General features: G+C 52.6%; 12 protein-coding genes across 22 annotated transcripts; 5 read left to right on the top strand and 7 right to left on the bottom strand.

Moving 5' to 3' along the window:
* The first annotated feature begins 6,904 nt into the window (after positions 1-6,904).
* On the top strand, positions 6,905-100,956 carry CSNK1G1 (casein kinase 1 gamma 1). Its single transcript, XM_080351409.1, has 16 exons — positions 6,905-6,979; positions 17,148-17,343; positions 26,794-26,869; positions 47,475-47,890; positions 54,736-54,776; positions 58,801-58,870; positions 78,722-78,873; positions 83,119-83,353; positions 84,531-84,616; positions 86,150-86,234; positions 87,161-87,309; positions 88,762-88,866; positions 93,649-93,759; positions 95,401-95,507; positions 97,351-97,374; positions 100,063-100,956. The coding sequence occupies exons 4-16, from the start codon at positions 47,713-47,715 to the stop codon at positions 100,115-100,117; spliced, it is 1,398 nt and encodes a 465-aa protein (XP_080207535.1). The 5' UTR covers positions 6,905-6,979; positions 17,148-17,343; positions 26,794-26,869; positions 47,475-47,712; the 3' UTR covers positions 100,118-100,956.
* Positions 100,957-104,048: 3,092 nt separating this feature from the next.
* Positions 104,049-106,144, top strand: PPIB (peptidylprolyl isomerase B; the record flags this gene model as incomplete). Its single annotated transcript, XM_080351277.1, has 5 exons — positions 104,049-104,204; positions 104,865-104,978; positions 105,085-105,178; positions 105,635-105,819; positions 105,924-106,144. 5 exons carry the CDS (start codon positions 104,049-104,051, stop codon positions 106,044-106,046), a joined length of 672 nt encoding a protein of 223 aa, XP_080207403.1. The 3' UTR covers positions 106,047-106,144.
* A 132-nt stretch (positions 106,145-106,276) lies between these two features.
* On the bottom strand, positions 106,277-109,862 carry SNX22 (sorting nexin 22). 2 transcript variants are annotated; one of them, XM_080351278.1, is made up of 6 exons: positions 109,791-109,862; positions 107,821-107,904; positions 107,027-107,131; positions 106,864-106,958; positions 106,711-106,787; positions 106,277-106,617 (listed from the first exon to the last, which is right to left on the bottom strand). In XM_080351278.1, the coding sequence occupies exons 1-6, from the start codon at positions 109,857-109,859 to the stop codon at positions 106,514-106,516; spliced, it is 534 nt and encodes a 177-aa protein (XP_080207404.1). In that variant the 5' UTR covers positions 109,860-109,862; the 3' UTR covers positions 106,277-106,513. The 2 variants fall into 2 exon arrangements, with proteins under 2 accessions (XP_080207404.1, XP_080207405.1); XM_080351279.1 differs by having other exon boundaries at positions 106,711-106,784.
* An 860-nt stretch (positions 109,863-110,722) lies between these two features.
* SNX1 (sorting nexin 1) lies at positions 110,723-122,274 on the bottom strand. 5 transcript variants are annotated; one of them, XM_080351255.1, is made up of 15 exons: positions 122,086-122,274; positions 119,225-119,327; positions 118,521-118,702; positions 117,582-117,648; positions 116,697-116,740; positions 115,857-115,998; positions 115,408-115,486; positions 114,992-115,067; positions 113,962-114,075; positions 113,737-113,851; positions 113,056-113,261; positions 111,822-111,965; positions 111,581-111,661; positions 111,288-111,359; positions 110,723-111,130 (listed from the first exon to the last, which is right to left on the bottom strand). In XM_080351255.1, the coding sequence occupies exons 1-15, from the start codon at positions 122,230-122,232 to the stop codon at positions 111,080-111,082; spliced, it is 1,623 nt and encodes a 540-aa protein (XP_080207381.1). In that variant the 5' UTR covers positions 122,233-122,274; the 3' UTR covers positions 110,723-111,079. The 5 variants fall into 5 exon arrangements, with proteins under 5 accessions (XP_080207381.1, XP_080207382.1, XP_080207383.1 ...); XM_080351256.1 differs by having other exon boundaries at positions 113,737-113,830; XM_080351257.1 differs by having other exon boundaries at positions 118,521-118,657.
* A 1,873-nt stretch (positions 122,275-124,147) lies between these two features.
* PATL2 (PAT1 homolog 2) lies at positions 124,148-129,931 on the bottom strand. Its single transcript, XM_080351132.1, has 19 exons — positions 129,872-129,931; positions 129,283-129,385; positions 128,849-129,156; positions 128,640-128,708; positions 128,467-128,520; positions 127,989-128,156; positions 127,807-127,893; positions 127,337-127,491; positions 127,167-127,235; positions 126,954-127,092; positions 126,749-126,869; positions 126,578-126,675; positions 126,265-126,309; positions 125,964-126,112; positions 125,592-125,751; positions 125,142-125,282; positions 124,950-125,047; positions 124,722-124,871; positions 124,148-124,436 (listed from the first exon to the last, which is right to left on the bottom strand). The coding sequence occupies exons 1-19, from the start codon at positions 129,893-129,895 to the stop codon at positions 124,397-124,399; spliced, it is 2,178 nt and encodes a 725-aa protein (XP_080207258.1). The 5' UTR covers positions 129,896-129,931; the 3' UTR covers positions 124,148-124,396.
* Positions 129,932-131,619: 1,688 nt separating this feature from the next.
* B2M (beta-2-microglobulin) lies at positions 131,620-134,546 on the top strand. The gene is made up of 4 exons (XM_080350902.1): positions 131,620-131,713; positions 132,080-132,358; positions 132,659-132,697; positions 133,846-134,546. The coding sequence occupies exons 1-3, from the start codon at positions 131,647-131,649 to the stop codon at positions 132,670-132,672; spliced, it is 360 nt and encodes a 119-aa protein (XP_080207028.1). The 5' UTR covers positions 131,620-131,646; the 3' UTR covers positions 132,673-132,697; positions 133,846-134,546.
* An 806-nt stretch (positions 134,547-135,352) lies between these two features.
* Positions 135,353-142,303, top strand: TERB2 (telomere repeat binding bouquet formation protein 2; the record flags this gene model as incomplete). Its single annotated transcript, XM_080351604.1, has 8 exons — positions 135,353-135,433; positions 138,900-139,182; positions 139,307-139,388; positions 140,735-140,874; positions 141,224-141,285; positions 141,687-141,772; positions 141,872-141,963; positions 142,158-142,303. The coding sequence occupies 8 exons, from the start codon at positions 135,353-135,355 to the stop codon at positions 142,301-142,303; spliced, it is 972 nt and encodes a 323-aa protein (XP_080207730.1).
* Positions 142,304-143,376: 1,073 nt separating this feature from the next.
* Positions 143,377-146,727, bottom strand: RPS17 (ribosomal protein S17). Its single transcript, XM_080351574.1, has 5 exons — positions 146,601-146,727; positions 146,234-146,385; positions 145,484-145,589; positions 143,765-143,830; positions 143,377-143,502 (listed from the first exon to the last, which is right to left on the bottom strand). Exons 1-5 carry the CDS (start codon positions 146,601-146,603, stop codon positions 143,422-143,424), a joined length of 408 nt encoding a protein of 135 aa, XP_080207700.1. The 5' UTR covers positions 146,604-146,727; the 3' UTR covers positions 143,377-143,421.
* Positions 146,728-147,461: 734 nt separating this feature from the next.
* CPEB1 (cytoplasmic polyadenylation element binding protein 1) lies at positions 147,462-181,114 on the bottom strand (the record flags this gene model as incomplete). 2 transcript variants are annotated; one of them, XM_080351425.1, is made up of 11 exons in its annotated part: positions 147,462-148,959; positions 149,349-149,429; positions 149,678-149,772; positions 151,610-151,808; positions 152,821-152,957; positions 153,902-154,006; positions 154,104-154,217; positions 154,557-154,806; positions 156,393-156,619; positions 171,249-171,437; positions 181,039-181,114. In XM_080351425.1, 11 exons carry the CDS (start codon positions 181,112-181,114, stop codon positions 148,849-148,851), a joined length of 1,584 nt encoding a protein of 527 aa, XP_080207551.1. In that variant the 3' UTR covers positions 147,462-148,848. The 2 variants fall into 2 exon arrangements, with proteins under 2 accessions (XP_080207551.1, XP_080207550.1); XM_080351424.1 differs by having other exon boundaries at positions 153,917-154,006.
* A 5,759-nt stretch (positions 181,115-186,873) lies between these two features.
* LOC308044566 (AP-3 complex subunit beta-2-like) lies at positions 186,874-197,794 on the bottom strand (the record flags this gene model as incomplete). 3 transcript variants are annotated; one of them, XM_080351337.1, is made up of 28 exons in its annotated part: positions 186,874-187,024; positions 187,256-187,394; positions 187,867-187,890; positions 188,006-188,103; positions 188,712-188,796; positions 188,877-189,108; positions 189,218-189,324; positions 190,011-190,065; positions 190,147-190,309; positions 190,395-190,584; positions 190,912-191,023; positions 191,250-191,368; positions 191,470-191,656; positions 191,741-191,917; positions 191,993-192,102; positions 192,185-192,317; positions 192,520-192,582; positions 192,741-192,812; positions 192,966-193,020; positions 193,299-193,396; positions 193,620-193,796; positions 193,883-194,065; positions 194,440-194,506; positions 194,631-194,791; positions 194,874-194,969; positions 195,109-195,183; positions 195,265-195,340; positions 197,682-197,794. In XM_080351337.1, the coding sequence occupies 28 exons, from the start codon at positions 197,792-197,794 to the stop codon at positions 186,874-186,876; spliced, it is 3,318 nt and encodes a 1,105-aa protein (XP_080207463.1). The 3 variants fall into 3 exon arrangements, with proteins under 3 accessions (XP_080207463.1, XP_080207462.1, XP_080207461.1); XM_080351336.1 differs by lacking the exon at positions 187,867-187,890 and having other exon boundaries at positions 190,147-190,315; XM_080351335.1 differs by lacking the exons at positions 187,867-187,890; positions 197,682-197,794 and adding an exon at positions 195,963-196,189 and having other exon boundaries at positions 190,147-190,315.
* Positions 197,795-204,673: 6,879 nt separating this feature from the next.
* Positions 204,674-209,613, top strand: LOC308044518 (uncharacterized protein). 3 transcript variants are annotated; one of them, XM_080351252.1, is made up of 6 exons: positions 204,674-204,935; positions 205,306-205,504; positions 205,602-205,831; positions 205,995-206,036; positions 209,238-209,420; positions 209,513-209,613. In XM_080351252.1, exons 1-6 carry the CDS (start codon positions 204,684-204,686, stop codon positions 209,585-209,587), a joined length of 981 nt encoding a protein of 326 aa, XP_080207378.1. In that variant the 5' UTR covers positions 204,674-204,683; the 3' UTR covers positions 209,588-209,613. The 3 variants fall into 3 exon arrangements, with proteins under 3 accessions (XP_080207378.1, XP_080207380.1, XP_080207379.1); XM_080351254.1 differs by lacking the exons at positions 209,238-209,420; positions 209,513-209,613 and adding an exon at positions 206,575-207,078 and having other exon boundaries at positions 204,680-204,935; XM_080351253.1 differs by lacking the exons at positions 209,238-209,420; positions 209,513-209,613 and adding an exon at positions 206,572-207,078 and having other exon boundaries at positions 204,680-204,935.
* A 3,847-nt stretch (positions 209,614-213,460) lies between these two features.
* On the bottom strand, positions 213,461-215,294 carry LOC308044346 (uncharacterized protein). Its single transcript, XM_080350994.1, has 5 exons — positions 215,019-215,294; positions 214,678-214,879; positions 214,339-214,571; positions 214,133-214,175; positions 213,461-213,695 (listed from the first exon to the last, which is right to left on the bottom strand). The coding sequence occupies exons 1-4, from the start codon at positions 215,067-215,069 to the stop codon at positions 214,158-214,160; spliced, it is 504 nt and encodes a 167-aa protein (XP_080207120.1). The 5' UTR covers positions 215,070-215,294; the 3' UTR covers positions 213,461-213,695; positions 214,133-214,157.
* Between the last annotated feature and the right edge of the window lie 11,061 nt (positions 215,295-226,355).

The raw sequence follows: 226,355 nt of genomic DNA, 5'->3' as shown, positions 1-226,355 counted from the left end.
CCCCTTTCTAACCCACCCCAGGTCCCATTGGCTTCCTGGCCACAAGGGCCCAGTGCTGGCTCATGGTCACCCTGCTGTCCCCAGGGGGTTGTGGAGTCTCCTTCTGTGCAGACATTCCAACCCGCCTGGACACCTTCCTGTGTAACCTCATCTGGGTGTTCCTGCTCCATGGGGGAATTGCACTGGATGAGCTAGCTCTCCAGGTCCCTCCAGCCCCTCACATTGTTCTGTGTCTCTGTGAACTGAACGCACTGGGACCAGCGGCTCTCAGGGGCGCGGACCAAAGGGCGGGATGCCGGCGCGCTCCCATTGGCTGGCGCTGGCCAATGAGGTGTGGGCGCGGGCTGTCCGCGGGCAGGATGGCGCGCACGAAGGCGGCGGCCGGGCCCGGGCGGTTCCGGAAAGGTGACACGGGCCGGGCCGGGGGGACCCGCCGGGCGGGGACGGGACTCGGCCGGACCGGACCCGCCGCCGCTCACCGTTATGCTCTGCCCACAGTTCTGGTCGCCCACGCTCCCCGGAAGGTGCTGGGCTCCAGCAGGCTCAATGCGGGACCGTCGCCGAGCGCCAGGAGAGGTGAGAGCGGGGGTGCCGGGGATCCCCCGTCCTTCCTTCCCGCCCTCCCCCCCTCACGGCCGCTGTCCCCTCAGGCGACGGCCGCCGCGGCGGGGGGAACCCGGTGTGCGTGAGGCCCGTCCCCGCCTGGCAAAGACGCATCGGCGAGTTCCTGCGGCTGCCGCGGGAGCAGCCCCGGGAGCAGCCCCGGGAGCAGCCCCGGGCGCCCGGCGGGGAGGCGGCGGGGAGCAGCGGGCTGCGAACACACAGAACGTACGTGTGGGTGCAACGGCTGGGGCGGGCTGGGGAAGGCAGCTCCCCTTTGTCCCCCTCAAATCCCCTCAAACCCCCTTTATCACCCCCCAGCCCCCCTTTTCCCCCCAGCCCCCCTTTATCTTCTCTGAGTCCCCATCTCCCCCCTTAGCTCCCCCTTTATCCCACCCCTCAGCTCCCCCTTATCCCCCCTCAGCCCCACTTTGTCCCCCCCAGCTCCCCTTTATCCCCCACCCTAAGCCCCCTTTATCTTCTCTCAGTCCCCATAGCCCCGTTTATCCCTGTCAGCCCCCTTTATCCCGCCCCCCCAGCCCCCCTTTATCTTCCTTCAGCGCCCCTTTGTGTCCCTCCCTCAGCCCCCCTTTATCCTCCTCATAGCCCCACTTTATATTCCCTCAGCCCCCATTTTCTGCCCCTCAGCCCCCTTTATCCTCCCACCTCAGCCCCCCTTTATCTTCTCTTAGTCCTCATCTCCCCCCTTAGCTCCCCCTTTATCCCACCCCTCAGCTCCCCCTTATCCCCCCTCAGCCCCCCTTTGTCCTTTCCAGCTCCCCTTTATCTCCCACCCTAAGCCCCCTTTATCTTCTCTCATCCCCATAGCCCCCTTTATCCCCCTGTCAGCCCCCTTCATCCCGACCCCCCAGCCCCCCTTTATCTTCCTTCAGCGCCCCTTTGTGTCCTCTCCTCAGCCCCCATTTATCCTCCTCATAGCCCCACTTTATATTCCCTCAGCCCCCTTTATCCTCCCACCTCAGCCCCCTTTATCTTCCCTCAGTCCCCATCACCCCCACCCAGCCCCACAGTGTTTCGTGTTCCCCCCCAGCCCCTTCCATCTGTCCCCCCTCAGCCCTCCCCAAGCAGCACTGGGGCTTTCTCAGGAGCATTTTTAATCCTGGGTTCCCTCTCAACCTTGGGAACAGCAGCGCGAGTCCCTACAAACCGCAACTGCGGTGCAGGGGGGGCTGAAGGCGGCGCAGAAGCGTGGGGCTGAGGGGCAGGAAAGGGGCATTCGGTGTCTTTGAGGGGCAAAACACAACACGGAAGGGGTTTGTACGCTTGAGAAGTTTGGCTCGCCTGTGCTGCCCGAACCCAATTTTCAGTTCCTTTAACAACCAGTGTTTTCTAAAGCTGGCTGAAGCGCGCCAGGGCGCTCAACACACCTGCAGAGCAGCAGCTGTTGTCAGAGTGAGGTCCTGGGGGGACTTTAAGCAGCAAAATCCCGATAATCCCGAGAGCTGCTGGCGCGGGGTGTGCTGGGGCTGCCCATGTGTTCTGGGATGGGATAAATTGCCACTAGTTTCCCTCCTTTAAGGCTACAATTTATATTCGAAGGAGCAAGCGACCGCTGCGAAGGTGATGGTGTGTCTGTCAACCTTCAAATTGTCAGTGGAGTGACGCTTCTCTAAAGCAGTTGGGTGAAACGCAGCGTCTCCACGGACCTCGTGGGGCTCTTCTGGGTGCAGGAACTGGTAGTTTAGGCAAATTTTCAGTGCTCGGACGTTGGTTTGCACACAGGAGAGCGCTGGGACGCTGTGGGCTCTGTTTCTGCAAAGCTCAGGAGGCCGCTGGTGGCTTCTGTACGTCAGAAATGAAATTGCTCCTCCAAGCTGACACTTAAATACGAACTTGTAGGCAGCAGCTGCGTGAAACATTGTCTCTTAATTGGCAGGGTTGTTTTTCACCGTATAGATAATCCTTGACTAATTCCCCAGAGGAATTAGTCCTGAGTTGTCATGAAGGACAAGCAAACAAACGGAGACTTTTAAGTGTGTTTTACCTTTTGGAGAAAGAAAATCTGCACACTGTAGCGCTGCCAAACGTAATTCTGTTTGGAATTTGTTTGGCTGAGGAAGGGCCGGGTGGTGCTGACCCTGCGGAGCACACACCGTATCGCCACCTAAAGCCATTTACAGCGTCTGGAAGAAACAAGAACTTTACTCCCCGAACTGTGCAATGGTTTTTATTCCAGTCCCATTGATAAGTTCGGTTGAGACTTGGGCATAAAATAGGACTTAATTTTTCAGCTTCCCAAAAATTGTGTGGATCTGCGTGCCCTGTGGGTTGAGAAGGACACGCGGGGGGGCACCCGAGGGTATACTGACATTTTGTGGGCTTTGCCGTTTGAATGGTGGGTGTGTGTGGCTTAATCCAGTCCTAACACCTCAAGGTGCAGCCTGGGGTATTAACCTAATTATAGACTCATTTAGGTCATGCAGCTTCTAGGAAAAGGGCTTTGTTAGTTGGAGCCTTTCGAACAAGAGTTGTTTTTGTTCCGCAAACCCTTGTGCTTTTTGCAGAGCTCGCCCCCCACCACCAGCCCCTGCAGACGACGGGGAGTCCTCTGGAGAAGAGTTAGACCTGAGCTGAGCCCGACTTAGCGCTAAACCACACGTCTCCCATGCTTGAGCTGTTACTTGTATTATTTGTGCAGCTTTTTACAGTCCTGGCTTATGTTCAGCTGTTGTGCAGAACTACGAGAGGCTGCGAGAATGTTGTAGCGGAATGACGGAGAAATTAGTATATACCTTTTGAATCTTCGCATTCAGTGCAAGTCACTGGTTTTTATCTCGGTTTCCTTGAGTTCCTCAGCGACTCCTGCGTATCGCGCGGCTTTCAGCTTTTGTTTGCCTTGTGCCTCATACTTCCGTGATTGTCCTTGTTCTGGTTTTAAAAAGCAGATCCTCAGTTTTCTAATATACCGAAGCACTCTGAAAAATACATCTGCGTCGTGTCTTTATTGAAGTAAAAGCTGTTAACGACGATTTGAAAAGCCGCCGGTGAGGGCAGGTGTCACTTGCTGTGATTTAAAGGTGAAGTTGGATTAAAACGAATGGGATTGTTCTAATGAATCAAAACCCTGAAAGCCCAGGGAGCAATAAGAATAGAACTTATGACTGTGAAGAGCCCGAGGCTGCCACACAATTTGGGGGGTAATTTATATGAAGGATAAAGTGGAGTTTGGTGGATGGGTCTTGCTCTTTGGGGTTCTGCTTCTGCGCTTCCTTGGAAGCCCCACAAATGGATAATGTGAGTATCGTGGAGCTGATAAAAAGGTGTTTGTGCACAAGGAGAATTGATTGGCAGCTCTGGTGTATTTATCCCGGGGAAAAGGGGTTAACGCCGTCCTAAAAGGTGCAAATGAAGAAGGGGGGTTTCACAGAACAGCAGGTCATGTTCTCTGAGAAAAAGCAAGAAATTCGCTGGAATTTTTAAAAAGATGATGTAAATTAAAAAGAAAAACGCGTGTTGTAAAAACTCCAGGCTATTTTGCCATCATGTCATGCAGAACAACCAAAAAACCTTGCTTTCTGCTTATTTTTTAGTGAGAGGAGGCAGAGCGTTAGTGAGATAACAACCGAGCAGCTGGTTCTGTAAGTAGCTGTGTGAGGTTTTATTGTTGCACTATTGACATCTAGTGCTGCAAATACTTTAAATTTTAATATATATAAAGTATAACGTGGTAAAGTGGGGTCACATACAGTGTTGCAAATAAATTCAAGAGAAGGATAAATTGTTGGTATCGCTGTACTGGGTGTCACGTTGCACCTTATAACAGGTTTTTCCCTGGGAAATGGGATTTTTCATCTTACAGCAAGAGGTACAAGGGGAAAAATCCCATTGTAAATCCAGCCAGTTATTAATACCATGAAGTAGTTTTTACTTTTGAGCTCATTTCTTGGCAGTTTAAAGAGTTATTGGATGCCGATGCGCTTCATTAAATCCATATAAACTCTACAGCTCTGATTTTTTTAATGGGTTCAAAAGAGGGGAATACAAAACCAGATGGAGCTGAATGTCCTCCCTCCCTAATTAGGATTTTCAATTTAATTTATAAAACAGAGAACAGGAGCAAAAGTGAGACCCAGCGCTGCCCAATTTTTTATCTCAACTTATTAACACACTTAGAAATAACTTCTTAAAAAACCCAAAACAAATACCCAGAACTGACAATAGATGTCAGCAGTGTCTCCGGGTACCAAACTGAGCCGGGCAGCGCTCGCTCTGCCTCTTAAATAGATTTATTTATATGTGTTTATATTATTTAGGTAGTGTGTGGGGAATATAGAAGTGTATGGATGAGAGGCTGAAATTGCTTGTTATCTTGGCAGGTAATTACAGAATCACAGAATGGACTGGGTTGGAAAAGCCCTCAGAGCTCATCCAGTCCAGCCCTTGGTCCAACTCCAGTCCATTGACCAGATCATGGCACTAAGTGCCGTGTCCAAACTCAGTTTACAAACCTGCAGGGCCGGTGAGTCCAGCACCTCCCTGGGCAGCCATTCCAATGCCTGACCACTCTCTGCACAGAATTGCTTTCTAATCTCCAGCCTCAATTTCCCCTGGCAGAGTTGAAGCCCATGGCCCCTTGTCCTATTGCTGATGCCTGGGAGAAGAGCCCAATCCCCACCTGGCTAGAACTGCCCTTCAGGTAGTTCTAGAGAGTGCTGAGCTCAGCTCTGAGCCTCCTCTTCTCCAGACTAAACAAGCCCAGCTCCCTCAGCCTCTCCCCATAGGGCTTGTGCTCAAGTCCCTTCCCCAGTCTTGTTGCTCTTCTCTGGACCCTCCAGCACTTCAATCTCTTTCCTGAGCTGAGGGCCCAGAACTGAACACAATACTCCAGGTGTGGCCTCCCCAATGCAGAGCACAGGGGAAGGGTCACTGCCCTGGTCCTGCTGACCACGCTGGTTTGGATTCAGGACAGGATCCCATTGGCCTTCTTGGCCACCTGGGCACACTGGTGGCTCATGTTGAGCTTCCTGTCCATTAGTCCCCCAGGTCCCTTTCTGCCTGGCTGCTCTGCAGCCACTCTGTGCCCAGCCTGGAGCTGCAGGGGGTTGTTGTGGCCAAAGTGCAGCACCCGGCACTTGGCCTTGTTGAACTTCAGCCCATTGGGATCGGCCCATTTTTCCAGTCTATCCAGATCCCTCTGCAGAGCCTCCTGCCTTCCAGCAGCTCGACACTCCCTCCCAACTTGGTGTCAGCAGCAAATTTGCTGATGATGGTCTCAACCCCTCCATCTAAATTATCAATGAAGATGTTAAACAGGAATGGACCCAACCCTGACCATGAATACTGATACGTTCGCTCCTCTTGTGTTCCCGGCAAAAAATACGCTTTAATCTTTAGGTTTAGTTTGATTTTTGGCTTTTTTGGTGTGAGGATCCGCGGTTTCTTTCCCTGCGCTCGTGCGGGGCTGGTGCCTCCCGGTCCCCAACAGCAGCTCCATTGTCTCTCCCGCCGCCTGGACAAAGGGGCATTGTCAGGAGAATCCGCCCCTTTAATAGAACTTCCCCAAAGAATCCCTCAGGACTAAAATAGTTTGATGATAATTGATGATAATTTTCAGAATTAAGAGCAGAAACGGAGGAAAACTCAACCGGCGATACAGGATGCTACAATTATTCTTTTTATCATTAGCAACATCACAAAGAGACAAAAAGTGCAAAATATCCCAGGGCAGCGTTAGACATGATGAAACGGGCTCTTTAGGTGGCTGGATTAAGCCGTTAATCTTATTTTTTTATATCAATATCGGCGAATTAAAAGGTATAAATTGAAACCGAATCGGCAGACTGAACATATAGAATAAAATAAAGAGTAAGCAAAACAGAAAAAGCAAAATATTAGCAAGTTCTGCTAAAGCTCGGCTTTATTTTCTACTTAATTATGGCGCTAGGGGAAGACTTACCAGCCTGGCCGCAGGAAATGGGGGAAATATGTGATTTTAACGCCTAAATTCTGGATCTAACCACATTTTCCCGGTGGTTTTTCACCGTTAACCCGCGGGCCTGGGATGCTTTGAGCCGCCTCTCGAAGGTTCGAAGCCACGACGGCTTCACCGCCGAGTTTAACATCTTTATTTTTAGCTTTATTGTGATATTTTGCCGGGTTTTTCCCCCTCTCGCCGCTTTTGGCGGGGTGGGCGCTACTTCCGCCTAGCAACGCAACGCGGTTGCTAGGGCCAGCCCGCGCCGCCGCCACGCTCCGGAAGCGCTCGCCGGCGCGCTGTTGCCATAGGGCGGTGCTCGCCGAGGGGTGGGGCGTGGCGGTGAGCGCGTCCGGGTCAGCGCCCTCCCCGTCGAGCGCGGCGGAGGGAGGAGCCGCGGGGAGCGCAGCGGCGCGGCCCGGCCGGCCCAGCCCGCACAGCCCGGTACGGCAGCGAGCGGCGGCGGGGGGCGGGCGGGAGGGCCCCGGGGACGCCAGCGGGCCGCGGCGCGGCCGGGTTCGCTGGTTCGGCGGCGGGCGGAGCGGCCGCGGTTCTCCCGGCGCGGGCAGCGCTGGGGACGCGGCCCCGGGAGCGCGGCTGCCGGCGGAGCGGAGCGGCGGGGGGTCCCGGCGGAGAGTCCCGGCGGGGCCCGGGCGGGGCTGAGGGAGCGGCCTGCGGAGGGCCTGCGAGCGCGGGCGGGTCCCGCTTGTGTCTGTGTGTCTGTCCCGGTGTGTCTGTTCCCGGGGTGTGTGTGTGTTTGTCCCCGGGATATCTGTCCCCGGTGTGTGTCTGTGTATCGCTGGGGTCTGTCTGTCTGTCCCCTGTGTGTGTGTGTTTGTCCCCGGGATATTTGTCCCCGGTGTGTGTCTGTGTGTCTGTCCCCAGTGTGTGTCTGTGTATTGCTGGGGTCTGTCTGTCTGTCCCCTGTGTGTGTTTGTCCCTGGGGTGTGTGTTTGTCCCCTGTGTGTCTGTCCCCAGGATCTGTGTGTCTGTTTGTGTGTCTGTCTATCTGTCCCTGGGGTCTGTGTGTCTGTCTGTCCCAGTGTGTCCGTGTGTCTGTCCCCGGTGAGTTGTTCCCAAGGTGGGAGCAGGTGTGGGTTGGGGTCTCTCCCTGAACCCCATTGGGTTCCACAAAGCACCAGGTGTAACCAAGTGAGTCGACAACTTACCTGTGGGAAGTTCCCCATTCCGCTGTGTCTGGGGCGCTCTATGCACGGGCTGTTCGGCACAGGGTGAAATTGGAAAGGTCAAGGCTCATTGTCCGAATTGCTCCTGGGTTGTCGTTGGCCCTTCCCAACCTGTTCCACTGCTGGTGACTGTCCTGTCCCTTCCCAACAGCCCCCGGACCTCTCAGTGTCACTGGTACCACAGCCCTTGGTCCCCGGGGGTTTTCCCACCTTCTGTGTCTCGTTAGGGGCTCACGGTGCCCTGGTCCAACTCGCGCTGTCACGGGTGTGATCTCACACCTGATTTATTTTCTGGTTTATTTTAATCAGTGACCTCATGCGTGTGTGTAACCTGCTGATGTTGCCACTCCCTGAGTTCTCCAGGACTTTTCCTTCTCGCAGCTCCTGGCTGGGATTGACCTCAATAAATCAGCTTTGCCTTAGTGCTAGAGACAGGTTATGGTTGGACTCGACGATCCTGAGCGTTTGGAAACCAAAATGATTCGATGATTCTCTCCTTCCCCCTTTAATGCTGCGCTAGGAACTCATAGAACCGAGAAGCCTGAGCTTTGTTTCCCTTTTATCAAATATTCGCCGTGCTCTTCCCACAGATACATTCCAAAAAACACAAAGAGCGCCTTTGAGTGATGAGTTTGGAGAGATCACTCTCTTCGGGCTGCTTGTTGAAGTTTTGGAAGTGTTGCCCAGGCGAGGAAACGTTACTGAGAGGAGAATTTAGATTTAATTATGTTGGGAGATGCCCAGTGTGGTTTTATCCGTGTAAAGCCAGGTTTACACAGGAGTCGGGATGAGCTGGAGATGCTGCTGCTGATCAATATCAGCTGGAGTTGTTGTACAGAGAGGGCGATCGCCGGCGAGGTGTGATCAGATAAGTGAGGATGTGGAATTGAAATACTGTGGTGTTTAGAAAAATAATAATAATTAGTAGTAAAAAAGAAAAAAATACTTAGAAAATTGTAGAGGATCATGGTGAGAACTGGCCGGGCAAGTCGCTGTTCTGTGCATTGTACCTGCTGCTGGTTGGTGGTACCACAGCACAGATGATATTGCAGCTTTTTGGCAAAAATATCGCTGAGTTCAAGGAAATACGAGCCTATCCACTTGATAAAATCAGGGCTTTACTCTCATGCCGTGCATACTTTGTTTAGATACTTCTTCAAACGTTTTCTGCCCTGAAATCGCTCTTTCTGGGTTTGGCAGAGTGTCCACCTGGTGCATTTTTGATTTTTTACGAGCTGTTGGGTGGTGCAGATGAGGACATTCGGATCTCTGCTTTACCCTACAAGTCCACAGCAGCTTATTTTTATTCTAGCCTAAAGTCCTGGCCAGTTTAAGCCAATTTGGGCTTCTCAATGCATTTTTCATGTGGAAAGCTCTTCTGTTCTCCTCTGGCCACGATGCCTGGAAACGCGGTTCTCAGACTGGGTTTATTTGTGGCCAGTTTGTACCCGTCTTGTTGCCTCTTGGCAAATCGGCTCTTCCCTCCTTCAGCGTGTTCAGAAAACACCTGGCTCATGGTGTTTTCTTTTCCAGCCGTGCACACCGACCATGTGGTTGCTTTTTTCCAGTGTCTGTGTCGACCTGGGGGTCCTGGGGACAGCAGGGTGACCATGAGCCAGCACTGGGCCCTTGTGGCCAGGAAGCCAATGGGACCTGGGGTGGGTTAGAAGGGGGTGGTCAGTAGGGCAGAGAGGTTCTCCTGCCTCTCTGCTCTGCCCTGGGGAGACCACACCTGGAATCTTGTGTCCAGCTGTGGCCCCTCAGTTCCAGCAGGACAGGGAACTGCTGCAGAGAGTCCAGCGCAGCCACCAAGATGCTGCAGGGAGTGGAGCATCTCCCGTGTGAGGAAAGGCTGAGGGAGCTGGGGCTCTGGAGCTGGACAAGAGGACACTGAGGGGGGACTCATTGCTGGGGATCAAGATGGAAAGGGGCAGTGTCAGGAGGATGGAGCCAGACTCTTCTGGTGACAACCAGGGACAGGACAAGGGGCAATGGGTGCAAACTGGAACACAGGAGGTTCCACTGAAATCTGAGAAGCAACTTGTTGGGGTGAGGGTGTCAGAGCCTGGCCCAGGCTGCCCAGGGGGGTTGTGGAGTCTCCTTCTGTGCAGACATTCCAACCCGCCTGGACACCTTCCTGTGTAACCTCATCTGGGTGTTCCTGCTCCATGGGGGGATTGCACTGGATGAGCTTTCCAGGGCCCTTCAACCCCTGACACTCTGGGATTCCGTGACCCCTCTGCACACGTGTTTGTTCTAATCCAACCCCTGCCTGCAGCAGGACAGCCAGGTGGTCACAGGTATTTCCTCTGTGCCACCATCCTTCATGTCAGTATCATTTTGGTGGGTCACGGTGACAAACTAACACCCTGTGTCTCTTCTTGCTTGGATTAAAGCGTTTTTAGTACCATTTCTTGCAAAGTCGGAAGCCTGCGACCTTGCCTTGTTCCTGTCCATCTATGTTACTCTTCTGTAGGAGTTTTTATGCAGTTCCAGTTCTTTTTTCGACAACACTTCCACTTTCTAATATCAAAATCAGTGATGGAACATATTCTGGTGGGATTGCTCAGGCCCATGGAGGGTTTGCTACCTGGGTGAGACAAACACAGCCACTTGCTGCCTTTCTCACACCAACATTGCCCCTTTTTTGTGGTTTTTCAACTGATTTCCAGCTCTTCCAAAGCCATCAGCCACTGCGTATTTTCAGGTTACCGGATGAAATCCTGGATAATGCCTTAAAAAGTGCTCCCAGCTGAGCCCAGGAATCCATCTGGCCCAGTGTCCTGCTCACCAGTAGCCAGCAGCAGCTGCCTGGGGAGGGGAGCGCAAGCACAGCAGCTCTGCTCGGGGGAAACGCTGCTTTATTTTGCTATTTGCAGCAGTTTACGGCCTCCCTCAGCTGGCTGTAGCAATACTGCAATTTATTAACCTTCACGCTTCTCTTCGGCGGGTTCCTCCGCTCGCTTTGAACCGGCATGATATTCACTGCCTTGCAGAGTCGCGACACTGGAGATAAGTGTGTCACTTGTTATGTCACCTACAGACGAGGAAGAAACAGCAAACGAGAATGGGGGTGTCCAAAAAACCAAGCAAGGAACAAATTCCAGGCTCTGCTCTCGCCCTGGTGTCCTGTTGCTCAGCATTGCCTTGAGTTTGGTCTCATCTTTTTCCAATGGGGGTGATTGTTCCCGATGTGCTTTGTTTTGAATTGTATCACCCGCTCCCACCGTGAGATTTGCCTGCAGTTCCTTAGAGTCATCGCTCTTATTTACTGCTCGCCTTGAATTATTCAGAGGAGCAAATGTTGACATCTTAGTATTGCCTCCTCTTGCACTGCTCAAGTGAGCTGAGCGGAGTTTTTTGGCTACAAAACTGCCCAGTGATGCTTTTCTTCCTCCTTCTTTATTTTTTTTTAACTAGTTCTTTATGTATGTGAATGACTTTTCATTTATTCTATACAGGCTGTGCAGGGCAGTGCTGGAGTCACCATCTCTGGGGGGTTGAACAGACAGAGATGAGGTTCTCAGGACATGGGGCAGGGACAGGGATGGGTTACGGTTGGACTCGAGGATCTTAAAGGTCTTTTCCAACCAAAATGATTCTATGAGTGTTGTTCTCCAAAGAGCTTTGAAGGATCTTGTCCTGTAGAACGCTTGTTTTACTGTTGTTTCCATGAAATATATCAGCTGTTTTCCTTCTTCATGCGCTTTGCCTCCTGCAAAAGCAAAACAGAAAGGCGGCTCCCGAGACATGACTTCATTTTATAAAATACAATTAGCGCGGCGTCCGTTGCGTCCGTTCCTCAGGACGGCGCGGCCGCCTGGCTTGTGGTTGCTCAGACGCCTCTGAATCGCTCTGTGGGAGCTGTGCCAGCGTTTCCAGGTGCCCTGGTGAGAATTAACCAAGAAACTCCATGAGGAGCTTCCCCGTCCTCCTCCTCAGTTGTTGCTGTCACCTCACATGCGCTGTCCTTTGTCACCTAATTTGCTTGGCCGGCATTACTGGGTCGGGCAGATGTGGCCAAGCTCAGCTCGTTGGGTGTCAAAACACAATTTTAGCTTCTGACAGACGTTGTTTAACCCAGTAATACACCACGGGACTACTAATAAGTATTTAACTCCCTTCCTGGATGTTCAGCCTCGCTATGTGGCTGGATTGGCTTCCATTGCTTCCTGGGGTCACTTGGTGGGACCTCACATGGATTTCAGCTGGAACCGCCGCTTTTCTCCTCCACTGCCCATGAGGAGATGCTTTACACTATCCAAGAACTTAGTCTTGATGTTCTATATCAACCTGATACTCTCACAGTTCATGCCAAGACATTTGAAGTATCTATTTAATGCCACGTTTCCTGCTTGTCCAACCCCCTGGTGACAGCTGCTCCTGGGTGCCCGAGACGGGATTGTCCTGGTTTCAGCTTGGAATTGTGATTTACAGGGGATTTCTTACTGGCACAGGCAACTGAGATTGGTTGGGTATTGAAGAAAGCTCAGATGCCTCAAGCTTGCCTGGTCCTCAGAGACTCTGAATGTCCCGTTGACTCGTCTGCCTTCCAATGGGTGTTGAATGAACTCGGTACATCCACGTTATCACTTTAAAAACAGACGTTTGAGTTTCTTCCTCTTCTAGACTTCCAGCATTTGTATAGGAACGCACTTGTGCCTTGGTTTTGTCTTTCCATCTTCTTTTATTTGTACTGTATTGATCTTTCTAGCTTCTGGGTGTTTTTTTTCTGTGGCTAATTCTAGTCCCATCTGTAAGGATTTTTGAGGAGATGAAGTTCTTGTGAATCAGCTTCTTTCCCCAAAAAGCTGCATCACCCTCCAATACGAGGCTCTGTGGTGAAGATGTGGCAGGGGGGGCACTGGGGAGCTGGGACATCCTTCAACCCAAACCATCCTGTGACTCTATGGAGAGGTAAAACCTCAGACTTGTGCCTACTTCATCCCTATATTCCTTATTAAATCCCTCTAGCCCTTGGACATCTTTTCTTAATAGAGGAAGGAGATACTTGAACTCCTTTCTTAAATCCCTGTTTGATGTGTGATCCATCAGACACTCCCCACCTTTTAGAAGTTGGAAAACCAGCCAAGTGCAATCGCTGTGAGATTCCCACCGTCTCCTCCTGGCTCCTCAGACCTTGTTCCTCCCATAAGATCTATTTAGAACTTCGGAATCTTCTCTTTAGCTTTTCTGCTCTGTTAGCAAACCCTATCGGATAATGAGCGAAGAGCTGACAGCGATTCCAGCCCAAGAGCTGCTGCTTTGTGGGACACCATTCAATAACTTGGGTTTGCTGCTCCTGATGTTTAACGTGGGAACTGGTGAAATAGGAAAACTGTTTTCCTGTCTCCTCCTGCCATCCCGCTCCTTTTATTTATTTTCCTTGTGATTATATTATAACATTCCTTTTGGCTGGGAAACTTGCAGCTGTTTACGAAGAGTTGAAGGTTTCTTTGCAGTCCCGAATCTGCGTGTTTTTCTGGAGCTGTTGTGTTCCTGTAACTGTTCCCGGCTGAGCCGCCTGTATCACACATGGTACATTAGAGGAGGCCACGTTGCTTATTAAATACCCTGCGCAGGCGCTGTCCCACGTATGTGTTTTAATGTCTATTGATACCACTCGGTGGTTTGTGTAGTTTGTGATGAAACCGAGAAAACTCCTCTTTCCATAGAGCTGCTCCTTTCTTCCAACCCACTGTATTCCAGTGCTAATTAATTTATAGAAGAAACCTACTTGAACTCTGGGAAGCAAAGCAGCCTAAAGTCCGCGTTTCTTCAAGGTATTTATTTTACATTGCAAAATACGATGACGTCTATCATAGCGATTTGCTATGGAGCTCAGTTTATAATGTAGTTCACTTCTGTGGCTGAAATCTGCCTGTGTTTTTTTTCTCGAGTGCTTCTCATTGTTGCACCTGTAATTAGGGCAACATCTTGTTTGTGGAAACAACAAACCGAACTCGGTGTTCCTTTGGATTCTGAGTTATCAGTCAGGGGACGGATTCAGATTCTGTCCTTTTTCTCCCTTCATGATAACACTGCAGGAAAAACTAACTTGAGGGCAATCTGTCTCATGTCCCTCACCGCAAGGGCGGGTACATGAATTATTACCACTCTTGGATAAAATTCTGTAGGATTCTGAAGAGCAGCAGTTTCAAGCATCTCAGACTTACTGGGTCTTGTGGCTTCCGTGACTCAATATTCCGTGTAGATCTGACTTCTGCTTGTTTAGGTCCATTAAAGCAAATGAGAGGAAATCCTCTAAAACGCAGCTGATAATATTGTTCCATCGGCAGAGCTGGTTCTGGCAAGTGTCACGAAATAATTCAGCTCTTCTCAAGTTTGGTACAAGCTGCTAAATCCCAAGTCCTGTAGCAATTCCATTCTGGCCTTCTGGCTGTCCTGAGGTCCCTCGTAACTGTTCCCTCTGTCCCGTGCAAGGCTGGTTTCTACAGCTTGTTTTCATTTCCTAGATCTTCAAAGAACAAGTTTCAGTGACCAAATGAAACCGAAGAACTTTTAACATCTTATTTTAATGAAGCAGAGACCGCAGACTTTGTAGTTGTCTCATCTCAAGTCCAAGTGAGACTTCAAAGGTCTGACCTTGCGGAGGCTCCTGAAGACTCGTCCTCAGTGCCGCTTTCTGGCCGGGCCGCAGGAGCGGGTACCGACGCTCTGGTTTGCGCTGGGAGGGAGGGGCTGAGGCAAAACACGCTTTGAGTACCTTCTTAGGTGCAAAATATGGGCTGTGTGTGCATCCCCAGGTCGGGAGGTTCTTCCCCACCCTGCCCAACGCTCGCTTGGTGGTTGTCGTCCCATTTTGTGAGCCGCGGGCTCCTGGCTCAGCATCGGTGCTGGTGTCGCTCCCCAGCTGTGCTCTGCTTGGAAAGGTTTGCGCAGGTCTCTAACTCTCTGCGCAGCATTGGCAGCGCCAGGGCTTCTGTTTTCCTGGTGAGAGATGCGACCCTAGCTCTGGTAAATCAGAGTCCGGCCACACTTTGCATCCAGGGAACAAACATCTCTGCTGAAATGGGGGTTATTCTGCGATATTGGGCTCCAGACCATCACATAGTCCTTTGTTTTTGTCTGGGTCTACTGGACACAGCGCTGGTACTCGGTGGTTTTTAGCGTTTCTAAATGTTGGTCATTATCACGCGGGCCAGAGCGCCTGCGCTTGTCAAGATCCAGAGCGTGTGTTTTGTTCTATTCTTCCTGGTCTCCACAGAAAACCAAGTGCTTCGACATGAAAGGATCGATAAGGAGGGTTTAGGGGTAACTTGTTGTCTCCTGTGGAGACATTTTGGGGGTTTGGCTGGGGGACCTGAGGGTCTCGGCGTCCTCCTGGCTGAGGATGCAGCGGGGCCGGGTTGGATGGAAGAGCAGCTGTGTCTGGGTGACCCTCAGCTGTTGAAACAACCGTCTGCGGTACCGACTGTTGGCAGAGCCTTGAGGGGTGAGGAGTGACCAACAGGTGTCTGGTTGGACCACAAAAGCTCAACGTCTAGTGCAAGAAACCTTGTGGTAATCCTGGTTTTGTTCCTGTGATTTTGCTAATCGTCCTTTTGGTTTCTTGCACCAAAATAGGTTCTTTGTGCTCTCTGAACGCCTGCGGGGCTGAGGCAGATAGTGTAGATATTCCCCAGCAGTGTCTTGAAACCAAATTCTTTAATTTTCTGGGGTTTTTTTTCCTGAGTAGGTTCTGTTGAACACAGAGATCCCAGACATTGAACCTCAGTTGAGTTCTGAGGTCCATCTGTGGGCCTGTGGCTGATACTGATCCTGAGACCCAACAAAGATGAAGCATCTTGAGTTGGCACCATCTTTTGGGCTTGGAAAGTTATTAAATGTTCGCCAAAGCTGTTGGCTGTGCCACCTTTTGGTAAAGCGGGGCTTGTGTTCATGGGCTGTTCAAAGGGTGTCTACTAACATTTACAAAAGCTTCGAATAATCCCTGTGATCTTGTGGATCTGCTCTTCTGTAGCAAGTTCTAACTGTAATGAGGCATTTGAGTAGGAAACGCGCTTGTTGAGGTGTCTAAAACATGCTTGTGATGAGACCCCATCTGTTAGATCTTCCCAAGCTCTCGTCTTTCCGACGCTGACATTGGATGTAGTAATAGTGTACACCAGCCGTAAAACAGCCCTGGAGCCTCCTCACGCTGGTTTTCTGCGGTCTCCCAAAACATCTGCTCTTGGAATTGAGATCGGGCGCCCCGCTAACAGCTCTGAGATCATTTCCAATTGAATGGAGTCAAGTCTTGCTGGGGGTTCACCCTGGGACCGGTGCTCAACACCAGCAGCCGAGCTCCTGTAACCAAAGAATCACCAGCGGCTAAATTTGGTCTTCTAGCAAGCCGAGCATGACCTTGTGTTCCAACAGCTCTTGCTGCTCCTGTCCGTATCAAAATGTGAAGGTGGCTTTTCTATGGGTAAAGAGCTTTGCGGCTCAATGATGCCCAAAAGCTTTTTGTGTTGGATCACAGAATCCCAGAATGTGAGGGTTTGGAAGGGCTCATCCAGTGCAATCCCCCCATGGAGCAGGAACACCCAGATGAGGTTACACAGGAAGGTGTCCAGGCGGGTTGGAATGTCTGCACAGAAGGAGACTCCACAACCCCCTGGGCAGCCTGGGCCAGGCTCTGCCACCCTCACCCCAAACAAGTTGCTTCTCAGATTTCAGTGGAACCTCCTGTGTTCCAGTTTGCACCCATTGCCCCTTGTCCTGTCCCTGGTTGTCACCAGCAGAGCCTGGCTCCATCCTCCTGACACTGCCCCTTTCCATATGGATCCCCAGGAATGAGTCCCCCCTCAGTGTCCTCTTGTCCAGCTCCAGAGCCCCAGCTCCCTCAGCCTTTCCTCACACGGGAGATGCTCCACTCCCTGCAGCATCTTGGTGGCTGCGCTGGACTCTCTGCAGCAGTTCCCTGTCCTGCTGGAACTGAGGGGCCACAGCTGGACACAAGATTCCAGGTGTGGTCTCCCCAGGGCAGAGCAGAGGGGCAGGAGAACCTCTCTGACCTACTGACCCTGTATCTGGATGCGATGCAGAAGGTCTACAAGCAATCTACTGGTTCAAAGTGATCCTCGCCGCTGGGTGGTAAGGATTCAAAGATGACTTGGTGCGTAAAACAAATTATTTGGTAACGATCATTTCAGCTGCGCTGAAGATTAGGGCTTGAAAGTGGAAGTTGAATCAAAGTGGCTTTGCACAGATGCAGTTTCCAAGCTGCGAATGGTCATGCTTGTCTCTGAGGTGAGGGTAAGTTTATCTGTATGAAATAGCACTTTACTCCAGCTTTTGGGAGAAGCTTTTAGCGCGTGTGAGACGGTGCGCAGAGGTGGCCGGTTCTGGCAAGCGCTTTGTTGCGTGGGTTTGCCTCCTTCTGTGAAGCGAGACTTCTCCTCTGTGTTCCACTTCAACAGCTCTTCGCTGAAGCTGCTTCTAATTAAAACCATAATTCATCCGAGGAGCGTAATGAAGATGCCTTCAGTTTGTAATTGGGCTTCTGGAGCTCTCCTGCCATCCTAAAAGCACCAAACTTGTCTGAAGTTGGTTGCGTGCTGCCCGCTCAAGGGACCAGCTGGAGGTCGAACAGGATTTTCCAGTGGCTGCCGTGCCGTGAGTTGTGTGGTTTGGTTTGGTTTGGTTTGGCTCGTGATAAAACCTCTTTTGCAGATGAGTGGGCAAAACCCTTCTTGTTTGGCGCAGGTACCACTCACGTGTTGGGACCATCAGGATTTATCTCCTTGGTTACTGTTGGGGTACCAGCCCTTTGCTTGCTACAGGTAGTACTCGTCGTTTTATTTTTTGGAGGGCTGAATTATTGATCTGATTAAGAAACAGAGTTGTTGAGGAATACACTGACTGAATTTTAAGATGTGAAAAATCTATGGGGTTGTGCTTTTCTGGTTGTTCTGGAGAATGGAGAGAGAAGGGGAGTTGAAGGCAGCGGAGAAGCTCATCCTGGGGACCCTAAAATGTCTGAGACTCTCAGGATATGAAAGATTTATTGAAAAAGTAGGCAAGAAACGTGTGGATCTTGTAGGAGTTTGTGGAGGTAACACCACCATCTGTAACCCAGAACCTTCTTGCTCCCCGGAGCATCCGCGTTCGGGGATGGAGACGAACCCCAGGAGGACGTTTCTCTTTTCAGTTATTCCAATTTTATGAACATCTGCCGTTCCAGAATATCAGGGTGGGGATTATTCCTGAAGATCTCTGAGAGGTCACTTACAGAGACTTACAGGAGGGGAAATCTCAAGCTGTTTCTCGGTGTGTTGTACAATGCAGGCTCAGAGATTCACCACACGGCACACGCTGGTTGACGCGTTTCAAGGTGGGATAGGTAGAAACTGAAACTCGACACATTAATATTTGAAATAAAGGATGAAGAGAGTGATTGAATATGAAGTCCTTGCTCCCTTTAAAAGGAGAAAGCTGTTGAAATTTTGCCCTTTTTCCTGCAGAAGGTGGGAGGAGGTGTTGATAATGCTCCTGTTCAGCTTCCCGACGTGGGCCGGGCAGCGGGAGCAGCCGCGTTGGTGGCAGGCGGGGTGAGCGAAGCGTGCGCACATTCATGTCCTGCTCCGGGTCACACTAATTACGTGACGTATATATAGTGATTATCGCCCTGCTGTTTTGCTCCGTGGCCGACCAGCTGCGGGTTGCTTTAGTTTTGTTTCTCTGCTGAGCCGTGCCTGCTAAAAATCAAGTTTTAATGAAAAACTGGACTGTTAAACCGGTGCTTTTTAGCACGGTTGAGGAGCCATTTGTGCAGTTTTGTGCCGAAATGTGAAACTTGGTGTTGTGATACCTTGCTTGGTATTGAAACCTCTTGTTGTGGGGTGCTGGTGCTTGTCAAACCTGTTCCTGACCTGCCCCGACTCTCTCGCCTGGCACAAAACTCCCAGGGATTGTTGGGTTGGTTTCCTCCTGTTGTTGTAATGAGTTGGACGTGGCCACGAGTGGGTCTGATGAGGAGAAGCCGGCAGGAATTCCTGCTGGGGCGGCTGCGGCTCTTTGTTTGCTCCATTTGGACAACACACTTGGGTTTTCCTTCAAAGATCTTGCACATTCTAGTCTGGAATCATCTTCCCAACTCCAATTTAGGGTTTTCCAATTGGTTTGTCTCCAATTTAGGGTTCACATATCACAGAATCCCTGAATCCCAGAGTGTCAGGGGTTGGAAGGGCCCTGTAAAGCTCATCCAGTGCAATCCCCCCATGGAGCAGGAACACCCAGATGAGGTTACACAGGAAGGTGTCCAGGCGGGTTGGAATGTCTGCACAGAAGGAGACTCCACAACCCCCTGGGCAGCCTGGGCCAGGCTCTGCCACCCTCACCCCAAACAAGTTGCTTCTCAGATTTCAGTGGAACCTCCCGTGTTCCAGTTTGCACCCATTGCCCCTTGTCCTGTCACTGGTTGTCACCAGCAGAGCCTGGCTCCATCCTCCTGACACTGCCCCTTTCCATCTTGATCCCCAGGAATGAGTCCCCCCTCAGTGTCCTCTTGTCCAGCTCCAGAGCCCCAGCTCCCTCAGCCTTTCCTCACACGGGAGATGCTCCACTCCCTGCAGCATCTTGGTGGCTGCGCTGGACTCTCTGCAGCAGTTCCCTGTCCTGCTGGAACTGAGGGGCCACAGCTGGACACAAGATTCCAGGTGTGGTCTCCCCAGGGCAGAGCAGAGGGGCAGGAGAACCTCTCTGCCCTACTGACCACCCCCTTCTAACCCACCCCAGGTCCCATTGGCTTCCTGGCCACAAGGGCCCAGTGCTGGCTCATGGTCACCCTGCTGTCCCCAGGACCTCCAGCTCCCTTTCCCCTACGCTGCTCTCTAATAGGTCATTCCTCAACTTACACTGGAACCTGGGGTTGTTCCTGCCCAAATTCAAGACTCCGCACTTTCTCTTGTTCTATTTCATTACATTTTTCCCTGCCCACATGAAGGAGAAGAACCAGGAGGGACAACCAGAAGCAAAGAATCCAGAGTTTTTGAGAACTCTTGAGGAGCAGCAGAGGCCTTGAGGATGGAGATGAGTGGGCCTTTGCTTGGAAAGTGTCACCTCTTCTCTTTAGGGGGTCACGGGTGTCACCCAAGTCCTAAACTCTTCTGAAGAGCATTAAATTAAAAGCCTGTTAATGATTTAGTAAACTAATGTAAGTGAAGGAATGTCGACCAAATAACTTTTGGTGACCTAACAGAGCTTGGTTACCCTTTTCTTCAAAAGCATACAAAGAACTCAGGAAACTCATCTTTAGCTGTAAATCTTGCAAGAAAACTCCTGAAACTAATTTTTTTAAGTTGTTTTTAAGTGTTGTTGCTGGGATTGAGCCTGGAAGTGTGAGCTTGACCATGTCTAATGAGACAAATGCCATTTGGGATCACTTGGTTTAGACTCGACTTAGGAGGAGTTTCCTTCTCACGGGGACCAGGAGTGGAAATGTTCCTTGTGCATCTGCTGTAAGAATATAATCCGTGTGACTCATGTTTCCCTTAAAGGCATCCTCGGAAAAGGGGAAACAAAATCCAAAATACGAGCAGAGTTCGCTGTGATAATAGTAACACACCGCGTGTGATCCAAGTGCTGCATTTCGGAGGTGGGCGAGCGCGTTGTAGAGACACGTGTGACTGTTTCCATCGGGGGTTTCCCTAAAGCCTCTTTTGATAAGACAGCAAGAGTTCAAGGATCCCATCCTCAACATTTATGGTCACTCAATGTTTAACGGCAGTGGCTGCTCTGCGTTGGGTCTCTCCACTTGAGGCACCCAGGTGGTTACTCAGTGGCCGTTTGTTGGGTGCCCTCTGCTCTTGGTTCGGGGAAATCCCTCTTTGTGGTAAAAAGCAGATATTTTGTGTTAAGACATGTGGTTGTTTTGCCCAGAATCACATACTATCTTTCTTCCAGGCTACAGTTTCTTGCGTAGTATCTGCTGGGGTGGGAGGGATGGTTAAATCATCTAAAAGTGCAAAGCAAATCCGTCCATGGGATTTCCCCGTTAGTTTGGAGCTTTGGACACTGCATCCAACGGGTCAGGGTTTCGGGAGCGGGGGCTGATGCTGAAAGCCCCGGCGGGGACATAACATCTATGTGCTCACACTGAGATGTCGCTGGATGGTGTGATCTCCAGTAAACACCAACCGCGAAGACTTTATGTAATGAAATTTAACTTTGAGTAAGCAGGACCCTGTTGCGGACGAGTCCAAAGACTGAAAGCATTTAATCTGATGCTATTCCTGTGTTGCGAGCAGACTCTACCTGCACTTGCCCGCGTTTTGCCTACGTTTTGTAGCCTCCTCGTCATATTTGAGGCACCGTCCTGTTCTCCTTCATCGCAGACCATTGGCGTCAGGTTTGAAGTCTTCAGTATTTTGCCAGTAACAAAATGTAGTTTCCTGTTATACGTTAAAATATGTGTGGGAGCTTTGCTCCAAGTGCAAGTTAAACCATTCACCTTCTGCCCAGCTCTTTTCCAGGTGTTGAAGTATTTATTTTTGGTGAAAATACAGAAAAATCTACCCGACAAGGCATGACTCTTCCCCATTTGACAATCCTGCTTTCTACATTTTGAGGGCAGACAGCCTTAGTTTGGGTTATTTCTGCTTCACTGCTGCTCTGCTGTCCCCTGAACAGAGACCTTAATATCCACTGGTGATTGGCAAATAATAATAATACCATGTATTTTTTCACAGCTACTTGGCACGTAAGGATGCTGATTTAGTCTATGCAATCAAAGTTTATCTCTTTTCTTTAGGAATTTGCTGATTTGAGGTGAGCCTTTATTAAAGACTCCCTGTCTGGTTTTCTCCCAGCCACTGTGAAGTGTCTAAAAATGTTAGTACCTCTTGAAATTTTGGAACCGTCTGACTATTTTGCAGGTTTGTTTTCACTGGTTTGAGTGCTCTGGGTTTTCTTAAGCTCTGGCTAAAGGTCCATATGAGAGGAGAACAAAATCCTAAGCTTTGAGATGAGCCTGATGGTGTTTAAGCCAGGACTGTTTGCGTCCTTCTGTTGTTCAGAAAAATGATGCTAAGGGGGAAGGCAAACCTTTGCCTAGGCAAGGCTCCTGGGTGCTTATATATTTGACTTGAAACAGAAATATGTTTAAAGCGTTATGCCAAAACTGCCTCCTGAAGAGGCTTTTCTGTGCACCAGAAATGACCTACAGAGACCTTATTTTTTCCGTGTGCGCGTGGAATTATTCGCTTGAAAATCTACTCGCCTGAGCGTGTCTTGATCCGGGTCTGATGGGTCAAACAAGGCCCTTGTTTCTGGAGAACTCCACGTTAAGCCAAGTTCTGGCTGTTGGAGCTCGATGCGAGTGCTGGAGTGTTGTGTTGGCTCCTGAGGTTTTGTTCCATCATCTGATGCCGGCAGGATCCGTCTTACCTTTTTTTGCTGTGCTGGTGGTGCCAAGACTTTGGAGTAGAGCAGTGTCTATTAGGTTGAAATTTTAATATTGTTCCCATGCTTCAATTTGGTAACACTATAAATGCCTCGAGCCTAAAGACAATGAGCTTTTTTTGAGCATTACCCAGAGTTTTGTGCTGCTCACTGGTCATAAACTGATAACAAGCTGAAGTACAAAAGATCCAGAAACTCCCAAGAGAGCTACCAAGGAATGGGTTTATAGTCATGGTCCTCGCTGTGGCAGAAGCAATATCATCCAGAGGCCAAACATGTATATGTGTGTGTATATATATATATAGATAGATAGATAGATATAGATATAGATATATATACATATATATAGATAGATATCTGTGATATATCCCCAATTTTCAGCTGTCGTGCCTCAGAAATCATGTCTCTCAGTTCAGATTTCCCTGGAGAAGATGGAAGACCCAGTTGAGTACTCTAAGGTAGCAAATACCATATCTTCATGGGTTGCCTTTGGGGATGTTGGTTTTTACTCTGAAACAAGCTTCCCATCTGCTCCTTGCTTTGAAAAGCAATGGGGAAAAACCTTGAGTAAGGCTTAAATCTTCTGCTGGAGCCTTGTTCTCTGTCACCGACAGCTGGAAGAGGTTCTGGGGCTGTGATGGGTAAAGAACTGGCTAGATGGATGGGCCCAAAGAGTTGTGGTGAACGGAGCCAAATCCAGTTGTTGGCCGGTCACAAGTGGTGTCCCCAGGGCTCAGTATTGGGGCCAGTTCTGTTTAATCTCTTCATCAGTGATCTGGATGAAGGAATCGAGTGCACCCCCAGTGAGCCTGCAGACGACACCAAATTGGTTGGGAGTGTTGATGTGCTGGAGGGTGGGAAGGCCGTACAGAGGGATCTGGCCCGGCTGGATCGATGGGCTGAGGCCAATTGTCTGAGGTTCAACAAGTACAAGTGCTGGGTCCTGCACTCGGGTCACAACAACCCCATGAACGCTGCAGGCTGGGGAAGAGCGGCTGGAAAAGGACCTGGGGATGTTGATGACAGCGACTGAACATGAGCCAGCGTGTGCCCAGGTGGCCACGGGATCCTGGCTGGTACCAGCACTGGTGTGGCCAGCAGGACCAGGGCAGCAACCGTCCCTGTGCTGGGCACAGTGAGGCCCAACCACGAATCCTGGGGGCAGTTCTGGGCTCCTCAGCTCGGGGCTCAAAATGGCAGCACCAGGGGTGGCGGAAATCACCTCAGTGCACAAAATGGCGGCACCAGTGGCACCAAAATCACCTGAGGGTTCAAGAAAGGGCTTGAGGTGCTGGAGCGAGTGGAGAGAAGGGAACGGAGCTGGTGAGGGGCTGGAGCACAAGTGTGATGGAGCGGCTGAGGGACCTGGGGGTTCAGCTGGAGAACAGGAGCTGAGGGGAGACCTTCTGATCTCTGAACTGCCTGAAAGGAGCTTGGAGCCAGGGGGGTCGGGCTCTGCTCCCCAGGAACAAGCGCCAGGAGCAGAGGAAACGGCCTCAAGTTGCGCCAGGGGAGGTTGAGGTTGGATCTGGGAACAATTTCTTCCCCAAAGGGCTGTGGGGCATTGGAACAGGCTGCCCAGGGCAGTGCTGGAGTCACCATCCCTGGAGGGTTGGACAGACAGAGATGAGGTTCTCAGGACATGGGGCAGTGCCGGGGTGGGTTATGGTTGGACTCCATGATCCTGAGGGACTCTTCCAACCAAAATGATTCTATGATTTTATCTGAATATCGCAGCCTTCAAGGGGCCAAACAGCAACGCTGCCTGTTGGCTTTGGTGGCTTTGCCGTGGTTATGTTGAGCGATGCAGAGGACCATGTCCTCAGTACAGGTGTGTCGAACCTGTCCATGCCCAGCTCCAGAGCCTCCAGTGCTTTGTATCCTTCTCGTTTTGGCAGCCTGTAAAACAAATAACTCTTCTTCTCAAAGCAAAGTTGCCCGTTGGGAAGCAGAGCATCCTCATGGAAGCGTTTTGCGTTATTTCTGCGTGGTTGTACGAAGCCAACGTGTGTTGAGTTCAAGCCAAGAGGTCTCCAAGGCCTAGTGCCATCAAGGAGATGTTGTAGGACATGGCGCCTGCAGGTCCTTATTAAACACAAATGGAGTTTATGTGTCTGTCAAAAGGCAGAAAGGGTCTCTCTCTTGCTCGTTGTGGTTTTGCACTGCCTTTTTTATGGTGGTTCTTTTTGCAGCAGCGCTTTCAGCTGCCTCAGTCTTCCCTTCACGGAGGGACGTGCTTTCCTGGCCCTTCATCACCTCAGGCTTTGGGCAGCGAGGCTTTCTGGAAAAGACTGGAGCTCGTTAGCATGATAAACCAGTGCTCCAACCGGGCCGTCCGCATATTCTGGTTTGTTACCCATTGCTTTTTCTTGCTGCGAGAGGTGGCTTTCTGTATCACGCCATGCTGGCCGCTAAGCCAGGTTCCTGGGCTGAGCTGGGCTTAACGTGCGCTGCACCCGTGAGCTGAATCCTCTCATTGCTCTGGGCTTCCAGGTGCAAAACGGGCTCTGCCTTTTGAACACACAATCTCGAGATGCTGGAGTCTCATCTATGTGAAAGAGTCACGTTGCGGTGCTGCAGGTCTAAAAGTCTGTTTAAAAGCGTTTCGTATGAGGTGGGGATGGGTTTTGTCACCTGGCTTTGCCAGTAGAAGCGTCAGAGACTGACCCACGCGGGGAATTTTCTCACGTTACACTTTAACTCCGCCGTAACGCGCCTGTTATCTTGTTCTTTGAGCAGAACATGAATAATATCTAACTCTGCTTTGAACCTGAGCCTTAGGGTAGCACGAGATGGTTTATTTACTTTTATTCCTAAAGCAAATCATGGTACCATCGGGTGAGTTATAAATAGTCTTCTGTTCAGCTTCCTTGTTGGAGACACCACCTCTGAGCAGAGGGTGCTATTTATGTAAGGAAACTGAGGCAGTTTCTCGCCAATGAACCCTATTTGGAATTTTTACACCCAACTTTTGCTTCTCCTTCTGGGATGAACTGTGTTGGAAGTGGCAGAAGAGCAAAGCTTTGCTGCTTAAAGGGTGTTCAGCGTTACAATATGTGGCCTGTCCTGTTAATGGGATGTTCTGTTCATTGCCCATGAGGGCTTTTAGGGTTGCGATGTCCAGTGACTAAACCCTCTGCGATCCTTCCTTGCCTGTGAATACAGGTGCTGACGTTTTCTTTCTCATAGGGCTTCGTTTGGTACCAGTTTGACTGGTTCTTCCCTGCTGCAGCCTTTAACCCGGTCAAATCGCTTGGAACGGCTTTAGCGTGGAGTAGAACAAAAGCTTGCCTTAAATGCCTTACAATAAACTTAATATTGGGGGTTATATTCACCTGCCTGATGCCTTTTCATTTGGAAGGAACGGGCATCACTCAGTGCTCATCCGCAGAGCCTGTTCCTCGCTCGGGTCATTGGCTTCGTTCAGGGCTTGGCGCTGGCTAATTGTAGACAAGGATTAATTAACGAGAGCTGCCGTGAGCTCGTGGTGGCTTTTGAAGTCTCGCAGGACGCCGTTGAGCAACCCCTGTAGGTTCTTGAGGACAGAAATCGCGAATGGCATTGGAAGAGCGCTTGCGGGGCTCGGACCGGACGGACAACAAGCCGATGACGGCGCAGGGCAGGGCTGGCCCCGCTCCTGTGTGCCGTGGTCAAGCGGCATCTCTTGCCGGCGCAGCGACGGCCGCTTCGCTCCGCCTTGACTTGGCGTTGGAAGAAGCAAAAATACTCCGGTGCAGGGTTTCCTTTTGCTGTCGTCAAGTAAGGAGTGAGCGTTTTTCCCCATTATGTTGACAGAACAGGCCATCTGAGAGGTTAGTGTGGATCCTTAAACTCAATCCTTGCTGTAATAGTTAGGAAAATAAGGATAAAAGTGCATTTTGAAGCCCCATTAGGTGCTTGGGGAGCCTGGTTGCGTCGAGCCCATTGCAAAGCAGCACGTGTAAGGGAGTCAACATGGTATAAATACTTCAGCATGTCGCAAGGACATGTCTTCTAGGTGATGGTCACAGCTCCTCAGACCTTCAGGTTGCTTTTTAAAGTGTTAATTTTTGTTGGAACGATCCACGGGTTTGCTCCCAAAGGAAGTTAAACGCCCAAGTTGGGAACGCAGAACGGGACAGCGTGTCGTTAGTTGCCCAGTTTTCCAGAAATAGTTTCATTTTGGGTCAACCTTCACATCCATTTTACAGCGTGCTCCCTCTTGGAAACCCTGGTTGGGGTCATCTAAGGGGGAAAATCCTGTTTGAGGTCATTTAAGGGGGGAAAAAGGCACAAATGAAAAACAAACCACCCTTGTGCTTCCTTCTGGGCAAAGCGCCTGAGGCATTTCAGGGGACGGAGCCGGCCCGGGATGCGGCGGCACACGAGTTCAGGTTTGGCAACCTGTTTCCCAAGGTGGGGAAACACAGTTTACCAACCCCAAATCACCCAAGAGCTGTATTTTAAGAAAACGCTGTCATCTTCTGAGCTCAAATTATCGCATAGAAAGCTATAGGGGTAAGGAGAAACACAAGACTTTCCTCTAAGTGGTGTTTGGCTCCGTTTCACCCGCAGTAAATGGAAGCTGGCGCATCAAACCGAAAGCTGCAGACATTGGCAAGATGTAAAGTTTCTCGAATGAACTGCTGCATGAAGACTTCTCTGAACCACCCTTTATTTCCCCAGGTTGGCCACAGGTATGAGCGGCTGGCTCTGCCGTCATCGCCGAGAAAACACACGGACCGGGGGAAAAAAACCTGTGGTGAGTAGTGTATGGCTTGATGTTCCAGCATAGAACTCAACTATTCCTTCCTAAAAAAGACAAACCAACCATATATAAGTGAAAACGCTTTAAAATCTGATGTGTCCAAACTGTGGAAGGTTGAGCCGAACGCAAGTTGCTTGATGCTTAGTCCTTATTTCTATTTTAACACATTTTTTCCTCTCAATTTTGTTGGTGTTTTGCACCCCAAGTAGCTTCTCTTGGCACTTTGCATCCCTGATTTGCTCCCCCTGGCTTTATTTTTAGCAGCGTATGTGTTGAGCGGAGTCGGTGGCTGCAGCGTCCCGTGTCGGCGCTGAGTGTCCCCAACAAGGAAACTGGGGAGGATTCGAGTCAGGGAGAGTCCAAAGTCCTTCAGAAGCTTCTCTAAAAGTGCTTTAACTTTATTACCGGGAGGAGAGTTGATGTGCTGTGTATATAAGTATTTATTCCAGTGTGACAGGTGAAATATGGCCCTGGTTGCCTATTCTATTACAGCCAACTTAGGAAACGAGGAGAAAATTCAAAACTGAAGATGTTGGGGCAATTTTTGTCTCCAGAACAGAGAAATCGAAAGGAATAGCATTTGGAGGTGGGAGTGTTTGCCTCCAGCGCAGATAGATACCTTGATTTCATGAAACGAGCAACAGCGATGCACGTAAATAAAGCAGCAAGGATTTGGATTGGATTCAAGCGCTGACCTTGAGAGCAGCGCAAGTCTCTGCTTGGCAGGAGATTTATCTTTTCTGGATGTACGGAACGAGTGTGAAACCGACACTGGATTTGCCTTCCCGGACTTCTGAAAAAGCATCGAAATAGCGACAAACTGCTTTGCTGTTCAGCCCTAAGCCGGTGTTCATTAAGTAGTTGGGGCGTTTTGTTTGGGGCCACCGTTGCGGATCAGCCCTTGGGAACAGCGTTTCTGCGGATGGACAGAACAACGTGACTAAACAAATTCGGAATCGTCATTTCCATTTTGCGTTTCGGATGTAGAAGGCTTAACGAGCTTTTGGTAATTTCGGATGAGGGGTGTGGATTGGTGGACGAGAGTTTCATGCGTTCAGTAGCTTCCAGCCCAAGAAGAAATCTGTTTGCAATTTGACTTGATGCACTATCTCGAATTATTTTGCAGTTTTATGCCCTCAAACTGATTTATCGTGTTGGTGCCAGTAGCGGGAGTGCCGTTAATTGTTTGAAAAGTCTTTATTTTGAGCGATTCGGTACAGAGCTTTTCATTTCTTCATGCGAGCCCAACAAAGACTGTATTCATCTCGCAGGGCTTTATTTTACATTGTTTTGTCTCAAAGATAAGCCCCTGAAGTCTAAATGTTTGCTGATGTGATGTCGTGCAGAGTTTCTTTTGTGACTGAAGTCGCCGGCTTGTTTTCCCTCATTGCTCCTGGAAGATGTCTGCGATCTTGGCAACTTCATTTTCATCAGACCCACCTATTTCCACAGGCTTTGGGATCGTCAGGTGCTTTTTCGCTGGGGTGAAGCTTCTCCCCGGCTCACGATGTTTGATTTGTTCCTTTTCAGCCATTTCCACCCGAGGATTCTCAGCACAGCATGAATGCTGTTAGTAAATGATACAACCAAGAGACCCGTTTTGTCTCTTTTTTTAATGTGCTAGAAGCTGATAACGCATTCCTGAAATTCTTTATCAACTCTGAGACACTAAAAAGTGCTGCTGTCTTGCTCCCAAGCTGCCTACACTTGTATCCCATTCCTGTCTGCTTTTCTCTTTTGATATATTTAAATTTCATACTTAAAGCAGCTCTGGTTCTCCCATTTCATGACTTCTTGTCCATCTTTGTCTATAAAATCGCACCTTGACTCCTGTCATTACTCGTTCAAGGAGCATTTGTGTCTTCATCTGTGTATTCCCAGGCAGAAGTTCCCAGACCGGACTTCCCACTGCTCCCGGTGCCGCCTCGGTGCTCCGGAATCGCTCATTGTCCGCACGAGCGAGGAGTTGGCCTTGTCCTCCAGTGTCCTTGGTGACCACGTCCAGCTGGAGGAATCTGGATTTAGATCTGGATTTAGGAACAGATTTATTTTTTCCTGGATGGCATAAATGACCAAGAGCAACAGCAGCTGCTGGTTAAAAGTTGGATTTTGTTTTAAACTGGGTGGTGCTGGAGGAATCGAGCTGGAACCGAAGCCTTGGAGTCTGTCTGAGACAGCAGCAAAAACCATAGGTGCCTCCTCTGTTCTTCTTGAGAGCGATCGTAGCTAAAATATCCTTCTGTACGCGAAGCTTTCTATTTGTATTAGTCATCCTTCAGACTTCTGGATTATTTGAGTGTTGAAAGAAGAACAGCAATATCTATTTGGAGAAAGGTACATCATGTGAAGTGCAATTCCAGTAGATCAGAGCTACGCGGCTTGAGGTGTTGTCGGGAATGTCGCCTCTCGTGGGGCTTCACGATCGGTAAAGCCCGGATCAAAAATCCAGCATCTTACAAGGCTTCTAGTTGGTTTTAGGGACTCCAACGATGATGCCATCTGAGCTCCTGCTCAAAATCACGCTTCAGTTGTTGGGTGTTGGTTTCCAAACTCTGCTAAACCCTGAGGAAAAGGAGCCTAAGGGGTCCAGGGATGGGACATCATGCCCTGAGTAGCCCAAGGGATAAAAGGATGAGAAATTTTGGCCCTTGATGGCCCAAGTGGGCTGGAGATGGGACAATCTGGGTCCAGGGATGAGGTATCCTGGGTCTTGGTGGCCTCACAAGGTCCCGAGATGAAGCATCCTGGCTCTGGGTGGCCCAAGTGGTCCAGGGATGGGACATCTTCGCTTTGGTGGCCCAGGATGGCTGGATATAGGACATCCTGATCTTGGTAGCCAAAAGGGGTCCAGAGATGGGACATCTTGGTTTTGGTGGCCCAAGATGGCTGGATATAGGACATCCTGGTCTTGGTAGCCAAAAAGGGTCCAGAGATGGGACATCCTGGATCTTGGTGGCCCAAAGTATTCAGGGAATTGACATGTTGGCCTAGGTTGGGGAATTTTAGGTCTTGGTGGCTCAAGAGGGCTGGAGATGTGACATCTTGGGTCCAGAGATAAGACATCCTGGGTCTCGGTGTCCCAAAGTGTCTGGGGATGGGACATTTTAAGTCTTGGTGCTCGATAGTATTAAGGAAAAATATTCTATAGTAGGTATGGGGGGGGGGGGGGCCTAAGTCAAATAGGTAATGACCAAAACTATCTTCTATAACTCTTCAACTTGTATGGGCTTGATCTAAGTCTGAAAATGCGTCGAGCTGAGCTGGTCTGTTTTTAAGCTGTAATTCATCAGTCTCTGCTGGTTATGGGGAATCTTGAGGCCAGCTGGTAGCTACAAGGTTAATTACAGTACAGCAGGGTCATCTTCAACTTCAAGAAAACCCAAATACTCATGACTCTTGTAGTGCCTACAGGTTCACTTCATCGGATTCTAACTCAAGAATGAAACGTGGGGTTTGATGTAGCGTTTGAGATTCGTGGTCTGGCAAAACCCTTGTTCTCCCTTACGCAGTCTGGCTTTTATGTAACTCATTATTTCTGCTCCAGCGTTGCAGATAGTCTGGTTCCTCTAGCAACAGCCACCAGATGTTGAGCTGAACAAGCCTTAATTCTTTAAAATTGACCTGTGAGAAATGTGTGAAGGCGAACGCGGGGGCGGAACAATTGTATGTCAGCGTGGTTTCCATTTCCTCACTAAAAACCCAGCGCGAGCCTTCGCCGCTCCATTGGCGCGGCGACGGATCTGGGTTTTTTGCTGTGAGGCCTTTTCCAGGGTTTTTAATGCTTCCTAAACGTATTTTTGTGAGGGTAGGGGCTAGCATCAAGCCGTGGGTTCTGGTTGCCAGCCAGGCCTCTCACCTACCTGTACGTCTTCTGCGATCAACCCTCGACCTTCACTAGACTCACTTTATTTCATGTTTCCATGGGAAACCATCTCTTGTCTGGATTTCTCAGCGAGGTGAAGAGTGCCCCAGTGTTTTGCTGGGACATATGGGGTGAGTAGTCCTGATGGTGACCACAAGGAGGTCCAGGCAGCTTTTGTCTCTGAAACATCCCCATTCAAGAGCCTCGGTCACACTGGTTATGCTGGTTTTGCCTGGGACAGAGTTAATTTTGCTCGCAGTAGCTGAGGGATTACTTAGCAAATTTGCTGATGACACAAAACTGGGGGGAGCTGTCAACACCCTGGAGGACAGAGAGGCCCTGCAGAGGGATCTGGACAAACTGAGCAATCACCAACCGCATGAAGTTCAACAAGGGCAAGTGCTAGATTTTGCGTCTGGGACATGGCAACCCCGGCTGTACAGACAGACTGGGGGACGAGGTGCTGGAGAGCAGCTCCATGGAGAGGGATCTGGGGGTTCTGGTTGATGGCAAGTTGAACGTGAGCCAAGAGGGACCCGTGTCCTGGTGCGTCCAGCACAGCACGGCCAGCCGGGCAGGAGGGGATTGTCCTCACCTGCAGCATTCACTGTGTGCAGGGCTGGGGACACAAGAGAAAAGGAGATAGAGCTACTGGAGAGTGTCCAGAAGAGCCTATGACGTTGGTAAAGGATTTGGAGAGGAAGCCGTATGAGGAGCGGCTACAGTCCCTGGGTTTGTTCAGCTGGAGCAGAGCAGACTGAAGGCAGAGCTCATGGGCTGCAGGTTCAGCAGGAGCAGGAGGGGCAGGGTGAGCTCTGCTCTGGGACAGTGACAGAGCCCAGGGAACGGCAGAAGATGTGCCAGGGAGGGTCAGTGGGACATGAGGAAAAGGTTCTTCACCCAGAGGTGCTGGACACTGAACAGGCTCCCCAGGGAGGTGTCACGGCCCCAACCTGACAGTGTTCAAGAAGAGACTGGACAACATCCTCAGACACATGGGGTGACCTGTGGGGTGTCCTGTGCAGGGACAGGAGTTGGACTCCATGATCCTTGTGGGTCCCTCCCAGCTCGGGACTTTCTATGAGGAAGGAGGGACGTTTGGAGTGATGACGTTTGTTTTCCCAATTAACCGTTATGCACGATGGAGCCCAACTTTCGGGGACACCTTCCTGCATGGGAAGCAGTGACTGATTCTTTGTTTTGCTTGCGTGCATGGCTTTTTCTTTACCTATTAAATTATATTTATCTCAACTGACAAGTTTTCTTTTACCCTTCCGATTTTCTCCCCCATCCCACCCGGGGAGAGTGAGCGAGTGGCTGCGTGGGCCTTAGTTACCAGCACTGCTCTGCATGGGAGAAAACTGCACGGGGGCTCTTCTGCTGGCGGGGAGTGACCCAGTACATGGATTTTTGGGTCTGTTTTCTCCTCTAGGTCTGCAGAGACTAGATAAATCCAAGCAGAGCTGTGCTATTTCCCTTCATGCCAGGACCTCTTGTGTGGTTTGGACGCGAAGCTGCATGTCCTGGACGGCCGCGGTGGCTGTAACTGTGGCCACCTGGCTGGACCTTCAGTCGGTCTCTGGGCAGCGCGGTTGGTGCAGGTGTGATGTGGCTTTTAGGCATCTGAATGCATGAAAAGCCACACAGATAATCTTCCAAAATACATTTATTAATCTTTAACAAGTCCGTACCTGAGAAGTGTGGATGGGGAAGAGAAGCACAGCTCTGCAAATGGCTTCAATGTTTCAAAGGTCAAAGGACCTGCTGGGTTTGATTAGAGATGGTTCTGCTGGAAATAATTTTTACCTAGAGCTGGAAATGCTTCAGGACACACAGCAGATGCTCCAGTCTTCACAATTAGAGATTTTGGTATGTTAACCTTCCGTTTGGTGCTATTTCAGGAGATCTAGGTGCCTTCCCACAAAATTTGGACACAGCTGGAACGGGAGGTATTATAATATAACTTAAATATCCTTTTTGTCCAGGGAGGTGTGGGACTGGTACTCAAAGTAGCTCCTCGAGCTCCTTTCCCTTGTGCTGTTTGTGTTTTCAATAATACTTGTGCACTGGGATATTTATAGTAAGATCTTCCTAAAATGAGCTCACGGGCCACATAGTCACTGGCTCCCACTGCCAGCATCCTTGCACAACAAGTTGCGCTTCTTTCTCCTTGCTAGATAACTCCTTTTCCAAATGCTACCAAATCATTTTGCTTCAAAACATGTCAGTTTTGAAATTCAGCATTTCCCACTCAGTTTTGTCCTGGTGTGATGGGGGCTGCGCCACATCCCGGCGTTTCAAACCCGTGGAGGATGTGGAAGCTGTTGCTCGTGCAGTTGAAGCAAATTAAAGCCTTTCTGTTGTTGGCATTCTGTGTTATACAGCGCAGCTGATTGAATATTAAAGGTGTCGCCGCATATCGAAGTCGCTATAAGATCAAAGCCAGAAGCAGGGTACGTACGGAGCTACAACTCGCACCCAAACCTGTGGTTGTGCTGTTGTAAATAGAAGCTGTTTCTAAGCACTGCTCGGTCTCACTGATAAAAAACACCACCAGGAAAACTAAAGATTATTAATTGTTAAGATATGGATCTGATCACCACATAGGTCATAAGCTCCTTATATACATATATGAATTGATAAAATAGTCATACAGTGCAACAGGCTCTTCCATAAATCTATGAAAACCCCATTGTTAACGTGCACCTGCTGCAGTAACCCAGGAAATGCGATGTTGGGCCGAACACGCCCCTTGCGTGTCGTGGTGTGTTTGCTCGTGCCCTCATTGCAACCTGCATTCCCATGGCATGAATTTCTGCCGATAAACTCTGAAACGTCCTCCCGGCCCCCACTGCTTTCTGCGATCTGACCGAGAAGCCTCTGCTGGCAATGACATGAATTTTCTTTTGCGTGTGGTGACTCAAAGGGATATTTTGTAACTGGAGACGGGGCTGTTTTCAGGTTTCGAACCACAAAAGGTGACTTTGTAGATGCCCAGTATTTGCCTGTAAAGACGCTATCAAGAAGTGCTGTCTTTTCTTGTGGAAGAATTGCCTCGTAGGCTGAAGAATTGGGCTTTGTTTTCAGCTTTCTTGAGGTTATACTCTTTGCATGAAAGGGGAGCAAGTGATTAATCTGGAAAATATGGTTTAAGGAAGATGCCCAAGGATGGTCTGTAGTTACAGGAGGATTTCAGCAACGTCTCCTTAGACAATCAGCTTCTTTCTTTATTTAAGTGAAGATCTGGTGATGGGGAGGGATTTAAGTGCGTTTCGGAGGACACAAGGACGCTTCTTGCTTTAAATCGTGATGTTCAAGTTAATGGGGTGGAATAAGGTGTCGTCTCTCTGCTTGACAAGATTGGTGCTTGTGAAATGAAAGCTAAAGCTCGACGGGAAGGGGTCCGCCAGCCCAAGGCCGTGGGTTGCAGGGAGGAGCAACGAGGAGTGTTCTGGTCAGGATGTGCTTTCCTGGGCTGCAAAGCTCCAGGAGAACCTGCGCTGCATCTCTACTTCATTTGAAAGGATAAACTTCAGTCTAGATGAGTGTGAAAGCGTAGAATAAACAGCTTTCTCTTCCAGCTCCAGGAGCTAAGGCCTTCCTTGGACAACCACTCCTCGCTTGCCCTTTATTTCTTTGCTGGGTGTTGACTTTAGTTTCTCCCGTTGCTAATCCAGAGGAAGCCATAAAGTCCCTCCTAATCTTTGCACCAAACTCACCTGAGTTCTCTTCATCTTATCACAAGGACTGGTTTTGGTTCTAGCGAAATCTTTAGGTTTCTCTCTACGCCGTCACTAAATTAAGTCCTTACAGGGTAAGAAATAGCATAGCACGGAGCTGTGCTACTACGGCTTCTTCTGTTTACATGTGTCCTTAAACCTTCATTTCTGTGATCCTGGAACACAGGGAATAAATGACGTGGAAAACCACTTAGGAAATGTGGTTTCAGTGTTCACATAATCCAATATCTACCAAGACCCAAGTTGTGAAACTTTTCTCGTGGACGGGGATGAGCGGCTCCTGTCCTGTGTACGTCCCTTGAGTTACACTCCATAACCGAGCTTGTGCTTCGTTATTTTCCTCGTTGAGGGAACACATGGCTTTGTCTCCTTTGGCTTTATCGGAATAGCTGGAGAAATTTCAGATCTTTGAATTATTTGTGGAATGGGATTGAAACACATGAACTGGTTGGTATCCCTGTTCTGCAAGCTTCTAACCCAGCAGTCTAATTCCTTGAGGAATGGAGCGTGATATTTATTTTTATTAACTGCAAGGCTTTACTCTTGTTCATACTAGCTGGTATTTATAGTTTGAACAACTCCAGGTTCCAGTAAAAGTTGGGTACTGAACTATTAGAGAGCAGCGTAGGGGAAAGGGACCTGGGGGTCCTAGGGACAGCAGGGTGACCATGAGCCAGCACTGGGCCCTTGTGGCCAGGAAGCCAATGGGACCTGGGGTGGGTTAGAAGGGGGTGGTCAGTAGGTCAGAGAGGTTCTCCTGCCCCTCTGCTCTGCCCTGGGGAGACCACACCTGGAATCTTGTGTCCAGCTGTGGCCCCTCAGTTCCAGCAGGACAGGGAACTGCTGCAGAGAGTCCAGCGCAGCCACCAAGATGCTGCAGGGAGTGGAGCATCTCCCGTGTGAGGAAAGGCTGAGGGAGCTGGGGCTCTGGAGCTGGACAAGAGGACACTGAGGGGGGACTCATTCCTGGGGATCAAGATGGAAAGGGGGAGTGTCAGGAGGATGGAGCCAGGCTCTGCTGGTGACAACCAGTGACAGGACAAGGGGCAATGGGTGCAAACTGGAACACAGGAGGTTCCACTGAAATCTGAGAAGAAACTGGTTCCCGGTGAGGGTGTCAGAGCCTGGCCCAGGCTGCCCAGGGGGGTTGTGGAGTCTCCTTCTGTGCAGACATTCCAACCCGCCTGGACACCTTCCTGTGTAACCTCATCTGGGTGTTCCTGCTCCATGGGGGGATTGCACTGGATGAGCTTTCCAGGGCCCTTCCAACCCCTCACATTCTGGGATTCTGTGGTTCTGTAATGGTAGGTGCCTTGCCTTTCCTTCCTAATAGATTGCCAGCCCGCAAGTGGGTGGAAGATTTGTTTGTTTTGGCACAATATTTGCTTTCCACGGGCATGTCTCAGGTTTACAGCAAGCGGAAGAGCCGGGCCAGGAGCTGTGCAAAGTTCCTAACGCTGCAGAAAGGAGAGGAGGAAGAAAAGTTGTGTAAAATTGCCTCTGTGAGACTGAAACGTCTCTTCTTTAGCTTGTTTCTCCTGATCGCTTGCACGACTTTGCCTTAAGCTGACATGACTTCATCAAACACAACGTGAGATTGAGCGTGTCGGTTCCTGCTGCTCCACATCCTTATTTTGGGTGCTGAAGAACTCCAGTGCTGATCTTCTGGTGCTGGGGAGGTCAAGCATGGCTAGAAGTAACCGAAACAGCAAGAGAACCTGGAAAAAAGGTAGCCAAGGCATTCACTCACTGTTTCTTGCTCTGAACAATCAGCGGTGGGACGGTGCTGAGCTGCAGACAGGGGGTTATTGGTTGATAACAGCAGAGCTTGGCACCAGTTAAACCCACCCCGTGGCCTTAGCACAGTGTTGTCACCAAATACATCTGGCTTTGATAAAGAAAATAACAACTCCGCAAGCTGGATTTGCATTGTAGATTTTGGTGGGTTGCCGGGTGTCCTTGCTGGCGTGAACACCCTCTCCATCCCCCGGTGTGAAGGTTGGGGTGACATCGGCCACCTGGATTTGTCACCTGCGTTCAGGGTTAAGGTGACATCTTGTAACCGCGCTGATCCTTCGCAAATTGAAATTTGCCCAATTACTCTGTGCTTAAGGGGACAAATTTGATGGTGCGTGAAGGCAAATGCTGCCAGCAGGACAGGGATAGTCAAAAGAAGCCTCCAGAGCTTATCTCAAAACTGGTTTTAATAAAGAATCTGCGTCTCGTTGAACCACGGATAGAAAAATAATGGCTGTGGGACGGTGCTTGCTAATAAATCTGGAATAAGCTAAAACACCCATCGAGCACACAAAGACATTTAAGCCACCGTCAACTTGCAACCTTTGGATTTGAGGAAGAAAAAACCCTCAAAACCTCAAGTATTAGAGTTTTCTCAAGCCCTGTCTCTTGCGCTCTGGACTATTGACGGCTTGCGCTTGGCCTTCCCCTGCGGAGCAGGGGCCTGGGCTCCTTCCTTGCCGTACCAAGGCACCACCATTTACTGTCTGTGAACAAACACAACTGTCCAACGGTGTATTTTTGGATTATTACGTGTAATTGCGCTGAGGAAGTGCAGGTTTTTATGGCGCTGGCGGTGATTGTGCGGGTGTAGCCCATCTGGCCTCTTGCGGGCACAGAATGAAACCAGTAAGCAGGGCTGGACCTTGCACCGGGTGGAGCTGCCGGAGAAAGGAGCGACCTTTGTTTGGAAAAAAGAAATACAAATTATTAAAAACATTAAAAGGCAAGGGGGCTGTTCTTCTCCAGCGCTTGGTCTGCGTGTAATTCTCGGCATCTTTCAATGGCGTTGGCAATCCGGATCCAGCCCTTCTGACAGTTGAACCGCTTCATCCGAATACTCTGCAAAGCGGAATGTTGAATCTCGGAGAGAAAGGAGAAGGTGGTTCTTTATATGCTGTAAGGATGATGTAGGATGGGGGTTTGTTTTTCATGCCTTCACAGAGTCACAAAATCCCAGAATGTGAGGGGTTGGAAGGGCCTTGTAAAGCTCATCCAGTGCAATCCCCCCATGGAGCAGGAACACCCAGATGAGGTTACACAGGAAGGTGTCCAGGCGGGTTGGAATGTCTGCACAGAAGGAGACTCCACAACCCCCCTGGGCAGCCTGGGCCAGGCTCTGACACCCTCACCCCAAACAAGTTGCTTCCCATATTCAAGTGGAACCTCCTGTGTTCCAATTTGCACCCATTGCCCCTTGTCCTGTCCCTGGTTGTCACCAGCAGAGCCTGGCTCCATCCTCCTGACACTGCCCCTTTCCATCTTGATCCCCAGGAATGAGTCCCCCCTCAGTGTCCTCTTGTCCAGCTCCAGAGCCCCAGCTCCCTCAGCCTTTCCTCACACGGGAGATGCTCCACTCCCTGCAGCATCTTGGTGGCTGCGCTGGACTCTCTGCAGCAGTTCCCTGTCCTGCTGGAACTGAGGGGCCACAGCTGGACACAAGATTCCAGGTGTGGTCTCCCCAGGGCAGAGCAGAGGGGCAGGAGAACCTCTCTGACCTACTGACCACCCCCTTCTAACCCACCCCAGGTCCCATTGGCTTCCTGGCCACAAGGGCCCAGTGCTGGCTCATGGTCACCCTGCTGTCCCCAGGACCCCCAGGGTCTGTAGTGCAGCCACAGCCCCGACCTCACCGAGTTTTTGTAATCCCATCATGGGAAGGGAAGACAAATCACTGCAGCTGTTCGCAGGCTCTGAGTGTAACAGCACCTTAAATATTAAACTGTCCATTTTTAGCACAAGTGAGTTATACCGGTTGAAAACTTCACCCTACAAAGAACAGAATGAGGCGACAGTGTGGAACTGGGGTGCTGGTAGATTGGCTTTGAGATTTGTTTGCTTAGGCTGAGGCAACATATTTATTAAGCCCGAACGAGCAGGATTTATTATCCTGGAGTCTTGGTTCTTACCTTCTGTACTCCCTTGAATCTCTGTGTGTGGCTGCGAGGTTTGTCACCCCCGTCTGACAGCAACTTGCCTCCAAATAACCAGCACATGAAAAGCCGGGGGAGATTTCTCTCTGTATCTGGGTTTCAGGTACATAATTTCCTCTTGGAGACATAGTTGAGTTGCGAGCTAAATATGTAGGTAATGTCAGCTGAATTCCTGCCAAGTGACTCATTGTCTGCAGTGACAGCATGGGCTGATCCTTCGGCCCGTGATTGCCGGTTAAGGCGATATCTTCAAGCAAGGAAAAGGTGAAGTTCAGGCATTAAAACAAAAAGACATACATTAAATCATTAAGCATCAAGTTTTCTTGCGTTTCCTGTTACTACACTGCTTGTCTCACCTCCTGCCATCTCCATCACTGCTTGTTTCTTTTAAGAGATGCTGATATTCCAGCTCACTGTCTCTTACATCACTGGGTTTCCGTTTCATGAAGCAGCTCTTAGGAGGAGTTTCTGGCCACGAGCAGCCTGGGGACAGGAGTTAGGGACAGAGTCAGCGAGCTCAGCACCGATCTCCGCTCCCCACTTTCCACGGCCGCGTGGCCTTAATGTTCAGCTCCACTGCCTTTACCCACCTGGAATGTTGGTTTGAGTCATGGCCCCTCCGCGGCTTCTCTTTTCATCTTCGTACAGGGCTGCACGATGGTAAGAACAGCTCCTCCAGTTTCTGCGATGCTGGGTATGTCCCCAGGGTAGGTCACGAATATTCTCTCCTCACCAAATTCGCTTTGCGTGGTTGCTGGTGTTCGTCCCTGAAAACAGACCTGAGATGGATCTTGTCTGATTTATGATGTGTACAGGTGCTCAGGGCCTAAATCCTTGCGTTGAATTAGATATTTGCGTCAGGCTTCTTTTCTGAAGGCACGTGCTTCTGCTGCACCTTCTTAACCTCACTCCTGGGGTGCGGAACTGGTGTTTTCTCTATGGCTTTATTCCTTTGTGCGGCGGACACTGCGGGTGCTGGTACACTTGGATTTAGGGCTCGGTGATCCGAGAAGCCCGGCTGATCTTCCTCCGTCTCCTGGGCATCACTCTGAGGATCTACACTCACAAGATGCAGCACACACATACTTTTGGGCTTTGCAGCCGTATTTTGGACATCATGTTACCAACACGCTGATGAACAACAAGCGGAAAGTGTGTCATCCCAGGTCTCTTCTTACCCTCATTTCACAGGCTGATATCCTAAATCTGACCAGTGGTGTCAAAAGCTCTTTTTAGGAGCTAATAGGAGGTTTGGTGTCCTTGGTCTGAGGTGATAAAGAAGCTGTTCTGTTTATCATCTGCTTTTTTGAGGCATATCGAGCATTGTTGGGACAGGAAACCTGATCCCATCAGTGCCAGAGTCAGGTTATGGTTGGACTTGATGATCTCGAGAGTCTTTTCCAACCAAGACGATGCAATAATTCTATGACCAGATGGTCACAAGCCAAGTCTGAGGACCTGGAGATCTTCTCAAGTTGAGGTACGAAGAACCTACATCTGGATCTGGCGTCATTGCTGGTTTGTAATGACACCATTTTGATTGATAATGGGTGGCACTCAGCACAAATGAGGGAAACACAAACCTGATGAGTGCCTGTGTTTGTTCTGACACACGGCCAAATGCTTCTCAGGCCCACTTTGAATTAGTCGGGGCTGCCCATCAGTTAAGCTGGGTTTAACCAACACAGCTTCTACCCACCCTTGGCTGTCAGGGGGTCTTCAGTTTTCTTTGACCCCATCTCCTGAAGTTCATGAGGATGTTTCTTCTAGCAAGAGGCTTTTCCTTGCCCCGCACGCACGGTGAGCGCTGTGTTGGCTCTGAACTTGATACTTACATTCCTTTCTGAACGCAGAAAAAGCACTTGATGGTTTGGATAGTGCAAAGGGGTTTTTTGGTGTGTTTAACCACCTCATTTACGGGTCTCTTCAAGCTCTCTGAGCCTGTCTGCAATTCATCCTCCAGGCTTCTCTTCCTTGCCAAGCGGAGCGCAGATCAAACAGTTGTGCGCCGGTGAGGTGCATCTGTGTTAAATTATGCTATAAATCTGCAAAAGCCGCATTGCTGCCCCTGGGCCAAGCCTGGTGCGGAGCCCAAGCCGCCGTGGTGGTCTCGTCCAGGACTTTGCTCGTCATTGATACCAGTAACTGCAAATTACACCCCTCAACCACCACGGAAGCACCTAATCTGAGTTATGCTTTGAAGATGCATGTGGCTGTCTAGAAATCACCTCTTCTCTGGTAGGTATTGCCCCTTTCTTCTTCAGACCCATCACCTGGAAGGAAGGGGGTGGTGTAGGTAGACCTGCGACTCTCTTTTTGCTTTTGCAGAATCCCAGAATGTGAGGGGTTGGAAGGGCCCTGGAAAGCTCATCCAGTGCAATCCCCCCATGGAGCAGGAACACCCAGATGAGGTTACACAGGAAGGTGTCCAGGCGGGTTGGAATGTCTGCACAGAAGGAGACTCCACAACCCCCTGGGCAGCCTGGACCAGGCTCTGACACCCTCACCCCAAACAAGTTGCTTCTCAGATTTCAGTGGAACCTCCTGTGTTCCGGTTTGCACCCATTGCCCCTTGTCCTGTCACCGGTTGTCACCAGCAGAGCCTGGCTCCATCCTCCTGACACTGCCCCTTTCCATATTGATCCCCAGCAATGAGTCCCCCCTCAGTGTCCTCTTGTCCAGCTCCAGAGCCCCAGCTCCCTCAGCCTTTCCTCACACAGGAGATGCTCCACTCTCTGCAGCATCTTTGTTGCCTTTTAAGCAACGTGGTATTTTAAGATTAAAAAAAAAATACGGGTATACGTGGTGCCTGGAACATCCGCAGGGTTCTCACACCACCCCAGGTCTGTTGCAGACCCTTTGCTGCCGCCGGCTTTTTCAGCATCCTCACAAATATCCATTTTTGCAGGAGCCTGACCTTCTGCACCCTTACCCAGCCAATTTTCCATGCAGAGATAGTATCTTAGATATCACTGCAAGTTTTTGAGGTGGTTTTAAATGCTGGATTTTCAAGCTGGGCTCGGTCACTCTAGTATCAAGAGGTAGGTCTTGGTAATTTTGGGGCCGCGCCGGTTTCATCCTGGGCTGCCGAGGATGCACCAGCTGCGTGTGGGCTCAGCACCCACGGCGGCTGCCGGAGTTGGCTGCACATCTGGCATTAGTCAGGGTTTCACCTCGACTCGTGCCGCCAGGCTCGGGAGGTGCGCAGGAGCTGATCTGCCGTTGCTTTTCCTTAAGAAAATTAAAATATGCAGAGCTCAGGTTTCATTAGGGGATTTTTTCTTCATGTTGTTCAAGCGTTCAACTGTTGGTTTAGCTGTTCCGGCATAACGTGACTCTTCCTAAAGAGCACTAACCCGCTTTCTGGTGGATTGTGGTCTCCTAGTGCTTTGTTAAACATACAGGAATATGTATACATGGCTTGTACCCAAGTGAAGCTGATGAATCTGGCTTGTATCACACAGTTTCCCTTAAAAACGGTCTAATTTTTGATTTGACTCTCTTTGTATGGAAGAACTAAATGACTAAATTACTCTTTCCCTCCCGAACATTCCTGGCTTTCATGCTGAGGTTATTGAGAGCAAAGTTCAGGAATAAACTTGGATTGCTCTTGGTGAAACAATCAACCGAGACCCATTTGGAAAAGCAACTTGCCAACGCGTTTAGTTGAGGATTGTACAAGTAACATGTTTTAACAGGTTCCCAAGGTCTTCGAGGAAAAGCCCTCGTGGAAGTTCACTTCCCTAGGGTGCAAAATGCTACAAGTTCATTGGGGTTCATCCCTTTCTGTACAGACTAATTGTGGGATGTCAGCCCGATGGTCCCACGCGTGAGTAACAAACAAGCACCGTGATCCGCGCTTGTCCGTCCCTCTCCCTTCCCTGCAGTTTAGACTTAAACACCGTTTGTGTGCCTCATCTCACAAGGTGCTTTTTCCGCCCATGAAGCGCTGAACAAAACCAACTGCGCAAGCTGGAGATTAGATTGCTGGGTTGGATGATTCCCCTCGTAATGTTTAAAAGGCATCCGGAGCCTCCGAGGTTGGAAAGAATGTCCCGAGTGTGGGACACGTGCCGCGCATCCGTAGCTCTGCCGATGCTCTTTCTGGAAGGATTTTGACCTGCTTTATTCAGTTTGTCTGTTGTTTTGTGCAACGTCGAGGCTGCTGAAACCAGATCGGTTTGGTGCTATTTGAGAAAGCACAGATCATTGTGATATCTGCGTGAAGTTGTTACCGGGGTGGTAATAGGAAGCTTTTTGGGGGAATATGTCCTAGTAGAAGACTCTCTAGGTAACCACAAAGCTCTTGAGAGGCAAAAAGGCCAAAAAAAAGTATATTATGGCTGAGTGGATCTATTGTGTCGTCCCTTCCTACCAGCTTGTGTGGGTAGCCAAGCACCAGGTCAGACCAAGGTGGGATATTTGGTTTTCTGTTGAGTTTTCTCCTTAGGAACAGGGCACATCTCACAATTTTTTATTTCTTCGTTAGTAGAGCAGCAACTCTACTTTTCATTTTGGAAAAAAGGAACTGTTGTTGGGGCCAGTCAGAAAGCAGCATTGGGCAGAAGCAGGGCAAGAAATGGACCATCGTGGGAAGGAAGAGGTGATGTGGTGGGATGAGAAAGCTCAAAGGGACCTGAAGCCAATGGAGATGTGTCCACATAGAGAAGCAAGTTGTGAGTGAAAGGTTTACTAATCGCATTTTAATACAGGAATATTGACATTGGAAAACACAGCGAGAGGGCACGTGCCTGGTCCTAAAACAATAATTTAGGAGTTGCTTTGAGAAACTGGGTTCCTTTTTCTATAGAGAGCAGGACGACATCACCCGTCTCAAAAGAAAATGACGCTTTCTTGAAGGTCTCTACTTAAAAGAAGGAAAAGGGAGTTGTAGGGCTGACCCAGTTCTGGTTGTGAGGGTGACGATCCGTCCGCCGAGCATCTGCAGTTTGATTTCTGGCACGTTTGGACTCCCCTGTGAACCAGAAACACACACAGACCGGGATTAAGTCCGCTTGATTGGAGCTGAACAAAGGAGGATTCATTCATTATTTCAGTTTGGGCAGGTTTTTGGAAATTGTGCCTCAAAATGCGGCTTTGACAGCTCTTGCTCTTCTCATGGAGGGGTCTCCAGAGTATCTCGAGTAGGTCAAAGACATTTCAGCGCAAGATAAACGAGCTTTTAATTTGAAGAGCTGGAGTGAGGGTTGTTCTGGCTTCACTCTTGCATTGTCTTTTACCACTGCTGCTTTCAAACTTGAACCCTTAATTGAGAAAACTGGATGCCTGTCCGCAATATCTGTGCCCTAACGAGTTCTTGGTGCGCGACAAACCCTCCTTGGTGCCGTGCTCCCAACGCCAACCGCCTTCAACGCTTCTGGAGCTCATTTAGAGCTCCAGCGCTGCCATTTTATTGATGGAGATGGAGCCGTGATTTCAATCTCAGACCCTACATGTTTCAAAGTGTGTAGGATACAAGGTTGGGGTTTTTAGCTAACTGCTTTGAGTAATTCCCTTTTGAACCTGTATCTTTCATTAAATAACTGTTCCCGTGTCTCCAGCTACATTGCAGTGAAAAGCAGACTGGAATCGGAATGAGTCACCGTCAGGGAAACATCTTCATGCAGCTTTGCTCAAATACAAGTAACTTTCGAGAGCGATTTTGCTGAGTGGGTGGAAAGGTAGGAAGGAAAATCGTTACGACAAGGTTGGAATCGCGGCAGGAAATGGTCCTGGCCTTCTGAGCAGTCTTGAAATATTAATGCGGCTGACTTCAAATTACAATCTCGTCTTGGTTCTTCTGCGCTTTCTTAGTCCTCAAAAGCAGTGTTTGGTGCTATATTTTTGTGTTCAGTAGGGAGCAGCGGCAGCGGATTCACACAGTTGGATGTTCCAACAGGCCCGATCTGCTCGTAGCGTCGGCCGTGATGAAGAGGTTACCAAGCGCTTTGTTCCCTCTTCCATCGCTGATCCGCGGTGCTGTTTGCAGGAGGCTTTCAGCTGCGAAAAAGGATGTTTAATGTGCACAGACTGCCAGGCGTGACCTTTCCATCCTTTTTCCCCGGGGAGACCTTGTACAGCTGGGGAACGGGGGAAGGATGGAGGTGCAGTAGCTTATAACCATTAACATCTTATTTCCCAGGCCAGCTTGTCTCTTCGGTCAGATTTTGCCTCTTTTTGTTAGGCTTTTGTGACATCTGTAGTCGTTGCGTATTGATTATCCAGCTTTAATGAAAATAATGACTTTGCTCTCCAGGGGGAAAAAACATCCTCCTCTGTGGCTTTGGTAGGATCAAGTGTGTTGTTGAAGGTTCTCGTAGTGATCCAGCCCTAGAAACACTCCGTCATGCTCACATCCGATTGTGTTCAGCAATCAATTCCCTTAGTTTCTGCAGTGGTCTGTGTTTTATACAATGCTGTTTGTTTTGGAGCAAGTCTGGCCTGGGGGTGGGTCAGATCCCACCGCTTCTCCGGTATCTGATAGAGCATCGTCATTGCCATCGCAACTCGGTTTCACCGAGTGAACCCGACTCCACTCGCGGCCCCAAAACCAGCGAACATTGGGACGACCGCCACCAAAACCTAGTTGGTCCTGTTTGCCTGTAACGGGTGCTCCCTGCTCATCCATACACAGTTGGAAGAATTAAATCTTGCCTTAATTTGAGGTGCAAGTAGAGCTTGGTGCTTCTAAATACTGCATTTCCTGTATGTGAGCATCCCCAATCCCCAACTCTTCTGTCTCCAGATGGGCCAGAGATGATTAGATCACAAAAGGTGTTTCACATGTTACTTAATACCGCATCGGGAGCTTGATGCTGCAGCTTCTGTGTTGGCAGACGGGTGGTTTGGGGGGTTGTTATAATGCATGAAGCGTCTTTCACGTGTATGGGTGTTTCTTTACGCTATTATTAGTTCCTCAAGGTCTTCCTAGTGCTGGGGAGGGACCAGCATCCTTCCTGGGAAGGTGAACTCTGTTCCCAGTTCTGTCTGATAGAGAAGCCTCCAATAATATACGAGTAAAAACAGTGGAAAGTAATTGTGAAGTTGTGCATTCTCTGTATTTAATCTTTGCTATTTTGCAGAATGATTAAAAAAAGATCTAGGGAGGAAGCTCAGGATGGGGAGAACTGCGCAAACATACAGAACTGCGGGTGGAAACAGGTAGAAAAGATCAGTTGTGCTGACGATATGTTCAATATTCAGAAACTGGAATTTCCAGCCACCTGCATTTTCTGGATCTCATGTGAATGATTTCTGCCTTCTGTCCAGACCCAAAACTTTCCAGAAATAAAACTATACTGCAGTTCAAGGCTGGGCAGCGCACACCCATATTTCAAGAGGGCGAATGCTTTCGTTCCGTGCCACCGCTTTGCAGATGGGTAATAAGTCCCATCTTTTAGTTTTGGATGGCTGGGAGCAGACAGGTTGGCTTCATCATCTCATGGAACAAATATCAGGCCTGAAATTATTCAACACTCTTCCTTTCAGACCTAGGAAACTGTGAATGCAACAGTATCCCCTAAAGGAAGAGTCCCCTATGTATCCTGGGGGCCCAGGGGTCAGTGTTGGTCCAGTCCTGTTGAACATGTTTATTGATGATTTAGATGAGGGGATTGAGACCATCATCAGCAAATTTGCTGATGACACCAAGTTGGGAGGGAGTGTGGAGCTGCTGGAAGGCAGGAGGCTCTGCAGAGGGATCTGGAGAGACTGGAAAAATGGGCCGATCCCAATGGGCTGAAGTTCAACAAGGCCAAGTGGCGGGTGCTGCACTTTGGCCACAACAACCCCCTGCAGCTCCAGGCTGGGCACAGAGTGGCTGCAGAGCAGCCAGGCAGAAATGGACCTGGGGGACTAATGGACAGGAAGCTCAACAGGAGCCAACAGTGTGCCCAGGTGGCCAAGAAGGCCAATGGTGTCCTGTCCTGTATCCAAACCAGCGTGGTCAGCAGGACAAGGGCAGTGACCCTTCCCCTGTGCTCTGCATTGGGGAGGCCACACCTGGAGTGTTGTGTTCAGTTCTGGGCCCTCAGCTCAGGAAAGAGATTGAAGTGCTGGAGGGTCCAGAGAAGAGCAACAAGACTGGGGAAGGGACTTGAGCACAAGCCCTATGGGGAGAGGCTGAGGGAGCTGGGCTTGTTTAGTCTGGAGAAGAGGAGGCTCAGAGCTGAGCTCAGCACTCTCTAGAACTACCTGAAGGGCAGTTCTAGCCAGGTGGGGATTGGGCTCTTCTCCCAGGCATCAGCAACAGGACAAGAGGCCATGGGCTTCAACTCTGCTCGGGGAAATTAGGCTGGAGATTAGAAAGCAATTCTGTGCAGAGAGTGGTCAGGCATTGGAATGGCTGCCCAGGGAGGTGCTGGACTCACCGGCCCTGCAGGTTTGTAAACTGAGATTGGCCATGGCACTTAGTGCCATGGTCTAGTAAACAGACTGGAGTTGGACCAAGGGCTGGACTTGATCTCTGAGGACTTTTCCAAACCAGTCCATTCTGTGATTCTATATTTATTCTAGTTCTGGTTATTAATTTTCTCTAAGACACTAGTTTCAATTAGCAAATATATCTAAGGTCAACTTTAAGCACTGTAAAATGATGTAAAATTTGACTTTTTAGGGTGGGAGATGCAAACATCTTTCCTAAGCACTTCAGTATTTTGGCACCTTTCGTTTGCCACTTTCTACTTTTTCTCTGGCATTTGTGTAATACTTTATAAACGTATGAAGTGAGCAGAAAACAAATCCTCCACTTCACAGGTGCTTTAAAGACGGGACGTGATCTCCGGGCAGTTTCCACCTGACGTGCTGGCAGAATTGAAATTGCTTTTTTTGGTATGTGCGGCATGAGTCCCCATAACCTCAATAGCAAGTGGTGGACGGGCAGCACTTTTATGTCTTTTTATAGACATATATATATAGGCTTTTTATCAGAAAATTGTTAATTTTCTCAAGGCCAGGAAAGTTCTGGACGTTGGCCCTGCTGTACATTCCTTGCTTGGTATTTTAAAATAGCGATTTTGATTGCGTCTCTCCTTTCTTCTTTTCCCTAGATAAGAAACCAAAAGCAACCTGCCTTGATTGAGTTCTCAAGAGCATCATCGACCCTTTGGTACATTATCAAGATGCATTAGGAAACTGGACACGGTGCCAAACAAACTCCCCGCCTTTCCATGACTCTCTCGGACCCTGACTCAGATACTTTGGGATATATATTTCTATTTTAAGGAGAAGAGCGCCTACTCCGATTCCTTTCCGCCGGTTCACTGGCGGAGATATTTCCCTGAGATCATGGACCATCCGAACAGGGAGAAGGATGAACGGCAGCGGACGACGAAGGGGATGGCGGGCAGGAGCGGGCACGGCTCTCGCCCTGGCTCATCCACGTCCTCGGGCGTTCTCATGGTGGGACCCAACTTCCGAGTGGGCAAGAAGATCGGGTGCGGGAACTTCGGAGAGCTCAGACTAGGTAAGAAGGAATTGTTTTAGTGGCCTGCGTTGCACTGATTAGTGTTTTGCCACCGGAATATAAATATGTAAAAATCTGGCTTGAGAAACGTGTGCGCTTGTCCTGGTTTCCCAAGTGTTGAGCTACTGCACCTGAAGCTTCGGACTCAGCAGATGTAACTTTTATTCGCATCAAAATGAATACACTGGAGAGACCAAAGATACAAGTTTTCAACAATCCCAACAAAGAAGAGTATTCTTAGAATTGTTTAGGTTGGAATAGACCATCAGGATTGTCAAGTCCAACCATAACCCAACTCTAACACTACCCTATGTCCCTGAGAACCTCATGTCCGTCTGTCCAGCCCTCCAGGGATGGTGACTCCAGCACTACCCTGGGCAGCCTGTTCCAATACCCCACAGCCCTTTGGGGAAGAAATTGTTCCCAGATCCAACCTCAACCTCCCCTGGCGCAACTTGAGGCCGTTTCCTCTCATCCTACCACTTGCTACTTGGGAGAAGTTCTTCCCACTGAATATGGTGAAAAGAAATCTCCCTAACTACCTAGATTGCTAAATTTCCCTCTGATTTTCTTGCTGGGACATCTTATTAAAATAACAGGTGAGACTTTTCCTTCCCTGTGCCCTAATTTCAGCCCCATCGCCCTCTCCCCGATTTATTCCTGACGAGCGGGTTGTGCCGATGGCCCATCTGCCCCTCGGCCGCTGAAACACACCGGTGGCCCCTGATATATTATTTTTCATGGTTCGTTGATCTTCAAACCACATGTCTTGCAGCTGGTCGCCCAAACAGATGGTTACACTAATGCATCGTTTGTTGAGGAGGAGCGAAGGGCCCAACGCGCTGCGTTGCAGCGCGTTGGGCCCTTCGCTCCTCCTCAACAAACAATGGTTGTTATTTAAATGAGGTGAGGGAAGCAGCCGGTGTTTTTAATTACACATCCCTGACCTCCCCATACGTGGTTTGTGGGGTTGGAAACGGCAGCTCACGATGGTTTTGAGTCTTGAAATGATTGCGTTTCTCCTACCGGATGGATCAGACTCAAGGGTGCCGATAGAAACTTGGGATGGATTTAGAATTGACATGAAAGTCATTTGTGCGTCAGGCACAAGAGGTGATAGATAAATAAATGGGTGAGGAAATTTCTTCAGGTAACACATAATTACTGATAATATCTTTGTACTGCTCAGAATCTATGTAATCTTTGATGAATTGACGTCACCTTTTGTTCTAAGGTTTGGTTATTGCGTCTATGTGATGTGCCACTTCTCCTCAGCATGAAGATATCTATCTGTCTATCTATCTATCTATCTATCTATCTATCTATCTATCTATCCATCTATCTATCCATCTATCTATCTGTCCATCTATCTATCTATCCATCTATCTATCTGTCCATCTATCTATCTATCCATCTCTCTGTCCATCTCTCTGTCTGTCCATCTATCTATCCATCCATCTATCTATCCATCCATCTATCCATCTATCTATCCATCCATCTATCTATCCATCCATCTATCTATCTATCTATCCATCCATCTATCTATCTATCGAGATATATATATATGTAATATCTCAGTAAATGGGCAGTTTGATTTCAGGATTACCTTGGAGGAGTTTTATCGATTTGCAGGAGCAGAAGATGCTCCAAAGATGGAGAGAAACAAAGGGCGGGGACAAAAACTCCCACCTTCATCAACAGGAGCATAATTAGCAGCCAAAGAGAAGTTTGGATCCTTAGAGTAACGTAACGTGACTATTTCATTGCATTTTCCAATTCATCCCAACTGCACGATCCCCGTGGAGCCCTGAATTGGTTTGTAATCCGGATTCTGCCTCGATGTTCAGCAGCTCTAGTGGATCCCTCCACTTCATTTATCCCGTTTCCATGGCTCTTCTTCTTCACTGTTCTCAACATTTTTACCAGTATGGTGTTTCTGACTAACGTGGAGTTTCAAAAAGCAACACCTGTCAGGTCTTTTTTTTTCATTACACTGGTAAATATTTTGTTAATTCCGGTTAAATAAGTAGTGCTCTGGATTTGGCCAACAAGCCGTACCTACTGATAACAGCAATTAAGTGTAAGGTCCTTCAAGAGCTGTATTACCTTTATGTTTTTATAAACTCCTATTACTTTTTGCGGGTCATTAGAGCTTTAAGAACTCAAGATATTTTCATTGCGCAGATGTGCTGCTGATTGTCACCGGGGGGGAAGAAGGAGAAGCAGCACATCTGCAATCCGAGCAAACAAGTCTCTGATAACACTTCTGTCCTGCAAAGTTGAACGACGTGCCCACTTGTTTTTTACGTGGTTTCGGAGAAATTAAGCACCAGTGAATGGTTTTAGTAGCACTCAAAGAACAGATAATTCTTTCAGAAGCAGCACAGTTGGATTCCAGCCTGAAATGGGAAGATTATATAGCGAGACTTTGGTGACCGGGTCCTGGATCTGCACCCTGAGCTGATCAGAGATCCAGCATTACATGAAATACCTGAGAACGGGCTGTAAAACCTTGTGCTTGCTGCTCAGGAAAAATGGGATTGAACCTGTTAAATCTAGTGCTGCAATAAACCACGGCTATAAATTTCACCAGCCAAACCTACAAACCACCTCCATATATTGACTCATGTTTGACTATTTATTGGATTTACCCAAAATCCTGAACCGTGAGCCATGTCAGGGATAAATAAGCATCTTCAAACATCTCATTTTTCCCCATTGGGTGTCCTGGGGACAGCAGGATGACCGTGAGCCAGCACTGGGCCCCCTGAAGAGAAGAGGTGACACTTTCCAAGCAAAGGCCCACTCGTCTCCATCCTCAAGGCCTCTGCTGCTCCTCAAGAGTTCTCAAAAACTCTGGGTTCTTTGCTTCTGGTTGTCCCTCCTGGTTCTTCTCCTTCATGTGGGCAGGGAAAAATGTAATGAAATAGAACAAGGGAAAGTGCAGAGTCTTGAATCTGGGCAGGAACAACCCCAGGTTCCAGTGTAAGTTGGGGAATGAGCTATTAGAGAGCAGCGTAGGGGAAAGGGACCTGGGGGTCCTGGGGACAGCAGGGTGACCATGAGCCAGCACTGGGCCCTTGTGGCCAGGAAGCCAATGGGACCTGGGGTGGGTTAGAAGGGGGTGGTCAGTAGGTCAGAGAGGTTCTCCTGCCCCTCTGCTCTGCCCTGGGGAGACCACACCTGGAATCTTGTGTCCAGCTGTGGCCCCTCAGTTCCAGCAGGACAGGGAACTGCTGCAGAGAGTCCAGCGCAGCCACCAAGATGCTGCAGGGAGTGGAGCATCTCCCGTGTGAGGAAAGGCTGAGGGAGCTGGGGCTCTGGAGCTGGACAAGAGGACACTGAGGGGGGACTCATTCCTGGGGATCAAGATGGAAAGGGGCAGTGTCAGGAGGATGGAGCCAGGCTCTGCTGGTGACAACCAGGGACAGGACAAGGGACAATGGGTGCAAACTGGAACACAGGAGGTTCCACTGAAATCTGAGAAGCAACTTGTTTGGGGTGGGGGTGTCAGAGCCTGGCCCAGGCTGCCCAGGGGGTTGTGGAGTCTCCTTCTGTGCAGACATTCCAACCCGCCTGGACACCTTCCTGTGTAACCTCATCTGGGTGTTCCTGCTCCATGGGGGGATTGCACTGCATGAGCTTTCCAGGGCCCTTCCAGCCCCTGACATTATTCTGGGATTCTGTGATTTTTGGCACCCTGATTTAGTCAAGCATTAAACAGTGATGTAAAATATTTCTAGTTTCACTAGGTTGAAGCGTTTTCTAAAATAAGCTTTTAGTTTTAGATAGACCAGGCGCTCATGTGAATGCGGAGCTGTAGACTGGAGCCCAAAGCTTTTTGCTCTAATGTGAACTTTATCTGGCATTTTTAAAACAGTGCCTTCAATTATCATTTAAAAATGACTTTTCATGTGCTCCCCAGAGAAACTGTGCAGGGTCTGGAAACCAGACACCAGCGTGATTCACACAGAGGTCTCATGAAGATTCAGCGTATCTCAGCAAACCCAGCCCTGACCCGTCATCCAAATCTATTGTCCATCGACCAAGAGCCTCCAAGGAAGGGTCAAAGTGTTTTTACTGTCAATCACAAGATGCTTTTCACTTGTGGCTCTTGACTCTGACCTGTGTGAGATGGATCAGCTTGGGCTTCTCTCCGTATATTCAGCTTGAGAAATGGGTTCTGTTGGGTTTTCCGCATGACTCAATGCGTCGCTTCTCATTTCGGATCCATAATTGTCGATGGAACTACCCAAAATTGAGCCATGAATTTAATTGCTGCTCCATCAAAAGCTTTGCTTGAAGTCCAAAGGCTTTTGTTAGCGCGGTTGTATCATCTCGGGTGTATCACACATCTCTGGTCTTGCTCAGATAAGACGCAACTTCTATTCAAGGCTTGTTTTACCGCGTAGATTCGCGTTCTCCTCTGAGCAGAACTGCCTTTAATCTTCCATTTTAGCACCAGTGCTGCCTTGTAGGAGGAGGGAGGATAAACCGTTACACCTTGGAGGGCAAAACCCAGGGGTAGCTCTTGGTGTGGAGTTATTTGGGGGTTTGCTTTGGTGCCATCACTGGCAAAGCAAACGCCTTGGAAGGGTTTGGAGTTCAGAAGCTGCACCCGTGTGCTCAGAGTCTCCCCATAGTGTGTGCTCTGAAGATGATGAGCTAAGAATTAATTAGTTCATTTACCTTTGGCTGCCGGCCCCACATCTCAGGCTCATGTTTTGCTAATCCCAGTTTTTTAGCTGGAGAATTTCTTTACCAAAGTTACCTGCTGTCTAGTCCTCAGCCTTATGAACCAGACCATAATAGGCTGGATCGTGGCTCTGCAACAAGCTTGGAAGAGCCGTTTTTCCCCAGTATCGCTCTCCTACATCGGCAGGAGAGCACAAGTGTTGCTAGAAGGCCTGTGGCTCCCAATGGGGATCTCCAAGGTTGCGGTGGAGGTCCTTGCAGCAGGGATCTGCAGGGAACAGCATTAAATGGGGTTTTTCTGATTAAAGCATCTCACTTGATTACCTATTTGGGCTGGCACTTCCCTTGGGCTGGCTCCGTGTCCTCAAACGGAGCATCTCAATGGGAGTCCAGTCATTATCGTCAGTGGACGAGCTGCTGGCTTGAGTCCTGTGCTGGTCGCTAATCCAGAGCAGATAATTTAAGTGGTTTTTAGACGTCTTCCTTAATGCCCTTGCCTGTTCTCTCCTGAGTGTTCCTGATGTGACTGCAAAACTTCCTTTGTTTCCAGACTGGCCATAACTTTTAATAAAAGATCTAACAAAATAGTCAGGTGTTTTTCCACCTGCCCCGTGTTGCGAGGTTGATGCTGAAGCTCAGCTTGCACATCTGCTTGCATCAAACACCTCCTCTGAGGATATTTAACCTCACATTTAAACGCCTGTCCTGCCTTAAACAGGCACCGCCAGCTACTGTAACAGCTTGACACTTTCTGTAAAATTCTTTGCCTTAAAGCAAACCTGCGAGTCCCTGATGCGAAATTTGGGGGCTGGAACTACACTGAGCAAAAACTTCAAATGCAGCAAATATGAAACTGTTATAACATTAAAAAATGGTGTGTCCTTCCCTGTCCTGGACTTTCTCAATAGCTGGTCTGTTCTTCTGAGCATCAGTATCTATTACAGGATTGGAAAATCAATGTGAAGTAGAGCTGGGTGAAGCTCGATGCTACAACTAGACGCTGATAACCTCCCATAGAGATCGCTGCTGGATTTTGGAGCGATACGGTTGCTCCGTGAAAAGGTGACATGTGCGAGGAAAGACAAGCAAAGAAATTCAGCGTTCCCTGTATCAAACCCCGGGCAGCTTTGTGTGGTGGAGTCTTCCCTACTCAATGGGGAGTGGAGGAGCTCAGGTGGCAGAAATGATGGGAGAGATCAGGTCTGAGCATCCTTCCCCGCTGAGATCTCTTCCAGCAGAGGTTGCTGTCAACCATGAGCCACGTAGAGGAGGTGAAGAGGGAGCAATCGCTCGGAGCGCGAGGTGGATGGACCAGAGGATGTTGATTGAGATGATAAGTGGCAGCTTCAGAACGCGCCGGGAGATGCTCCTTGACGCGTCGCTCAGGGTACTCGGGGTTTGGTTCACACACCAGACGGGTTCCTGGAGGGAAAATTCCCCTCCGGCTGCACCACGCGCCGTCTCACATCGTGGAGCCGCTTAAACCCGGCCTAACTCCTGCGCTCACCAGAGCTCATATCAAACCAGACACAGCTGGTTTTGAGCTCCTCAGAATGGATTTTGTTCTCTTAGCATGTCTTTTAACATCCCGTATTGCAGCTGTCGTTGGCCCCGTTAGTTCCGAGGGCCGCCGCTCTGCGTTTTGCACGCGCTGTCTGCACCAAGGGGAAGAAATAGAAGCTGCATGTTGGTCCAAGGGTTATTTTCAGAAGCCTCCTTGCTTTGATGGGTAGCACGGTGAAGCTGGCGACGCTCCCTGTAGCTCACGGCATAAAACCATTCCGTGTCCAGCAGATTGAAAACGTTTCTGACATAAATGGTGCTCCGACTTCTCGTGTTTTGTTCCCCAAACTTTTTTTGGCGCCGTGCGAATAATAAAACTTGTTGTGTCAGGGATAGCTCCTCAAACACACGGAACGTTAAGTGCTGCCGTAAAACACACTTACCTTATGCTGAATAGAAAATAGTGTTTGCCGGCCTTGGTGAGCTGCTGCGGTTCTTTATTTTGAGGTTTACGCTTTGTTAAAGGGATGAACCTCAGCGGGGAGCTGAGAACAAGTAAAACGGGCATCGGTGCCACTTGTCTGCCTTGTGCCTTGAGCTGGGAGTGTTGAATGTGCAGCTAAAATAGTTTTCTTTTCCCTTCACAGGTAAAAATCTCTACACCAATGAATATGTAGCGATCAAACTGGTAAGTAGAAGCTTCTGATGTGCTTAAGTGGCTTGGACTTATTTCTGAAAACTCAGATAAAAAGCAACTTTCTTACTTTGGGCTTAATGCTGCTCTCCCCCTCAGCTAGAATAACTTATTTAAATGAAGATACATTCTTGAGAACACTAAAAAGAAATAACCCATTCCTCCACCTGCAGAATGTTTTTGGTACCTAAATGGTATCAAAAGGAGAGGAGGGGGTGTTTCAGTGGTTGAAATTCCCTTCCAGCAATCTGAGCTTTTCCAATTTGCTGTGATTTTCTCTCATCCATCCGCTCTTCAATCGCAGTTCCACACCCTCAAATCCGAAGTTAAAGTTGTCATGCTGATTTGCTGTTAGCAGCAAACGTGCCTGTTTGACCAACCGCTGCTTTTTTGCCAAACGACGGGAGTAATTCAGATTTCAGAAGCTCAAGGTGGGCTCGGCGCGTTAATTCCGCTCACGTTCAGGTGCCGCAGGTTTCTATCTCCAGTGTTCTCCTCATGGGATGCACAGTAGATTAAAAAATAATCTGAGTTTTGCAGGAGGGACTTGTTTTCAAGCCTGTCACAGAATCACAGAGTGGACTGGGTTGGAAAAGCCCTCAGAGCTCATCCAGTCCAGCCCTTGGTCCAACTCCAGCCCATTGACCAGATCATGGCACTAAGTGCCGTGTCCAATCTCAGTTTACAAACCTGCAGGGCCGGTGAGTCCAGCACCTCCCTGGGCAGCCATTCCAATGCCTGACCACTCTCTCTGCACAGAATTGCTTTATGATCTCCAGCCTCAGTTTCCCCGGGCAGAGTTGAAGCCCATGGCCCCTTGTCCTATTGCTGATGCCTGGGAGAAGAGCCCAATCCCCACCTGGCTAGAACTGCCCTTCAGGTAGTTCTAGAGAGTGCTGAGCTCAGCTCTAAGCCTCCTCTTCTCCAGACTAAACAAGCCCAGCTCCCTCAGCCTCTCCCCATAGGGCTTGTGCTCAAGTCCCTTCCCCAGTCTTGTTGCTCTTCTCTGGACCCTCCAGCACTTCAATCTCTTTCCTGAGCTGAGGGCCTAGAACTGAACACAACACTCCAGGTGTGGCCTCCCCAATGCAGAGCACAGGGGAAGGATCACTGCCCTGGTCCTGCTGACCACACTGGTTTGGATTTGTCAGCAAATGTCAGAAGATATTCCTTAAAAGAAATAAACACCGAGGGTGTCGTTGGTGTGGATCCACCTCGGGCAGGACGGGTGCTCATGTTTTAGCTAGATCTGCCATTAGAAAATGCACCGTGTACGTAAACGAGGTGTTTTGTAGAATCAATAACGCTTCTAATTTGCTTTCAAGGATAATCCTACAAAGTTACAACATTGGAAGGTGTAAGGAAGGAACAATCCAGGAATAAAGCAGCTGTATGAGTCCAGAGGATGCTGGGCCTCTCAAAACAGTGCCCAGTAACCCAGAACCTTTCACTAGCCCTATCACCTTTATTCCCACCTTAATGTTACTAATTTTTTCCAGTAGCATTTGTTCTTTTTGTTTTTCCTCAAAATACCTGAGTGTTAACAAGCTACTCTTCAACACACTCTGGTTTTATTTGCCCTGTTGTGATTCATGCTTAAAAACCCCTGGTTTTTCACCTTGGAAGGACCGGAATTGCCATCCGGTGGCCATCCAGGCGTTCGCATCCCTGCTCCACTTTTGAGATCATTAATGAGGGAACAGTAGACAAGATGGGGTTGTTTTAGTCTCCTAATTTCAGACCGTGTTCCCCAGGAGTGAGAATTACTCAGCCTCAGCAGCAGCCAATATGTTTGTCTCATGCCTGTGCTCATTGTGATATTCTTTATCCTTCAAATAATTCACGGACTAGCGGTCGAGTAGCCGCGTTCAATGTGCTTGAAGGCAACGTTTTCTCTTTTATCTGCATCGCTGGACCGAGTCAAAACTGCTCCGAGTCCTTCTACCTGTGTAAAATCATCTTCTGTGACCGCCGCTTCAGCTGTTCGTGCCTCCTGTGGTGATGTCAAAGCTGGAAAATGAGGGAATGATGTGACAGAAGCCAAAGAGCTGATCAGGAAACGCTGTGAAGTGTCTCCTGGTTTCTCTTCAGGGCTGATGATTGTGCTGCGTCTTGGAAAACTGCTGGTGGTGGAAAACACCAACTGGCGTGTGGTGTCGACATGTAGCTCCTCGTCCTGCTCTTCAGCTGAATGTTATTTGGTTAAATTCATGGAGTTTGGCTTCTGATACACGATTTGCTGGTTTAATCTGAGAGTTTTTGCTGCCGAGTTGTACACAGTAGGAATTAATGTTTATAAATATCTAAAGGGGGAGTGTCAGGAGGATGGAGCCAGGCTCTGCTGGTGACAACCAGTGACAGGACAAGGGGCAATGGGTGCAAACTGGAACACAGGAGGTTCCACTGAAATCTGAGAAGCAACTTGTTGGGGGTGAGGGTGTCAGAGCCTGGCCCAGGCTGCCCAGGGAGGTTGTGGAGTCTCCTTCTGTGCAGACATTCCAACCCGCCTGGACACCTTCCTGTGTAACCTCATCTGGGTGTTCCTGCTCCATGGGGGGATTGCACTGGATGAGCTTTACAGGGCCCTTCCAACCCCTCACATTCTGTGGTTCTGTGAATTCCCTCCCCAAGTTAAACCAGCCCATTGATGTGCAGGTGCGGCACCTCGGCCGTGCCTTCCCGAGCAACCCGAGCTGTGGATTTGGCACGTGGGACTGTATCATTTCCGTTATTTTCCCTACAAACACGCCGTCTGCAGCATCCTCCAGCCCTCGGACACCCAGCTGTGCCGGCATCACCTCGGGAGCTGCTGCGACCCCGCAAACACCCCGAGCTCGGGCTCCACAAGCACCTTGTGCTGATATGCCCTTCTTTCCTCAGGAGCAGCCTCACATCCTGATACTCATCACACATTAATCCTTCTACCTTTATCCAAATAGTTTCTTTGGATAAATAAACTCTTTGCTGAACAGGATGTGTTCCCACTGCCCTAAATCCCTTTGCCATGCAGATGTCTCTCCCTTAAGCCACCACCAACAATTATCTTAATTTAAATGCAACTTATATAACAAACTTGGTTTTGCGTTGCTTTGTTCGCCTTCAGTACAGGTTCAGTTTTGCCTTCAGAATAATTATCACTGTCATTTTCTAAGTCGTTGGTTCTATTTGACTTCCGAAGCTCTTAAACATCAGAAGGCGGAGAAGCAACCAGGAGCAGTTTGCTGGCAAACGGTGATGAGCAGCTTGGCTGGAAGTTGAATCGCCCAAATTCCTGTCCAAAAATCCTCCTTCTGACTCAAAAAGGAGCCTTTTAACGTGGAGCTATTCCACCGGATTGAAGACATTGGCTCAAACTCTTGTCCGTTTTTACGATGCTCTCAAGTTGGAGCTGATGTGAAACACAAAGGGACCTTTTTTTGCGTAGGACTGGAGGGTCTCCTTTCTGGGCAGACTTCTAGACGATGAGTTCATCAAATCAAGGGCTATTCCATTGAAATTCTAACTTTGGTGCTATGAATTTTACATAGTATTTATTTCCTCAAAAGGCGACATCCAAACAAGAATTGAGCCCAGGGTTTATTTCCGTCTTCAAAGGTTTCAGGGCAGCAGGTGAATCCACATTTCAAGCGCACAGGTTTATTGGAAACATAATTACTCAAGTCTCTTAATCCCCTCCATGTTAACTTTATATTTGAGGAGCTTTATCGCCTTGCGTGCTGACGCCTTTATGGATCTGTGCGTAAAGCGCAGATGAGTAACAGTCGACAAATGTAATTTCTCTGCCGCGAATGAGCTTTGTTCTCATTTAAATGAAGTTATTTCTCCTCCAGAGTGCAGATCGCAAGTCTTATTGCTTTTTGCTCTCTGCTTGTTTAAATCGACGTCCAATAGATTTTCAATCTAGGGTGTTTCACCTTGAGACTTTGAAGCGTTATGTACAGTCATAAATCTTCAAGTATAGGGTGGAACCTTTTTCAGTCAAACTGATTTTAACTGAATATTGTTTCTTCTGTTGTAGGAACCCATAAAATCGCGTGCACCGCAGCTTCATTTAGAATACAGGTTTTATAAACAACTCGGAAGTGCGGGTGAGTAAACCTATCTTAAGCTTATAGAAAGTTTGCCATTTCTTTATTAAATCATATTTGTTGTGCAACTCAGGCTTGAAATTACTGATGTGGGCAAATCCTTTTCGCCTCACACAAGTTTTGGTCAGAAAAACATCATAATGATACTGGGTGATTACACAGGCCTAGAAATGAGGGTTGATTAATGCGGGAAATACCTGGGTGTGTGTTTGTAAAGCTTTGATGGAGGGAAAGTTATTGATTCATTGAATGGCAGATTTGAGAAATAATGGTCTTAAAACTTAGGAAATTGTGGAAGAAACATAGAGTGTTTCTAATTAAACCTGAAACGCTGTTTTGTTGGTATTTAGCAAAATCCCAAAGCCCATGAGCTCAGTATCATCTCGGTGACAACACTTAGGGCAAATAGGAGAATAGCACATATTTTATTATTATTATTATCTTTCTGGCAAACTCTTGATTTCCCAGATGTAGGAGAGCTGGTGTCTGACAGCGTTTGGCCTTTTTTGCCCTGAATTTGTGGTCGCTCTTTAAACCCATATACATATCCGTGATGGGGAAACGTTTCTGCAGCGAAGACCTTCGCCACTCCTTCTGTGCCTTGGTCGTATATTGACCCGGCTTTCGGCAATTTCCTACATTACCGGAATTTCTTTTCCGACACTTTCTTCTTGATTCTGTTTTCCTGTTTGGTCAGGATGGATGTACCTTCTACTTGCAGAGGATGTGCTCTCATATTTCCAAAATACAGAGTGGAAGATACGTAACAGCTCATAATAGGCCGTACCTGAACAATCATCCTGTATTTTTCCTTGTTCCAATTAATGTTTCTAATCAGTTTCCTTCATTTTGTGGAATTGCGCTCCACATTTTGTGGCTTCTTTGCTCCTTCCAGGCTGCAAAATCTGGAATGCAGGAACCAAGTAAGTTGTCGCTATTGGAAACACTAAGTTATTGTTGTCATTTTTGTTTTAAACCCACTGAAATAGTTTATAAAGATTTTGTATTCTGGTGGTAGCACCTGTGTGGGTGCACAAAGCTCCTGATAGTTTAATGTCATCACTTAATTCACTTTTGAGACTTTGAGCGTTTCTGCTGAAGACTGTGTAGGAAATGCATCAAAAGTAGGTTCACAGAGTAAATAATACACTGAATTTTGCTCTTTGCTCCCTACTTGAGTTGGGTTGATTCATCTCTGTCTCTACCGACACGTGAATTAATCTCAATATACTTTTTCTACACCTGTTGGCTTCCAACCACTCTTCAAGGTGTTAGTGAGGACTTTTCCAACTGATCACACGTTGGCTTTATTTTGGTCAGATTAAGTATTTTTAATGGGTTTTCTCCTGTCCCTAATGAACCCAAACTTTTCATCCTGCGCCACTTTTTCCCTGCGTGGGGCATTTCTGCCCGATCTGATGCTGCGCACAGTATTCGATGTGACCTGTGGGGTGTCCTATGCAGGGACAGGACTTGGACTCCATGACCCTTGTGGGTCCCTTCCAGCTCGAGACATTGGGTGGTCCTATGATTTCTGCAGAGATCTTGCCTTCAAGATCTCTCTTCCCTTCATCCTAGACAGTCACCTTGAGCATTTTGCCATCTTTTGTCAAGATGAGAAGCCTCCAGTTGTGTTTAAGGGCGTCCTGTTTTGCAAGGGGCTAAAAGATGCATTATTTTTATTAGAGGGCATCTGTGCGTTTCCCCAGGTAATGGTATATTCGTGAATCAGAGCTTTCAGTGGACAGCAGCACAGCTCAAAAAGGAAAGGAGCGGAAGAGGTAGCCAGAATGCTTCCCAATGATTCCATGGACTCACCTCCCAGGGTCTATGGTATATACTCATAGAGCCACTTCATATCAAAATAGACTTGAGGTCAGAGATGATTTTCCTGTTCTGGGTTTGTAAAAAAGTCTAGAACAGTGAGATCTTGTTGCACCAAGTAGATGAATAAGAAAGATAACTGGAAAATCACAGCAGGGCTTAGCGGAGGCCAAAAAGAATGAGGAACGCCAAGATTTGCTTCTTAATATGTACTAAAGATCTAAGGAAAGACGGAACAATATGGAGGAAATGACAGAGGTACATTAGCATTTCTTTATTACATTTCTCATCCTCTTTGTGTTACATACAGGAGGAAAGTAAATAATACAATTGTAGGAGTGGATGCTCAAAAGTAAGGTGTGGAAATGCTCTTCTGAGCACACAGTTATATTAGAGCACTTGGAAAAATGTAAGAAAAAGGAACATGTAGAGATAGCCGGGAAGATCACGGTTACAATGATTGAGAGTATGTCCAGAAAGAAAACAACAAAACCAAATCAATCAATGAACCAACCAAAAAAGCAAAACAACAAAAAAGCCACAAACCAAAAAACTTAAATTTTGACTTTAATTTCTTTGTGGTCCCGCAAAGCCAACTCAGATAATGCTGTTGGAAACTCCTGTGCTGGAGTTCTACTAAAACAACTGGAAATGGGCCAGGGGCTCAGGTCGAGGATGTGAGCTGCATCTCGGCTCCATCCATGAACTTGGAAGCAGAACAAAATAAATGTTGGTGGAGTCAGAGCACCAGGACCAGGGAATCTCCCCTTGGTGTCTGCACATCACATGGAGAATTAGCAGAAGTCGGTAAAAACACATCAGTGTGCCAAATTTGGGGAAACAGATGGGTCTGTTCTCAGTGATGTTGTTAATCCCGCACTCCCCTTAATGGTCGTTGCTTAAAAGCTTCAACTGCTCAACCATCCAGCGTGAACTCCCAGTAAGCACGGCTGGTTATTTGAAATTAGACTCGCCGAATTAAAGACTAGAAGCATCTGAACCCATGGTGTGGATGACTCAGATGAGAACAACAGTAGCGTTGCGTGTGACACGCTGTTCGATAAATTAGCCAATTAATCCTGCCAAATAACGGGGCTGAGTGCAAACCTCCCACCGTCGGGCTGAGACGAGGAGCAGTGTTGCCGCAAGTGCTGCCGTCAGCTGCGGGTACAACCAGATGGTCTCCAAGAAGTCTAAACTGTCATCACCTGCAGCGTTTGGAGAAAAAGGGTCTTGTGCCTAATGAGAAGAATCTTAATGGTGATTTTTTCCTGGGTGTTGAGAATATTTTTAAAGTATATTACTCTTGGTTACTAATTGTATGAAAACTTAGGGTGGAAGGGACTGGCTTACCATGGCATCATGGAGGCACCCTGAGGTTCATTTAAGGGACAACAGAGTCCAAACCAACTTTTATTAAAGCGGTGAGAAACCGGGTTTTAGCACTCCAAAAGTGACTTGAATACAGGTTTGGATATCAGTTGAGGAAAATTATTAAGGGGCAGCAACTAATACAACAGGAGTTTCACAGTGTGCATGCACGTGGCTTCACCAAAACAATGCCGGCGCCGTCTCGTGAGTCCCGGAGGAGCCCACACTTGCCTGAACATGGTGTGGGATTATTTTAAAGGGATACACATACTCGTAGTGAGTACAGAAAGTCTACACTCACAGTCCTGCGAGGGTAAATTTATAATACACTCGCAATCCTGCAAGGAGAAATACACATGCAAATGTGCACGGAATATTACACGTGCTTATGTGGAAGCACGGGAGGAAAATACACCCGTGATTGTGCGAGCATTAATTTATACAGGTGCTCGTATTGAGCACGGAAAGTACGCATGCAAATGTGCACGGAAAGTGTAAATACACGTGCAAATGTGCACAGAAAGTAGATACACTGGCAATCCTGCGAGAGTTCATTTCCTCACACCCGTGGCGGGAGGCAAGCAGGGTCTCCGTCCCGGGAGGGCAGGAGGTGGTGGCTCCACATGGCAGCGGCTCAGCTCGTCACTCCAGGAGACCCGCGCAAGGGGTGGGGGCTCGACGAGAATCCCATTTTTATAGCCTGACCAGATCTGACTGGGCATTCCAGAAGCTTCTCTGCACCCCACACTGGCTGTGGGTGCCCCTGAAGCCTCCAAACTTCCCCCACACTGGCCGCGGGTGCCCAGCGGTTCCCTGGCACCTCGGCACTCCCTTCTCCTGACGGCCCTGGCCAGGGGCTCTGGGGCCAAACAAAGAAGCTGCCAGCCTCAAATAGCAGAGAGAGGGAGATGTGCCTACTCCTTCCATATCGAAGGAGAGACGGGGAGAGAGGGGGGTTTGCATCCTGCCACACATGGGTCAAGTAGGAAACTTCTTGTACCATGTCTTTGTGTCAAAAAAGATATTTCATCTCTGGTGTGAGACTGGATGTGTCCTGTGAAGCTGGGACCAGCACACTAGCGTCGCCGAGCCTGGAGGGAAGTCTTTTGTGCCAAGAAAATGGTCTTGGATGCTAAAAACTGCAGAAAGCTTGGCCATGACTTGGTTGCAACGTCCCTGATCAAGAAGTGCAACCTCCAAACTCTTCCTTTCACAAGTTCTCTGTGGCTTCCAGTGCCACGTGCTCCATCAAATGGGTGTTAGATGTTCTGACAAGGCACCCAAGTTGCATCTGTTTCCTTCCATCAGCATTGGCTGCCAGGCGGTTCCACTGAAGATCACGAGTTGGCTTGGATTAGCTGAGGAGAACACCAGATTTCTTGTGTCTTGTCCATCGTGAGCCAAATTTCACGCTAGATTCAGATACACAGTGCAAAGTTTGATAAAGGCATCTAAACTGTATTAATGTAGCTCCTTGTGGTGCTTCTCAGAGTCACTCAATACCAGCGGGTGTATCGAATGGATTCAGAAATAGCTACTGAAATAGTTCTGGCTCAGAAGAACCAACTAACAGGCTTCTATGATGCTCTTCTACAGGAATTGAGGCTATTTCTGATCTTTCAATGCCTCCCTGTATTAAAAAAATAATAACCCCCTGTAATTTTTTACTTTGCCCCCTACATGGGGCGATATTTGCTATAGAAGCGGGTTGTCTTCATTCTTCCTTGAACTTTTCTGCCCCCCAGCAGAAGAGTCCGGGGCCTGCTGCACTGTGACCATCTGCTGCTTTCTTCTGCCTCGCTGGGGAATTTAATACTTAATAACCTAAAATAGCGTATGACTGCTTTACCTTAATGTAGGCGCTGAAGCAAGAAAGACAGCAAAGCACAGGCACCAAGTCAAAGACCTGATGGTCAATCCGTAGGGTGTCTTGGAGGAGGAAAATTCCTTTAGGTTTTAGGTAATTTGGGATATGACCCAAGACGATTGGAGTAGTTTTAACAGTGTCTTTGCAAACGGTTTGTGTTGCTCTGTCATCAGTTCTTTTAAGATGTTGGTGTCCTACGGAACTGTTGCTTCTTTTTGTCGTAAAGTCCATGTGGACACGCACGGACATCCTGATGTAGAAGATCCATCCTGCTCTGGGCTGTCCCCAGGGTCTCACTTGACCGGTGGTGGCACAATCTATGGATATGAATCCTAGAATTTGAGTATTCTCCAAAATTTGGCTCTTGTTCTCTGACCTGCTTTGAGGAGCAGCTGTTCCCCTCCTCTTGGAGACATTTGTCCCCTGTGAAGTTTGTGGAGTAAAGACTTGGCTTCTTGTCACTCCTAAAAAATCTGGAATAATCAAGCCCTACGGTTGCAGGACGAGGACCTGAGAAGCTCCATCCCCACTGCAGGCTGACATTTGAGTGTCTGGTTCCTCCTAAATACTGGGGTGGAGACGCTGGTGTTGGCCAAACAAAACAGAGATATTTTATTTGGACCACAGTCAAACAGATCCTGAGATGGTTGCGTTTCCTGGCCCTGTCCCAAAAGGCAAAGCTTTTGCCTTGCTCAAACTGCCCAGCAGCATCCCAGGACCGTCCTGCTTGGTTTGGGGTGAATAAAGCAGTTTACGGGGCTCGCAGGAGCCCTGCGAGGCCTGTTGGGCCACCCTCAGCACACCAAGGTCTTAGTGGTTGCGTTGGCTTTGTCTCGTGGGCTCTTTTTGCTTATTGACCCAGTTTGGGCCTATAAGATTGCAGAACCTTTCGTTTAAGTTAAATTCACCTACAACTTCATAGGGGAAACATTTCCATATTTTTTTGGGGGAAACTCATCATTTACCAGCAAGCACTGCCCATATTTCCGTGTCTTTGATGTTCACTGCTTTTGGCTCGAGCTGCTCTTTCTGGTGGCCGCACAGGAGCACGTGGCCACGCTTTGATCTGCACCCATCCCACCATTTGGGTTTTTGGTTGCGCTGCGCCTCCTACATGTCCCTTTGTATTCCCAACCAGAAGCTGTTTATGATGAGGATGGTGAACTGGCCCAGGTTGCCCAGAGAGGTACTGGATGCCCCATGCCTGGAGACATCCCAGGCCAGGCTGGATGGGGCTCATGAAGTTGAGGCAAACATCTCTGCAAAGCTTTAACTCTGTTTTTCTCCCCAAAGTATGTTCGTCCCCTGAGGTTTTTCTCAAGGCCAGGGAGCCCACGGCTGCATGAGCATTACTGCATCGTTTGGAGCCCCATTCCTCTCTCTCAGGACGTAACCGTGGCTGAAAAACATCTCCAGGCAATCAGGAAACTGCCCTTTAATCTTACACCTCCACACAAACAAATAATTCACTGTGGTCCTGGGAAGCATTGACTTCTCCACAGTGACCAGGAGATGTGCAGGAATTCATTTTCAGGTTCCCTTTGGAGCTGATGCTCGAGCTCCTGTGTAGTGACAAAGATGCTGCAGGGAGTGGAGCATCTCCCGTGTGAGGAAAGGCTGAGGGAGCTGGGGCTCTGGAGCTGGACAAGAGGACACTGAGGGGGGACTCATTCCTGGGGATCAAGATGGAAAGGGGAGTGTCAGGAGGATGGAGCCAGGCTCTTCTGGTGACAACCAGGGACAGGACAAGGGGCAATGGGTGCAAACTGGAACACAGGAGGTTCCACTGAAATCTGAGAAGCAACTTGTTGGGGTGAGGGTGTCAGAGCCTGGCCCAGGCTGCCCAGGGGGGTTGTGGAGTCTCCTTCTGTGCAGACATTCCAACCCGCCTGGACACCTTCCTGTGTAACCTCATCTGGGTGTTCCTGCTCCATGGGGGGATTGCACTGGATGAGCTTTCCAGGGCCCTTCCATCCCTGACATTATTCTGGGATTCTGTGTAGCGACAGTGTGAACAAGTCCCGCAGTTTTGATTCAGTAGTAGGTTATTTTTCTGTGGGATGAGTCACGCCGGCCCCCGCTCCCTCGCAATCCCGCCCGGCACGTGTGATTCACCCGGGTGGCAACACGCGTTGAGTTTCGTGCAAGAGCTCGGCCCTGGGACGGGAGGTGACATTGGCGGCTGGATGTCACGTGTAGTGAGCTCGGAGCAGAGCGCGATGCGCTGGAGGAGCCCGGGAAGGCGATTTCTCCGCAGCCCACGCGCGGGATGAGTCACAGAACACACTGAGTCAGGCAGGGGGACATCGTTACTTATAGAACAACCACGGATGCTGGGATTTTGTTTTAATTCTTGCTCTGTAAACAAATGCACCTCGAATGAAGGATGGAGTCTGCGTGTTTGCACAACTTGCAGTCTGTTTACTGCCAGAGGGTAGGAGCAAGGAAAAGGAAGGTGGTATAAATAACCGAGTCTTTTACATAGTCTAGTCAATATTTGCATATATATTTTTCAATGTAGCTGAGCTATCTGCTGCTCCACACGTGTTAAATCAGCTAGGCTGAGCGTGTTTCTCTCACTCTCCTCGCGCTTTGTACGCACCCGTGTCCTTTGCAAAGAGACCCTTTCCGTGCCGGTTGCATATCGCTGTCGTACACCCGGCGGTTAGGCCGGGGTCGTTTCAGCGAGACTCGTCACGCGGGTGGATGTAAACACGTCCCCGTGGCCCAGCGCTCTGCCAAGATCGGCTGTTTCATGGGGAACTCCCTGCTCCACGCTTCTCCCCGCAGGAGCCGAGTAACCCCAGGCCGCGTGAGTGTGGGTTAACACGAGACGTCTACACCCCCGGTTAATGAAGGAGTGCGAACAGCATTAGCTGCTGCTGCGCTCGCTTTCATCTTCAGAAATCCCACATGTATTTACTACCTCGATGGCAACGCTGCGGCGGCCGGGAGCTGAGCTGACAGGTCGCCCCACAGCAAGGACTCGGCGATCTTATCTCTTCCAACCAAAGCGATTCTATTAAATTGAAACGCACCCTCCCGTCCTGCTTCATTGTACGGAAAGGTTTGTTCGTAGCTGCCGCGCTACAACACTGGCTGAGCACTGCAGCCGCCTCCTTTGAAATAAATGGAAATATTTTAGAACATTCAGGTACTCTAAGTATTTAATAAGTGACTTATCTGTGCAAAATGATACAAAACTGACACCTATTTGCACGGAAAGCACCTTGCGCCTTGGGGTCACGTCTCGTATTTAATCATCTCCCTGTTTCAGGGACGTGTTTGAAGCTGTTGGGTTAATTTTCCAACAGCAAAGTAAAACTCTTCTCCCTTCGTTCTGGAATCTTGCAAAGGAACGTGGTGGCTTCAAGGTGCCTCATCCATCTGAAAATGGCCTTTTGAAACAAAAAGTGCAGCATGTGGCAGCCTCTCGCACCTAAGGGATGCTGATCGGCAGCTTCATTATAAAGTCAGGATGGTCCAGCAAACTTCTGAACTTGAGGGATCTCTGACTTCAGAGCTTTTGAATTGCAAATTAAACTGTGGATTACTGCAAGACGCCCCATTAAAACCTGCATGATTTCAAAGCTGCCTTGCTGGTCATCTCCGGAGAATGATATTTTACTATCTAAAAATACTTGGGGTTGTTTTAATGTGGCGGTTCCCTTTTTAGGAAGGGCTTCCTGAATGCGCACATTTCAGCATCCCTTTTAACAGCCGAAGTTTTGGCTTCCTTGGGCTAAATTTAAGCTTTGTCCATTGGAAGCTATCAGGTGCTTTTAAAGCAAGGCTATTAATAATTGAATGTGAGATCGGGGCAGTTTCCTTTTTACATTTTGAAAAGTCCTCCTGCATCTCTTACTCTTCCGAAATTCGTTGCGGTCGTCACAAATCAAAGCCCAGCGACACCGGGAAGCTGAAAAATACCTTTCCTGCAGACACTTTGCCTTGAATCCTGACACCGTGGTCGTAAATCTGTAGCGGTCGGACTCATCGGAGTCATCCCAGGTGCTTCGTTGGGGAGGTTTAGATTGGATATTCAGAATAAATTCTTCCCCAAAGGGCTGTGGGGCATTGGAACAGGCTGCCCAGGGCAGTGCTGGAGTCACCATCCCTGAAGGGGTTTAAAAAGTGTTTAGACCAGGTTCTTGGGGACATGGGTTAGTGCAAGAGTTGAGTTGTGGTTGGACCCGATCCTGAGGGTCTCTTCTAACCACAATGATTCTGATGGACGGTGACATCTACCGAGAGCGGGCTGTGCGATGTGCCGCTGGCTCAAGTGCCGTAAGGGTCCTGCTGGGCTGGAGGAGTGGGACAAAACAAGGTGTCCGTGCCGCTTCTGGGGCTTTCCAGCAAACCCTGAGCTGAAACATCTTATCTCACGCGTGCCGGCAGCCCAGGTTGTGTTTGGGACTTCGAGCGAGGACGTGGAAACATTCCACGGTGGAAGAGAAACTTTGGAATTCAGATTTCCGCTGAATGGAAAAGCCAATTTGGCAATTAGGGCTGCGATAATGAATAAGGATGTAGCAACCGGTTAACCTTGCTTGTGCCCCTTTCCCAGCCTTCTCTGAACATTTCTCAATGAAACTACTTGAGGTCTGGAGCCGGATTCATTTTGCAAAGGGTTCGTGTGTCTCGTATGGAGCCAATTCCCTTTGGGAAGGTGGGTGTCAGGTTTAGTGGGATCCCTTCTGTCTGTTTGTGCTTCCTAAGCACCAGAAGCACCCTGTGCATGCTGAAGGGTTTAAGGTGCTTGCACTTTTAAGGGAAAAACATTTGAGCTGTGCCGAGGAGGTTTGACACAAGCAGATTTCTGCTCCATAGGGCTGTTCGCCTATTAGAGTTTGCCTTTCTGAGCTGTGCTCTGTCAAATACCTCCTCCCTTCTCTAAAAGATAAACAAGAATCTCTGTCTCCGAATCCCTCGTGGATCCATCTACCCCGGAGCTTTGCAGCGAGCTCTGCCCTGGGTGCGACCTGCGGGATTGTAATAACTTTTCTGTCTGAACGTGGCACAGTTTCTCCCTTCCGAACTCCATTCCCACTTGCTCGGCTGTCTCAAGGTGCAAGAGGTGATCCTGGAGGTAGGACGGGGTTTAGCACCTCTGAACGTCAGTTTTGCGGCAGGTTCTCCTGTAACAGGAGGGGATGGAGGTTTTCGATTGGGCTGGAAGGACCCTGTGGGTAACGCTTTACTACAAATCCATAAAAAACCCTTTTTTCCTCAAAATCTCTTGATTTACTGTGGAGAGCTCACACATTTGACTCTGAGCATCCATCACTTTCTAGTTTGATACTATTGCAGAAGCAAATGTCCATCCTGGGGCTTTTTCATCAGTCCTAGTGGGTCCCGCGCCGATGCTAAAGCAACATCTCTGATGTCCTGAGCATCCTCCTGAGCTGCCTGAGCATCGTTTTGCTCCTGTGCGCCAAAGCTGATACTATCATCTGCTTTATCCAGCTAAATTTGACCAGTCTGAGGTGTCATCCAGGACCCAAATGCTGCTGGATCAACGATGAATCCCTGTACGTGCCAGTTTCACCGTGTGTTGCTGGGCCATCCTGTCTAGAACCCATCCTGGTCACTGCATGGAGCTGTGAGTTGCAGCTGAGCAGTAATTCAAGCCATCAAATCCCCTCTGCCTTATCATGTTCCTCACCCGGGAGATGCTCCACTCCCTGCAGCATCTTGGTGGCTGCGCTGGACTCTCTGCAGCAGTTCCCTGTCCTGCTGGAGCTGAGGGGCCACAGCTGGACACAAGATTCCAGGTGTGGTCTCCCCAGGGCAGAGCAGAGGGGCAGGAGAACCTCTCTGACCTACTGACCACCCCCTTCTAACCCACCCCAGGTCCCATTGGCTTCCTGGCCACAAGGGCCCAGTGCTGGCTCATGGTCACCCTGCTGTCCCCAGGACCCCCAGCTCCCTTTCCCCTACGCTGCTCTCTAACAGCTCATTCCCCAACTTACACTGAAACCTGGGGTTGTTCCTGCCCAGATTCAAGACTCTACACTTGCCCATGTTCTATTTCATTAAATTTCTCCCCGCCCAACTCTCCATCCTGTCCAGGTCTCTGATGGCAGCACAGCTTCCAGTGTCACCCACTGCTCCCAGCTCGGTGTCATCAGCAAACTTGCTGACAGTCACTCTATTCCCTCGTCCAAATAGTTGATGAATATATTGAATAACACCGGCCCCAGCACTGCCCCTGGGGCACTGCACTGGATACAGGCCTCAACTGGACTCTGCCCATTGACCACGACTCTCTGGCTTCTTCCCTTCAGCCAGTTCACAGTCACCTCACTCCCCGCTCATCCAGACCGCACTCCCTCAGTTCAGCTGTGAGGATGCTGTGGGACACTGTGTCAAATATCAAGAAACCAGCTTGTGCGATGCAAGGGAAACGTTTTAATAACACAACCATTGTGCGAATTGTTTTTCGGCAACTAGAGCAGCAATCAAATCATTTGGAATGTTACCAGCAGTGAGAGCAAATATGTTCTTCCGTCTGTCTTTCCCATGTCTGTTTTTCTTCTGGTCCTTTCCCCGTTCCTTTTTTGGTAGGTTCAAATATTAATACTACTCAAAACACATCGGGGGTTCAAGAGGCTCCTGAGAAGATGCACAAACCACACCAAGATGTGAGGACCATACTTGCCAAGACCATCGTTCTTGCTCTACTTTTTTTCCCTGGGTTGAATCAAGCAGAGAGTGAAAAAGTTCTACATAGTTCTCACTAAAATTCCCAATTTTCCTTTTCTGGGGAAAAGATGGTGAAGATATTAGCCTGAAAGACTTAGTCTCCCTGCTGAGACTGGCTTTTTGATTATCCTGGAAGAATAGCTTTAGGTAAGAAGACCTATTTTATGATTATTTGATATTAAAAACCCCATTGATTTGTTTAGCAAGATTCTTCTACTGCACTGTAGTAATCAGAGAAGCCTTGGGAGGAGATTCCAAAGGAACGTAGGTATTTATCACGGTGTGATGTTATTTTTGCCCCATTAAGTCACAGGAATCTGTCTTGTAGGGTCATTAACAAACAAAAGCGGCTTTGAGTTGCATGTTGATCAGCAAGATAAAAATGTAACTTTCTAAAGGCACGTAAATAGGATTAACCCTGACCTGTGGTCCTCTCTAGGTGTGCGAGAAGACACTTGTGTCGCTCAGTTTTCTGTTCCAGTGCTTTCTCCTCGTGGCTCGTACTCAACCGTTGCATCCTCAGTGTCATCTGTTCCTTTTAAAAGCTCCATTTGCTCTGTGGTCACCCATGGGGAAGGTATCGATCTGACTTTGATGTTCTCTGTTGCTTCATCTCCAAGTACCCCTTGAGTTTGGGGAGGGTTTAAGCTGCGCCTAATCCCCATCCTAGTGGCAGCGCCACAGCCAGGTGGGGTTTGAGGTTTGCTGGGCTTTGGGCCAGGGAGAGGAGCAGCTGGGACTGGGTCTTGCTAAGCCGAGCTTTGCTGAGCGCTGCGTCTCCCAGAGGAGCTAAAGCTGGCAGGGACACGGGAGGTGACGGTGGGACACAGCCAGATGTTCCGGACAGGTCCAGTTGCTCTTACAGAATCTCTTCACCCCGTTCAAGATGAGAGAAAACTTTAAATTGTGGGCACTGAAACCGGCATATCCAATTTTTAGGTGGTTTCCCTAATTCGTCGCCAGTTCAAGGTTTGAAGAGTCTTGGAGCAATTGGCAAGACCGTGGTGATCCCTGTGCCGTCACCCCCTTTTCTACCTCAGCGCAGCTGCGAGTTGGTGCTGGAGTCAGAAGTTTCCTTTTTTGCTCATTTTGCACCCCAACTGCTGCGTGTTTTCTGATAAAAAACACAAGAAAATACTCAAATCACCCCAAATCTCTGTCATTGCTCAAATCCTCTGGCAATGGATGAAGGTGAAGGGCTATACTGAAAAGATTTTGCTTGATATGAGACATCTCTGGAACATGTGCAATCAACTATTTAAAAAAAAAGCATTTAAGGTAACTTTATTCCAATTAACAAGCCAATCTTAATTTTAGGGCCATGGTTTAGCGCCAGAGTTGGGTTATGGATGGACTCGATGATCCTCAGGGTCTCTTCCAACTGAAATGATTCTATGATTCGATAGACTTTTCTCCCCTCTTTCTACTTTTGAAGCAGATTATTGAGGAACCTGAGGGTCAGAAGGAGCGTCTGTAATTCCAGCTCAGACATAACCTGTTCACCAACGCGTTTGGGTAGATTTAAACCCGCTTTAAGGGTGTGTTTGAAGAGGTTAAAAGATGAGATCTCGGCCCAGTCGCCGTTGAGAGCAAAGCTGCTGTCTAGGATGGGATTTTATTCCGATTTGAAAATTAAGAGAGGGGTAGATCCTCATTAGTGTAATCAGCTTAAATGGGTTGACTGCTCTAAAGCAATTTGTTTAATTTGTTTGGAACACGTTTAATTTTAGCTGGAGATGTTCAGCTCTCGCCCAGTTGCTATTTCTGCTGCTTATCGTGCAATTCCGCATTCCGTGATTTGCCGAAAGAAACTTTCTGAATGAGAATATTGCGACAATCTGCGTCCCATTCATCAGCGCCGCTTTAGAATCCCGCTGAGCTTTCTACGCGCTGGTGCTGCCGTCGTGTCTCCGCACCCATTTCTATGATGAACGGTCCTTGCCGTGCACATAGGGTGTGTTTTTGTGCTGAGCACGTTCATTTGATGTTGGGTTGCTCCCCCATCGCTCTGTCTTTGGGTGTTTAATTTGGGGTTCCTCAGGAGCATCTCTTTGAAGCCTACACAAAGAGAGGTTATGAAATTCTCTGGTAAGTCTTGAAACTGAAGCCGACAGCTCCTTGTTGTTCAACCACGACGCATCTAAGGGCAGTGAAACCAAGTTCCCATAGCATCGTTCGGTTCTCACAAGTTGGGGTTGTCTCCTGGTGACTGGATGGACGGGGACTCGGCTTTTGCGACTGCACTGATGGAGGTGCCGTGTTCTGTTTCCTGTGCTCACTGCCGCGTCTCTTCTTGGGTGTGTTTTGGGCTGTGACACGAGGTTTATCCACCTGCTGTACCCAGCGCGTCGGTACGTACTTGCTGTCCTTTCCACGCGGGGTGGTTGCTACCAAATCCCATGGGCACAACCTTTGCGTGGCATCTCTGCCCATCACCATTTCATAACCTGTCCTGAAATGGCCTTGGAGCGTCTGCAGGACTCGTACATCGGGACTAACGTGGCTCATCGGGGTCTGCTGGGTGTCTGACGGGTTTTTAGGGTCTGTAAAGCATGTGGTGACAAGACAACATGACTCGAATCATGCTTGATGTTGAGATGGAAATACGCCGCAAAGTGTATTTCGCTGGTGTTAATCCAGCTCAAATGAAGCTCTTTCTGCCGTTAGTTACTCTTGCGCTCAAGCTCAAACACCGAGCTTATTTTGGGGTTGATCCGACTGATTGCTCTGGTGAAAGCAAGGCCGGAGTTTTCAGCTTTGATGTTTGCGTTTGCCTCTTGTTCCAGCCACAGAATCACAGGATGTGAGGGATTGGAAGGGCCCTTGGAATATCATCCAGTCCAATCCCCCTGCCAGGCCTTGGATGTACAGCTGAGCCAAATCACTGAAGTCGTTGAGCATATTCCGATTATTTCTGCTTGCAGCAGCCTTCGCGGTAATAGAAGGAGAACCTGCACTTGTTATGGCTGGATTTTTTCCCCTTAATGTGTTTCTTTTGTGCCGTGGAGCAATGCCTTGTTTAGATGTTATTTTGTACATTAATTGCATTCAACCCATCATGGTTTGTATTTCAAGTGTTGAGTTGACCCATTGAATCCTCAAGACTTTTGCTCTGCTTTTCGTCCTGGAATCCAGATCTGCTCATCCAGGACAGGTCGTTTCACCGTGTCGCAGTTTGCTTTGGCCATTTCAGTCCCCTGCCCACACAATTGCTCGCCATGAAAAACCTCAGGTTCCTCTACCCGGGCCAAAGAACATTTTTCCTTCCTCAAGCTCTCTTTCTGGCAATGTCCTTCATGAGTATTTACAGCTCTGCTGGTGAGATTGGTGAAGTTCTTGCAGTTCACCGTGGCGATTGACTCTGTGGGACCACTTGTTGCTGAAACAGAGGCCAAGCTTGGTCCTGAATTTTGCAGATGGGCTGTGATTAAATACAATTTTATGCAGGTTTTCTTAGGCTGCCCCTTTTTACTGTTCCTAAAAACAAGACCAAAGATGCCCATGTCTCAAGTTTGAAATCATCCTGTTTGAAAGATCCTGCAGACATCAGAGACCCTTTAATAGAGTGGAATGAGGGGACAGAGTGACTGTCAGCAAGTTTGCTGGTGACACCAAGCTGGGAGGAGTGGGTGACACTGGAAGCTGTGCTGCCATCAGAGACCTGGACAGGATGGAGAGTTGGGCGGGAAAAATTTAATGCAATATAACAAGGGCAAGTGTAGAGTCTTGAATCTGGGCAGGAACAACCCCAGGTTCCAGTGTAAGTTGGGGAATGAGCTATTAGAGAGCAGCGTAGGGGAAAGGGAGCTGGGGGTCCTGGGGACAGCAGGGTGACCATGAGCCAGCACTGGGCCCTTGTGGCCAGGAAGCCAATGGTACCTGGGGTGGGTTAGAAGGGGGTGGTCAGTAGGTCAGAGAGGTTCTCCTGCCCCTCTGCTCTGCCCTGGGGAGACCACACCTGGAATCCTGTGTCCAGCTGTGGCCCCTCAGTTCCAGTAGGACAGGGAACTGCTGGAGAGAGTCCAGCGCAGCCACCAAGATGCTGCAGGGAGTGGAGCATCTCCCGTGTGAGGAAAGGCTGAGGGAGCTGGGGCTCTGGAGCTGGACAAGAGGACACTGAGGGGGGACTCATTCCTGGGGATCAATATGGAAAGGGGCAGTGTCAGGAGGATGGAGCCAGGCTCTGCTGGTGACAACCAGGGACAGGACAAGGGGCAATGGGTACAAACTGGAACACAGGAGGTTCCACTGAAATCTGAGAAGCAACTTGTTTGGGATGGGGGTGTCAGAGCCTGGCCCAGGCTGCCCAGGGGGGTTGTGGAGTCTCCTTCTGTGCAGACATTCCAACCCGCCTGGACACCTTCCTGTGTAACCTCATCTGGGTGTTCCTGCTCCATGGGGGGATTGCACTGCATGAGCTTTCCAGGGCCCTTCCAGCCCCTCACATTCTGGGATTCTGTGATTCTCTAATATTGACATCAAACTCAGAACTTCTCTTCTCAGCGTCTTAAAAAGATGCCAAATATTGATTTACGTTCGAGTGAGCCAAGGGCGCGTTATCCTGTTTCCCGCATAACTTGATTTCAGTGACGGGTGCGGAGCCGAGCAGCCCCAGTGATGTCCCGTTGGGTCTGGGATGTGTGAGCGATTCCATCTATTTTACAGCGTTTTTCTCCTCACGAAGCCAAGAGGTATAAGCTCTAGACTGCACAGCTGGCAGTGTCGCTGCTGAAAACCCTCCGAGGAAAACCGAACGCTCAAAAATATGCCAGAAACTAATAACGTCTCCTGTAGACTGGCATTTAGGATGGTTTTTTTAATATTCTTCATTCCAACATCACCTTGCAGGAGCCCCCACCTACAGCAGAGCCTCCCTGGGCTTGGAAGCTGGTTCTTACATCTAGTAGGAATTCTATTTTAATTGCGATGCTGTAAATTACTCCTTTCCCCTTGCACTGGGAGTGGGATTCTTCACCTTCTTTAAGAGCCTTTCTGCAATTTTATCCTCCTGTGTTCTTTAATTAGCACACTCCTAATCCGGGTGGTTTCCTTCCTCATTTGCACTTTTCAAGGCTGTTGTCCTGCTGTAGAAATTATAGAATCACAGAATCATTTTGGTTGGAAAAGACCTTTAAGATCATTGAGTTCAACCACTAACCCAACACTGCCAAGTCCACCTCATAACCATGTCCCTAAGAACCTCATCTCTTTTAAACACTGTATATATATCTTGAATTTATAATAGTTTTAAACTTGTCATAGAGTATTCTGCTACTATTTTCAATTATTCTCTACTAATTCTTCTCTAAAATACGATGATCTTGGTGTTAGAGGTGATGTAGGTTAAGACTTTACTCAGCGCTCAACCACGAGTTAATTCAAGACCTGTTGTGGTTGTTCAAGCCTTCAACACTAACCTGGCGGCATTAAATGATGATTCTTGTTGGTTCAGGGATATCTGAAAATGTTTTAGAGCTGCCTGGTGACATCCCGTTATCACTTTCTGAATCGCTTCTACGTCCAACCATCCTCTTTTCTTTGAAGACTTCAGTGCTGTTGGTGCTCCGTAAGGTACGAAGCTCTGGTGGGAGCGGGAGCTCCTGAGATGAGGTTGGGTCAATGTTTTACATGGGACACAAAACTCCGGTTAGACTGGGAATTCCTGCAATACTCTGTAATCTCTCCTTGACACGTCCTAATGACTGATACCTAATACGACTCCCCAGTAACGAGATTAAGCCCATCCTCCGGTAATCTTTGTCAAGCTGCATTTTGCCATTTTTGAGTGACATATGAGAGCCCAAGTTCTGTAATATTTAAGCTTTAGTCATCTCAGCGTTGCATTTATTGTATTGTTGGCAAGTTGATGAGCGCTGTCAGCGGATTAACGAGGCTTTCCTAATCCCGTTAGGAGGATGGAAGGTCGTTGCATTGCTGACACTCTCTAGCCTTAGTGTTGCTCTATTTTACCGCCGTGACCAAGCAGGTACCAAACCTGCACTTACACAAGCAATTTAATCACTGAATTAATCATTTGGGTTGGAAGAGACCCTTAACGTCATCAAGTCCAACCATAATCCTGGCGTCTGATGATTAGCGAGGGATTTCTGTTACCTTTAATATTGACGTCTTATGTAAATATAGGTGTGTGTACGCATTGACTTTAAACATGTTGTAAAATTTGTAATCACTGTCCTTTAAGGTCCCGTGCTATATAATTTATGGACCTCTGTGTATATATAATACAGAACCTTTACACCGAATGGCAGGACATCTTATCTTCCTCTATTCAAGCCAAGATATTGTTTTGACATAGGACAAAAACCTAGATTTCAAAACAAACCCCCTTCCATTCTGTTGTGGAGCTGCTTATGAGCTGTAAACTGGAGATATATTAATTTGAAGGAGGTGTTACACAGGTTGGTACCAATGCCGGGACACCAAGCGCCTGTGGTAGATGCTGATTAGAAAAACTTGCAGTTAGTCCTGCGCTTCATTCTTCCCCCCATGGGCTGGTCTGATTTTTGACTCAAAGGTGGTTCGAGGAGTGATGTGCAACCTTTGCCCTCTCTTAAAGGAAAACTTTCTTTTTTCCCTTTGCTCGTGGGTATAATCACAGAATCACAGAATGGACTGGGTTGGAAAAGCCCTCAGAGATCATCCAGTCCAGCCCTTGGTCCAACTCCAGTCCATTGACCAGATCATGGCACTAAGTGCCGTGTCCAATCTCAGTTTACAAACCTGCAGGGCCGGTGAGTCCAGCACCTCCCTGGGCAGCCATTCCAATGCCTGACCACTCTCTGCACAGAATTGCTTTCTGATCTCCAGCCTCAATTTCCCCTGGCAGAGTTGAAGCCCATGGCCCCTTGTCCTATTGCTGATGCCTGGGAGAAGAGCCCAATCCCCACCTGGCTACAACTGCCCTTCAGGTAGTTCTAGAGAGTGCTGAGCTCAGCTCTGAGCCTCCTCTTCTCCAGACTAAACAAGCCCAGCTCCCTCAACCTCTCCCCATAGGGCTTGAGTTCAAGTCCCTTCCCCAGTCTTGTTGCTCTTCTCTGGACCCTCCAGCACTTCAATCTCTTTCCCGAGCTGAGGGCCCAGAACTGAACACAACACTCCAGGTGTGGCCTCCCCAATGCAGAGCACAGGGGAAGGATCACTGCCCTTGTCCTGCTGACCACGCTGGTTTGGGTACAGGACAGGACACCATTGGCCTTCTTGGCCACCTGGGCACACTGGTGGCTCATGTTGAGCTTCCTGTCCATTAGTCCCCCAGGTCCCTTTCTGCCTGGCTGCTCTCCAGCCACTCTGTGCCCAGCCTGGAGCTGCAGGGGTTGTTGTGGCCAAAGTGCAGCACCCGGCACTTGGCCTTGTTGAACTTCAGCCCATTGGGATCGGCCCATTTTTCCAGTCTCTCCAGATCCCTCTGCAGAGCCTCCTGCCTTCCAGCAGCTCCACACTCCCTCCCAACTTGGTGTCATCAGCAAATTTGCTGATGATGGTCTCAATCCCCTCATCTAAATCATCAATAAAGATGTTAAACAGGTCTGGACCCAACCCTGACTCCTGGGGACACCACTAGTGACTGGCTGCCAGCTGGATGCGGCCCCGTTCACCAGCACTCTGGGCCTGGCCCTCCAGCCAGTTTTTAACCCAGCAGAGAGTGCACTTGTCCAAGCCATGAGTAAAATTGATGTAAAAAGCAATGGGTATGTATTATCTTGGTTGAAAAAATGGCTCTTTTTTGCACATTTCTCATTTTCTTCCTGAGCGTGCCAGCCCATGGGTGGGTTTGTGCTCTGCCCGGTGTTTAGTGCGACGTAGGGAATTCCGTGTCTTCTTCCACGAGATCCAGGTGTTTCCACTGCCAGAGCTCAACATTATTGCTTTGAAATCCATTTCTCTACTGAAGGGTGAGCAAAGCTTGAGCTGATTTGGCCTTGGGTTCATCGCTGAAAATTATTTGCTGGGCAAGATCAAACAGAAAAGACGCTCAAGGGGTAAAAAATAAAGGCTTTGCCCAGCGCAAGCTTGATACACACAACGGACATTGACTGATTTCAATTCTTTCCCTGTTTTCGCAGCGGAAGGGCTTCCCCAGGTGTATTACTTCGGGCCATGTGGAAAGTACAATGCTATGGTACTAGAGCTGCTTGGGCCGAGCCTGGAGGATCTGTTCGACCTGTGTGACAGGACGTTCACTCTGAAGACGGTGCTGATGATTGCCATCCAGCTGGTGAGTGACAAACTGTGGTTATACCAGGCCTAGATGGAGGATGGGCTTGGTTTAACGTGAGGTTCAGGAGCGGCTCTTGGTTGGAGAAGCTCCTTCCATCGTAGACTCACAGAAGGGTTTGGGTTGGAATGGACCTTCAAGGACAGTCTAGCCCAACATGTCCAGGACATCTTCACTAGACCAGGTTGCTCAAAGCCCTGTCCAACCCAACCTTGAACACTCCCGGTCATGGGGCACCCACAAGTTCTCTGGGCAGCCTGTTCCAATGTCTCACAACCTTCGTCATGTCTTATCTAAACCTGACCTCTCTCATTTTATAACCTTTGGCCCTCATCCTGTACCTATAGATTTTAGTAAAAACTCTCCATCTTTCTTATAAAAGGACGTTTCTCAGGTTCGAGAAAAACTCTTGAAGGGAAGGTCAGATTATGCTTATGAGAAAACTTGTTCCTTGCGCAGCAGAACCAGCAAAGCCGGATTCCTACGGCCCTGTGTCCCATGTCCCCTACACACCCCTGCCCCGATACCTGCCCCAGCTCCTCCCTCTCTTTGGACACCTCCACAACACCTCGTTTCTCACCCGGGACACAGGAGCACAGCACCCTCCCACGCTCCTACCAGTTTTACTGGTTTGGTGCTATCGGGCTGCTCGTGCAACCTCCCCGGGCATTCCAGCTCTCCACCTTGCTCAAATTTGGTCAAAATTGGAAAGGAATAAATCTACGGGCAACATCATGAAGCCTCTAAAGGAACTCAAGCTGAAAGCAGTAGCTTGGATTTGTGTTTGCATGAAGAGCGGACAACGTGAAACCTGAATGTCCTGAATGCGGTGGGTGGAATTCCATGGTAGGGCCAACCAGTTCTCATCGGAGTTTGGCTTTCCGACTTCCAACCCATGGTGTGCAGGTGCCCAAGTGGCACAGCAGAGGTGGGACTGGATATTCACATTAGGTATGTTCACATTAACAGATCTGTGGAAAGAAGCATTGAAGGAAAGATAAGATGGTGGGGGAGCGGGGAACACAATGTTTTCTAAATAAACTGATGTTTGCCGCGGCAAAATCTCAAATGGAACATCGAGGTCGCAGATGCCGAAGCTGGAACAGCACCTGCCTGGTAGTGCATGCATGAAGTTGTGCTGCTGCAGCTCAGGGTCCAGTCTTGTTTGCTTCGAGTGTTCCGTCATCCTTCATCAAAACCAATTTATAGTGTTGGTTTTGATTGAATCAAGTGGCATCGGATGGCAAAGCCTTGGATACAGCTCGTATGACCTTTGGCTTGTAAAGATGTAAATGCGTTCCTGTGAGACTGCTGGGGGCATCAGGACTGTCCCATCGTGTCCCTTTTGCCCAGCGCTGGGCTTGTGGTTGAGCTCTGTGCTTGGAGGGTCTTCACCAGCGTCATCTCATGACCACAAAAGCATCCAGGTAGATGGAGGTAAAGAGAAAAAGAACATGAAAGACCCAACAGCTTCTGCGTTTGTGGTGGCAGCAAAAAATCAGGTAAACGAGTATTTTCAGGTGCTGCTGAGTGTGTCAGGTTATCTGACATCTGTCCAGATTGTTGTCCTGGCCATATCTGCTTTGCCATCAGGTTTTAAGGAACAAAAAAAACCCTTTTTTTTCAGGTTGTGTAATTCCTGTTGCCCATTTCAACAACTGAGCTTCTCCGCTAGCAGCAACAAATGAGCCATTTGAGCTCCGTTTGGAAGCTCGTTACGTACAGAGAGGCGAGGAGGCGCTTTGTTCCAGCTTTAGGGGTCGCGTCTTCATTTGAATCGCCCCCCTCGGCTCCTTTTTGTCTCCCAACCCGCCGCCGCATCCCGGAGGTGAATCGGAGTGTGAAGAGCGGCTGAGGCGCAGAGCGTCTGCTTTGCTCCATCGCCCTCCATCCATCCGCAACAACCCGGGAAACCCATCTCCTCAGCGCCTTGAAATAAATCACCACCAGAGGGGAGGGGAGCGGCAACACGCGCTATTACTGTCTTTGAGGAGCAAGTCCTATTTGTTAAGACTGATTTCACCTGATTTTTCCCCGTCTCCTGCCCTCCCTGAGCGGCGGGTTTTTTATTCTTTAAGGAGTGCTGCCCCCTCCTGCCTGGAGCTGCTTTCCGAGTGGCTCAGATGCAGCAGGTTTTCCTTGAAAATAAGGTATTAATCAAGCTCTGGGAGGCTCCTTAGGCTTCCTTGTTAGGCTCTAGAGTTAAGATCTGTTCAGAGGTGGATGTTTCTTTAGGACAACCTATAGTTGCTGCTATTTCTTCTCTTAATCAGGTGAATAGTGTAGAAAGGTGTGTCGTGGATAGGGACACGCCGCTCTCTGATGAACTGCACAATTACATTCTTGTGTTGAAAACATTTTGGTAAACTAATAAATGATGCTTCCTCTTTTTCATACACTTGATGGAAAAGACTGACGTATGTTCTTCAGCGTGTAAAGATACATAAATTGAGTAAAGAATCAGCGATGTAAATAGGCATTAAGAAATGCTAAAAACGTTTCAAGAACTGGGTTTTTTTGGCAGTGTTGGGGTGTTTCAATAGCATGTGAAGTTGTAGTTTTAAGCGTAGCTTGCAGGACAACTTCTGGCCTGGATGACTTGGTCGCCACCTCTTGAAGCCGCTGGCCCGTTGCCCGAGGGGGCTCGAGAGCGGACCATGCTGGATGTGTCATTTTGTGCTGACCCATCAATTCTGACTCATTGAACTGGCGTCATAGGTGTAAAATAGCTGCATTACACACTCACTGTGCTGTTGGAGTAAACCCGATGCTGTTCGTACGATCAGTCGAATCACTCGCACTTGATCAGAACCAGCCGTCCGAGGAGAGGTGAGTTCTGCAGGACGTGGTGACACAAAAGATCCCAAATAGGATGAGCATCCTTTTTTTGCCGCTAAGGACTTTTTATTGGTCCTGTGTGCACACTGTCTCCTATGTAGACACACAGCTACACAGTCATTTCCAAATTGCTTGATGTACATATACAAACAGCAATCATTTCTGTTTGCTCTCTTGTATTGAGCTACAGTCACATATACTCTGAATCCAGATGTTACATCAAAATAATAACAGAGGATTGGAAGGTGATGTAGTCAGATGGATGGGGTTCATCGAATGGGGTTTTATAACGAATTCTCTTGAGCTGCCACAGCAGTAATAACAACCCTCAGGATTTTTAAAAGTATGAGGTTGGTGCAAAAGTGATTGCAGTTTTGGACTGTGAGTTTTAAATCGTTATAATGGATGGGACAGAGTGATCATGGGTGTGTGGAGCTTCCAACCAGGTGTCGATCCAAGGTCTGGAAAGAGAAGAAGAGATCTGGGTTTGCCAGCCAGGGACATGTCTGCATTCGGGGTGAGAAACAAAAGAGCAGCCAGGGACTATGGACCCCAGGGCATGTGGATTGGCGCCCGTTAGTGCCAAATTTGGAGTTCGTGGTGGTTTTGTGTCGATAAACGGGTACGTGGCCTTGCCAGAGAAGCATCTTACCTAACGAAGCCACCACGCGACAGCCGTGGACCAAGCTGGGCTACATGTGTTCATTTAAAACCTAAAAAAAGAAATGAAAAGGTAATAAATGAAATGAAATAGTGAATTATTTCCAATGGGGATTGTCTAAGAAGTTAGGAACCCGAAGGAGAACTGCTTGCTGAGCCCTTCGAACTTCATCTGCAATAGATTTAGTTCCACCTTGAAAATGGGGTTCCTACCCTTTTCCCTTCCCTTCTCAGTTGTACCCGCAAAGCGAAGTGAGGCAGAAGCTGAAAAATATTCCGAACTGATGAGATTAATTATTATTTTTAGTCAGCACTAAGGATCGTAAGGCCCAAAAATCCCCCTCCGTGAAGAATCTGGCGCGTCTAATACAACATATGGGTCGAGGGCGGGAGGTGGGAAGACACCGCGTGGCGAGGGAAGAGCTCTTGGTAACCGGTTTATTGTGTTTAAAATCAATGCTGTTCCCCATGGAATCCTTCCAAGAACTGGGAACGGGTCAGAAACAGCCTTTGCGGTTTTCAATCAGGATAAAGTCGGGAAGCGCAGACAAATTCCTCTTCCAGCTCCCATCATAACATCTGCCTCGGTTGGCTCCGTCCATCGTTGCGTTTCTTGTAGAGTGTCCGAAATCTGAGACTGCACGGAGCAGAGGGCGGGCAATGGGCTAACGAACTGCATGCCTCGTTAGCCGGGAGGGTGCGTTACCTGCAAATAATCCGCATAATTCTCCCCCGGTCGTTTTGCAGATCTCTCGGATGGAGTACGTGCATTCCAAGAACCTCATCTACCGAGACGTCAAGCCGGAAAACTTCCTTATCGGCCGGCAAGGCAATAAGAAAGAGCACGTCATTCACATCATAGACTTTGGCTTGGCCAAGGAGTACATCGACCCCGAGACCAAAAAACACATTCCTTACCGGGAACACAAGAGCCTAACGGGAACGGCGAGATACATGTCCATCAACACCCACCTCGGCAAAGGTCGGTGTGGCCCCACAGCCGCTTGGCTCGCGGCTCTTTGATTCCCTTGCAGATATCGTGAGCTGCTCGGTGTCGTGATGCTGTCTACAGGCTATTTTTAAAATCTCTATAGGCTTTAAACAAATTTTGTACAGGCTTTTTAAACTTTTACACCCCCCGTTTTGAGGAACTGAGACAGCTGAAGTGTTGGAAGCCTCGTAATTATAGTTTTTATTAGGAACTAAACAACCAGTAGCAAGCCCGCACTGATAGAATGCGAGTAGGCAGGTAGTAATCGCCGTACTTAATGGTGACCAAATTGATTTTTATAGCTCAGCTCTGGACCGGTACCTTCCAGTTGCAGTTGTAAGAGCTGGATGTTCCCTGACCTAATGATTGGTTGGAGAAAATTAATGATTTAATTACTTTTAAACCTGGCTTTCATCTCCTCCCTGCCTTCTTTCATACCGAGAGATGGCATTTATGTGGCTGAAAGGCAAAAAAACCTTATTCAATGTTTATTTATGTTAACTTGTAAGAGCGGTAAGACAACGGAATATTCTGCCGGGGGTGGCGTGGGGCTGATGTTTTGCAGCCCAGGTGGAGTCAGTCCCTTCACGTTTCAGGATCAAAGGGAAGGAGCCTGGTTGCAATTTGTATGTGAGATGAACACACTCAACTGTCTTCCCGAGAAGTTCAGCTGCACCGTTGCACTTAATTACCCAGGACATCCTCTTTTTTGCCCCATTTTAGAGCTATATCAGAGTGACCCGCAGCCTCTGGTATCCTCCCTTGGGTTTTGGATGTATTTTGGTGGGTTATTTTAAGGATGCTTTTTCCTTTGGTTCAAGGCCGTTTTCCTCTCCCAGTTATAACATCTGCATGGCAAAAGCAGCAAGGAGAAGCCTTGAAGGAGCTACTTTTGCTCGGCTCCGATGTGATGAGCTGCAGAAGCGATTGGGAAGGGGTTGGCACCATGCAACACAGTCATTCCTGCCTGTTCCTCTGTAATTCTGAGCAATCTCCTGCCTTCTAGCAGATCTTTATGTATTTTACACATTTTTCTAATAGCTTTTTGCACAGTGTCTGAGCTACAGACAGCAAGTGAACCTCCCCGTGATAACTTATCTCAACAGTACTGTGGCTGCTGATGGAATCCATTCCAGCATCTGCGGCATCCACTTGTCTTCTATTTCAGAGCAAAGTCGTCGAGACGACTTGGAAGCCCTTGGCCACATGTTCATGTATTTCCTCCGAGGCAGCCTGCCCTGGCAAGGACTGAAGGTAGGTTTGAACTTCAGCTTTTGCCCTTTGAAACTTTGCTCTCTGCCCAAAAACAATGAGGGAAACATTTGCAAAACCCAGCCAGAAACACCATCCTCTCCTTTGTGTCCTTGAAGTCGGACGATAAGGCGTTAGCTTAACCCACAGGAAAGATTTTAAGATACGTATATTTTAAGAAGTATGTCACCTGGCACTTCAATTACAATTAGCTTTGCTGAACTGGCCCAAGTCGGGGGAGAAGACCCAGCAGAGGCTCCGCTTAGTGCTGTGGGAGAAAATAAACCAGCTCTTGGGCTCGCAGGCTCTCAGCAGAGCTGTGGTCAGAGGCGGCGTCTTGTGTGCTAGACCTTGTTAAGCTGCTTTATCGCCATCTATACAGACTTAGTCTCAGCTTAGCCTTATCAGACGTGTGCCAGGAACATTGGCAACCACTCATAAAATCAAAGAAGGGGTTTTTCGAGCATTAAAGTGATTGAATCTCTCCTACTTTCAGTTCACACCTTTGCAAGTGTGTGTTATTCGGTTACGTATTTTATTTCTAGCTTAGTTGAACTTGTCTGCTTTAAATTTATCCCGTAAGTTGTTCTAAATTAATTCCAGGTTTAGACAAGGTTCTACAGAATTTCCGCAGTTCATTGCTGAACTTGAGAAGAATTAGTTCACTGCTCTTGAACTCCTGCATTTTTTTTAGCTCCAAAACCAAATATAGACTCTTTAGATTGATCTAGAATATGGCAGCTTCAGAGTTCTGTGTTCAGCTTACACTTTTGGCCTATATTGTCAGTGCTAAAGTCTGGAGAGAATGTCTTATGATGCTAATGATGCTGCTGACAGGTCTAACGGGCGGACTTGAAACAAAGGCAATAAAACCTGTTCTCAGGGTGCCAAGTGGAGCAGAGTTCTCTGCTTCAAGAGGGATCGAGGTGGGAAATCTACCCAATAATTGTTTCATTTTTCATGATGACCAGCTGTTTAATCAGTGGTCGTCACTTTGGGGGTGAGAGAAGAGGTAGTGTAGCAGTACCATGGGATTTAAGAGAAATGTGACTGATGTAAACCTGTTATTTGGGGGTTATATACACAATAAAAACCCAGCGTGCCCAAAGTGCCGTTGTGATCTTTCTCCTTTTACAGTTCATGGAAGTGATGAGGTTGCCAGTGGGGCTGACGTGCGGTCCTAGTATGTGCAGTTTATTTTCTCATCCTGTGAAATCTTCCCTATAGAATCCTCAGGACTGGGCTGGTAGGAAATTGGCCTCGTAAGACACTAACGAGTGTCATTCCTTTCAATCCTGAAGATGTATTGAACATGTCCTTGGATATTTGGTGCCGACAGCACGTAAAACGCATAGCAAGAATTACAACAGATAGTATTCCTGCTAGTGTAGTCTAGGCTGCAGTTTATTACAAGTAACATCTCCTGATACCACCCAGAATCAGCCTTCAATTCTTTGTTTTTCTTCCCACACAGCATGTCGTTTATCACATGGTTGAACTCTTTCTCCACAACTGTTTTGTCTTTGTGCGCTACAGGCTGACACCTTAAAAGAGAGGTATCAGAAGATTGGGGACACAAAGAGAAACACTCCGGTTGAGGTTCTCTGTGAGAACTTTCCAGGTAAAGCCCTGATGGCACCGTTTGCCCGCAGTTGGAGGTGGACACGCTGTATTAAATATGACGGTTCTGCGCTCCTCTGTGTATCCGTGACGTTGTTCCTCAAGCTGGCAGACAACAGGACCTGTCGCTCTAAATTACCGAGGCCTGAGGGCTCATGGCTGTGGCTTCAGATTAGAATAACTCTTCCCATCAAGGAAGCTGGACACGGCACAAGTGTTCCCGCTTTGCTTCCTTCCAAAAGAGGGTGTCATTATCTTCCCTCTCCCAAGTGATGGTGTTGGGTCTACTGAGTTAACTCTTGTCCAGATTGAAGGTTTTACAGCTTAGAAGTTGGAGTGATGTGTCTGGCCTTGAATTCCACCTTCTGAGAGCAGTTTTAAGGAGAGTATTACTAAAGATGTGCTTCTGGCCAAGCCCAGCACCTTTTCTCCAGCTGGACAAAAGTCCGCCTTGGAGCTGGGAGAGCACAGTACAAAGTTAAAGCCCTCGCTGGGTACCAGTGGCCTTCACAGAGTGGGGTTTGTGGTGTTTTTTGAAATGCTGACAGCAAGGAGAGCAGCCAGGTCCCCACAACCAGCTGCGTTCCCGTAGGAGCCGTCGTGTCGTGTGGCGCGTTCCCATATAGGAGTTAATCCATTCATAGAATCATTGAGCTTGGAAATTACCGTTAATATAATCGAGCCCAAACATTAACCTAACACTACCAAGTCCACCGCTAAACCACGTCCCTAAACGTCATGTTGCTGAAATAAAACAACTTGAGTAGAAAAAATTATGATCATAGGCTTGACTTTCTAAAAAATCTCAGCGGTGCTCTGGTGAGTTTGAGGAGCGCGTTCCCAGTGTGTGCGTGTCGCTGCGGGTGGTTTGTGAGTGCTGGAGCTCGCGTGCGAGCGGAACTGACGCTGCTGCTCTTTTCCCGACAGAGGAGATGGCCACGTACCTGCGGTACGTGCGGCGATTAGACTTCTTTGAGAGACCAGACTACGATTATTTACGAACCATCTTCACAGAGCTGTTTGAAAAGAAAGGCTACACCTTCGACTACGCCTACGACTGGGTCGGCAGGCCGATAGTAAGTTGTCCCCACAAAATGCAGCGCCTTGCCTTCCCGCTGCTGCTTCCTCACCACCTGAAAATGTCTAATAATTCCAATTAAATGCCAGTGAGCTTAGGATCAAATTTTTCACTTGTGTTCTCCACCTAACATACTGAAATATCCCGACATTGCGTTCAGGGTTTATTTGCAGTTTCCCTAAGGGGCAGAAGGTCCCTTCCCACCAATTTGGCCTTGTCCTGGTGGGGCATTCAAACCTGATTTTCCCACCTGTGGCAGTGAACATGACTAGACTTTATTTCCTCTAGTCTAGCGCAGGATTTGAGATCACTATCTAAAGACATCCATCCTAAAGCAGGAGAGCAGTGCTAGCTCAGCACTGAATGGTGAAAGACCTCTATAACGGTCAAGTTCTCACTGAGACATATGGGAGATCTAGACAGGGCTCTGATGGATGTTCAGTGAACAAACAACCGGTTCTAAGCTCAGATCTTGAGCCTTACCCTACTCCAGAGGCTGGACCAGCTCTTCATAGCACACAGCAAGGAAACGTGGGAGTAACCAAGCTCCATTGAGTAGTTTGTGACACCAGGTGGACCATAACTGTGATCTCGTTGCATCACTTCAATTGTCAAAAGCCATTTGTAGTCAAGAAGACCTTGGCCAACAGATGCGTCATGGGGAAACATGGTGGAAGAGTCTAAAGCTCTTCCGCTGGCTGCCTTGTCGCTTGCGTTTGGTGTCATTCTGCCCATCACCTCATTGCCAACGGCCGCTCACCACACACCAGCATCTGTAAATTAACCGTCTCTGGTGCTGGATCAGATGCCTTCAGTGCTACGTTGGTGGTGATTTACCATCCCAACTATATTTAGCGTCACCAATGTTTACTGCGCCCAGAACAGTTCATAAGAAATCATTCTCTTCGTGAATCATGATTTTTCTCCTCGTTTTTCTTTAATTACGAAGGCAATTGATAAAAAGCCCCTTGTAAGACAAGCGTGCGATTGCTGACAACTGCAGTGGTTGCTATGGAGATTGTGGTGGTGTGAGCTGGGATTATGACTTGGGGGAGAATAGAGCAGATGAAGCTTTAATTTTAACACCTCCTGTTCCTGTATTTTTAAAAGTGGTGAGACAATGAGGAAAACAAGTCTGTATATTTTCACTTGTAATAATCCCACGTGAGACACATTAGGTGTCATCTGACACCATTACAGATACCCAACTATATCTTTTAAATTAATCTTTATGCAAGGCCTTTGGTGCTGATGTCCGACATCAAATCACTAGAGGATTTTATAGCCCTGGCTCTAATTTTCCCTGGTTATTTTCAGTACTTTTGGGCAACGTTTTGACGTTTTCCCTGCTTCTCCCTGGTGGGATCCAGCCTTGACAAGTCCGGTTTGCACACGCGCGTGTCCGGAGAGCAAGAGGCACCTTCGTGCTAACAAGTGCCTTGTTTTCCAGCCAACTCCGGTGGGATCCGTTCACGTGGACTCCGGGACGTCCGCGATAACGAGGGACAGCCACCTCCATCGGGACCGGCCATCGCAGCAGGCGCTTCGCAATCAGGTGCGTTGTTCGCGGCTGCTCCGGCAGCGTCGCATTGGTCACCTTTCCGAGTGCCTCTCAGGCTGGAGAAGCTCAGAGCCGTTAGAGGTGGCCGGGGCTGATTCTCGCCTCGGTCATGGCGAGCACGCTTCCTGCTTAATAGAGAGTCTGATTTGAGCGGAATTTTGCCGAAGCAACAGGTTGAGATACTGTATCAGCCAGCGGGATTCCTCAGCGGAACGCAATTTGGAAATGCGGTGATTTTCTGTAGTTTGTGGTTAAGCTCTTTCAGTCAATCTGGTCAGAGTACCCGGCCAACCATGTTCTTTTGGGTGCTTTTGATCGTAGCTTGTGGATCATGGAGTGGACCACGAGCTGTGGCAATAGCAGTCTTCCTGTGGACCATGTGGCTACAATAAGGATGTGTGTGTCCCATGTATGCGCAATGTGTGATAAAGATGTGCATGTCCTCTGTACACACAATATATGATAAAGATGTGCGTGTCCTCTGTACACGCAATATATGGTAAAGATGTGCATGTCCCATGTAGGCGCAATGTATGATAAAGATGTGTGTGTCTCATGTATGCACAATAGGTGATAAAGATGTGCGTGTCCCATGTATGCACAATATGTGATAAAGATGTGTGTGTCCCATGTATGCACAATATATGATAAAGATGTGCGTGTCCCGTGTAGGTGCAATGTATGATAAAGATGTGCGTGTCCTCTGTACACACAATATGTGATAAAGATGTGTGTGTCCCGTGTAGGTGCAATGTATGATAAAGATGTGCATGTCCTCTGTACACACAATATGTGATAAAGATGTGTGTGTCCCGTGTAGGTGCAATGTATGATAAAGATGTGCGTGTCCCATGTATGCACAATATGTGATAAAGATGCGTGTGTCCCGGTTTTGTGCAATGTGTGATAAATATGTGCGTGTCCTGTGTACGCGCAATATGTGATAAGGATGTGTGTATCCTGTGTACGTGCAGTAAGTGATAAAGATGTGCATGTCCCGGGTACACGCAATACGTGATAAGGATGTGCGTGTCCCATGTGCATGCAATATCCTTCTCGGGGTGTCGTGTTCACAGCGTGGGTGTTGCAGAACATAAAGACCATCAGGGCAGGATCCCTCTGGGAGGCTGGGTGTCATCGAGTCATTTTGGTTGGAAAAGACCTTTAAGGTCATCGAGTCCAACCATTAACCCAACACTGTCACGTCCACCATAGAATCATAGAATGTCCAGAGTTGGAAAGGACCCACAAAGATCATGGAGTCCAACTCCTGTCCCTGCACAGGACACCCCACAGGTCACCCCGTGTGTCTGAGGACGTTGTCCAGTCTCTTCTTGAACACTGTCAGGTTGGGGCCGTGACACCTCCCTGGGGATCCTGTTCAGTGTCCAGCACCTCTGGGTGAAGAACCTTTTCCTCATGTCCCACTGACCCTCCCTGACACATCTGCTGCCGTTCCCCGGGCTCTGTCACTGTCACAGAGCAGAGCTCAGCACCTGCCCTTGTGAGGAAGCTGTAGACGCGATGAGTTCTACATGAGGTCATTGTGTCCCTAAGAACTTCATCATGGTCCGAAGGAACTACCAGCTTTTGAATTTCCCCGTTTTTTTCCTTTCTGGTTGAAATACTTTCTCGGTGTTGAGAGTTTGGTTTTTCTGCATTAACAGAACTGGCGAGAAGTTGAGTAGATGTCCAACCGCCGGCTCCTAGCTAGAGTTGTTGGTGCCCGTACCTGCCCGTGAGTGGTTCTGGGCTCGCTCCGCTCCTCTAACCACTGTGTGCTGCTCTGGCGCCTTCTGCTCCCGCTCAAGTCCCGTAAGCCGGGCTTTGTGGGTGCAGAACCGAGCGTGAGATGTCATAACCTGGCTGGGCTCGGCTTTCCTCACTCCACACAGCCAAGCTCAGGCTGGTAGAGCCGCTAACGTAGAGTAGAACACACTTAAAGCCATCAGGATGAGTTTCCCTCATTAGAAGCCTCGCTTGTAGGACGCAGGATTGTTTGCAGCGCGTGTGCAGCACTATTTATGCATGTTGATGGGCGTGGAGTGGTTTGTGAGCACTAGTAAAATAAACTGCATTAATATATCACCTGATTAATGCATTAACAAGCCCGTTTTTGGGCAGCAGTCTTTAGTTGTCCGCTTTGACAACAGACCCTTGTGCTCTGTGCGTACGGGGCGTCGTTCCCTTCAACGACACCTGGCTTCATTCTCAAGCAGGTTCGTTCCCAAATTAGAGTACGTAGTCCCAGGAAATCTTCATTATCAAAGCCGGGTGCGCGCTGTCGCTGGCTGCCAGGCCTGGCTCGCGGTTCGTTAGCTGGGGGAAGGTGATGAGCGTTAACGAGCGTTCACGGGAACGTGATGCTCTGACATTTCACGGTGTCACTGGGGTTGCGTTTCAAGCCCTCGTTCCAAGCCCGGCTGATCCCTATGGGCTGGAGAGCTGACAGGGCAAGCCCTGAGCCTCCCGGGACCTTGCATCTCTTGGGAGCTGCCTGTGCGCTTTGTTTTCTCCCCTCCTTTTTTTTTTCTTTTTTTTTTTTTTTTGGTTTTTTTCCTTTTTTTTCTTTTTTTTTTCCTTTTTTCCTTTTTCCTTTTTATTTTCTTTTCTCTTTTTCATCTTTTCTTTTTTCTTTCCTCTTTTTTCTCTCTCATTTTTTCTTTTCTCTTTTCTCCTTTTATTTTCTCCCTTTCTTTTTCCTTTTCCTTTTTCCTCTTCCTTTTTCCTTTTCCTTTTCTTTTCTTTTTTCTTTTTCCTTTTCCTTTTCCTTTTCGTTTTTCCTTTTTCCTTTTTCTTTTCTTTTCTCCCTTTCTTTTTCCTTTTTTCTTTTTTCTTTTTCCTTTTTTCTTTTTCTCCTTTTTTCTTTTTTCTTTTTTCTTCTTTCTCTTTTCTTTTTTCTTTTTTTCTTTTTTCTTTTTTCTTTTTCCTTTTTCCTTTTTCCTTTTTTCTTTTTTCTTTTTTCTTTTTTCTTTTTCCTTTTTCCTTTTTCCTTTTTTCTTTTTTCTTTTTTCTTTTTTCTTCTTTTTCCTTTTTCCTTTCTTCCTCTTTCCTTTTTTCTCTTTCTTTTTTCCTTCTCTTTCCTCTATTCTCCTCTTTAATCTGCTTCTCTCCGTTTCCCCGTGTTCTGTTGCTGGCCATTGGTTCTGTGTGTTCTTCCCGTGGCTCCTCTCCAGCTCAGCACGGGACTGGATCTCCAGCTCAGCGCGGGGCTGGATCTCCAGCTCAGCGCGGGGCTGGATCTCCAGCTCAGCACGGGGCTGGATCTCCAGCTCAGCGCGGGGCTGGATCTCCAGCTCAGCACGGGGCTGGATCTCCAGCTCAGCACGGGGCTGGATCTCCAGCTCAGCGCAGGGCTGGATCTCCAGCTCAGCGCGGGGCTGGATCTCCAGCTCAGCACATGGCTGGATCTCCAGCTCAGCGCGGGGCTGGATCTCCAGCTCAGCACATGGCTGGATCTCCAGCTCAGCGCGGGGCTGGATCTCCAGCTCAGCGCGGGGCTGGATCTCCAGCTCAGCGCGGGGCTGGATCTCCAGCTCAGCACATGGCTGGATCTCCAGCTCAGCGCGGGGCTGGATCTCCAGCTCAGCACATGGCTGGATCTCCAGCTCAGCACATGGCTGGATCTCCAGCTCAGCGCGGGGCTGGATCTCCAGCTCAGCACCGGGCTGGATCTCCAGCTCAGCACCGGGCTGGATCTCCAGCTCAGCGCAGGGCTGGATCTCCAGCTCAGCGCGGGGCTGGATCTCCAGCTCAGCACATGGCTGGATCTCCAGCTCAGCGCGGGGCTGGATCTCCAGCTCAGCACCGGGCTGGATCTCCAGCTCAGCACCGGGCTGGATCTCCCATGCTCGACTGGAGGTCGCAACACAAATCCCTGCTGGGGGCTCTTTGCTCTTCTCCTTCAGCTTCACCGCCGATAACCTCGTGTTCCTTTGCTTGAGCCTCTTCTTCTTCCAATTCCCACTTCACCTTTGAAACATTTGCTGGAATTTTGGATACGGCGTCCAGGGAGACACCTTTGAAACCTGTCCCTTGGTCACTTCAGGCTTGACTGTATCCTCTGCCGTTGTCCTGAGGACAAGGTGGATCTAAGGTGAACGCTGGAGGTGTTGCCATCAAAGCCGGGTGACCCGTAAGGACCTTCACACTCAAGTCCCAAGTGGTTCTTCTAATAAAACAAATGACATTCTAGTAATTTACTTGTTGCATTGGTTGGGGATAAAGAAGAAATTGTTAGCGAAGGTTTCTTTAGCTACTTATCAGCAGAAAACCAAAGAGCCACCAACGCTCTCTCCAGTCAAGCAGGTGTGGTGGATGTTTCCTCCTGCACCGTACTAGTGGATCAGTGTGTGGAACTGGCTTTTGCCGGAAGAAAACACGGCTTTATGTTGCAAAACAATACATATTTTAGGGAGGCCAAGCTTGTGTATCCAATCTCGCCGCCACACCAAGTGCTCTGGAGTGTGTAACCTGACAGTCGCAGTTAAACTTAGCGCTGGTGTGTTTATTTCTGCGCTGAAACCCGTGGAAATGAAGCCATGTAAAGAGATCATTTCCCGAGCAGATCTGAGTTGGTTTAGCAGCTAGAGGAGAACTCACCGCTGAAGTAAAGCGCGAGGCGCACTCGGTAAAGAGAAATTTTAGCCCAGCTAAAAGTTTACATGCCTCGCTTTTTGCAAAGGAACTAACTCACTAACAAACACGGTGGTGTTTCTTCCCCTCATTCACCTTGTGCCCTCTCTTCTCTCTCTCTGGCGCTCCCGAACTCGTGAGCAGGCGTCATCGGATCGCCGAGGGGAGTGGGAGATCCAGCCCAGCCGACAGACAAATACCTCCTACCTGACGTCTCACTTGGCTGCGGATCGGCACGGAGGATCCGTACAGGTGCGTTACAGCCTTCACACCGTCCCAGAGTAATGTCAGGGGTTGGAGGGACCTGGAAAGCTCATCCAGTGCAATCCCCCCATGGAGCAGGAACACCCAGATGAGGTTACACAGGAAGGTGTCCAGGCGGGTTGGAATGTCTGCACAGAAGGAGACTCCACAACCTCCTGGGCAGCCTGGGCCAGGCTCTGACACCCTCACCCCCAACAAGTTGCTTCTCAGATTTCAGTGGAACCTCCTGTGTTCCAGCTTGTACCCATTGCCCCTTGTCCTGTCCCTGGTTGTCACCGAGAAGAGCCTGGCTCCATCCTCCAAGAGCTATTTTAAACTCAAATTTGTCAAATTGAACGCAGAAAGGAGGGTCTATGAGCAGGACTGGTTGATAACACATCCCTCATCCCCACCTTGGGGATGCTCTTAGCAGTAAGAGGCAGCTGTTGCTTATAAACCCCAGAAATGTTAGGAAAATAGTTGAGCTGTTGCAGTTCAGGCTTGACAGGTGAGATTTTGCTGCTTCATGGAAATCTGGGGGTGTCCAACTGAGAAGTGCACAGGGAGTGGCTGGTGCGAGTCATAGAATCATTTCAGTTGGATGAGACCCTCAGGATCATGGAGTCCAACCATAACCCACCCCTGGCACTGCCCCATGTCCTGAGAACCTCATCTAAACGCCAGAGCCGCATCTGGCGCCAGACACACCGCTTGGAAACTTGGCTCTGGTGAATGGGGATTAGTGCCTGGAGCGGGACAAGAAGTGCAGGGTGCCCCCAAGCAAAATGCAGGTTAGGTTGGAATTTTTACTTATTCCTGATGCTTGTTTGGATTCAATCTATTATTTTTACTTGATTAGCCACGTTCCTTTTTGAATTTAAAACTTTAAAGATATTTTACGGTGTAGCAGAGAAACGGAAAGATGAGGAGAAACTAATGTGTGTGGAGCTCTGACCTGAGACGTGAGCAAACAGCAGAAGCTTTCAAGGTCAGGTTGGATGGGGCTTTGAGCACCCTGGGCTGGTGAAAAATGTCCCTGTTGATGACAGGGGGTTGGACTGAACGACCTGTAACGGTCCCTGCCAACCCAAACCATTCAAGTAAGTGTAAGGGCATGAAATATTCTGCTGTGCGTGGCCGCTGGGCTGCAGATGCTCAAGTTGTTTCTCGACAGATGCGACGGCTCTTGCTGAACCCTTGGACAGTCACTCGCTCCAAGGGGCTGTTTTCCTTTAAGGCAGCAGTTGGATTTGCCACATCAGGATGAAGGAGGAAAATCAAAGCTTTTTGCAAAATGAGATTTCTCAAGAGAGAGAGCGAGGGAAGATCACTGGGAACAGCGCCATCGCGTTTCGCAAATGCGTGTGGGAAGTGAGGGGGTCTGGAGAAGCGAGTGCGAAGGGAACCCAAAGGGTTGTCACTCGAGGGTTGTTTGGAAGGGCTAGCTGAACTTCCATCCCATACAGGCTGCTTTGGTGGTTGTCCTGGCCATAATTACCCAGAAAATCAGGTGTTCTCTTGGCAAACGCGGAGCTGCCGGCAGCTGGGGTGTGGATTGTCATCCCTACAATGGAAATGCTGAATTCATCGGTGTGAGTAAGCGTGACGTGTGGGGGGGCTTCGCTAACAGACCCTTTGTCTGCGTTTCAGGTGGTCAGCTCGACCAATGGGGAGCTGAACGTGGACGACCCGACGGGGGCACATTCCAACGCGCCCATAACGGCGCAGGCAGAGGTGGAGGTGGTGGAGGAAGCTAAGTACGTGTGCTTTATCAACGGGCTTCCCACTGGTGTGGTCATTAATCCTCCCGGGAAACGAGTGGGGCCGTTTACCCGTGGTGAAGTACTCGATGCTCGTGTCCCTTGCCCTTTTCCTTGCATATCACTGCTTTTGTGCATGGTGCCTTCAGTGCTGCTGCTGCTGCTTCTTTTTTACACTTGTTGTGGCTGGAGAACGTAACTCTTACTCAGAGCATGTGTTGCAAGGTTGACAGTAGCACAAATACCGAAATAATGGCAAGTTGATTTCAGGAATCCCGGTGAGCGTCCCCTGTTCCAAAAGGAGAACGCGCTGTACGCTCCTGCTGAGTGTGGGAGTAGCTTGAGCGCAGCTCAGGGAAGAGATTGTTGCTCTGAAGTTAACACTTGATTTCTGGCTGCAAGAAGTGGGTGCCGGGTATCCAGAATGGTCCTGAAGTACCTCGTGCAGGGATGGGCAGTTCTCTCCCTGAATTCTCTTGGTCCAGCCCAACAGAAGCACAGAGAGAGAAACCAGAAGATCGTGCTCCCTCCGAGCCGACCTCTCCCGTAGCTCGTGGCCAGGAGTGAGAACTGACATACAAAGTTGCTGCTTTGACCATTTTGGCCTCTTTTGCACCCGTACCGTGTCTGGCACCATCACGTCACCTTTTGCATGATCCTCCACACGGGACTTCTCGCTGCCTGTGTCGCAGAGCAGGAACCGTGTCATCCTGCTGCTCCCCGTGCGAGCGGTGACCAGAGCCGGGGCCGCCCTAGAACCGCGCGGTGCCGCAGCGCTGCCCACCGGCCTGGTGATAACTTGACCTGTGTCGCTTGTCCCACATTGTTTGTCTCGAGTCTCGGTGGGAACTTGTTAGGAACGGCTCGTTGGGGGGTGACAAGCGGCAGTCGGGGCTTCTGCTCTGTCCCGCTGTCCCTCGGGACGCGCTCGCGCGCGGGCGCGATGCCGGCAGCACCGTGCCCTGGCAGCAGAGCCGCTTTGTCCCCCAGCACACCATGCTGCTGGTGCAGGGGCACATCTTGAGCTGCAACGTGTGGCTTGGACAACGTTCCTCTCAGATTTGGCGGCGTGGCGTGCAGAGCGGCACTTTGGCGCCACAGGCTCCGCGTGGGGCAGACTGAAGTGGCTTCCCCTCGGGCACGTGGCCTGGGGTTGCTCCCGGGACGGGACAAACCGCCACCCGTAGCCGTTTGGTCTCTCTCCAGCCCTTGCGGTGCCAGATTGGTTTTGGAGGCGCTGGGACGCAGAGCTTCACGCTGAGAGGTTTGGGGTTTGTCGTTCCCAAGCGCAGCCCGCTTCGTTCCTGGTGCCGCAGGGCGGGCCGGCTCATCCTCCCCTGCGTCTGTGAGCGTTAAACCCCCTCGGTTCTGTGAGGGGGCAAAGGACTTTTGGATTCTGTGGGCCAGCAAGTGCCAGAAGGAGCGGAGCTGTGTTTCGCGGCGAGGGGCCATAGCAGCGAGGTCTTTCCCGACGGGCAGAGCTGTGCGGTGCTTCTGCTGCGGGGGATGCTGGAGATAAGCTGCCGATCCCGGCCGTGGGTCCCACCGCAGGGCAGGCCCAGGCGATCTGGAGCCGCGGGGATAAGAGCAGGTTCCTGTCCCAGCGGCCCAGAGCCCCTTTGTGATCCCAGACCCGGCTACGAACCCCCCGGGGCCTCTGGAAAACGGGTTTTTGTCGGAGGCTGGAGAAGGTGGAAGGGCCGGGGGGGCGGGCAGGCATGGTGTGTGTCTGCCACTCTGCACGGCATGTTTGCATGGCTGCAGTGACACGCTTCATCCCACCTCTGTGAACTAATTGCTCTTTCTTCCTTTCTGTGTTTTTTCTCTACACTCTCTGTAGCTGCCTGAAAATGCTCAACTTGTGGTGAGTCCCTCTCTCCAGTCCACATAAGAGGGGGAGCGGACCAGACTAGACAAGGGTTGGCAAAATCAAACCCACCAAACTCTAAAAAAGGCACAAAGTCAAAGCCAACCCAGAGCTGTTTGGATTTCAGGACAGTGCTGAGGACCACATGCAATATTGAGGAGGGTGTCTGAGCGGCCGCATTAGGCCGAGCGATTCGGCTGATCTCGAACGACGCAACAAAATTGATCTTAATCCTTTTCTATTCGGCTTACCACCTCCCCCAGAGCGTCACGTCCGTGGGCAGATGGTGTCTAACGGAGTTGGGCAGAGTCGGGACTCGGCTTGCAGGAATTCCTCACGCAGACGGTTCCGAAGGGAAAACCCCGCGCTGGGTGTTGAGGGGAAGGGGCCGGTTGCTTCCTCGGGGAGTTTCCTCTGGAGAAGCACCGGCCAGGGCTGGTGTTATCAGAGAGGATGGAAGGACGTGCCCGGGGTGCCCTCGTTAGTGACAGAGGCCCCGCTTGGACAGCCCTGAGCAGCCTGAGCTGGTGAAGGTGTCCCTGCTCATGGCAGGGGTGAGATTTGAAGCTCCCTTCAACCCAAACTGTTCTGTGAGCCCAGGGTGGGCGGGAGAAGCCTCGTCTCCAAAAACCCTGCAGCCAGGAAGGAAGGAGTGGAGGGGTTGGGATTAGCACTAATCCACGCTCACTTCAGGCCTAAGTACAGTAGTATTGGGGCGTTGAAACCGCCGCTGTAGCGTCCCGCTCTCAGGGTGTCCCATGGAGATGTTCCCTTGGGGAACGCACGTACCCAGCGGGGGAAGGGCCGTGAGGAGCCGGTGTGTCCCAGCAGGGCGCGGGTGGAGCGAGGTGGCGCAGCCCGTGTGCGGCGAGGAATGTCCTTGTTGGACGGGAGACTGACCGCCTCTGCCCTGCTCTCGTAGGCATCGCCTCCAGTTCCTCTGGCATCTGTGGCTTCTCTGTGTGTCGTAGTCTGGGGCTGTTCTCTTGGGCATTGTCTGCATGCAGAGAGATCACGTTCTGTAATCGTCAGCCTGCCTTATCCTTTTATTTTGGTGTTTTGCCTCTGCCTGTCTGACCTGCCAGGATTTCCTTTCCTGAACCCTCCCCCGGACCTCTGAGTAACAGCCTAAAAAGCCGATGGCAAGGAAAACCAGCCAGAATCAGTCAGCTCCCTCCGTTCGGTGCCCGAGGAAACGAGCGCTGCTCAGCCCTTTCCCCCTTACCCCTGCATGCGGAATCCTAACTCCTGCATCTCCATCCTCTCTCCCCGTAACATCCCCCACCCACCGGTGCCCAAGTCATGCAGGCGGCTGCTGTGGGAGAGAAACACTGCGGCAGGCTGAAGCAGGAGAGGGCAATGAAGTGCCAGAGCAGCCCTGGGGCGCTGGGGTGCGGGTCCCACCAGGGCTGGGTGGGTAGTGACGGAGTCATCCCGCGTCACTCGAAGCCCGTGTTCCCGCTTTGTGTTTTCTCTCGGCTCATGGCCAAACTGGGCCTGTTTAGGGACCTAAAGACAAATGGTGGATGTTAAACTCCCCGCGCAGACCAGAGGAACGTGTGGGGGGAGGTGCCCCCCTCGCCGCGGCTCTTTGGGTTGGAGGGGCTTCGGTCTCCCCAGCGACCGCCTGTTCGGCTCACGGGGCGCTGGCGGTCACCCCAAAGCTCTTGCACCCCGCAGTAGGGCCCGTGCATGCGGGGACAAGCACTTTCTGGGGTGCGAGTGAGAACAAATCCGTTCCTCCGGCGCTGGGAGGACAGAAACGTAACGCCGACATTTCAGAGCCGCGAAGGACCCAGGGGAGAATAATATGGAGAACTTGTTAGGGTGGTTTGAATGCTTTTTATCTGGCTGTTGGTAAAAGATGCTCATAGGATAACAAGGGTCTTTGCATAGCCAGACCTGCTCTCGCTGCTGGGCCAGGCGCCCCTTCCACCAGCCTGAGAAAGCAGCCTCGGCATCCCGGAGAGGACACGTAGCTCAGGAGCAGAGCTCGCACAGAGCGCTGCGCAGAGCGTTCCGCACGCCCGGCTGAGGGTGCAAACTTGAGTAGGAAGCCGGCAGGACTAGGAAAGCTGGGCAGCCGGTTTCGGTGTGTCCCGCTTCACACGGTTCAGCCGCCACGGGCGTTTTTCTCCCCTCCTCAGCCCCACTCTCCATCCTTTGCTTCCCCTGCTCCCCGGGCGCTCTGATCCCCCTCGCATCGTATGGGGGGAGATGCAGGGGGGTTCCTGCATCCCGACACAGCGATTTAGCCGAGGCGCAAGCTCTGGTTATCGTGAAAGGTTCAGTAAGGAACCCCTGAGCCAAGATCTCTTTGGAACTTGTCATTTTAGCGAGCGGTGGTGAAAACCCGTGCGTGTCGCAGCCGGGCAGAGCAGCCAGGGCTCGCCGTCCCCGTCCGTTTCCTCCGGGCTTCGCACAGAGGGAGCCGAGCGGCTGGCTTCTCGTTTTCCTGCTTTCCCACATGGCTCCTGGTGTTCCTGCCCTGGTTGGGAGGGGACGCGGCGTCCCGCTGTCACCTTTGCTGGGCCACCGGTCCCAGCTGGGGGTGCCAACCAGCACCTGCCCACCGCGGGCGCCGAGGTGCTGCTGCATGCGGAGGGAAGGCCGGGGTGGTGGGGAGACCAACCGGGGTGCCAGGGACCTTCCCGGGGTTAACTCGCCTTGTCCTTTGTGCCCCAGGTGCTGCTGCTTCTTTAAGAGGAAACGGAAGAAGACGGCTCAGCGTCACAAGTGACCGGTGCCTCCCGGGCCTTGCGGGACCCACTGCCTGCAGCTCCTGCCCTGTCTCACTGGAAGGGGCTTCTCTTTAGGGGGGAGGAGGAGGCGTAGGAGGAAGAGAGAGAGAGAAAAAAAGAAAACAAACAAAAAAACACATAAAAAAAACCTAAAAAAAGTGACATTTTAAACCAAAAAGAGAAGAAAAACGTTCCAAAACAAACCACTCTGGGGTGGATCTGCTGAACGGTCTCCCTCGGTCACTCCAAGCCTGAAGCTCCTTGCGGGACCAGGACGGTGGCTGGCGGGGCGGACAGGCGGGGGCTGGCTGGCTGACCCCCGGCCCCGCGGCGCCGCCGGCCCCAGGACTGCGCTTCGCTCCCGCTCGCCTCCTCCCCTGCTCCCCGTCCTGCTCCCTCCCTCGTCCGCAAAGAAACCCCGTGGGCTCGCTGGGCTGCGCAGAGGGCAGGCGGCGGCGCGGGGAGAAGGGCCCGAGCGCCGCGGCGCTGGGACGGGTCCCCTCTCGGCTCCTCGGGAACGGTCCCACTGTCACGTGCAAGCTGTGAGAAATTTGCAATCTACTGTTCCACTTAGGGTTTATTTTTTTCTTGTCTTTCCCCGGCTCCCTTGGCACCTCCCTCCTCTGACGGTAACAGAGCAATGCGGATTGTTTTAAAGAAGCTGACGTCGTTGCACTTTTTTAATTACTTTTAGCATGTACAGATGTACGTTGTATCTGCGCGGCTCTGCCTGGTCCCGCGGTGCTGGCGCAGACAGACGTCCCGCTGGGAAGACGACGGGGCGCACAGAAGCGCCCTCCGAGCGGGGCTGGCGCCGGCCCGGCTCCGCGTGCCGAGGAAACCGTACTTGAATTTCCAGTCGCCCTTCCCAGCTGCCGCTGAATGTCCCCACCATGGTTTCCTACACCGTGCCTGACGCAGCCGGCCGGGAGACGCAAGGCAGGAGGGAGCAGTGTCAGCTTTGCTGAGCTGGAGGAGTTTGCGCTGGTTTAAGGGCTAGATCTGGATTAAGGTGACCGGGAGGCAGGCGTTTCTTGATGCGGGCAGCCTTCTCCAACCCCTCCGGTTGCGAACCTTCGTGAGCAGGAGCAAAGCTTCCCCGGCCGGGGAGAGGATCCTTCACTGCCTTAACACTGATTTCATCTCCGGATGGTCAGATAGGTTTGACTGGAATCGCCTTCACGTCCTTTCCGCGGGCGCGAGCCGCGGCACCGGGACGTCCGCCCGCCCCGCGGGAGAAGCCACGGTCCTCACACGCCGCTTCTGAGCCAAACTCGTAGTTAGCAAAGGGCTCGGGGCACTTTGCACGTGCGTAAAAACAGATACCTTGCATCCTGCTGCAGCGTTTGCAAAGGCGGAGGAGGCCGAGGCTGCCCGGGCACGCAGACGTGGCCGCGCTCTCGGGGTCCTGAGCAGCTTGTTGTGAACCAGTTCCTTGTGCTTTTGCTTTCCATGTGTGACACCCAACCAGGCTGAGACTGTTCACTTGAGGGGACTCAGGCCTGGCTCACCCTAAATTCCCCGGAGAGCATGAAGGGGGGAAGGCAGGGACTAGATCTCGGTATGTTTTATTTTCCGATGACGATCTGCGTAGCTTGGAGCTTGCGGAGCGGCGATGCCGGGAGGTTCGGATCCCCCGGCTGGGCAGGAGCAGCTTTAGGGGGCAGGAAATGCCCCCAGGCGGGCACATTCTGGGCTCGCTCTTGTGCTTCCTTGCGACAGGCGAGCGGGTGGCAAAGCCTCGTGTCCTTCCCGAGATCCCCGCAGGCCGTTCCCCCGTTCCCTCCATGCCTTATCCCGACGAGAGGCGCAAAGAGACACGTTTCCCCCCTCTCTCGTTCCGCTGTCCTCGAGCCGGGGTGGAATGGGACCGTGGCTGCGTTCGCCCGTCTCTTTCCAAACTCGGGTGTTTCTGGCGCGGGCGTTCCCCTCTCTGCTGTAGGAACCCGTGGTTTGGTGTCTTGGGAGGGGGGACAGGGGCTCCCCGGAGCAGCCCTGCCCGCCGCAGGGGCGCCGGCCCCGAGCCCTTTGTGTCGCTGCCCTCCCAAGCCCCACTAAGTGCCTGTCACCAGAACTCGATTCCTTCTGCATCTCCTGCCGTCGTTTGGTCCATTCCTCGCTGCCTCCGCCCGAGGAGCAGCTTGTAGTTGCAGCATATGTAAGTGTTTGCAGGGTGAGGGAGGGCGGGGGGGAAAGGGGCCATCTCAACAGTTTCTGTTCTTAAATTTCGTTTTGGTTTTTTTTCGTTTTGTTTTATTTTTTTTAAAGTGAATGTATTTGATTGTTTAGAAACTTTCCTGACCTTGTTTTTAAGTGGGTTGGTTTGAAAGCCCTCTCACGGCGACCCACTGCGGCTTCTCTCCGGAGATACGATGTTCTTTTAATCCTACGATGATGTGTTTGTAGGGGAGGACCGTCCCCCCGCGGCATGCTGGTAATGCTCACTTGTACCAAGCCCTCTTGCACTATAATCGTACGTTGGACTCTCCATAAAGGGCAACGATGTGGGGTTGGGGATTTTTATTTAAAAAATAAACACAAAACAAAACAAAAAAAAAATAATAAAGCGAGTTAAAAGCAAGTCCTGTGCTTGAGGGACCGTCCCCAGGGAGGAGACACGAGCCAGACTGAGCCAGCCACGCTGTGGTAGGACGCAGGGCATTAAACTCCTCTCCCGAAGTCCGTCAGCAGGCGGGAGGGCTGCGGGCCCCCGCGCTGCGCCCGCCAACGTCGCGATGCAGTCTTCTGAGGTATCAAGTGAGATGGTTATTATTATTATTATTATTATTTTGTTTTTCAATAAAACATTGCACTGCTGCATTGTTCTCCACGACCTGACGTATTTATTACCCCTTCCTCACGACGTCGCTTGTGTTTTCTTTCCCCGGGCTCCGTTGAGGGGACGATGCGCAGGATGGGGTGTCAAGGGACTTTCTCGACGCTTTGTGGCCATGGACGGTTCAGCCACCAAATCCTCTTGTGCCTCCACGTTCTTCGAGCATCCTGGTGAGCAGATATTGGTGATTTGACCTCCAGGATCCCGAGGTTTTCCAGTTGCAAACAGGCACTAAAGCCAAAAAGCATCTTCTAAATCGGCGTTGACTACCTCATCGCCTGCTCTTGGGATGCTTTTTCTCCTTCTGTTTCGCAGCCTTCAATGTAATATTTTTAGAGCGAACTTTCATTTCCCGTTCCCAAAAATTAAGTCTTGGGCCACTCGTGCTCCGAGAAGGAAGGAAAAGCTGGGCCCTTGTAAATGGGAAAACAATGCGGGTGATGAACAGAGCCAGCTCTGCTTGTGTTCAACCAACTCTGGTGTTTGTGAATAACTGTGCTTGGCCACACACGGGCACCTGCGACCCTGCGAATGGTTTTTGGTGCTGGGAATGCACAGAAATTGAAAATGGGGGGGTTTCACTCCTTTATCCTGCAGCCTGTCCCGCTGTTCCCTCCGGCCTCAGCTCCATCTTTGCAGCGGAGCTGCAAAGATGGAGCTGAGGCCGGAGGGAACAGCGGGAAATCTGCACCAAGGGCAAGGCCACGTCCTCCCTGTATTACTTTTTACGTTTAAAGTCCCCCGTGTACCCGGGGGACGCGGTTCTTTGTTTCCCCACGGAGGACTCGAACCTGCGACCTCCGCCCCTGCGGCCGCGCCCCCTCACAACCCGCCGGCCGCACCCCATTGGCCGACACCACCCCTCGGCCCCGCCCCTCAGCCTTCCGCCCCTTCTGATTGGACGCGCCGCGGCTTCCGAGCGAGGGGCAACGTGGCAGCCGCCCGGCAGCTCGCACAAGCGCCGCCCCCGCTCGGCCGGAAGGTTCCGCCTTCCCCCCCCTTCTCTGCGTTGGTCGCGGCCGGAGCGGGCGGGTGGGGAGCGCGGCGCGTACCACTGCGCGGCGGGGGCGGGGGGGCGCGGCGGGCGGGGCCGGATGCAGGCGGCGCGGCGGGCGCTGTGGCCGGGCTGCGAGCGGCGCAGGATGAAGGTGCTGGTGGCGGCGGCGGCGCTGGGCGCTGCGCTCCTGCTCCTGCTGCCCGCCGCATCGCGGGCCGACGAGCGCAAGAAGGGGCCCAAGGTCACCGCCAAGGTCGGGGGGGGGGGCCTAGGCGGGCCCGGGGGGGTGGGGCGGGGCGGGGGGGGCCCGGCAGGGATTAGGGGAGCGTGGGTGATGGGATGGGGGGTGGGACGAGGGAGGCCCGGTTGGGGTGAGGGGAGGGCTGGGATGGGATGGGATGAACATGGGGTGGGGGGAATGTGGGGTGAGGAGGCCTTGAATGGGGGGTCTGGGGTGGGAGGACCTGGGTGGGATGGGGGGACATGGGGTGGGGGGAATGCGGGATGACGGGGACCTGCGATGGGATGAGGGGGACCTGGATTGGGGGGAACATGGGGTGAGGGGGGCCTGGGTGGGATGGGGGGACATGGGGTGGAGGGAACGCGGGGTGACGGGGACCTGCGATGGGATGAGGGGGACCTGGATTGGGGGGAACATGGGGTGAGGGGGGCCTGGGTGGGATGGGGGGTCTGGGATGGGATGGGGGGACATGGGGTGAGGGGGCCCATCTGAGCCTGGGGGATGCCGGAGGTGAGGGGGCCTGGCTGAGGGTGGGGGTCGGGGTGCACGTGGGGCCAGTCCCGCTGAGCTGGGCCCAGGTTGGACTTGCTGAGCCAGACTTAAAGGGGTGGGCTGGCCCAGTGAGGTCAGGCCGGCTCTGCTGGTGCCCCCAACCCGCCTCTCCCCCACCAGGTGTTCTTCGACCTGCGGATTGGTGAGGAGGACGCAGGCCGCGTCGTCATCGGGCTCTTCGGCAAGACGGTGCCCAAGACGGTGGAGAACTTCATGGCCTTGGCCACTGGGGAGGTGAGGGGCCAGTGACCCCTGGGCTGCTCCTGCGCCCCGGGCAGAGATGTGGAGGGAGCTCCCGCCCGTCCCTTGACACACTTTGCTTTCTGATCCCCTCCCCCAGAAAGGATTCGGCTTCAAGGGCAGCAAGTTCCACCGTGTGATCAAGGACTTCATGATCCAGGGAGGAGACTTCACCCGCGGGGATGGCACTGGAGGTAACTGGTCCCGCACAGCCCAGGGATCCGGGTTCTGAACCTCCCAGCAACTGCCTGAAAGGAGCTTGGAGCCAGGGGGGTCGGGCTCTGCTCCCCAGGAACAAGCGCCAGGAGCAGAGGAAACGGCCTCAAGTTGCGCCAGGGGAGGCTGAGGTTGGATGTGGGAACAATTTCTTCCCCAAAGGGCTGTGGGGCATTGAACAGGCTGCCCAGGGCAGTGCTGGAGTCACCATCCCTGGAGAGTTGGACAGACGGACATGAGGTTCTCAGGACATGGGGCAGTGCTGGGGTGGGTTATGGTTGGACTTGAAGATCTTGAGGGTCTTGTCCAACCAAAACAATTCTAAGATTCTGTGATAATGGCGTTTGCGCTTGTAAGCTCTTCTCTGCCCTGCTCCTCGTGCCGCAGCCTCCAGCCGTGAGAGCAACACACCCCGTTTCTTCTCCGCCCCACAGGAAAGAGTATTTATGGGGAACGCTTCCCCGACGAGAACTTCAAGCTGAAGCACTATGGCCCGGGCTGGGTGAGCATGGCCAACGCCGGCAAGGACACCAACGGCTCCCAGTTCTTCATCACCACGGTGAAGACGCCGTGGCTGGACGGCAAGCACGTGGTGTTCGGCAAAGTGCTGGAGGGCATGGTGAGGGGACAGGGGTGCGCGGGCGCCATCCATTCCTGGGGAGAGCAGAAGCGGGTGGGTGGGCTGGGGTTGCTGTGTGACTCTCAGCCCTCTGCTCTGCCCAGGACGTGGTGAGGAAGGTGGAGAACACTAAGACCGACAGCCGGGACAAGCCGCTGAAGGACGTCACCATCGCCGACTGCGGGACCATCGAGGTGGAGAAGCCGTTCGCCATCGCCAAGGAGTAAACGCGCCCCCCGCCACCTCCCAGCCATCAGGACAGGGCGCCGGCTCCTCTGCCATCACTTTTGTAAGAAGCACACGCACCAATAAATGTGACCAATGTGTTTTTTAAGAGAGTCGCCTCTCTGCCGCTCTCGGAGCGGTTTGGACCCTTCAGCCGAACACGTCCCCCTTGGTGGCGGCTGCGATCCCACAGGTTGGCTTTGCAGGACGACAGCGCAGCCGTCTTTTGGTCATCAAGTCCAAGTGATTTATTACACAAAAGCCCAGACGCCAGGAGGGTTTTCCAGCACTGTTCGGGTTCCAAAGGCTCCGAATGCAGCCCCAAAATGTGGGCAGAAGGCAGAGCTCCTGCTCCCCAACAAAGGCACGGGGGAGGGGGTGGGTGAGAAACTGTGCCCGTTGGCTTCTCCCACCCCCAATTTGACTGCAGGGATCCTGCCCCCTGCCCGGTGCTCCCAGCACCAGCTGCTCAGGGTGGGCAGGAGGCTCGGGGTACAGCCGAACATGGGGGGCAGCCCCACGGCAGGTACAGGCCATGCAGCACCCCACTGAGCACCGTGTTGGGGAGCAGCTCTGAGGGGAAAGGAGGCAGCTGGAGCTTAGGAGAAAACACATTTTGGGGGCCAAAGGGTCTTTGGGGACCAGCACCCTGGTCCTGCTCCTTACCGGGGCTCAGGGGCCGCGCGTAGGGGTCGATGCGGAACCCGATGACGGGGCGCTGGGAGGGCAGGCGGCCGGCGCTGCTGTGGGAAAAGGGACATCAGCGCCCGGCAAAGGGTCCCGTGTCACCACTGCCCGTCCCCGGTGTCCCCAACTCACGGGGGGCTGCTGGCCTTGGGGTCCTGCTGGCAGCGCCGAACCTTCAGGAAATCCAGCACGTCCTGGGGCAGCTCCTCGTTGTGGTACAGGACACCCTGCCGTGTCGGGGGGTCAGCACCCCAATAGCAGAAAACCAGCCCCCAAAGCACCGCCAGGCGCTCACCCGCAGGTAAAGCTCCAGGCCCTGCCGGCGCTGCTCCAGCACCTTGGGCATCCAGTTGGGGACACGGCGCGGGGGGAAGTCGGGGACCTTGCAGGTCTTCTTGATCTGGGGAGAACGTGGAGGGATGTGATCGTAAAATAGGATCCTAGAACTGTTTAGGTTGGAAGAGACCCTCGGGACCATGGAGTCCAACCATAACCCACCCCAGCACTGCCCCATGTCCTGAGAACCTCATGTCCGTCTGTCCAGCCCTCCAGGGATGGCGACTCCAGCACTGCCCTGGGCAGCCTGTTCAATGCCCCACAGCCCTTTGGGAAGAAATTGTTCCCAGATCCAACCTCAACCTCCCCTGGCGCAACTTGAGGCCGTTTCCTCTGCTCCTGGCGCTTGTTCCTGGGGAGCAGAGCCCGACCCCCCTGGCTCCAAGCTCCTTTCAGGCAGTTCAGAGATCAGAAGGTCTCCCCTCAGCTCCTGTTCTCCAGCTGAACCCCCAGGTCCCTCAGCCGCTCCATCACATTGTGCTCCAGCCCCTCACCAGCTCCGTTCCCTTCTCTCCACTCGCTCCAGCACCTCAAGCCCTTTCTTGCACCCTCAGGTGATTTTGGTGCCCCGGCGCTGCTGTTTGTGCGCTGAGGTGATTCCCGCCACCCCTGGGGCCGCCATTTTGAGCCCCGAGCTGAGGAGCCCAGACCTGCCTCCAAGACAGCTGATTGGGCCTCGCTGTGCCCAGCACAGGGACAGTGCCGCACCACGGCTGAGGAGACGATGTCCCCTCCCTCTGTCCCCGGCCTCACCCGTTTGTGCAGCGCCTGGAACTCGCTGTAGCGCTTCGCCACCGTGTGCCGCCGGCCATTGCACAGAACCTCCACCCGGAACACCTGCGCCGAGGAGCCGCCACCGCCGTCCTCACCCTCCGCAGAGCCCAGCGCGGGGCCTCCACAGCGCCCACTCCCCGCCCCACACCTTCCCCGGGCACGTGGGGACCCTTGGGGACCCTTGGAGGGGAAGTAGGGACACCCCGGGCAGAGAGGGACCCTCTAACCATCCGTCCCAGACAAGGGACCACCCCCATTCTTCAAAAGTAGCAGGTTTGTGTCCCCATGCCCAGGGACCCCTGGGGACATGTGGGGACATCCAAGACTCAGCCATAGGGGTCACACACACCCCTGAGGAAATGGGGACACATACCTGACCATCGCCCCTGCTCCCCAACAGGGCAGAGGGGTCACCAGGGGACATAGAGGACCCTCCCCTGCCCAGGGACCCTGGGGACAAGCAGGGACATCCACCCACCAGGGCCAGAGGGACAAACCTCCCCCTCCCCAGCACCCCCCATGACAGGTGGGGACCCGTTGGGGACACTCAGGGACACCCACAGCCCTGTGTGGGGACAGATGGGACCAGGAGCAGCCAGAGGGTCCCCAGCAGGACCAGGACAGGGGACATGCCGTCACCAGGGGGGGACGTGAGGCCACCCCTCCCCACCCCATGGCAAACGGGGCCCCAGGGAGGGGACAGACCCTTCCCACACAACCCCTGGGTGGGGGGGGAACCCACGGCCACCCCGCAAGAGGGGACCCCCCCCACACCTTTCACGGCTAGAGGTTGTGTCCCCCCACCAGCAGGGACCCCAGGGGACAGTCAAGGCCACCAATCCCCTGTCCCCTGGGCCATGTGGGTCCCCTTCTCTTCTTTGCATGCAGAGGGTGCCCCCCCAGCAGAGTCCCAGGGCAGCTGGGGACCCCCCGGGCTGGGCAGAGCCCCCCAACCCCTGGGATGTGTGAGGACCCCCCGAGGACGCTTGGGGACATCCAAGCCCTGGGGCAGGGTGGACCTTCCCCCTCCCCGCCCTTAGGAACAGATGGGACCTCTGGGAGCCGGCGGGACACCCGGACAGGGAGGTGGGCAGAGCCCCCAACCCCACCACCCCCTCCCCAGGGCAGGGACCGTCACCCCCAGAGGAGACGGGGACACCCCGGGGTGCAGAAGCCAGGGGACACACAGGACCCTCCCCTGCCAGGGCCGGCAGGGACCCGCGGGACAGGGACACCCCCTCTGTGGAGGGCACAGGGGAGAGCCCTCAGCCCTGAGGCAGTGCGGACACCCGGGGACACTTGGGGACCTGCAATCTCCAGCCAGAGGGAGACACCCCCACTGCCCCCGGGCCATTGGAGGGGAAATGGGGACACCCCAGGGCAGAGAGAGACCCCCCCTAAGCAGGGGTGATGGGGGGACCCCCTGGCCAGGGACACCCGCCTCCCCCCTTCAAAAATAAGGGGTCTGTGTCCCCCAGGGAACCTTGGGGACAGGCAGGGACTCCCACCCCCCGCGGCAGGTGGGGACCCCGGGGACAGCTGGGGACATCCAAGCCCCGGGGCAGATGGAGACATGCACAGCGCCCCCCTCCCCGGGCAGGTGGGGAACCCGGGGGAAATTGGGGACTGTCAGTCCCCGGAGGCAGGTGGGGACACCCCGGGGCAGACAGGGTGACAAGGGGACACCCCCCTCCCTTCAAAGTTGATGGGTCTGTGTCCCCCGGGAACCCCTGGGGACAGGCGGGAACCACCACCCCCTGTGACACATGAGGACCCCCGGGGGACAACTGGGGATATCCAAGCCCGGCTCAGACATCCCCCACTCCGCCCAGGCAGTTGGGGACAGGCAGGGACCCCCATCCCCCGTGGCAGGTGGGACCCCCCGGGGACCCTTGGGGACAAGCAGTGACACCCCCCACACTCCAGAGTCCCCCCGCATCGCCCCTCACCGTGTGCGCCTTGTCGGGGCTGCGGGTCCCCCCCTGGGGCTCCGCCGCCGGGATGGACACGACGATCATCGCTGCGGGGGGGACACAGGGACGGGGGCGGCCCCGGGGCTTTGTCACCTCCCGCTGCGGGAGGCGGGGGGGGCTCAGCCCCACCCCCAGCCCTGCACACCCCAAAACCCAGCGGGGGCACCCCAAGGAAGGGACCTGCAGCCCCACATCCCGCACCCATCTGGGGGATCCCGGTCGCCAGGGATGGGGGAAAGGAAAGTGGGAAGTCAGCACAAGCTGCTTTTGCATGTTTGAAGGCAGAAGGGGTATCGGTTTTGATGAAACCCGTATCGGGGCTCCTGCAGGGGGGGATTTTCCTCCCAGGGCTATTTTAAACCCTAATTTGTCAAACTGAACCCAGAAAGGAGTAGAAAGGCGCAGGTCTGGTGGATAACGCACCCCTCATCCCCCCCTCAGGGATGCTCCTAATGGGTAAGGTCTGTTGCTTATAACCCCCAATTTATAATTTTAGAAATCTTTAAGGAAAGTGTAAGGAAATTTTGAGGAAATGTAGGAAACTTTAGGGGTTTATAATTTTAGGAAAACAGTTGAGCTGTTGCAGTTCTAGTCAAACTCCTGCTTGATGGGAACTTCGGGGTGTCAGAGCCATGAAATGCAGAGTGGCTGCTCCACAGTGAGGGGCGAACAGAGCATCCAAACCCCCAAAGGTTCCTCAGTGGCTCCTAAGGGGCAGATCAACCCCAAAACCCACTTAAAGTGGCCACGGGCCCGAAAGCTGAGCTCAGATCCTAAAAACAGCCACCCTGGGCTCGTGCTTAGAGGCACAAAGCCAGAGCTTAATCAGGAGCAGCGTCCAAGGTCACTCGTGTCCCCGCCACAACCGTTACACCCCCGCACAAACACCCACAGCCTGTTTGCCCTGATAGAAGTTTTATTACAGAATTTTAATGGCACTGCAGGAATAAGATAGTTATTAGAGCCCTAAAACCCAGCCTGAAAAATATACATTTTGACATCATATATCGTTAACCCCCTGCCGCAGGTCTGGTCGGAAAGCAGGAAACTAGTTTCTCTTCAGTAAGAAAATATATGTTGCTAAATGAAAAATATACAGTTAGAAGAGTTACTGGCTCGCAAAGCTGCTTGTTCTGGGGGGTTAAACCTCTACCAGCTCCAGAGTGTTTAACGAGGGTCTGTTCACGTGTAAAAGAGGAAGAGGTATAGTGTATAAAAAAAACCAAAAAAGGCAAAATTCAGGTGCGCTCGTTTGTTCGGTCCAATTAGGAAATGGCCTTGGCCTCGGGGAGGAACGCTTCCCAGTACTTCACCAGCTGCGGAGAGGAGAGGAGAGAGTCAGGAGGGCGCTTTGCCAGCACAGCAAAGCCCGGAGAGAGGCAATAAACATTTCGGGGGGGATGGAAGCACCTTTACAGCAGGAGCTGCTGAAATTCGGGGGGTAAAACCCATGAGGGCGCTGGAGCGACTCACCTGTTGCTGCGAGTTTAATAACGTCTCTAGGTATTTAGTGACGTGGTTTCTGAAGTCCTTGGATTTCTCTTTCTGCAAGGGACGGGTGCGGGAGTGAGCGCGAGGCTCAACAACGCACCAAAACCCTCCGGCTTTTCGGGGGGGAAGGGGAAACCACCAGGATTTTCCTGTTCCTCCTGGGGCCCCACGAGCAGCTGGAGATGCTGAGGATGCAGCTCAGCTCCGGACAGATTTGATGGCTCCGAGGCTCTTTGCCCCCCCACCGTTGTTTAACTTCCCTGCACAGAACGTACCTCAAACCGTATCACTTCCTTGCGGATAACGGCAGAAATGCGCTCAAAGTCCCTTTCGTACTGCGTCACACGAGACTCCCACTGTGGAGAGAGGAAGCGCGCTGGTTCCAGGGCCGGCCAAGCTCCCGCTCCCCTCGCCGCGCGGTTTTGCAGCCACAACCGGTTGCGTGAGAGGCGCTGCCGGCGCAAAGCCCGGCTTTTCTGAGCCTGAGCCGAGCGCCCAGCCGCTCCTGGTTCCTACCTCCGAGATCTCCTCCTTGGCCTGCTGCAGCTTGTCGGGTTTGTTGGCCCACAGCAGCCTGGCCTCCACCTCCCGCTTCTTCTGCAGCATGGTCTGGGCGTCCTGCCACCGCTGCCAGGTCTTCATGCGCTGGTCAAAGGCTCCCTGCAAGGAAGGGGCAGAGGTTGAGCTCTGCTCTGCCACCGCGCCAGCTCCTGGACCCATCTCGGTGCCATCAAAGCTGAGCCAGAACACAGACCTGTTCTCCTAGTGAAGGAGCCTGGTGCGACACCAGCTCCTGCTTCAGGAGCAGCTTTGGGGCCTCTCAGGTTGGGTAGAAGCTTTGGAAAAGCCCCAGTTACACGTGTAGCTCAGTGCAAGCCCAAGCAGGCCTGAGCGCACCCGGCAGCGTCCCAAAAGCAACGTCAACCTGTCCCCCAAGCTCCGCTGCCTTTTCCCAGCCCACGCTGGGTCTCCAGCAGGTGATTTTAAGGGGCCTACAAACCACCAGCCCAAGCAAGGAGACCCATCAGACTCCTGAAGGTGCCCAGCCAGGTTGCAGGGAAGTGCTAGAAGAGCAGAGAGCAGCGTCCCACGGCCTGGTTGAGACAGGGGAAGCCTGAGGGAACACTCAGGCTCCTCATCTCGAGAAGTCTCACCACCTCCAGCACTACTAGAGATCTTGGTCCCGCTCTCCAGCACCCACCACACCTCCCAGTACAGACCAGGGAGGCTCGTGCCTCCTCCCTACGCTGGGTCCTGGCCTCTGCGCCCTCCAGAAACAACCGCTTAGAGGCAGGAGAAGTTTGAGGCAGGAACCAGCCAGCCTGACAAAGCCCCAGCTTGCTTGGGACTGGTTTGTTTCAGGCTCCAGCAAGACCAGTGCACCGGGCGGGCTGCAGGGACTGGGAGGCTCAAGATCTTCCCCAGGAGGTGCTCGGCAGGTCTGTCTGCAACAGTCAGATCACAGGGACGTGCTCACAGACACTCCGGACGGGCTGGGGTCACCTATGAGGCGCAAACTCGCTCCATGTCCCCCTGGAGAACAGCAGCTCAGCCAGGCCTCGCCTACCCCGCTTCTCCAACCCAATCACGCCAACATGTGCACAACGGGACAGGCAGCAAGTTCATCCTCTGCCTGGAGAGCTCTGAGACACACCAGGCCCTGGGCTGGAATCTAGAAGATGAGCTGCCACATCTAAGCCTAAGCTCGGTGCTAGGACCAGCCTAAAGCTTGCCCCAAAGGAACGCTTACCCTTACAACCGAGAGCAGGCGGATGTAGTCTCCCAGGAGCTCGGCCAGGAGGAAGAAGTCGCTGTTCGCCTGTTCCTGGTGCAGCTGCTCGATCTTCTCCTCCACCTCGGCCAGCTGGGACAGCGCCCGGGACAGCGCCGTGTTGTCCTCCGAGCTGCCCAGCATGGCCAGGCTCTTGGCAAACTGGGCCGTATTCAACGCTAGCTCTAGCGAACAGAAGAGAAGAGTCAACCCATGGGCAGGTTAAGCCCCAGCCTAGAGCTGAGCCCAAGGAGCTGGTTTTTCTGGAGCCCCCAGCTAGAAGAGCCAGTGCCGCCTTGGGCAGAGGAAGGAGAAGGGAAGGAGGGACAGAGCTGGGCAGAAATCAGCCAAAACGTGCAGAGGAAGAAAAAACCCCATCCCATCTCCCTGCCAGAGGACAGCCTGGAATTAGTTAGATCAGCTCAGGTTTGCTACGGCCGCTTCGACACTGGGTCACTCCACCAGTCATCCTGAGCTTGGAGGGCTGGACAGAAGAGGTGGAATTATCATTTTACTTCTGCCTCCCATGATGAAGAGACCAAGAGTCCTTTAGATTAAAGAATCACTGTCAGATCTTCTCCAAGTGTCTCCTGGGACAGCTGGTGACCTCCAGCCAGGCTCAATCGGTCCGGGTCAAGCTACAGAGCGTGCGGTACCAACCTTTCCTGTGGGTCACCAGCGCTTCGACGACGGCGTGCAGCTTCCGCAGCCGCTGGTCCTCGCACTCCACCTCCTGCAGCTTCTCCTCGAACCACTGCAACAGGCAAAGCCCGGGCTGATCCCCACAGACGGGGATTCCCTTGCGTTTCACGCCCAAAGCTTGAGCTGGGGAGAGCAAAGAGCTCCAGAGCGAGGATGAGAGCCCAGGGGTGCCCAAATACTCACGATGTCCGATTCATTCATCTTGATGGTCATTTTACTGACAGCGTCTGTGGCTTTGTTGAACATCTTCAGTATTCCCGCTCCACTCAGGGTCTGCGTGCCCACCGCCCTTGGTAGCTAAAATGAAATAGAAAAGCTTGTTTTGCCAGGAGATAAGAGCAGCTCGGAGAGCAGCACCCACACAGCATCATTCTCCTGCATGGGTCTCTTAACAGCAGGTTTTCTGCTCATGGTTTTGGAAAAGGATTAGCCAGACACCGCCTGACCAGAACAATATTTCAACTAGCAGGACTGGAGTGGTTTTCAAACCAGTGAGGAGTTCCTAAACCCTACACCGTGCCTGTGGTCCACCCGCTCTGCTTGGCCATGGTCACACAGATCTGTAAAAACCGGCCACAGGACTCGAACCCCCGACCCGAGGGCGGCCCGAGCTGCCACAGGTCATGTCAAGGCGCTTTGGAGCTTCTCTCCAAAAACCAGCAGCTGCCGGGGCACACTGGAGAGACCCATGATTTGATGCTGGGAGACACTCAACGCCAGCCACAACGATTTTGCAGACAGAGCTGCACCTGCTCAGCAGCAGAGCGAGGTGTTTCCGTGACGCCAGAGCCCTCCAGCGCAGCGCTAGTGCTGGAATCACCCAGGTTAAACTCTCCCCAAGGCTCAGTATCTTTAAGCCTCTGACTTCTCCATGTCAAGTGAGGAATTGGGCACAGTCACGCTCTGCTGGGAGGCGCAGGGACCACATCAGGTCTCCCTGAACACCTGAGCATCAGGCCACACCAGCACAGGACCCAACTCACCTCCAAACAGCGAGCTGCGCTCTCGTCATGGATTTCAGACAACACAGCGAGGCAGAGCTTGTTACGAACACGCAGTGCTCAGACAAGCGCTGACACACACAAGAGAGCCCTGTTCTCGTCATCGCTGCGGTTCTGCCGCTTCTCGCTGAGCTTTCAAGCATCACACCTCCTTAACTGCTCGTGTACCGTTCCCTCCCGCGCTCCCCGCTATGTTGTTTCACGCTACTGACCTCCTCCTTTTCCAAGAACTCCCTGACGTCCGGGTCCTGCAGCATGGTGGGATGGCTGACCACTCTCCGTAGGTACCTGCGGACAGAACGCGCCCAGAGTGACTCGGGTTGCAGCAAACCCGGCTCCAAGTCATCTCTGAAATGGCAGTTCTGATCTGCGCTGTTACTAAACATCCCTATTTCTGGGCTCCCGACACAGCTCAGTTCCCTCCCTGCCGCGTCAGTGGAGTTTGGTGATTTGGAGCAAACACCAGCGGGGGCTTTTGAAGCAGGAGACAGTTTAACAGAGTCAAAGTGACTCTTTGCAGCTGCAAGGCTTTGGCAGCCCCCAGGTTGGGTGCAAACCTCGAAGCAGACGGCTTTTCCGCCCTGCCCTGTCCAGTTCAGGCCCGAGGGGAAGCTGTCGGGCTCCGTACCTCTCCAGAGCAGCCCGTCGTTTTTCCAGGAACTCAGCAGAGGAGGAATCTTCTTTCCCGACTTTCACTTTGGTCATTCCTGGCACAGAAGGAAGATGCGATTACTGAGCAGCAACAGCTGCTTGGAAATGTAAAAATCTGCTTATAGCAAACACACCGAGCAGAAGTTGGCACACAGAAAAGCGGCACAGCAACGCCAGGCGAGGCTGGAAGAGCTGCAGGCGAACAGCGATTCAGCAACAGCACAGAGGACGAGGTTTGACTCTACATCAAGCAGATGCAGAAGCATCTGCAAACTCCAAGTATGGAACCAAAGCTTTGTCTGTGCCACAGGACCCAGATTAACCTCCACGCCTGCTCTGCAGCTTCCTCTGCAGCTTGGAGACCTTTGTGCACAAAACTTGCCATGAGAAGGAGCCATTCTGGTGCTCCGCACCTCCGCCACTCACCTATGAGACTCTTCTCGGGCGGCGGAGGAACGATGAACCCGTTTTGGGCGTGCTTCTCCGACAGCTTCTCATAGAGACCCAGAAAGTCGCTGAACCTCCTTTTCACCGAAAACTGCTTGTTCCTGAACATGGGCATGCTTGTCTGGGGGAAGAGAAGAGACTCAGGTCACCTGCTGTCACTTCTGGAGATGAAGCGGGACAGTTTGAGCTTCATGTGATAGGAGGAATGAACAGAACGAGCTTCGGGCTCTGTTTTCAGCAACTGACCTGCTAACGGTTCTCTTCGGACTGAGCAGCAGCACTAATGCCACTGAAGAGCAGAGCAGCTGTTGGTAAACCCTGCGCATCTCCCCTAATCCCACCATCCCTGCCCCCCACAGGAACAGGGACCATGGCCAGGTCTGATTTTATCACCTTAAGGGCCATTTCTTGTGATTAGCTCAGATCCTGACATTAAACCAGCTAAGGCAGCAGCTCTTCAGGAAAAGCTGAGCTCGGTTCAGCTTAATCCGACGCAAAAATCGGCACAGAACCATCAGTACCAGCCGCGGTGTGTGGGGATGTCCCTAACAGATGTCACCCCTGCTGCTCACTTTGTGATCAGCCGGAACTGAAAAGAAGTAACCGGCTGACAAAAACCAGGCAGCCTCCTTTCAAACAGGTTCAAAACCTATTTCTCAGCTCACCCTTTGATCTGTAGGAGAGGATTATAACTCCTAAATCTAAATAAGGCGTTCAGACCTCCTGTCTGTTTAGGTTTGGCCAAGAAAGGACAGGCCGGCTGCCTTCAAGAGTGGAAACTAACAACACCCCATCTCAAAAGCGATGAGTTAGACATACCTGTGTGGACACTTTGTAGGCTACATACGCATTCATGCCATCCCCTGCAGAAAAGAGAAACGAGGCGTTAGTGTCACGAGATCAGCATGTTCCGCTGTCACTTGAACGCAAAGCGCGGGGCTCCTGCATCTTCTGGCCTCCGATCTTCAACCTGACGGAGCCCCAAATCTTCACACCAAACTGCGGGGAATCCTGGACTATTCAGAGGATGCAACCCTGCCTGCGCGTGGTTGGATTCCAAAATACCCCAGGCAGTTTTTCTCCATTACCACAGAAATCCCCTTGATGGGCAAATGAAGAGCTCACCTGGTAGTTCAACCGAAGGGCATCTGCAAAAGTCTGATGCCAGCTGATATAGTTGTAATTTACAAGCCATCGCACCTCCCAGCTCCAGAAATCGGAGCAAGAAGGAGCTGCCACAAGTGAGGCTGCTCCACCAGCTGGGGTCAGACGTTACTTTGGGTTCTCTGCACCCACAGAGCTCAACAAGTTCCTCTGACCCCCACTTTCAACAGAGAGAAAACCTCTCGCTTCTCAGTTTGAAGCCAGAGCTGCTTCCCTGGCAAGGAAGGTGCCAGAGCACCGAATAATACACTTAATTTTAGGTTAAAGCAGTTTTGCCTCCCCCTTTCCAGCCGCACACGAGACAGCGCCGCCTGGAGGTCAAGGAAAATCGGTCACCACCAAGTTCTGCGACCGCAAGCATCACGTTTGGCCTTCCAGAACCTGCTGCTGCCTCGCTGCTGTGCAGCCCAGGCGTTTTGCTCAGTGTTTCTTCTAGATGCTGGGAGAAGTTATTCCGGGATCACGTTTGTGCTCGCAGAGGCAGCTCCAAGGCCGGTGCCGCGGCACCTGGAGGCGGCACCTGCGGAGGTGGTAACTCACCAACTTTCTCCGGGTCGCTCACTCCTACGGTCAGCTCAAATTTATCCTCTTGTTCTTCTTCTTCCAGCTGTTGGGAGGAAGCACGTGAGGACAGTAAGTTCGAACCAAATCACTCCAAACCATAAGATCCCACATGTTACGGTGAGGTTGTGACACTGCCAAGGTGTTTCTGGCATTTCAGTCTGGCCAAGGCCGTTCTATAAAGCCCTGGAGCTTCTCCCTTGCGTCCAGGCTACACATTCCAACGATCCCAAACCGGATTTGTCTTTACAACAGCGTGATCTGCACAGAGTGATGTACAAACTAGCAGAACTCCGCAGAGTCCAGCCTCAGCTTTGCCCTTTTGGGCTCTTTGACGTGATTTCAGTTCTCATCCGAAACAGCGTCAGATCCTGAACCTCTGCAGACAGTAAGTTGTGCAGCGGAAGCACGTGGGGATGGAGAGCCAGGGTAGCAACCGACAGACCCACTATGAACTTGTCTCCAAAACAATCTCTTCTACAGGAAAAAATCCAGATTTAGGCCAAGTACCACCTGATTAACTGGGCTTGGCAACGGGGCTACAAGTTCTGCTTAAAGACCCTGTGCTCTTGTGTCTTTTGTCTTGTCTCTTGTGTCTTTTAAAAACCACACACAGGAGCAGCCACTCCATTTGCTATCTGCAGCAACACAGCTCTGAGCCCCAGGACCCCTCACCATTTCAGTTTTGGAAGGAATCTGCGCCACCACACAAGCAAAAATACCGTCAGGCTGACCTGAACCCCATTGCAGCCCTATCAGGCCCCGACTGACAGTTTCAGATACAAGCCAGGACCATCCAATATGGCAATTACATTAATTGCATCATTACAATGCGTGTTTACAAGTCAGTGAACAGGTTCCTGCCAATTCCAGCCCCAAACCAGCAGGACGAGTTGGAAAGCTGGGAGCGATTCTCACCTCCTCGCAGCTCTTTGCAGCGTTTCTAGAGGAAGAACTTGCAGCTACTTCTATCGAGGGGGCAGGATTGGATGTTTTGGCTGTTTCCTTCTTCTGGTTGTTCTGTGTGTTGTCCAGAGTCAACTCGACGGTGGCGTCTGTCAAGAGAAGTTTGCAAGGGTCAGCTTCTCCGCTTTGGGGTTCTGGGAAGGTAATTTCAATATTGTCCAGCAGGTTCATGGGATCTAGGCGCTAACAATAGTATTAAATACAAAACATTAAAAATCCATAAGGATCTGCCAAGCGTGTCCCTCCGGAAGGGTTGGGGAGGTCTGACCCTCCTTGTTTTCTGTGGCTGAGGGGTGTTATGTTCCCTGTTCCGGGGGAAGGGCCACGTTTTAACCAGAGATGCAGAAGGAGAAGTTAGAGAACGAAAGACTTCAACTCTAGGAAGACACCATCACCACAACAAAACTAAAGCAAACTCCATTTTCAAGCTTCTTCAGCTTCGAACAGCAAATCCCGCCACATAATTATGTGAGAGACCTGGAGGAGGCTGCTCCGACCTTCCCGAAAACACCGCCAGGCCTCAGTGCTTCCAGCGGATGGGAACAGGAGCCTGAGATAAGGACCTGCGATAGCTCAGAATAAGCAGGACGCGCAGGTCGTGGGTCTAAAACAGATCAGGCTTAGAGTTCAGAAAGCCCCAGCAGATACAGACTCACCTGCAAATAAATCTTGATCATCTTGCTCCACGCGAACCCCGTTCTCTTTGGAGGTGCTGCTCACGGGGAGAAGAGGTTCCCTTTTCGGTGCCGTGAGCTTGCTCTGCCAGAAAAATAAAAGCACGTGAACAAGGGGTTATTTACACCAAGGAACAAAGGGATCGTTTTCCCCGCCGCTGCTCCCCACTTACGGCTCGGCCAGGACAAGCCAGCCCCAAACCTCAGGATTTACGCAGCTCAGGAGCCGTCCCTTGTTTTGTAGGCAGATGAGCGAGTACAAGTTATTCCAAGTGAGACTCGGACAGCGAGCGCTGCTCTTTCACATCAGAGAACAGAGCAGGTCTTTGACGGCCAGTAAATGGAGCATTATTAGCCCAACCAACAGGCTCCTCAGCGCTTTCTTCAGCAAGGAAACATCTCCAGCTCCCATTGCTCCCCAAGGAGAGAAGTGCTGCTGCGGCAGCTCCTCTCTGAGGTGGCCCCAATCTTTGGGGACATAAAACACCAGCACCATATGACGGCGAGTTCTCCCATATTTTAGGAGCTCTTCAAGCTGGTAAAGAAACCCCAGACAAGGTAAAGCAGGATCTTGTTTTCCAGCTTTCAAACACACAAAAAGAGCTATCTGCGTTCTCAGTTTGCTTTAAATCTCATTTTGCAGGCTGTGGAAGTACCACACCCTGTTCATGCTTCTCCATCTGCCGCTCCAGCAGAGTCACGGCCCCTTTTCGAGCGGCCCGTGACACAATGTGTGCGGGGAGAAGCTCTTGGGGCTCCTCAGCACAAGCTCCATGCCTCCCACAGGGAACCAGAGCCAGCACTCCGGAGCGCCTCAGAGAGAGCTGTGAACACGCAGGGACACAACTTTCCTCAACAGAGCGATGAGCTCCAGCTCTGGGTGTGTTTGTGTCTTACCCAAACGCTTCTTCACCAGCTACCGTATGACAGCCAAGCGCCATCAAGTCCCCGACCTGCCTCACCAACCCGGCTCCACAGACAGTGTTTTGCTAACGCTCAAGGGCAGACAGACAAGCAAAGCCACCGGCACAGAGAAAGGCCAAGTATTAGTTGTGACACTTGCTTCAACAACACCAAACACCTGATAAGCTTCTTTAGCTCAGTAGACTCCAGTTCTGGCCAGGAGCTGCTTTATTTGCGTGAAAGCCAGCGGGCGTGGGCACTCGTGTGTTTTGCTTGGCTGCCTCTACCACAAAACAAGAAGCCACCTGGTACATCTTCCACAAAGAAAGCAGCTGAGAAGTTCTCAAGCATCACCGTGCCCCGATGCCGGCCAGAGGCTGCAGCACCTTCCTCTCGCCAGGCCAGGACCCCACTCATTTTCAAAACACACGACTCTGCCGCTCCCCTACACCTGGATCAATACAAGAGTTCCATCCTCATGAGCTCACGCAGGGCAGAATCCACACACATCTCCCCGCATCTGCCTTGTTCCCTGTTGCGAAGCCACCGGCAGAAGAGTGGGAGCTCCACCAGGAGCAGGACAGGGACAGCCCCAGGAGAAGCTTGGCCAGGCCGGCTCCACTCCCAGGTTCGCGTGTTCGTGGCTGTGGCCTCTTGCAAAAACATCATGGCTGGGACGCTGCAGACAAGAGAAGGTTCCTGGAGAACTGACCAGCTCCTCTGCCCAGGAGCAGGCTGGGGAAAGCCCAGGGGAGCTGGGCAGAGGCCATGGGGCCAGGGGACGGTGTGACCGGCCTCAGATCGCAGAGCTTGGGAAATAATCCCCAGGGCTTGTTGCGTTCAAGCACCCAGCCTGCCGGAGCAGCCCAGAACCAGCAACTCACACCATCAAAAACAAGAAAAGCTGCTGAAACCTTTCACCACTCACACCTCCACCTTCAGCAGACGATTCACGCAGCAACACACGGACATGGTTTGCTGAACAAGCACCACCAAACCGTCCTGGACCCTCCTGCAGCTGGTTGTGCCAGTACAAGGCAAAGGAGGTCACCAAGGTGTTGGGGACCTCACCATGAGCAACGGACACCAGATGCCTCCTGTCACCTCATCCCCGCCACACAGTGGGGTTCACCCCCCAAGTGCACATCGAAGGCAGCTACACCAGACACCAAGGGGACAAGAGCTGATGCTGGAGGAAGACAAGGCTTTTCCCTGTGAAGCCTCACAGAACCCCAGAATGTGAGGGGTTGGAAGGGCCCTGGAAAGCTCATCCAGTGCAATCCCCCCATGGAGCAGGAACACCCAGATGAGGTTACACAGGAAGGTGTCCAGGCGAGTTGGAATGTCTGCACAGAAGGAGACTCCACAACCCCCTGGGCAGCCTGGGCCAGGCTCTGACACCCTCACCAGGAACAAGTTGCTTCTCAGATTTCAGTGGAACCTCCGGTGTTCCAGTTTGTACCCACAAGCAAAGACACTGAGCTGTGACCACCCACAGATCTCAGACCAGCAAGGCGCTCTGCTCAGGGGTCACTGTGACCCTGATTTGGGGGGTATCGAACACCTGAGCCACACAACATCTTGGATTCTGTGAGAACTGGTGAGTTATAACCCCGGAAAACTGAAGCCAGCCCGGGACCAGCCGTTCCGCAGCCGCAGAGCCGCCTGCTCCCCGACCTCGGGCACCCCCTTGTCCCCCCTCCACAGCCACCCAGGGCGGGAGGAGAAGCTGCGCTCCCCGCAGGAACGAAAGTCCAGCGACACTGACTCCCCCTTTGATTTTGGGGCCGTTTCCCCCTGTTTTAAGCAAGCCCGGAGGACACCACGCCGCTGCCTGCAGGCACCGCAGAGCCGGGTCTGTCCCAGGCCCCGCCGGGCCCAGCCCCGCAGCTGCTCCCCGGGCCGGGCCTACCCCCGGGGCACCCCCCGCCCGCACTCACGGTGCCGGTGAAGATGTCCTCGCCCTCCGTGTCACTGTCAGCCCCCCCGAGCGCGTCGCCGTCGCCGCCGTGGGGGTCGGGGAAGGGCGGGGGTCGGCGCTCGGCGGGGGAGGGGGAGCGGGAGCCGCAGGCGCCGCCCGACGCCATGTCCGCGCTGCCGCCGCTTCCGCCTGCGACAGCCGCGCCGGAAACCGCCGCCGCCGCCTTAAGCCGCCGGGGCGGGGCCGGGGGAGCGGACGGCGTTGCGATTGGGCGGTGCCTTCAACCGTCCCGCCCCCTCCCGGTAGGAGCGCCAATGAAGGAGGACGTTCTCCTCCGCTGGCAGGCGTCGCTCCGTCCCCATGGAAACGGTCACGAGGCTGGCGAGGGGCGGGAAGCGGGGAGAGGCCGGAGGGATGTACCATTGCAGCGGCAGAGGGGGGGCTGTACTCCCTCTGAGGGGACAGAGGGGCCTGAGGGCGGGTGTCACCCACGGGCTGTCACCCTGTGTCCCCTCAGCACCCTGGCTGGGATGGCCATGGTGCCTCAATGCCCAACCGGGACGGCCGTGGTCCCCTCAACAACCCAATTGAGACAGCTATGGTCCCCTTGACACCCCAGTCAACATGGCCGTGGTCCCTTCAACAACCCAACGAAGATGTCCATGGACCCCTCAATGTCCCAACCAAGGTGGCCACGGTCCCCTCAGTGAAGTCCTGCACAGATCTTTCCTTTCCCCTTGGGACAAGCTCTGACCTCACCCCATCCGACTGAGCCCGACAGATGTAGACAGTGCTCGAAAAAGCTGGAGAGAGCCCAGCAGAGACCGACAGTGCCCAACAAAGCCTGACAGAGTTTGACAAAGCTCGACAGAGACCAAGAGAGCCTGACAGGGCTTAGCAAAGCTCAACAGAGCCCCATATTGCCCCACAAGGCTCGACAGGGCCTGGTAGCGGTTGAAAAAGCCCGGCACAGACTAACATGGACTGACAGAGGCCAACAGAGGCCGAAAAGGCCCAAGAGGGCTTGAGAGAGACCAACAAAGCCTGACAATACCCAACAGAGATTGACAGAGCCCGACAAAGCCCAATAAAGCCCGACAGAGCCAGACGGGGCTTGACCAATACTCACAGGGTCCAACAAAGCCCAACAAGTTCCAACAGAGCCAAACAGGGCCCAACAAGGCTCCACAGGTCCTGACAGAGCCTGACGAAGCTTGAAAGACCCTGACAAGTCCCAACAGGGCCTCATAAATCCCGTCAAAGCCCGATATGGCCCAACAGGGCTTAACAAGGACCGAGAAAGCCCAACACATCCAAACAGAGCCTGACAGTGCTTGACAATGCACAATAGGTCCTGACAGAGCCCGACAGAACCCGACATGGATGGGAATGGACCAACATGGACCAACAGGGCTTAACAAGGACTGAGAAAGCCCGATAGTTCCCAACAAAGTTAGACAGGCGTAGACAGGGCCAAACGAAGCCCAACAGAGCTTAACAGAGCCTGACAAGAACCAACAAGGCTCATCTGAGCTCAGCAGAGCCTGGCAGAGCCCAACAAAGCTCGACAAGACCTGACAGGACCAAACAGAGCTTGACAGAGCCCAATAAAGCCTGAGAGAGCTCAATAAAGTCTGACAGAGCTTAACAGGGCTTGAAAAAGCCCAACAGTTCTCAACAGAGTCTGACGGGGCCCAGCTGAGCCCAACCAATCCTCACAGAGCCCAGCAAAGCCTGACATGGCCCAACAGATCCCTACAGAGCTTGACAGAGCCCAACAAGACCCAACAGGGACTGACAGGGTCCCACAGAGCCTGACCAAGCCTGACAAGGCCCGACAGAGTCCGATAAATCCCGACAGGGCCTGACATGGTCAGACAGAGCCCGACAGGGCTTCATAATTCCTGACAAAGCTCTACAGGGCCTGATAGGACTTGACAGAGCTTGGCAGTGCCTGACAGGGCTCAACAAAACCGAACAGGTCCCAACAGACCCCAACTGAGCCTGACAGATCCCAACAAAGAATAACAGGGCCTGACAGGAACAGAAACTGCCCACAGGAGCCCGAGGAGCTTGTTCATCACCTTTTTAAATTTTATTTCAAGTGCTGTACACAAACTCACCCCCAGGTGCTCCCAGCGCCCCTGTGCAGACACCAACACCTTAATGCCCGCTGGGTGCGAGGCCAAAAATAAGTTACCCGCGTCCCCGTGGCTGTGTCCCCGAGCACCCAGGCAGGTCACCGTCGGTCCTGCCCGCGCCCGTTCACCCGGAGTGCCCTGCACCAGGGTCAGTGTTCGCTTCAGAACTTGAAGTCCAAGCTCCGGCGCTCAGCACGGCATAGCAGCCTCGGATGGCAGCGGCGAGCACCTGCGGGGAGAGGACAAGGTGGGACATGGGGTTGTGACACTGCCCAGCCACCCCAGAGCTGTGGGTTAAGTCACTGGGGGCATCCCCCCAGCTTTCTGCCCCCCAAATTGGATCCATCCTGCAGGTACGTGCCATCAGGTGTGCAAACACAAAAGCGGGATTGCTCAGCAGAGCCAAGTCACAAGGATCAGCTCAGCCCCGGGGAGGCTTGGAGACTCATGCCCAAGGGCACAGAAGCCCAGGGGACCCCCAGGTGAAGCAGGAGCCACACCAGGCCACACTCACTCCATCTTGGCTTCCAGGTGGTGGACGGTCTGCTTGTCCAGGTAGCGGCAGAAGAGCGAGAGGAGGTTGCTGGGCAAGAAGAGCGGCTCCACCAGTGAGGCCTTAGGCACTTGTGACAGCTCCCGGGCCACCAGGAACACCATGTCCGTCCTGGGGATGCAGAGGCAGCGGGTTGAGCACCCCAGCGGCTGGCGAACCCCAAAGCCCGTGGCTGGCGCAGTCCCTCACCACGTGTCGAAGTCACCGCCGCACGGTTCCAGCGGCGTGTCGGAGGACAGCAGCCTCTCGCCATGGCTCAGCAGGGAATAGAGCAAGGAGATCCCAAACTGCAGGGAAGCACCAGGAGGGAGGATCACGGCCAGCAGTGGTGGCACCTTGGGGACATCACACAGCTCTGCCCCTCTCCTTAGGGCCACCTACCTGGTTCTTCAAGGCCATGGTGAGGGGGAGCTCAGGGGACTCGGGCAGAGGTCTGGTCATCTCCTGCAGGACCTCGAGGAGCTTGCTGAAGGTCATCCCACCCACCACCTCGTTCAATGGGCTGTAGAGCAGGGGGAGAGACTGGGCAGGGCAGAGGGGAGAATGGGATCTGAGACCCTTCGACCCGTCACGGCTGCGGCCCCAGCTCTGAGCCCCATCCCCACACCCGGGGAGACAACACTGAACCCCCCACAGGAGGAAACTGCCACCAACATTGCTTTAACCCCTCCTGGAGACATTTCTCCTCCCTAAGGAAGGAAGGAGGCTCCTGTCTCATGGCAACTTGACCCAGTAAGATGGGTCCCCCCCTTGCCCAGGTCACCCTCAGCAAGAGCAATAGGGGAAACTGAGGCAGCCCAGGACACCCCTGCCCTGACTGGAGGTGCTCGCCTCATCCAACACATCCTTCTTCATGAGGAAAGGCAGGTGGTGAGTGATGGTCAGCAGGATCTTCTCTGTTTGCTGTTGGGTCAAGTAGGGCAGCAGCCGGGCCGTGAGCTTCTTGCCCTTCCTCACACACAGGAGCTGCAGGAACTCATCCTCCGCCTCCCTGGGGATGAAGGCTCCGTTGGGCACAGATCCCGAGGGACCTGGAGCATCTGTGTCCATCCAGAAGGACCAACATCAGCTCCAGTGGAGGAAAAGGCTCATGGGCAGGGTCAGCACAGAACCCAACCCACACCATCACCCAGAACCACCCACAGTGACCCGTGAGGACCAGGACATGCCACCCGCTCCCCTCTCCCCGTGGCACAAACTCACTCTTCACTGCTGCAAGCCCTGATTTTCAAGGCTTGGTAGATACGTTCCACTTCTTGGCTCTTCTGCTCCTGACAGCAGGGCTGCTGCTCCTGCGGGGCCAGAGACATCTTCCGCTGCATCTCCTCCACTTCCAGCAGCTGCAGGAACAGCTGGACAAAGAGCACAGGGGAAGGGGACAGCTCAGAGTGTCTCTTACCAACTGGTGGGGCCTCTGCCCAAGTAGGAGTCACCTCACAGAGCTCCTTGGGTGAAAACTGAGTGTCCGCATGTCCCACCCTGCCCCGAATCACGGCTCACTCACCTTCTCGATCCTGTGCAGCGCCCGAAGCCGATGGTTCCCCGCAGCCTTTTGGGGGGGGAAAGGAAGGTACAACAGTTACGGCTGGCTCCAGACACTGCCACCAGCACCCCTCGACAAGGGACAAGCTGCCACCATCAAGGTGGCACCTACTCCAACAGTGCATCCCATCCCACAGCTCAGGGCAGCACCCAGAGCCAGGGCAGCACCCATGCTTGGGCACAACAGCTCCTAAAGCTCCTGCGAAAGCTGCTCCAGGGCCTGGGGTAAACTCAGAGCGGTGTCCTCAGGCTGCCACCAGCTCCCCATTACCTACCTCCTCCACAAGTGCATGGTACACGGCGTCGATGGCCCGGCGAGGGCTGTAGCAGGTGGACACGGCGACCTGGCCCAGAGAGCCTGCGATGCGCACCACTGGAGGAGAGACGGGACATGGTGACACCACATCCCTCACCCCCTGGCCCGGCCACCCGCCCCAGGCCCTCACCAGAGTCATACGTCTCCACTTTCTGGATGAACGGTGTGACCAGCTTGGGGGGTTCCTGCTTGTTGCGCCCACCAAGCAGCTCCTCCTCTGCCTGTTTGTGCTCCAGCCGGTGGTAGTAGGTCTGTGAGAACAGGTGTAGAGCCACCGTGAGCCCAGGCACCTCCAAAAGTGACAAAACCCCAACCCTGAGGAGCACAGAGCTCACCTGATAGTAATAGTCATCATCCATGTTCTCGCTCTGCAGCTGGATCATCTCCACCTTGACCACCCAGTCCTTCTCCTTGGAGGTCATCAGCCCCACGTAAGGGTCCACTTGAGGAGACCACAGCTTCTTGGGGGAGATGCTGGGAGAAGATCGCAGCCTGCAGTGACTGCCCAGGGTCCCCCCAGTGCCTCAGGGACCTGGGGACCCCCTCACCTCTGCGCCTGCCGCTGGGTCAGGATCCGCTGGTGCTGGGGGTGCAGCTGCGTCATGTGGCTGGGCACGCTGTGAGTGACATCAGACAAGGGTTGGGGACTCAGCACCAACACCAGAGCTGTCCCCAGAGCTCCAGTCCCACCCGGACACCTCACTTGCCATCCTTCTACCTGAGATTGAGCTGGCCACCGGCTGACGGGCCAAAGAAGAGAGCGGGGTCCAGAGATGGAGACATGGGACCGAAGTGCATGGCAAGAGGCCGCGGGGGGCTGCCGACAGCGGGTGACATGGGCCCAAAAGGGGTGGGAGACGTGTATCCTGCGGTCTGGAGAGGAAGGGAGAAGCATTTGGGTGATTGAGGGTCCCAGAGGGGTCTGTCAGATCCCAGCTTCACCAGGGCCACCTTCTCCCTGCATGGAGGGGACACATGAGGTGACACCCCCAGGATCCAGCCACTAAGGCTGGGCAAGGGGACCCTGGTGTCACCAGCGATGGGACGCTCCAGGTCCATCCCAGCATGACACCAAGCAAAATGCCACATTCGCTGTGGGTCCCATGGGAACAAGAGGACAAACAGATTTATAAAGCCACCTCAGTGGGGACACATTTTTACCACAGAAGCGGGTCGCAGCTGCATTACCTGGTTGGAAGCGAAGAGTGGAGAGGGTCTGCGAGGCGGCGTGAAGGGCCGAGGGGAGCATGGGGAGCGAGGGACCCGAGGTGGCTGCTGCAGGGTGGAGACGGGGGTGTCATTGGGACAAGACTGTCCCCAAGAGAGGGCAGAGGAAAAGAGGACACCATAGCCTCCCCAAAACCTGGTACCTGCTGGAGAAAGCGCTGAGGGAAGGACTTGGGGGACACCAGCCTGAAGTCGGGGCGCTTGGGGCGGGGAGAGCCCCTGTAGCCCCTCTGCGCCGGGGAGCTGAGGAAGTCGAGGGCCACGTTGGTGGCTGGCAGGGGCCTCTCCAGGACCTGCAGGATGGCTTTGTCCTGCGGGGAGGAGGCAGCAGGAGGTGGGAACGGGGCTCAGCTGGGATCCATTTAGCTCCCCCAGCACTGAGCAGCTTCCTAGAGCCTTTTGTTATTGCTCAAGCAGACTGTGATGACATGCAACAGCAGGGGACACAAAGGGACACCTGGCACAGGGGTCCTGCTCCCCAAAACTCAACAGCTTTGCCTTCAAAGCCAGGCTCTGCTTAGGGTAGGCACCACTTTGAGACACATCCTTGGACCTCCAGACCCACAATGAGGCTTTGAATGTCCCCTGGTCACCCCAAATGGCCCAGTGAGGAGTACCCACCTCCAGCACATGGTGGGGCGGGATGGTGCCCCACACCGCGGGATCCATCGCCAGCTGGAAGACAGGCAGATGGTCAGTGTGGGGAAGGAGGACAGGAGAGGGGCAGGGGACACTGCAGGGGCTGCTCAGCCCCATCCTCAGGTGGGAGAGAATATCAGAGGGAATATTTTTACCACATCCTCTTTGTCAAACTCTGCCCAACAAGCACCAATCTTGCTGTCCAGCACTGCCGAGTCTTGGCTCTGCAAAGAAAATGCCACAGGCACATCACTCGTCCCCCCTTGGTAGGGACCAAACCTTCCCCTGGAGCCTTCTGTGGGGCAGAACCCCCAGGTATGGGGCCCCCTGCCGTGGATCCCCTCCCGCTCTGCTCAGGCGTCACCTCCAGCGAGGGTTTGCTCTGCACGGCTCTCATCACCGCCGGGTCCCCCAGGTTGTCAGGCTCCTCACAGAGCTCCTGCTCTTCCTCCTGCTCCTCAGTCCCCAGCTCTTCTTCCTCTTCCTCCAACTCAGAACCGACGTGCTCAACTTCTGGCTCCATCCCACCTTCCTCCTGGGGCTCCCCCGGCTCCACAGCTGCTCCGGGTCCCAAATCCTCCTCGGTTTCCTCTGCCACTGCTTGGGTCAGCTCAGGGCTCATCTCTGGAGGCATCAGGAGTTTTGCAGTGTTCTCCTCCAGGGGGTCTCGGTCTTGGAGGGGGGAAGCAGAGCATGCCAGGGTGGGTGAGAACCTGGGCAGAGGGACACCTTCCTCACCCCCACACCTCCATCCTCCTCGTCCTGCTGGGCACTGGCTGCTCACCCCCAAGATCTTACCTAACCCAAAAGTCATCTCATTGTACAGGTCAAGGTCCTCATCCTCCTCGGCCATCTCCTCCAGCAGAGGCTCATCTTCCACCAGCAGGTAGTCCTCAAGGATCTGGGTGCAAAAGCAACAGGGTCACCGCTATGGGAGGCAGGCAGGGGAGGGGTAACCCTAACCTGACCCCAAACTGGGGGACACCCAACCTCTCCCCCACACCCAGGGCTCATGGCTGCTCTGCAGCTGGAAAGGGAAGAGCAAGAGCCACTGGCACTACCATTGAGGGCAGAAGCCCATTGAAGCCCGATGGGAACAACGTTGTGGCCACCCAGAGGCGACAGTGGCCAGTGCAGGAGCGGCACTGCACTGAGTGACACCATTAGGCTTCAGCGTGAACACCCCGCTGTCAGGGCATGATCAGCACCCGAGCACAAGGCAGGGAAGGGCACCCCACCAGCACCTCCAGGGCAGTGTCTCCTCCGGTACCGACTGCTGCAGCGAAAGCCAGCACCGGGAGAGCGGGGAGGAACCGGCACCGGGAGAGTGGGGCGTGACCGGGGACAGCGGGAGAGGAGGCGACCCCAGAGCAGGACAGACACTCACAACCGGCTCGCCGCCCTCCGCCATACCGCAGCACCACCCGCCCGCCCACGTCCCTCTACGGGGCCGGGCTGCCCCCGCCGCCGCCTTTTACGGGGCCGCCGCCGCCGCCACTCCGGCGGCACCGCGCCGCTGCGCATGCGCCTGCCGTACAGCATGGCAGCGCCCAGCTGGGTCCCGCGCCTGCGCAGTGTCTTAGCCACGCCCCCTCCGGCTAAACCACGCCCAGAAGGGCGGGCCCGCCGGAGGAGCGAGGAGCGGGATGAATCAAAGCAGGAGCGCCCTAAAAAGGGAAAATTTGGCTTTTTTAAGCAAATCATGCTGAAGAAACTCGTGGTTCGGCTCCTCTTTACAGGGAAATTCTTGCTGGTTATGGCAGAGTCATCCGCAGGGGTTCCCATCCCGACAGGGACAGCCCAGAGAAAGGATCTGTGTCCTGCAATTAGCTATTTGTGCAATTAATCCTCCCCAAGCCGAGGGGATGGCTCACCTGGGTAACCAGAGCAGCCTGCAGGTCACTCTGGGGCGGTGAGCCCCCATGCCAGCCCAGCTGCCAACACAGCAGTGGGTGTTTATTGTGTTTATTTCTGCCGGAGCCATGAGATCCTTGATAAGGCTCTGGTGGCAGCTGCGTCCTCTTATCTCCCAGCAAAACACTCAACGGCAGCTGCATGGCTGGTGCTGCTCATCGGGCAAGAGCTCAGAGCTGCTCCGGGGTGGATTGGTAACAAGTATTTGCAGGATTTTTTTCTTTGCTGAGTCTCTGATTTACCTCCTGCCTTTGGGGGGCATACTCTTCATATGTGTTTTACTGATTTAAGTCAGGTTTTTAGATGAGGTGTATTAAGAAGTCTTAAAGAAGCCCATTGTTAGAGGAGCTGTGTGATATTGCTGTTTTCTTTCCACTAGTAGTGACTTCCCTTTCTTTTCTCCTTTTTAACTTTTTAATCCTTACGCAGCTGGATGGAAGACAGTATATTTATATCTGCTTCCCAGTCTGAAACAGTGACATTAAAGACCTGTAGGACCACAAGCAGACAAGCTCCTATGTGCATGAAATATCTATGCACTCTTTAATACTGCTTCCTTTTCCAAAACAAGGAAACCTTGGTTTTCTTAATGCCGCCGTTCAAAGCCGCTGTACTTCTTTCCTCCAAGCAGCATTACAGGGCCATTTGGAGGCACACCTGCCTTGGCTGGGCTTTGGTGCCTTGTTCTTCTCAAGGAGGCACCAGGAAACCTGATTCATTGGCCTTTGGGTTGTCACGTTTGACGTCAGGGAGTCCGTGCGGCGCTCGAACAGCAAAGTCCATCCGTCCCACAGTTGTCAGATGACATCAGACCACAGGCTTTCAGAGCAAACCGAGGTTCAGACAAGAAGGCGGCTGGGGCTGCAAAATCTTCCACAAGAGGAGGGTTTTACCCCTTTTTTGGTGAGGGTTGGGAGCCAGGTGACCTGCGCCCAGGGGGGTTCTTGACCACACGTGTCCAGCCTAAGACCAACCACCCCACACCTTTGACAGCCGCCCCAGTGAGGTGTAGGCGGGACAGACCCCGGGACAAGCCCCGGGCGGTGCCCGCCGTCCGAACCGAAAGCGAAAGCAGCGCTGTGCGCAGACGCGCCGAGAGCGCACAACCTCTCTACTCCCTCTCTGCTGAGAGACTGATGACGCTCCGCAGTTCCGCGCCGCGATTGGCCGCTCCCGACGGAGTTTATAAAAGGCGGTGGCTGCGGCGAGGGCGGTCAGTCGGCGAGCGGAGCTGAGGCGGAGGAAGTCATGGGGCTCGGTCCGAAAGTTGGCCTGCTGGTGCTGGTCGCGCTGCTCGGCCTGGCGAAGGCGCATGGTGGGTGTCCGGAGCGGGGTGATGGGGGTGGAAGGTGTTGTGAGGGGCTTGGGACCGGTTACCGGTGGCGGAAGGGACCCTGGGACCGTGGGAAGTGGGTGCTGGGGGCAGGAAGTACCGCTGGGGAAGCCCGTGAGGACCCGGGTACCGCTATGGGTTGGGGGGGACAGAACTGGTTATGGAGTGGGGGGACCCTGGTAGGGTGGGGAGTGGGTGCTGTGAGGGTCCTGGTACCGGTTTTGGGGTAAGGGGTGGGTGCTGTGAGGGAGGGGGCTGGTCAGGACCCCGGTACCGGTTACCGTGTCTGGTTGGGTGGGCGCTGGCCCCACCACAGCCCTGCTCCTCACTCCCCTCCTTCCCCCCCAGAGGCACCCAAGGTGGAGGTGTACTCCCGCAAAATCGCAGCACCCGGCCAGGAGAACACCCTCAACTGCTTTGTCAGCGGTTTCCACCCTCCGCAGATCGACATCACCCTCCTGGAGAACGGGGAGCCCATGAAGGGCGTGCAGTACGCCGACATGTCCTTCGATGACAAGTGGTTCTTCCAGCGCCTGGTCTACGTGACCTTCACCCCGCAGAAGGGCAGCACCTACGAATGCAGGGTGGCCCATTCCACCTTCCGCGAGCCGCAGTCGTTCCGATGGGGTATAGTGTGCTTTCCTCCTCGATCTTTGCCACCCTGCAGAACCCAGAGCTCGTTAATTTATATCCAAAACATCCCCGTTCTTAGGAAACAGGGTCCTATAGCAGGGTGGATTTTGAAAGTCTTGTGCTATAGGTGGAAGATTAAGCTGGGTTTAGCTGGACTGCTGTGTGAAAGAATTCATTAGCAGCAGATAGGAAAACTTGCCCTGTCTGGCTCTGGGACTGTTTCCAGCTGTGGTGATGGGTGAGCGGGGGTGCTGGTTGCCCCCAGCCCTAACACTTTCCCCTTCTTTCTTGCAGATCCAGACTTCTAAGCCATGCCTGGGATAAATAATCATGGTGAGTTTTGCTGGTGCGCTGTGCTGGCAAGGGGAACTTTTTTTGGGTGGGAGGAGGTCTGTAGATTGTGAAGTTGAGGAACAAACACAACCACGCAACATAATAAATATATATAGTGTTGGAGCTGACTGGGAGCAGGGCTGTTCCGGCACCCTTTCTGCCCACTATTTTAGCAAATCCTCAGCCGTAACTTGCCTGGAAGTCCATTTTGCTCAAAATAAAATGGAGCAAAACTTCCTGGCGTGTGTGCCAGATATTCAGAGTTGTCATGTGTCCTCTGGTGCTTCCCCAGACCCTGTGGTGCTCTCTTCGCTCTGATGAGAAGTTTCCATACCTTGGGCATCCCCGTGGCTTGGGGGAGGCGCAGGCTGATTCACCCCGCGGCAGGCGGTGTATGGGCTCAGTAATCTGGGTTTTATGAGGCGCAGACCAGAAGTGGTCTTAATTTTATTCACTGGCGTCTCAGTCTGTGTGCTCTGTGTTCTTCAGGCTATCTGGACGTATCTAGGTGTAACTGATCTGGGTTTAGCAATCCAGAAATAATAAGAAGAAAAATACAGATACATGGCTTGGCTGGATCGCCTGATTTGCATGCCTTGGTAGAGGCTGGGTAATTATTAGCTGTACTTGGCACAAGCCTTTGCAAGACCTCACTTGAAATGTCCTCTGCGTTGGACCAGCAGGTGTTATCGATGGTTTTCAGACTCAGGATAATGAGTCAAACGAACTTTGTAAATTGGAAAATATGGAGGTCAGTTGTCCAGCTTTCAGATGGAAGATATGCTCTTAATTTGTGGCAGAAAGGTTGAGGTGTGATATTAGGGCCTGAGGAAAGGCTCAAGAGATCCCCTAAAGCTGGAAATGGTCGGATTAGGAGGATATTTAGAGTATTATATATATTTAGATATTAGAATATTCAGATTTAGGTCTAGGGGGTGTGGTGCCCACAGGGCAGCACAGAGCGCGGCAGCTGTGGGATGTCGGTGTGAAGGTCACCAATGGCCAGGGGTGACTGGCTTCGTTGGAGGTGGGACATGGGTGACTCTGCAGTTGGAGTTCCCTTGTGGAAAACCCTCTTTTTTCTTAAAATAACTACAACTGAAGGTGCAAACAGTGTGACTGATATCCATGTCCTTTCCTCTGTGCAGGTCTGATAGAATTCTGCCTTGCAAGTCAAAATCACCTTGGGCTTCTGTCCTTTCTTCACATCGCCCTTGCTGTTCTGAGGGAGAAGAGCAATCGTCTTCATTGCAAAATTACTTCTTTTTAGGGAAACCGTCTCCTACAGTTAAAATTACTGCTGTAAACCTACTAGATCATGGTTGTGGCTTTCTGCGCTGTGGAATTAACATGCTGAGGCACTGAGAGGAAAAGCACAGGGAGGATGGGCAGGTGGTCTCGCACCTGTGAAGCTGATGTCCTGTGTGTACGGCAATGCCATCAAAGCCACCCTGACCGCTGGTCACAGCGAAGGAGCTCCAGCGTGAGCCCATCAGGGTTGAACATTTTGGCTGTGTTGTGGGAGATTCGTCATGCAAACTCCCACCATTCCAAACCTGCCCATAAATACTCCCCGAAATAGCATAATTTTTAAAAGCGTTGCTCTGTTGTAACATCTGCCCTCCATAAGTTTAAGCTGCAGCCACAGTTAATAAAGCTTATATTTAAAACACGGTTTGCCCAAAGCAGCATGCTAGCTTGGCTCTCTGTTTTTTGAGCACATAGCTATGGATGTATTACTGATTAAAAAGTAATTGTAGCCGTTCAGTGCTTTGATATGTACACGATTTTCACCTAAATAAAATTAGGGACTTCAGCAAAGTCCTTAAAATGTTTTTTCTAAGTCGTATGACAACTCAAGCTGATTTAATGGGCTCTGGTGGGTTGTGGGTGGATCTGGAGGGTGGTGGTGCCACACTCAGGTGCACTTTTTTCTTGCTGTGAAGGTGCAGGAAGCGTTTTGTGTTAAAAAAGTAAATTTGGGGATGCTGGGTCTGATTTTAAAGGAGCGGAGGAGCAGGATGTGGTGTCCATGGAGGAGAACTCCAACTGATGCTTCTCAGCGCGATTGGTATAAAGCCAGGCTGAGGGGAAACAGAGAACTGGACTGAGTCCTGAGGGGATAAAAACCCAACTCTTACACTACAAGAAATGAAATGGGACATCTTGCAGCTCTTGATATGGTAAATATATCTGGAACAATGGGAAATAGTGAGCTGGAAACCTGGGATGCACACAGTAAAATGGTTCTCTGGCTGTGGGGGCCAAGGGAGGGGGACAAAATAAGGTGCAAGAATGTATCTGACATTGCTACTTATATTGATAGATACGAAATTAAGAGCTGCAGCCTCACAGTCAGGGTGTTAAATGTAACTTACACAAGCATATGACAATTTGCTGGGGTGAAAGGAGTGGTTGTGGGGACTTCAAGCTCATCAGAGGATCATTCAAACCAGGAGGGGTGGTTGGGTGGTCACACAAAACGCATGGGATGGCAGGACATCAGCCATGCTCTGGAGGCCACCCAGGGGTGTCACCAGGGACCAGCAGTGGCCCTTCTATGGTAGAAGATGGTCTGGGAGGGTGTAAGAAGTTTGGGCTTCTCCTCCAGAGACCCCAGCAGGGCAGCTGTGAGAGCCAGAGGTGGCTTGAGCCATGGACATGGACCACGTCCTGGCTTCCTCCTCTGGATCACAAAGAGCCACCAAAGGACCTGCCACCATCTCAGCTTCACCAGTACTGTCCTCAGGAGCATCACAGCAAGAGGAAAACATCCTAATTAGGACACAAGCACCATTGCCTGCAGAAGCTGAAGACGCCACGGCACAGACAAGGCAAGACGACCACTTCTCCAAAGCAAACTTAACACCATCATCTCCTGCACCAGGGAAGTTTGTGCCCCGATTGCATCTGTGGGCTTGTTGTGGTCTTACTTAGGAAATATTTTGATGGCTTACTTAAAAATCCCCGCTGTGGGGGGAGAACAATGCCTGGCAATCCCAGAGGCTGGCTGCTTTTGATTAACATCTGAATTTCAGGATCATAGCTAGAAAAACTTTCTCTACTTTATCAGGTATCCTTGGGGTCAGCCTTCAGGGGCCCAAAGGTATCCGGAATGTAGCTGCACTGCTCCTGGTGTCATTTCAGCAAAATTTCGCAGGAGATGGCAATGTTGAAGGATATTTTGGCAAATTTGAAGCATGAAACAAGCCTCGTCTGTGCTTTACGAAATACAAGCGATTTCCTGAGTCAACCAGGATTTTTAGAAGAAAAACTTAGAAGAAATTTCTGGAGATCAGCTTCTTCAACGTCACATCTCTTTGGAGTTTTTAAAGCGTCACCAGTTCCTGCATGATAGAGAGCAAAGGAATAGGGTGCAAGAGGATTGGGAAATGTTTGAAGATGCATGGGTGAATGCAACATCCTTTGAGAGAAGTGGAACCAAGCAAAAGAGATGCTGCGGCACACATGGTTCTGGCTCTGCCACCACATCCCCAGCTCTGTGGAAAGGAGTGTGAGATGTCCTCCCTGCTGGCAAACCACGACAAGCCGGGGAAAGGTGAATATCTACAGCGTGTTTTTGCATGGTGTCTGCAAGAGGAAGGGTGCACAGCTCCAGACCAGCTGCTCGACACAGTCTGCCCCACTTCAGCTCAACTAAACTGAGCTTAGCTGTGCCACACGGCAGTTACACCACGGCCTAACACCTTTCCTTACCTTTTTCTCCTTTAATTTGACAACGTTACCAAGCCCTTCATGGAAGGGTGAGCATGAGCTGAAGTAATTCTTCAGCTTGTGTGATGAAAAATGAGTAAGAATCAAAAAACAGAGGTTTCTACATCACTTTTCAGTACTTCTGACATCTCTGGGGCACAGTCAGCTTGCTTAGATAGGACACTAGGACATCTTGGACATGCAGAAAATCTGAGCATGGAGGAGACCAGGCTGAGTCCTCATGTATCTGCATCCTGTCCGTGTGTCCTGCTGGGCTGGACTTGCCCCATTTGGTGATGCCAAACCGCCCGGCAGGATGGTTTGTTCCCTCCGCAGCACAGAACACACCTTCTGAAAGGGATGGGGTCTGGTGAGCGGCTCTGATCCAGCAGACGGGATGGGAGGACACAAAATTCAGGCATAGAGATGGTGTCTTTTTCTCGCTGCATCTTCTGCCAGCACCTACAGAGAACATGAACGCAGAGTTCACTGCCAGGTTCTGCCAGCACCTTCCCCTGGGCAAGTCAAGTCAGCCACAGCCACCACCTTGTCCTGCTCCCTGCCCAGGGGTGACACAAGTCGGTCAGGGCAGCCCCACTCCTGGGGTCCCGCGGCTGTTTTGGGGTGCTCAGGCGAAGGCAGATGGGTCTGGGGAGGTGGCAGCAGGACCCTCATGAGGGGTGTTTGAGACCCGGGTGGCTGCAGTGACCCGAGTGACTCGAGGAGAGGTTGGCCAGCCTGAAAATGGCCACTGCCTTTCGGGACACCGCACTTCTCCTCAGTGCCCGCTGCCCCTCGGCTTCCCGCCATTGCCCCTGAGTGTACTCCCGCCATCACCCCTCAGCGTCCTCCTGCCATTGTCCCTTGGCTTCCTGCCATCACCCCTCAGTGTCCTCCTGCCATCGTCCCTTGGCTTCCTGCCATTGCCCCTCAGTGTCCTCCTGCCATTGCCCCTCAGTGTCCTCCCGCCACTGCCCCTCAGTGTCCTCCCACCACCACCCCTCAGCTTCCCGCCATTGCCCCTCAGTGTCCTCCTGCCATCGTCCCTTGGCTTCCCGCCATCACCCCTCAGTGTCCTCCCGCCACTGCCCCTCAGTGTCCTCCCGTCATTGCCCCTTGGCTTCCCACCATTGCTCCTTCGGTTCCTGTCACTGCCCCTCAGCTTCCCGCCACTGTTTCTCAGTGTCCTCCCGCCATCACCCTTTGGTTCCCGCTGCCCCTCAGGTTCCTGCCATTGCCACTCAGTGTCATCCCATTATCGCCCCTTGGCTTCCCGCCACTGCCCCTCAGGGTCTTCCCGCCACCCCTCAGCTTCCTCCCACCATCACCCCTTGGTTCCCACTGCCCTTCAGGTTCCTGCCACTGTCCCTTGGGCTCTTCCCGCTGCTGCCACCCCTCAGTGTCCTCCCGCCTTTGCCCCTCGGCTTTCTGCCATTGCCCCTCAGTATCCTCCTGCCATCACCCCCCAGGTTCCCGACACTGCTCCTCAGGGTCTTCCCACCATCGCCCCTCAGCTTCCCACCATCACGCCTCAGGGTCTTCCCGCCACTGCCCCTCCGTGTCCTCCCACCATCACCCCTCGGTTCCCACCGCTGCCCCTTGGGCTCTTCCTGCTGCTGTTTCTCCTCAGTGTCCTCCTGCCATCACCCTTTGGTTCCTGCTGCCCCTCAGGTTCCTCCCATTGCCACTCAGTGTCATCCCAATATCGCCCCTTGGCTTCCCGCCACTGCCCCTCAGAGTCTTCCCGCCACCCCTCAGCTTCCTCCCACCATCACCTCTCGGTTCCCGCTGCCCCTCAGTGTCCTCCTTGCCCCTGCCCTTCAGGGTCTTCCCGCCACCCCTCAGGGTTCCCATCACTGCCCCTTGGGGTCTTCCCGCTGCTGCTGCCCCTCAGGTTCCCGCCATCACCCCTTGGGTTCCTGCTGCCCCTTGGGGTCTTCCCACCCTCACTCCTCAGAGTCTTCCCACCATTGCCCCTCAGGGTCCTCCCACCATCGCCCTTCGGTCCCCACTACCCCTCAGGTTCCCACCACTGCCACTCGGTGTCCTCCTGCCGCTGCCCTTCAGGGTCTTCCTGCCACCCCTCAGCATCCTCCCACCATCCGCCCTCAGGTTCCCATCGCTGCCCCTGGGGGTTTTTCCGCTGCTGCTGCCCTTCAGTGTCCTCCCGTCATCACCCCTTAGGTTCCCGCAATCAGCCCTCAGTGTCCTCCCACCATCACTCCTCAGTGTCCTCCCACCATCTCCCTTCAGTCAGCACTGCTCCTCAGGTTCCTGCCATCGCCCCTTGGGTTCCTGCTGCCCCTTGGGGTCTTCCCACCGTCACCCCTCAGGTTCCTGCTGCCTCTCTGTGTCTTCCCACCATCGCCCCTCAGTGTCTTCCCGCCATCGCCCCTCAGCATCCTCCCACCATCACCCCTCGGTTCCCGCTGCCCCTCAGGTTCCCGTCGCTGCCCCTTGGGCTCTTCCCGCTGCTGCTGCCCCTCAGGGTCCTCCCGCCATCGCCCCTCAGAGTCCTCCCGCCATCGCCCCTCAGGTTCCCGCCATTGTCCCTCAGCGTCCTCCCGCCATCGCCCCTCAGGTTCCCGCCATCGCCCCTCAGGGTCCTCCCGCCATCGCCCCTCAGGTTCCCGCCATCGCCCCTCAGGGTCCTCCCGCCATCGCCCCTCAGGTTCCCGCCATCGCCCCTCAGGGTCCTCCCGCCGCCATGTTCCGGGGCCACCGCGCCTGGTTCTCTCAGAGCGTCGGCCCCAGCCCGCGGCAGCTCTGGGGTGAGGGGTCCCGGCAGGGCTGAGCGATGGGGCGCGGGGCTGACACGTCCCCTCGGTGGGGCACAGCCCCGTCACCTGTGCGGACACAGGGACACCCATTTCTGCTCCCCGCTTGTCCCCGCAGCGGCCGGCGGTGGGACACTCGCCCACCAGCGCCACGCCGAGTTCCTCTTCAGCAGCGACGCCGCCCACCCGGACACCCGCAGGTCTGTCCCCCCCTCCTGTCACCCCCATGCCACCCCCATTTCACACTCACATCGAGCCGCCTCCGTGCGATGTCCACCATGCGGTCGCAGCACTGGAGGGTCCTGCTTGCACCAATGGTTGGATGTAGAGAGCAAAAGAGAAGGGATAGATAACAGTTTTAATGTATTTAAAGTCCTAAATGGATGCCAACATCCTTTTAAAACCCAGCGTGGTGTTTTTAGTCCCTGGTATGGTTCTTCTGGGCTGTTAGCGGGGTCTGAAAACTCACACCTTCCCTAAGGAAAACAGAAAAACGGCTGGAAAAACCATCCATGCGTTAGGCCGGCCTAACTCTGAGGTCAATTAAACTAATTGCGTTGGTTTTCTAACCATCTTCGAATTGACCGACTGGAAAAGTCAGGGTCTAAAGTAAAGGTGATGCTGTCCCCAAGGAAGGTACCAGGTGCAAAAAAGGCAGCGCAAATTAACTGTGAAAGGAAACGGGGGGGTAAAAAAGGCTGGAAAAGGGCAGAGTCGCTCCTTTCCTTCTGCTTATTTCATATAAAAAAATCAAAGCGCTCAACAACATTTGTACAAATACAATGAAAGGCTATTTGAGCATCTTCCTCCACCCCGTGAATATTTATATATATATTCCATATCATGCATATATATTTACCTGAAAGGGAATTGCGATGTTTTCTCGCAGTGCTCTGCAGCAAGTTTTGCTAAGCTGGGCTGAGCAGCTTCTGTTAACCCGACTGCTTAAAACTGACTTAGATTTTTGTCATCCTTCAGCTCCACGCACCAGATTTGGGAGGGGAATCCCAAAAAACCTGGAGTAATCAACTTGCACCCACTGCAGACCAGGATGTTCCCCCAAGGGGAATTATATATAATTATATATGATAAATACATATTCAAATTATTGATTGGAAAAATGTAACCCTTGTTCATGCCCTTAAGCCCCACGAACAATATTTAATTCCCCTCCAAGGAGGACGGTGGGTGCTTGAGCATCCTCCACCCTTCCCTGTAGCGCTGCCGCTGATTTGGGTTAAGAATAAACACATTACATTCACATTTTTCCCCCTCCCCAAAGAACTGTCTTGTCTCAAAAGCAGGTTGTGGAACGGTGCTGTTTAGTCCCTAAAATTAAGTGTTTACCCGGTCCCTGCTGTCCTTCCCGGATTGTAACGGGACATCACTGGTAGAATCTTAGTTAGAAAAGTACAGAAAATTAGGTGCTTTTGGCAAAAATATTGGCACAGGTCGGTTTTAATGACGCTATCCCTTTGAATTTGTTTTGCTTTGTGTACTTTTTCGGGCTTACCTTTGGAAACGAGCTGTCTCGTTCCTCTTGCAGGATACACGAGAGCCTGGATTACCTGGAGGGCAGAGCCACGGTGTTTCACTCGCGGTACCTCTGCGCCTGGGCCAGCACCGGGGCCGCGCCGTCCGTGGCTCTGGGGCACTTCATCCTGCCACCTGCCGCCGTGCAAGAAGGTCAGGGGAAATAGAAGAAAACATATTAAAAAATGAGGATTTGGCTCTCCTGGGGGGTTACCCTGTGAGCGGAGCCTTTTGGGGGGCGCAAACAAGACCTTGTAGGTAGTTTTGCTTTAAGCGGAGGGAATTTCCTCCAGCTGGGAGTGATTTTTCCACCGCAGAGGATGTTCCATCTATTATATTCTCCATCTATTATCGTTGAATCACGGAACGGTTGGGGTTGGAAGGGACCTTAAGGCTCACCCGGTCCAACTCCTGAGGGACGCCGCTCCTCACCAGTCTCCACCCAGACATCGAGACATTATATTCAACACTCTCACAGTCCTTTCTTTTTTATTCACGGCAGAAATCAGAAGGAAAATCGGCAGCTTTATTTGGGAGCAGGCGGACGATTCACTCGCGGAACAGGTAAGAAGAGAAATAGACACTAGGGGAGGTGTAGCTTAAAAAAACATGGGTTGTATGAACTTCAGGGAGGCTGGTTTTCATCTTGCTGCGCTGCGTGTGTTCCTCCCAGCGTGACATCCCCACGGGGGACAGATTTTCTCCCTCACCCAGACACATCCCTGAGATCTGAGCTCAGCCCCTTCCTGTGGCGTTTCCCTCCCCGTGTAGCTCCGGGTGCCGCTTGCTCTCTCTTCCAAGCCATTTCTCAGTACTTTTGAAGCAAAAAAAGTCGATTAGATTTAAAACTTTTTTCTAAATTACGCTTGAAATCACAAGTCCTAAAAACACCGTTCTTGGAGTGCGCCTCCTGTGTTCTGTGGGGAACTATGGTGCAATTTTAACTAAACTCTTAATACTCGCAGCATGAAGAAAATCTGTCAGAAGAGCCGGAGCAGGCGAGACAAGGCTGTGAGGAAGAGGAGGAGCACGTGCTAGACCTGGAAGAAAGGTATTTTCCTGCCCTTGGTGATGGGATTTGGACGCACCCCCCGAATTCACAAGTCCCCCAATGCACAGGAAATAACACACAGATTTCTCCCTGATGCAGCAGCGAAGAAGAAACGGGCTCCAGAGATCCTGCCCAGGGGGAATTCCCCTACCGCACCCTCCATGAATACCCGATGAATAACATGGTGACAGGTAACAGTTGGCGTCGGTATTTTAGGAGCGGAAAATACACCTGAACACAACTGCGGATGCAGCAGGGGCCCCCCTGTGTGCTCCTCCCGGCACTCGCGGCTGCGGGTGCGACTGCAATTGCTCCCTTCTCCTCCACGCTTTGCGTTTTCCGCCGCCCTCGTTTTGTCGGAGACCCCAACGCTGTCCCTCCGCAGGCTACACCTCTGCTCGCCACATGAAGAAATACGTCGGGGAGCTCCGCGATTTCACCCCTGGCACCTCGGGCTACACGGCGTATTGGATTCAGAACGAAATTAATATTTACTCCGAGGTGAAGACTAAAATGAAGAGAAAATTGTAAGGAACAGGTGGCTGTTTGCATTTGGGATTTCAATCTCGTGGTTGGACGCCAGGATGCTGCCTTGCTCGCTCTCTTCTGCAGATTGAGGGTTATTTTAACTGTCTGTCGTCATTCTCCCTGTGTTTTAGTTAAATTGTGAAGATTGGTGGTATCAAGCCACAAATTCTGAGTTAAATCTCTGCAGTACGCGGGTAATTTAGAAGTTATCCCTGCTTGGCGTATCCCGACCACAGCTCAGTGTGGTCGGTGTGTGTGTTGATACCCAACTGTATTTACTGTAAATGTTTCCTTGCGTAGCAGCGATTTAAAACAAATTTCACAGCAAACTTAAATACAGACGTTTCTCCCAAAAACACAAACTCTTCTGCCTTTTTGTTTTGCACCGAAGGGATTCAAGACATGGCTGCGGGGGCTCATGTTCCTTGCAGGGACAAGCGGGTTTGCAGAGGGTTTGAGCTCAGAGCCTCAAGCTTCCCCTGAACAAAATGCACGTTGTGCCAGAGCCAGGCTGAGACTTTTCTGTCTCCTCTGGCTCAGAGCAGAAGCTCCAGGTAGCAGGACAGTTTTGGGGGGCAGGAGCGAGCCCCAAAACTCTCCCATGCCTGCTGCACCCTGGGGAAATGGTTGGCTGGAGCATCTCGCTGGGGACAGGATGGCACAAAGCTCAGATGGCACAAAGCTCAGCAGGCACGAAGCTCAGAGCTTCTCCTCTGTTCACTCCCCCCACATGAAGAAAAACAGTGAGAAGACTTTCTTCTGTTTAAACACTTAAAAGTGATCAACAGCACCATAAAAAGCAACTTTCATTCCGGCACAGAATGACCCCCGAGCTCTCTGCTTGGTAGATCTGGGTGGCACTGAGGGTGAGGAGCTCCAGGAGCCACCGCAGTTGTCCCTTCCCACCGCCCTGTGAGCAGGAAAGCCTTTAAAATCAACAGCTTTGCACCACACACCTCGAATGGCCAGGAAAGAACCCCCAAAGATGCCAAAAAACATGAAGATGTTGGGTCCTCCTCACCCCCTGACACCTCGGACGCCCCAAGGAACCGGCCCTCCAAAAACCAGGCAGGCTGTGATGGGTTCCCCACGTTTATTGGAAAAGCAACATAGAGAGTGGCTCAGAGAGCTCCTCGTGGCGTTTTGAAGTTCATCCCCACCGTGGGTTGCGTCACCTGCAGGTTGGACAGGCTGCCGAAGTCCTGCAAAACAGCGCGGAAAATGGGATCAGTGACATCGCCCTGCCCGTCACCTGCACCCCATCCCACCAAGAGCAGATCCCTCCCCAGGGGAGCACCAAGGGTGGATTCACATCTCCGGAAGGGGAGATGACTACCCCACAGGGCCCAGGGTGCAGGGACACACAGTGTTGAAACCTTCAGCCAACACCTTCAGTCCCCTCAGGGCAGCGGGAGGGCTGGGACATGCCACCAGCCTGGCAAGAGGACAGCTGGGGACACTCACCAGGAGCTTCAGCATTTCCTTAGTGTCCGGGTCCACTTCGATGATCTCCTGGTCGAGGGCAGAGACCTGGGGACAGAAAAGGACCCGGTTTGATGAGGCCACGTCCTTGCTGCCCCCGGGTTGTCCCCACACACTCACTGCAAAGGGGCTGCTGGAAGGGACCTGATTCCCCCGCACCCCCATCCAGCGCTGCCCAAATCTTGTCTCCGCATGAACAAGATCTCGCTGTCCATCGTGGGGAACAGCTCCAGGAGCAGAACAAGCCAAGAGGTCCCCAGCAGAGCCCAGCTCTCCTGTCACCACACCATGAGAGCCACCCAGCACCAGAAGGGCCTCACATGAGAAGAGCCTCTTATATGGCAAGTTTTTGTCAACGTGAGGCCAAAGCAGCTTCACGCCAAGGCTGCCAAGAAGAGCCGGGGTCGGGTTCACACCTGCACCGGTCCTGGTGGTCACCACCAACACTCACACTTGTCCCCAGGGCCAGACATGTGACCACCGCAGTGGCACACAGCAATGCCGAGTGACCATCTGGGCTGTCCCACCCCCAGGACCTGAGTTTTCCTGCTCTTCTAGCTCAGAACATCCTCCAAACCTCTACAGACCCCAAACCTCCATCTCCCTGTGCTTCCTTCCCCAAGAGACCACATCACACCCCTTATTTTTGTAAGAAACCATGAAAAATGCAAGGTCAGTTAATGCTGCATCAACAGCTACAGCACAGACGCTCCCTCCCTGCTCGGGGTGCCTCCAGAGGTGACTTCTTCCACCAGGACCACCTCATCCTGCCTTAAGGTCACTATGTAAAACACAGGGACTGTGAGCCCAGCCGCCTCCTTCGAGCCTCCACCCCCAGCTCTGTGCTGACACCTAAAATCTGGGGCACCTGCGAAAGGATCTGCTGGTGTTTCACGTGTCATTTCCAGCTCTTAAGAGTGAGGGAGCCACACAGAAGCCTGGTCTCTCGTGGAGAGCACATCACCTCCCCCTGGCCTGTCAAGCAGCAAGGACATTTCCGAGAAGATCCTGAAGTGGGGGAGGAAAGCTCCTGCACCCACGTTACCTCACCCCCACAACTCCCGTGACATCATGCTGTGGCACCTGTTCCCCTCAGACCACCACTAAAACAACCTTCTATGGAACCAAACGCCAACACCAACGGTTTGGGAGAGCTGAGGTAACAACCGGGCGCTTCTGTGCAGCGCAGACACCAGAAGATCACGGAGATCTCGAAGTGGGGGAGACGTGTTGTGCCTGAAGCTACAGGGCTTGGGAGTCACAGGATCAGACCCACAGAAACGCTTTGAGCTCCTCTCCCTGCGCTATCAACGACCAGTCATGGGTGAAACCACAGCCCCTTGCGAACGGAGGCTGAAGACAAGAGGGCATTTCACCAGCTCCCTCTCTTCAGAGACATCTGCTGCTCTAAGCCACTGCAAAAAAACCTCTTGCATCCCATCAAGTTCTTTTTTTTCTTCGTTTTAAGTTGGGAAAATCGAGGACAGATACGACCTGTTAGAATGCAAGAAGTCCGCTGCCCTTCCTACCCTGGGCTGTGGTTTTAGTGATAGCACCAGGATACCAAGCCCAAATCCTCCTCCACCCAAACCCTCCTCAGCTCCTCCAGGCTGAGGTTTGGTTTTAAATTTGGGGCACTAACACCTCGAAGCCGGACGGACAGACACCGAAGCGGGTGCTGGAGCACAGCCAGAGCCTTACCTCGGGGACGTAGTTGTCCCTCCTCTCCCTCTCCTCCTCCTGCAGTTTGATGGAGATGCCTCGCACAGGTCCTCTCTGAATACGCTTCATCAGGTGGGTGACATACCTGCGGGGGACACGGGACCATCCAGGGCTTCCCTCCACCCTCATGCTCCCAAAACTGCGCCAGGCTGAGGAGACAGAGCCCCTGCCAGAAACCCTGGTCATGTCCCACCACCACCCCCAGCGTTATCCCACCACCAACCTCAGCGTTATCCCACCACCGACCCCAGCCATGTCCCACCACCAACCCCAGTGTTATCCCACCACCAACCCCAACCACGTCCCACCACCAACCCCAGTGTTATCCCACCACCGACCCCAGCCACGTCCCACCACCAACTCCAGCGTTATCCCACCACTGACCCCAACCACGTCCCACCACCAACCCCAGCGTTATCCCACCACCGACCCCAGCCGTGTCCCACCACCAAGCACCGGACTTGTGCGACCACCCCCCCCCAGTTATGTCCCACGATCAGCCCCAACAATGTCCCACCGCCCCCGAGGCTCCTCAGGGACAGAGAAGTGTCCGACAGCGACAGGGTCTGGGGGGGAGGGACAGACCCCCCCAAACACGGGAAAGCTCTCGCCGTTGTCTCCCTGCACTATCAATGACCAGGCCACAGGCCAGACCACGATCACTTTCGAATGCAGGTGGCGGGCGGAACCCACGTCCCCGTGCCCCACGCACCGACCCCCGGCTCTCACCCCGCGATCTTGTTGCGCAGCTTCTTGCTGGGGATGATGGCGATCTCCTCGCACACCCGCTTGTTGGTGTGGAAGTCGTTCCCCAGGCGGGTGTAGTACTTCTCGATGATCACTCGGGCCGCTTTCTTCACCGTCTTCGTCCGGACGCGTCCCTGGCCGAGCGGGGGAAACGCCCGTCAGGCCCCGCCGCTCCCCGGCTGCAGCCTCAGCCCCTTCCCCCGGCCCCAGCCCGCCCCGCCCGCCCCGCCGCAGCCCGCGGCCTCTCGTCCCGCTCCCCCCCGCTCCCCGATGCCGCTCGGCGCCCCGGGGGAGCGGCCCCGGCGGCGGATGGCGGCAGATGGAGGCGGATGCCACCCGCGGGACCCACCATGTCGGCGGCGGCCGCGGAAAGAGGGAGCGCAAAGGACGCCGGGAGGCGCGCGGGGCCGCCGGGAGGCGGGGGCGCTCACAGCGCCCCCCCGTGGCGCGGAGGACCCCTGCAGCGGCGGGCAGGCCTCGGCTGAGTGGGCGGGGCTCCGGGGGGCGGAGCTATTGGGGGCTCGGCTCCAGGGGGCGGAGCTCCGAGAGGGCTCCCCCGGGTCCCAGCGCCCGCGGGCACCGTAGGCACCAGGGCAGCCAAAAAGGCAGTTCTGGGGGGGCAAGTGCCAGTCCATCCCCCATTACACCGACATGGAGGAGGATGCAGAGCACCCACAACCTCACAGCAGCCATCTGGGCCCTTGGAGGCACGCCCCAGCCCAAAGTGTTGAGGGGTAGCCACCCCAGGTTAGTCACTGCAGGAGATGGGAAGGGGGAATACAAGGAAGGAACCCAAAGTCCCCACCCCTCTGGTACATGTGGCACCTAAGGGTGCAGCCCCACCACCCCCTATACAGCCAGGAGCCCTGGACCCCATCTCCCCTGTCAACCCCCCATCAGGGCCTCACACCTCCACCAAGATGAGTGGGACATTCTAATTAACCTCATTAATTCACTGCTCCAAGTAGGGGAGCTCTAGCACAGAGGTCCCAGGAGTTCCTGCTGAAGGAGCCATTGGTAATTGGTACCTAAATTTGATAAATTGGTACCTAAATCAGGTAAATTGGTACCTAAAAATGCATCTCACAGAGAACCCTCCTCCACCATCCACACATCCCCCACCACACCAGGGCTGTTTTGACACCAAGCTGACGATAAGAGACACCGCAGGTTGTAGGAATCCCACACAAAGAGCACAAAAGCCTTTTTTTGCTGCAACGTGTTTATTATGTGCCAAAAACTACACCACAGCTTACTCCACGCATCTGTAGGAGAGTGCAGTCTTGCCTGCATATACTACAATGAGGTAGAGACTTCACACACAGCTTCACGAAAACCCCACAAAGAGCAGCTGGGATATGCAACAATGCAACATCAGCTCAGCAGGAGGAGAAAAAACAACCAAAACAACAAAGAAAATACCAACGGAAACAAAAGAGGGAGAAATTATGACACTGGTTCTTTGGCACACAGCTTCCAATAGAGGGGAAAGTAAACAAAAAAATACATAATAATTAAAGTTCTCAAATCCCAGCAGCAGCATTTCAGTCGACTGCACCGTTACTCCATACATTTGGGAAAGGAAAAGTACTTGTCCCCTCTAAGAGAAAGGGCTCCTATGAACCTTCATCCGTCCACCGAAACGCAGCCCTTTTTTAGCTAGTTACAAAAGAAAAGTTAAGTCCTGTGACTTTGTGTGATTAAAAACCTCTATCAACCCCCCTTAAGTGCAACTTAAAAAAGTGCAACAAACTATTTAAAACTATATACAGCAGCTCAGAGATCATTTATCCGGTCCAGTTTCAAATCCAAAAAACAAACAAAACAAAAGCCCATCCTGTTCTGTTGCAAACCCCTCGATTTACAACTTTCCACCAGCAGCCCCCAGACACAAAATTGCAATAATGTTAAAAGCTGCCAGGAAAGAAAAAAATCTCTCGTTTCAAACGACTTAAAAACTGTTTAAGAGTGTAAAAAGGAACTGGTAAAAACCCTCGAGCGTAAAATATGAAATATGATTTGGTTTAAATGAAGAGCAAAGTCTCCTTGTTGTTACAGTAAAAAACGCCAGCTGAACATTCAGTTTATGCCGTTCAGATGGGGGTTAAATGAATGGAAAGGCACTGTATGGCAACTGCAAAAAAATGGAGCCAATGAGACCTGCATTATTACCATCAGTATTGCAAGGAATGTAAAAAAGCGCCTTTAATAAATAAAAAACCAGGTGAAGGCATCTGCATAAACACCTTCTCAACACATGGCCCTTTTTTAAATTTTTCTTGTTTTGCTTCTCATCAGCAAACGAGGAACCAAAGTCTGGGAACTGCAGAATCGCTTGAGGGGTGCGCTCCCCCCCTCTCAAAAAACCCCCCAAACAAAACCCGACAAAATTCACTGTGCATTAGTGCAGAAACAAAAAGACCAGCAAGTGCAAACGTGAATGTAAGATTACTTTGTCTTTTTTTTTGTTGTTTTTTAAATCTTTTTCCCCATTAGTCCTCAGGAAGCGCGTTCCCAGCCTGGGTCCGGCACCGGCAGCCACGCTCCTGCGCTCTCCGCTCGGCAGGTTCACAAAAGGACTCTCTCCCGCGGCCCCTTTAGCTGGAGTCCCTGTTCTTCTGGTTGCGCATCAGCGGGCGGTGGTGACGCAGAACCTCCATGGAGTGCTGCCAGTGCCAGCAGGAGCGGCAGAAGTACTTGAAGCAGATCTGTGGGGAGAGCAGAGAGGGTGACGCCGTGGGGCAGGGGGTTTCCAGGCTGGGAGAACAGCAGCGGTGGATCATGGAGGCACAGGGGGGGAATTCCAGCAATGCTGCCGGAGATGGGTTGTGCCGAGCTTCCCGTGTGACCCTTTTTGTTATAAAAAGGTTTGAAAAACCAGGATTCTGGTCAGCAGCAGCCACCACACAGGGGCTTCATCCCCCCTGCTCAGTGAGGGACAACAGGGGCTTCATCCCCCCTGCTCAGTGAGGGACAACAGGGGCTTCATCCTCCCTGCTCAGTGAGGGACAACAGGCAAACCCTGACACCACAGTGGACACTGCTCCCCGTTGAAGAAACCCCCCGAGCATCAGCAGGGAAAGGCAAAAAGCCTGACCTGGTCTCTGCAGAAGAAGGGGCCGGGCTGGCCGCTGCACACTTGGCACATGGAGTCTTCCAGGTACGGGTCGATCTGAACCTGCAGGAGAAACAGGCAGTGGGCACGGGGCAGTGCTGGGGACAACCGCCTGCCCCTGGGTGGCATCAACCCACTGCCCTGGGCACCCCAAATCCATCACCAGCACCCCCCAGAACAGGCAGAGCAGTTCACCACCTCTCACTGTTCCACAGGGAGACAAGCCTGGCTACACTGGTCATGTCACTCCTGGCAGTGCCACCGTTACACACACATTCAGCTCCCCAGGCTGCACCATCAGCCCCACTCACCTTTTTAGTAAACTTGGTTGTTTTGATTTCCACAAATGCAGCGGTCACCGCCTTCAGATAGCTGCGCTGGTTGTTGAAGGTGACACGGCCAGACCCTGGAACAAGCCAGATGAACATCTGAGTGACCCAGCACCGCACCCGTGGCAGGATTCGGGGAAGGCTGAGCCTGAGCTGCTGCCAGCACCATCCTTTCCCAAGCACGGTTCAGCTTTGCCAGGGAGGTGGTATCCAAAGGCCGTGCCTCTTCCCCAGGCGGTAACAGCACAGCAGGCAGTAGAAAAGCTTTTCCACAGACACCTCCAGGCTGGTTAAGACAAGTTTAGAGGCAGCAGCAGTCCCAGGAGGGACAGTGGCCAGAGGCTGCCAGGGCACAGCTGAGGCCTCCCCGCCTGCACCTGGAAGAAGGTGGTGCCGACACAGCTCAGCAGCTTTTATTTTGAGCCTCCCACTCATCCCAGAGCCTCATGTTTTAGAGCTTCACTGCTAGTGAGCAGCATTCCTGCACAGGTTTCCAGCCAAGCTTTGTTAAGCTCCAGGAAAACCATGCTTACCTACAAGTTTTTCTTTGGTGTGAAGGAAGCTTTGGCTGTTACAAGCCTGTCCTACGCACCAGCAGATCACTAAAGCTCAGCTCACCACACACAGCCACAGTGCAAAGCGTTGCCCAGAACCCATTAACTCCTCTGCTGTAGCATCCCGCAGGACGCAGGCTGGAGGGCCCAGATCTGGTTTGGGTTACACTGTATGTGAGGATCGCAGCTGCGCTCAGGGGTCCTTCCTCTGCCAAAACGGCCAATTCCACCTTCTTGGGGAACCCCCTCCCCAAAAGGTTCCTCTGCTGGGCTGGTCTCAAAGGCAGCTCCTCACAACTACAGTCAGATACTGATTTTTATACTAATGTCTCCAGCAGTATCACCCACTACTCAAGATGATTCAGCACAAGGCAGGTTCTTCCCATGAGGAACCTTCTGCCAAGCCTGGGGCAGCATCTCAGCACAGGAGATGCTTCAGTCAACACTAAGCAAAATCAGGGTACAATTTAGTTACCAGAATTGAGTTTGTTGCTGTAATGCTACAACAACTCAAAGTACCAGTCTGCTGTTGGGAGCCAGAGATCTCACCTACTTGAGGGAGCCACCTGGCTATGCATGAAGCCACAGCAGCTTTTCAGGTCATGCTCTGGGACTTCACAGCACGCAATACTTCACCTGTGCTCACACAGGAACTCTATTTGCTTAAATTCTCATATTTCCATACCCAACCCCACTCGGGACTGTTCCCAAAGCCACTTGAGTGCATGTCCAAACCCCAGGCCTTGGGCACCAAAGCCTTGACCAGAAATGCCTGAAAGCTGCCCAAGGACAGTGACAAGCAGCTGATAGCTCTGTGCCACCAAACCCTGATGTTCCTGCCTGGCAACACAGGGGAGATTCACAACATGCTGCAGCCTGAAAAGCTGGAACTCATGCTCAGGGGTTTTCCACATAAATCAGCAGCCTCAGTCTCCTGTCCTGTGAGGCCACCAAGGAGATACAGGGGACACTGTGACATTTCGGCACCCTGAAGGGGAACCAGAGAGGACAGTGGGGACAGGATGCTGCCCGTGGCCCTGTCCTGTTGCTCTGCAGCCAGTGGATCCGAGTTTGCCCTGACAGGCAGCAGGAACCAGGGTGAGACCCACAGCTCTGGGGATGGAACAGCAACTAAAGCAGCATCTAATAGCACTGAAAAAGGGCAGAAAAATCCTTCAGAGGATATTAAAAGCCTCAGGCTGCTCTAGAATGATCTAGGGGACCTTCCAGCTCCCAGGCACATCAGCTCTGCCAGCTGTCCCCACGGTGCCCTGTGCATCACTGCCATCAAGAGACCACGGGACACTGCTGTAAGCTCCTCAGAGCACATCATGAGTGATCCTGGGGGAGCAGCACTTACCAATGGGGTACTTGTGCTTGTCCGTGTCGATGCCAGCGTAGACCACTCCTCCAAACAGGTCGTACATGACGGCTGCCAGGGCCTCAGCGTTCAGCATCCCATGCAGGGCCCCCACAAACACGGTCTTGCTGGGGTCCAGCCGCTGTGATGGGCTGCGCACGAAGTTGCTGTCTGCCAGCACCCATGGGATCACCTGCACCTGAAAGCACACACAAGTGGGTTGGTTGGCCAAGGGCCCATGAAGCCACATGCTACACTGCTCCTCAGTACCCTCAGCTGACAGAAGCCACCCCAAAACCTCAGACTTTACCCCTAAACTCAAACACGTCACTCTTATGTCCACATCCAAACTGGAATCCACCACACTGGTCCCTTAGGGCTGGTGTCCAGGAAATATTCCATGCTCAAGTGCATTTTACCTACCGACATTTACAGCCCAGTCAGACACCGCCCTGCACAGGCGCTTGTTGTTGATCAACAAAACAACCCACCCACTGCCAACTTCAACAGGAGCTTCCATCTGCTAGACAGACAATCCAGGGCTCCAAAGAGGAGAAACTTCTGCCAGAGCTACATCACCGAGCACAATAGCACTGCCAATTGCCGGCAGCAGAGCTCTCTGCAGCCCAATGAGTTTGTGCCTATCTAGATAAGAGTGGAATTTCTAATCTTGAACTCGTCCCTCTTTACTGGGAGGCCACCCTGAGCCTCTGGCAGCCTCAGCACCTCCAGAGCACAGGTTAGCCAGCCAAGGCTGTGCTGGAGAGCAGCTGCATTTACAGCTGCGGATCCAAAGTATCTGCCTGCAGCAAGCACAAAAGCCATTCATTCTGCAAGCAGATGAGGTTTAACAAAGCAACAAAGGGATTAAAGTCTGTCTCTGTAAGCAAGGGTACGCTGAACAGAAAATGAAGCAGTAAAATCCATGTTTCCATGCTCCTTTCCAACTAACCAAAGCTCCTTGGCTTCATGAAATCAGAGTTTCCAACAGATACAGGTCACAACTCCCAACAGTGGTGGTTGTGAAGGACACAAACACTGATCTGACACTTCCCTCCCTGCCTGCATCAGCCCTGCTGCAGGAACACACCAATTAAAGAGGGCCAAGAGCCAGTTTGACCTCTGCTCTCCTGGAGTAACACTGTGCACCCCCTTGCCCCCAATGATCTCATCAGCACTCCCTACAAGGCCACCCTCACAGGTCTGCTCACCTCTTTGCAGCGCATCCTGCGGCTGGACATCTTGAAGTAATATTCACTGAGCCCGTCAGGGCTCAGCAGGTCCTGGGAGCAGGCCTGGAGCAGAGCACGCACAGATTTCTCCGACTCAAACACCAGGTAGACGTATCCTTCAGAGGCAAAGAGAAAGAAGCGGCTGTTATAATTGTAGCAGAGGAGAAAGATCAACCCCGTTGGCAAACATCTTCCAAAAAGAAAAAAGAAATAATCACTCTCAAATGCCACCTGAAGTATCTGCACTGCGTGTCCCCTGCTGCCCCAGCCCCTCTGAGGGAAGGCAGCAATTTGCAGTAGGCTCTGCACACAAGATCCACAGAGCCCAGCTGGGCAAGAGCCCAAGCACAGCACAAGGGAACAGGCTGCCCACAGCCAGTGCCACGTGGGCCAGTGTCCCTCACACTCAAAGCCACCTCTAGACATGACAAGTGGGCACCACCAGCCTGGCCATAGCATGATCTGCAGGAAAACAGATTTTGCTTCACGTTTAGGATGCCTTGGCCCAGAAATAGAAGTTCAGGGCTTTAAAAATTGCTTCCATCAGCACAGCACTCCATACTTCACACTGCTCTGGTGACTGAATGAGGTCATCAGGCACCACTGAGACTACAAACCAGCCGCTCCTTACCCAGTAGCTTACTGTTCACACAACGTACTGGCCCAGCTGCTTCAGCCATGATTGTGCTGTGGGGGCTTTCTGCTCTCTGGTCCCCCCAGCCTGCCAGATTTATGCCAAGGATGCACACAATCGGGTGCTTGCACTGGCAGAGGGGACTAGTGGCCATTGCCCAGAGCAAAACAGCCCCACGCAGGGCTCCAGAAGCACCAGAGGAGGTTTCTCCCCACCCCATGTTTCTGCCTAGCCCTGCAAGGGACAGTGGGGATACCAGACAAGAGGTGACAGTGCTCCGCAGCCCTGGTGCTGACCCAAGTGAGAGCGGGACATTTACTCTAGGGTGCTCTGTACCATCCAGTCACCAGCATGCAGCCATACCAGCCCAGCATCCGTGCTGTAACATAGCATGGGAAAAATGTAACCCTACCGTGTCGCTATTACCTTTAGGCATATTACCTTTGGGAGGGCAGCGTGGGTGTTTGCCATCCTTACCAGGCCACTCCACACTCAGTGAGCCAAAAACACGGAAGGTGTTGATCAGTCCAGCTACAGACAGAAGGAGAGATGTCAGCGTCCCCCAAAAAGCTCCATCCCGAGCCCTCCTGATGTCAAACCCCAAGCGCAGGGCCTGGGGGCTACTCGCCTTCCGTAATGTCCCACGGGACTCCTCCCAGGAACACTTTGCAGGAGTAAACGGGGTTCTTGTAGTTTCGGGGAGGCAGCTGCCCGCTCCAGGTGCAGGTCGCTTCATTCACAGCTGGGATAAGCACAAGCAACATTCAGTACAGACCAGCAACCTCCTACAGGTCTCCAGGCGAATCCCCATATTCCACAATCGTAGGTTCAGCAGAGCTGCAGCAGCAACAGGCAGCTGCCCACACACCCTGCCCGTTTTGCTGTCAGCTGCCCACACATCCTGCCTGTTTTGCTGTCAGCAGGCAGACCCAGCAGCAGGCTGGCGCACAGAGAAAGCTCTGATCTGCTGCAAACTCACTCCCAGCCATGTTACCTGCACAGGGGCCACCTTCGTGACCTCCCAGAAGCACAGGACCATCATCACACACCAAAGCCTGCTGAGACTCACCACCCAACTTACCTGCTGCTTGCCTATGAAGCCTGGCTTCTCTCTCGATACTGAAAGGGTCTTCTGGAGAGTCCAGGAGATCCCAGGAAGGCCACGCAGATGCTCCAGGCCATCTTTTTGACACGCTGGCCGGAGAGGAAGTGACTGCAGCCAGGGCAGCTTGGTCTTGATCCAGACGGGACCCCACTCCCATCTTGAGAGGGTCTCTTGACACCCCACTGAGAGGCAGGAAGGGCAGAGGCGGGGAGATGCGAAGGCTTGACTGCAAGAGAAAGTCCACATTAAAACAGCTTCTAAGCAGGAGAACGGAATACTGGCCATAGAATCATAATTTGGTTTTGGTTGGAAAAGACCCACAAGATCATAAAATCCAACTGTTAACCCAACACTGACAAGTTCACAACTACCCCAGGTCCCTGAGAACCTCATCTCTGGTCTGTTCAACCCTCCAGGGATGGTGATGCCAGCACTGCCCTGGGCAGCCTGTTCCAATGCCCCACAGCCTTTTGGGGAAGAAATTGTTCCCAAGATCCAACCTCAGTCTCCCTGGTGCAACTTGAGGCTGTTTCCTCCCATCCTCACAAGCTCCAGCATGCATCCCCAAGGGCCCTGCCCTCACCCACAGCAGCAGAAGGGGCTCCTGGTGACCTCCTATTCTCCTGAGAACCCCCAAGATATGGCAGAGGCAGGAGAGCAGCCACCTCACCCACACAGCAGCCTGATGGGACCACAGTTTCCCTGGGGAAGGCCTGTCCCTTCAGCCATTCTGCCCCAAACCCAGGCCAAATTATGAGCAGCAGGGCTGGTTAAGCAGGAGGCACCTTGCAGACCCAACTGCTCACAGGTTTAATGTGCCTCTCCTGGGGTGGAAGGAGTAAAAGCAAGGATTAATAAAACAGCAGGGATGCTAGACAGTGCAGCTCAGTGCCAGCCACTCTGCAGATCCAGCCGCCCACACCGGGAAGACCTGACCTTCACAAACAGGGCCGGCACAAAGCCCTGCTGTCACCAGAGCCACTCACAGCTCAAGACCCTGACTCTCCAGGATGGACTGTAGGAGAACTGAGTCCACATCAAGTCAGCTGTGTCCTTCATGCCCACCAAACACAAGGGTCAAGGCCAGGGATGCACCTCAGCAGATCCAGGCACAGCTCAGTCCTGGTTTTAGCCTTGGGTGCTGAGGCACCCAGCAGCACCCACGGGGCTGACCGGAGCCAGGCTGTCCTGCTGGCACCCAGGGCTGCTGCTCACTCTGCAGCACAGAGCAGGTCAGTGAGACAGACACTCGCCTCGCTCGCCGGCTTCCAAATTTAGCTGTGCTTTAGGGAACAGGAACAGGCTAGACCCAGTTAGCTTCAGAAGAAACAGCCCTGAGATGCAGAAATGCAGCCAGCACATGGGAAGGGCAATCAAAGGCAGGGACAGGGAGCTCCTGAGAAGCCCCGGCTGAGGCCTTGAGACAGCTGTGCTGATCAGCCACCTCACTGCAGGGATCAGAGCACAGACACCCTCCTGCCACACAAGCATTCACTCCCCTCCATGGGCTACATTAACCCTTTAGGGCTGCAAGCACAAAGCCAAAAAGCTCTAACATTTTTTTAGGAAAAAAAATTACAAGGATACTGTTAGCTTGTGCTGAAGGAGGATTGCATGAGCAGCCCTCCTTCCAAACCCTGGGCCATAGCAGAACCTTGCTGCGTCAGTGTGGGCACAACAGCTCGCTCCAGCACTCCCTCCTCTTCCCAAGCAGGCAGGGCTGCAGCTCACAGCCCCCCCAGCTCTGCCATGCTCCCCAGAAACACAGCACAACACCAGCAACCCCCAAGCAAGTGCAAAACCCAAACTTACAATCAAATCTGAGAGGTGGTCAGAGCCAGAGCTGAAGCCACTGGTGTCGGAGTCCGAGGGGCTGCTGGAACGAGAGTCCAGGAGGGAGCGGGAGTCCAGGCGGGAGTTCCTCAGCATTGGCGTGGAAAACTTCTCAGACAGGTCTGAACCAATAGGGTCTGGAGGCAGGAAACCCAGCGGGGGCTTCCCTAGGACATTCCCGAGAGGGTTACTCAGCATGCTGAGAACTGCAACAGAGTAAGAGCCCATCAGTGCTGCAGCATGACACATCTCCTTCCCTCCTGGCGCTCGTGGCAGAGGCCCAGGAGGGCACCAGGCTCCAGTAGCCCACAAACAGCTTGTCCGGCAGGTGGCACATCCAGGAGGTACCAAACCTCCACAGCGCTCTGGAAAGGCTGCACGCTCTTTGCTGTGGGTCACAGCCCCGTGCCACACGGCCGGAGCCCACAGAAGCAGCCACGGGTGACAAAAGCGAGGGTGGGTCACTAGATCAGCTGGGAGATCCCATTTGATCGGAAGCAGAACTGAAGCCCCCATGTCATAGTTATGGAACTTGAGATGCTCCAGACAGGCCTCTATGCCATTACACTAGGAGGTTTTCTTTGCTGCTTGTGCTGGAACAAGCTCAGCAGAGGCATCTACTCAGTTTTAGAAACTGGGGGGCACAGACCAGGCCCACAGCTGCACACACCAATGCCTAGGCTGAGAATAGCAAGGCCTGGCTCATTAGCAGGCATTTGCAGGCTCGGAGGTGAGATGCCACAGACACCAGCCCCAACAGGAGATGGCTACAGGCAGCCAGCAACATGCCAGCCTGGCTGCTGACAAAGATGCCTCCCAGCAGCAAACACCGTCCCCAGAACGCTCACAACAGCCTGTTTGGCCAGGCCTTGCCCAAGAGCCAACAGACAAGTACACACCAGACCACCCCCCTCGCACAGCAGCAGGTTTTCCGACCACTGAGAACCCAAGCAAGGAAATTTCTCCCTGTGAACCGAGCATCCCCCCCCGAGCAGAGCACCAGGCCACCAAGGGGTCACAAAGTCCTGCCCTGCTCCACAGCTCAGCTGCCACCCCAGAGAGGGAACGCAGGGGTCCCATGGGGACACAACAGCAGCCAGCTCTATTCAAGAGGAGCAAGTCTCAGCAAGCTGGACATGTCCCCAAACCAAAAGAAAAGAGCAAAGCGTTCAAGAAATGGTTTTAATTATTCAGAGGCTGCAAAACAAGGCAGCTCGCCCTGAAGCTTTCAGTTTGCAACAAAGTAAGCTTGCGATCCAGTTGATATCCTCCAGCCTCACCTGATCCAAACCAGCAAGGGCCACAAGGTTAACCCAGATTTTCAGTAGTTTTTGTGCAAAATAATCCAAACTACTGCCCAAACCAGATGAGTAAAAAAATGCCATCATGCTCAAGTGCAGTCTGACATCAGTACCAACTCAGTGCCAGGGAAGGTTTGAGTGTGCTCAAAGTGAGATGCTGGGATGTACCCACCCCAAGGTGTGTTACACAGCGACATACCTGCATGGAGCTGTTGTCTCCAGCCTCGCACTGCAGCGAGAAACCTCAAAACACCCACAGAAACCCCAGACAGGTAGAGGTGTGTCCTTCACTTGAAGCATCAACCTCCTCCCAAGGCAGAGCTGGTCTGCAGAAGCTGTCAGCAAGTCACAACATCTTCCCACATTTACAGAGCTTTATCCTTGCAAGTTTCCCCAACAGAGGCACAGACTCATTTCGGCTGCAACACAGGACTATGAACTCCGACCGCACTTGGAAAAGGGCGTCCTGCCCAAATATCTGTTCTGGCTCTCCCCAAAAGTAGCACCTGCACTGACACCCAGCCCTGCAGCCACAGAAAAACCTGGCTGGTACTCACCCTGGGCAGAGCGGGAAGAGCAGCAGCCGCCCCGTGGGGCTGCAGCGTGTTCGCTGGGGGAAAAAGCTGCGGCAGACAGCGCGAGGCAGGGAGGAGACTGCTCCCTCCTCGTCACTGCTCCGGGCAGGGCACAGCATCTCCCGGCACAGGCCAGCCGCGCCACCACGCTGCTTTGCCGACTTCTCCGAAGCCACGTGACGCATTTAAAAATACAGCCAGTGTATTGTTTGAGGGAGACAGCTGAATTTGTTAAACAGGCTCAAAAATCTGATTAGTCACTGAACAGTGCAAGAGTCAAAGCAAAGCAGCTGATGCCACGGCCCGAGCCTCATTGCTGACAAACACCTCTGCCATTGAGCAGGGGGTTTGTAATGCTGGGCAGAGCAGCCCTGCACAGACCCCGCGTGTGCAGCGTTCCTAGAGACCCACAGCGGCAAACACCACACAGACAGTGCCATCCTGCCCCTCACCTCCTGCTTATCGGGGAGGTGGGACCGGAGTTCCACTTGCGATGCACCAGCAAGGGTTGAGGGGCTCAGTGGGAGCACCCAAATGTGTCCCGGGGTCCAGCTGCTCTGCCCCATTTCTTCCACCCCCATCTCTGCCACCACACTGCCACACTCACACATTTGCTCTTAGGATTGCTCAGTTGTCACCATGGCTAGAAAACCAGTAAGACCAGTATGAGTAGCAGGATTACTGGCCTTTAAAGTGATCTGCTCCCTGGGCATCAGAGTTTCAGCACTTACCACCATGCAAAATCCTGCCGGCTACAAGTGACCCACTGCTAACCTGGTGTCCTGGCAGCGCTGACATTCTGCTGTGAACGCAGATGGATTTCATCCGCTCCAGAAGCTGTGACAGGTCTGAACAGGCAGCGCTCAGTCACACGCTCTGCAGGCTGATCTGAGCTCACAGGAGACCCCACATCACCCCAGCGCATCTGAACCTGCCTCACTTGGTACCTACAGCTGCTCACAGGGACATCAGGAGGAAAAGCTGCAAAGCCACACTCAAAATTTCCTCATTTGCAGTTGCTTAGCGATCAGGTTGCATCCCCTGAAGACAGTGTTTGCAGGTAGCCTAAGAAACAGAGATACCAGATCTTATTTCTTACCCCCCAACTCCTGCCTGGGGGTACCCACTGAACCCTCTCCCTGGGGATGGGGCACAAGAGCCCGACAGAGGCTGCCCACCTGAAAGAAAGCCCTCACATCACTGGGGCCACTCAAACAGCAGTTCTTGTGGGAAAAGTCAACCTTGACTCCCCCACAAGCAGAAAAAGAACATTTACAATGCACATGACACCAGAAACTGCTGATGCATCTTGCCAAGATCCCAAAGTGAAGCAGCAAACATCAGAACTCAGACTATGAAAAAAGAACAACACCAAGTGCAAACACCTAAGTATTTTTCACATCTGTGGGTGAAATTTTAACAGAAGGGTCAATGTGATTCTCATTCATCTGCCCACACCCAGCAGCTCTGCTGCCCAGAGCCATTTGCAGAAAGCTTCTGGAACTTTTCCTGCCTCTACTCGGAGCTGCAAGAGACGCACGTGCCAACGCTCCTTTGCAGGGGACAGCAAAAAAGGTGCCTTTTAATAGAAACTCAGCTCTGACTTTTGACTCGCTGCTGCAGCTTTAATGCCTGGATTGGGAGCCAGCGTGCGAGCCAAACCCTGACGGATTTAAGAGCTCTGTGGAGCTGTCTCGACACCGGCGTGGCGCTCCTCCAGCTCGCAGGCACTCGGGTTGCTCTCCAGAGAGCAAATGTTTTATGAACCGCTCCTCCTCTTCAGCTGAGCTTTTGCTAGTAAAAGTGATCAGGACAATGCTGCTGCTGCAATTAGTCCTCTTAATTCCTGCATCATCCCAGGGCCCCTACAGATACCAGGGGAGCACACACAAGCATCATGGACCCATCACACCTGAGCCAGATGTTTCACAGCACAAATCCACAGCTACACTGAGCCCACGGTGGTGGTTTCAACTCTTCAGGCCAACCCCAAACCATCTTTTCAATCCAATTACAAAGCCCTAAACTACTACATTTAAGGTGAATGCACCCAGTCTCAAGCAGATCACTCCAGCAGCACAAGCTGCAATTCACAGCACCCACCTTGGGAAAGACACCCCAATTGATGCCCAACACCCAGCCAGCCACAGAACAACTTATTCTTCCAAGTGCCAGTTAGACTTGCAATTTAAGTCTTTCAGCCCCTGCCCAGGACCTCAAAGCATGCAGCTGTCTTCCCTGTATACTGTAATTTACAGCTGTTTAGGAATTAGACCTTTCTAGTAGCTTTGGCCAAGCCCATTTTATAAGAGATGGATGTAAAGTTGAGCCCTAAGGAGCCAGGCTTAGCAATGCTGGAAGCTCAGGAAAGGGCTCCAGGTAAATAAACCACCTTACCACTGTGCTGATAAATGATGCTTTAATGCCTTGAATAAGGCCTTAAGATAAGAACACAACACACAGTGCATCCACTGAATGTATTCCTGACAGCTAGCGCTGACAAAGCTCTGCCACCAGTAAGTTGTCCCCAAACAAGTAGTTCAGCTTGGGTCTGTGGGAGACCACCCAGCAGAACAAGCCACTGGCAGGGCAGCACTTGTGCTCTTAACTTGCCTAAAACTGGAGCGGAAGTCCAGGAGTAATCTCAAAACTGAGTCCTGCAGAAAGCAAAAGAACCTCTCGCCTTACAGCTATCCAGCTCCTTCTGCTCAAAGTCTTCCACCACACGGTAGGAATGTTGGTGGAAGCTTCTCTACAGAGGCAGAAAACAGCATTTGACACAGGGCAGTACATGTCACAAGCCTGAAGGCACATGTAACTGTGGGTGTGCTCACGAGAAACTCGCATTAGTAGAACATCGTACCAGGCTGTAGATTCTTATGTTACCAGCAATGTCTGGCACCTGCACTCTCAATGTACAGGAGCTGGACACCACATTTGGCAGCGGCAGCCAGTACCAGATGAGCACATGCGTGCACTGTTTGAAGTCATGCTCCAAATGAGTATTTCATCCTCTGAATGCTCACCGCAGAGCTGCAGAAAGGCTGTTTAGAAGGGATCTGGACTTCTCTGAGCAGGTCTATAACAGTGGGTCACCTTTGCTGACTGGCACCCCCAGCAAGGTGAGACAAAGGGACATTTTAATCTCCAGAGATAGAAGTTTGTCCACTGGGACATTACTCAGCACAGGAGGGATGGCAGAGTATCAAATCCTTCCCTTCATCCACCAATTAAACTGCAAGTCCATCCTTCTGCCCCATCTCCTTGCAGAGGTGATGAGATCAATAGGAAAGCTCTTACCAACAGAAGCCAGGCAGAAGAAATGGGTTTCAGTGCCACCATGGATACACCTGCCATGCCCAGAGGCTGCGGAGCCATCCGCACATTTGGGGCAGGGCAGAGGAGGAGGGAAACAACACAACCGAGGCCCTGGAGACTGAACACAGTGCAGTTTCTTTTGTAATTCATCAAATAAGCTTGTAAAGAAGAAAAAAGCTGATGTCCTAAACAATAGCCTGCTGCAGTTCCAGAAAAACAGCTCGTCTGCAGTTTTTACCGCCCAGCCAGACTCTGCCCCAGTGGGGTGGGAGCAGGCTGAATGTTTTAGTCAGCCAAAAAGCAGCACCTCCTACAGACACCAAGCAACTCCATGGCAAGGGAAACACTTGCATGTCTGAAGGGCAAACAGGCATCTTAACCACCTTCTATAGCTACAGTTAATGTCTCCGTAGTTACGGCAGCCATGCAGCCAGGATGCCAGAGTGAGTTTTCCCCCTCCAGCGCACACAAGCACCTTAAAACAACTGCCTTGCTGCAGGAGAAGGGGGAATCAATACCCAGACTAATTTTAAGTGAAGTTCTAGTGCCTCAGGCCCACAGCCCTGGGACCTTGTGCTGCCAGTGAAGAGCCAGCACAGCTGCAGCCACAGCACAGGGAGCGCAGGGGACACCAAGAGAAGCTGCGGTAACACTCACAGGGCCACAACACACTGTACAGGAACAAGTTTTGCTTGGCATAGGGAAGGCAGACACCACATTCCCATTGTGTTCGGTCATTAACAGGGAGCTCTTGCAGGCTCTTACAGTGCACAAAGAAACAGGAAAAGCTGCAGCAAGAGAAGTGGCACAACTTTTTCTCCTCTTAAGTGGTGCAGCCATGGGGCAGGGCACAGAGAAGCAGAGGGAATCTCCATCCTTAGGCACTCAGTTCATCTGAGCAGGTTTGGTATTTCCAGAGGTCTTGTCCAGCTCAAATCCTCCTGATTTGACTATATTACCATTATTCCAATGGAGAAAAGTCAGTGCTGTTTGAGAAAAGTCACCTGAAGTCAGGCACACACATCTCCAGAGCTGTACAATGCAACAGAACTCTCCATTATCTTGAGCCAACTGCCAACGTTCAAGAAAAGCACCTCCCAGAGCTGCAGATGTGATCAAACCAGCAATAACCATCACCTAAATAGCAACTACTTTTTGTTTCTGAACTACAAAAGAGGAACCTCTGCCCTGACAGATTCCTCATGTGGGGCGGAGAAGAACTGAGGATATTCAGGCAGCTATTTCTGGTTTGCTAAGAAGGGGACAGGGGAATAAAGACAGGCAGCACAATCCCACAGCTGAACCACAGAATTAGAGTCAGGACACCTAAGGTCTATTCTTGGTTCCAGCATCAGTGTGGTAAGTCACTTCCCCGGTATGCCCTGAAAAATGGAAACAGCGACAAGTAGGAATACGGAGCAGCTTATCACATTAACAGAGAGTACGGGTCCTGCTGCGCTGGTGGGACCCAGCTGACCACAAGCCTTGCTGCCTCTTGAGGCAGCAGGGAATTTACCACTGTGTTTCTAGAAACAGAAAACAGATGCCCAAGGTAAATATAAAATCAGTAAAGACAGCTAGAACACAATTCAGGATGAGAAGCGTGCCCGTAATTGCATTCACCAAGCAGACTGCCACAACTGCGTTTGTCTTTAAAAAGATCAGAACATTGAAATGCAGCAGGGTTTAACATGTATCAGTCCCAGAGGGATTTAAAAGCCAACATATTCAGGTCAAATTCTGCACAACAAGCTTCAGCTTCATAAGCCTCAAGAACAAAACACTTCTATATTTAAGTACCAAACTCCTCTCAATTATCTGCTGCAACATCCAGGGTGCAAACTCTGCAGCATGTGTTACTTTAGGTGCTAACAAGGATGCGACTGACTCACTTTCACCACAGTTTGTAGGGTGTTGAATCCACCAGGATATCACCTTTGGGGGAAAGTACGTTCTCTATAGGGGGAGCAGGCTGGTGGCCGTACCCCTTTGGGCAAATAGCAGGCTGCAGTAAAGGAAAAACAACTGAACAACCTTTAGTCCCAAATGCAATCTGATTTGAAAAATGGCACACAAGCCTGACTAAGGCATTCAGCTGGCACAAAGCCACATATTTCATCAGGAGACTGGCACAGCCAGTACCATCAGTGACGCCTGCAGCTTCCCAGTTACCTTCCAGAAGGCTCAGGTGCAGAATCACAGCTTCAGGGGTTTGCTTCACCTTCCCTCTTCACTCCTGGGGAGAAAACATGCCAGAGGGGCAGGGAGGGAAGCCAGGCGTTTCCCTGCAGCCGTCTCAAACGGACAGCGGCTGCTGCCGTGTCTGAGTGCAGCCTCTGAGCTGGCAGCAGCACAGACATCACCTGTGATTCAGCTCTTTTGCCAGCGCCCAAAGGGACCACGCACAAGGTGCCAAGACAGAAGATGCGGCACCAGCTGAAGACACCCCTGTTGTTAATCCAGGCCCATGGTGGCACCAGAAAGCACCTGTGTGGTGACAGCAAGGACCACGTATCTTTTGGAAGTGGACTCTTTCAGAGCCAGCTCAGAGGTGACCATTTAAACCAGCCTTGTTCTGGGAACAAGACAGCCCATGGAATTAGTTTCTACAGCCCCCTTGGGCTACGCTACTTTTGCCACCCTCTAGCAGCTTTCTCATCCTGCTTTGAGCAGGAGCTTGGGACCAGATAACCTTGAGAGGTCCCTTCCAACTTGAGTTACACTGCCACCCTAAAAGACAGCAAGGTGGCCCAAGAGGTCCTCTCACAGCAGACCCAGGTGGAGTCACCACACAAGATCTCAGCAGGATTTCAGCTGTACAAACCAGCCAAACACCGGCCTTGTCCCTAGTGTTCCTTCCAACGGTGGCACCGAGGCAAAAACACACTTAGGGTCTCTTTTTGGAGAGTTACCTTATTGCCACCAATGAGCTACAGCAGGCAAAGCCTTTCACTGAGCATCCCAGCCATTGCTTAGACATCTAACAGTGCAAGGGATGGAGAAAAAACAACCCACCACATCTGGCAGAATCCTGGGGATGAATCTCACCTGGAATCAAAGCTTGCACACGTATAAACCACCCTGCCACTACCTCCAGTATCAGTCACAAAAAAAGGCCAGGCTACTAGTTGCCTGGGGTAGCTCAGGGCTACCAAACAGCCACTCTGATGCTCTCCTCAAAATGGAAAATGCTTGTTAAGGCAGATTTGAGGAGCTGGCACACAGTTCAGACTGCAACTTGAGTAAAAAAAAAACTTATAGACAAGCTCCATGAGCCCAATGTATTTGTTGCTCACACCAGCATCACCAGGTAGCTCCAGAGGCTGCAATAAGACATCCTTCCCCAACAGAAGGTTTTGGGTGATGCGTGCCTGCTCCTGCAAGCCACCTCCAGCACAAGAGTGCCCTGACCCACTTCAGTCCTCACTGGATACAAGCAGAGATGCTGGTTAGGTTCTCATCTCAGTTACTCATCTATTTGCATTATTTTACAGCATCAGCGCAAATGAAATCTGTTTAGGAGATGCTCAAATGGAAGCTTTAAGAGGTGGATTAAGAGCTACTTCCATTAGAAACCAATTCCAAACTCAGTTTTTGATACTTGTTTTACTTACTTGATACATATTTTCTTCTGTTAAGGATCAAATACTGCTGCCAGATGAGCAGTCTGCAGCTATTAAGTGCTCTCTGCTTTCTACTCTGCAGCATGGCTGGCTCCAGCTAGTAGTTGAAAATACATATATAGATAAATCAGCCCATGGAGCATGAGCAGCCCTTGCTGAAACATGCTCAGGACACAAGCGCCCATTAGGCATCCATGCCAAGTGCACCCTCAGAAAAGTGCTACAGGAGCTACGATGGCAAGGAGCAAGCTTGTAGTAAGGCCACCTTGGGCACTCCTGAAGCATGATGGCCAAGGAGGGCACCACACGAGTCACAGCAGCTCCCAGCTTTGCTCCCATGCACAATTATTACAATTAACTCCACACTGAAGGCACCACCAGTATGTTTGTGGTTCCACAACAAAGCCCTGAGCAAGGCTGGTCCAGAAGGACCAAGGCTTAACATGCAGCTGCTGGGAAAGCCTGTCCTCCTTCCAAGGCAACAAACACCACCGAAAACATGAGGAATTCAGGATTCCCACCACCAGCAAGTCTTTGGTTACCATTTTGCCTGAATCAGATGCAGGTTTAAGTCCAGCAAGAAGTGGTCTTGCCAACATAACCAGTCATACCATCCACACTACAATGGAGCCTTTTGAGTTTTCTAGGCAGACTTGAGCTTAAATCTGAACAAGTCTCAGGATAAAGTACTCCCTGGACCTGAGTGCTCACCTGTCACTAGAGAGCAAAGTCTTTCTTGAATACTCTAGTCACATGCTAGAAGCTGAGCTCTTCTACCAGAATGAACCTCAGAAACCTTCCTCTAGCACAAGGAGGATTTTCCTGCAGGAGTTGAGGGCACATCTAGGCAGTGAACATCTTCTAAAGCCACTTGTGCAAAAGACAGTGGGTAAAAGAACAGGGAGAGACCCAAACATGCTGAGGGACACAGAGGTGGCAATGGAGCAGGTACTTTGCACCATAGATTTGTGTAGCAGCAAGTTCAATTGCAAGGGGAGATATGGGGGACTTCCCTCTCCCAAATCCTCTGACCCTCTAAGTTCTTCCACAAGCTTTATGGCTTGAACACCCAAACTAACAGCTCGAGGAAGGCCACTTATTAACAACCACCAGCCCCAGACCGATTAGCAGCTCACTAGGGGAGTGTTTCTCAGGTGTCTGCCACCACACACACAGCATTTCTGAGGAGTCTGAAAACAGCCTGTCCCAGGGGAGCAGCTTAGAGTCCCTCCTGCTGTTACAGAGAAGAAAGGCTTTGAGTCCATGACAACAACCACGCTGCCTTCTGTGAAATAGGTCTTCTCTTTCATCCTTCAGAGATAGGGTTTTGCCTTGAAGACTTCAGAGTGATCCACACTCAGAGGCCTCAGCTATCTGCCAGCAACACACAGGCTGCCTGCAGGCCTAGCCTAGCTGATTTTAAGCAACTGCAAATAATAAGGACATTCAAGCTTATTGCAGAAGTTGCTGCGCTCTGGGAAGCAGGAGAACCAAGGGCTGGAAAGATCCAGCAATGCACCCCAGCACCAGAGCAACTGGAGCTGTAACCTTGCAGGCTAAAGGATGAGACAGCAGCAGCCACCCTGGAGAAGGCTGGAGCTGCAGTCTCAAGAGCAAATCCAAGGAAAGAAAAAAGCTCAAAGCTGTTGCTGCACCAGCAGCTTTAGGGTCACACACCAAGCAGAGAGGCAGATACAGCAAGATCATTCATCTGACACCATCAGGAAGGCTCACCTGATGAGGCTAGGCTCACCTAGAGAGGCAGATGTCCTCTGTGGAAGAAAAGCTGATCTTCCTGGAAACATCCTTGCAGGTCAGCATCACAAACTTAGCATTAACAGACTGTTTTTAGGATGATTTCCCAGTGGGCAAGTCTGTCTGTCCCACATAGGGTTAGTCTCAGCATCCCGATGTAGGGCAGGCCAGGCCAGCTGGCATACAAGCTAAAAAACCAGCCGGGGAGACCCAAAATCTGCACACAGATCTGCCCGTGTACTGCTGTCACCTGTTCTCTAGGCAAAAATTGGATCGAGACCCCATTTGCTTGTGCTCCTTGAGGAACAGGGCAGTAAAGGTAAAGGATACCACCAAGGGCAGTCCCATCTCACTGCCTCTTAACCCCTTCTTGCCTCTGTGGAGAGATGAACTTGAAGGTCTCAATATAAGTGATTGCTTACTACAAGGCTACTTTAAAGAAAAGGAAACGCTGCCTCAAGAAATACAGCCAGGAATGACAGGGCTGGAAGCATTCAAGGCCTGTTTCCTGCAAAGGCTCCTCCACAGGCCACAGAGGAGGTTTCTGGGACTCGCTGAAGTATTTCCAGCCTGACGGATCTTAGTGGCAGCAGCGGGTTTGAGATGCCTTCCCTGCTATGAGACAGCAGTTCAATCCTACAGCGTGTAAACGCTGGCAGCTCAAGCCTGCAGCAGCCACTGCCTCCTGGAGAGGTTCTCTCCAGCACATCCAGTACACTCTCAGGGCTACACACACCCCCTCAGAACATTACGGTGCTGGACCCAAGAGCAAAACTTGTCACAAATAACCCTGTCTGGGTGCAAGGGGTTCAGCAGCCCCTTGGGAAGTGGGACGTAGGCAGGATTAGAGTGTGCAGACCAGCCCTGCTGTTCTCTGGCCTCCTCCGGCACAGCCCTGGCACCTGATCCCACTGCACCAAGCTGCACGGTGACACTGCCCTGGCAGTGCAAGGTGACACCAGCAGGGCTGGCAGCCAAAGGTCCTTCTCAGGCCGAGCACTCCGCACTGGCGGGGACTACGCAGGCAGGAGAGGAGGTCCCAGCTCATCAGTACTCAAGCTCAGGCACTGCAGGGGACCACATCAGCAATATTTTTAGCCTGATTGTTAGGTTTTTTTTTTGCATTTCCACTCTTCCAACCCTGTGGGTCTGCGCAGCTGAGTCACTGCTGGAACCTTCCAAACACTTGGGCGCCAGCGGCATAACAGCTCTGCTTGGCAGCACTGTCCCCAGAGACAGCCCAGCCCTGCTGCAGCCTCACCTGCCCTCAGGACACCCCGGAGGCCCCAGCCCATGGGGCCAGGCCAGCTGCAGCCTCCCAGGCCTCAGCACTGGGCATCAGGAGTACCTGGACACAGCAGCATCCTCTCTACATCCCTCTCTCCATCACAGCACGGGCAGGCAACCCGCAAGCATCAGCATCTGCCAGCTCCTCAGATCTGTACAGCTTTCAGATACAGGAACACTGCCTTGCCACCCAGATAGGAGCACCTCAGAAGACGCTCCTGAACTACAAGATCTCTGCTCCCAAGGAGCTTAACATTGCCACTCCAGGGCCCGCACAGAGGAGGAAAAGAGATGAGGCTCTGCAGATATGGGTAGGCTGAAGTGATACAACAGCTGTGCACAGATATCAGCCTTTCGCTTCTCCAGTCAGTGTACACCATGCCCACAGCACTCAGAGCAGAAAAGCAACAGCATCCCAGGCCAACGAGCACTCCTGGCCCAGCTGCTGCTCACTCAGAATGGGAAGGTGGGATTGAGAAGAAGAACACTGTCTCAGGACCATGAGACCCCCAGCTATACAGCCCTAGACCTGTGCACAGCCTCTGTAAGCCAGAGGCTCCTCTGTGCAAGCAGCACAGCTGCATTTGGGCCACATACCTGCCACGCTCACCTCACAGACCAAGGGGAATATCAGGAGTGAGAAGAGATGAACAGGCCTCTCCAGACAGTATTGCGTGCCTTCCTCCAGCAGCTGTTCCACATGTTGTCACAAACAGCAGTGGGGTGCAGATGGCTCTGCAGCAGGTGGGAGCTCCAGCTCGATGCACTGCAGTCAGCGAGGTCGCCTGACACCAGACGCAACCTTCACTAGCAGGGAGGTCACCAGAGAACCTTCAAATCACCACCAAATCCATCTCCCTCCTGAAACCAGAGGCCCCTTCACCCTTGACAGCGACATCCACCCCCCTGACTCCACTTGGCCCTGTCACCCAACCTGCGAGGTGCAGGCCCGGCCAGGGGCTTGTGCAACCACTGCTTGTGTGCCTGCCGGAGAGCTGCAGAAACATCAGCGCCTCTGCCAAGACAGCCTGGTGGGAAGCTGGCCAAGAGAGCGCTGGAGACTGCTCCAGCAGATCAGGTGGGGCTGGGACAGCCGCCTCGGTGTGCGACAGCCCTTGTTCCGCAGCGCCATTGTGCACCGAGACCCAGGTGCTGTGGCTGCCAGCAGCAGCAGAACCATTGAGCAGGGATGTTTAATTGTGCTCTTTAACGTAAAGATGCTATAACATGAGTTTGGTGCCCCACAGTCTAACAACCATTGGTGCAGAGCTCTAAGGCACTACTGCAACAGAATAACTTTCATTTCTCCCTCCTCCTTCAAGGTTTCAGCTGGCAACAAAAAGAGGACAGATACCAAGCATGTGGTATTCCCTGGTTCCTTCAGGGAAGCCCAGAGGACCATGTGCTAGAGCACAGCAAAGCTTAATAAAACTACCGCAGCCTGACTGCAAGCAGACCCTAAGTGCCAGTGCTGGGGCCCACAGGCAGGCCTGGACCCTAAGTCTGCTGGAAATCAGATGTAAAAACTCCAGTGAGCTGTGCTGATCCAGCTGTTGTTTCAAACCCCACTACCACACAAGTGATTTTTTTTTGCTTTTGTTTTACAACCCACGCAGCAACATCCAGGACTGTGTCCCAGAAGCTCTTCCTACCCTGAGAGCAGCATCCCCTGGACATCAGAGGTGGTCGACAGCACCCCCTTGTCCTCCCCAAACATCTATGAGCAAATCCCACTGCCCAGGCCACCCCAGAAACCATCGACATTCCTGTCAGCACGGACTTGACGCCTGGGGCCTCCTGTGTCACCCAAGTCTGCCCACAGATGCACTACCCTTTTAACAAAGCAGCAGCGTGCTGCTATAAAGGGATGAGTTTCTGTAGCAACCAGGCTGAACTTGTACAAACTCTGCCAAAACACTAGATCTTTCCATGGACTGCTACTTGAACGAGCACAGCACTATTTGTGAAACTGGTTTTTACAGCCCTCTGAGACTGGGAAGCAAACTCTTCCCTCTGTTTTACCCCCTGCTCCGTCACCAGGCCGAGCAGATGCATTAAGTTTGTGCACACAGCACCCCTTTCTCCTCCTGCAATTTTACAGAGAAGGCTGGTGTCTCTGGAAGAGTTAACTGGACCCTGCATCACTCCAGCACCCCAAAACCTCCCCATCTGATCCCAGCTGCAAAACCAGACTGGAGAGGATAGAGGGGGAAGGGCAAACCAGCCAGCAGCACGTGGCTGCAAGCCCACACCCCGCCAAGCACGTAGGTTTGTGCTGGACCAAAAGAGTTAAAGCAAGAAGCCATTCCACAGCATCTCCTCCAGTCCACTGCTAGGCACAGACCGCTATTTCTAGTTGAACGTGGGAGTGGAGAAAGATCCCTCCACATCTTCCACGCAGCCTGCGAGCTGCCGGCTGAAGTTGTGAGTCGGCTGCACCTACCACACCCCATGGGCAGAGTTGGGCAAGCAACAGCACTGTAGGGTAGGAGCAAGCGGTGCTGTCTGGATACTCACGGTCAGGTAAGGGGGGGTACCTTCTCCAAGCACACACACCCCTACCCACAGAGCTACCCACCCCCAGGGATTTTCACAGGCTGCTGGAGTGAAGTTCAGCATCACTCCCACCCGGTGTGTTCAGCCTCCTGACACTACATCCCCACCCACACTCCCTCCAAATACAGGGAGAGGATTTCTCCCCTGTCTGTGAGGTTGTTACAGCACTGAGGAAAACATACACCCGGGCACTTTTCGTCTGCAGTGAACTGACAGCAGAGCAGAGGGGGCTGTGGCACAGCCAGCCACAGCCTCCCCAACTCAACCACCACGTTATACAAGCATTACAGGTCCAGAAGCCCCCATCAGTAACTGCAAGCACTCCGTTACACAAGCAAATTGCTCCGCGTTAGCTTTAAAACACCCTAAAAATAAAAAAAGGAATCCAACAAGTGTTGCTGCATGTGTCAGCAGACTCACCGGACTGTGGGCTGGTTTGTGCTGCAGCTTCAGAGTCCTGGGTGCTCCAGGGTCTGTCCCACCCTGTCAGGTTGAGGGACTGCAGGCCAAGGCACAGATCGTTGGTGTCTGGGAGGCCACGGGAAGACTCTTGCGTGGACGTGGGGAAAAGCATCCTGCTTGCCACTGCTTCTTCAGAGTCCTGGAAGTCTGCTCAGATTGAGAACAAACAGAAGCTTGAGAGTTCAGGGCTGGTTTTTCTCTTTTTTAAAAAAAGGAGTTTTCCAAAGCGTTAAGCCCCGAGCCAGGTCTCGTGCTGCTCTGAAGCCACGGCTTCTGCAACTAGCAGTTGAACCCCAAAAGGGAGGGCTACCATATGTCCAGAAACCAGCCCCCCACCCCCCTCAGCCCCTCCACCTTCCTATCCCGTCTGCATTACTGACTGGGTCAGCATGTGACCAGGCTGCTGATGCTTACTGTGCTGACAGTGACGTCACTCAGCCATGCAAGACTGCATCAGCTCTTACAAAATCAAAGGTAAGAAGAAAGGAGAAGATTTTTCCCCAAAAGACAAGGCAGCAGGAGGAGAGGTGCAGCTCCAGTGAAGGGGGGAGGCAGGCAGCACAAAAGCAGGGCTCCCCGATCCAACACAGCAGCCCGGCTGGAGGCAGCGATCCCCCCAGCAACGCCGACAGCAGCAGCAGCGACAGAGCAGACAGTTAGTTCGAGTGCTACCCAGCTCTCCTGTCCCCGCCTCCCTCCACCCACAAAACCCAAAAACACTTTAGTCCTGGCCAGCCTCCAGCTGCTGGCTCTAATTCAGAGCCCGATGCAAAGCTTTGCAATTCTGCTAGCATAATCTATTTGGTTCAACTTGGCCACTGTGCCTCACTGACTCTGCATTGTTTACCACTGAGTAACGAGGATAACCTTCAACCCTGCTGCTACCCAGAGAGATGTCCACCATCCCAGTCCAGCCCACACGAGCACATCATGTTGGCACAGAGGACAGGACCCAATTCAAATCAGGAATTTTAAGGCCGCCTGGTCCCCCCCTTTCCCAGCCCTTCCCTTCTCTAGGGGGTGTTCACAAGCCCACGGTACTGGAGACACCGGATTCTTGCTTCGGTTTAAGCCTGTGCCAACAGCCTAAGGAAACGCAGCAGGTTCATAGTCTGAGAATTCCAGTTTAATGCAGGGATGTGGGGGCTGATGAAACCACAAGATGCTCAGCTGTGTTACCCGAAATCTGAGTCAGAGGGCATTTAAAAGCCAGCTACCAAGCAGCAGCAGCTGTCTCCTCCTCCTCCTCCCTGCGCGCCCTCCCACTGTGCCATCAGATGTACACCTCGCACACACCAGCCAGGCTGCAGTGACTCCAGCCTGTCACGTTATCCCTCACGTGCGGCCCAGACAGCATCCCCAGTCTCTTTTGCCACATGCACAGCCACATCCTGGACCACTAGCCAAGCCCAGCAAGGCACCACCAGATGTCCTATGCAAGACTCAGGCCACTGCCATCACCTCACCTTCACCCCACATTGATTTGGGGAGCACCAGCGTTTCCAGATCACCAAGGGGGAGCTGAAGCACTGGGGTCAGGATGAGAGCAGCTAAAACCGTAACTGCTGGCAGCACTCTGCCTTCCCAGCTCTTCACCAGGATGGGGTTTTCTTCTCCCCTACTAGCACTAGTACAAGCTGCAGTGCCAACTCAGTCACATTACTATCAAGCACCTATAACAGCATTGAATATTCCTCTGAGAGCATCACGCTGCATCTTCAGCAGGGGATTTCAGTGCATTAATTCTTCCAGTCTAGTTTTCAGATTGCTTGTTTTGGACAGGCCCTAAAACCTGTTTATAATGCAGCTGTAGGGAGGAGAGGATGAAGGCACATTGCTCTGACAACTCAGTTCCCACAGCAACCATAACTTGCCCATATGAATATGGAACACTTCTGCATTTATGAAAATGCACAAGTGCTCTGCTCTAGACCAGATCCCCAGCAGCAGGAAACTACCTTCTTTTTGGGGATCAGAATCTTACTGGTTTTTAGGCTGTCTTCAAGATTAATTCCCACTAAGTTTTCACGGACACAGAATACTGACAAACAGCACAACTCAAATCCCACCTGGAGTCCCTCATCCAACCTCCTGGATGAAACCCACCGTTGAAGAAATAAGGAAAATGTGGAACAAATTCATCAGCCACAGGAAATGCTCACTCCACAGCATCCAGCCACATTTTCCCTAGCTATCTACATTTTTCAGGAAATAAGCTGTTTTGCTTAATTAAACCCAATCAGATTCAAGTTCAAGAGATCTACATTTCCCTCTGATTACTTCAGTCTACATTAAAGACAAGCTCCCTGCAATTCAGTTATGGGTAAACTGCTGAATCAGAGTAGAAATTGCTTAGATAACCAGCATTTTTTTAATTAGACCTTTTCCCATCTGAAGCAAACAGCCAGCACAAGCCCGCTTCCCCTTTAACACTCCCAGCCACACCGAAAGTTGGATATGGGTCATCGAGGAAAACCACAAACTAGTATTTAAACAGATCTCTGGAATAGTTATTTTCAAATTCAGAGTCTGGAAGTTTGTTACAAAGAAATCAATTGTTGATGGAAGACAAAACAAATAGGGTACTGGGGCAGGAAAAAAATTCCTACAAAAACTCAGCCTAAAGAGTCAAAACCTCAAGTTAGTTATAAGTAAACATCTCCCAAATACAAAACAGTTTCATTTTGCAACCTGACACAGCCCAACCCAGCCCAAATGCTTCGCTGCAGACTTTTCCAAGCCCCACGAACCAGCACGAGTTTTTCCGACCTGGATTTTTCCCCAGAGTTGCCACTGGACGCCAACCATCCTGGCAGAGGAAGCCGCGCCGCACTGGGCTTGTGCCCGAGCGTCTGGAAGAGCCCAAGCTCCCGCCTCCTGAGCTGGTTAGGTTGGATTTCAACAGCATCACAAGAAGCAAGTCCTTAGTAAAACACTCCCGTGCAGGTCTTGGAGCAGGCGGCTGTCCTGGATGGCGTCCTCCTGTCTGTCCAGGAGATCCCTGGAGCCAGGGTGCAGCACAGGCTGAGCAGCTTTCCACACCACCACTGCATTTTTCAGACTTCAAATGTTAGCACTGCATTTAAGATATTTCAAAGGCTTCTTGAAGGCGAATATCTCCACACAGTTCAGCTCTTAAACTGCAGTTAAACTCTCCCAGCCCAGACAACTTACACAAGCTGCAGCCACAGCCACTTGTCCCCACCCCAGCACTCCCTCCCCACTCACACCAGTTTAGGCAGATGCGTTTCCATACAGGAAGCTGGTTTGAGGAGCTCATCTGGTTAAAACCAAGCCACCAGGAGTTAGTTTGAGCTCAGCTCATTCCCCTAATCTGGTATGTAGTGTGGCTGCACCAACCAGGCATTTGAAACAGCAAAATATTTAGAAAATTACAGCCTAAGCCGGTGTGGAGGGGACAAGCGGGGACTGGGATCAGGAGCGTAACCCACAGGCAGTTTGGAGCAGGTAAGTTAGGACTAGGAAAGCCAAAAGTGATTCAGTCCCTGTCCTGCAGGAGCAGCATCTGTGTCATCAGGCTTACTCTTGAGAAGTAGCACTACTTTCAAGCACAAAGACATTCAGATGTTTGAGATTTCCAGGCTTAAACCACCTGCCAAAACAGCTAAATATCCAGCAAATGGATTTTAGCTGGAAAAGCCAGAAAATCTAGAGAAAGAAGGCAACAGAATGGTTAAGCAAAAATGAACCAATCAAGCTAGATCCTACTCATACCGCCTCTGCGGCCACAAAGAGGTCTGCCTTTGCTCCCACGTGCTAATTTCCAGCAGAATCCGAGTTCTAGCAGAATCTGAGTAGAGAGGAAGCCCCTCCATGAACAAGGTCTGAGTTTACAGAACAGGGGAAGGATAAGCACAGCTCAGCTGTAAGTTCTGCGCACTGACAAAACCAGACTCACCTCTTTGGGCTGCAGCCTTGTGGTCCAGAGCTCCGACCAAGAAGGAATTTCCAAACCAAATTCAGAAAAGAGGCATGGCCAGCATCTCTGCAGCCTTGGGATCACAAATGGGAAGATTGCTCACAGCACAAAGCATTGTTTTGCCTTTCATGCCTTTTTACACCCCCAGTTTTAAAGGCTAGGAACTGCAGCCCTGAAAATTAAGCACCTCAAGTACATTTTGCACACAAATCAAACGAGTCTCAAGTGAAGGCTTTTAGAGGATGAGCCAATTGTATTCCTAAGGTACACCAGGGATCATCAAGGCTTAGGAAAGCTCATTAGGCATAAACCAGTAGTTAGAAGAGGTTTTACTAAAATGCAACTACACATCTTCCCTGTAAGCTGAAAAATTCCTCAAGTGGAGACATTTGCTGCTGCACAACCTGTTTCACAGCCAAAGGAGTCTGCCTTCCTTCAGTGACCACAAACTTCAATGGCTGGCAAGCAACTATTTAAGCAATTAAGAGGGCACTGCAACTAGTCTTGCTGCTCTACGTACCCCTTCCAAGAGCAAGAGTCTGCCACGGGATTACAGCAAAGCCTGAATGTCAAGAAACCTGCTGCATCTTCAGCAACACCATCCAATTTGCAGCCGCCGCAGAGTGAAACAGTTCTAGGCCAAGTCTGCAAAAGAACACTGTGATCTGCTTCCACTTGCAGATCTGATGAAGAAACCCATTTGCTAGAGCCACTTTCCAGCACAGAAAAACATCACGCCCACATGGGCAAAGACCTGTTAATGTGACACTTGAAATATAAAGCTCAAAAGCAGAGGCAAGTAGGTGTGCACCTCTTTTGGGGCACAGGTGTTGAATTTCACCATTCTGGATGTGTGTCATCTGGCACACAACATTTATTTGGGGCAAGCAAATTGTTTTCAGCTGCCAGCTCCAGGTGAGCTCCTGTAAACAGTCTTTCTCTGCCTGTTAACCCCACAAACTCCAGGCAAACAGTACTACATTTTGAGTCTTACAACGTTATCTTCCTTTATTGAGACCACACACATCAGGTCAGCACTGTGACATTTCCTCATGGCTGCAGGGTAGTGAAGAACAGTGAAATGTACATTTTAGCACCAGAAAGCACTTTTCAGGTGGCTAAACAAGTGATAGGTCATTAATTGGCTGCAATTAAGAGCAAACAGGAAGCCTATTTAGTCATCAGCTAGTCTGGGTTTGCATTTGTCCTCCATTTTTCCTTAAATAAAGCAGCCACTGAGAATAATTAGGACCTGATGGGCCACAACTAACAGCTTTTACACTGAACTTGGCCCCTTAAGCCACTCCCATGCACAGGAAGTCATTTAAGCATCTCCCATTTCTTCACACAATGGCCTGTCAACTTGTAGCAAAATAATGGCTGCTTTGTCTCAGTTAAATGAGCAGAGCTTAATGAAAGGGAAATCAATGCTGCTGGGACATTTGGGGTACCTGCGATCCTTTTAAATCCATTTGTTTAAAGCCACTATTGCCTTCAGTTGAAGTCAGCTTAGCTAGGTGAGTAAATGGGCATGCAAAAGCTGAAGAGGAAGCTTTACTCACTGTTCTACTTAATTAAGCTGAAGTTGTGCCTACTGAACAGGATGATGATGTCAAAAGCTGTTTTGTTTTGGTTGTTGAACCAAATCTGGTAACAGCACCTTCCATTCAGCAAGGTGGCAAAGCAAACAAACCACCTGCTACCTTCGGAAACTGGCTTTGCTCACACTTATTCAGACCAGTGATGAATATGCAAATCAGGTTTAAATTCGGGAGCAGACAACCAGGATCCCTGTGAAGCAGTTGCTCAAGGACAGGCTGCAGTCCAGCAGCACTGGCAGATGTTGACTCCTGCCTCTGATCAAGGCCACATTCTCTCTCCCATCTCCAACCCCACTCTAAAAGCCACCAAAGGTGACACACAACCTTGCTGAGGAAGTTCCACCTTTCTTCAGAGAGGACTAAATCAGCCTGAAAGGCAGGTGTTTTGAAGCACCATGCAATCCTGGCCTAAAAGTTACTAGACAGGTTCTACAATTACAGCTTTCACCACACTGCTGCACTGTACCCTTTGGTTTGGGCCACTAAGCTAAGCCTAAGCTTGGGAAACTCCTGCAGCAAGCACCCATGAGCCACTGCAACAGTGGTCAGGCTGGGCCTGACAGCTCAGATCATTTTGACAAGGCAATCAAGCTCACCAAGGATTATCATTAACTGTAAAATGATCTTTACAGAGATTTAATATTAGGTATGGCAAGCTAAACCTCCAGTGGCAGTCCCTCCTGCCACGCAGCTCTGCCCAGATTTGGATTACTCCAACTGTGTCAGAGCCAGGGCTGCTGAATAAGCTTGTTCTCTCACATTGCTCAGACCTGCTGTACTGATCTTCTCATCACCATCTTGCCACGCACCTCATCGCACAGAGTACGGTGCCTCCACACGTGTTTCCCCAATAGCATTAGTGAAAGGTCACAAATTTCTGTCGTCCCTCCTCCACCACGTGTAATCCTCTTAATGCTGAAAGAGGCTTCTTACACACAAGTCAAATCCAGGATAAATTTAGTTTGACCTGAGGAAGAGAACTGAGAAGCTTGAGGGACCATGAATAGATTAAAATACAAGTATTCCTCCTGTTGGAATAAAATCTCCTCCCCAAGATCTCCCACCAAGAGTTTAAGTTGTAAAAAGACAGTTCTTTCACCTACTACACACAGGTGTATCTCCATGCTCATTAGGACTGTCCAAGCTACAAGTTTCAAGATAATACAGCTTAACTACAATACACAAGTTGTTTCCACACAGTAAAAGCACCTGAGGCTCATGAATTCTTCAGAAGTAATTTAACTTGGAGCAGTGACAAGACACCACATGAGATCAAGGGTCTGTGCTCCACTGGTCACCTACCCAGAAGCTCGGCTCACCAAAGGCAAGATGCTGGTCCTGCAGAGCATAGTTTTGTTCATGCAAAGGCATGGCAAACTCCTCCGACAGCCTGCTTCAGGCTCTAAACCATCTACCCTGGGCAGGGGACAGTTAGCAGCACTATATTCTGAATTTTAGTGATCAGCTGCTCAGCCATAGGGTATGAATTTCCACAGGGTCCAAAGGCCAAAGCATCTCTGCATTTGCAGATCACGGCTGTCCTAGAATTCACATCCTTGCTGTCAGCACCAACTTTATCACAGAGAAGATACTCATTAGCAACACATTAAACAACTGAAGCAACTCATAACACTTTGAGACAGAAGGAAGCTTGCAGAACTGCTGCATTCAGACCCTTATTACCCAGAGAGGTCCTGACAGTAACAAAACAAGGCCAGGACTGCAAGCAGACTCATAACTCTGAACCCACGATGCACTGACAGATGCTGACTCATCCACATATTTACGGCTGATAAACGCTGGCCCGCCCAGGGTAGCTCAGGTCATACTTTATTATCAGTCTCTTGCACAGCCCAGAGGCACCTTCTGAAAAAGATGACAGGTTTCCATCAGCCTAAACAGCAAGGGCACCCAAGGCAGCCACTTTCTAGTCCCAGCTCAGTGCTCAGCAAGTCCCTATCACAAGTGTTTGTGCCACTGCAGAAGCTAAAAACCTCCTGTCAGGTTACACAGTGCTGAGCAGGACCCCTCCCACCACACAAACAGCTGAGCCAGCACCTACTTGTGAGACTGGCCTCAACTGCTACATTAGGAACAAGAAAAGCTGCTTCGGACATCCCAAAAAGCACAACTTGGGTTGTCCTGAAGCAGAAGTAACATTTGCTAGAGGAAGACACCTCTTTTTATTTTTAAACACACCAAGTCCCGCCATACTTGTCCTACAAAAGGTCTTCCATAGAAGTTACTCAGTGATAGCCTGAAATATGAGCAGTTTCATGCTGAAGGAAAATCCACCCAGTTTCCAATCAAGTTTAAGGCTGCTGAAGTGAAATTCACCCTGTTTCCAACCAAGGCACCGCCTTCCAGCAGCTCCAGGCATCCATAAGGAATACCACAGCAGCTGATGAACCAGAGACTTACATGCAGTGGGTTTATTTCATTGCCAGGTGAACAGCCCAGTCCCACAGAGAATGGCTTTACAAGTCTAGAAGACAGTACCGCAAATTTAAATGAATGTGCCAGCTCTAAGCTGAGACCTAAAACCAGAACTAACCTGCATCTTCACAGGATGCATCTGCCATAGCAGGCAGGGATAGTTCCTTTATCAATCAACTAGGTTAACTCTGGCAAGTAAGCTGAAACTTAATTAGAAAACATTCCCATTCCCAAATTATAAATGGAATATGAAGGGCTACAGCTAAGACTTCAACCAGGCAGACAAAACAACTCTTTCATGAACTCATTGAAGGAGATAAAGGAAAATACTCCGTTTTACTTCTCTCTTATGATTCCAGTGCATCCAGATCAGATACAACACTGACTACCACTGTGCCAAGGGACAACAAATGTCTAAACAGCTCAGTCCAACAGCAAATCTCTAAAAACGCACCACTAGCCACATCACTGACCTGAATTAGTTAATATTCACTGCGCAACCGCGCAGGAGTAGCCAGTGCATCCTCCAATGTCATTTTATTAGTCATGTTTTAAGCAAAGCTGGCTATAGATCCTTACCTCGAAGCAAGTGATTCCCTTCCTCCAGTGTTTCTGCAGCGCCAGCACAGGATCACATGGCCAGATCAGCCCCTGCTCCACAGTGCTAAGCCCTTCAAACACCCGGGAGATTAAGCTGCGCTGGAAGTCATCTGGTAGCAGTCATTTTGCTAGTTCAGGACAAAGTCACGCTGCACAAGCATCAAACAGGATGCCCAGACACCTGTTCATCGCTTTTTTTAACACTCATTTGATTAAAACTCAGATTATCCATGAGCACAAAACAATGCTGTCTCCAAGTGACTGCAACAAAAGCTCTTCTGCCCACAGCAGCAAGGTCACCAGCTGCTGAGGTTTTTCCCTTCGCTTCCCACTTTGCTTTGGGCCAAGTCCAGAGGGTCAGTTTGTTTCTAATAATGGCCAAAATGTTTATTGACCCCATAATTCAGAGGCTGGAGAAGCAACAGCAGTCTCTTCCAAGCACCAAAATCCTTGGCACAAGTACCACTGTACAAAATTGCACTGGCAAGAGGAACCTCAAGGCACTGGGCAGGTACATTTACTGGCAGGTCTCGCCTAATGTAAAGGGACAAAAGCACGTCCTTCACTTCCATAAAGATAAGATTGGGCCCAACACTCTTTGCTTTGGCATGGAGCCTTCTGGTTTGAGTGCAAGACAATATGCTTGTTCCTCTCAGCCTGCAGGTAGCAAGAACTTGCCTCACTGACTTCATAAACTTGCTTTGCAAGAAAACCTTCACCTACACACACTGCTTTGGTGCACTCTTAAACATGTGATTAATTGACCTGTAGCAAACATGGTTATTCAAAATTCTTCTGCATTTTTAATGTATGCAGCAGATAAGCCATACTAACCACTAAAAGATTAACCCTGCCTCCAGGAGAAGCAGACTAGAGGAGTCTGCAGGAACCATCTACAGCAGAAGCTGGCAGGTCCTGCCCACACGATCCCCTCCCAGGTACCTCCATGCTGCCAGGGAATGCCTGGTTTATCCATTTGGAGCACAAAAAATGAAGTCTCCAGTAGCAAATCAGCATTAAACCCAACTCCAAGCAGCCCACAAGCACATGCCAACAACCACACCACCGAGGTTTCCCACCACCACGTGTTCACCAGGTCCCACCAAGCAACTCCCCCCTTCTGCCAGCCCCAGACCCTCAAATTCATCTTGAACCCAGCCAAACACGTCACCTTGCAGGATGTCACGTTTGCTTTTTGTGACAGGCGTGGTGCAGACTCCACTGAAATCCAAAGAGTTGTCCAACATGGCATTTATTCGGCGGAATATATCTGCATTGCTGCAACTGGAAAGTGCAGGGGCATCTGGGCTATCCCAGCAGTCTTTTATGCTCCTCCCAGTATCTTCTTTCTGGTAAAAAAAGAGCAAGTATTAGTGTTAGGCAGGCTAGTAGTCACCACAGTGTGGAAAAGTCTGGATGGCCTCCAATACTCATATCAGCTTTAGCTCCAGGTCTTTGCAACACTCAAGTACAATTCTTGGCATTAAAGAAACAATTAAGCAAACATGTCAGCAATTTGTCACCACAGCACATCAGGGCCATCCCAGTCACAAAAAGGCAACAGCTCACCATGGCCAGGATCAATCAGCTAATGAGAGCCCCAAATTTTAAAGTCTGCTTTGGAAAGGGAGAAAACCAAATCCAGATCTTCCCTTTAGGCAGCAGCTCCTGACCACAAAGGGAAGTTACCCAAAACCAGCTCTGCTTTGGCATGACCCTCCACAGGCACTGATCTACCTTTGGGACCATCCATCATACACAAGCCAGAGCTCTTGAAAAGCTTCCTCTGCATATGAAAATCAAAAAAAGGGCAAGCCCCTCCTGCTTCCTGGTGCAGGTCCAGAGAAACAGCAAGAGCAGCTGCCTCCCCAGGCTCTGCTCACAAGCCACTTTCACACCCAGGCTTGTTTCAGCACAGCTGCACAACATTCAAGCCTCTGCCAATCTAGAAACCACTAAACTTAATCTCTAACCAGCATTTTTGGACCAAGGGCAGCTCTTCCCACCACCCAAAAGCCACTGCAGCAGAACTCTGCTCCTGAACATGCTGAGCAAATGGTATCGCTATCAATTAAGAGCTACATTAAAGAGAGAGCAGGAAGGCACAGCCTCGCCAGCCTTGGCCTCCGGAGCAGAATCCTTGCCATTAAGCAAATCGAGTTAGAGCCAAATTCAAATACCTGAATTGCAGCGAGGCTGGCGAACAAGCCCCTGCTACACCAAGACACACAGAAGCCTATAGTTCTAAATTGAGCCATTTGTACTTGTCAAGGAGGCATTTAATACATCTACCTCTTGGATGCATTCCTGCCAGAGTTTTAGGCTTGACTTCCCCACATCTCTCCCCCGCACCGCTTCATCCCTGAAGCACCGAGCTGGTTTTACTTCCAAATCATCCCCTTACTGAACTTTCCCCTGTGCAGCCTGTGGCAGAAAGCAGTTTTAAATGGAATTCCACAAGGACACAGGAATTTTAGCCTTCTTCCCTTTAAGGGTATGTGCATTTCTTACCCTGCCCTGTCATTAGGAGCAGTTTTACTGCTGTAAGGTATGACCTGGTAGTTTTCTCTGCACAGGAGAGCCTCCCCCTTTACCACTAAGGTAAAACCAAAGGAAACTCTGTCCTGGGAGCAGCAGGAATAAAGCTACTGAATTGTCAACTCACATGATGCCTCCAGGCAGGACCTGAACAACTGATTCAGGATTTCAGCCCATTTAAGACTATTAACATCTATTCAGCACTGGGGTCTGCGATCTTGGTGTATTAAAAAGCTCAGCCCACCCCCAGGTAAAGTCCTGGGACTCTGCAGGAGAATTTGCAAACTAAGAGTACAACAGGTAGGGCTGAAATCTTCAGGCAAGAGGAAACAGGCAGAGCAAGCTTTAAGTCATCTTTATAAAAAGCAGCTGAGGAGCACAGAAGCTCAATTTAAGAATGTATTGCCAGTCATCTTTAATAAAAAGAAGTGCTGCATCAGGCTGCTTTGGCACAAGTACGAAACTCCATATTCTACTCCTGTTACTGCTAGAGAAGGACTTACAGCAGGAGGCAAAGCTTTTCCCTAGGTGTTTGTGCTAGCAAGACAAAAATAAACCCAAGCAGCAAACCAAACACCTGACCCATTCCTGCTAATTTAGCATTTAATGCTTCCCACAGCTGGCAGCACCAGCCTGCTACAAACAAGAATGGAAAACAGCAAAAGCACAGCCAGGCATTTCCACAAAAATTCCTTCCACTTACAGAGCTTTCCACCTTAAGCCTGTCACAGATATCCTAGAGATATTGCAAGCAACCCAGAGCGGGAGCTGAAAGCCAAACCCTTGTAGGAAGCAGCTCATGTCTCTCCTAGTAAATCTCAGCCCCCTTCCTAAACCAGAGATACTGCTCTGAGAAGAGCTCTGCAGGTCTTCAAAGCACACAGAGGCCCAGCAGCAACCTAGCACCTTGGGTGACACACCAGGGTGTCACCAGCAGCCCAACAAAGGGCCTCCTCAGACGGTTCCACCTCTCCTACAGCCTGCAATCCCAGTCCAGGAGAGGAGACATCATTTTATCAGTGTGGCCAGTGGAGGAACAAGTCAAATCCAGCTGACAGGTCATTTAAAGGCATTAGGAATCAAACCCCATCTCCATTTAAGAGCAGAGAGTTTCTAGGTATGCTCAAGGATCAGAAACCAATGTGAAAGGCAATTCAGCCCCCCACAGCAGGCACAAAGTGCCACCAAGCAAAGGGGTTAAAGGCTTCAGGTTAAATCATTGTGGTAGATCTGGAACACAGAACCAAAGACATACAGCAAGGTGAATCTCAGGCAAGAACACAGTCCATCCAAGCCTGGCTCAGCTAAACCCTAGGCCAAGAACCCATGTCCAAGCATGAAGACATGTCACCAGGGTGGTCTGAGGTCTCATGGAGGGCACAGGCAGGCTCCAGACATCTCCAGCACACCAAATAAAACACACCTGAGTGAGAAAAGTGATTTGAAATCAGGTGGAAGAGTTTCTGCTCCCTTGGAGCAACAGAAAGACAATCGATGATCCTCACCACCATGGCCAAAAGCTCTTGCTCCCTGGCTCTGCATTGAGAAGCCCATAGCCAAAGCACGGCCACTGTCATGTCTCTGGAGGCGTCACCCCACCAGCCCTGACCCTCACTAGAAAGAAGTAGCTTCCCACATTTAAATGGAACCTCCTGTGTTTCAGTTTGCACCCATTGTCCTATCATTGGTTGTCACCGAGAAGAGCCTGACTCCATCTTCCTGACACTCATCCTTACATATATTTATAGCCATGAATGAGGTCACCCCTCAGTCTTCCTCAGAGCCCCAGCTCCCTCAGCCTTTCATCACACAGGAGATGCTCCACACACAACCTGCAGCACCTCAGGAGAACAACATACCCTTCTGCAGCAAAAAAACACCAAAGACATCCCCAAGAAGCAGAAACAAAGACACCTCCACAGCCCCGAGGCGCACATACCTGTAGGAAACCTACAGATGATGAAGCCCCAGGGGGCTGGGCAGAACTAGGATATCCTAATCCTTAGAGAAGTCATTAAAACACAGCTAAGATGCAACTCTAAAAGTCATTTTTATCACGGCATGTTTTGCTTCCCCTCGGCTTGTGAGCCACACGCAGCAGCGTGGCCAGGCTTGGGGGGGGGTCCCCGAACGGGGGCGTAGCCCCCGTTCGGGGACCCCCCCCCAAGCCTGGCCCCGCCGGTTCGCTAAGGGCCCCTCCAAATCCCCCCCACACGGAGCAATGGCGGGAAATCACCTCAGAGCGGCGTCTCCCCCCAGGCCCCGTCCTCACCGCCCGCCCCGCGCCCCCAACGTGTGAAACCACGTGACCAGGGGCGGCCCTTAAAGGGGCCGCGTGCGCCGCCTGTCCCCTCCCTCCCGCCTCGGCACGTGTCCGGTTCCTTCCCTCTCTCTCTCACCGGCGGGAAGGCCATGAGGCGGCGCTGCGAAGCGAGCGGATTCCCGGAGAAGAAGGAGAGTAGCGCGAAGGCAACGGGACAACCCTCGCCCGCCCCGCCGGCCTTTTATGCGCCGCCGCCGCCCCGGGGAGGGGGGCGCGCAGCTGAGGGGAGGGGTCGTGGCGCATGCGCGTTGCGCAGCATCCCGCTCCCCCTCATTACTCCTCCCCTATCCCGGCGTGCCCCGCGGCGCGCACGCGCCGCTTCCCGCCTTCGGGAGGCGTCGCCTGTTTCACAGAATGGCGGAGTAATGTGAGGGGCTGAAGGGCCCTGGAAAGCTCATCCAGTGCGATCCCCCGATGGAGCAGGAACACCCAGATGAGGTTACACAGGAAGGTGTCCAGGCGGGTTGGAATGTCTGCACAGAAGGAGACTCCACAACCCCCTGGGCAGCCTGGGCCAGGCTCTGCCACCCTCACCCCAACAAGTTGCTTCTCAGATTTCAGTGGAACCTCCTGTGTTCCAGTTTGCACCCATTGCCCCTTGTCCTGTCCCTGGTTGTCACCAGCAGAGCCTGGCTCCATCCTCCTGACACTGCCCCTTTCCATATTGATCCCCAGGAATGAGTCCCCCCTCAGTGTCCTCTTGTCCAGCTCCAGAGCCCCAGCTCCCTCAGCCTTTCCTCATACGGGAGATGCTCCACTCCCTGCAGCATCTTGGTGGCTGCGCTGGACTCTCTGCAGCAGTTCCCTGTCCTGCTGGAACTGAGGGGCCACAGCTGGACACAAGATTCCAGGTGTGGTCTCCCCATGGCAGAGCAGAGGGGCAGGAGAACCTCTCTGACCTACTTTCTTGACCCCTTGACCCCTTGTCGTCCCTCACAACGACACCCGGTGGCCGCCTCAGCGGTTCCCTGAGGGAAATGGGACCCCCAAGGGGTTAAAACAATGTCCTCAAGGGGAATGGGGCGGTGGTGGTGCCGCCATCTCCCAGCTTCAGCCCCTCTGGGCGCGAGGCAGCGCTGAGCACCGCAGCTCTGCCCCCGCCGTTGTGGAAATGAGCTTTTCCCCACAGGAGTAAGTGCTTGATGCCCAGCGGTTTGGTCCTGCTGCGTATTTTGTTACGTTATCACCAAAAAAAAAAAAAAAAAGATGATTTTACCCTGTTTCCTACTCGCACACCAGAAAAAGCAGCAAGCCCCTCACCCTTTTTTTTCAGCAGAAGGAGTCAGACTCAATGTGATTTGGTGTCCGGGCCTTCCTGTGTGTCCTGTGCTTGTGGTCCCACTGTGCTATGTCTTTGCAAGGGGAGAGCCAGGGCCCTGTTAAATCCCACCCAGCCCGTGCTGGGAGGAGAGATCGTGATAAAGAGTCAAATTTCCTTTTTTTTTTTTCCCCCCAGTTTGGAGATGAAAAGCCAGCCCCAAAATCCCCTCGGTGACACTGCGGAACAGCCCCAACCCTGCCACAGCAGGTATTTCTGCAGCCGATGCACAAGCAATTCTGCTGTTGAATAAATAGCTGGAAACCTCCCAGGACGACTCAGATCCCTGGTGGGGACCGAACGCCTCCCACCCTGCACCAAGCCCAGGGGGGTTCACCCCAACCCCGTGTATTGGTGACATTGGTAACAGGTTTTCTCTGACATCCAGCAGCCACCACCCTCAGGGGACTCACATGTCCCCAGCTGCCTAAGGGATGTGTCCCCTCGTGTCTCCGCAGCAGAGCCTGGCGTGGGGACACTTTGGGGTGATCCAGCCACTATGCACACAGAGCAGAGGGGAAGGGAGTGGATTTGAGAAGAGCTTTATTGGGAGATTCTGGCCATAATAAATAGGGGTTACATTGGGAGACGGTGGGGAGGGGCCGGGAGCTGGAGCCATTGACACCACTCCAAGCAGGACATCACCCTGTGTCCTGTCTGTCCCATCCTGCTCCTTCATCCCAGCAGCAAAACTGCCCCCAGGGTCGCTGCCTGCTGCCCCGTTGGGGAATAACCCAGCAGAAATGGGAGCAGGGAGTGTTTTGGGGAGCGACGTGGGGCAGAGGGGGGTGGGAGGCCAAGGCTGTGGGTGCAGCGGGGCCCGGCTGTCACTGCGCCAGGGTCTGGACGATGTCCTTCACCAGCATGGTGCCGATAACCATCTTCTCGCTGTTGACGGTGAGCTGGGCTGCGGCGCCCTCCCGTCGCTCCAGGGTGATGAGCACCAGGCTCCCGCTTGTCATCGTCTTGGCCGCGAACCTGCTCGCCGGCAAACATGAAACGTCAGGGCAAACTGTCCCCCGATCACCTTCCTGTCCCCTGGGATGCTCCAGTGGGGATCGGGGAAGCGTCTGTCACCCATGGCCACCATCACATGTGGGTTCACGCAGGTTCCTTGTCCTAACAGGAGCCCTGAGTGTCCCCACTGTGATTTGTGTAGGACCGGAGAGGTGACAGCGTCTGTGTGGTCCCAGTGTGGGGTCCGGCTACCTGTACTCGTTGGCGGCGCCGCAGGGCACACGGCCCACGTTGGCAGCCAAGGTCACTTGCTGGACGATGGCGTGGTCGCTGCGGCACTTCTCGGGCAACGTCAGCTTCTCTGTGATCTCGCTCATGCCGGTCAGCTTCCCTGGAGCAGCAGCAGAGGCACCTGCCCGTCCCCGGCCACGCACCCAGCGGCCGTGTCCCTGCCGGCCCCTGTTTTGCTGTCCCCAAACCAGCTGCCAGCTCCCCACAACGTCCCCAGCTGGCTGCCCTGCTTGCTACTCTTCAGGACAGCAGAGGTGGATTCGGGAAAATCCCTCTTTCCATGCTCATCACCGTGTCCCTGCCCACTGGCAGCAGCCACATCCCTGGGGACGGGCTCCTGCGGTCACCAGTAGCGATGGGGGATGCTGCCACTCCAGGAGCACAGGGACACGGGGCCAGGGTGTCCCCATCGCTCACCGGACACGGTGCTGGGAGCACCAGGGGTGGCACGAGCCCTCCATGCTGCACGGGGACCCAGTGGGGGCCACCCTGGTGCCAGGACGGTCACCCAACCCGCAGGGGTGCAGGGGAGACACAAGGGGAACAGAGCTAGTCTAGGGGCGGCCACTTACCCTCGCCCGGCCGCGCCAGGTGCTCTAGGGGCACGGCAAGGGTGGCAGAGGGGACAAAATGGGGGGTGAACATTGGCACTGCGGCAGTGGGTACCCATGCGCCGCCCTGTCCCTGTCCCCATCCCTGCCCCCAACTAACCCTGCTCCTTCTTGAACTCGTTCTCGCTCATGAAGACGGGGGCCATGAGCTCCCCCACAGGCGGCTGGATGGAGACGTAGAAGTGGCGCGTGTGGGTGCTGGGGAGAAAGGTGGGTGAGGGGGATGTATGCTCAAAATGTGTGTCCACACCCCACCTTGGGATCCCACTTCCCATCCCTACCCTGGAGCAAAACTGAGGCACAAAAAGCCTTGGTAATAGAGAGAACCTGTCAGGCTGGACCTGGGACTGCTGCCACCTCCTTGTCCCCTGCAGGGCCTCAGTGCCTGTCCTGCTGTCCCCTGACCACCCTGTGCCCATCCCAGTGTCCCCCCTGCCCTGAAAGGACCCTGGTTCCCCTCCTACTGTCCTCCATCTCTTGGAGGGACCCTGTCCCTCTGTCCCCAGGGGCACACCACACTCTCTCCTGCTGCCCTCTGTCCCTTGGAAGGATGTTGGTGGCTGTCCAGCTGTCCCGAATGCCCTGGAGCACCCCTGTCCCCTGGGGTACCCCATACCCTGTCCTGTCCATTGTCCCCTTACATCCGTCATGCCCTGTACAGCTGTCACATGTCCCCTGAAGGGATGTTGGTGCCCACCCCCACTTTCCCCATCCCCTGGAGCACCTATGTCCTGTCCCTTGAGCCCCCCATGCTGTCCCCATCCCCTGGGACACCCGTTCCTTCCTGCCCAGTGCCGGGCACTCACCACAGCTGGAAGTTGGCCGCCTGGGTGGAGTCACAGAAGTCGATGCCCATCACCACGCTGGCTGTGTCCCCAGGTGCCAGGCGCTCTGAAACCACAGGGCTGGCACCACGTCTCACGTCCCTGTCCCCACCCCTGTCCCCCCGCAGCATTGTGGCCGTGCCATACCAATCTCGGGGAACTCCTGGATCCGCATGCCGGAGAGCGGCTTGGGCTCACTGACCCGCAGGTTCTTCACCTCGGCGTCGGTGTTGTTGGAGATGTGGATCTGGACGGCCACCATGTGCGGGTCCCCCGGGAAGGGCCGGCGGCTGAAGCAGTACTCAACCGACAGCCCCTCGCCCGCCATGCGGTGCAGCAGCTCGTAGGTCCTCACCGCACCCAGCCCTGGGCTCAGCAGCTGCCAGGGACCAAGGGATTGGCGTGGGCTGCCCGCCCCCTCCTTGTGACCCCCGCAGGTGATAGGGGTCCCAGAAGCCCCCTGGGAAGAGGATGCTGGGGACACTTACAGCGGGCGCTAGGGAGGTGTCAGTAAGCGTGAGGCCCTCCAGGTCGGTCACCAGGCTGGTGGAGACGATGCTACTGGCGGGGACGGGCTGGGGAGGAGGGGGGGTGACTGCAGGGTGGGGAGAAAAGGGTTAACAGAGCTCTGATGAGCCACAGCCCCATGGGGATAGCTGCATGGGGACAACCCTGGTGGCACAGCCCCATGGGGAAAACCCTTTATGCACAACCCCACAGGCACAGCCCCATGGGAACAGCTTCAGTGGCACAGCCCTGCGGAGCAGCCCTGTGAGGACAGCCCCAGTGGCACAACCCCAGAGGGACAGCCGCATGGCAGCCCTGGTGCACAGCCCCATAGGGACAACCCCAGTGACATAGCCTCATGGGACAACACCATGGAGACATCCGTGGTGGCACAGACCCATAGGGACAGCTGCCTGGGGACAGCTCTGGTGGCCCAGCCCCATGGAGACAGCCCCAGTGGCAGAGCCCCATGGGGACAGTCCCAGGGGCACAAACCCATGGGTACAGCCCTAGTGGCACAGCCCCATGGGGACAACACTGTAAGCACAACCCCATGGACACAGCCTCACGGGGACAATTCCATGGAACAGCCCCAATGAGGACAGCCCTGCTGTCCCACACCCATCCTCTGGGGACAAAGACCACTCACTCCACTGGTCCCTGTCCCAGCTCAGCAGCCCCCAAGAGACCCACAGGACCCTGATCCCACCAGGATGGGTGCCCATGCCTCAGTTTCCCCAGTTGCCACAGTGATGGCCCTGGGCAGCCACTCACAGTCATCCAGGTCGAGCAGGGAGATCTCCTTGGGGCCAGCCCTGCTGCTGGGGGGCTGCAAGGGGGCAGAGAGACGGGAGGTGGTGAGAGGAGACCTGGGGGTCCCTGTGCTGCCCCCATCCAGCCCGGCCCTCACCGCCTTCCTGCGCTTGGCCTCTGCCTCGGAGCCAGACTCGGAGTCCGAGGAGCTGCTCTCGGAGGCGCTGGCCTCCTCTGACGAGGTCTCGCCGCGGCCCTTCCTCCCCTGCGACGCCTTTTTCTTCTTGGTCTTCTTCACCCCATCCTCCTCCTCTTCCTCACTGGGGCTGCAGGGGGAGCCCAGCTCAGGGGTGGCAGGAGTGAAGGCTTGGGGTGGGGGGGGACCCCAACCTCCCTGGGGGGTACCTGCCCGGAGCTGCCTTGTGAGAGCCTTCCTTCTCCTTCCTCTTTGGCCTCTCCTCCTCCTCCTCTTTGTCCTCTGATTGCTCCCCGCTGCCTTCCTCCTCATCTTCTTCCTCCTCTTCCTCCTCACTGCTGGAGCTGGAGCTGCCAGAGCTGCTGCTGCTGCCACTCTCCTCGCTGACCGACTCGGGTTCTGCAGGTGACACAGCTCTCAGCCCTGCTATTGGGTCCCCACCATGTCCCCACACTTCCCTGCTGTGTCCCACTGCATCTTCCCATCTTCCCACTGCATTCCACTGTGTCCCCACAACCCCCCACGACATCCCTGCATCCCCCTGCTACATTCCTCCGTGTCCCCTGCCATGTCCTCATCACAACGGGATGTCCCCACTGCAGTGTCCCCTGCCCCATGTCCCACCATGGTGGCACTTGTCCCATGCACCCACCACGGTGGCACCTGCCTAATGTCCCTGCCACAGTGACCCCGGCCCCACACCCTACCGTGCCACTGGGTCCTCACCACTGTCCGCCGACTCCGTGGGCCCCGACTCACCCTCCGAGTCCGAGTAAAAAGGTTTCTCCACCTTCTCCTTCCTCTTCTCCCGGCTGGTGCACTTGGTCCACTCAGGAACCTGCCGGCACAGAGTGGATGGATCAGGACCACCACCCATGGGTGGGGAGCCCAAGCAGCTGCCCTTGACCCTCTTCCGTCCCCAAGGACGTGTGTGGGCACCAGAGAGGTGACATGGGGCAGCTGAGAAGCACCTGGGCACCTCCTGAGGCTCTCCCAAAACCTCAATGTGACGCTCCCACCTCAGCCCCCCTATGCACCCCAGCACCCCGGGGTGCTCCACGTACCTCCACATTCCTCACGGAGGGGTCGGGAGCCTCGTCCGGCCAGTCGGGCAGCTCCTGGTAGCCCACAGCCTTGGCATTGAGCAGGTGGGACAGGGAGCCCAGCTGGAAATGGTCCCGATCTATGGTGGGGTGAGAGGTGGCAGCAGCTTGGGGTCAGCCATGCAGCACCATGGTGACAGCTGGCCCCGTGTCCCCATGCCCTGTGACCACGGGTGGGTACCTTTGAAGGAGGACTCCAAGATGGGGGCAGGTTTTTGGGCCAGGAAAAGCTTCTTGGCATACTTGTTGAGGGCTCCGCTCTTCTCGGTGGGCACGATGAGCTGGCGGATGAAGCGAGCCCGGTCGCGGATATCATAATTCTGGTCGTACTTGGCCAAGTTGAGGACATACTGGGTCAGCAGCTTGCTCTGCACCAGGGGACACACTCAGGGTCAGCCTCCTCTTCCCCAGTAGGGAAACTGAGGCACACCGTTAAGCCACATCCCTGGTACCTGCTTGGAGTTGGTCAGGTAGAGCTTGGCCGCCAGGTTGATGACCTGCAGCTTGACGATGTCCTCCTCGTTGGTGAAGGACTTGGCCATCTTGCGCAGCACGTCGGGCGCAATCTTGGGCACGTGCTCGCAGTACTCGCCAATGAGCCACAAGATGCTGGCCCGCGCCATCGGCACCTGCGAAACGCCCCCGGGCACATGGCATCGCTGCCACCTCCCTGGTCCCCAGGGCCACACAACGTCCCATCCCACCTGGATGTTGTCGGTGAGCTTGGCCATGTGCTTGATGATCTCGCTGTGCTGGGCCGGTTGCATCTGCAGGAGCTTTTTGATGACAACCACGGATTCGGCCACCACCAGCTCTGCGGGCAGAGGTCCATCCTTAGTGGGGTGCTGCCCTGAGAATGACGGAGTCCCCATTTTGTCCCCAACATGCGCACTCACCATCCCGGTTGGAGAGGAGCTGGACCAGACCATTGAGGCAGGTGTCCCGCACCTTCCCAATGTTGGTGGCACAGCGCCCGATGGCTTGAATGGTGGCCGCCACAAAGTCCTTGTCCATGCTGCGGATGTATGTCTGCACAGGCATGGGGGGACACACGACATGTCACCCCCATGCCACCCCGATATGTTGGGGCTGTTTGGAGCCACCCATGGGGCTGGCATGGCCTCAGCCCACTCCTGGTGGGACTCTCCTCCATCCCCTCCGTGGTGGTGTTTTGGCACCCAGAGCCATGGCAGGGTGGCACACCGGTGACATCAGTATGGCCGTGGCATACCTGGAACTCCCGCAGGATGGTGGAGATGTTGGTCTCGTTGGCCAGGTTGGTGAGAACCTCCAGCTGCAGCAAAGAGGAAGAGATGGGAACATGGTGCCAAGGCATGAGGTCCTTGCTGTCCTCCTGTCCCCAGGGCATGGAGAACAGTCGCCCCACAGGGAAGTGCTCCATGAAGCCCCAGAAGCACCAGCAATGGCTTCTGTTGGGTGTTTATAGGTCACCTTGAGGATCTTGATCTGTGTGGGGTCCGTGGAGCGAATGTAGAAGCTCTTCAGGTAAGGCTCAAACATGCCCTGCAGGCAGAGCCAGTGGCGTTAGTGCTATCCCTGTATCCCTGTCACCGAGGAAACCCACAGGCAGCTGGCCCTGGTGACCCTGCTGCCTAGCCCTCATTCCGCTCCAGAGTGAACAGGGCCAACTCCTCCAATACCAAGTCCAAGACTCACCCGCCGTTTGATGGACATGGTGGCCACATTCTGCAGCACCACATACTGCACCTCGCTGTGGGAAAAAATTGGGGACAACCATCAGTGAGGCAGGGCCAGACCCCCCCAGCAAGTCCCTGTGAAGATGGGGCAGGACCCAGCACCCAGCTGGTGCCACCACGATACTGCTACCCCATGTCTGGATGGGCCTGGACCAAAAGTCCCTCTTTTTTTGGCAATTCACCTCAACATGATGTCCCTAAAGGGATGGGCATTTCGGGGCTCTCTCCCAGGGTCCTGGGCCTCCCCATGGGGTGGTGGGGTAGGGGACAAGCGCAACTGGGTGCCACAGACCTGTGACTCCGCAGGAGCCGCACCAGTGCCTTGGCGATGACACCAACTTCAGCCTTGGGTGCCAGGTGGAAGTAGAGCTGTGCCACGGCCATCACCACCTGCCGGGAGACACCCCGGTGTCACCCACTGAATATCAGGCACCCCGAAAGATGCTGTGTCCCATTTGTGAGCACCCAGAGGAAGCCCATCCCCGGGGACGCCCATCCCTGGGTGTCCCTCAGGTGCGCCACTGGCTCCTTAGCCAGTGGGGACATCACAAGCCCAGGCTGATAGACACCAGTGGTGGCCTTGAGGACAGCCAGGCCTGCGGCAGGGACTCACCGCGGCATTGCGGCTCTGCAGCAGGGGCTTGGTGTTGCGCAGGAGCAGGCGGTGGTCGGGGTCCATGACGTAGGGCTTGCGCTTGGCCAGCGGTGCTGCCTCCGCCTTGGCGTCCTTGGCGTCCTCCTCCTCGGAGCCGTAGAAAGCCTTCTCGGTGCTCTCCTCTAGCAAGGACTCCTGTGGTAGATGGGACACCTTGCACCCCCAACAGTACCCTCCTTCACCCCACCTCCCTGGGGACACCCCAAGGCTCCTGCACTCACGTTCTGGTTGGGGCTGAGGAACTGCGTGCGCGCGTAGCGGGTCAGCATGTTGATGATGACCACCTGCCCCCACTCCTCCACGTCGATGAGCAGGTTGCAGAGCTTGCGGTAGTTCTTGTGGATGAGGTCGATGCGCTCGGGGCAGACCTCCTCAAACGCCATCACCACGCTGCCGGCCACCAGCTGCACAGGGAAAGTCCAGGGTGACCACCGGGGTGGTGGCATCTCTGTGAGGATGTCAGCTTGGTGGGAATGGTGGCATCTCTGTGAGGATGCTGGCTCAGTGGGGACATTGGCATCCCCATGAGGATGCTGGACCTGTGGGGTTGGCCACATCACCACGAATATGCTGTATTGGTGGGGATGGTGGCATCTCCGTGAGGAGATGGTGGGGACACCAGTATCACTGCAAGGATGCCCGCTCCACATGGTTGGCTGCATCCCCATGCGGACACCAATTTGGTGGGGACATCAGCATCCTCAATGATGACACCGGGTCAGCAGGGACAGTTAGGTGCCCAGATTTAGGGGCAGGGGAGACACAGTGCCATGCTCACCGTAGTCTTGTCCGCCAGGAGCTTCTCAATGACCTCGATGAGCTGGTCCTTCTGGTCCGAGTCAAGGCTGTGAGGGACGAGCAGGGCAGGTGTGGGTGGACCAAACTGGCCACCCCACCACTGCCCATCCCTGAAAGCAGCCAAGATCCCAGTGCTGCACCCTTGCTGGTACCCCAAAATGTAGCTGTTACCTGTACAGCTTAGGGATGGCATGGGCAGCCGTCTTGCGCACGTACGGGGACATGTCCGAGGCTGCCTCCTTGATGGCCAACATCATGATGGGCACGATGATGGGCACGCGGATGCTGGAGAGGACCCGCAGGGCGCTGGCGCGGATCAGCTGGTTGGGATCCTGTGGAGACAGATGAGGAGCTGCAGTTTGGGAGGCTCACTGTCCACCTCAGGATCCCCTTTGTGTCCCCAAACCAACCCACCTTGAGTCCTCGCTGGAAGGTGGAGATGGAAAGCAGGGCTAGATCCTGCTGCTCCTCGGCATAGCGCACCAGGTAGACATACACCAGCTTCTTCACCTGCAGGGTGAAGGTGGTGGGACCACCTCAGTGTCTACCAAAACCCAGCCCATCCCCAGGACCCTCCTGCAGGTGAGGCACCACACCCTGGGCACCACACCACCATGGGTGCCACCTGGACCCCCAAGACCTTCCTCACCTCGATGTTCTTGCAGGCGACGTTTTTCACCACGGCTGGGAAGAGGTCAGAGGCGTTTTTCCCCCGGGCGATCATCTAGGGGGTAAACGAGTGGCACGTCACCGGGCAGCCGGCACAACACCAGCAATTGTCCCTGTCGGTGACAGCAACACTCACCGCCACAATCCTCTTCATGGCCTCCAGCTTGAGCGAATCCTTGTTGCTGTCGAGCATCTCCTTGAGGTCATCGTGCCTGTGCCATGGCAAAAAAAAATCCCATTTTTCCATTTTTAGTCATTTGTACCTGTTTTTACCAATTTCTAGCCATTTTCTTTTTGCTTTGTTTTTCACTCCCAGCTTGCCATCAGGCTGGCAAACCAACCGTCTGCCATGCAATATTCATGGGGACAGGAGTTGGGTTACAACCAGGTGAAAAAGGAGCCGGAGAGACCGGTGCGGTGCTGGTACCCAGCTCTGTATCCATCCCCGGCACTGGGAAAGGGACCCCATTCCAGCCCACGCTGGGATTGTCACCCTAGAATGTCCCCAAATGGCTTCTTGGGGAGCGACCACCCATCACTGGCCCATTCTGGTTTCCAGCTCAGCCTGACTGTGTGTCCCTTGTCCCCTCGTGGGCATAGTGGCCACGGCGCCCCAACTCAGAGCCCTTCGTTGTCCCCTCCCTGGGGTGGGAAGATGCCACCACTGTCCCCTGGGTGTCACCACTATCCCCTCTTCTAATGAACATCCATCCCCATAGAACCACGGGGGACCTGCAAGGCCGTGTCCACCCAGCGCTGCTGGATGATGGGACAATGCTCGGCCAGAGCCACCATCGCCAGAAGGTCCCAGGGGGTTCCTTGGGGGGGTCTTACCGCGGTGCTGGCCCGGTGTCAGTGGCCACCGCAGGCTCGGGGCCAGCAAGCGGCTGCAGTTCATCAGCTCGCAGGGCACTGTAGCAGGCAGGTTGTCCCGCCTCGCTGTCCAGCACGGGGCTCGTCACCTCCTCGGCTGTGTCAGCACCCAACGGTGCTTTTGGGCGCCCGGCCGGCCCCACCGGCAGCTGCTGCAGCAGCTTCTGCACGGGTGGCAGGGACAGCATGGCTGCAGCCGGGGTGGTGGCCCTGCAGACGGTGGCGGGACTGTGGCCCCGCTCCTCCTCCCAGCACCGCCGCCTGAAACCTGAGCCTGAGGATGGGCTTGGTTTGGGTTGCAGCCACCATTCTGAAGTCCTTCCCAGGGGACGAGATCACTCCGGGGTGTCACATCCCGAGTGACACCTGTCGTGCAGCTGGGACTTGGGGACATCGCAGGGAGCTCCTTCCCCGGGCAATTTGAGTGGCTCCGTCCTGGCCAGGGACCTCATGTCATGATGGGACACTGGGCTGGGTGGCGGGGTGGCACCATGGGACACCTGTGGGCTTCTCGCCCAGGTGATGGGGTGTCACTTGGGGAACATTTCTCTTTCCCAATATCCATGCCCGGTTCATGGGGATGGTGACAGATCTGGTGTGGCCACAAGGGGACAGGCTGTGGGGAAGGGCAGCATGCAGGTGATGGGGACACTGCTGGGGGTCAGGGGTGGGGGACAATGCTGGGGGGAAGGTTTGGGGGGCCACTGCCAGCCTATGGTGACATAGCCAGACCGGAGACACTGACAGAGGGGCAGGGATAGGAGACACTGCCGGAGTGGGGAACACTGACGGCACCTCACTGTGGGGACTTGGCCAGACTGGGGGACAAAGACAGGGGGTCAGGGCTGAGCGACACCTCCAGACTTGGGGACAGTGCTGTGGGGGTGTCAGAGATAGGGGCCACTTCCAGAGTGGGGGACACTGTCAGTGGATCAGGGCCGGGATGTCACTGCTAGACTGGGGGATACTAACAGGTGCTAATGGATGGGGGGACACTACCAGAGTGGGGGACAATGCCACGGGGTCACAGACTGTGGACAATGCCTGAATGAGGGACACGGTCAGTGAGTCAGAGCCAGGGGGACACTGCCAGATTGAGGACACTGCCAGCAGGTCAGGGATGGGGACACATCCAGAGTGGGGGACACTGTCAGTGCTGGAGGGACAAAGGGACCCCCACATTTCCGCAGCTCCAGGGACCCTCCACCTTCTTCTGTGTCCCTGCCATGTCCCCCTAGCAGCCTGTCCCATACAGGGGTGACATTGCTCAGCACCCCCGGCGACCTCCTTGGGGGGTTTGGTGTCATCACCCGGGCACCCCCTGAGACCCGCAGGAGCCAGCAGAACCGGGGGGGGGACGCTGTCACCGGGGTGTCCCCCAGCTCAGGGTCCCAGCAGCTCCAAAACCCCGCGGTTTTTCCCCAAACTCCTCCCCTGCCTTCACAACCTGCAGCGGTGGTGTCACCGCGTCCCCTGTCCCCATCCCCATCCCCATCCCCATTCTCATCGCGGTCCCCGCCCCCGTCCCCACGCTCATCGCGGTCCCCGTCCCCATCGCCGTCCCCGTCCCCGTCCCCGCGGCCAGTCGGGTACCACGTCCCCGGCGGGGAGCAGCCACCCAGACCCGCGGTGCCGCCCCCCCGCCCGGTGTCCCCGCGTCCCCCCCCGCGTTGTCCCCACCTCTTGTAGTCGGAGGAGAAGATGCCGCCGCTGGCGGGGTCGTGCCCGTACTCGGGCTCCCCCAGGCTGGAGGAGCCCCCCTTGTCCTCCCCGTAGGCCGGGCTGGCGGCCATGGCGGGATGCGGCCGGTTGGGATGCCGGGACCGATGACGTCAGCGCCGTGACGTCAGCGCCGTGACGTCAGCCCCGCGGCTCGGCGCGCCCCCCCGCCCCACTCCGGGGTATGGGATTACGGAGGGGGATATCGCCCCAAATTGGGAGTGGGGGGGCTTAGCACCCCAAAAAAAGAGGGTCCCCAGCTCTGCACCCTGAGCTACCTGCACAGGTTTGGGTGCCAGACAGTGATAAAATGGGCGTAACTGGGGATATTAGCAGTAGTAGCATGTGGGATGTGATGATATAGTATATATCATATAGCTCGTATAACATACACCATGATAGAGTTTATAATGATACATATTTACAGAACAGTAATATATCATAACAAAATGTCATATAATGTACTGCAATGTACATGACATCATGTCATGTCATACCCACAGTATGTCATAACATATTATATTATATTACATATGATATTAAGTATATTCTATGACGTTATCTATATTCTGTATTCTATTGTACCACGCTATAAATACTCCATAATCTATTCCACATTCTATATTATACGCTAGATGTTATAGATAATGTGTTACATATTATATGTTATATACATGTTATACCACATTATATTATATTGCAGATTATATGAATTATATTTTATATCCTATATTCTATATTCTATCCTAATAAGTATTCTACATGACACATTATCTTCTACATGCTATATGGTATCTTGTATGTTATATACAGTGTATGACATACATCTACGATATATTATGTATGATATTGTATTATATTATTTATTCTTCATATAGTCATTAGTGTTGCTACTTTTCCTTTTACCAACAATAAAAATAACAATAATATCAATAATAATCACCAGTAATTACTGACGTTGGCCAGTGTTACAGTCATTATCACCCTGGGCAGCTAAGAAGCCCCAGAGGCTGGTGGCGGCCAGGCAGCTCTCCCAGCCCATCAGGCAGGACTGAGGCTGTAGGTAAAATCAGGCACGTCTCAGGTAGCAAAATTTAATAAAACATCTGATCAGCGCATGGCAATTAAGCTCCAGGAAGCAGAAAGCAACGTTTCCCCCCCCCACCCAGCAAAGAAAAGCTCCTTCCTGCTGGGGACCACAAAAACCTCCTGGGGACCCCACAGCACTGTTGGGGACCCCAACACTCCTTGAGGGACTCCACAGTCCTGCTGGGGACCCCGCAGCCCTCCTAGAGACCTCAACCCTGCCAGGTAGAGCCAACCCTGTGGCATTTGTGCTATTTTCACTTTCACCTCTGTTTCCCAGCAGCTCCTTTCCCCGCAGCCGCCGCTGAGCGACGTCCCAGCCCTGGTGCAGCCGCCCCCTCCTGCCCCCCCGCAGCAGCAGCTGCTCTTCGCTCCCCGGGGCCTCTGGCAGGACACGCACTTTTGCACATGTCCTGCAGCTCCTCGCACTCCACAGCCTTTCCAGGGTCTCCCCTCCACCTGCTTCCTTTCCCAAACTTAACAGTTCCAGTGCAATGAGCAAATTAATTGCAGCTTTGAGAAGTGGAAAAGCCCACGTAGGACTTATCTGAACTTATTTCTGTTTGATGTTTGGCTTTCAGCCTTTCTCCGCCTCCTGTGTATCAGAAAGGATGTGAGGTCCCGTTTGTCCCCAGCACTTGCTGATCCACCCATCCCCTGCATTTCCCTCAGCCCTTGGAGGAGCGAGCAGCCCGGCTCTGTCACCAGCACCGTCCCAGAGAAAACAATGGAACTGCCTAGCAGTATAAGACCTTCCAGCAGTGTATATCCCCTAGTAAGCGCGCTCTTGTCTCCGCGCCCCATTGCACGCAGCTGCCTGGACGGTGGTCAGAGCAGGACAGGGAGGGGAAGATGCACAGGGCTTGTCCCGGGACGGCTCCAGCTCGGAGCCGTTGGGAAGGACGGGTGACTCTTGCCCTGGCCCTTGTGCCTGGCAGGATCCATCCCGGGCAGGGTGTGATGGCAGCTGGGACCCTGCCCTGGCGCACGGGCAGGACGGCACGAGCACGGCGCTGACACCCCTTTTCTGTTCCTCTCTCCTTGCACCAGATTTCTGCTGTTCAAGAGCGTCCGCGGGCACGGTCAGATCTTCGAGGTGCTTTTTGAGAGTGAGTTGCAGCCTGGAGACATCTTGCTCTTCCCCTTGGACAGACGCAATAATATAATTTATCAGATGATCTTCAGACATGCAGCCGTCTACTGTGGGGATGGCGAGGTCATTCACTTTGCGGGTAAGCGCCAGACCCCCTGCTCCCATTTGGGTTGTACTGATCCTCAAAGTGTGGCCAGCGGCTGTGGTGGCCGGGCCAGGGAGATGGGCGGCTCTTGCTTTTCCAGGCACTGGCACTCAGAGGAAATATGATAGGATCAGCAGTCGGACGACTGCTGGTCTGATCGCCAAAGAAGGTTTGGTGAAAATGGAAAAGGAGAGGGGAAAGTACCTGATTTACCGGAAAATAGATGGGGTTAATCTCAGTGATTTCCGGAGAAAAGTCATGGAGGCGATGAACAGCGAAGCCGAGTATAGCGCCATAAGGAACAACTGCATCCACTTCGCCCTCTCCCTCCTGGGCCTGGAGAAGTTCTCCTCAGAACTGGTGAGCACGGAGCTGGTGTCACGGCCGCGGTGGGACGGCTCCTGCACCCACCCCCAGCCCTGCGTTTGCATCCTGACCTGATTCCCCCTGGGGTGCCCATGGGCGGTGGGGACAGCGGTGGGGACAGCGGAGCCCCCTGCACATGGACAGCTTTCTCTTGCAGATGCAAATGCAAGATGAAGGTGACAGCAGCCACAGTGAGACTGTGAGTATCCCCATGTAAACCCCCCTAACAGGGGTTGGGGTCCTTGTGAGGGCTATGGGGACTGAAGGAGGGCTGAGTCTCGAGGAGGATTGGGGTCCCCCAAGAGGGATGGGTTCTCCTGGAAGGACCTCATGGGCCTAGAAGGACTTTGAGGTCCCCAGAAGGGCTTCGGGGTCCCCAGAACAGATAGGTATCTCCAGGAGAGTTGGAACATGTTGCGGGGGATTCAGAGTCTCCAAGGAGGTTTTGGGGAAACCGGGAGGGCTGGGGTGCCCACACACAACTGGGATCTCCAGGACGGCTGTGGGTGCCCAGAGAGGTCTGAGACCCAGGCAGGACCAGAATACCCAGGAGGGCTCCCGGCTCCCCCACCCATTGCACGCAGCTGCCTGGACGGTGGTCAGAGCAGGACAGGGAGGGGAAGATGCACAGGGCTTGTCCCGGGACGGCTCCAGCTCGGAGCCGTTGGGAAGGACGGGTGACTCTTGCCCTGGCCCTTGTGCCTGGCAGGATCCATCCCGGGCAGGGTGTGATGGCAGCTGGGACCCTGCCCTGGCGCACGGGCAGGACGGCACGAGCACGGCGCTGACACCCCTTTTCTGTTCCTCTCAGAGCTTGGAGAGACGTCTCTCAGAAGTGTGGGTGTCTCGAGGGGGGTTGGGGGCGATGGGGCTGGTTCTGCCTCCTCCTCACCTTCCTTGCCTTTTGTCATGGGCAGACATTCAAGTTTCGCCTGCTCAAGTCAATCCCTGAGCATAGGAACATCTTTGAGGAGGTGCCAGAGAGCAAGTTGCAGCCTGGGGACATCATGCTCTTCCTCTTGGAGAGCAGCTCTCAAGAGCTCAGCAGCATCTTCAGACATGCGGCCGTCTACTGCGGGGATGGAGAGGTGATACAGTTCCGACGTAAGCACCTGAGCCTCGATCCTGTTTGAGTTGTGGTGGTGGCCAAAGTGTGACCAGTGACCGTGGTGGCTGGGCCAGGGTGATGGGCAGCTCTTGCTTTTCCAGGCATCCAGAGCAGCTCCGGTCTGAGCAGCAGCGATGTGACAGCCCCGGCTCTGGTCACCAAAGAAGGCCTTGGGACCATGAAAAAGAAATGGGGGAAGTTCAAGATATACCATAAAACAGACGGGGTTGCTCGCAATGACTTCCGTGAAAAAGTCAGAGAGGCGATGAACAATGATGCCGAGTATGACTTCATGAAGAACAACTGCATCTACTTTGCTCTCTCCCTCCTGGACTTGGAGGAGTTCTACTCAGAACTGGTGAGCACGGAGCTGGTGTCACGGCCGCGGTGGGACGGCTCCTGCACCCACCCCCAGCCCTGCGTTTGCATCCTGACCTGATTCCCCCTGGGGTGCCCACGGGCGGTGGGGACAGCGGTGGGGACAGCGGAGCCCCCTGCACATGGACAGCTTTCTCTTGCAGGTGCAAATCCAAGATGAAGGTGGCAGCAGCGGCAGCGGTGGGGCTGTGAGTATCCCCATGTCAGCCCCCCTGTGGGGGTTGGGGTCCCTGGGAGGAATGTGGGGTCCAAGGCAGGGCTGTGTCACCAGGAGAACTGGATCCTCACTGAGGAATGGGATCCCATGGGATGACATTGTGGTCCTGGGAGGGCTTTGTGGCTCCTCAGGGACTGTGTGATCCCTCAGAGGGTTTTGGGGTTCCCATGAGGGTTTTGGTGTCCCATCCACACAGGCTGGGAAGGGCAGGGCAAGGGATCATGGGACCATCCCCCCTTTCCAGGCCATCTGAAGCCCCAAAGCCCGGCGGGGCAGGGGAGCAGCCACACGTTGTGAGGGGTGGCAGCCCCATGTCCCATGAGGATGATCCCCCCGACCCACAGAGGAGCCCCAGCATCGCCCCGCGCACCCCAACGCCTCACCCAGGGAAGGAGCTTTTCTTTGGGAGGGTGGGGGACGTTGCTTTCTCTTTGGAGCTTAATTGCCATGTGCTAATCAGATGCTTTGTTAAACTTTGCTACCGGAAACGTGCCTGATGTTGCAGACATCTCTATAATAAAATAAAATAAATAATACAATAGAAAATATAACATTTGGTGACTGTTTGGTGGGAATGGTGACATGTCTGTGAGGGTGGTGCCTTGGTGGGAATGGTGGTATCCTCCTGAAGATGCCGGTTCTGGGGACGGCTGTGTCCCTGTGAGGATGCTGGGTCAGTGGGGACATTGGCATCCCCATAAGGACATCAGCACTGCGGGGATGGCTGCAATGCCACAACAATATCCTGTGTCTGGGGACGAGACAGAGAGCCCTTCTCTGGTCCCCTCTTTGAGATGGGAAAATGTCACCACTGTCCCATTTTCTAAGGGACATCCATCCCTACAGAACCAGAGGGGACATGCGACACCATGTCCACCCAGTGTTTCTGTTGTGGCACCCATGGTATGACACTCGGCCAGAGCCACCATTGCCAGAAGGTCCTGGGGGCTCGTTGGGGTGGCCCTGCAGATGGTGACAGGGCTGTGACCCTGATCCTCCTCATGGCACCACCGCCTGAGGATGGGGTTGAGGTTGGGCTGCAACCAAAATTCCGATGCCCTTCCCAGGGGACGAGGCCACTCCAGGGCGTCACATCCCAAGTGGCACCTGTCATGCAGCTGGGGCTTGGGGACATTGCAGGGAGCTCCTTCCCCAGGCAATTTGAGTGGCTCAGTGCTGGCCAGGGACCCCATGTCATGATGGGACACTGGGCTGGGTGGCAGGGTGGCACCATGGGACACCTGTGGGCATCTCCCCCAGGTGATGGGGTGTCACCTGGTGGGCATTTGTCTTGCCCCATGTCCATGAGTGGCTCACGGGGACAGAGACAGATGGGGTGTGGCCACAAGGGGACAGGCTGTTGGGAAGGGCAGCATGCAGGTGATGGGGACACTGCTGGGGGTGAGGGGCTGGGGACACTGCCAGGCTGGGGGACACTGCACAGCACAAGCAGCAGGGCTGGCACAGTCACCAGGGTGGGTTTTTGGCAGGGCGATGTGAGATCACAAATGTTGGGGACAGAGAGGTTCTCAGGATGGAGCTGGGCACAACTCCGTGTCCCCAGCTCGCTGGGCATCAGGATTTCTCTTTGCAGAAGAACCTCCTCACCAGGTAATGGGGCAACTTGCAGAAGAGCATCCACACCCAGGAGGTCTCCACAGCTTTTGTGACACCCGTCACCCATGGATTCTGTGGATGGGACCGGCCCGGTTCTGAATGTGGGGGTCAGGGGGATGGGAGTCTTTGGGGGCTGCATGGACTCAGTGCTGATGGAGGGAGTTTGGTGCTCAGCACCTGGAGGAGATGACCCCTTCTCCAAGGGTTTCCCCATCCATGGAGACCAAAGCTGTGTCCAAGCCACCAGGAACAGGGGATGACCCAGAGGTTCGGTGATTCTGCTGATGTCCCAGAGCACCAGTCACTCTGAGACACTGATGGGTCCGCATGCAGTGACAGGGAGATCATCCACCTGGAAGGTGAGCCCCAGCAGGTGGTCACAGCATGAGGACGTCCCTGTGCAAGAGACACGGGGCACAGTGTCCCCTCTGCCCCACAGGCAGCTCAGGGACGTCCCATCGGGGATCATGGAGAAGCACAGCAAGAGCCACCTCCTGTAGATGTTGGATCCGGCCAAGGTGCTGCAAGGGTGACAATGTGGGTGCGGGACACACGGGGATGGAAGATCCTTAACCTGAGGATCGGTGTAGTGATGGCGCCTCTGACATCGCTCTTGCGTGGCAATGGATGGTTTGCATGGGGAGGCTGTGCCAACCCTGTGGAACTTTTGTTGCTTTCACTTTCACTTTCCGGTTCCCAGCAGCTCCTTTCCCCGCAGCCGCCGCTGAGCGACGTCCCAGCCCTGGTGCAGCCACCCCCTCCTGCCCCCCCGCAGCAGCAGCTGCTCTTCGCTCCCCGGGGCCTCTTGCAGGACACGCACTTTTGCACATGTCCTGCAGCTCCTCGCACTCCACAGCCTTTCCAGGGTCTCCTGACCTACCTCCCTCCCTCTGTTCCCAAACTTAACATTTCCAGCGGAATTAACAAATTAACTGCAGCTTTAAGAAGTGGAAATGCCTCCCGGGGCTTCTCTGCACTTTGTTCTACTCGGGGTTTGGCTTTCAGCCTTTCTCCGCCTCCTGTGTATCAGGAAGGATGTGAGGTCAGATTTCGTCCCTGCTGCTGATCCACCCATCCCCTGCATTTCCCTCAGCCCCTGGCGGAGCGAGCAGCCCGGCTCTGTCACCAGCACCGTCCCAGAGAAAACAATGATGAAGTTCTTCACTCGCATGTTTGCTGGTTCCAGAGTTCCAGAAAGTATCGTGGTAAGCGCGCTCCCGGCTCCCCCACCCATTGCACGCAGCTGCCTGGACGGTGGTCGGAGCAGGACAGGGAGGGGAAGATGCACAGGGCTTGTCCCGGGACGGCTCCAGCTCGGAGCCGTTGGGAAGGACGGGTGACTCTTGCCCTGGCCCTTGTGCCTGGCAGGATCCATCCCGGGCAGGGTGTGATGGCAGCTGGGACCCTGCCCTGGCGCACGGGCAGGACGGCACGAGCACGGCGCTGACACCCCTTTTCTGTTCCTCTCAGAGCTTGGCCCAACCTCTGCTGGCAGAGTGGGGGTGTGGGGCTGTTGGGGTGTGATGGGGCTTGTTCTGCCACCTCCTCACCTCCCCTCCCTGGTGCTGTTGGCAGAGGGAGTATACGTCCATCAAGTTTCTGTGGTCAAAGAGCCTCCCTGGGCACGAGGACATCTTTGAGGAGGTGTCAGAGAGTGAGCTGCAGCCTGGGGACATCTTGCTCTTCCCTGAGAGCAATGCTAGCTTCATCAGCAGGGCCCTCTTCAAACATGCAGCCGTCTACTGCGGGGATGGAGAGGTCATTCACTTCCAGAGTAAGCGCCCGAGCCCCTGCTCCCGTTCGGCCCGTGGTGTTGGCCAACGTGGCTGCGGTGGCCGGGTGAGGGTGATACGCGGCTCTTGCTTTTCCAGGCACAGGCAGGGGACACAGTGGTCTGATCAGCAAACAAGGCTTTGAGGCCCTGAAAAAGGAGAGGGGGGAATGCCACATTTACCGGAAAAAAGGTGGGGTGGATCTCAATGACTTGCGGAGTAAAGTCAGGATAGCGATGGACAGCGAAGCTGAGTATTCTCTCCGCACAAACAACTGCATCCACTTCGCCCTCTCCCTCCTGGGCCTGGAGGAGTTCTCCTCAGAACTGGTGAGCACGGAGCTGGTGTCACAGCCGCGGTGGGACGACTCCTGCACCCACCCCCAGCCCTGCGTTTGCATCCTGACCTGATTCCCCCTGGGGTGCCCATGGGCGGTGGGGACAGCGGTGGGGACAGCGGAGCCCCCTGCACATGGACAGCTTTCTCTTGCAGGTGCAAATCCAAGATGAAGGTGACAGCTGCTCCACTGGGGCGGTGAGTATCCCCACGTCAGTTCTCCGAGGAAAGGCTGTGGGCTGGTAGAGCTTTGGGGTATCCAGGAGGGATTTGGCTTCCTCATGGGGCCCAAGTCACCAGGGTCCCAAAGAGGAATGAGCATCAGGATCCCCAGGAGGGCTTTGGGGTCCCCAGAAGGGCTTTGTGGTCCCCAGAGCACACAGGAATCTCCAGGCGAGCTGGGGCCTGTGGGGAGGGATTCAGGATCTCCAAGGAGGTTTTGGGGTCCCCAGGAGGGCTGGGGTGCCCGCACACAACTGGGGTCTCCAGGAGGGCTGTTAGTGCCACAGGGAGGTCTGAGACCCAGGCAGGATCAGAATCCCCAGGAGGGCTGTGGGTCCCCAGGAGTGAGGGGTGCCCAGATGGGATGGGGTTCCCAGGGGGCTGGGCACCCCAGGAGGGCTGGGGGGGTCACTGGGAGGACTGGGGTCCCAAAAATGGGCTGGGGCCTTTGGGAGGGATGTGGGCTTCCCAGCATGTCTGTGGGGTCCCTCATAGGGATTTGGGGTCCCAGCAGGGCTGTGGGGTCCCCAGCAGGGCTGGGCTCCAGCCACCAGCGCTTCCAGGGGACCCATCTGCACGGGCTGGGAAGGGCAGGGGCTCAGGGGACAGTCCCCCCTTTCCAGGACGCTTGTAGCCCACCCCCTCCAGAGGAGCAGAGGAGCAGCCACACGGCGTGAGGGGTGGCAGCCCCGTGTCCCCCGAGGATGATCCCCCCGACCCACAGAGGAGCCCCAGCATCGCCCCGTGCACCCCAACAACTTCCCAGGGAAGGAGCTTTTCTTTGGGGGGGTGAGGGACGTTGCTTTCTGCTTCCTGGAGCTTAATTGCCATGCACTAATCAGATGTTTTATTAAACTTTGCTACCTGAAACGAGCCTGATTTTACCTGCAGCCTCAGTCCTGCCTGATGGACTGAGAGAGCTGCCCGGCCGCCACCAGCCTCTGGGGCTTCTTAGCTGCCCAGGTTAATAATAACTGACACAGCGGCCAATACTAGTAATTACCAGTGAAGAACAATAACAACAACAATAATCATACCTATAATACAATAAAAAATATACAATACATAACCAGAGATGAGACATGATAATATAATTGCAGCAGGTTGGCCTTGTGTGGCTGGCAGGACCCCACGCAGCCCCTCTGTCACTCTCCCTCCACAACTGGATAGAGGGACAACAATTCAACGAAAGGCTCGTGGGTCCAGCCCGGCACAGGGACATCACCCAGCAAGTGCTCCATGGGCAGAACAGGCTCGACTGTGCTGGTGTGGCCTCACCTGGAGCATTCACCGTGTGCAGGTCTGGGCACCACAGGATTAAAATGAGATAAAGCAACTGCAGAGTGTCCAGAAGAGCCTATGAAGTTAGTCAAGGATTTGGAGGGGAAGCCGTATGAGGAGCAGCTGAAGTCCCTGGGTTTGTTCAGCTGGAGCAGAGCAGACTGAGGGCAGAGCTCATGGGCTGCAGGTTCAGCAGGAGCAGGAGGGGCAGGGTGAGCTCTGCTCTGGGACAGTGACAGAGCCCAGGCAATGGCAGAAGATGTGCCAGGAAGGGTCAGTGGGACATGAGGAAAAGGTTCTTCACCAGAGGTGCTGGACACTGAACAGGCTCCCCAGGGAGGTGTCACGGCCCCAACCTGACAGTGTTCAAGAAGAGACTGGACAACATCCTCAGACACACGGGGTGACCTGTGGGGTGTCCTGTGCAGGGACAGGAGTTGGACTCTGTGATCCTTGTGGGTCCTTCCAACTCTGGACATTCTATCATTCTATGATCTGGTGAGCACGATGGTTCCTGGGAGGTGTCCATGTCCCCCAGTGTCACAACTTTCATCTTCTGAGAGTGACTGCTGGGCCAGCACTTCAAGGTGGGCCCAGTGGGGTGGCCAAGCCCCAGCCCCGTGTTATCCAAAAACGCGGGTCCCTTCCCGGTGTGCAGTGAGCTGATTACACACAGAGAGATGCTGTTTATTACGGAGTTGTGCAAGGCTGGATGCTGGAATACCGCCAGCAGGGCAGAACAAAAACTGATGGTTGTCATAAACAAATTCTTATCACTACATTCACACCCTCAGGACAGTCCTGAACATTTGAATGGTTGGACATTAGTATATTGGTTAGACATTGGTATATTGGTTAGGTAACGTATTGGTTACACAATCATTTCACGACTACGCAGGCTCCCTGAGGAGGGGAGCTCTGCTGTCCCCACCGCTGTCCCCACTGCCCATGGGGGCTGCCCCAGGGGAATCAGGTCAGGATGCAGAGGATGGGTGGTTCAGCAGGCACTGGGGTGAAACCTGACCTCACATCCTTCCAGATACACAACAGGCGGAGAAAGGCGGAAAGCCAAACCACAGACCGAACAAAGCGAAGAAAAGCCCTGTGCGGGTGTTTGCAGTTGTTAAAGTTGCAATTAATTTGTTATTCTATTGGCCATGTTAAGTTGGGAGTTCATGTAGCACTCTGGAGTGCGAGGAGCTGCAGGACATGTGCAAAAGTGCGTGTCCTGCAAGAGGCCCCGGGGAGCGAAGAGCAGCTGCTGCTGCGGGGGGGCAGGAGGGGGTGGCTGCACCAGGGCTGGGACGTCGCTCAGCGGCGGCTGCGGGGAAAGGAGCTGCTGGGAAACAGAGGTGAAAGTGAAAGCAACAAAAGTTCCACAGGGTTGGCACGTACCTGGGAAGGGCATCGGAATGGGGCTGCAACCCCACCCAAACTCCATCCTCAGGCTCAGGTTTCAGCTGAGGGTGCTGGGAGGAGGAGCGGTTCCACAGCCCTGCCACCGTCTGCAGGGCCAACCCAAGCAGCTCCCTGGGACTTTCTGGTGATGGTGGCCCTGGCTGAGCATTGTCCTATGGGTGCCACCTCAGGAGCTATGGGTGGATGGGGCTTTGCAGGTCATGTCTCTTTGGTAGGCATGGATGTCCCTTCGAAAATGGGACAGTGGTGGCATTTTCCCATTTCCAGGACGGGAGCAGGGAAGGGCTCCGTGTCTTGTCACCAGTGATAGCACATCTTAGAGGTGTTGCAGCCATTCCTGTAGGTCTGGCATCCTCATGGAGATGCCAATGTCCCCACTAAGCCAGCATCCTCACAGTGATGCCACCATTCCCACCAAGCAGCATCCTCACAGAGATGCCACCACCCTGGTGGTCACCCTGGGCTTTCCCTGCACAGCTGGTGGCCGGCAGCGTGCTGATGGTGTTCGAGGAGGTCTGCCCCGAACGCATCGGCCTCATCCACAAGAACTACCGCAAGCTCTGCAACCTGCTCATCGACATGGAGGAGTGGGGGCAGGTGGTCATCATCAACATGCTGACCTGCTACATGCGCACGCAGTTCCTCCGCCCCAACCAGAACGTGAGTGCAGGAGCCTTGGGGTGACCCGGGATCCTTTGGGTGCCCTGGGAGATCCTGTACCCAGTGGGTGACACTCGGGTGTCCCCTGGCAGGTGGTGATGGCCGTGGCACAGCTCTACTCCCACCTGTCACCCCAGACAGAGGTTGTGTCATCACCGAGGTACTAGTGCAGCTCCTGCAGAGTCTCAGGTCCGTGTCACCCAACCAGTGATGGTACCCAACCCCACTGCCATGGTTGCTTGGACCCATAGGGAGCTGTAGGACCCTGGAAGAGACCTTCAAGAAGCCCATCCCAACAGGCTCATGGAGACAGCACCAGGCAGGACCTGTCACCCCATGGACAGCAGCTCACGCTGGAGCAGCCTGTGAAGAACTGCAGCCCCTGGGAAGGACGCATGTGGCAGAAGTTTGTCCTTTGTTCTCATTGTCCTTCTCTTATTTGAATGGCAATAAATGGAGTTAATTTCCCCAAGTCAAGCCTGTATTGACCATGATGGCACTTGCTGGGTGATGTCCCTGTCCTGAGTTGGACCCACAAGCCTTTCATTGTATTTTTCTCCCTCTGTCCATTTGTTGAGGGAGCGTGGCAGAGCGGATGCGTGGGGAACCAGTCCCGCAAAAGGCCAACTCACTGCAACTCTCTTATGATGTATGAGAGACACATAAGACATTATGTATTGCATATTAATAACTTTATTACAGAGATGATTTTTGAAGTTGTTATTACTGTTCTTCACCCATAATTACTCATATTGGCCAGTGATACAATCATGATTATCCTGGGCAGCAAAGAAGCGCCAAGAGGCTGGTGGCAGCCGGGCAGCTCTCTCAGCCCATCAGGCAGGACTGAGGCAGCAGAAGAAATAGGGCACATTTGTAGTAGCAAAGTTCAAGAAAACATCAGGTTAGCACACAAAAAATGAAGCTCCAGGAAGCAGAAAGCAACGTCCCCCACCCTGGGTGAGGTGTTGGGGTGCGCGGGGCGATGCTGAGGCTCCTCTGTGGGTCGGGGGGATCATCACTGGGGGACACGGGGCTGCCACCCATCACACCGTGTGGCTGCTCCCCTGCCCGCCGGGCTTTGGGGCTTCAGATGGCCTGGAAATGGGGACGATCCCCTGAGCTCCTGCCCTGCCCTTCCCAGCCCGTGTAGATGGGTCCCCTGGCAGTGCTGGCAGCTGGAGCCCAGCCCTGCTGGGGACCCCACAGCCCTGCTGGAGACCCCCAAATACTCTGAGGGATCCCATAGCCCTGCTGGACATCCAAAAGCCATCCCTTGGACCCCAAATTCCTCCAAGGGACCTCAAACCCTGCCCAGGCATTGACATGAAGATACTCACAGCCTCATTGCAGCAGCTGTGACATCAACCTCAGATTTGCACCTGCAAGAGAAAGCTGTCCATGTGCAGGGGGCTCCGCTGTCCCCACCGCTGTCCCCACCGCCCATGGGCACCCCAGGGGGAATCAGGTCAGGATGCAAACGCAGGGCTGGGGGTGGGTGCAGGAGCCGTCCCACCGCGGCCGTGACACCAGCTCCGTGCTCACCAGTTCTGAGTAGAACTCCTCCAGGCCCAGGAGGGAGAGGGCGAAGTGGATGCAGTTGTTTGTGTAGGCGTTATAGTTGGCTTCACTTCTCATTGCACTTCTGACTCTACTACGGAAATCATTGAGATTAACCCCACCTTTCTTCCGGTAAATCCGGCATTGTCCCCTTTCTTTTATCAGGGCTTGGTAGCCTGACTTGATGATCAGACCGGGAATTTTCCGACTGCTGCTGGGACCACCAGTGCCCGTGCCTAGAAAAGCAAGAGCTGCCCATCACCCTGGCCCAGCCACCACAAACACTGGCCACACTTTGGCCACCACCAGAACCCCAAAGCAGCCAGGGGGACTGGCACTTACCCACAAAGTGTATGACCTCTTCATCCCCACAGTAGACAGCTGCATGTTTGAAGAGGGCCCTGCTGACAATGTCATTGTTTCCATCCAAGGGGAAGAGCAAGATGTCCCCAGGCTGCAGCTCACCTCCAAAAACCTCCTCAAAGATGTCCCCATGCCCAGGGATGCTCTTGAACAGCAGAAATCTGGTCGACTTCAAAGCACACCAGGGAGAGAAGGTCAAGCAGCAGCCAAACCAGCTCTGTGACCCCAACAGCTCCCAGACCCCCAAAATGCCAGAGCAGGTCTCTGCAAGCTCCTACTTACAGTGTTGGTCCACAGCTGCAAGGAGAGAGGAACAGAAAAGGGGTGTCAGCGCCGTGCTCGTGCCGTCCTGCCCGTGCGCCAGGGCAGGGTCCCAGCTGCCATCACACCCTGCCCGGGATGGATCCTGCCAGGCACAAGGGCCAGGGAAGAGTCACCCGTCCTTCCCAACGGCTCCGAGCTGGAGCCGTTCCGGGACAAGCCCTGTGCATCTTCCCCTCCCTGTCCTACTCTGACCACCGTCCAGGCAGCTGTGTGCAATGAGGTGTGGAGATGGGAGCGTGATTACCAGGCTGGCACCTGCAACACTTGCAATGCTTGCAGCACCCACAATGCTGCCAGCAATGGCAGCCGCAACTGGGTTCATAGTTTTCTCTGGGACGGTGCTGGTGACGTACCTCACCAAGGCTGGAAGAGCTGGCAAGACTCATAACACTGCCTTTTAACATTCTTTACTCTATGGGAAGGTGCTGGTGACAGAGCCGGGCTGCTCGCTCCTCCGAGGGCTGAGGGAAATGCAGGGGATGGGTGGATCAGCAAGTGCTGGGACGAAACCTGACCTCACATCCTTCCTGATACACAGGAGGCAGAGAAAGGCTGAAAGCCAAACACCAAACAGAAATAAGCTCAGATAAGTCCTGGGTGGGCTTTTCCACTTGTTAAAGTTGCAATTAATTTGCTAATTCCACTGGAAATGTTAAGTTTGGGAATAGAGGGAGGGAGGTGAGGTGGGAGACCCTGGAAAGGCTGTGGAGTGCGAGGAGCTGCAGGACATGTGCAAAAGTGCGTGTCCTGCAAGAGGCCCCGGGGAGCGAAGAGCAGCTGCTGCTGCGGGGGGGCAGGAGGGGGTGGCTGCACCAGGGCTGGGACTTCGGGGAAATGAGCTGCTGGGAACCCGAAAGTGAAAGTGAAAATAGCACAAATGCCACAGGATTGACACGTGTCCAGGGAAGGGCATCGAATGGTGCTGCAACCCAACCCCAGCCACAACCTCAACCCCATCCTTAGGCTCAGGTTTCAGCCGGCGGTGCTGTAAGGAGAATCGGTGCCACAGCCTTGCCACCGTCTGCAGGGCCACCCCAAGGAGACCCCTGGGACCTTCTGGCGATGGTGGCTCCGGCTGAGCATTGTCCTATGGGTGCCACATCAGGAGCTATGCGTGGACGCTGCCTCGCAGTTCCCGTCACTTTACGGGCATGAATGTCCCCTAGAAAACGGGACAGCTGTGGCATTTTCCCATTTCCAGGAGGGTACCAGGGAAGGGCTCCGTGTCCTGTCACCAATGATAGCACATCTTAGAGGTGTTGCAGTCTTTCCTGCAGGTCTGGCGTCCTCATGGAGATGCCACCATCCCCAACCAGCATCCTCACAGAGATGCCACCACCCCAGTGGGTACCCCTGGGCTTTCCCTGCACAGCTGGTTGTCCATGACGGCCCTTGCTGGGTGATCTCTTGATCCTAAGCTGGACTCATGAGCCTTTTCTTGTATTTTTTTCCCTCTGTCCGTCCAGTTGTGGAGGTAAAGTTACAGGGCGGCATGGGGACCTGGCAGCTACACAAGGCCAACCTGCCAGAGTTACGTTATCATGTCTGATGTATGACATACACAGGATGTGTTATGTATGATACTGTACTATTTATCCTATTATATAATAGAGATTATTTTTGTTGCTGTTATTACTGTTCTTCACTGGTGATACTGATATTGGCCAGTGTTTCAGTTTTATTTAGCCAGGGCAGCCAAGAAGCCCCAGAGGCTGGTGGCAGCCGGGCAGCTCTCTCAGCCCATCAGGCAGGACTGAGGCAGGAATGCAAAATCAGGCACGTTTCAGGTAGCAAAATTTAATACAACATCTGATTAGCTCATGGCAATTAAGCTCCAGGAAGCAGAAAGCAACGTCCCCCACCCTCCTAAAGCAAAGCTCCTTCCCTGGACGAGTTGTCGGGGTGCGCGGGGCGATGCTGGGGCTCCTCTGTGGGTCGGGGAGATCATCCTTGGGGTACATGGGGCTGCCACCCCTCACGCCGTGTGGCTGCTCCCCTGCCCCGCCGGGCTGGGGGTCTTCAGATGGCCTGGAAAGGGGGGACGGTCCCCTGAGCCCCTGCCCTGCCCTTCCCAGCCCCTGTGGATGGGTCCCCTGGCAGTGCTGGCAGCTGGAGCCCAGCCCTGCTGGGGACCCCACAGCCCTGCTGGGGACCCAAAACCCTCTGAGAGACTCCATAGCCCTGTTGGGGACCCCAAAACCCTCTGAAGGACCCCACAGCCCATCTGGGAAACCCAAAATCCTCATGGAGACCCCACAGTCTTCCCAGAGGCTCCAAAACGCTCCTGGAAATACTACAGTTCTCCTGAGGACACCTAGGTCATCCCAGGGGATCCTGTTCTTCTTTGGACACCCCAACCTTCCTGCTGACCGAGCCATTCAAGGGACCCCACATTCCTTCCGTGGACCCTAAACCTTACCAATGCCCCCAAACCCTGCCTGAGGGCTGTACATGGCAATACTCACAGCAACACTGCAGCACCTGGCAACCTTAATTTTTCATTTGCACCTGCAAGAGAAAGCTGTCCATGTGCAGGGGGCTCCGCTGTCCCCACCGCTGTCCCCACCGCCCATGGGCACCCCAGGGGGAATTAGGTCAGGATGCAAATGCAGGTCTGGGGGTGGGTGCAGGAGCCGTCCCACCGCGGCCGTGACACCAGCTCCGTGCTCACCAGTTGTGAGTAGAACTCCTGCAAGCCCAAGAGGTAGAGGGCGAAGTGGATGCAGTTGTTTGTGCAAGGGTCATACTTGGCTTCGCTGTTCATCGCTTTCATGACTCTATGACGGAAATCATTAAGAACAATGCCACCTTTTTTCCGGTAAACCTGGTATTGCCCCCTCTCCTTTTTCATTTTCATCAATCCTTCTTTGGTGATCACACCAGGGCTTCGCTGTGATTCCGTACCTGGGAAAGCAAGAGCCGCCCATCACTCTGGCCCGCCCACCACAGCCGCTGGCCACACTTTGGCCACCGTTACAACCTGATCAGAAGCAGGGGGTCGGGTGCTCACCCTGGAAGTGTATGAGCTCTCCATCGCCACAGTAGACGGCTGCATGTTTGAAGAGGGCCTGTGCGATGGCGCTATTGCTTCTGTCCAAGGGGAACAGCAAGATGTCCCCAGGCTGCAAATTGCCACTGAAAACCTCCTCGAAGATCTCCCCGTGACCAGGGACACACTTGTAGAACAGAAACTCGAGAGACACATATTCCCTCTGCCAACCGCACCAGGGAGGGAAGGTAAGATGGCAGCAAAACCAACCCCATCACACCATAACGCCCCCCAGACCCCCACTCTGGACCACCGTCCAGACAGATGTGTGCAATGGGGTGCAGAGATGGGAGTGCACGTACCTCACCAAGGCTGGAAGAGCTGGCAAGACTCATAACACTGCCTTTTAACATTCTTTACTCTGTGGGAAGGTGCTGGTGACAGAGCCGGGCTGCTCGCTCCTCCGAGGGCTGAGGGAAATGCAGGGGATGGGTGGATCAGCAAGTGCTGGGACGAAACCTGACCTCACATCCTTCCTGATACACAGGAGGCGGAGAAAGGCTGAAAGCCAAACACCAAACAGAAATAAGCTCAGATAAGTCCTGGGTGGGCTTTTCCACTTGTTAAAGTTGCAATTAATTTGCTAATTCCACTGGAAATGTTAAGTTTGGGAATAGAGGGAGGGAGGTGAGGTGGGAGACCCTGGAAAGGCTGTGGAGTGCGAGGAGCTGCAGGACATGTGCAAAAGTGCGTGTCCTGCAAGAGGCCCCGGGGAGCGAAGAGCAGCTGCTGCTGCGGGGGGGCAGGAGGGGGTGGCTGCACCAGGGCTGGGACGTTGCTCAGCGGCGGCTGCGGGGAAAGGAGCTGCTGGGAACCCGAAAGTGAAAGTGAAAGCAACAAAAGTTCCACAGGGTTGGCACAACCTCATTCCCTGGAAGGACTTTGGAATGGTGGCTGCAACCCAAACCAAGCCCATCCTCAGGCTCAGGTTTCAGGCGGCGGTGCTGGGAGGAGGAGCGGGGCCACAGTCCCACCACCGTCTGCAGGGCCACCACCTCGGCTGCAGCCATGCTGTCCCTGCCACCCATGCAGAAGCTGCTGCAGCAGCTGCCGGTGGGGCCGGCCGGGCGCCCTAAAGCACCGTTTGACGGTGACACAGCCGAGGAGGTGACGAGCCCCGTGCTGGACAGGAGCCCGGTGCTGCTACAGCGTCCTGTGAGCTGATGAGCTGTGGCTGCTCGCTGGCCCCAAGCTTGCGGTGGCCACTGACACCGGGCGAGCACCGCGGTAAGACCCCCCCAATGAACCCCCTGGGATCTTCTGGCGATGGTGGCTCTGGCTGAGCATCGTCCCATGAGTGACATAACCGCAGCATTGGGTGGGTGTGGCCTTCCAGGTCCTGTCTCTTTGGTGGGGATGGATGTCCCTTAGAAAAGACATCAGTGGTGGCATTTTCCCATCTCATGGAGTGGACCAGGGAAGGATTCAATGTCTTGTCCTCATGGATAGGTCAGCTTCATCGCATTGCAGTTATCCCTTCAGGGCTGACATCCTCATAGGGATGCCAGTGTCCCCACTGAGCTAGCATCCTCAGAGGGGCACAGCTGTCTCCAGAAAGGGCATCATCACAGAGATGCCACCATCCCCAAGCAGCATCCTCACAGAGATGCCACCACCCTGGTGGGTCACCCTGGGCTTTCCCTGCACAGCTGGTGGCCGGCAGCGTGCTGATGGTGTTTGAGGACGTCTGCCCCGAGCTCATCGACCTCATCCACAAGAACTACCACAAGCTCTGCAACCTGCTCATCGACCTGGAAAAGTGGGGGCAGGTGGTCATCATCAACCTGCTGACCCGCTACGTGTGCACGCAGTTCCTCAGCCCCAACCAGAACGTGAGTGCAGGAGCCTTGGGGTGACCCGGGATCCTTTGGGTGCCCTGGGAGATCCTGTACCCAGTGGGTGACACTCGGGTGTCCCTTGGCAGGTGGTGATGGCCGTGGCACAGCTCTACTCCCACCTGTCACCCCAGACAGAGGTTGTGTCATCACTGAGGTACTAGTGCAGCTCCTGCAGAGTCTCAAGTCTGTGTCACCCAACCAGTGATGGTACCCAACCCCACTGCCATGGTTGGTGGGACTCATGGGGAGCCATAAGGCACTGGGATTAACCTTGAACAAGCCCATCCCAACAGGCTCATGGAGACAGCACCAGGTAGGACCTGTCACCCCATGGACAACAGCTCACGCTGGAGCAGCCTGTGAAGAACTGCAGCCCCTGGGAAGGACGCATGTGGCAGAAGTTTGTCCTTTGTTCTCATTGTCCTTCTCTTATTTGAATGGCAATAAATGGAGTTAATTTCCCCAAGTCAAGCCTATATTGACCATGATGGCACTTGCTGGGTGATGTCCCTGTCCTGAGTTGGACCCACAAGCCTTTCATTGTATTTTTCTCCATCTGTCCAGTTGTGGAGGGAGAGTGACAGAGCGGGTGTGTAGGGTCCCGGCAGGCAGGCAAGCCAACCCACTGCAACTATCTTATGATGTATGAAGACACTTGAGACATTATGTTTTGCATATTATTTATTTAATTATAGAAAACATTATTGTTGCTGTTATTACTATTCTTCAGTTGTAATTGTCAATATTAGCTGCTGTTTCACTCATTATTATCTTGGGCAGCTATGAAGCCCTGAGAGACTGGTGGCAGCCGGGCAGCTCTCTCAACCCACCAGGAAGGACTGAGGCAGCAGAGGAAATTGGGCAGGTTTCAGGTAGCAAAGTTCAAGAAAACATCTGATGAGTCCATGGCAAATAAGCTCCAGGAAGCAGAAAGCAACGTCCCCCACCCTCCCAAAGAAAAGCTCCTTCCCTGGGCGAGTTGTTGGGGTGCGTGGGGCGATGCTGGGGCTCCTCCTGGGTCATCGGGATCATTCTTGGGGGACACGGGGCTGCCACCCCTCACGCTGTGTGGCTGCTCCCCTGCCCCACCTGGCTGGGGGGGCTTGAGGTGGCCTAGAAAGGGGGGACGGTCCCCTGAGCCCCTGCCCTGCCCTTCCCAACCCCTTGCAGATGGGTCCTCTGGCAGCGCTGGCAGCTGGAGCCCAGCCCTGCTGGGGACCCCACAGCCCTGCTGGGGTCCTAAAAACCCTTCTAGGCCCATGAGGTCCTTCCAGGAGAACCCATCCTTCCTTTAGGACCCCAGTCCTCCTCGAGACTCAGCCCTCCTTTAGTCCCACAGTCCTCCTATGGAACCCAAACCCTGCCAGGGGGGCTGACATGGGGACACTCACAGTCTCACTGCAGCTGCTGTCCCCTTCATCTTGCATTTGCACCTGCAAGAGAAAGCTGTCCATGTGCAGGGGGCTCCGCTGTCCCCACCGCTGTCCCAACCGCCCATGGGCACCCCAGGGGGAATCAGGTCAGGATGCAAACGCAGGGCTGGGGGTGGGTGCAGGAGCCGTCCCACCGCGGCCGTGACACCAGCTCCGTGCTCACCAGTTCTGAGGAGAACTTCTCCAGGCCCAGGAGGAAGAGGGCGAAGTGGATGCAGTTGTTCTTGCTGGCGCAATACTCGGCTTCGCTGTTCATCGCCTCCTTGACTTTTCTCCGGAAATCATTGAGATTAACCCCATCTATTTTCCGGTAAATCAGGTACTTTCCCCTCTCCTTTTCCATTTTCAGCAAACCTTCTTTGGCGATCACACCAGAAGTCATCCGACTGCTGATCACATCACGTTTCCTCTGAGGGCTGGTGGCTGAAAAAACAAGAGCCGCCCATCTCCCTGGCCCGGCCACCACAGCCGCTGGCCGCATTTTGGGGATCAGTACAACCCAAATGGGAGCAGGGGATCTGGTGCTTACCCGCAAAGTGAATGACCTCGTCATCCCCACAGTAGACGGCTGCGTGTTTGAAGATCATCTGGACAATGACGTTATTGCGTCTGTCCAAGGGGAAGAGCAAGATGTCCCCAGGCTGCAACTCACTCTCTGACACCTCAACGAAGATCTCCCCTTGCCCGCGGACACTCTTTAACAGTAGAAATCTGGTGGTCTACAAACCACACCAGGGAGGTAAGGTAAGGAGGCAGCAGAACCAGCCCCATCACACCCTAACACCCCCCAGACCCCAACACTGCTGCCACAGGTCTCACCAAGCTCCTACTTACAGTGTTGCCCGACACCTGCAAGGAGAGAGGAACAGAAAAGGGGTGTCAGCGCCGTGCTCGTGCCGTCCTGCCCGTGCGCCAGGGCAGGGTCCCAGCTGCCATCACACCCTGCCCGGGATGGATCCTGCCAGGCACAAGGGCCAGGGCAAGAGTCACCCGCCCTTCCCAACGGCTCCAAGCTGGAGCCGTCCCGGGACAAGCCCTGTGCATCTTCCCCTCCCTGTCCTGCTCTGACCACCGTCCAGGCAGCTGCGTGCAATGGGGTGCAGAGATGGGAGCGTACTTACTGCATACACACTGCTGGAAAGGCTTGCAATGCTGGCTGGTAGCATTGTTATCTCTGGGACCGAGTCAATGACAGAGCCGGGCTGCTCGCTCCTCCAGGGGCTGAGGGAAATGCAGGGGATGGGCAGTTCAGCAGGTGCCGGGATGAAACCTGACCTCATATCTTTCCTGGCACACAAGAGGCAGAGAAAGGCTGAAAGCCAAACACCAAACAGAAATAGGTACAGCTAAGTCCTACGTGGGCTTTTCCACTTGTTAAAGTTGCAATTAATTTGCTAATTCCACTGGAAATATTAAGTTTGGGAATAGAGAGAGGGAGGTGGGTCGGGAGACCCTGGAAAGGCTGTGGAGTGCGAGGAGCTGCAGGACATGTGCAAAAGTGCGTGTCCTGCAAGAGGCCCCGGGGAGCGAAGAGCAGCTGCTGCTGCGGGGGGGCAGGAGGGGGTGGCTGCACCAGGGCTGGGACGTCGCTCAGCGGCGACTGCGGGGAAAGAAGCTGCTGCGAACTGTACAGTGTCACCAGCAACAAGCGCCACAGGGTTGGCACAACCTCATTCCCTGGAAAGGTCATTGGAATGGTGGGTGCAACCCAAATCAAGCCCATCCTTAGTCTCAGGTTTCAGGCGGCGGTGCTGGGAGGAGGAGCGGGGCCACAGTCCCGCCACCGTCTGCAGGGCCACCACCTCGGCTGCAGCCATGCTGTCCCTGCCACCCGTGCAGAAGCTGCTGCAGCAGCTGCCGGTGGGGCCGACCGGGTGCCCAAAAGCACCGTTTGACGGTGACACAGCCGAGGAGGTGACGAGCCCCGTGCTGGACAGGAGCCCGGTGCTGCTACAGCGTCCTGCGAGCTGACGAGCTGTCGCTGCTCGCTGGTCCCGAGCCTGCGGTGGCCACTGACATCAGGCCAGCACCACAATAAGACCCTCCAAGGAGCTTCTTGGCACCTTCTGGCGATGGTGGCTGTGGTCGAACCTTGTCCCATGAGCGACACAACCGCAGCATTGGGTGGACGTGGCCTTGCAGGTCCTGTTTCTTTGGTGGGGATGGATGTCACTTAGAAAAGAGGACAGCGATGGCATTTTCCCATCTTAGGGAGGGGACCAGGGAAGGGTTCAATATCTTGTCCTCATGGATAGGTCATCTTCGTGGCATTGCAGGTGTCCCTGCAGGGCTGATGTCCTCATAGGGATGACAGTGTCCCCACTGAGCCGGCATCCTCACAGGGACACAGCCATCCCCAGAAATGGCATCATCACAGAGATGCCACCACCCTGGTGGGTCACCCTGGGCATCTGCAATGGGGTGTGCAGATGGGAGCTGTCCTGTCCCAACAGATCAGATGGGCGATGAGTTAACTCTAAACGCGACACACGCCCTGACTCAACAGAGGAGACCAGGTGTGAGTCAACTCTGGCTTAATTCTGCGTGGTTATGTGAATTGAATGACAGACAATCACTCCTGGGGTCCAATTCAATTATGAGTTTTACTAAAAGTAGGTGTTGGAATACCAGTTACAGCAAATAGTGACTTGGCAGAAGTATAACAGAACTTATCATTACGTTAACAGCAAAGGTCGTACTACGAGATATGTATTGGCAATCATTAGTATTTATAATATGAAATTTAACCAGAATCTACTGGCAGAGCTTAAAGATTGTGTTATCCTTATACGTTCAAAAGGGAAAGAGAGAAAGGGAGTGGTAGAGAGGGAAGGAAAACTAAGGTAAAAGGGAGAGAGAAAGAGAGTAATATATATACAGAAGGAGAGACAAAGAAATGGAGTTAGAAAAAAGGAGAGAAGGAAAGAGCAGAGAGAAAGGAAGAAAGAAAAGAGTGAGGGATCCAGTCTCTTATGGCCCCACAGTGAAGATGACAGGACTTGTATGATGATGTATGACCTCGGTGTTCCACGGCAAGGATGCTGGGGTTTGCAGTTCAGGAGCGCAGCGTCCTCCGATGTCTGGTTCAGAGTCCTGAGGGTGGATTCCCTTCAGCAATGCTGGTGGGCTGAGAGTCCTCAGGGTGCTGGATTCCCTGCGGTGACGCTGGTAGGCTGAGTGTCCTCAGTGACAGAGGGAACTAACACTTGAGTGCCTAGTTTAGAGCTTTATGTAACCAATTATGTTAATAAAAAACAGAACTTCATTGAATGCCAAGATAAGAAGTTTTACAGCACCTAGATATAAACTTGAGGCACCTAGCTGTAAACTTGAGAAGATGAGATAACGAAGATTTACAGCAAAAAGGGGGAACCAGTTTGGTTTCAATCGACTTGGCAGCTTGGATTCCAGACATTCAACATAATGAGACAAAGGAAAAAAGTTCATTGTGATGAAGCTGAAGGGGCCTTCATCCAAAGACCGCTTCAGTCCGCTCCGGCTGGTCACCACAGGGGCAGACAAGAACCTTTTGCATTAAGCGGATAATGCATGCTTATGTTTTACTGTAACACAGGCCTGTAACATGGGGGGCCAGTAACTCGTGAGGGATGCCTGTGCAAGGCCGGATTTCCCGTCTTGGTATAAACGGGTACCTAACAGGGTCACTGACTTGACTTGACCAGAAGGGGGTCAGCTGCTAGCAATCTTGGGGGTAGATCGAGTAACTCTGAGACTTCTGTTGCATCTCGATTATGAGAGCCAGGATGGACCTGCTAATGACTGCTATGGAAGCGGGAGAAGGGTAAACAGAGTCTCCAGTCGTGGGTTCGAGTCCCACTAACAGCTGTTGGAGGTTCGAGTCCCCATGGCAATTGATGCCTTATAACATCTTAACCCATGGGAATTGAAATTCATATTGCTGTAACTGTAATTGGAATACTTACGGTAACAGTAACATGTTGTATGATCAAGAAGTTTTTGTGCCCGGTACCATGCTCTGTGTGAATGAGTGCTCTGTGTGGATGAGTGCTCTGTGTGGATGAGTGCTCTGTGTGAATGAGTGCTCTGTGTGAATGAGTGCTCCGTGTGAATGAGCGCCTGAGACGCAGTCTGTCTGCGAAGCGAGTGCGGAGTCCCGATCCGCGGTTCCGTGTTCCCCGCGAGGAGACCGGCTGGAGACGGACGAAGCAAATGATAAGTGTTTGTTGAACCAATAGCTAGCTTGGTAATCATGTGTGTTATCTTTACAAGTGCCCGGGCATTCCATGTCTATTGTAATAATCTTTAGAGTACAACCATCTGTACAATGAGCAATTTAGCTTTTAACTGTGTGCATGTGGTGATAAGATTTTGTGTGTGATAAGCTGTGTCTCATCTCAGTGTATTAAATTTAGCTTTTTGTATGTACATCAGGTAAGAAATCCTGGTTTGGGATAACAGTTGTAATACCCTAGATGAGACACTAATAAGAGCTTTGGCCAGTCCAGCTTGCTGAAGGAAGCGGGGGAGCGGGTGCCGATGGGGCTCCAGCCGCACTGACCTGCACTGTGAGGGAGACCCAGCGGTACCTCTACCCGGCTGAGCAGTAAGTGGCTTAAAGGTGCAATGCTAAAATCGAGATATTGTCTTGAATGACTGTAATTGTGATTTGTTTGCATATTTGAGCTTAGTATTTGGTTTGCGTCTTTGAGCTCAGTATTTTAGTTTGTATGTTTATATTTGGTACCAAAAGAATTTTGTTTGGGGAGATACTTACAAAATGAGAACCGGTTCCATTACTAAAGTACCACCTTGCTCCCCCTTAAGATGCATCTGTACACATGAGAGTTAATTAGTGGGGGAAGTGATTTGAATGTGAAATTCTGGGTTAGCCGTATTGCAGTTAGTGTTGTTCTGTGGATGGACTGATTTTGATCTAAAATTAATCTAAATGATTGATGCTTAATATGCTGTTTATTGACATCTGTAAGAAATTACAAAAGGTAGGAGCTGAGACATGTAACTATAGCTCAGCTAATTGAAGTTGCTTATAAAGTTTATAGTCGCAGGAGTTAAATGAAGAGAAAAAAAGTAATATATATATATATATATATACACCTTTTGAGCTGGGTTCAGAAGTAGGGATACAGTAGTTAGTCTTGTTATTTACAAGTCAGCCAGCAAATGATATTTGGAGGAAGTTACAGAAACAGAAAGTAACAGAAAGTAGGAATTTGGAAACATTGTTAGATGAAGCCTGGGAAGTATTTAGTAACAGGTGTAAGGAACATTTAATGAAGAACTGTTGTTTTTACATAACTGAGGACCCTCAGGTCCTTGACCCCAGCAGGGGGGAAGGACCAAGGGACATTGGACTATGAATTCATAATGTAGAACACAGTCTCTTCCCAGAATATATACTGACACCTGTATACATACCGATACCTGTATTGACAAGTTAATTTAGGGGGAAGTGTAGCCAAAGCACCGGGAATCCATATTTTAAATAGACTGATAAGGGGAAGAGTGTTGTAAGCGTCGGGGTGGTCTGTAAACCCTGCAATACCAACCAATGGGGAACAGGGGAGGGATATTGCAGCCAGGATTTTGGGGGATATAAGCAGGGGCTTTTTGCCCTATTAAGTGTGCCGACCTTTAGGTCCAACACCCGGTCTTGCAAAATCGTTATTAAAATATGCTTTGCCGAGAGATCCTGCCTGGGTCTATTATATTTGCAAAGCAATTGTTTCCTACAGAGGGAAGAAGAAGACCGTCAGAAAGATAGGTGTGTGATAGTAGCAGTACTACCAGAGAGTAGGGAACTGAGAAGTAGAAGGGCTGGAAGGTTCCGAAAGCCTTTAGAAAGGGATCAGTGTGCATGGTGTGGGAAACAAGGACATTGGCAAAATGAAGGTCGAGAAAGGCACAGAGGAAGTAGGTGAAGGAGAATCGAACAGTAGCAAATGTTGAAAGAGACTGACGGGGACCTGGGGAATCCACCCTGGCAGATCCACTGGTTGTAATGAAGCTAGGGAAAGAACAAAACAAGTAGAATTTTTGGTAGATATGGGAGCAACATTCTCAGTTCTCAATCGAGTGTTAATGCCAATAAGTAATGAATACATAGTAGTAAAGGGAGCCACTGGCCAAAGTGAAAGAGTATATTTTTATGCTAGGGTAATTTTACACCAGCTGCATCAGAAAACTCATTGGGGAACCCGAGCATCGTGTGATTGGTTTCTTATGTATTTTGGGTGTTTCGGGATATTTGAACTAGCAAAACAAATCACCCATGGATGCATAACTTGTCAAAAGATAAATAAAGGAAACATGAGGAGGGCCCAAGCAGGAGGAAGAAAAACTGCGTATAGACCTTTTGAAAGGATCCACGTAGATTATACAGAACTTCCGAAAGCGGGACAGCACAAATATCTGCTAGTTACAGCAGATCAATTAACACACTGGGTTGAAGCCTTCCCGGCAGTGAGAGCTAATGCCCCGTTTGTGGCCAAGATATTGTTAGAACATATCGTCCCAAGGTTTGGGATGATTCTGACCATTGATTCAGAGCAGGGAACGCATCCAAAATACTAAAGGCCGTAGTATCTGCTTTAGGCATAGCCTGGGAATATCATACTTCATGGCATCCCCAGAGTTCTGGAAGGGTAGAGAGAATGAATTAGACTCTGAAACAACAACTATCTAACTTGATGACTGAAACCCAATTAACTTGGATAAAGTGTTTGCCTTTAGCCTTACTGAGCATAAGAACAATGCCTAATTCAGATACTTGCCTTTCCCCTTATGAAATGTTGTATGGCATGCCGTTTACTCAGTGGATGCCAACATCCCCTCCTGAAATTGAAGATTTATCTTTCCAGCACTATGTGATCACAGTAAACAAATATCAAAATGAACTAAGAAAGAAAGGGATTTTAAATCAGACTCCGCCTTTAGGGTTTCCGATTCATAAAATACAACCCGGGGATAAAGTAGTAATTAAAACCTGGAAAGAAGCAACTCTAACCCCATGATGGGAAGGGCCTTTTCTTGTTTTATTAACTACAGAAACGGCCGTTCGGACTGCAGAGAAAGGATGGACACGTGTCTCTCGAGTTAAAGGACTACTGATGGAAGAAAGAACCTGGAAAGTAACTCAAGGACCGGGGGAATTGAAATTGAAATTGGCATGGGATTGCTGGTGTAACTACTATCAGTATTATTAATATGGATGTCCAGTATAAATGAAAATAAGAATGTTTTAATGGTGAAGTGTGTTGAACCAAGCTGTATATGTAATTCTCTTATTTGTATTCGATGTTTAGGTTGTAATGGACTGTGGTATAAGCATATCCACAAAGGGAACTTACCGAGAGGATTGTGTAATAAATGTCTAAGAATAGAAGATAAGGAAACCAGAGCTCAGTTGAGGATTCTAGTCGCCACTGGAAGAATAGAAAAAGAATAGCAAAGAATGGTGGGAGGTATTTACTAAAGCGGTGAATGGGAATTTAGAGTGTCCACCAGCGATGAGAAGAATAGAGTGTAGAAAGAGAAATCAAATTCCGTGTTGCTCCTGTTGCTCCTGGGAAGTGAAGGCCAAGAGCTGGGAAATGATAAAAAGCCACCACGCTAATGGCAAAGATAGGAAAGGAGGGGACACTGCCCTTGCTGCCGAGAAGATGCTGAACTCGGCTGCTGGCTGCAACCTGCTAGGCCAGAGAGGCAGAGGGTGAAACCTGGACCTGATCCTCTTGCTAGGAGTGGTGACTTATTGATCCCAACCTAGCCCGGCTAATCCCTGTACCAAGTGCTACGAGCGCGTGAGAATAGGAGGACTAACCCAATATGTTCTAATTTATCACACTCATATTAATTCTGGATGTTATGATAGAACAAAACTGGAGAAGTGTGAAATCCAAGGGCAGAAGTTATGGGTAGCAACTAACACAGAGAAAGGTGGACTCGGTGTAGGCTCTGTCTCCTGCCCTAGGGGAGAACAGAATATCTGTTTTACACAAGCTGGTATGTGGGGCTGTTCAGATGGAGGGGGAGTGAAAGATCAGTATAAGGAGGAATTAGTTAAGAGTGCAGCTCAGGAATTAAAAAGAAAGCAAGAGAAACAGAAATTGGTACAGAAAAGCGGTGATTGGTATGAGGAAATAAGGCAAGAAGACAAGGAATTACAATTACCAACAGTAGGGAAAAACCTGTTTATAGATCTTATGGAAAAGATAGCCTGGGAATTAAATGTCACCTCATGCTGGATGTGTGTGGGGTCTCAAAATGGCAGAACAGTGGCCTTGGAGAGGAGACAGTGTAAGCCCAGAAGGATTACTGGTATGGAACAGAACTCATGGAACTTGAGAAAAAAAGACCAGAAGGATGG

This window comes from Nesoenas mayeri, assembly GCF_963082525.1.
Source record: "Nesoenas mayeri genome assembly, chromosome: 11".
NCBI classification, from domain to species: Eukaryota; Metazoa; Chordata; class Aves; order Columbiformes; family Columbidae; genus Nesoenas; species Nesoenas mayeri.
The sequence above is the reverse complement of the archived record's forward strand: the minus strand, read 5'-3'. Positions and strand labels throughout refer to the sequence as shown.

What these genes read in the sequence shown, in the direction of transcription:
- PATL2 (XM_080351132.1), bottom strand. Translation starts at nt 129,895, where the DNA reads ATGGCGGAGGGCGGCGAGCCGGTT. An exon ending in GGTGGCCAGCTCAATCTCAG is followed by an intron (nt 127,236 to 127,336) that starts GTAGAAGGATGG and finishes TGTCACTCACAG; the next exon opens with CGTGCCCAGCCACATGACGC. An exon ending in AGGGCTTGCAGCAGTGAAGA is followed by an intron (nt 125,752 to 125,963) that starts GTGAGTTTGTGC and finishes CTTCATCCCCAG; the next exon opens with GGAGGCGGAGGATGAGTTCC.
- SNX22 (XM_080351278.1), bottom strand. Translation starts at nt 109,859, where the DNA reads ATGATCGTCGTGTCCATCCCGGCGGCGGAGCCCCAGGGGGGGACCCGC. An exon ending in GCCCCGACAAGGCGCACACG is followed by an intron (nt 107,905 to 109,790) that starts GTGAGGGGCGAT and finishes TCCTCGGCGCAG; the next exon opens with GTGTTCCGGGTGGAGGTTCT. An exon ending in CGCGCGGCCCCTGAGCCCCG is followed by an intron (nt 106,618 to 106,710) that starts GTAAGGAGCAGG and finishes CTTTCCCCTCAG; the next exon opens with AGCTGCTCCCCAACACGGTG.
- SNX1 (XM_080351255.1), bottom strand. Translation starts at nt 122,232, where the DNA reads ATGGCGTCGGGCGGCGCCTGCGGCTCCCGCTCCCCCTCCCCCGCCGAG. An exon ending in AGTTCTTGGAAAAGGAGGAG is followed by an intron (nt 114,076 to 114,991) that starts GTCAGTAGCGTG and finishes ATTTCATTTTAG; the next exon opens with CTACCAAGGGCGGTGGGCAC. An exon ending in CCAAGGAGGAGATCTCGGAG is followed by an intron (nt 111,662 to 111,821) that starts GTAGGAACCAGG and finishes CTCTCTCCACAG; the next exon opens with TGGGAGTCTCGTGTGACGCA.
- B2M (XM_080350902.1), top strand. Translation starts at nt 131,647, where the DNA reads ATGGGGCTCGGTCCGAAAGTTGGCCTGCTGGTGCTGGTCGCGCTGCTC. An exon ending in CGGCCTGGCGAAGGCGCATG is followed by an intron (nt 131,714 to 132,079) that starts GTGGGTGTCCGG and finishes CTTCCCCCCCAG; the next exon opens with AGGCACCCAAGGTGGAGGTG.
- RPS17 (XM_080351574.1), bottom strand. An exon ending in CTGCGCAACAAGATCGCGGG is followed by an intron (nt 145,590 to 146,233) that starts GTGAGAGCCGGG and finishes TGTCCCCCGCAG; the next exon opens with GTATGTCACCCACCTGATGA. An exon ending in GGGACAACTACGTCCCCGAG is followed by an intron (nt 143,831 to 145,483) that starts GTAAGGCTCTGG and finishes TTCTGTCCCCAG; the next exon opens with GTCTCTGCCCTCGACCAGGA.
- LOC308044346 (XM_080350994.1), bottom strand. Translation starts at nt 215,069, where the DNA reads ATGTTAAAAGGCAGTGTTATGAGTCTTGCCAGCTCTTCCAGCCTTGGT. An exon ending in GCTCTTCCAGCCTTGGTGAG is followed by an intron (nt 214,880 to 215,018) that starts GTACGTGCACTC and finishes TGCGGTTGGCAG; the next exon opens with AGGGAATATGTGTCTCTCGA. An exon ending in AGAGCTCATACACTTCCAGG is followed by an intron (nt 214,572 to 214,677) that starts GTGAGCACCCGA and finishes TTGCTTTCCCAG; the next exon opens with GTACGGAATCACAGCGAAGC.
- LOC308044518 (XM_080351252.1), top strand. Translation starts at nt 204,684, where the DNA reads ATGCCTCCCGGGGCTTCTCTGCACTTTGTTCTACTCGGGGTTTGGCTT. An exon ending in AGGAGTTCTCCTCAGAACTG is followed by an intron (nt 205,832 to 205,994) that starts GTGAGCACGGAG and finishes TTTCTCTTGCAG; the next exon opens with GTGCAAATCCAAGATGAAGG. An exon ending in TCCTCCGCCCCAACCAGAAC is followed by an intron (nt 209,421 to 209,512) that starts GTGAGTGCAGGA and finishes GTCCCCTGGCAG; the next exon opens with GTGGTGATGGCCGTGGCACA.
- CSNK1G1 (XM_080351409.1), top strand. Translation starts at nt 47,713, where the DNA reads ATGGACCATCCGAACAGGGAGAAGGATGAACGGCAGCGGACGACGAAG. An exon ending in CTTCGGAGAGCTCAGACTAG is followed by an intron (nt 47,891 to 54,735) that starts GTAAGAAGGAAT and finishes TTCCCTTCACAG; the next exon opens with GTAAAAATCTCTACACCAAT. An exon ending in GAGGTGGTGGAGGAAGCTAA is followed by an intron (nt 95,508 to 97,350) that starts GTACGTGTGCTT and finishes CACTCTCTGTAG; the next exon opens with CTGCCTGAAAATGCTCAACT.